Source organism: Canis aureus, chromosome 1 (genome assembly GCF_053574225.1).
Source record: "Canis aureus isolate CA01 chromosome 1, VMU_Caureus_v.1.0, whole genome shotgun sequence".
Lineage (NCBI taxonomy): Eukaryota > Metazoa > Chordata > Mammalia > Carnivora > Canidae > Canis > Canis aureus.
The window spans coordinates 116,962,866-117,165,000 of NC_135611.1; the positions used below are offsets into that span (position 1 = coordinate 116,962,866).

The 202,135-nt window shown below is 38.1% G+C and overlaps 6 protein-coding genes and 1 long non-coding RNA gene across 56 annotated transcripts in view; 2 read left to right on the forward strand and 5 right to left on the reverse strand.

Annotated features, from left to right (window-relative positions):
- Positions 1-1,656: 1,656 nt before the first annotated feature.
- On the reverse strand, positions 1,657-53,827 carry ZNF461 (zinc finger protein 461). Of its 19 annotated transcripts, XM_077904976.1 has the most exons (8): positions 53,634-53,826; positions 50,982-51,073; positions 47,100-47,153; positions 39,501-39,593; positions 36,277-36,793; positions 19,861-19,987; positions 18,575-18,670; positions 1,657-3,681 (listed from the first exon to the last, which is right to left on the reverse strand). In XM_077904976.1, the coding sequence occupies exons 5-8, from the start codon at positions 36,319-36,321 to the stop codon at positions 2,291-2,293; spliced, it is 1,659 nt and encodes a 552-aa protein (XP_077761102.1). In that variant the 5' UTR covers positions 36,322-36,793; positions 39,501-39,593; positions 47,100-47,153; positions 50,982-51,073; positions 53,634-53,826; the 3' UTR covers positions 1,657-2,290. The 19 variants fall into 19 exon arrangements, with proteins under 19 accessions (XP_077761102.1, XP_077761571.1, XP_077761029.1 ...); XM_077905445.1 differs by lacking the exons at positions 39,501-39,593; positions 50,982-51,073 and adding an exon at positions 33,280-33,372 and having other exon boundaries at positions 19,861-20,008; XM_077904903.1 differs by lacking the exon at positions 50,982-51,073.
- On the forward strand, positions 53,775-81,693 carry ZNF567 (zinc finger protein 567). 18 transcript variants are annotated; one of them, XM_077899035.1, is made up of 7 exons: positions 53,775-53,904; positions 54,453-54,544; positions 55,280-55,620; positions 57,162-57,235; positions 74,884-75,010; positions 75,269-75,355; positions 79,344-81,693. In XM_077899035.1, exons 4-7 carry the CDS (start codon positions 57,227-57,229, stop codon positions 81,062-81,064), a joined length of 1,944 nt encoding a protein of 647 aa, XP_077755161.1. In that variant the 5' UTR covers positions 53,775-53,904; positions 54,453-54,544; positions 55,280-55,620; positions 57,162-57,226; the 3' UTR covers positions 81,065-81,693. The 18 variants fall into 18 exon arrangements, with proteins under 18 accessions (XP_077755161.1, XP_077755530.1, XP_077754928.1 ...); XM_077899404.1 differs by having other exon boundaries at positions 55,280-55,377; XM_077898802.1 differs by having other exon boundaries at positions 54,453-54,514.
- A 3,662-nt stretch (positions 81,694-85,355) lies between these two features.
- LOC144321923 (zinc finger protein 525-like) lies at positions 85,356-140,728 on the reverse strand. 2 transcript variants are annotated; one of them, XR_013387516.1, is made up of 6 exons: positions 140,252-140,728; positions 122,390-122,464; positions 121,891-122,013; positions 121,546-121,593; positions 99,665-99,891; positions 85,356-85,463 (listed from the first exon to the last, which is right to left on the reverse strand). XR_013387516.1 is itself a non-coding variant. In XM_077911298.1 (5 exons), exons 2-5 carry the CDS (start codon positions 122,393-122,395, stop codon positions 99,832-99,834), a joined length of 237 nt encoding a protein of 78 aa, XP_077767424.1. In that variant the 5' UTR covers positions 122,396-122,464; positions 140,252-140,728; the 3' UTR covers positions 99,277-99,831. The 2 variants fall into 2 exon arrangements, 1 of the variants encoding a protein (XP_077767424.1); XM_077911298.1 differs by lacking the exon at positions 85,356-85,463 and having other exon boundaries at positions 99,277-99,891.
- A 16,724-nt stretch (positions 140,729-157,452) lies between these two features.
- ZNF146 (zinc finger protein 146) lies at positions 157,453-159,998 on the reverse strand. Its single transcript, XM_077910266.1, has one exon. The coding sequence runs from the start codon at positions 159,737-159,739 to the stop codon at positions 158,861-158,863; it is 879 nt and encodes a 292-aa protein (XP_077766392.1). The 5' UTR covers positions 159,740-159,998; the 3' UTR covers positions 157,453-158,860.
- Positions 159,999-160,456: 458 nt separating this feature from the next.
- On the reverse strand, positions 160,457-199,057 carry LOC144312235 (uncharacterized). The gene is made up of 4 exons (XM_077894684.1): positions 198,951-199,057; positions 181,690-181,808; positions 170,720-170,811; positions 160,457-160,572 (listed from the first exon to the last, which is right to left on the reverse strand). Exons 1-4 carry the CDS (start codon positions 199,055-199,057, stop codon positions 160,543-160,545), a joined length of 348 nt encoding a protein of 115 aa, XP_077750810.1. The 3' UTR covers positions 160,457-160,542.
- ZNF565 (zinc finger protein 565) overlaps positions 181,755-202,135 on the forward strand; it is a 33,755-nt gene continuing 13,374 nt past the window's right edge. The window contains exons 1-7 of one of the 13 annotated variants that reach the window (XM_077907822.1): positions 181,755-182,210; positions 189,163-189,286; positions 194,068-194,260; positions 194,620-194,750; positions 196,637-196,723; positions 198,925-198,974; positions 199,393-199,466. In XM_077907822.1, the coding sequence (XP_077763948.1) occupies positions 199,458-199,466 (9 nt within the window). In that variant the 5' untranslated portion in view covers positions 181,755-182,210; positions 189,163-189,286; positions 194,068-194,260; ... (2 more) ...; positions 198,925-198,974; positions 199,393-199,457. Of the gene's footprint in view, positions 182,211-189,162; positions 189,287-194,067; positions 194,261-194,613; positions 194,751-196,636; positions 196,724-198,924; positions 198,975-199,392; positions 199,467-202,135 lie in introns of all 13 variants that reach the window. The other 12 variants (XM_077907505.1, XM_077907597.1, XM_077907747.1 and 9 more) reach the window with 12 other exon arrangements.
- LOC144321517 (uncharacterized) overlaps positions 188,124-202,135 on the reverse strand; it is a 59,327-nt gene continuing 45,315 nt past the window's right edge. The window contains exon 8 of one of the 2 annotated variants that reach the window (XR_013387159.1): positions 188,124-188,809. This is a non-coding gene — a long non-coding RNA (uncharacterized LOC144321517). Of the gene's footprint in view, positions 188,810-197,175; positions 197,803-202,135 lie in introns of those variants that run through there. The other variant, XR_013387266.1, reaches the window with a different exon arrangement.

The window sequence follows — 202,135 nt, forward strand, 5'->3', positions numbered from 1 at the left end:
AATCTGTCACAAGGGTCACATTAAGTGGTCAATTCATAAAAAGAATATAACAATTATAGATATATGTGCATCCAACATCAGAGCATTTAAACATATAAAGCAAAACTGACAGATATGAAGGGAGAAGTAGACAGCATTACAAAGATAGTAGAGAAGTTTAATACCCCACTTTCAACAATAAGCTCTTTCAGACAGAAAATCAATAAGGAAAAAGTGAATAACACTTGAATAACACTTTAGACCAAATGGAACTAATGGACATACACAGAACATTCCATTCAACAGCAGCAGAATACACATTCTTCTTAAGAACACACACAACATTCTCCAGGATACAACCATTAAGACAAGTTTTACCACATTTAAGACTGAAATCATATCAAGTAACTTTTTTGACTACAATGGTTTGAAACTACTAACAGAGGCACCTGGGTGGCTCAGTGGTTGAGCATCTGCCTTTGGCTCAGGTCATGATCACAGGGTCCTGGGATCGAGTCCTGCATCAGGCTCCTCACAAGGAGCCTGCTTCTCCCTCTACATAGGTCTCTGCTGATCTCTCTGTGCCTCTCATGAATAAACAAAATCTAAAAAAAAAAAAAAAAAACACCTGAAACTACTAACAGGAGGAAAACTGGAAAATTCACAAATATGTGAAAATCACATATTTTCAAGAGTATACACTCCTGAAAAAACAATGATCAAAACAGAAATCAAAAAGTATCTTAAGAAAAATGAAAATGGAAACAAATGTATGGGATAAAACAAATACAATTCTAAGAGGGGAGCTTACAGGGTTAAAAGCCTACATTAAGAAAAAAAAAAACTTAAGTATGTAATTTCATACCTCAAGGAACTAGAAAAAAATAACTAAGTTGTAAGTTTGCATAAAGAAGGAAATGATAAACACTTATGATCAGATATAACTGAAAGAGACTTTTTAATTTTATTTTAAAATTTTATTTATTCATGAGAGACAGAGAGAGAGAGAAGCAGAGACACAGGCAGAAGGAGAAGCAGGCTCTTCGCAGGAGCCCAATGCGGGACTCCATCCCGGATCCCGGGATCACGACCTGAGCTGAAGGCTGCCGCCCAACCGCTGAGCCACCCAGGCGTCCCAAAAGAGACTTTTAAAAAGATAGTAGAAAAGATCAATAAAACTAAGACTTGGTGTTTTTGAAAAGACCAAGTTGAAAAAAATAGAGAGAGGGTTCAAACAATATTATACACAAAAGAAGAGTGTTCCAATATTGCAGAGCAGGCAATGAAAAGAGTTGGAACAGAAAGAAAATAAAATGATGGCACAATGTCTGTAAATCCCTGGGAAATACAGAAAATAAATTAAAGAGGGCTAAATTTTGAATAACGAGAATTTCATGAGTAAAAGATCATGAAACTATGATTACTCCACTTTTAACCAAATAATTTAAAAAAATTAATCCCTGGAAGAATACAAAAGAATTGACAGCTATTGTTGACCTCATGTAGGTAAAGCAGGTAGCTATAGAACCAGATATTAAGGAAGCTTTACTTTTTACTGTTTGATAACTTTTGAACTTTGTAGCATGTACTTTTATTACCTAAAACATTTTTTTTTAATTAAAAAGTCAACGTAACATTAAAACATGGCTGGTAATCTAATCAATGGAAATAAAAGAATGACAAGGTAGAATGTTTATTATATGATCATTTGTGATGAAAAATAGAAATGACTGAATATCTACAGTAGGGAATGGCTTAAAATACAGACATATATCCCATATTAGAAAATCCTAAAGCTTTAAAAACAATGAGCTAGAAATATTCTGAAGCTTTAAAAATAATGAATTAAATCCATATGTAGTCACCTGGGAAAATGTCCACAATTATTCAAATGCAAAAAAAAAATTGCTATGCCACTACAGGTGGTATGACCTTCCACACATATACAATAAACACTTCATATTTGCAGGTATGTTTGAACAGGAAGGAGCAACACACACATATTGGCGATCTCAAGGATTTGTGTGAGGGGAAGAAATTGTTTTCATTTTATTTCTGCCATGTTTTACTGGTTTCATTAAAAACACTTTCATAAAATTTATTTTCAATACTGGTTATTATAACTCAGAAACTGCACTGAAACCAGAGCAATTTCAGTTTTTTACCTGTTAATTACTTTTCCATTTTCCTGCTTGAAGGTTTTTTTTTTTCAAGAATTACTGAAATAAATCAATACTAATGAAATTCAGTATTTTACCAACTTTTACCTTGAAGAAAAAAAAAAAGAAAACCTATATTTCTAAAAATAATATCATGATGTTAGACTTGGGTGAGCAGAGAGGAAAGGAAGCCTTACTGGCACCTTAATGGTATGAAGTGCCTTATGTAGATTAAACTGCAAGCCATGATTAAAGGCCTTTCCACACTCATAAGGTTTCTTCCCAGAATGAATTCTCTGATGGTGTGAGAAGCTTGAATGATAGCTAAAGGCCTTCCCACATTCTTTACATTCATAGGGCTTCTCACCAGTATGTATTCTCTGATGTTGAATAAGGTGTGAATGAAGTCTAAAGGCCTTACCACATATCAGACATTCATGAGGTTTCTCACCAGTATGAATTCTCTGATGTCTTTTGAGGTGTGAGCACTGTCTAAAAGTCTTCCCACATTCCTTGCACTCATAGGGTTTCTCACCAGTATGAATCCTCTGATGTAGAGTAAGTTGTAAGCCATCACAAAAGGCCTTTCCACATTCACTACATTCATAAGGTTTTTTGCCAGAATGAATTTTCTGATGGTGAGAGAAGCTTGAGTGATAGCTAAAAGTCTTTCCACATTCTCTACATTCATAGGGTTTCTCACCAGTATGAATTCTCTGATGTATAGTAAGGTGTGAGCGATGCCTGAAAGTCTTTCCACATTCTTTACATTCATAGGGTTTCTCACCTGTATGAAGTCGTTGATGTTCAGTAAGCTGAAAGCCACGAATAAAAGCCTTCCCACACTGCTTACATTCATAAGGTTTTTCACCAGTATGAAGTCTCTGATGTTGAGTAAGCTGTGATCGCTGCCTAAAGGCCTTCCCACATTCCTTACATTCATAGGGTTTTTCACCAGTGTGAATTCTCTGATGCAGAATAAGTTCTGAGCCGTAATTAAAGGCCTTTCCACATTCTTTACATTCATAGCGTTTTTCACCATTGTGGATTCTCAGGTGTTGTTTAAGTTGTGAACAATGAATAAAAGCCCTCCAACATTCCTTATATTCACTGCACTTGCTACTATCTTGAATTCTCTGTTTAGTAAGATACGATGTATTAACAGTTTCTGCACATTCCTTACATTCAGAACGTTTTTCTTTAGAATGAGTTCTTTTGTGATGACTAAAAAATAAATGGTAACTGAAGTTTTTCCTACATTCTTTACATTCAAATATTTTTTCTCTATTATAAAATTCCTGAGTGAGTAAAGTATGTTGGTTAAATATAGGCAAGTGTTTGTGGTTGATAACAAATTGCCTGAAATAGTCTTCCTGTTCCTGTTGTGTCTCAAACTGACTACTGCATTCCCAGATATCTCTGAAAATGGACTTCTCAGGATTATGACTTTTAAATTGTTCCATGATAGTCCATCGGGATGGCTCTGTCTCATAAATGTCTCTTTTTGGAGATAACTTCTTGGCCTCATACCTGGACACCAAGTCTGAAAGATAAGAAACACATTTAAATTGCTAGCTTTGTGTTACAAAAGAAATAAAATATCTATGGTAGAAAAGAGAGGTAACTGAAAAATAATTCACATAAGAAATGAAAAGCTTGGAGAGCTCTTAAATACCATCATGCAACTAAATGAAAAAAAAAAAGGGTATGAACACAGATAAATGAGAGTTCATAGGACAAAGTGAAGGAGTTAACAAGTCAGTAGTTCTGAAACTTTTAAAAAAATATTTTTTAAGCGATCTCTACACCCAACATGGGACTCAAACCCACAACCCCAAGACCAAGAGTCACACACACCACTGACTGAGCCAGCCAGGTGCACCAATGGTTCTGACATTTTGATCTATCTCAGAGTTTGTTGCAATTATGAGTGTTTAGGAAACATTCTAGATAAAATGAAACAGTATCTACCAGAGTCAGTTTTAAAATGAGATCAACTGGGCAGCCCCAGTGGCGCAGCGGTTTAGCGCCACCTGCAGCCTGGGGTGTGATCCTGGAGACCCAGGATTGAGTCGCACGTTGGGCTTCCTGTATGGAGCCTATTTCTCCCTCTGCCTGTGTCTCTGCCTCTCTCTCTCTCTCTGTGTTTCTATGAATAAACAAAATCTTTAAAAAAAAAAATGAGATCAACTGAATCAGAATGTACAAGAGTATATGTTTAACACTTTACACCAAGCCAAAAGATTTTGATATGGAGACTGCTAATTGCTCCCAAATGTATATCGTATATTGATTGAACCTATGGTTTTTAATTGAGAAAAAGGCTACCCAATATAAACACTGCATTTCTTTTGCAGAAGAATATGCAATATAACTGGATTCTGCCTAAAAATATGTGTATTATATAGTAGTTTCTGAAATGTTAAAAGCCAGGTGATCCATGCCCTATATCCTTTATTCTTCCATTTCCTCAGACTGCAATGTGGATGTGGTATCGTGTCACATTATGGTTTTGCAGAGAAGAGCTTCCAAACCAGCTTGGACTTTATTTTTTTTTTAATTTTTATTTATTTATGATAGTCATCATAGAGAGAGAGAGAGGCAAAGACATAGGCAGAGGGAGAACCAGACTCCATGCAGGGAGCCTGACGTGGGATTCGATCCTGGGTCTCCAGGATCACGCCCTGGGCCAAAGGCAGGTGCTAAACCTCTGCGCCACCCAGGGATCCCCAGCTTGGACTTTAATACAAGAGAAAATTAATCTGCTATATCATTTAAGTCATTATTGAGTCTCTGTCACATGCAACCAAACCTATAACCAAACTAAAGTAGCTTCCATTGAACTGAAATGTAAAAATCCAATTCTTTATCATGAGAACACATGGCCCTCTTTTTACTTATATGACCTCATTTTGAGTCCATTCCATTTTATTCATGTGCTACAACAACACTAACCTCCTTTCAACAATTAGGATATCCCAAAGTCTTTCTTGGAGCTTTTCAGAGGCTGTTTCAGAAGAAAAAGCTTAAGACTGATAGCTGTATAAAGCATTCTACTCTAACATATTTTCCCCCCATTTTCCTAATGATCAGCCTTTGGGTTGTTTTCAATTGTTGGCTATTATGATTAGTACTGCTATGATTTCTTTAGGTGGAAATAGGACTTTCTGCTAAATATATACATTTAGGAATGAAACTGTTGTATTATGGGATATACATTTGTTCAGAGTTGACAGTATCCAATAGTTTCATTTTCTTATCACACTGTAAAAGAGTTCCATTTCCTCACATCCTTACCAACACTTAATGTCTATCTTTTTTTTTTAATTATTTATTTATGATAGTCACAGACAGAGAGAGAGAGAGGGAGAGAGAGAGAGAGGCAGAGACACAGGCAGAGGGAGAAGCAGGCTCCATGCACCGGGAGCCTGACGTGGGATTCGTTCCCGGGTCTCCAGGATCATGCCCTGGGCCAAAGGCAGGCGCCAAACCACTGCGCCACCCAGGGATCCCCTGTTAATGTCTATTTTACATTCAGGCAAACTGGCAGATATGTTATTATATTCTACTGTGGTTTAATTTGCAATTTCCCTGATGACAAGTGAGGCTGATCATTTTTCATATGTTTATTGGCCAACTGGGTATCTTCTTTAATAAACTGCCAACTCAGATATTTTGTCCAATTTAACTAATTTTGTGTGTGGATAAATTCATATAAAATCTGCCAGTTTAACCATTTTGAAGTGTATAATTCAGTAACTTTGAATACATCCTCAATGTTGTGCTACCATCAGATCACTAATTCCAGAACATTCTCATCATGCCAAAAAGAAACCCCACATCCAGTCATTTCCTATTCCCTTCTTACTCCCAGCCCCTTGGCAACCACTAGTCTGCTTTGTGTCTCTATGAATTTGTTTTTTCTGGAAATTTCATACAAATGGAATCATACAATATGTAACCTTTTGTGTCTTTTTTCATTCACTATAATGTTTTCAAGGATCAACCATGTTGTAAAATGTATTAGTACTTCATTCCTTTTTCAATGGCTGAGTAATATTCAATTGTACAGATGTAACATTTATTGTTTATCCATTTCATCAAGTGATGAATTCATTTCATTCAAGTGTCATTTGGATAGTTTCTGGGCTATATTGTTCTTTGTAGGAATTCTTAATATATATTCCGAATATAACCAACATATTGCAAATATCTTCTCACACTCCTGGGCTGGCGCTTTTACCCTCTCACAATACTATGTTTTGATGAATAGAAGTTTTTAATTTTAAGGCAGTCTAATCCCAAGGTCATGAGAATATACTCATATTGTTTTCTTGAAGCTTTTACTATTTTGCTTTTCATATTTAGACCTATAATCTACCCAGATTAGATTTTATGATGTGAGATAGGACTCAAGATATCTAGCTTCTGATGTAGTTATGTACCACTATTGATTGAAAAGACCATCCTCTGCCTTTCTCTGTAATTCATTCCAAAAATATTTCAACTCCCATACCTGTTAAAACATTTCTAGCTAAAGTCAATAACAAAATCACTTTGCCAGAATCAGTGCTCTAGTGCTCATCATCACTCTACTTGACTCATTAGCAGCATTTGACATAAATGACCAGTCCCTTTGCTTCCTATATACCATATTCTCCTGATTATCCTACCTTTCTACTTTTTTCTTTCTTTTTATTTATTTTTTAAATGTTTTATTTATTTATTCATGAGAAACACAGAGAGAAAGAGAGGCAAAGACACAGGCAAAGAGAGAAGCAAGCTCCATGCAGGGAGCCCGACGTGGGATTCAATCCCGGGTCTCCAGGATCACGCCCTGGGCTGAAGGCAGCGCTAAACCGCTGAGCCACCGGGACTGCCCTACTTTTTTCTTTTTAAATATTTTATTCATTCACTCATGAGAGACAGAGAGAGAGATGCAGAGACATAGTCAGAGGGGGAAGCAGACTCCCCACAGGAAGCCCAATGAGCACCTCGATCCTGGGACTCCAGGATCATGCCCTGAGCTGAAGGCAGATGCTCAACCACTGAGCCACCCACGCGTCCCCCTACCTTTTTACTTGTACTCAGTTCCCCTTAATGTATCCTCTTCTACTACCTGACCTCTATATATTGGAATGTTGTGGAACCCAGGCTCTGGGTAGCCGTCAATATCTACTCTTTCCTATAACAGGTCTGACTTAAATTCCAGTCATAAACTCCTAAGTCCTAAATTGATAACTCTGACTTTATTTTAAATTGTGGCAAAATATACGTAACATAAAATTTACCATTTTAACTATTTTAAGTGTATAATTCAGTAGTGTTAGGAATGTTCACATTGTTGCACAATCTGCATAACTTTTTCAACTGAAATTCTGCACTCATTAATAACTGACCCCCATTTCTTCCTCCCCTAGTTCCTGACATCCACCATTCTACTTCTATTTGACACACGCCACATTTTCCTTATCCACTCACCTGATGATGGGAGACCTAGGATGCTTCCAAACTTTGGCTCTTGTGCATGATGCTGCTAAGAACATGGGGTGCAAATATCTTTTGAAGTTGCTGTTTTCAATTCTTTTGGGTATATATCCAGAAGTAGAATTGCTAAATCATATGATAATTCTCTTTTTAACTTTTTGAGGAATCATTATATTGTTTCCCACAATGGTGGCATTTAAACGCCTACCAACACAAAGGTTCCAATTTCTCCACATCTTCACCAATATTTGTCATTAAAAAAAAATTTATTTATTTATTTATTTATGTTTGTTTGAGAGAGACAGAGCATGCACACATAAGGGGAGCAGCAGAGGGAGGGGGAGCAACAGAGTGAGAGGGAGAAGCAGGCTTCCCGCTGAGCCCAGTGTGGGGCTCAATCCCAGGACCCTGGGATCATGACCTGAGATGAAGGCAGATGCCTAACTGACTGAGTCACCCAGGCGCTCCTTGGTTTTCTATAGTAACCATCCTAATGGATGTGAAGTGATATTTCATTGTGGTTTTGATTTGCATTTTCCTAATGGCTAGTAATGTTAAGCATCTTCTTATGTGCTTACTGGACACTTGTATATCTTCTTTGGAGAAACGTCTATTAAAATCCTTTTCCCTTTTTAAATTGAGTTGCTTGGTTTCTTTGATGTTGAGTTTTAAGATTTCTTTCTTTCTTTCTTTTTAAAAATTCCATTTATTTATTCATGAGAGACACAGAGAGAGAGGTAGAGGGAGAAGCAGGCTCCATGCAGGGACCCCTATGTGGGACTCGATCCCAGGACCCCAGGGCCATGCCCACAGCTGAAGGCAGACGCTCAACCACTAAGCCACCCAGGTGTCCCCTGTAAGATTTCTTTATATGTCCTGGATATTAACCCCTTGTCAGATATGATTTATAAATGTTTTCTCCATTCAAGAGGTTGCCTTTTTACTTTATTGATTGTATTCTTTTATGTATATACTTTTAGCTTTTATCTTGTATTCAATACAAATCTAATAAAAATCTCTACAGTATTGCTTAAGGAACTTAAAAAATATATTCAAAAATATATTTGGAAGAACAAACATTTAAGAACAGCCAAAATACTACTGAAGATCAAAGTCAGATAATTCATCCTGCCTATGATAAAGACATCATAAAGACTTAAAAATTAAGAAAATGTGGTATTCAGACAGGCACTGAGCCAAGGAAAGACAAGAAGCAGACCCACATAGGAAGCATTAGAGATCAGTGATGAAAGACTAATTTAATAAATGATATTAGAACTAGCTACAGCTATAAAAAAAAATCACTCAGGTTCTCTACCATATATTATAAATACATAAACTCTAGGTGGATTAAAGACCTACAAGTTAAAGGAAAAGTTGTAAAGCTTATGGGAAAAAATGTGCATATATATTAAGAGCATACCTAAAGGTAGAATGGATTTCTCAAACAAGACACAAACTGGCTAACTAGAAAAAAGATAACCTAAAAGAAAAATTGGCAAAATATATGTTTAGGCATTTCACAGAAGAGGAAACACTAACAATCATGCAAAGATGCTCAAACTCATTAGGAATTAAGGACATTCAAATTAAAATATAATGAGGTATCATTTTATACTCATTAGATTGGTAAAACTTAAGATATCTAAGAATTTTACTCATTGTTAAGATGTTGAACCAAAATTATTAAACATTGCAGTGGTAATGTAAATTAGTACCAACACGCAGGAAAACAATTTGGTATAACATAAAGTGGAAGATGAACATGTTCTATGATCCAGCAATTCCAATAGTAAATATAGCCTGGAGAGAATCTTGTATTATTTGATTCAGGAGACATGTAAGAATGTTCATTGCAAAAAAAAAAAAAAAGAATGTTCATTGCACCATTGGGCATACTAGCAAAAACTTATGAGCCCAAATTGTAACAGCCAGAAATTTATAAAATGAAACATTATACAGCTGTGAAAATGAACTCAGGCATAAAACAATACGGGGAAATTATTATAAACCATGTGGTATGAAATAACTAAATCACAAAAAACACATCTCAGTATCATCTTTGTAAAACTTAAAAATAAGCAAAACAGAACAAATAGTATTTAAGGGCATATGCAAATGTCATGAGCTATTTTTAAAAACAGAATAATCATAATAAAATTCAAGATAATAGTTACCTTTAGAGACGTAGCAGGGAAGGGACCAGGGAAAAGCATTGCATTGCATTGGTAACATACCAATTCCTAAATAATTCACCAGATAGACTCCTCAGATTAAATAAAACATCCCATTCTCTTTGGAATACATTGTGTCAGGATCCAGCAAGATCAGTGGTACTAGTTAGTTGGCTACAAGTATCCAAGATGATCCCAATGGTCAAGTTGTATGCCTGCCAGAAATCAGCTGTGTTTGTTCCCCTCCCTATATATACCAAGAGATGAAATGAATATGAAACCTGGTTGTTTCACTAAACTGTTTTGGAAAGATCACATAATGGCAATCATTTAAGAAAAGGGAAAAAAATGCTACAAGAAAAAGACTGGTGGTGGTGACATAAAAATGAAGTACTCCACACACAGTCTTTATGATCTTCCCCTTCTTTAAAAAAATCAAAGCAAATATCACACAAAATGAACATTCCAAAGTTCATTTTATTTTTATTTAAAAAATATTTATTTTAGAAAGAGTGTGCGAGTGCACAAGTGGAGGGAGGAGCAGAAGGAGATGGAGAGGAAGAGAATCTCAAGCAGACTCTGTGCTGAACACAGAGCCTGATGAGCGGCCTGACCTCACAACCCGGAGATGATGACCTGAGCCAAAACCAAGAGTCGACACTTAACCAACTGAGCCACCCAAGGACCCCTAAAGTTCATTTTTAAAGGAAAATTTAAAATCTCAATAACAAAGATTGTGTAGAATCCCTCTTCCCTGCTTCTATCCTAGATAAAACCAAAAACCCTCAAAATTACCTTTCATACAACAGTAACTTTGAAAGCTGGAAGAAGGTTAATTGATTTGGACTCCGTGGACTTGAGGAACTACCACATGGTGAGTTCCCTGGGTTTTCTTTTCTTGCCTGTTTTTTTATTGTTTAAATCCACTATAATTAATATAGAATGTTAAATTAATTTTGCATATACAATATAGTGATTCAACAATTCTATACGTTATTCAGTGCTCATCACATTTAAGGGTACTCTTAATCTCCTTCACCTATTTCACCCGTTGCCCCAGCCACCTCTGGTAACCATCAGTTTGTTCTCTATATTTAAGAGTGTTTTTTGTTTTTTTGTTTCATTCTTTACACAAGTAAAATCATATATTTGTTTTTCTCTGACTACTTTCACTTAGCATTATACCTTCTAGATTCATCCATGTTGTTACAAATGGCGAGATTTCATTTTTTTATGGCTGAATAATATTCCATTATATATATTAATATATGTATACATATATATTACATCTTCATCCATTCATCTATTGATGGGCACTTGCATGCTTCCATATCCATGCTATTGTAAATAATGCTGCTATAAAAATGCTGCATATATCTATCCAAATTAGTACTTCCACATTCTTTCTGTAATTACCCAGTAGTGGAATTACTGGATTACATGGTAATTCTATTTCTAGCTTTCTGAGGAAACTTCATACTGTTTTCCACAGTGGCTGCACCAGTGTGCTTTCTAACCAAACATGCATGAGAGTTCCTTTGTCTCCACATCCTTGCTCACACTTTTATTGTTTTTGTGCCTTTGATTTAGCCATTCTGACAGGAAAGATGTAATAGATACCTCATTGTGGTTTTAATTTGCATTTCCCTGATGATCTGTGACTCTGTGACGCTGCACATCTTTTCATGTGTCTGTTGGCATCTATATGTCTTCTTTGGAGAAATGTCTGTTCATGTCTTCTGTCCAATTTTTAATTGGATTATTTGTATTTTGGGTGTTGAACTGTATCAGTTCTTTATATATTTTGGATACTAGCCTTTATCAGGAATGTCATTTGCAAATGTATTCTCCCATTTGGTAGATTTTCTTTTAGTTTTGTTGATTATTTCCTTTGCTGTGTAGAAGTGTTTTACTTTAATGTACTTCCAATAGTTTATTTTTACTTTTGTTTCCCTTTTCTCAGGAGACATATCTAGAAAAATATTGGTACAGCCAATGTCAAGGAAATTATTACCTATGCTCTCTTTTAGGATTTTCATGGTTTCAGGTCTCACTTTGTAGGCTTTAATCCATTTTGAGTTTATTTTTGTGTATGGGGTAAGAAAGTGGTCCAGTTTCATTCTTTTGCATATGGCTGTGCAGTTTCCCCAACATTAGTTGTTGAAGAGACTATCTTTTTCCCATTGGATATTCTTCCCTCCTTTGTCTGAGATTAATTGACCATTATAAATCATGGGTTTATTTCTGAGTTTTCTATTCTTCTCCATTGAACTATGTGTCTAATTTTATGCCAGTACCTACTGTTTTAATTACTACAGCTTTGTAGTATATCTTGAAATCAGCTATTGTTTCTTCAGATAAATTTTCTGCCCTTCTCTCTCTCTCTTCTCTTTCTGGGATCCCTATAATGTGAATATTTTTGTGCTTGATGGTGTTGCTGTGTTCCTTTAAACTATTTTCATTTATTATTTTTTTCTCCTGTTCAGCTTAATTGGTTTCCATTATTCTGTCCTCCATGTCACTGATCCATTCTTCTACTTCCTCTAGTCCTCTACTTATTCCATGTAATGTTTCTTAAATTTCAGTTGAGTTCTTCATCTCAGATTCGTTCATTTTTATACCTCTTTGTTGAGGGTTTCACTGAGGTCCTCCACTCTTTTCACAATTTTAGTTAGTATTTTTACGACCATTACTTTAAATTCTCTATCAGTTGTATTACTTATCTCTGTTTCACTTAGGTCTGTCATTGTCATTCTGTCCTACTCTTTCATCTGGGACATATTCCTGTCTCCTCCTTTTATCTAACTCTCTGTGTCTATTTCTATGTGTTAGGAAAGTCAGCCATGCCTCTTGCTCATGAAAGTGGTGGCCACGTGAAAAAGAGGTCCTCTAGTACCCTGCAGTGAAGTGTCCTCCATTCACCAGAACTTGGCACTTCAGGGGTGTCTCCTATGTATGTTGCATGTGCCCTACTGTTGTGGTTGAGCTGCATTTGCCTTCACTCTAGTCATCTGAAAAAGTTCTCTTTGTCTGTTGTGAGCTGAGTTTAGTCCTTGTGTTGTTACTGAGCCAGTAAGAGGATGCTTTGGGCTTAAATTGGCCCAGAGCAAGTGCTTGCCAGAGATACAGTAGCACTGAACTTCAGGGTGCTCTCCTTGTGTTTTTTCTGAGAAGCTGTCATTGATGAACAGGGCCTGCAGTCAGAGCAGATGTCTGCCCCCAGCCCACTGCTAAAGCCTCAAACTGATGTGGTTATTTTCCTCTGTCCACATGGCAGGATACTTTGGAGTGGTGCTGGCCCCTGTTGGAAGTGTCTGCACACAGTCATACTTGTGGTACTACTTTGGAGAACTCCTGCCAGGCCAAGTTGGAGAAGTGAGGTCCACAGGAGAACAAAGGGGAAGGCGTGTGGTGTTAGCAAGGTTTGCACTGGTCTGCAATGGGAGAGAACCTGTAGCCACTCTGAAGAACTGCTGAAGGAGGGTCCATAGGAGAGCATGGGGACAGGGTATGCTGTTAGCAAGCTAGACTGTTTTGGCAGTCTTCGAGTCATTTTCTGAGTTATTCACATTGATGTGTTATCTAGGTGTATCTAAGGGATGAGATAAGCTTAGGATACTCTTACTCCACCATCTTTCCAGAAAGTTTTCCCCTGGGTTTTCTTTTTATTTCTTATATACCCTCATAATGGGCACTGGACAGCAGCCCTACAACCTGGAACCATTTAGAGGTGCACACACACAAGCCAAGAGAAATCTACTTTCTCCAGCCAAAAGACCAGGATCAGGGAAGCCCAACAGACTCAGTGGGATCCCCAGCACCTGCTGCACAACCTAGACCATAGTAACAGTTTCATCAGCCAGCTGCAGTTGGAGCAAGAATTCTGTAACTGATGTATCAGTAGCTGCAGCAAGAGGAAGTCTTTTGATGTTCAAGCCCCCAGTTCACAACCAGAGCACTGGCTGACAGATCAATTCACCCAGAAAGGAACCATTATAGAGTCTTGCATCTCCCTGACCTCTGCCCAGTGGCATAAGGAAATCCATGACCAGTGCCTTCTGATCTCAGTGAAGCTAAATGTATCTCAATGACTTCTGCCTCCCTCATCCCACAGAAGATAGCATAGCTACACTGGGGATCCACAGAAGCTTTCTGTCCTTGCAGAAAACACTATCAGAGATTGAGCAGGACTTCCAGCAGTACTAGAGATTTAAAGCATATCAGAAGAGCATTGAAAGGGCTCTGAAAACTAAGCTTCCATTAGAACCAAGACTTATTAAAGTACACCAGATCTATACGCTAAAACAAACAGCATGACTCCCTACTAAAATCGATTTAAATAGAATCAAAACTCACTTCACATAAAAATGAAAATGTTGAGGATACAACAAATCACTTGTCATACCAAGAGTAAGGGAAACCAATATCTAAAGGAGAAAAGACAATCAACTAAGACCAATACCAAGGTCTAGCTGACAAGGCTTTTAAAGTAGTCTTCATAAAAAATGACAATTACAAACTCTTTAAACAAATAAAAAACCAGAATATTTCTTTAAAAAAAAAAAAAAGACTTTATTTATTCATGAGAGACAAAGAAAGGGGCAGAGACACAGGCAGATGGAGAAGCAGGCTCCATGTAGGGGAGTCCTGGGACTCTAGGATCACACCCTGGGCCAAAGGGAGGCGCTCAACCACTGAGCCACCCAGGCGTCCACAAAAACAGAATATTTCGTAAAAAAATAGTACTTATCAAAAAGAAGGAAATGAATTGAAAAAATATAATGGCTGTGATAAAAGACACGCTAAATGGTAGCCAGAGTAGACATAACAGAAGCTGGAAATCAGTGAACTTAAAGACAATTTATATAATCTGAAAAACAAAGATAAGAAGGCTTAAAGAAAAAATAGTCTCATTCCTTGTGGGATAATAACAAAAGATCCAACATTCATATTATCCGATTCCCAGAAGGACAGGAAAAAGACTGTGGGGCTGAAAAAAGTATTCAAAGAGGTAACAGTTGAACTTCCAAAATTGCATACAAATCTATAAATTCAAGAAACTTAGCAAATAGCTATTAAGAAAAATCCAAAAACAAACAAACAAAACAAAGACACCCATTTCTAAAAACTAGACAAAGAAAAACATTTTTAAATAGAAACATACATCATATATTGATGATAAACACCAATTCAAAAGACTGGATTTCTCATTTGAAACTATGGAGACCAAAATGAAACAGCACAACAGTCTTCAAGTTCTAAAAGAAAAGAACTAAAAAAAAAAATAAATAAAAAATAAATAAAAGAACTGTGAACCTCAAATTCTATACCCATTGAAACTATTCTGATTTTTAAAAGATTTACTTACTTATTTTAGAGAAGGAGAGAGTGCGTGGGGTGGGGGAGAGGCAGAGGGAGAGGGAGAGAAAAACTCAAGCAGACTCTGAGCTGAGCTTGGAGCTTGATGTGGGGCTCAATCTCACAACCCCAAGATCAATCTGAGCTGAAACCAAGAGTCAAACACTCAACTGACTGCACCACCCAGCCACTCCTCCATTGAAACTGTTCTTAAGGAATGAAGCAGAAATAAAGGACAAAGGAAAACTAAGAGAATTTATTGTTGCACTCATGCCCTTAAAGCATGGGTAAAGGAAGCTCGCCCCACATAAAGAAAATAACATTAGAAGGCTTAGACCTTCAGATAGGAAAGAATAATAGAATGAACAAAATAGAAGAAAACATATGATGCTATCTTTTACACCATGAGTTTCTTTAGTCCTATTTAATGGTAAAGCAAAAATTTTAACACTATCTCTTGTAGTGATCTTCAATGTATGTAGAAGAAATACTTGAAACAAATATACCAAAAAAGTGGGGAGAGTAAAGCGATCTAAATGGATGTAAAGTTTCTACATTTTACTTGAAGTGGTAAAAAATAAAAACCAACAGGCTGTGATAAGTATGTAGATATATGCTAATACTTAGAGCAAACAATAAATATAAAAATACAAAAGCAACGTATTAAAAAACATAAATCAAAATGGCACTCTAATAATGTTTAGGTAACCCACAGGTAGGCAAGAAAAAACAAACAGAAGAACAAGAAACAGAAGAAAATAACAAAATGGCACATTGAAGCCTTAACATATCACTAATTTTTTTCAATAATTATTTTAGAGGTAAATGGTATAAATCACAATTAAAAGACATACATTGGCACAATGGACAAATAACATGGTCCAACATGGTGACTATAAAAATCTCATTTCAAACACGACATAGAGGGTTTAAAGCAGGAGTGGAAAAATACATAGCATGTACACGTTAATCAAAAGAGCAGAAATTGGGCAGCCCTGGTGGCGCAGCGGTTTAGCACCGCCTGCAGCCCAGGGCATGATCCTGGAGACCCTGGATTGAGTCCTACATCAGGCTGTCTGTATGATGCCTGCTTCTCCCTCTGCCTGTGTCTCTGCCTCTCTCTCTCTCTCTCTGTCTCTATGAATAAATAAATAAAAATCTTTAAAAAAAAAAGCAGAAATTTAAAAAAGAAAGTAGAAATAGCTATATTAATATTAGATAAAATAAACTTCAGAATAAAGAAAACTAATAACCACCATTGACAGAACTTCAAAATACATAAGCAAACACTGGGATAGCTACAAGGAGAAAGAAACAAAGCACTTTTATACCTGGGGATTCAAATACCTTACCTTCAGCAACTGATAGAACTACCACACAGAAAATCAGCAAGGACATAGAAGAACTGAACAAGACTATCAATAATAGGATGTAATCAACATTTATGGAACATGTCACCCAACGACAGCAGAATACACAATGTTTTCAAGCATACAATGAACATTCCCCAAGACAGACCACATTCTAAGTCATGAAGCAAATCTTAAATATAGAAGAATCAAAATTTAAAAAATGAAAAAGAAATAAAAGAATCAAAATTACAGTGTATGATGTGTAGTAAAGAATTTAAGCTTGCCCAAAGAGAGATCTGGCTTTGTCTTCATCTCCAGGGAGAAAATCTCCACAAATAATGTCTTTGTTTAGGACCACAACTAACAATGGGATTTATGATATAGACTTTGAGCCACATGGTACCAATTCTCCTCCAGAAAGACAGGAATCCAAAGGTGTCAGCTTCACCTCCTGAGAAGCTGGAAACTAAAGGCCAACCACATGGGCAAGCCAACCCAGAGCCCAACTTTTGTTCTGGACACCAAGATTCAGATTAGTTTTCTTATTTGGCAATACTACATGCATATAGTTACACACAGTTGATAGGAAAAATTAGCACTGTCCATGACTCCACTGGGTGAGTCCAACTGGAAGCTCCATGTCTGGAAACCTTCTGGGGTCTGCCCATGTGTTTCTTCTCTTGGCTGATTTTAATCTGTATCCTTTTGCTGTAATAAACTATAACCGTAAGGATGACAGCTTTCACAGTAAGCTCTATGAGTCCTTTAGTGAATTATCTAAGGATGTTCTTGGGAATCTCTGAAACTGTTATTGGGTAAAAAATAAGAGAAGACTGTGGACTGTTCCCTCTTTTACATGGGCCATAATGGAATCAAATTATAAATCAATAAAAGAAAGGCAATAGGAAAATCCCTAGACATCTCCAAATAACACACTTCTAAATAATTCATGGGTGAAAGAGAAAGTCTCAATAACAAGAAAAAATTTGTAAGGATTATGAGGACATGTATATATCCTTTATATATATGGATATATATATAATGAATTATAAGGATAAGAAACCGCATATAACTTTACGTTCATAACCCTGAAAACTTAGAAGAAATGGACCCAACTCCTTGAAAATCTGAAACTACCAAAACTCAGCCAATATGAAATAGGTCATCTGAGTAGTCTGGCAACTATTATACTACACCATTAGAACATATGTTCTTGATCTACTACTATAACACTTAGAAAAAGGTATTCCTGTCAGCTAGTAAAGAACCTTGTGGGAATTTTTTTAAAGATTAATAAACACTCTTTTGATTGTGTCCTTTGATGAATTGAAGATTTTAAGTTTAGTGTACTCCCATTTGTCTATTTTTGCTTTGGTTACCTGTACCTTGCTTGGTGTCATATCTGAGAAATCACTGCCAAATCTAATGTCCTGATACTTTTTCCCTGTTTTCTTCTAGTTTTAGGTTTTAAATTTAGTTCTTTAATCTGTTTTGAGTTAATTTTTGTATATGGTGTAAGTAAGGATCCAACTTTATTCTTTTATATATGGATATCCAGTTTTCCCTACACCATTTGTTAAGGATACAGTACTTTGCCCCACTGAATGGTCTTGGAACCCTTATCTAAAATCATTTGGTCATATATCTGAGGGTTTATTTCCAGACTTTCTATTCTATTCCACTTTTTTTCTTAAGATTTTATTTATTTATTTAGAGAGAGAAAGAGTATGCAAGTGAGGGGAAGGGCAGAGGGAGAGAAAGAGAGAAAGAATCTCAATCACATGTCATGCTGAGCATGGAGCTCCATATGGGGCTTGATCTCACAACCCTGAGATCATGACCTGAGCTGAAATCAAGAGTCAGACATTTAACTGATTGAGTCATTTAGGCGCCTTTATTCTATTCCTCTAATCTATATGTCTGTCTTTATGTTTGATTGTATAGGTAATTAGTTTTGAAATTAGGTTTTCCCTCATTTGTCTAAAATAGCCTTACTGCTCAACATTCTGGCCAATTGGCCTACTCCTTGAAATAGCTTCCTGCTTCCTGATCATTACTCACTCACCTGTGCACCATCCTCCTGTCACTTCCCTCTCAACCATCCAGGGCTCCTTCCCTTGCTCTAATGAAGAGATCACAGCCGGCTTAGATATAGAAAGTCCTGGTTGTAGGAAAAGAAATGGAGACAAGTGGAAATCAAAGTACCCAAATGCTGTGATTCAGAATTGATAAAATAATAAACTACAGCACAAAATGGTATTTGATAAAATCTAAAGAAGAAAAAAAAATTAAACACTCATATTTAGGTAAATTCATGATAAAAAACAAAGCAAATAAATAGGTTATAAAATACTATTTAAATTAGATAAGTTTTCTGTCCCTACTTTGCTATAAGGAAAAAACAACTTCCTGAGTATACTTATTTCAGATATTTTTTTCTTTTTTTAACTTTTATTTATTTATGATAGTCACAGAGAGAGAGAGAGAGAGGCAGAGACACAGGCAGAGGGAGAAGTAGGCTCCATGCACCGGGAGCCCGAAGTGGGATTCGATCCTGGGTCTCCAGGATCGCGCCCTGGGCCAAAGTCAGGCGCCAAACCGCTGCGCCACCCAGGGATCCCTATTTCAGAAATTTTTCAATGTTAAATGAAAAGTTCTTAGAATGTAACTCTCAAATTGTTTAAAAGAGCACATTTGTTATAGGAAATAGAATAGTGTTCATTTGAGCACTAAATAGTGATATTTCTTGATCCAGGCCATCATTACATTGGGAAAGCTAAAAAGTTTCACACCCAGGATCCACGTGTTTAGTTTGAACCTACACTAGTGCACCTGCAGGTTTAGCAGAGCACAAATGAAACAAAAGATAAAGTGGTTTCTTTCATCATTAACTAACTGATAACTTAAAAATTAACATTAGTATTAAATAATTAAGTTATTAAGCATAAGCTTTCATGGCAGGGAATTCCAGTTCTGTTCTTTAATCTTCAAGAAAGAACATCAATGATAAGGACCAGAGGTGGGCAGCCCTGGTGGCTCAGTGTTAGTGCTGCCTTCAGCCCAGGGCGTGATCCTGGAGACCCGGGGTCAAGTCCCACGTCAGGCTCCCTGTATGGAGCCTGCTTCTCCCTCTGCCTGTGTCTCTGCCTCTCTCTCTCTGTCTCTCATGAATAAATAAATAAAATCTTAAAAAAAATAGGGAAAATGAAAATGCACCCCCATCTAGGTGTGCTCATTTCTACACAAAGAAAAACTCATCTAGTTATTTGAAAGGCAGTCCTAAAATTCATGGTAAAGAAAGCAGAAATTCAAAGAAACAGATTCCAAACTATACGAGGCAGATAACTTTACCCAGTGAAACCAAGTTGCTATAGTTCTCCAGCATCACATCTTTGTACAAATTCCTCTGCGTAGGGTTCAAGCATTCCCATTCTTCCTGAGAGACATCTATAGCCACATCTTTGAACATCACCAACCCCTAAAATGATAAATCACAGTACTATTTTTGAAATTATAAGAATATTTTTCAAAAGGAAGAAGAGGTGCTAAAAGAAAGCATCCAGGAAAAGGATAGTATATATAGTATATAGTGAGTATACAGGCAAAGGTTGGAAGCTTGTGACTAAAAGCAATTTAGCGGAAATGAAGCAGAGTGCCTACATGCTCTCAAAAATTCAATTTTTGGGATCCCTGGGTGGCGCAGCGGTTTGGCGCCTGCCTTTGGCCCAGGGCGCGATCCTGGAGACCCGGGATCGAATCCCACGTCGGGCTCCCGGTGCATGGAGCCTGCTTCTCCCTCTGCCTGTGTCTCTGCCTCTCTCTCTCTCTCTCTCTCTCTCTCTCTCTGTGACTATCATAAATAAATAAAAATTAAAAAAAAAAAATTCAATTTTTGGGGCAGCCCGGGTGGCTCAGAGTTTAGCGCTGCCTTCGGCCGAGGGCGTGATCCTGGAGACCCGGATTGAGTCCCACATCGGGCTCCCTGCATGGAGCCTGCTTCTCCCTCTGCCTGTCTCTGCCTCTTTCTCTCTCTCCTCTCTGTGTTTCTCATGAATAAATAAATAAAATCTTTTTAAAAAATTCAATTTTTGCAGACACATCCTCTGGCATAGGATGGAAAACTGTTAATCAGTCATCTAGAAATTTAAAAAATTAAGTAGAGGCTCCCAATTAACTAGTTGGAAATTTTTTTAATGTTTCCAGAATGTCTTATGAAAACCTCCGTCTTGAGAAAAAGGACTCAAAGATTTTTCTTCATCATATGCATTTTTACTTCTCATGCAAATTATTTAGTCAATATCCAGTGCAGATTGTATTTTCCAAGGATAGATAGAACAACTCCCATCCCATATTTTCTTCTTCAGTGTAACCTTGACATGCTCTCATACCATTGTTGTAAGGTCTATGTCCTCTGCCCTTGAACCTGATCTTGGGAAAACAGTTGTGACTTACCCAACTTATAAAGTATAGCAGAAATGACTATGTGACTTCTGAAGCGATTATAAAAATGCCTCTCCACCCAGTGAGAACACCCTACATCAATTCCCAAAACGTCTATTTAGAAAGATTAAAATTGTGGAAAAGTTCAAAGATTTCCCGTGTATGATTCAATTACCCATTTTTCCCTAACAACACCATTTCCTGTGAGGACATCTCAACTGGATGGCTGGTTTTTCTCCTATAACCTTACTCTGTCCGCAATCTCATTGTGTCCTCTCTTCTCATTGCAGGTGCCAACAACTGTCCCTTCTTATCTAAAATCTAATGTCATCATTTCATCAGACTATACGTGATTATCTTTACCTACTGCAGTGATGTAGTAACATCCAGATTTTTCCCCCTCAGGAATTTTAGCTCCTGGCTCAGTGCCACTATCTCCAATATGACTTCTATCTTAATTGTCAGTGATGATATGTCTTCCACTCCAGTTCACTCTTTATATCACTACCCTACACCTTGTCATCAATAGTAACTTCAACATCTCCAAAATATCCTTCTCTGGTCACTTTTACATTGTCACTTACCACATTCATACCTCTTCTCCCAATTTAAACTCTGTATCAACTAATCATCCAACTTCATAATGGCTCCTAATGTGAACTTCCTTTTCACACTTGCTTAGGAAAGCTTGAATCTTAGATAAATCTCTCTTCCTCCTCTATTACAGTATCTATGTAGCCAAATAGGACTAGAGAAAATCACTAACCTTAATGACAATTTTTTATTTTTATATTTTATTTTCCTTTCTTAAATGGCTCAGAACAAAAAAGAGAAACATTCAGATGTCTTACTGCTACCTTTGTCCTTTCCATTTTGTCTCCCACCTCCTCACCTGTTTTAGATAAGCAATTTTATAAGTTCCTTTGTATGGCTTTGCAATGTTTTTAAGCAAATACAAATACACATACGTATTATTTTTTAAAACCTTTATACAAGGGATCCCTGGGTGGTTCAGTGGTTTAGCGCCTGCCTTTGGCCCAGGGCGCGATCCTGGAGACCCGGGATCAAGTCCCATGTCGGGCTCCCGGTGCATGGAGCCTGCTTCTCCCTCTGCCTGTGTCTCTGCCTCTCTCTCCCTCTCTCTCTCTCTCTGTGTGACTATCATAAATAAATAAAAATTAAAAAAAAAACCTTTATACAAAAGATAACATACTATAATATATACACTGTTCTGTATTTGATTTTTAAATTCTAAGATTAATGGTTTCCTTATTTTTCTATAGGTACATATTATTTTTTAAAAATAATTTTAAAAAATTTTTAAAAATTTATCATAGCTTATTTAACTAGATGTCTATACACAGACACTTGGTTGTTTACAATCTTCTGCTCTAACAAACAATGGTGCAATGAATACTCTTGTAAATACGTTATTTTGTATACATAAAGGCATATCTGTAACAGAAAGTCTCAGAAATCAGATTGTTAGGTCAGAATGGAAAATGCATTGGTCATTTTAGTAGATGGTGTCAAGCTGCCCTCTACAGCAACTGGACCATTTTGTCAGGTGCAGCAATATATGAGAGTATCCATTTCCTCACAGCCAAGGCAGCAAAGCATTTTTTTAAAAGATTTTACTTATTTATTTATGTATGTATGTATGTATGTATTTATTTATTTGAGAGAGAGAGAGAGAGAGAGGCAGAGACACAGGCAGAGGGAGAAGCAGGCTCCACGCAGGGAGCTCGATGTGGGACTCGATCCCAGGACTCCAGGATCGCGCCCTGGGCTGAAGGCAGGCGCTAAACCACTGGGCCACCCAGGGATCCCCTAAGGCATTTTGTTAAAACATTTTGTTTCTATCAATTTAATATGATAAAGAAATCATATGTCAGAATTTTAATTGGTATTTCCTGAATTATGAGTTGAGTATTATTCTTTTTTAGGGTCTTTTATATTTATTTTTCTTAGAAATTTCTGTTCAGGTACCTTGACTCTTTTCCTACTGGGCCATCAGTCTCCTTCTTAAATTTCTTAGTCTTTATAAATCTGATAAGTTCAGTGCCTCTATATGAATTGAAATACTTTCTACATTTCGACATTTCTCTTCTGACTTTGCTTACTAGTTTCTTGTCATGCAGAAGCTTTTTATTTTTATATAATCAAATCATTAAATACTTTCTCTTTTAGTTCCTACAATTTTGAGTCCTAGTTAGAAAGTCCTTCCTCACATCAAAGTTATGAAGAAGTACTCCCATGTTTTAGTCCAGTAATGTTATGATTGCATTTTTAAAACTTAAATCATTCAATTTAATTGGGGTTTACCCTATATGGTAGATGAGATATAGATTGGGCTTTATCTTTTCCAAAATGGCTACCTAGCTATCCAACACTATTTATCAATAGTCTATCTTTAACCAAGGAGAGAAAAGAATTGTATACGAAAATTGTAATATGCTGATGAAAGAAACTTAAGACACAAAAAATGAAAAGATATTCCATGCTTAAGGAATGGAAGAATTAACATTGGTAAAATGTCCATACTACTCAAAGCAATCAACAGATTCAATGTAATCCTTTGAATCCCAATGGAATTTTTCAGAGAATTATAACAAATAATCCTAAAATTTGTAATGAAACCATCAAAAAGACCTCAAATAGCTAGAGCAATTTTGAGAAAAAGAAACAAAGCTGGTGGGCAGGCCCGGCTGTCTCAGCGGTTTAGCACTGCGTTCAGCCCAGGGCATGATCCTGGAGACCTGGGATGGAGTCCCACATAGGACTCCATCTTCTGCCTCTGCCTGTGTTCCTGCCTCTCTCTGTGTGTGTCTCTCGTGAATAAATAAATAAAAATCTTAAAAAAAAAAAAAAAAAGAAACAAAGCTGGACACATTACATGTCCTCATTCCAAACCACATTACAAAGCTATAGTAATCAAAACAGTAGGATATTGCCATAAAAATGGCACATAGATCAGAAAAACAGAATAGGGGCCCACACATACATGGTCAATTAACTTATGACAAAAGAGCCAAAAATATACTATAAAGGAGAGTCTCTTCAATAAATGATGTTGGGAACACTGAACAGCCACATGGAAAAGAATCAAATTGTACCACTATCTTATATCATACATAAAAATAAACTCAAAATGGATTAAAGACGAATATAAATTCTGAAATTACAAAACTTCTAGAGGAAATCATAAGTGCTAAAGATACTTGGCAATAACTTTTTGGATTTGATACCAAAAGAGCAAAGGCGGGATCCCTGGGTGGCGCAGCGGTTTGGTGCCTGCCTTTGGCCCAGGGCGCGATCCTGGAGACCCGGGATCGAATCCCACATCGGGCTCCCGGTGCATGGAGCCTGCTTCTCCCTCTGCCTCTCTCTCTTTCTCTCTCTGTGACTATCATAAATAAATAAAAATTAAAAAAAAAAAAAAAAGAGCAAAGGCAAGAAAAGCAAAAATAAACATATGGGACTACATCAAATTAAAAATCTGCACAGCAAAGGAAACCATCAACAAAAATAAAAGGGAACCTACATGGAGGAAATTTTTGTAAATCATGTATCTGATAAGGGTTTAATAACCAAAATATAAAGAACTTCTACAACTCAATAGCAAAAAACCCCCAAATAATCTGAATTAAAAATAAGTAAAGGATCTGAGAGTAGACATTTCTCCAAAAAAGACATAAAAATGGAAAACAGGTACATGAAAACATGTTCAAAATCACTGATCATCAGGGAAATGCAAATTAAAACCTAATGAGATATTGCCTCACATCTGTCAGAATGGCTATTATCAAAAACACAAAACATAACAAGTGTTAGCAACAATGTGGTGAAAAGGGAACTCTTGTCCACTGTTAGTGAGAAATACAAATTGGTGAACTTACTACAGAAAATAGTATGAAACTTCCTCAAAAAAAACAAAACAAAACAAAACAAAACAAAACAAAACAAAAACAGAACTACCATGTGATCCAGCTATTCCACTTCTGGGCATTTAATCAAAAGAAATTAAAATATCTATTTGGAAATATATTGGGACCTCCATGTTCACTGAGGCATCATTTACAATAGGCAACACATAGACACAAATTAAGTATCCTCCAATGGATGAACAGATACAGAAAATGTGATACACACACACATATACAGGAATACTATTCAGCCATTAATAAAAAAAAATAAAGGAGGGGCACATGGATGGCTAAGTCAGCTAAGTGTCTGACTCTTGATCCCAGCTTAGGTGTTGATCTCAGGGGCCTGAATTCAAACCCTGCATTGGGCTCCACACTGGATGTAAAGCCTACTTAAAAGGTGGGGGGGGGGGTACCTGGGTGACTCAGTCAGTTAAGAATCTGCCTTTGGCTCATGTCATGATCTCAGGATCCTGGGATCAAGCCCTGCATTGGTCTCCTCACTCAGTGGGGAATCCGCTTGTCTTTCTCCCTTTCCTTGTGCCCCTCCCCCTGCTCATGCTCTGTCTCTTAAATAAATAAAAATAAATAAAACCTTTTAAAAAAAGGAAATCCTACCATTTCCAACAATTTGGATGGACTCTGATGGCATTATAATAAGTGAAATAAGTCAGACTGAGAAAGACAAATACCATATGATCTCACTTATATGTGATATCTAAAAACAGAAAATAAAAATCAAACTCATAGATACAGAGAACATATTGTTGGTTGTCAGAGGCAGGGGAGGTGGTGGTGAAATGGATGAAGCTGGTCAAAAGGTATAATCCTCCAGTTATAAAATTAATAAGCCCTGGGGATACACAACATACAATGTGGTGACTATAGCTATTAATACTGTATTGTATATTCAAAAATTGCTAAAAGACTAGATCTGGAAAGTTTTCATCACAAGAAAGAAACCTTGTAACTATATGTGATAATGGATATTAACTAGACTTAATGTGGTGATCATTTTGTAACATATACTAAACCACTATTTTGTGCACCCAAAACTAACAATGTTACATGCCAATTATCTCAATAAAAAAAGTCTATCTTTAGCCTGCTCTTTTAAGATACCACTTTTATCAATGTTAAATTATCATATGAAGGTATATTTCTAAATTTTTCAATTCTGTTCCCTTGATCTATTTATATACCAGTACCATGATGTTTTAAGTGCCATACTTTATATTATGTATAATTATATGAATTATCGAGTAGAGCTAACTTCTTCTCTAAGAAGAGATTAACAAGATCCAGAGTCATAGTTAACAAAATATAATATATAATGTTGAGTATACAATTAAAATTATTAGAAATAATTACTAGTAAAAGATTATTAGAAATGCAAAAAAAAAAAAAAAAAAAAAAGATGAGAGAAACTCACTTACTAGAAACACCAACAAATGATTCAGGTGTTGAAATTAGCAGGCAAAGATTTGAGAAATTTAGGTACTTTAAAAAATAATCAAAGGCAAATCATGAAATCAAGAAATAAAAAATTCACTAGAAGGATCTACAGCAGATTAACACAATAGAAGAAAAGATCAGTACAGGACAAGTCAACAGGAATCACCCACTGAGGGTCCAGAGAGAAAAAAGACTGGAGAAAAAAAAAGGTAAACAGAGCCATAATGATCTATGAGACATTATCAGTCCAACATACATGTAATTGGAGAGTCAGAAGAGAAAAACAAGGCAAAAAAATTACTTAGAGGGCAGCCCTGGTGGCGCAGCAGTTTAGCGCCACCTGCAGCCTGGGGTGTGATCCTGGAGACCCAGGATCAAGTCCCATGTCGGGCTCCCTGCATGGAGTCCGCTTCTCCCTCTGTCTGTGTCTCTGCCTCTCTCTCTGTGTGTGTCTCAATGAATAAATAAATAAAATCTTTTAAAAAAAAATTCTTAGAGTCATTGAGCAAAATATTTTCCAAATTTCATTAAAAAAAAAAAAAACAAACAAACCCACAGATTCAAGAAGTTCAATGAACTATGTTACCCAAGTAACATAAAAACAGAAGGCTAGGGGCACCTGGCTGGCTCACTTGGAAAAACGTGGGACTCTTAATCTCAAGAGTTATGAGTTCAAACCCCACACTGTGTATAGAGATTACTTACATAAATAAAACTTTAAAAACAAAGAATACTATACTTATAATCATTATAACCAACCTGCTGAAGACCAACTATAAGGAAAAAAAAATCTTAAAAGCAACCAGATTCTCTTCCCCACAAAAGGCACATTATACAGAGGGAAACAACAATGAGAATCAGAGATTACTTCCCATTAATAACAATGGAGGCAGGACAACAAAACAGTTTCTTTAAAATCTGAAAGAAAGCTGTCAGTCTATAACTCTATACCCAACTAAAATCTTTCAGAATTATGGGGAAATAAAGCTTTGGGTCTGTTTTTTGTTTTGTTTTGTCTTTCAAGAGAAACAAAAGCTGTGAGGATTCTTCACCAAAAGACTTGGGCTACAAAAAAAGGTTAAAGCAAAAAAAAAGTTAAAGCAAGTTCTTTAGGGGGACAAAAAATTGATACTAGGCAAAAACTTCTAACCACAGAGGAATGAAGAGTACTATAAATAAATAAATTTGGAGGTAAATAAAGATATTTTCATTTAATAATTTCTTTAAAAGATAACTAATCATTTAAAGAAGAAAAAGCTTTGTGGTTTTAATGCATGTAGAAATAAAATATATGACAACAATAGAAAAAAGATGTAAAGGGAAAATGGAAGTATCTAGCTGTAAGATTTTAGCATTATTTGTGAAATTGCATAATTACTGGAAGACTGTAATAAACTCTTTTAAAAGCATATTGGAAATCTTAGAACAACCCCAAAAACAATAAAACAGTAAAAATAGTATAGCTAATAATCCTATAATGGAGATAAATGGAATTCTAAAAAGCAGTGGAGATACATGGAATACTAAAAAAATATAAAACTTGTCCAAGAGAAGGCAGGAAAATAGGGGGGAAAAGGAAGAATAGATGACAAGGTAATAGATTAAAATCTAATAATTACATTCAATATAAACAGTCCATGGAGAAGTCAGCAAACTTTCTGAAAAGATTCAGACAGTAAACATTTTAGGCTCTATGAATCATATACAGTCCCTATCACATATTATTCTTTATTTATTTGTAACATTTCAGCAATGCAAAATCATTCTTAGCTTGAGGCTGTGGGCTGGATTTGGCCAGCATGCCACAGATTGCTAATTCCTGATTTAGATACTCAAAGGCAGAGATTATCAGATTAGATAAAAAAATAGAACTGAGGGCAGCCGGTGGCTCAGAGGTCGAGCTTCTGCCTTTGGCCCAGGGCATGATCCTGGGGACTCGGAATCGAGTCCCACATTGGGCTCCCTGCATGGAGCCTGCTTCTCCTTCTGCCTGTGTCTCTGCCTCTCTCTCTGTGTCTCTCATGAATAAATAAAATCTTAAAAAAAAAGAAAATAGGACTGAACTATATGCTGTTATATGAGATACACTTAAAATAAGTTAAAATAAAAGATGGAAAAAGATATGCCACAAAGTAACAATAAAAGAAAGCTGAAGCAGTTATATTAATAAATAGAATGCAAAGAAAAAAAAAAGAATATTACCAAAAGGAACATTTCATAATAAAGGAGTGTCAATTCAGCAAGAAGATATAGGAATCTTGGAGTACCTGGCTGGCTCAGTTGGAAAACCATTCAACTTTTTTTTTTTTTTTTTTTAGCATGCAATTCTTGATTTCAGGTTGTGAGTTCAAGCCTCACACAGGGTGTAGAGATCATTAAAAATAAATAAATAACCAAACAAACTTAAGGAAAACAAGGACATAGTAATCCTAAATATACATGCATCTACTAACAGGATTTCAAGACACATAAAGCAAAACTGACAGAATTGTGTGGCGAACGTGATAACTGCTACACTATGGAAACAGCTATCAAAACTGACAGAACTGTAACAAATCGACAGCTGTATCTATAATCTTCAACAGTCCTCTCTCAGTAATTGATAGACTAAGTGACCAAAAAAAAAAAAGATACAGAAGAGTTGAGCACTCTTACGAAACACTTAACCTAACTGATAATCACTCTATCCAACAATAGTGTAACACCCTTTTTCTTTCAACTTTTTTTTTTTAATTTTTATTTATTTATGATAGTCACAGAGAGAGAGAGAGAGAGAGGCAGAGACACAGGCAGAGGGAGAAGCAGGCTCCATGCACCGGGAGCCCGACATGGGATTCGATCCGGGTCTCCAGGATCACGCCCTGGGCCAAAGGCAGGCGCCAAAGCGCTGCGCCACCCAGGGATCCCCACCCTTTTTCTTTCAAATGCACATTGAGCAGTCACCAAGATAGTGCACATTTCAGGTCATAAGTTTCAATAAATTTAAAAGGACTGATATCACAGAGTATGTTCTCTGACCACAACAGAATTAAATTATGAATTAAGTTAAAAATGAATTCTCAAAAAAAAAAAAAAAAAAAAAAAAAAGACTTCTCAGAAGGATCTGAAAAAGTCCCCCTAAATTTTTAAGTTAAAGAACACTCTTCAAAATAGCGCACGGGTAAAAGAAAAAAGGGAATTTGAACTCAAAAAAGAAGAGAAAATTAAACCCAAAATACACATTAAAAAGGAAAGAATCAGATCAGTAATTAATGAAATAACAATCAAGGCAAAGGCAAACTGTAGAGAAAAATTAATAAAACTAAAAGCTAGTCTTTGAAAACACCAATAAAATACTGATGTATTTTAGAATACATATACAATCAAGAAAAAAGACATAAATTATTGACATCAGGAATTAAGAAGAGGGCATTACTATAGATCTGACAGGCATTAAAAGGATAATAAGGGAATATTATAAACAACTTTATGCTAATAAATTTGACATCTAAATGGAAATAAATGAATTTCTTGAAAGACACAAATTACTAAACTGATTCAAAAAGAAATGAAACCCCCAAAAGCCCTAGATCAATTAAAGAAATTAAAGCCTCCCCATGAAGAAAACTCCAAATTCAGATGGTGCATTTACTTACTACTGCTGCTGTAACAAATATAGTAACTTAAAACAACAAATTTATTATCTGACAGATATATATGTTAGAAGTCCAACAAGGGTTTCACTAGACTAAATCAAGATGTCAGCAGGGCTGTGTACCTTTCTGGTGGCTTTAGGAAAGAGTCTATTTTCTTGCATTTTCTAGCTTCTAGAGGCCTCTTACATGGTTCATGGCCCCCTTCCTCCATTTTCCTTTTTTTTTTTTTTTTTTTTTTAAGATTTTATTTATTTATTCATGACAGAGAGAGAGAGAGAGAAAGGGCAGAGGGAGAAGCAAGCTCCATGCAGGGAGCCCAACGTGGGACTCGATTCTGGGTCTCCAGGATCATGCCCTAGGCTGAAGGCCGCGCTAAACTGCTGGGCCACCGGGGCTGCCCCCTTCCTCCATTTTCAAAGCCAGTAACATTTCATTTCACTAACAGGAGTATGCACATTCCATTCTCACATCTCCCTCTGATCCTGATTCTTCAGATAATCAAAAATAATCTCCCTACCTCAAAATCATTAACTTAATAACATCTGCAAATTCCCTTTTGCCACATAAGGCACCATATTCACAGGTTCCAGGATTAGCATGTAGACATCTCTGGGGGGTCATTATTCTGCTTACTACAGATGCCTTTGTTGTTGAATTCTATCAGACAATAGAGGAAGAAATAATACAATTCAGTAAATTCTTCCAGAAAAGAGAAGAGGATGCATTTCCTGACTTATTTTATAAATTAAGGTGGAATAAAGACATTTTCAAATAAAGAAAGCTGAGTATTTATCATGAGAAGACGCAAACTGTAGATGCAGAAGGAAGATCTTCAAGTTAAAAAGAAATGACACCAAATAGAAATTCAGATCTCAAGAAGCAAGAGCAATTAAAAATGGTATATATGTGGATAAATAAAATGTATTTGCAAATAATCCAATAATGTACTTTTTCCAGATTCTTTTTAATTCCTTTGTTTCTGTGGATTTTCTGCTTTTTAAATTTTTATATTATGCTTTCTCTTTCTTTCCTAATTTAAGATTTGTATTATTATCTCATTGATTGTAAGTTTTTCCTGTTTTCTAACACATAAAATTTTTATCTTTATAAATTCCTTCCATAATTCCTTCTACTTCTTTTCAATTTATATATTTTCATTATTTTATTAGAAGCATTAAAACTGTAACTTTGCCCTTAAAGTCTTACTTTAACTAAATCCCATGGGTTCCAAAATGTAGTGTTATCACAGAGTACCAGAAATTCTTTACTTTTATTTTTTTATTTTTATTTTTTTAAAGATTTTATTTATTTATTCATGAGAGACACAGAGAAAGAGAGAAAGGCAGAGACACAAGCAGAGGCAGAAGCAGGCTCCATGCAGGGAGCTCGATATGGAACTCAATCCTGGGACCCCAGGATCATGCCCTGGGCCAAAGGCAGGCGCTAAACCCCTAAGCCACCCAGGAATCCCAAAATTCTTTACTTTTTTTTTTTTTTTTAAGATTTATTTATTTATTCAGAGAGAGAGAGGCAGAAACACAGGCAGAGGGAGAAGCAGGCTCCACGCAGGAAGCCTGATGTGGGACTTGATCCCGGGTCTCCAAGATCACACCCTGGGCTGCAGGCGGCACTAAACCGCTGCGCCACCAGGGCTGCCCCCAAATTCTTTACTTTTGGATTGTATTTCATCTTTGATCCAGGAATTGAGACAGATTTTATAAATTGTTGGTAAGAGTAACTTTATTTTTCTGATTTTTTTTAAATATTTTATTTATTTATTCATGAGAGACAGAGAGAGAGAGAGAGAGAGAGAGAGAGGCAAAGACACAGGCAGAGGGCTCCATGGAGGGAGCCCGATGTGGGACTTGATCCTGGGACTTCAGGATCACGCTCTGGGCCAAAGGCAGGCGCTAAACCGCTGAGCCACCCAGGGATCCTGATTTTGTTATTAAATCCTAGCTATATTTCATTGTGTTCAGAGAATGTGGTATATCATTTCTTGTTACTTGGACCTTATTATAGCCTAATATTATGTCATTTTTCCTGATTGGTCTATGGACACTTGAAAAGTACATATATTTGTTATTACTAGGATACAGAATTGAATATATATCAATTAGGTAGATTTGATGGAGTGTTTCATCCTTACTAAATTTGTCTACTTGGCTTGACTTTGACTGAAAGGGTTAATTAGTGTCCTCTACTACTTCCTTCTTCTATCTGCTTTCCTATTTGCTCAAGGAAATTTGATGCTATAATATTTGATATATGTGTATTTACAACTATGTTATCTTCATTTTGAAATGTATGCCTTAGAATTACATACTACCCTTTGCCATGTTTAATGGTGTTATGTGGCCTGAATTTTTGTCTGTTTTTAGTTTCCATTTGTCTGGCATAATTTATCCATCCTTTCATTAAACTTTCTGAGTCACTTAAGTATCTCAGAGTCTCTGAGTGCAAAGAGTTGAGTTTTCCTTTGAGACTCAACCTAAAAGCCTTTTTCTTTTGTGAGTTAAAATTCATATACATTTATTGATAGGACATAGATTTGTTTTTTGGTCTTAGCTTTATCTTGTAATTGTTTTGTTCATTTGTTCATATATGTGTGTGTGTATGTATCTGTGTCTTAAATCTTAAGTCTTGGGGTGCCACGGTGGCTCACTCAGTTAAAGCGTCTGTCTTCAGCTCATGATCTCAGGGTCCTGAGGATAGAGCCCATGTCAGGCTCCCTTCTAGACAGGGAATCTGCTTCTTCCTCCCCCTCTCTCCCTCTAACCCCCACTTGTGTTCCCTCACTCTCTCAAATAAATAAATAGAATCTTTTAAAAAATTCTTAAGTCTGGTAGTACTTAAGTTATTTTTGTCTCTCTCACTACAAGTTAAGTTCTAAAAGGGATGATTTGTATGTGTCTGATTTTTTTCCCCCACCAATTTATTCATAGTTACCTAGAAGTATGCTTGTCACATAGTAGGTACTCAAAAATATTTGTTAAATCACCTCATCAAACCAAAGTTCTGACAAGAGAATCATCAATATTTCCCTCAAAAGAATACTATTTCTGTTCTCTTCCCCTGGCAAAAGTCTGAGCATATGGGAAATGAAAAATGATGTATTGAATGAGCATAAGAACACTGGTTAGAAAGGAGAGGAGCAAAAAAGGAAGACCTTGAAGTTTTGAAACCAACACTTACTCACTTGTAACTTATTGTAGGGTATTCACTTAGGCAACAATATCAGGATAAAGAATGCAAATATTCATATGACTATGGAAAAAAAGGACATCAATTAGGAACCAAAAAAATCAACTTACACTGGCCATGGCTTTTTAAGAATTCAATGTATTAGTCCTCTTCTTAGTTTCACTTTAGAAGAAATTCACAGTCCAAGTCCAAAGAAAATGTTGCTGGATGAGAGGGGTTTAAAAAAAAAGACATGAGATGATCTTGCTTCTTAGATCCTGAAGTGCTAATATAGAATGACATTTTTCTTCCCTCTTCATATCTCCTATGCCCAGTCCCCATACACATAAAAAGTAAGAGGGATATTGGACAAATCCCAATCTTACTCAAAACAGGAAGGAAGCCAGGGATAATGGGATGGATTCAAGAAAGACTGGGTCCAGGCTTTTCAGCAGGACAGATTTAGAGAGGCAGACCAGTGTCCCTATAACAAAAAGGTCCCAACCAACCTATTCAGACGTCTACTGACAAGATCCTCAATGAGTTTAAGAGGAAAAGGAAATGGTCATTACAAAAAGATTAAGGAAATAGAAAACGATCTAAAAGACCTACTGAATAACTCATAGGAATTTCAAAAATAGAGACTGATGGAACACAGACAAAAAAGAAGAAATAAATAGAACAAAAATTTCCTGACCAGGGCGCCTGAGTGGCACAGTCAATTAAGCGATAGAGTCTTGATTTTGGCTGAGGTCACAAGCATCAGCCTACAGGGCAGCCTGAGTGGCTCAGCAGTTTAGCGCCGCCTGCAGCCCAGGTTGTGATCCTGGAGACCCGGAAACTAGTCCCACATCGGGCTCCCTGCATGGGGCCTGCTTCTCCCTCTGTCTGTGTCTCTGCCTCTCTCTCATATTCTGTGTCTCTCATGAATAAATAAATAAAATCTTAAAAAAAAAAAAAAAAAAGAATCAGCCTACATTGGGCTCTGGGCTGAGCCTAGAGCCTGCTTAAGATTCTCTCTCTCGGGCAGCCCCCGTGGCGCAGCGGTTTAGAGCCGCCTGCAGCCTGGGGTGTGATCCTGGGGACCCGGGATCGAGTCCCACGTCGGGCTCCCTGCATGGAGCCTGCTTCTCCCTCTGCTTGTGTCTCTGCCTCTCTCTCTCTCTCTCTCTCTCTCCATCTGTGTCTCTATGAATAAATAAAAAATCTTAAAAAAAAAAAAAGATTCTCCCTCTCACCTCCCTCCCCACTCAGCTCCCCCACACATGTGCACATGTGATCTCTCTCTCTATATATATAAATATATATATAAAATTCCAGACCAAATGAATACTTGAGACTTTAGTTTGGAGTACTGGTGAGAATTTTAAAAAGTACACCTGGAAGCATCCTGGAAAATCTTCTGAAATTTATTCCTGAATACAGACAAAAGACCTAAAAATCCTGTAATAAAGAATTACAAAACCAATGTGTCTAATCTTTTTTTTTTTTAAGATTTACTTATTTATTTATGATAGACAGAGAGAGAGAGAGAGAGAGAGGCAGAGACACAGGAGGAGGGAGAAGCAGGCTCCATGCCAGGAGCCTGACGTGGGACTCGATCCCGGGACTCCGGGATCGCGCCCTGGGCCAAAGGCAGGCGCCAAACCGCTGAGCCACCCAGGGATCCCCGAATGTGTCTAATCTTTTAGGGAAAAATACATACATATGTAGGCATATATGTATGCACATAAAGAAGGTGAAAGTATTTGTAATAAGATATTCAAAGTGAGGGTGCCTGGGTGGCTCAGGTGGTTGTACGTCTCACTCTTGGTTTTAGCTCCGGCATGATCTCTGTGGGATCAAACCCCATGTGGGATGGCTTGGCCCTCTCCCTCTGCTCCTCCCCCTGCTCACTGTTCCCTTTTTCTCTCTCTCTGTCAAATAAATAATTAATTAATTAATTAATTAATTAATTTTTAAAAATGCTTTGAGTGGCTGAAGAATCATAGACAACTTTTACTTTAAATAAAGTAATATAACAAGGAATTATAAAAGTTTTTATGAACGTTTCAGGTAAGAAGCAGCTCCTAATCATTAGACTGATTTTGGATGAGCAAGAGTACCATTCTTTCCTCCTACTCTAAGGTGTTTCTAAGGAGAATGGCAGAAGTAGTGAGGTATAGAAGTATGAAGGACATCTGAGTGGCTCAGTGGTTGAGCATCTGCCTTCGGCTCAGGGCATGATCCCGGAGTCCTGGCATCAAGTCCCACATCGGGCTCCCCATAGGGAGCCTGATTCTCCCTCTGCCTGTCTCTGCCTCTCTCTGTGTCTCTCATGAATAAATAAATAAAATCTTAAAAAAAAAAAAAAAAAAAGAACTACGAGACACGAGGCCTTTCCTAAGTAATCTCCAAACCCAAAGTGGAGCTGAAGTCACCCCAAGATCAAGAATCCCAAGCTCTTAACTAAGTCGGCCAGGTGCCCCTAACCAAGACTTTCTTGAAGCTCAACATTGTGTGACCTTGTGGGTGATGTGGAGTGCGACAGTGTCTGTGACCATGGTAATTATGACTCTTTAACATTTGGTGATATGCTTGAGTTCTTCAGATAAGTGTTGGGGATGAGGGCTAAGTGGGCATAAAGTCAGTTTGTGGTTGGGGAGTGACTGTTCGGTTTGTTTTACTATATAATATATATGTGGCTGTGTCTGAGGTTGTGTGATGATGATTAACGTGTGTTGGATTGTCTTTTTGTCTTTGGTTGTGTGAATCTACAGGTGAATATTGGAAAGTCTCCCTTATTGCCTGACTCCGTGAGCCTGAGTGTAACGGCTTGTGTAATTGTGCTTTTTTCCTTTTATGCAAGTATATGAAGCTTACACAAATAGCCACCCGCAGTCATGGTCACCATCACATACAAACTCCATTCACACAAATGGTCACGCAGACAAACTGCCACAAAAGCACGATCCCGAACCCAGTCGCTATCACCAGAACCAAATACACTCAGTCCAGAGACAAACTCATAGTTTCCTTCACGCACTCAAAACAACCCAACCTATCCTCCCTAAGCAGCTCCCGCACTTTGGAGGCCTAACACTCCAGATACTCCTCTTACCCAGGCCTGGAGCTCCAGGATTCCTTACCTTAGCATCCTCAGGAAGGGCGCTGGTCCAAACTCGGATTCGCATTCCAGGCGAGGCCGCGCGCCTAGCCTTGCACGCTCTGCTGGTCGGGTAAAGTCCTCACCTGCCTCAGCCGCCGACCATTCCACAGACGTTCCTACCGGAAGTAGCTTTGCACCGCTGTGTCCTCTGGGAAACGTAGTCCGAAAGGAAAGAGCCCAGGCGCTGAAAGAGGTAAACCTTCCGCCAGGTTTCGGGATGCACCTGCTCAGTTTCACGCAGTCCTGGAGTGACGCTACAACCTCTTCGTTTCCAAGGCTCAGTGCCGAATTTTGGGTCTGAATTTGGGACCTTGGATTCCTCTGATGGAGGATTTCGAGCCTGGCACTGTGGCTGTCCCTACCCCCTTCAAGGTGGACGCGCACGTGCTGTAGTTTGAGAGAATTGTTGTCTGATGCGGAGGGATCCGGCCTTCGTCTGTAAGGTGGCGGTGCGAGATTTGTTTTGAGTCCGAAGAGGGTGAGGAGTCTCAGGGTGCCTGAGTGAGGATATTGGTTCGTGAAACGTTCTTGAGGCCGTTGGAAATAGTGGAGTGGTTGTGCTGTTTACCCGTGTGGGTTCACGCGGTGAACTCGGCCACGTGCAGGGATTGTGTAGTGCTGTGATCTAACGTGGTTTAGGAGTGAGGGGACTGTGTGATTGATTACACGTGCCTATGGGCGGCGCGACTCTGCGGGCAGTGAGCTTGTAACGTTCTGTGGGAGGCTGTGTTGGGTCCACCTATGACTAGGAGCGGTTGGCTGCGGTGGGTGTCTGTCGCGAGAAGGGAGGAGGTTGGTCTCCCTGAGACCGGGATGTGTGTGTGTTTGTCTGTGTGAACCCTGATGGATGAAACCGATCCCTGGGCCAGGCAGAGCTGACCCTGATCCTTACACTTATGCGTGGGAGAGGCATGAAGCGACACTGTGAGCTCTGTGTGTGTGTGAGAAACCAGAGTTGACTGAGAGGGTGGAAGCCAGTACAGATTATCTGCTAGAAGGGGCAAATCTAAAGATTTTTTTTAACCTTAAGTCCAGAAACCCTATCTCAAAGTGCCATGTGAAGAAATGTATCGGTGAGAACAAGTGGTTGTGTTCCTGGGTCTGATCCTTGGTCACATGTATGCGTTGGTTGCACTTGGTATTGTCAAAGGTGTTGAGTGAAATGTACAAGTATGGGAAAGTGGTTTGTGATTGTACTCATCTCTAAATGAATTGTATGATAGTGCAAGGGTAGGTGATTAAACATTGTGACTCTAAGGTTGATAACGTGTCGGTTTTAAGTGAGTACGATTGGGAGATCACGTGAGATCTGGTAAATTTGTTTTTGTGTGTTTGAATGCAACTGAAAATCTGGATTTTGGAAGATAATGTATTTGGTTGAGATCTGAATATAGTAACTATATAAGAGACTGAAATATTATGTGTGAGATTGAGTATGAGGTGATACCTACTCTAACCTTCTTTACCTACCTCAAAAAGATGATCGTTAAGCTTCCTGAAGCATAGATTTTACTTGAAAATTAAGTTTCCAATAGAAATTTTTAACAATCTAAGTAACTTGAAACATGGATTTTAAAAATATGAAATTATTATGAATGCAAAATGATCATGAAAGAATTTTTTAAATCTCTGTTATAGGGTAATTGGGAATATGGTTATTCTTTGGTGGAAGTGAAATAGATGGGAAGTCTTTTTTTTTTTTTTTTTTTTATGATAGGCACGCAGTGAGAGAGAGAGAGAGGCAGAGACACAGGCAGAGGGAGAAGCAGGCTCCATGCACCAGGAGCCCGACGTGTGATTTGATCCCGGGTCTCCAGGATCGCGCCCTGGGCCAAAGGAAGGCACCAAACCGCTGCGCCACCCAGGGATCCCTAGATGGGAAGTCTTAATTCTTACTCTGTATAAGTGAAAGAGTTCCAGTCAAGTGAACAAAAGCCTAACTTGAATAATAAAAGGTCATGGACTGTCAATCAATTCTCAGACATGACCCAGTATGCAGACCCAGAACCTCTTGAGTGAAAAGGTTACACTGCCAAAAATTTATGCTGATAGTTTTCCCACATGCTTTCCCCAAAAACCCACAGCTTTTACCAGGGTGACCATACATTGAGGAAAAGGAAATAATTAGACCTTAGACACTGGCTTTGAGCTGACACTAATTCCAGGAGACCCAGAACCTTACTGGTCTACCAGTCAGGGTAGGGACTTAAGGAGGTCCGGTGATCAGTGTTGTTTTAGCTAAGGTCCATCTCACAGCAGATCCAATAGGTGCCTGAACCCATCCTGTGGTTTCTCCTCCAGTTCTAGAATGGATAATTGCAACAGACATACTCAGCAACTGTCTCTCTGGCCTGTTGAGTGAGGAAAGGACAACTGCAAACTACTAAAACTGCCTCTATCTAAAAAAAATAAAATAATAGACCAGAAGAATACTGCATTCCTGGAGGGACTACAGAGATTAGTGCCACTATTAAGAATTTTGAAGAGGGGCTCTTAGGTGGCTCAGTGATTGAGCGTCTGCCTTTGGCTCAGGTTGTGATCCTGGGGTCCTGGGATCGAGTCCCACATCAGGCTTCCTGCAGGAAGTCTGCATCTCCCTCCGCCTCTGTCTCTGCCTCTTTCTGTGTCTCTCATGAATGAATAAATAAAATCTTTTAAAAAATTTAAAAGAACTTTAAAGATGCAGGGGTGGTGACTCCCACCATATCCCCATTCAACTTGCCTATTTGGCCTCTGCAGATAGAGAAATCTTGGTGAATGACAATGGGTTATCATAAGCTGGTTGTTGACTCCAACTGCAGCTGTTTTACCAGATGTGATTTCATCAGTTAAGCAAATTAACACATTCCCTGTTACCTCCTATATGATTACTGATCTGGCAATTTTCCCCCTCCATCCCTGTTAATAAAGACAACCAGAAACAACTGTTTTCACTTGGCAAGAACAATATACCTTCTGTGTTCTATCTCAGGGGTACATCAGCTCTTCAGCCCTATAATTTAGTTTGCAGTGATAATAATTTAGTTCACAGGGATCTTAATTGTCTCTCCCTTCCACAAGATGTCACATTGGTCAGATACATTGATGACACTATGCCATTGGGCCTAGTGAGCAAGAAATGGCAACCACTCTAGATTTGCTGATAAGACCTCTGTGTGTCAGGTTTGGAAAATAAATCCAACAAAAAGTTAGAGGCCTACCTACCTCAGTGAAATTTCTAGGAGTCCAGTGGTGTGTGGCATGTCATGATATCCCTTCTAAGGATGAAGGATAAGTCATTGCATCTGGCTCCCACAACTAAAAAAGAGGCACAAAGCCTAATGAACCTCTGGATTTTGGAGGCAATCTATTCTTCATTTGGGTGTGTTACTTCAGCCCATTTACCAAGTGATGTGAAAAGCTGCTAGTTTTGAGTAGGGCCCAGAACAAGAGAAGGCTCTGACTCTGCCGCAGATCCAAAAAATACAAGCACTTTGCCTCTTGGGCCATAAAGCCCTGTATCCAAGGTTGTTTGAAATATCAGAGGCAGGGGCACCTGGGTGGCTCAGTTGGTTAAACATCTGCCTTGGACTCAGGTCATGATGTGAGGGTCCTGGATTGAGCCCCTGCATTGGCATCCCTGCTCAGTAGGGAGCCTGCTTCTCCCTCTCTTCCCTGTGTGCTCTCTCTCCCTATCTCTTTCTCTCTTCCAAATCTTAAAAATATCAGAGGCAGATAGTGATGCTGCCTGGAGCCTTTGACAGGACCCTATACATGGGTCACAGTTCAGGCCCTTAGGCTTTTGAAGCAGTCTTGCCATTCTCTGTAGTTCTCACTTTTTGAGAAACAGTTTTGGCCTGCTACTGGGTCTTAGAGACTAAACACTAAACCATGGGCCACCAAGTTACCATCATAAACTGGGTGTAATCTGACCCAACAAACCATTAATAGGGCCCAGAACAAGAGAAGGCTTTGGTGTGTGTAGGGTGTATAGAGCAGCACTCATAAAATCGAAGTGGTATATAAGTGATTGAGCCAAGTACGCCCTGAAGGCACAAGTAATCCTACTGGTCAGAGCTTTGAGCAGTGCACCTGGTTGTTGTTGTTGCTTAGAAGAAAAAATGATCAGATGTGCAATTACATACTGATCCACAGGCTGTGGCCAATGGCTTGGCTGGGTGGTCAGGAACTTGAACGTGATTGGCAAATTCATGTGAAGGAAATCTAGAAAAGAGGTACAGAGCTCTCTTAATGTGTAAAAGTGAAGCTATTTGTGTCCCATGTTAAATGCTCAGCAGAGGAGGATTTTAAGAAGGTGTATAGAATGATCCCGTCTGTGACACTACATGATTTCTTTCCTTAGCCACCTTTGTCATAACCCAATGGGTTCTTGAACAAAGTGGCCGTGGTGGCAGGGATAGCAGTTATCCATGGGTTCTGCAACATGAGTGTCCACTCATTAAGGCCAACCTAGTTACAGTCACTGCTGAATCCCCAATCTGTCAGCAGTAGAAACCAACACTGAGTCTCCGATATAGCACCATTCTTTGGTGGCAGGTTGATTACATTGGACTGCTTCCATTACGGAAGGAGCAATATTTTCTTTTCCTTATCAGAACAGACACTCTGGATACAGATTTGACTATACTGTACATAATGCATCTGCCAAAATTACCATCAGTGGATTTACAGAATGCCTTATCCACTATCATGGTATTCTAAACAGCATTACTTCTGATCAAGGAACTCCTATCACAGTAATTGAAGCACAGCGGTGGTTCAATCCTCATGGAATTCACTGGTCTTAACAAGTTCCCCACCATTTTGAAGCAGCAGGCTTGGCAGAATGGAATGATGTTTTGAAGACTCAGTCTCAATGCCATGTAGGTAGCAGTATCTTGCCGGGCTAGGGCATGGTTCTACAGAAGGCTGTGTATGCTCTGGTATCAGCATCCACTTTCTGGTGCTGTTTCTCCCAGTCAGGATTCATAAGGCTAGGAATCAAGAGGTAGAAATGGGAGTGACACCGCTCACTACTACCCCTGGTGACCTAATAGCAAAATACTTGCTTCCCCTCCCCACAGCCTGTGCTCTGCTGCACAGAGGTCTTAGTTCCAAAGGGAGGAATGCTTCCACCAAGAGATACAATGATTCCATTTAACCATAAATTAAGCCTGCTACCCAATTGCTTTGGGTTTCTCATCTCTCTGAATCAAAACACAAAGAAGGGAGTAAGTATGCTGGCTGGGTTTATTGATTTTGACTATCAAGGAGAAGTTGGACTGCTACCCCAAAACAGAGATAAGGAAGAGTATATAGAGAGTATAGGAGATCCTTTAAAATGTCTCTTAATATTACCATACCCTATGATTAAAGAGAATGGCAAACTACAAACTATAAAAGTGGGATTATTCATGGGCCAGACACCCAAGAATGAATGTTTGGGTGACCCCACCAAATAACCATGACCAGTTAGGAGCTTGCCGAGGGCAAAGGAAATATGGAATGGGTGGTAGAAGAAGGTAGTTATAAATGCCCACAACAACCATGTGATCAGGTTCAGAAATTAGGACTATAATTGTCATGAATGTTTCTTTATTTTGTTGTGTTTGTTTTGCTTGTGTTTGTATGTATATAAATATCTTTGCTCCTTTTTTATACTGTTATGTAATATGATGTATTGAATTTACAGTATGTACTATTAACTTTACATCATAATATTTAATTTGTGGGATATAAGGGAGAAAAGTAAACATGCAAGACTTTGCATCCTCCTCTGGGGAAAGGATTCATGTATTTTTTTGTTTTATGCAGGATAGTTGTGTCATGTTAAGTGGAAATATGACCTTGTTATTGTTTTTATTCAGATATTAAGTATGGTTTAGGGAGATGAATATAGGTGCCAAGGAGACAAGGGATGGACTTATAATGCCTAATTTTATGTAACTTGGCTGGGCCACTATGGTCAAATATTTAGCCAAATATCGTTCTGAATGTTTCTGTGAAGGTTTTTTTTTTTTTTTTTTTAAGATTTTATTTATTTATTCATGAGAGACAGAGAGAGAGGCAAAGACACAGGCAGAGAGAGAAGCAGGCTCCCTGTGGCGAGCCTGATGTGGGACTCGATCCCTGGTTCCAGGATCATGCCCTGAGCTGAAGGCAGGCGCTCAACCCCTGAGCAACCCAGGTTTCCCCTGTGAAGGTGTTTATTAAATGAGATTAACATTTAATTTAAATTAGAGCAGATTACCCTCCAGAATGTGGGTAAACCTCATCCAGTCAGTTGAAGGCCTTGATAGACTAAAGGCCGCCTTCTCCTTCTCTTCAACTGAAATATCAGTTGAAGGCCTTGATAGACTAAAGGCCGCCTTCTCCTTCTTCTCCTAGGATAGAAAGGAACTCTGGCAGCAGAGCTTTTGGCTCAAACTGCAACTGTTCCCAGGGTGACATACTGACCTGACCTACAGATTTTAGATTTAACAGACTTGCACAATCTCACGAGCCAATTCCTTAAAATCTCTTTCTTAACCTCTCTTCTCTCTCTCTCTCTCTCTCTCAATACACACACACACACACACACACACACACACATCCTGTTGTTTTTGTTGCTCTGGAGAACTCTAATACAATGTATGTACTAATTTAATCCTCAGGAGAACTGTGAGGAAGGTATTACCATTCCCAGTAAACTATGTAGGCAAGCGAGGTATCAAGGGCTGAAATAAGTTGTGAAATGTCACAGATTTCCTGAGAGATGGAACTAGAACTTGAATTCCAAAGCCCTTAATCTTTAACTAACTACCAGATTCTACTATTTTCTAACTCTATATCTTCTGGTGTATTTTACTAAGCCATTCCAGATGAGTATCTCTCTTTGACAATTAAATTGAGGCCCAAATCATAACGATAATAGTGTGGTCTGTCATATCTTATTTAACACATTGTCTATTCCAAAACATTTTTTTTACCCATTATTATCAGGAATTCTTTTTTTTAATTACTTATCTGACAGAGAGAGAGTATGTGAGCGCACACAGGAGCAGGGGGAGAGAGAGAGAAGCAGACTCCCTCCCTGCTGAGCAGGGAGTCAAATGCAGGGCTTAATCCCAGGACCCTGAGTTCATGACCTGAACTGCAGGCAGATGCTTAACCAACTGAAGCCACCCAGGCGCCGTTATTATCAGGAACTGTTCAGTGAACATCCTTGTTTCCTAAGACAAAGTATCCTAGAAATGGGATTTCTGTATAAGACATTGCACATGCCTACAGTATGTAAGAAACTGTGCCTATGTACTTGGAAGAAACACAGATGAATTAAGATATAACTGCTACCTTTATGATGTTCATAATCCAACCGGGGAAATAAAAGTAGGTCAATGGCAGAGCATGACAAAAACCTCTGGAGAAGTACAGATGATAAACCATGGGAGTTGACAAGAAAGAATTCTAACTCTAGCAATATGTCCAACTTTTATGAATTCACGGGAACTCTTTGAGTGTGAATTTTCCTTAGTCAAGTTTATGCCCTATAGTTTTGATTCTCTTGATGTTGGATCTAAAGGGAAACTATGAGCACAGTAATTCTCTCACTGATTACCACAGGGCATTATTGCTAAAGTTTCAGAAGTAAAATAAATTCTTCCAAACAAAGGGTTGCAGAAGGGGAGGTGAATGGGGGAATAGGGTAACTGGGTGACAGGACATTAAGGAGGGCACATGATGAGATGAGCACTGGGTGTTATACTATATGCTGGCAAATTGAATTAAAAAAACAGTCTTCCATCAAAAGACATAAAAACAACTAGAACAGTGTTGGAGACTCTTAGCTCTTTTCTAGGCAGAACACCCATAGGTATGCTTGGAAACAAGTAGTTTGTTAGAAGGGAACATAAGAGAAATCATTCAAAGTCCACTATATTTAGAATATGCTGAACTATAAATCTAACATAAAGACCCACAACAGAGGGTTTTTTCAGCTATTTTTTTGAAGAACTTCCCTTTAATAAAATTTCTTAAAACATAATCTAAACTCAAGACATTCTTGGTTCTTATAAAGAATGGGAAGTGTAATTATTAAAATAAATTTATATAAATTATGGAAGTATACATAGGACAAAAAATCAGTATAACAGACTAGAATTCAACAATGTTAACATTTAGAGGTATAAACCCATATATTTTTCTTTCTATTGCTGATGTTTGGCATTTTATCCATAATGATATATATGTACCTTTCAGTAAATGGAATGGTTGTACATGTTGTATAGTAACCTGCTTTAGCTACTGTCAGTGTATTATGAATTTTTCTATATTTTTTGATTAGTCTACAATTTAATTTTTAGTGACCACTTAATACCTTATTGTGAGGGAGTTCTGATATCTATTGAATTTGTATATTCTTGCTGGACTCAGCAAGCTGATCCGTGCCAGAGAAATTCTTCTATGTTCTGCCTTGCTCCCACATCTGGCCCACCTTCCCCTTTCTTCCAGGGTCATATGGGGCTAGGGTTTGTGGAGTTGGAATGTTTTGTCATTTGCAGGACTGTCACTTCCAAAGATGTCCATCAGGTTCTCCCAGGTGAAGAGCGAGTGCCTGAACCCTCTTCAGAAGGATGTAACTACAAGGGTGAGATGTTGGAGCCTGGTTTTGCCCATTAAGAATATTTTCCTCATTATTTATAGTCTGCCTATTGGAAGTATCTTCCTTCAGTAGGAATCTCAGGAGAGCCTCTGAAGAACTGATTTGGCATTTGTATAATTGGAAACAAACAACTGCATTTTGTTGTTACTGGGGCTTCATTTACTTGAAACGTAAGGTGACTTGATCTTCCCATAACCCTTCTATTCTTCCCTGATTGGCAGCACCTCAGCAGACCCAAGTTTCATTTCATTTCCTATATATAGGATTGTATATGTCTAAGCCAGATGTGATTTCCTTATTAGAAGAAAGGAGACAGCCCTGAATGGTGGAAAAACCAGTGAGTAAATAGGCTCCAGAAAGAGGAAAGGCATTGCCTGTAAAAAGCCCAGCTGGTATGAAGAGCTAGAACTTAAGAGGTGTGAGAAGCTTTCTTTAACCTGAATTCCCAAAGACACATCACCATCATCCCCATTCTGTCACTGTGTTTGTAGCTACTTCTATAAATCCCTGAGAGAAATTAGCTTTATAGATTTTGTTAATATAAAAGAAATATATACAAAGCATTAAAATTCAGAAAACAAGGAATCCTAAAATAACAATAGCCCACTAAGAACATTTATTGTAAATTCCCTCCTTGTATACATAGACTTTCCTTTCAAAAATAAAATTGGCTACATGAAGCTATTCTGAAAGCTACTTTTCTTACCTAACAGTAGTGAATGTTTTTCTGTGTCAACAAGTAAAGGTCTAGAACATCCATTGTAATGTAAAAAACTTCGATTTTTTTAAAAGATGGAAGTGTATCTTCAGAGTAAATTCCTAATATTGGATGTCAGGTAAATATATACTTGAACAGCAGTTTGAACTGTGCAGGTCCAATTAAAGGCAGTAACTTTTATTATTGGTAAGGATTCTGGCCAACAGGCTATTAATTAGTATTAAGTTTTGGGGGGAGTCAAAAGTTATACATGATTTTCAACTGCACAGAAGATAAGTGTCCATAACCTCTGTGTTGTTCAGGGTTGAATATAGATAGTTGTTTTTTTTTTTAATGTAGTTTTTAAATATATTGTCATATGCCCCAATGTAAGGCTTGTCCTAGCAATATATGATACTGCCTAACCCCCTATGTATTAATTTTCTGCGGCTGCTGTAAAAAATCACCACAAACTAATTATTTTCTCTCATTGTTCTGGGGCCAGAAGTCCAAAATCAAAAAGTCATCAGGGCCAGATTCCCTCTAAAGACTCTAGGGAAGAATCTGGTTTTTTGCTCCCACGTTCTGGTGGCTGTAGGTATCGCTTGACCTGTTTGGACCCATCACTCCAATTTCTGCATCCATGGTCACATTGCCTCCTCTTCCACTGTCAAATCTTTCTCTGCCTCACCCCTACAAAGATACTTGTCATTGGATTTGGGGTCCACCCAGACAATCCAACATAAACTCTTCATCTCAAGGTCCTTAATTATATCTAATTTAACTAATTATTAATTTCCAAGTTAGCATTCATAAATTCCAGAGATTAGGACCTAGACATATCTTTTTTGGAAGTCACCATGCAGCCCATTATGCCCTGTCTTACTTAACAGAATATTGTTAAAATTTAAAATTTTTCCATTCTGATAGGTGAAAAATGGGCTTATCATTTTAATTTCCATTTCTCTTTTCATATATTTAAGTGTTACTTTTACTTATTTTTTTGTGAATTGTTTGTTCCTTTTAGCCATTTTTTCTGTCAAATTTTTTGGTATTTCAATTTTAAGAGTTCTTTTTAAATTGAGGTGTATAATTGACATTTAACGTAAGTTTCAGATGTACAACATAATGATTCAATATTTGTATATACTGTGAAATGAAGAGGTTTTTTTAATATTAGGAATTCTTATGGACTGAATTTTGTCCCCACCCGAATTCATAACGTTGAGGCCCTAATCCCTTGCACCATACTTTAGAATGTGACTTTATTTGGAGATAGGACCTTTAAAAAGTTAAAATGAGGCTGTTAGGGTAGATCCTAATTCAATCCAACTAGTGTCCATATACGAAGAGGAGATTAGGGTATGCAGAGAGACATACCAGGGATGCATACATACAGAGAAAAGACCACATGAGGACACAGTGAGAAGACAGCCATCTTCAGGCCAAGCAGAAGAGACCTCAGGAGAAAGTAATTTGCCAATACCTTCATTTTGGACTTCAGCTTCCACACAATTGGTGGTATTTTGTTATGAAAGCCCTAGAAAACAAATACAGGAATATCAGCCCTTTATTTGTGATGAATCTTGTGAATATTTGTTTCCTAATTTGTAAGTTGTCTTTTGATTTTCTGTTTTTTTTCTAATGTAGTCAAATCTTTGAACATTTTCTTTTATTGTATGTTTTCTGAATTAGAAAGTTCTTTCTTACATCCAGGTTAAAGAGGGATTCACTGATGCTTTCTTCTAGGATCCATATGGTTTCATTTCTTATATTTACACTCCTAACCTTTTGGAGTTTATTCTTGTAGTATGATAATGTAAGGTATGGGAAGTTTTTATTTAATTTTTGCAAATGGCAAAGCAGGAAACTTGTTCCAATTATGTGCTTATATTTTTAATTTTTTATTTTGAGATCATTGTAGATTTACATGCAGTTGTAAGAAATAATACAGAGATCTCACATAACCTTCCCAGCTTCCCTCAATGACCATTTCTTGTAAAATTACAGTACAATATCATGACCAAGGTAATGATATTGATATAATCTACAGAACTTATTCATATATTTTGCCAGTTTTACATGCACCCATTTGTGTATCTATGTGTATATTTAGTTCTATGCATTTTTATCATGTTTAGAGTCATGTCACAACCACTACCATCATGATTAAGAACAGTTTTAACCCAATGATCCCTTGTGCTACCCTTTTATATTCACAGCCATCTCTCCACCCAATCCCTGGTATCCTCTAACCTGTTCTCCTTCTCTATAGTTTTGTATTTTAAGAATGTTATATAATGTATTCATACACATTATGACTTTTATGAAATTGGTTCTTTTTCAGTTAGCATAATTCTTTTGAGACCCACCCAAATTGTGTATTTCAATGGTCCATTCCTTTTTATTGCCAGTGTTTTTCCATGGTAGAGATACACCCTAGTTTGTTTAACCATTTACCTGTTAAAAGACATTTGGTTTATTTCCAGGTTTTGGTTATTACAAATAAAGCTGCTATGAGCATTCATGTACAGGTGTTTTTGTAAACCCATGTTTTCATTTCTCTGAGATAAATGGCCAAGATCACATTTGGCTGGGTTGTATGGTAAGCTATGCAATTTTTTTATCGTGAAACTTCATTTCAATTTTTGTTCACTCCCTGTTCTGTGGATCAGGGAATTATTATCCATAGGAATTTATGTTTGCAGCATCATTGGTCATAAGGGGAATGCAAATTAAACCACTACACACTCATGAGAATGTCTAAAAGTCAAAAGACTGACAATAATATTGATCAGGTGAGGCAATGAATTCTCATACACTGCACATGGGGGCATAAAATGGAACATTCACTTTCAAACACTATTGCAATATTTATTAAACCTAAATGTGTATTTTCTAACCAAGCAATTCTATTTTTGGGTACATACCCCAAACAGTTGATTTCATATGCATGCCAAAGACTGAGACAAGAATGTTCATAGTAGCTTTACTCATAATAGCCCCAAATTGGAAACTCAAATACTCCAGCAACAAGAGAATGGATAAATAAGTTATGGTACATTCAGACAATATAATACTGTACAGTACTATGTTAAGTTACAAACTACTGCTGTGTACAGCATGGATGACTGTTATGGATACAATGTTGGATAAAAGAGGCCAGACACAAAAGTACATACTGTATGATTCCAGTTCTATAAAGTTCAATGTGATGGAGGTCAAAATAATGGTTAACTTTGAGGTATACTGATTAGGAAGAGACATGAGCCTTCTGTGCTAAGGAGCCTTCTGAGATTTGACCTTTATCAAATGGTGATTGTATGGGTTTATAAAACAAATCATTAAGCTATGATTTTAGACCTGTGTCCTACATTGTACTAAAGTCTTTTTTAAAATGGAGGAGAGGGGCAGCCCCAGTGGCTCAGTGGTTTAGCGCCACCTTTAGCCCAGAGCCTGATCCTGGAAGCATGGAGCCTGCTTCTCCCTCTGCCTGTGTCTCTGCCTCTCTCTCTCTGTCTCTGTGTCTCTCATGAATAAATAAATAAAATCTTAAAAAAACTAAAATGGAGGAGAAATCATACATATTCAGCAAAAGGCTGAAGATTTTATTTATAAAATCTTAAAAAAAATAAAATGGAGGCGAAATCGTACATATTCAGCAAAAGGCTGAGATTTTTATTTTATTCATGAGAGACAGAGAGAGACAGGCAGAGACACAGGCAGAGGGAGAAGCAGGTTCCATGCTGGGAGCCCAACGTGGGACTCGATCCCGGGTTTCCAGGATCAGGCTCTGGCCTAAAGGTGGCGCTAAACCACTGAGCCACCCAAGGATTCCCAAGCGAGTCTATGTTTTGAATCCATATTTCTCTAACTACAAAACCAGTTCTTTCAATTCTGTTTTTTGTCCCAGAAGCCCAGATTTTATTACATTAAATGAAACCTCAGCATAGGTAATTCATTTAAACAAACACAACTTCCACTAAATTGGTAGATTTCAAGAACTGTTGATATTAGAATAGACACTCTTTTTTTTTTTTTTTTTTAAATGAATAGACACTCTTTATGGTACATTGGTGAAACTTTAAGCAGGGCAATTGATGAAGGTATATAAGTCAGTTTTAACTTTGAAAGTCTTATTCTCAACAATGTTTAAGACTTTAAGATATAATTACACATGTTCACAAAAAGGAGCGTGCAATGAAATGCTTGCTATACAATAATGGGGAAAAGCTAGAAAGAAGTTAAACATCCTTCAATAGAGAAATGTCTGGATAGTATATCCAGACAATGTAGTCAAAACATTATGACAGTTTATAATTTGATGACATGAAAAGCTGTTCATTATATTTTGTTAGATGAAGGTAGATTACAAAATAGTATTGTATTGTAGTATGACTGTTTTGAATGAAAAAATGCTATATGCCTATATCCATGTGTTAATTTACAGAGAAACAGATGAAATGATTTGGAATAAAATGTTCAAAGAAGCTTTTTTAAGATTTTATTTGAGAAAGAGCACATTTGCGTGCACTCACGTGTGCATAAGCAGGGGGAGGGGCTGAAGGTGAGGGAAAAGTAGACTCTCCACTCAGCAGGGCCTGAGCAGAAGGCACTTAACCAGCTGAGCCACCCAGGGGCCCCAAAGAAGCTGTTTCTAAATGAACTTTATGGGCAGCCGGGTGGCTCAGCGGTTTAGCACTGCCTTTAGCCCAGGGTGTGGTCCTAGAGACCCAGGATCCGTTCCCACGTCAGGCTCCTTCCTTGGAGCCTGCTTCTCCCTCTGCCTGTGTCTCTGCCTCTCTCTCTCTCTGTGTGTCTCTCATGAGTAAATAAATAAATAAATCTTTAAAAAATAAAAAAGGGATCCCTGGGTGGCACAGCGGTTTCGCGCCTGCCTTTGGCCCAGAGCGCGATCCTGGAGACCTGGGATCGAATCCCACATCGGGCTGCCAGTGCATGGAGCCTGCTTCTCCCTCTGCCTATGTCTCTGCCTCTCTCTCTCTCTCTGTGTGACTATCATAAATAAATAAAAATTTAAATAAAATAAAATAAAATAAAATAAAATAGCTCTTACTAAATGAACTTTAAGCTTTTCTGTATTTTCTGAATTTCTGAATTAAGAATTTTACAGTAATTTTACAGTAAGAAAAATAATAGAACTAATCCCTCCCTCTTTGAAAGCAGAAGAAATAATAGAAGGAGATTGAAACATAGAGTATAGTGCTGTAGTGTTTGAATTCTAGCTTTAAGTGGCCCGAAGTTTCTTCATAGATATAAACCTTTCAGATTCTACTACTTTAACAATCTTAAATCTTGAAACCTAAGATTTTGGTACACAAGATTCCTCTTGCTGGTTGCCCCTCACCTCGGCTAAGATCTCTTAGTGCCAGTCTCTCCACCAGTCGTTTCTCCAACAAGGAAATCACATCTGCCTTGGAAATTAATTAATACTAAACCCTGCAAGTAGGAGAAGAAATGGGTTTTAGGCCTGATGTGGCTATGCAGAAATTCAGACCATTCCTTTGATGATGAGGCAGAAAAGGAAGTTGAGAAAGTAATCTGAAGGATCAGGATGATGACAGTTTAGAAAACACAGCAGAGATGCCCATTTCTACCTCCAGGAAAATTAGTATCAGTCCTTCAGAAAATTAGCTAAGTACCCTAAAGAGTCACAGTGAAGAAAGTAAGATGGCTTCAGAATGCAGATTTTGAATTGGAAAATGGAAAAGAGTTTTGTAATCACGGAGTCCCAGTTGATTAGTTTAATAAATGTATATAGATCCTATATCACACCCTTGAACAAATTTCTCTGAGTGGGGTGAGTCATCTGTACTCCACTCAGCAGAAGTCATTACCACATTCCCAAGTCTACATATCCCTGAAATGACAGGAACCCATGTCCTGATAAGTTTCTGGAAGGAAATGTAAAGTTGGTGAAGACATAGGAATCTGAACAGTAAGAAGGAATTGCACAGCAAAGTTAATATAATTTATATTATAATATAATATAATAATATATATTATAATAATTTAATATAATACATTAATATAATAAATTATAAAATATCCATGTAAAGGAATACCAAGATAAACAAATGCAAAGCTGTAGAAAATAAGAAAATAGAAAAGAATATAGAAAAAATTCAAGATACAATACCAGTAGAGAAATCACTTTACAAAACAGGTTGATCAATACCATTATATCAATACGGAGTGATAGATTAAAAGTCTAGAAAGTGAAAAAATGTGTTTCAGTTATCTACCACTATGTAATCACCCCAAAAGTTTGTGGCTTAACGCAAAAAAAACATTCATTAGCTCATTATTCTGGGGTTGGCAATTTGGGCTTGGCTTGGCTGAGAGGTTCTAATGATGCCACTCATCTGACAGCAGCCAGTGGCTTGGTAGGGGGTGGATGGTCTAAGAAGAAATATCTAGCAGCTGTTGCTGAAAGTCAGCGGGGCTTCTGGCTCCAAATGATCTTTTGTCTTCAGGCAAGCTAGTCATAACCTTCAGCTTGATGCTCTCAGGGCAGGAAGAGGAAAAGAGCAAAAGCTGCAAGTCCTCCTAAGGCTTTGTTTGGAAAGTCTCACTAGGTCACATCCACAACATGCTATTAGTCAAAGTACATCACAAGGCCCTGACTAATTGTAACCTAACTATTTCAGGAAAAGAATAATTACTCCCGGGATCCCTGGGTGGCGCAGCGGTTTGGCGCCTGCCTTTGGCCCGGGGCGCGATCCTGGAGACCCGGGATCGAATCCCACATCGGGCTCCCGGTGCATGGAGCCTGCTTCTCCCTCTGCCTGTGTCTCTGCCTCTCTCTCTCTCTCTCTCTCTGTGACTATCATAAATAAATAAATATTAAAAAAAAAGAATAATTACTCCCTTTTCTGAAAAACAAAAAGAGAACACCAACAAAACCTCTGACCTTGAGCTTGGTTTCAGATATGCCCTGTAATGTCCTTTATTCAGGGCCCTTCTCTCAGGGAAGAGCACTACAAGGGGAGGGGGAGGGAATCATCAGACACCAGACCTTCTTAGAGCACAGACTACTAAAATTGGAAGAAATTCTTCAGCACCACACGGCCTCTTGCTATATACCACACACATACTCAGAAGTGAAAGGGAGATGAGAAGTACTGCTACTTCTTTTTAGTGTCAAAGGGAATACCAGGGTCACTGACCTCCAGGGCTGAAACTTTCTCTAAGTTCACAGCAAGTTTCCTGGGAAGACAGCTTTGGGGTTGATGTGGTTCTGAAATGTGGAACTTGACCCCAGCTCCCAAGGGAGATACTCTGAGGAAGGAATCCTACTCCTAATGTATCTCCAAAGGTCTTCCCAGGACTCTGCCAAAGCGATTCTTCCAATTCTAAAATTCATTCCAAATGAATGAATTTGTGCTTTTTTGCTTGTATGTAACTCAAATATCTGACTTCCTATTGGTGACCATTTCTCTGCAGCTGGGGTGGGTAGGATAGAACCTAAAATTGGTCCCTAGGTAGGCAACACCATCTTCACTGATACCCCCACTGTATTAAGCACGAAACTAGGCGCTGGCGTGGGAGGGGGGGGGGGGGCTGTGCACTGACAAGGCAGCTCAGGCCATGCTTCAGTGCAGGGGAACTCTGGTTAACACAGGCATTGCAGTCTTCACAAGCACGGATATACTCTCCGAGATCTTCAACAGACCCCCTCAGTCTCGACGTTAAGCCCAGAACTGAAGAAATGAAGCTCTGTCTCAATACACAACCAAACACGTACCGGTCAGAGAATTAAAAGCCTCTTCGATCACAATAGGTAACAACTAGGTTCTACCCCACAGTGTCACGTGCCTCGCATCGCAGCCAACTGGTCACTCACAATATCTACTGCATCCGATCAGGGTCACACAGGCACACGACACACCTGTCAAGGGTACGTCACCGCACATTTGGCCACAAACGCGCATACACAGGCTTGAGCCCCGGGCTCCACACGCCCTGTCTGCACCGTGGGGGCGACGGGCTTCCTCACCGTGCGCGACGGTTGCCACCTGGAGCGCGACGACTTTCAGCGTTTCGGGCGATAACCAGAGACGACCCGGGATGGAAGTTCTTTTCGAAAGCTGCACAGGGGCTGTGGGAAATGTAGTTCAAGGCCGGAAAAGCCCGTATGACGAAAAGGCGCGCGAGCGGGCGCGCACCCGCACGGAGGCTGCGGCCTCAAAGACCGAGCCGCGGAGACCCTTGGGAGGTACGGGCCGCGCGGGAGTACGCAGGCGCAGACGGCCGGCCAGTGGTCGAAGGTGAGGCTGGTGGGTCCTACGGAGGCAGAGGAGGCGGGTGATGGCGGGACCCGGGGGGAATGCCGAGGAGGGAGGCGGCAACCTGGGCCGGGAAAAGCAAGGAAGGAAGAGGGAGCCTGGGCCAAGAAGGCCAGGGAGGAAGGCGAGAGTCTGGGCCCTACAGAGAGCGAGGAGGGAAGCGAGAACCTAAGCAGAAGAAGGAACCAGGAGCCGGGGCCGGGAAATGCCGAGGAAGAAATAGGGAGCCCGGCCCGGGGAGCGCCCTAGAGGCAACCGGTAGTCCAAGCTGGACAGCGCCGAAGAGAGAACTGGAAGCCTGTGGCGGGTGTGAGGTTGGGGAGGGCAGGAATTTTGTCTGTTTTGTTTTGTTTTGTTACCCCCATGAGGAAACCCCAACTCTGGGAGTGCGGCCTGGCGCACTCGGGCGTTCAGTTCGTGGAGCTTTTTGTGGCTGTCCTTGCGTAGTTCGGGCATGTGTTACTTCGTGTGACGTTGTGGAGCCGGCTGTTTGTGAAAGTGATAAGGTCTGTGTCTAATTTTTCAAATAGGTTGCGAGTCGATTTATGTTTGAGACTGCATGCGACTTTGGAGAGACGACAGTAAGGGGTTTGTGAGTAAAATTTTGCTACTTTGTGTAGAGGTATGTTATGGGCTCTGTGAGATTATACATGACGTGTGCCTATGGGATTGGGATTGTGTCTTGGGTGATATAACTGTGTCTTTGTCTAATTTTTAGTGTTTTGTGTGCACAATATGTGGTAATTCATGAATGTTTATTGTGACTGAGAGCGCTTGAGAAATTGGTTGCATGACCAGTTAAATATGTATTGTTTAGATTATCTGAATATTGGCCTTTTTATACGCTTGTAGAATTTGACTCTGTGGCAGTTAGACAAGTGAAATTGATTTTTTTTTAATGGAGAGAAAGTAAAATAAAAATAATTTTCAGATGCTAGAATTATGTATTGGGAAACCCCACACTGTCTAATAACTGGTATGGTTAAAATGAGTAGAACAGCATTTGGGAGGACACATACAAAAATTTTCTCCCATAATTACCACTCAAATTTTCTGTTCGGGTGAATCTCTTCTTTTCCCTGCTGCTGGATGCATTCCTAGACAGATTTAGTAATTTCTTTAGTCATTCTGAAGATTGAATCTGTTGAACATTCAAATACAAGATCAGTCTCATTTTATAATAGCTATTTAGATAAATAAGATATTCACTATAGAAATCAATACTTCAAATTTGTTTTAAACGTAGAAACTCTCCCTCCTGCTGGAAGCCTGTGGGGATGCGGGTCAAGGGGAGTACATGATCAGTTTCTTTTCTAATTCTTCAACTTCAATTTTGTCTCCTCTTTAACCCCTCTAGGTGGGTAGTCTCTAGCTGGAATGGATTGGGAGCTGGAAAACAGGAGACAAGTCAGGGACAAGAAGAGGCTAACATGATTGGTACCATTATAATTTAGTGTAAGTCATGTCTTAACGTTCTGAGAGAACCCACTGCTGGGAACTTCCAGACACACTTCCCTTCTCATGGGTACAGCCACTTCTCCAGCTGTCTCCTCAGTGTTTCCTCTGGGCATGCAGTAGTCCACCTGCTCTGGTCCACCTGCTCTGGTGGGTCTTGTCTCTCCAGTGAGTCCTCTTGGACAAGAGGATCCAAGCCAACCCAGGCAGGCTCCATCCATGGGTTGCCCATCTAGAGCTCAGGTGAGAATTAACCCCCTCAGTCACTTTGCCCTCTTACATACTGGAAATATGTACATTTCCCCAAAATTCTCATACCACTTTGGTTCCCAGTGACATCAGCATCTCAGAGGCCCTTTGTTTATTATAAGAAAACACCCACTTTTCTCCCCCCAGAAAACTATACCCTATAAATAATTTTTACTCTCTTAGACATTTCCTTCTCTCAGCCTAAGTAGGGGTTAAATTAATAGTAGCAAAACCTAAAAAAAAACTTCCTTTTTTTTTTTTTTAAGACTTTATTTTAGAATGACAGACGCTTAGAAGCTTGTTTTGCTCACCATCTTTGGGACATCTGCTGAGACTGAGAGAAAAATTTTAAGTTACCATGCTATTAAAAGCAATACAACAATTAGAAAACTCAGAAGTTTGTTGGGAAAAAACATTGACAAATCAATAGGCTTCATATGTGTGCTTGTGTGTATATATATGTATCATAAAACTATGGAAAATGGCTAGGGGCCATCGAAAATATGAGATACAAAGGATTTTGTAGCCTGTGAAAAAAGAATTAATGTTTCTAAGGGACTCAAAAAGTAAGACTTGAATAAAAGAACAGGAAGAATTGTGATAAAGTGTCAACTCCCTAACATTTCATGCAGTCCCATTAAAATTCAGTAAAATTTTTGAACTTAGGAGAAAATGAACAAGCCAAAAATTCTAAAAGAAATAAACAGGGAAGTAGCCCTAACCTGATACTAAAATGTGTTTTAAAACTGTAATGACTGCAGAGTCATCGAGACAATCAAATGAACAGATCATTAAACCTAAATAAAAAATCCAGATCTACTCAAATATATAAAGGAAATAAAGATGGCAGTTTTGATGAAGAGAGGAAGTAATAGGTTATTGAACACCTGACAGTACTAAACCAAATGGTAAATAATATAAGTTGTTTTGCATAGGAAAAACACATCAATTGAGAAACCATAAAAAATTAAGTGAATATAATATTTCCTTCCTTTAAAAAAGATCTAATAACCAATCTAGAAAATAAAAATATGATAGAGAAGTGAAAGAATTATAAGAGGTCATTTACAGATAAACTAAGGATATTTTTTTAAACTTCTGAAAAGAATCTTATTTTCTGTCATAATAAGAAAAATAAAACCTAGAACCACAATTTTCTACCTATTGGATACGCCGGCATCAAGGAGATTATATTAGTAGCATTTGTCAGGGCATGAGGTGATAAGTATTCACATACACTTCTGGTGATAGTATAAAAGAACATTATGGTGAGCAGCTTGGAGGTAAGCTGCTAAGAGAGAAAGGAGGGGAACTTCCCCAAAATCTAACCTGTTGCCCAAGAGCTTATTTCTCTGGATTTGGGGATAAGGATGTCTAGGTCATTCTCTCCCCAAGATTATGTGGAATATGCGGAGTGGTCAAGGGCCAAAGCAAGGGAAATGGAAGCAATTTCAATTGAGTCTTAAGTTGTAAGAGAGCTGTAAGGCATATATAGTGTCATGTGGCTTCTTTTCATCTTGGCTTTGCCTTCATAGGAACTGCCTCTTTTCCAAAGAGGAACCCAAAGGAAGACTGGTCACCTCTTGCATATCTCAAAACCATGGCACAGGTGAGGTAATGGTTTCTCTCTCCAAAATTGTGTTGTTTTTATTTTGTTGTTTTTTTTTTTTTTAAAGGATATTTGAGCATTTGCCTTTCTTGTACTAAATCCTCCTGCCTATCTTCCCCTTCAGGGAAGTGGTACTCATTTCTTCCCTTATTGGCCAGATAAGCCTTTTCCTTCCACAGACTGCTCCTTCTAATTTTAGCTAGTGTTCACATGTTAAATTGGTATATCATTGAACATCTTTCTCAGTCTTCTCCTAGGAGCAGAGCTGGGACAAAAAAATGCATTTCCTCGAATGAGAGGATATTACTGCATGAACTTGTCTTGTTTAGATAAAAACAGTCAAGATGGAGATGGAACTAATAGATTGCTTTTAGTAAGTGGCAAAGAATCTTGTCTTGAGGCTTTGAGAATAGAGCTATGCTGGGCAAATTGTACAAAGAACTGAGAATCTTGCTTTTCTCCGGTCTGATTCTTCAGTTTTGCTCATAGCTGCTAACAGTTCCTGAAAATCTGTGGCCTGCCAGTAACATTCCTCTGTTATGCTAATGGTGTTCCTATGTTTAAATTTCTTATAATTTTATATTTGGGTGCAGGGGAAGTAAATGAATATGCTTAGATGACCATATTGAATTACAAGTGTAACTCTTGAAATATTCTGCCCTTGGTTTCAAAGATGTTACTCTCTTGGTTTTCAGAAAATTCATCTTTAGCAGCATCTGGATGTCTCAGTTGGTTAAGTGTCTGACTCTTGGTGTCAGCTCAGGTCATGATCTCAGGGTTATGGGATTGAGCCCCTCCTCTGAGTCAGCTATTCTCCCTCTCCCTCTATGCCTTCCCTCCACTCGTGCGCACATGCTCTCTCACTCTCTCTCTCTAAATAAAATATTTTTTAAAAAAGAAAGAAAATTCATCTTTATATCTGGACCTCTTAAATGCTAGTATCCTCCAGATTCTTTATTCGTTCTCTTCTCTTTACAGTCTCCTATTCCTATTCACAATCTACCACTATTCTAATGATGCTCACATAATTTTTAACCTAAACCTCTGTCAAAACCATATTCAGTCTCCAACTATGTATCACCACCTGCATGTTCCACAGATACTTCATCCCCAAGATTTATCTCATTATCTCCTGCCCATCCTATTCTTCCTGGTTTTGTTTTCAATCTGCTTTGACCCTTGTCCCATACCCACCTGCTAATACAGCTGTCTTCAGTTAAATAAATGTTTCTCTTCCACTGCACAATTTAGTGGTTAATCTTATTCCTTATAAAACAGTTCCTTCATCCCCACTGATATCTTTGAGTACCTCTTTCATATCATGGTCACTTGTCCCATTTAACACCTTTGCTCCTTTTCCAGTCCTCCAAGTGCTCACCCCAATTCTCACGGAGGGATCTTTGTGTTCTGTGTTTTTCTGTCTAACCCTGTGCATGTGTGTGTGTGTGTGTGTGTGTGTTAAAATATACATAATATAAAATTTCACCATTTTAGCCATTGTTAAATTTATAGTTTAGTCCCATTAAGTACGTTCACGATGTTGTGTAACCAGTACCACTATGTATTTCTATAATTTTTTTATCATCCCAGACAGAAACTCTGTACTTACATTAACCAATGAACTGTTATCTTCTACTTTTTACAGCATCAGACCTAAAGCACATTAGAAGAATGTGTAAAGACAGCCCATTAGGGGAGCAGAAAATGTCAAAATGCTTATTAACAGTTTAAAATCAAGACTGTCATCATTAAAAATAATATGATTTTCTAATTCATGAATATGATGTATATCTTTATTTAGAATTTTAAATTCAGTAATGTTTTATTGTTTTCAGTGTATAGTCTTGCACATTTTGATATATTAATCCCTAGGTATTTATTTTTGTATGTTATTGTAAATGCTATTCATTTTTATTTCAAATTCTGTTTATTGCTGATACATGAAAATGCAGTTGATTTTTTTATATTGACTAACAGTCTTTCTAAAGTCACTTTCTAAGTTTTTTTTTGTATATTATGTAGGATTTTCTACATAAATAGTCATGTTATATGTGAATAATGACTGTTTTCCTTCTTTTCAATGTTATTTATTTACTACATTATCTAGAACCTTTAGTACAATATTGAATAAGATGTACTTTTTTAACCTTTTGATGTTTGTACAATCTGTAGCAATGCCCCTCTTTCATTTCTGTTATTGGTAATTTGTGTCTTATTCTTTTCCTTGGTCAGTTGGCCAGTTTATCAATTACATTGATCATTTCAAAGTACCAGCTTTTGGTTTTATTGGTTTATTCCATTGTTTTTTTCCCCCTCTAATACTTTGGGTTTAATTAAATCATATTCTAGTTTTGCAGATGGAAATTTCTATTACTAACATGAGACCTTTTTTCTGATAGAAGCATTTAATGCTATAAATTTCCCTCTAAGTACTGTTTAAGTAGTCTTCAAGAAATTTGAACATGTTGTATTTTCATTTTGATTCAGTTGAAAATATTTTCTAATTTCTCTTGTGATTTCTTTTTTGACCTATTGGTTGTTTAGAAGAAATGTATTTAATTTCCAAATATTGGAGATTTTCCAGATAGCTTTCTGTTGTTGATTTCTAGTTTAATTCTTTTGCAGTCAGGGAACATACTGTATATAATTTCAGTCTTCTTAAGTTTATGGAGCTTTTTTTAAAAAAAATATTTTATTTATTCATGAGAGACACAGTGAGAGAGAGGCAGAGACATAGGCAGAGAGAGAAGCAGGTTCCATGCAGGGAGCCCGATGTGGGATTCAGTCCTGGGACTCCAGGATCATGCCCTGGGCCGAAGGCAGGCGCCCAACTGCTGAGCCACCCCGGCGTCCCAATGGAGCCGTTTTTTGTGGCAGGATTATAGTTTAAGTTGATGACTGTTCTATGTCCATGTGTAAAGAATATTTATTCTGGGAAAAAAAAAAAAGAATATTTATTCTGGTGTTACTAGTTAAAGTATTCTCTAAATAATCAGGTCAGATTGCTTGATTATGATGATAAAAATTTCGGTTTCCTTACTGATTTCCAGTCTTGACTGAGAGGAAAGTTGAAATCTTCAATTATGATTTTGGTTTTGTCTATTTTTCCTTTTCTGTTCTATCAGTTTTTGCTTAATGTATTTTGAAGTTCTGTTTTTAAGTACATTCACTTTTATTTTTATTTTTTTAATATACTTTTAAAGATTTTATTTATTTATTCATGATAGACACGGGGGGGGAGGGCAGAAACACAGGCAGAGGGAGAAGCAGGCCCCATGCAGGGAGCCCGATGTGGGATTCGGTCCCGGGACTCCAGGTTAACACCCTGGGCCAAAGGTAGGCGCTAAACCGCTGAGCCACCCAGGAATCCCCTGCATTCACTTTTAGAATTGTTACATTCTCTCATGAATTGACACACTCTTTCTTTTTTTTTTTTTAAGATTTATTTATTTATCCATAAGACACACAGAGAGAGAGAGGCAGAGACACAGGCAAAGGGAGAAGCAGGCTCCATGCAGGGAGCCTGACATGGGACTCGATCCCAGGTCTCTGGGATCACGCCCGGGACTGAAGGCAGCGCTAAGCCATGGAGCCACCTGGGCTGCCCGACCCACTCTTTTATTATGAAATGCCTCATTTAATCCCTAATAATATTTTTTGTTCTGAAACCTATATTGTTTGATATTATAGCCATTTTGGCTTTCTTATGAGTAGTAGTTATACAGTGTACATATTTTCCCTCCTTTTAAAAAAGATTTATTTATTTTAGAGAATGTGAGCAGGGGGAAGGGCAGATGGAGAGAGAATCTTCAAGCAAACTCCCCACTGAGTGCAGAGCCTGATGCAGGGTTCAATTCTAGAACCCTTAGATCATAACCTACGCCAAAACCAAGAGTTGGATGCTGAACCTACTGAGCTGCCCAGGCACCCCTCCATGCTCTTTACTTTAACTTTCCTGTGTTTTCACATTTTTAGTGAGCTCCTTTTTCAAAGATTTGATTGATTGATTGATTGATTTGAGAGAGAGAGAGTACGAGCAGGGGGAGGAGCAGAGGGAGAGGGACAAACAGACTCAATGCTGAGACCAGAGCCTGATGTCAGCCTCAGTCTCATGACCCTGGGACCATGAACTGAGCTGAAACCAAGAGTTGAATGCTTAACTAAGCCACCCAGGTGCCCCTATAATGAGTTTCTTACAGATAGTATATAATTTGTTCTGACTTTTTTCTCTAGTCTGATCCTACTTTTTAATTGGAGTTTTTAGTCCATTTTCATTTAATGTGATTATTGGTAACTTAAGTTTAAATATACCATATTGTCATTTTTTCCATTTCTCCCTATTGTTATTTTACTGTTATTGTTCCTTTTTCTATTCTTATTTTCTTTTGGATTGAGAAATTTTTTTAAGATTCAATTTTTTCCTCTAATAGTCACATATTACAAGTACTTTTTTGTTTTTTGGATTTTTTGGTGGTTATTCTAGGCCAAGGATTAGCAAACTATTGCCTGAGGACTAAATCAGGCAGACCACCTGGTTTTGTAAATAAAGTTTGGAAAGCTTATGTTGCTTTCTCTTCAATTTTACTCCTCTTTCCTTCTTCGGTGTCTAATCTGTTGTACTCCCATCCATTGTTTTTTTCATGTTATATATTTTTCTTGTCCAGAAGTTCTTTTTGATCCTTTTTTATATCTCCGTTTTCTCTCATATTCATCTTCTACATTCTTGAGCTTATGGAGCATGTTTAAAATATCTGCTTTAACATCCTTATTTATAAAATCTATCATCTGTTTCTGGTTTTTGTTTTATTTTCCTTCTGAATATAGGTCCTATTTTCCTGCTTCTTTACATGCCTGGAATTTTTTAAAAATTATTTATTTATTCATGAGAGACACACAGAGAGAGGCAGAGATATGGGCAGAGGGAGAAGCAGGCTCCTCTCAGGGAACCCGATGTGGGACTTGATCCCCAACCCAGGATCACGACCTGAGCCAATGGCAGATGCTCAACTGCTGAGCCACCCAGGTGTCCTATACCTGGAATTTTTATATTTGAATTTTCAAATTGCTGAATGCTGTATTTTGTTACATTCCTTTAAAGAGTTAAGTTACTTCAGATCGTGACCCTTTTGAGGGTTAATCTTTTGTCACTGTAGAGCAGCATTTAGTCTAGGGCCAGTTTAGTCCCTAATTACTAAGGTTAACAACTGATAGTTTACAGCGAAATCTAGCCTACTGCCTGTTTTTGTGAATAAAATCGTATTGGAACACAGCTATACTAATTTTTTTTTTCATATTGTCTATGATTACTTTTGCACTACAACCATAGAGTAGTGTAACAGAGACCATATGGCCCACAGGTCTGGCCCTTACACAGAAACCTTGCCAACTCCTGCTCTGCCCAAAGTCTGTGTATTATCAGCTCCCTCTGTTCTGGCTAGTGAGAATACAGACTGTTCTCATACCTATTTGAGCTCTGGGAATTGTTCACCATATTACTTTCTTTTTCTTTACCCAACTCCACAGAGTTTTACTCCCATGGATTTTGCAGACTAGTATTCAGTCATAGATTCAAGGGAATCATTCTACAGATGTCTGGAGTGGTCTTGGTATATGCGTATGTCTGTGTGTCTGTCTCTGTCTCTGCTGTTCTCTACTCTTAATTATTTTGCCTGGTAGTTCTAGCCATCTTAGACCCTCCGAACTCTGATCTGTTTCTACAACTCAGGGATACTGTTGGGCTCTGTGTATTCTCTCCAAGTTCCTGACCTAGAAACTGTTTTTAGGTGGTAGGCTGGGGCAGTTATAGAGCTTACTTTGCTTCCCTTTTTGCAGGATTACTGTTTTGTCCTGTCAGTTGTGCAGTACTTGAAAACAGATGTTTAATATATTTTTATAATCTTTTAGTTGTTTATGGTAGAGGAGAATTTCTTATAGCAGTTAATTCCCATGGGAATGATAGTGTGAAGTACTGATTTGTTTTATTGGACAGTTAATTTAGCTCAACTCAAACCTCAGACTTCTGACTCTCTAATTGATTGGTGGCAGCTTGAATCCCTGCTTTATTTATTTTATGTTTAACCAGAGTGCTTAGATTCTGGCCCACTCATGCCTAATTCAGTTATTAGCCAAGGATGTGAACAAAGTTTTTTTCAAGCTCCTTGGGGCTCCCTTCTGTCTTTCCTTTCTGTGGGATTTCCCTACTTCCTTTCTAGATGCCGCTGTTGCCCTAAACTCTGTCTTTTGGTTCTTCAAGCCAGTAAGACCATGGGTTTCCACCTCAATTTTATTTGCCACTCACAATCTCTTCTTGGGACTTGCCCTCAGGCTACAAGTTGTATAAATTGGCAGTTCCCCCTTTGCTCTTCTGTCCTTCCAAATGTAAACCCTCCTCTCCAGTTTCTGTCTGTTTGGGTCACTTTGCAGTGCAAAGTGTATACACTATATATATGTGTATGTAAATGTATGCACTGTATATATACGTATGTAAGTGTATACGCTATATAACTATGTATGTATATATATATTTATATAAGATTTTATTTATTTATTTGAGAGAGAGTGTGTGTACAAGTGGGGGAGAGGGAGAACCAGACTCCCCCCGAGCAGGGAGCCTGATGCAGGGTTCTATCCCAGAACTCTGGGATAATGACCTAAGCCGCAGCTGCTTAACCAACTGAGCCACCCAGGAGCCCCTATGTATTTTTTTAATCTGGAGTTTATAGTTGTTATCTACAGTAACAGTCAAATAAGACATATTCTGCCATTCTTGAAGCAGAACCCCAAACCCACTATCACTTTTTAATTAATTTTATTGCAGTGTAGTTTATATACAATAAAAGCACACATTTAAGTATAGAGTACATGAGCTTTGGAACTTAACTTGTAGTGAGAGAGTCAAAAAAGAAAACTAATCCAGGGGCACTTGAGTGGCTCAGGGGTTGAGTGTCTGTCTGCCTTTGGCTCAGGTCATGATCCTGGGGTCCTGGGATCGAGTCCCGCATCAGGCTCCCCGCAGGGAGCCTGCTCTCTCCCTCTGCCTATGTCTCTGCTTCTTTCTGTATCTCTCATGAATAAATAAATAAAATCTTAAAAATAAATAATTTATATAATATCAGACTTAAGATTTTTTTTAAGATTTTATTTATTTGAAAGAGAGCACACACAAGCGGGGGTGGGAGAGACCAAGGGAGAGGGAGAAGCAGGCTTCTTTTCAGCAGGGAGACTGACAGGGGGCTGGATCACAGGACCCCGAGATCATGACCTGAGCCGAAAGCTGATGCTTAACCAGCTGAGTCACCTAAGCACCCCATGGTTTTTTCCCTCCTACATTTTGATGGCTACATTTGTAGCCATGCTATTTGTCCTCAATGTTCCTATGAACATTTGCCTAGAAGTCTGTTGGACTATATTTTCATTTCTTTGGGATAAATACCTAGATGTGGAATCAGTGGGTTATATGAAAAACATACGTTTAATTATTATAAGAAACTGCCAGATTTATGGAGAGTGGTTGTGCCATTCTACAATCCCACCAACAATGTATAAGACTTAGAGTAGTTCCATATCCTCACCAACACTTGGTATGGTCACTTTTTATTTTTAGTTATCCATGAGAGTGTGCAATGGTATTTCATTATTTTAATTTTCATTTTCCTAGTCTAAGTAAAAATAGCATTTTTAATTTTGCTTAGTTGATGTTTATGTAGTCTTCTGAACTTGTTAAGAACTTTTGCCAATTTTTAATACGTTGATTTCTTATTTTTATGCTGTGAGAGTTCTTTATATATTCTAGACAGAAATCTTTTGTCAGATAAAGGTACTGTGAATAATCTTTTACCAGTCTGTGTTTCAATTTTTTATTTTCTTAAAGGTCTCTTTCAGAGCTGGTTTTTTTTTTTTTTAATTTTTTTTTCTAAGATTTTATTTCTTTATTCATGAGAGACACAGAGAGAGAGGCAGAGACATAGGTAGAGGGAGAAGCAGGCTCCATGCAGAGAGCCCGATGCAGACCTCAATCCCGGGACTGCAGGATCACGCCCTGAGCCGAAAGCAGATGCTTAACCATTGAGCCACCCAGGTGTCTCAGAACTGAAGTTTTTTTTTAAATTTTGACAAAATCCAGTCCATCGGGGTTTTTAATTTTATGATGTGTGCTTTCTGTGTCTTAAGAGTCTTTGCACACTCCACGGTTGTGCATATTTAATTTTTTTTGTTTACTATATGAGTATTATGGTTTTATTTTTATTTTTTTTAAGATTTTACTTGTTTATTCATGAGAAACACACAGAAAGAGGCGGAGACACGGGCAGAGAGAGAAGCAGGGAGCCCAAGTGGGACTCGATCCCAGGACTCCAGGATCACACCCTTAGCTGAAGGCAGACACTTAACCACTGAGCCACCCAGGCGTCCCAAGTATTTTGGTTTTATATTTTCTCTCTCTTTTTTTTTTTAAGTGAATGATCTATTTCAATATAATTCTTTCGTATGCTATAAGAGTTGAGGTTCCTTTTTAAAATTTTTTAAATGAATATTCAGTTTTTCCAGAGTAGTGAAAAGATATCCCTTCTCTACTGAATTATCATGGAACCTCTGTTAACAGTTAACCATACATGTATGTGTAGGAGTCTTTCCATAGTCTGTTTTATTGATCTGTATTTTTACCCCTTCACCAACATACACGGTCTTGATTATTCTGTTAGGTCACAAAATCAGGTACTATGAATCTTCCAACACTGACTTTTTAAAACTTGTTTAGATGCTAGGTATTTTACATTTCCAGGTAAATTTTAAAATCAACTTATCAATCTCTAAATCAGTCTACTAAGAGGTACCTGGGTGACTCCGTCAGTTAATCATTCAACTCTTGGTTTTGGCTCAGGTCTTGATCTCACGGGTGATGAGATCAAGCCCTGCATCGGGCTCGCATTTAGCAGGGATTATCTCTGACTCTTCCCCCATTTGCATGCTCATACAATTGCATGACCTCTCTCTCTCTCAAATAAATAAATAAATAAACAAACAAATAAATAAATAAAATCTTTAAAAAAATCAAACCATGTGTTATGAGATTATTATTAAAGTGGTACTGTAAGTGGCACCTGGCTGGCTTAGTTAATGGAACATGTGACTCTTGACCTCAGGGTTGTGAGTTTGAGGTGCACATTGGATAGCCATACTTAAAATCTTTAAGGGGCACCTTGGTGGCTCAGTTGGTTAAAGCATCTGCCTTCAGCTCAGGTCATGATCTCAGGGTCCTGGGATCAAGCCCCACATTAGGCTCCCTGCTTAGCAGAGTCTGCTCCTCACTCTTCCTCCGCCCCTCCCCTCCTCACTCATGCTCTCTCTCTCTCTCTCTCCTCTCTAATAAATAAATTCTTTAAAAACAATAAAATCTTTTTTTAAAAAAATGGTGCTCCGCTAATATGGAATGAGTTAGATTGTTGTCAGTATTCTTTAGAGATTCTAAATCTGTCCATATTTTCACCCCTTTTGATCTAGTTCTTTCATTTACTGACAGATATTATCATCAACAATGTTTTGGACTCGTTTAAGTCTCATGTTACTTTTGTCAATTTTTGCCTAATGTATTTTGAAACTTTTTTTTAATTTAAGTACATATACATTTGTAATTGTTTCATTTTTCTGGTGTATTTACTTTTGTATCATAAAATGCCCCTCTGTAATCCTCAACTTTCTAGTGTTTGTGTGTAATTTTCCATCCATAACTTTCAGCCTATTTTGTCTACAATATTTAAAATATCTCTCTTATAGACAGTTATATTTGAGTCTTGCTTTTTCGTGCATTCTAATAATCCTGGCCATTTTATTGGAGTATTTAGCCCTTTTATATTTAATAAAATTAGAGGTATATGGATATAGGGCTACCATTTTGCTGTTTGTTTTCCAAATGCCTAACCTGTTTTAAGTTTTTATTTAAATTCTTACTAGTTAACATATAATGAAATATTGGTTTCAGGAGTAGAATTTAGTGACTTATCACTTAAATATAACCAATGCTTATCACAACATGTGCCCTCCTTAATACCCATCACCCATTTAGCCCATCCCCCACTGACTTCCCCTCCAGCAACCCTGTTTGTTCTCTATAACTAAGACTCTATGATTTACCCTCCACTCCTTTTCTTTTTTTCCTTTCTCCTATGTTCATCTGTTTTGTTTCTTAAATTCCACATGAGTGAAATCATATGGTATTTGTTTTTCTCTGACTTATTTAGCTTAGTATAATACTCTCTGTGTCATTGTGAATGACAAGAAATATTCCATTATATACACACACACACCACATGTGTGTTATATATAAACACACCACATCTTTGTCCATGCATCAGTTGATGGATGTCTGGACTCTTTCCATAATTTGGCTATTGTTGAAAATACTGCTATAAACATCAGAGTGCATGTACCCCTTTGAATCTGTATTTTCATTAGTGCATTAGCCTTAGTAGTGTATTTGCTGGGTCTTAGAGTAGTTCTATTTTTAGTTTTTTGAGAAACTTCCATACTCTTTTCCATAGTGGCTCCACCAGTTTGCATTCCTACCAACAGTGTAAGAGAGTTCCCCTTTCTCTGCATCCTCACCAACATCATTGTTTAATGTGTTGTTAATTTTAGCCATTTTGACAGGCATGAGGCAGTATCATGGTTTTGATTTGTATTTCCCTCATGAGTGATGTTGAGCATCTTTTCATGTGTCTGTTAGCCATCTGGACATCTTCTTTGGAAAAATGTCTCTTCATGTCTTCTACCCATTTCTTAACTGGATTATTTTTTTTGGGGGGGGGTTGAGTTTGATAAATTCTTTACAGTTTTTGTAAACTAACCCTATATCAGGTATGCCATTTGCAAATATTTTCTCCTATGCTGTCCATTTCCTTTTAGTTTTGTTAATTGTTTCTTTCACTGTGCAGAAGCTTTTTATCTTGATGAAGTCTCAATAGTTCATTTTTGCTTTTGTTTCCCTTTCCTTTGGAGACTTGTCAAGTAAGGTTGCTATGGCTGATGTCAAAGAGGTTTCTGCCTGTGTTTTCCTCTAGGATTTTGATGGTTTCCTTCTCACCACAAAATGGTCTTTAATCAATTTTGAATTTACTTTTGTGTATGGTGTAAGAAAGTGGTCCAGTTTCATTCTTTTGCATGTTGCTATCCAGTTTTCCTGACACAATTTGTTGAAGATACTGTCTTTTTCCCATCGGACATTCTTTCCTGCTTTGTTGAAGATTCGTTGGCCATAGAGTTGAAGGTCTACTTCTGGGTTCTTTATTCTGTTCCATTGATATTGTGACAGTACCATACTATCTTGATGACTACAGCTTTGCCATATAACTTGAAATCTGGAATTGTGATGCCTCCAGCTTTGTTTTGCTTTTTCAAGATTGCTTTGGCTATCTGGGGTCTTTTGTGGTTCCCTACAAATTTTAGGATTGTTTATTCTAGCTCTGTGAAAAATGCTGGTGGTATTTTGATAGGGATCACATTAAATGTGTAGTTTTGGATAATAAAGGCATTTTAACAGTATTCTTCCATTTCTCTATGTCATCCTCAATTTCTTTCATAAGTGTTCTATAGTTTTCAGAGTACAGATCTTTTACTCTGGTTAGGTTTATTCTTAGGTATCTTTTGGTTGTTGGTGCAACTGTAAATAGGATTTGATTCCCTGATTTTTCTTTCTGCTGCTTCATTATTGGTACAACAATTTCTTCATGATGATTTTGTATCCTACGACTTTGCTGAATTCATATATGAGTCTTTTAGGTTTTCTACCTAGAGTATCATGTTATCTGTAAATAGTGAAAGTTTGGCTTCTTCCTTGCTAATTTAGTTGCCTTTTATTTCTTTTTGTTGTCTGATTGCTGAGGCTAGGACTTCCAGTACTATGTTAAATAACAATGGTGAGAGTAGACATCCCTGTCTTGTTGCTGACCTTAGAGGAAAAACTCTCAGTTTTTTCCCCATTGTGGATGATACTAGCTGTGGGTCTTTTGTATTTGGTCTTTTTTGATGTTCCATCTATCCCTCTTTTGTTGAGGGTGTTTTTTTGTTGTTGTTGTTTTTTTGTTTTTTTGTTTTTTTGGTTCTTATCCTTTCTTTTATTAACATAGTGTGTCACATAGATCGATTTGCAATACCGAACCACTCTTGCAGCCCAGGAATAAATCCCACTTGATCGTGGTGAATAATCCTTTTAACGTACTGTTGGATTTGGTTTGCTAGTATCTTGTTGAGAATTTTTGTGTCCATATTCATCAAGGATCATAGGGGACACCTGGGTGGCTGACTGGTTGAGCATCTGCCTTTGGCTCAGGTCATGATCCTATGATCCTGAGATCAAGTCTCACATCGGGATCTCCTCGGAGAGCCTGCTTCTCCCTCTGCCCATGTCTCTGTGTCTCTGCCTCTCTCTGTGTCTTTCATGAATAAATAAATGAAATCTTAAAAAAAAAAAAAAAGGATATTGGCCTATATTTCTCCTTTTTAGTGGGGTGTTTGTCTGGTTTTGGAATAAAGGTAATGCTGGCCTTGTAGAGTGAGTTTGGAAGTTTTCATTCCAGTACTATTTTTTGGAACAGTTTGAGAAAAATAGGTATTAACTCTTCTTTAAATGTTTGGTAGAACTCCCCTAGGAAGCCATCTGGCCCTGGACTTTTGTTTTTTGGAAGATTTTTGATTCCTGATTCAATTTCTTTACTGGTTATGGGTCTGTTCAAAATTTCTATTCTTATTTCAGTTTTGGTAGTTTATATGTTTATAGGAATTTACCCATTTCTTCCAGATTGCCTAGTTTTTTTGGCATGTAATTTTTAATAATGTTCTCTTTTAATTGTTTGTATTTCTTTGGTGTTGGTTGTGATCTCTCTTATTTGTAATTTTATTGATGAGTCTTCTCTTTTCTTTTTGATAAGTCTGGCTAGGTGTTTATCAGTTTTATTAATTCTTTCAAAGAACCAGCTCCTAGTTTCATTGATCTGGTCTGAGGTTTTTTTGTCTATCATTTATTTCTGCTCTAATCTTTATTATTTCCTTTCTTCTGCTGGCTTTAGGCTTTATTTCCTGTTCTTTTCTAGCTCCTTTAGGTGTAAGATTAGGTTGTGTATTTGAGAGTTTTGCTTCTTGAGATAGGCCTGTACTGCTATGCACTTCCCACTTAAAACCACTTTTGCTGTGCACTTCCCACCTAAGACCACTTTTGCTACATCCCAAAGGTTTCACTTTCATTTGTTTCCATGTGTCTGTTTTTTTTTTTTTTTAATTTCTTTAATTTCCTTGTTAACCCATTCATTCTTTAATAGGATGTTCTTTAACCTCCATGTATTTATGTTCTTCCCAAATTTTTTCTTGTGGTTGACTTCAAGTTTCATAGTGTTGTAGTCAGAAAATATGCACGGTATGTTCTCAGTTATTTTGTTCTTGTTGAAGCTGGATATGTGACTCAGTATGTATGTGATCTATTCTGGAGAATGTTCCATGTGCACTGGGAAAAATGTATTTTGCTTTAGGATGAAATGTTCTGAATATATCTGTTAAGTCCATCTGGTTTAGTGTGTCATTCAAAGCCATTGTTTCCTTGTTGATCCTCTGCCTAGATGATCTCTCTATTGCTGTAAGTCATGTTAGAAATCTCCTACTATTATTGTATTTTTATCAGTGAATTTCTTTATGTTTGTTATTAATTGATTTATATATTTGGGTGGTCCCAAATTGGGAACATAAATATTTACACTTGCTAGATCTTGTTGGATAGGCCTCTTTATTATGAAATAATGCCTTCTTCATCTCCTATTACAATCTTTGGTTTAAAATCTAGTTTACCTGAGGGGCATCTGGGTGGCTCAGTGGTTGAGCATCTGCCTTTGGCCCAGGTTGTGATCCTGGGGTCCTGGGATCGAGTGCCGCCATCAGGCTCCTGTGAGGAGCCTGATTTCCCTCTGCCTGTGTCTCTGCCTCTCTCTCTCTCTCATGAATAAATAAATTAAATATTTTTTAAAAAGATCGAGTTTACCTGAAAATTGGCTACTCTAGCTTTCTTTTGATGTCCGTTAGCATGATAAATGGTTCTACATTCCCTCACTTTCAATCTGTGTGTATCTTTAACTAACCTGTTTTTTAATCATTTTAAATATATTTTAAGACAGTTTTAGGTTCATGGCAAAATTGTATAGAAAGTACAGAGTTTTAGAGTACATGGCTGGCTCAGTCCTTGGAGCATGTGACTCTTTTTTTTTTTTTTTTTTTTTTTTTAATTTTTATTTATTTATGATAGTCACAGAGAGAGAGAGAGAGAGGCAGAGACATAGTCAGAGGGAGAAGCAGGCTCCATGCACCGGGAGCCCGACGTGGGACTCGATCCCGGGTCTACCAGGATCGCGCCCTGGGCCAAAGGCAGGCGCCAAACCGCTGCGCCACCCAGGGATCCCGAGCATGTGACTCTTAATCCAAGATTGGGGTCAAGCCCCACATTAGGGATAGACTACTTAAAAGTAAAATCTTAAAAAAAAAAAAAAGACGCCTGGGTGGCTCAGCGGTTGAGCGTCTGCCTTTGGCCCAGGGCATGATCCTGGGGTCCTGGGATCGAGTCCTGCATCAGGCTTCCTGCAGGGAGCCTGCTTCTCCCTCTGCCTATGTCTCTGTCTCTCAAAAAAAAAAAAAAAAAAAAAGGTAGAGTTTCCATTTACTCGTCGTCCCCACACATGAGTAGCCTCCCCATTATCAACATCCTGCAACAAAGTGGTACATTCGTTAGTGAACCTACATTATTAATGTATCATTACCTCCTAAAGTCTGTAGTTTACATTAAGGTTCACTCTCGGTCTTATATATTCAGCGGATTTTGACAAATATATAGTGATATGTCCGCCATTATACTATTAGAATAGTTTCATTGCTCTAAAAAATCCTCTGCGCTATACCTATTTATCCTTTTTTTTTTTAACTGTCTCCATAGTTTTGCCTTTCCAGAATGTCACATAGTTGGAATTAACAGCCTTTTGTAATTGACTTCTTATGTGCATTTCAAGTTCCTCCTAACCTGCTTTAAAAAAAAAAAATCTTTTTTTTTTTTTTTTTTTTTTTAGTTTTAGGGAAGGCAAGGGTGGTAGAGAGGGAGAGAATCTCAAATGGACTCCCCACTTGATCCCACAACCCTGAGATCATGACCTAAGCTGAAATCAAGAGTCAGGTGCTTAACTGAGACAGTCAGGCACCCCAAGCTGTTTTTATATTCATTGTATTTTGTGTCAATCAAATACATTTTAATAGTTAATTTTCATTCATGTATTGACTTTTTAGGTATATCTTTTTCCATGCCCAGGTTTTTCATTACTTCTTTGAACACATTAAGAATAACTGCTTTGAAGCCGTTTTTGGTGGGTTGTTTTTTTTTTTTTTTTTTTTTTTTTTGGCACAACAACATTGGGGCCCATTAGGGATTACTTTCTATACCTGGCCTTTTCTTAATATAGGCCATATTCCCCTTCCTCTTCTTTTGTTTTGCTTGTATGTTTAGTAATTTTTGTTAGAAACCTGGATATCATGAATAATATAGTAATCTGATTCTGTTATGTCTTTTTTTCTGAGGATTATTGGGTTTTTGTTCTATCAGACAACTAACATGCTTGACATCGAACTTTAATTCTGCCCTCACCTCCAAGTGTAAAGCAGCTAATATATCAGCTCAGTTCTTTAAGCTTCCCCCTGCTGCTTTTGACCTTAGCCTCCTTGGGGAAAGGATGTAGGTTTTCCTTGTGTTCATGTAGTTTAGCTCTTTATTAAGGAATTAGTAAGTGTTTACACTTATATTTTAGGGCGTACTTTCTGTAGGTCTCTTTCTTCCAGTGTTTCACCACTTATATTTCTTTTTTTTTTTTTTTAAAGATTTTATTTATTTATTCATTGACACAGAGAGAAAGAGGCAGAGACACAGGCAGAGGGAGAAGCAGGCTCCATGCAGGGAGCCTGATGTGGGACTCGATCCTGGGACCCCAGGATCACACCCCAGGCGGTGCCAAACCGTTGCGCCACCGGGGCTGCCCACCACTTATATTTCTTGCTGCAACTTCTGACACCTCCATCCAGTAAGATTTCAGTTTTCTTCTGCTTGAGCTATGAGCAGGTTATGTAATACTATTTATCAAAAATGCAGAAATCTCAGAATCTCACTAAGTGTAGTGAAATTTTTCAAAACTCCTTTTTGTCTGCTTTTTCCCAAGTCCTCTGTGATTTCTCCAACAATTGCTTAGTTTAACTCTCACCCAGGAGTTTTTGAAGCATTTATACTCAGGTTCTCATCCTTTCTGTAGTTCTCTCACTTCAAGAATTTATTTCCAGGAGTGCCTTGGTAGCTCAGTCAGCCAGGCATTCCTTGATCTCAGTTCAAGTGTTGATTTCAGGTTGTTTTGTTTTTAAGATTTTATTTATTCATGAGAGACACACACAGAGAGAGAGGCAGAGACACAGGCAGAGGGAGAAGCAGGCTCGATCTCGGGTCTCCAGGATCAGGCCCTGGACTGAAGGCGGCGCTAAACCACTGAGCCACCCGGGCTGCCCTGATTTCAGGGTTTTAAATTCAAGCTCTGTGTTGGGCTCCACACACTGTGCATGGAGCTTACTTTAGAAATAAATTTTTTTTTTTTAAAGAATTTATTTCTAAATCTTTAGCTCATCTGCCAGCTCTCAATTCTGCCTCAAGAGCTGTGGGATTTCTGGTACCTTTATGCAAAAAAAGTCATGAATTGAACAGTTCTTACTCATTGTGGTTGCTGTCCATTAAAAATAAATTCTCGGGGATCCCGGGGTGGCGCAGCGATTTAGCACCTGCCTTTGGCCCAGGGCGCGATCCTGGAGACCCAGGATCGAATCCCACATTGGGCTCCCAGTGCATGGAGCCTGCTTCTCCCTCTGCCTATGTCTCTGCCTCTCTCTCTCTCTCTCTCTCTCTCTCTCTCTGTGACTATCATACATAAATAAATAAAATTTTAATAAATAAATAAATAAAAATAAAAAATAAAAATTTCTTCAATTTTTGCGTGCTTTGATTGTTTTCCAGTACCATCTGTCATTATTGTGTTCAGATGTATGTATTGTGTTAATTATAAATAATTATTATCTGAGGGATCATTTTCTTGACCAATTCACTATATTCTTTTTGGATGCCAGAAGTTGTTCCCATGCATTTTAAAACCATATTCTCCCTGCATAACACATTAATCTTGACAGGGAAGAATTTTACTTCCTTAATTGTGCTGGCCTTGTAATATACTTCGTCTTGTATATTCTTCTGTTGTAGTACCTGTAACACCTTCTAGCAGGTTTATGTTTATACATACTTTCTTGAAGGTATGTGTTCCTTGCTTTGAGGCTATGCAGGAATAGTGTTTTGTATATCTTGGAACTCCAGTAAACTAATGCAGTTTTGGGGTACACAGTGGCTTTATGTAAATATTTTTAGAATTAATTATTAAATAAATTAAGTGATAGGTACTTCTACTTTCACTTTTGTTTCCCTTATATGTAAATCACAAAACAAAAATGATTGGCTTTCTTTATATTCATATGAATGCCCCAGAGGAACAGCATCAAAAGTAGTCTATAATATCTAGTCAGTTTATTCTGATCATAGTTCCAATCCATTGCAGGCATCAGTGTCATTCAAAGATGTAACTGTGGACTTCACTCAGGAGGAGTGGCAACACCTGGATCCTGCTCAGAAGACTCTCTACATGGATGTGATGTTGGAAAACTATTGCCATCTCATCTCTGTGGGTAAGAAAAACTCCCTTCAAAACTTTCAGTAGTATACATTTCTTTTCAGAGTGCCTGAATTATGCCTTGAAGTTAAGGCTTAGGAGGTGATGAATTGTTTGTTAACAGAAAGGATAGTTGTGTACTTTACCTAGAGCAGAGTGTTAAGTTTACTCTTACATGAAGAAATATCTTAATTTGTGGTATTGAAAATATAGTTTACTAATTTTTCAAAAATATCAAAGCCTAAGCAACTTAATTCACATTTTTCTTGATCAGGGTGTCACATGACCAAACCTGATGTGATCCTCAAGTTAGAACGAGGAGAAGAGCCATGGACATCATTTACAGGTCATACCTGCCTAGGTGAGTTTCTGACTCTTTAGGTGGATGAAATCTAGTGGAGAATAAATTTTAAAATGGTCACATGATGAGTGGCACCTTTGAAATATTTTGTCTTTTTAAAGGCTTCTAACCTTTGAAATGGTCATCATGCCTACAAAAACTTAAACTTTTAAATATCACTCTCCTGATATATTCTTTTCTAGTTTGCTTGGTGTTATCAAAGATAGTTGCCACTCTTAATCAGAATTTACTATAAGCCTTTCTTCTTTCAGATCTTTTTTCTTGATTTGTGTCTTTTTCTAGCCTTCTCAGTCTCTTGTCTTCTTGCCATTTTATATATTTCTTTTAGGGATTCTTAAATCTATTTTTAAAGAAGAGAATATTCTTGGTTAATATTTTTCTTCTCGGTTACTTTCCATTTTTTTTATTTTTCTTTCTTTCTATTACCTCAGATTTTTTTTCTGTGCTAAGTCTAATAAGCTCCCCTTCTCACCACAAATCTAACCGCTAATTTTAAAACTCACTGGTCTTGGTCCAGATTGATATTTCCACAGTTATCATTTTCTTCCAGCAAACTTTTTGTGGTTCATTTTATATGACTGATCATCGTTCCTGAAATCAACCCTTGGTGTGGGTTAAAACATTAACTTATTCTTATCCTGATTCCTTTAGTGATTATTTCCAACTTAGTCTGTTTTCTTCATTACTGGCCATATTGTCTGGAACAATACCTGGCATGTAATAGTTACTAATACATATATTTTTTTAATGTATATTGTTTCCCTAAACTCTCAGTCTTATTTCTCTGATTTGACCTTAAGGGATCTACCTTTAAATTACAGTAGTCTCATCTATTCTGCGGACTGAAACTCTTTATGTAGATGTCTCTAACACAACATACTCAGCATATTTCTCCCACCTTCACTATAGTACTTCAGGAGTTCTGCACACTAACATTTCACCTATTTTGTGATAATATATTAGAAATGAAAGTCAAGGGATGCCTGCATGGCTCAGTGGTTGAGCATCTGCTTTTGGCTCAGTTTGTAATCCCAGGGTCCTGGGATTGAGTCCTGCAACAGGCTCCCTGTGAGGAGCCTGCTTCTCCCTCTGCCTATGTCTCTCCATGTCTCTATGTGTCTCTCATGAATAAATAAATAAAATCTTAAAAATAAAAAAAATAAAAATAAAATAAAATAAAATAAAAAAAAGAAATGAAAGTCATGAACTTCCCTAGCTTTTAAATTCTTCCCCATTGTTGATTTTCAAATTATATTATTTCTACCATATGGTAGCAGCTTTTTCTATCTCTGTCATCTCTTGTGAATCTCTTCACAATTTGTATTATGTTTATCAGCCTGTGAGATAAATTTATGCCTTCCCATATTTTCGTTTTTCACTGATGTCATTCAAAATGATGTTACCTTATTTCATGTCTTGACTACAATAACATTTGGCTTTGATGTAATTTTGTCCTCTTTCAATTTATTGTTCCCTATTATTTTTTTTTTAAATTTTTATTTATTTATGATAGTCACAGAGAGAGAAAGAGAGAGAGGCAGAGACATAGGCAGAGGGAGAAGCAGGCTCCATGCACCAGAAGCCCGATGTGGGATTCGATCCCGGGTCTCCAGGATCACGCCCTGGGCCGAAGGCAGGCGCCAAACCGCTGCGCCACCCAGGGATCCCTTCCCTATTATTTATTATATGAAATTGAAGTTCTTCATTCAAGGACTACTAAAATAAGCCTTCATCCTGTCTTTTCAACTTTATTTCTCTCCCTTGTGGAAAACTTGGTAATTACCATTTGTTCCAGTCTCCGTGTTCTCCACACATCTGTGATTTGTCATAATGTCTGTACTTTTCATTGTATTGTGTTCTCCTTTTCATATACTATATATCTTTTAAGTTAAGTCTTGAGATTTCTTTTCCATAAATTATTCCTTAACTACTCCATATCCTTTTTCTGAATTCCCATGCTACCTACTAACTAAAACACAACTTTTATTTTTTTTATTTATTTATTTTTTTTTAAACACAACTTTTATATATGGTTATGTAATTTGATACCCGATTATATGTGGTTTATGCTTAGGGATTCTCTCCCTCAAAGGTAAGATCCTCTGCTCAAGTCTTCTTTGTTATAGTTGCTTCATTAACTGTGGAGCTATACAGGGGAAATAGGTTTTTCCTCCATTCAGAAAGGTTATACTGGTAAGTTCCTTTCAGATGTATCTGCTCAGGCCAGGGCCGTATAGATTCTGATTGAAATGGTTGAATTCTACCAAACAGTACCTATCTAGGTTGAACACACATTGTTTATATACACTTAGAGGAATTCAAAGGAGATAGCCAATAAAGTATTACTTTCTATGAAAAAGGATTACTATCAAAAGCTACATTTTTCATTAAATATTTATAACTTGATTAGGCTTGTAAAAAGATTTGTTATAAAATGACTTTCTTAGACCATAATCACTTTCAAGTTATAAAGAAATAGTGCTTAAAGTGGTGGGAAATAAGTGAAGGGTTTTTGATATCATGGAATGGTAGTATTTTCTTGAAGATTCTCTAAGACTGGAAAGCAAGCCAAGTGATTAAAAAAACATAAAGCGTGTGATTAGGAGTAAGTGAGATATTTATAAGGCAATAAATATGAGGCTTTACTGTTATTATCTGTGAGATTTGTCAGATATGAGAACAACTCTGAAAATTTGAATATAAAAAGTGAATCTAGGTGATTTAAAGTCTTGCTTACAGGGGAAGTTCCTTATATGTTGGTATTGAGTTTAATGGACTGAAGGAAGAAACCTGGATTTTTGAATCTAGATTTAACATTGTTCTACTGAAAGTGGATGATTGCAAAGTAACAAATTAAATACAGCTATAAAATTATAAGGAGAAATGAAGGTTAAAGTTAATGATTTAGAGTGAGAATGAGCAATCTAATCTTGTTCACCATATTGGAATACTAGAGTTTAAAAAGGTTACTATATTTGGGAAAGACTTGCAGCAGTCTTTCTTTAAACCTGAAAAAAATAAGTCTGCAAAGAAGAATAGTTATAATTGATGGTCATGAGATTTTTGTTAATGAACAGTCCTAAAAGGATTAAAATAGCAATATGAATATGCCAGCAAATATATCTCTAGTCAGTTTTAAAGTTCTTGTTGGAAGTGTTTTCTTAGCTCTTTTCTCACAACAGAAAATGATTCCCAGTATAGGGAGGATTAGAACCTGGACTCTAGATTCTCTTTCTAAGGGTGCCTGGCTGGCTCAGTCAGTTGAATGTCCAACTCTTGATTTTGGCCCAGGTCATGATTTCAGGGTCCTTTGATCAAGCCCTGCATCAGGCTCTGCAATCAATGGGGAGTCTCCTTGAGGATTCTTTCCCTCTCCCCCAACTCATGTGTGTGCCCTCTTTCTCTCTAAAATAAATATTTTTTTTAAAAAGGTGTCTCTGAACACTAGGAAATTGGTACTTTGAAAGGTTAATTAGTCACTGATAGCTACATGGAAGAGGGTAGTGGAACAATTATTTATTGTTTTGCCTCACAGTCTAGAGATGAATGTGTTAAAATATATGCCCTGATCTGTGTTCTCCGAAACTAATCCTTCCTCTAATTTTTTTCTTGAACAAGTTTTCTACTAATTTTTCCTGTCCATTCTACTTAAAGTTTACTATTCTTGATAGGTTCACTTCATTACTTCTGAATCCACCTATCCAAATATCAGTCTCTCACTGTTCTTCGTCTTCTCACTGCTTGGTGTAATTGTTTCACTTTCCATATGAAGTCCTAGTACAAAGTGCAGAAATTACTAGTGCTCATTGCTTAATTTTCTTATCCTTTGCCACACTGAGGCAGTTTTTAGGTTTTGTATTTTTTCCCAGCCAGGGAGTAATTTGTTCTGGGTCTTTTTTTGATCTCATGTGGTAGACACTAGTACAACTTCTTTCCATAGCAAATATGTGAAGATTCACAAATTGTTATTAATTATATTCTTTTGTAGAAGAAAATTGGAAAGATGAAGACTTTTTAGTGAAATTCAAGGAACACCAAGATAAGTTTTCTAGATCAGTTGTATTCATCAACCACAAAAAACTGATTAAGGAGAACAGTAATGCATATGAAAAGACATTTACTTTAAGCAAAAATCTTATTCATTCAAAAAATCTACCTCCTGAATATGACACCCATGGAAAGATTTTTAAAAATGTTTCAGAATTAATCATCAGTAATCTAAGTCCTGCAAGAAAACGACTTGGTGAGTATAATGGATATGGGAAATCACTTCTCAATACTAAAGCAGAGACAGCTCAATCTGGAGTCAAATCCCATAATCACCATGGCAGGGCTGTCGGTCATAATGAAGTACTTATGCAATATCATAAAGTGGAAACTCCAGCACAGTCATTTGTATATAATGACTGTGAGAAAGCCTTCCTTAAAAAGGGAGGCTTAATGACACATAGTAGAGTTTACAGAAGGGAAAACCCATCTGAATATAATAAAAGGAGAAGAGCGACCAATATTGAAAAGAAACATACATGCACTGAATGTGGGAAGTCCTTCTGTAGGAAGTCAGTACTGATTCTTCATCAGGGAATTCACACAGAGGAAAAGCCCTATCAGTGTCATCAATGCGGAAATTCATTTAGAAGGAAGTCCTATCTCATTGACCATCAGAGAACTCACACAGGAGAGAAACCCTTTGTTTGTAATGAATGTGGTAAGTCCTTCCGCCTAAAGACCGCCCTCACTGATCATCAGAGAACACATACAGGGGAGAAATCATATGAATGTCCACAGTGTAGGAATGCCTTCAGACTGAAATCACATCTCATTCGGCATCAGAGAACTCATACAGGAGAGAAACCATACGAGTGTAATGACTGTGGGAAGTCCTTCCGCCAGAAAACCACACTCTCTCTACATCAGAGAATTCATACAGGAGAAAAACCCTATATTTGTAAAGAATGTGGGAAGTCCTTTCACCAGAAGGCAAACCTTACTGTACACCAAAGGACTCATACAGGGGAAAAACCCTATATTTGTAATGAATGTGGAAAATCTTTCTCTCAAAAGACAACCCTTGCTCTTCATGAGAAAACTCATAATGAGGAGAAACCCTACATTTGTAATGAATGTGGGAAGTCCTTCCGCCAGAAGACAACCCTTGTGGCACATCAGAGAACACATACAGGGGAAAAATCCTATGAATGTCCTCATTGTGGGAAGGCCTTTAGAATGAAGTCATACCTCATTGATCATCACAGAACTCACACAGGAGAGAAACCATATGAATGTAATGAATGTGGGAAATCCTTCAGTCAGAAGACAAATCTGAATCTACACCAGAGAATTCACACAGGGGAAAAACCCTATATTTGTAATGAATGTGGGAAGTCCTTTCGCCAGAAAGCAACTCTCACTGTACATCAGAAAATACATACAGGACAGAAATCCTATGAATGCCCTCAGTGTGGGAAAGCTTTTAGCAGGAAGTCGTATCTCATTCATCATCAAAGAACTCATACAGGAGAGAAACCATATAAATGTAATGAATGTGGGAAGTGCTTCCGCCAGAAGACAAATCTCATTGTACATCAAAGAACTCACACAGGGGAGAAACCCTATATTTGTAATGAGTGCGGTAAATCCTTCAGTTATAAGAGAAACCTCATTGTCCATCAGAGAACTCACAAGGGAGAAAACATAGAAATGCAATAAATGATGTGACTTCTTTGTAAAGCCTTTCCAAGTTATTGTAAAACTTTAGTTTAAAAAAAAAGCATGCTAAAACATTTTAATAAGTAATTTTAATCACAAATGTAATAGTTAACTTAAAGTACCAATTACATAACTACTGTTTACTAGCATATATAGAAGATATGATCATTGTTATTGAACTCTATCAGAAATGAAGCTAATTTTTAAGTTTTCAAGTTCTGCTGATTCCATTTATTTTTTTAAAAAGTACTTAACATAATACATGCAGACACAAGATACAAAATGGTATAACATCAGTCTCTGTAAAAGAAAATATGAAATATATTTCTTCTTATGCTTTGGAATAAAGAATAGTTGTTACTTCCCCAAATTCACCATGTACCTGACTTGTAATGTCTTTGCATGTCTTTAAACTTTATGTATGTTTTATCATGTATCATGAATTCTTTTGTGTCTTGTTTCACTCAACATTTTTAAGATTCATACATTATTGCATATGGCAGTAATGTGTTCATTTTCATTGTTTACTCTTCCATTTTAAAAATATACCACTATTTATCCTCTGGATGGATTTTTATATTTTTTATAATTTTGTGCTATAATAAAAATACTGCTGTAAATGCTATAAATATTCTTGTATGTATGTGTGTATTTCTGTTAATCTTACATTAAGATGAACTACTCAGTCCAAGGTGTATGTAAGTTTTTTCAGCTATGGTAGGTAACTGCCAAACATCCCAGACCTTTCTTACTATGAGATGATTCATTTTGGAGATAACAGCTCTGATTATAAGTAGTTTGGAGAAAGGTCTTTAGCAGTCATACAACTAGAGAATTCTACTAAAATATCCATATAATAAAATTGGAAGAAGACTGTTAGCCATGAATTATGAATGTAATACATTTTAAAAGACTCTTTATCTGTGCCTTATATCTTACACAAAACCAGAGAAATCATATGGGAAGGAATCCTACATGAAAATAGTTCAGCAGAACTTTGAACAGTGTTACTGAAGGCCCTTAATTATTTATAACATATATTTACTACATACGTTGTTACTATTTATAATAAAATGCAGTGGAAATTTGAATAAGCTTACACACACACACACGCACACACACACACACAATTTAGGTCCTCTGTCTTACAGAAGGGGATAGCAATTGCCAGTGGATAATAAATGGAAACATGCTTGTCCAGGGCTTGCAGATAATTTGGAAGGAAAAAAAAATGTGAGGGATAAGGAAAAATCAGACATGATAAAAATTCAGACTTGAGAGGGTCATAGAAAATATGCCTTGTCTGACCAGAATATTATGAAATTTAGCCTTTAGTAATAATTATCTATGCTTAGAGGGATTTGAGGGTTTTCTAGGTGTTGGGTTGTGTTTGTTTGTTTGTTTGTGTTTTTGCATGTCGGCAGTTTGAACATACTAGAATAAAATAAATAGGTAAGATTACAGAGTCTATATTCATAACTATGAGAATCTAGTAAGTTTCATTTGAATAAACCTATATCTATATAAGTAAATAGTATATGCTAACAATGGCAACTGACAATTATATTCACAATTGAGGGTGCAAGCCTGTGTATGTAGTGAGTGGGGAGGTGTGTTATAACAATCTGTTCTAACCTCAACCAACCAAAGATGTTGGGAATGTGTAGGTCACTTTTTCTTGGATAGTCTACTCTCCTATGTTTCTTCTCCTATACATTTCAAAAAAATAGAAATTATCTGGCATCCCTCCGTGTGCTATCCTGCCTCCTGATTTACTGATTATATCATGAAATAGTCTTGTTTTGTTTGCAATAGAGCATTGTGTGTAAGTAAGCATACTTACTGTTACACATATACATAGTATTTATGTTTTATACATCTTGTGTATAAGGTACTAGAAAATCTGGACTAATGGACAGTGTTTTAAACAGCTAAACTTAAAAGTAGAGTTATAAACTCACAGATGACTAGGTTGTTTTTTCACCTAAGAACTTCCAATATAGGAGGTTATATAAACAAATCAAAAGTATTTTTATAAGTAAGATCTTAAAAAAAAAAGTGGGGGGGGATCCCTGGGTGGCTCAGCAGTTTTAGCCCCTGCCTTCGGCCCAGGGCATGATCCTGGAGTCCTGGGATCGAGTCCCACATTGGGCTCCTTGAATGAAGCCTGCTTCTCCCTCTGCCTGTATCTCTGCCTGCCTCTCTCTTTCTCTGTGTCTTTCATGAATAAATAAGTAAAATCTTTTTTTTAAGTATAAAAAAGTATTTTTATAGTAATCATTGAGAATCTCTACATATTTATGCTCTTAGCTATTTCCCAAGATCTCCCCAATTTCTATTCTCCTATCATAATTAATTCATACGCCCACCAAACTATATATCACTTATAGGAGGGGATGGAATGGGATGTTATTAGAAGAGACACATTGCAACAGTATTCATTGTAATGAAAACTTTAAAAACAGGTAGGCCAGTCCCAGACTCCTTTGGTATCCTAGGACAAACCAAATATCCTAAACCTATATTTCACATTATTTCCTTGATTGCCAATCCTATAGTAAGCCCTCCTCATTCAAGTCTCAGCAATGTAATGTATCTCAGTTGGCTGAAGAGGGAAGGGGCAAAAAAAGATATTATGCAAATGTTTGGTCATAAAAACTTACCCTACTTGAAGTGTCCCTGCCAAAATTCAAAGAAATGGCTGATGGGAAGTTTTCTATATGATTTTTCTCTTTAAATTTATAATATTTAACTTTTCCATTTAAAATCAAGTCCACTCAATTTAATTTTATAAATACACTACAGTTTTCTTGTTTTAACCACCAAATTTGTGGTGATTTTTATGGCAGCTCCAGGACATTAATACAGATTTTGGTACCAGGAAATGGGGCTTTACTAAAACACCTAAAAATAAGGAAGTGGGTTTGGGTAGTGAATAGAGGCTGGAAGAATTTTAAGCCACATGATAGAAAACCCTAGATTGCTTTAAAGATTTTATTTATTCATGAGACACACACACACACAGAGGCAGAGACACAGGAAGAGGGAGAAGCAGGCTCCATTCAGGGAGCCCGACATGGGACTCAATCCCAGGTCTCCAGGATCAGGCCCTGCGCTGAAGGTGGCGCTAAACCCCTGAGCCACCCAGGCTGCCCTCTAGATTGCTTTCAATAGACTGTAAGGCTGAAGGATGTAAGGTGTAGGCTCAGGAAGAAAAAAGTAAGGTTAAGAAAGCTATTTTCTTATAGGATACGTACATCCTCATGAACAGAATGTTATTACAAATATTAACATTTAATAGTACTTCTGGTGAGAGCTCAAAAGGAAATGAGAAAACTAGTACTGGAAACTAGTGGAAAGATGGTTTGTATTACGTAGTGGCAGAAAACTTGGCTGAATTGTGTTTTTTAGCTGTGTGAAAAGCAAACTTATAAGTGATAAATTTGAATACTTGGCTAAAGAAATTTCCAAGGTAATTGTTGAAGGCAGAAACTGGTGTATTCTTACCGCTTATAGTAAAATATGAAAGAAAAGAAAAATTGAAGAAGGAAGTACTATGCAAAAAGGAACCAAGGTCTGATTATTTGGGGAAAATTCTCATCCTAGCCAAACTGCAAAGGATGTTGAAATTAGGATATTTGCTGGAGAAAGCTTGCTCTAGAGAGAAGATGTACCTGGATAACCTTAGCTGAAGAGATTAGGTATGTGACGCATGGATCCAATCAACCATCTCAATAGAAATGAATAGAGATGGTTGCCCAAGAGTGATGTCTTCTTTCTTTCTTTCTTTCTTTCTTTCTTTCTTTCTTTCTTTCTTTCTTTCTTTCTTTCTTTCTTTCTTTTTCTTTCTTTCTTTCTTTTTTCTTTCTTTCTCTTTTTTTCTCTTCTTTTTTTCTTTCTTTCTTTCTTTCTTTCTCTTTCTGCTTTTTCTTTCTTTCTTCTTTCTTTCTTTCTTTCTTAATCTTTATTTTTTTTTTAATTTTTATTTATTTATGATAGTCACAGAGAGAGAGAGAGGCAGAGACACAGTCAGAGGGAGAAGCAGGCTCCATGCACCGGGAGCCCGATGTGGGATTCGATCCCGGGTCTCCAGGATCGCGCCCTGGGCCAAAGGCAGGCGCCAAACCGCTGCGCCACCCAGGGATCCCTTTCTTTCTTTCTTTCTTTCTTTCTTTCTTTCTTTCTTTCTTTCTTTCTTTCTTTCTTTCTTTCTTTCTTTCTTTCTTTCTTCTTTCCTTCTTTCTTTCTTTCTTCCTTTCTTTCCTTTCTTTCTTTCTTTCTTTCTTTCTTTTCTTTCTTTCTTTCTTTCACATTCTTTCTTCCTTTCTTTCCTATCTTTCCTTTCTTTTCTTTCCAGTGTGGGCAGTTTGTCCTCCCTCTTGTCTGATTGTGTGGATTCCTGTGACAAACAGAGGAGGCCCACACCCCACAGTGTCTTTGCCAATTTCTTATCAGCAGAAACACTGCTAGCTTGGACTGACACAAACAGAAACAGGATGAAATAACAGAAGGCTATCAGATTTCCAAAATTCTACAGGCAGGAAATAGGCTGATACTCAACATAAACATGTGTTACCCTTCAAGAAAAGAGGAAGAAAGACCGTAGAGCCATGGACCTTAAAGGCAGAGAGATCCAACCTGGAGGGTAGAGTCTCAGGACATAGTGGAGGGGATTTCTATCAGGCCTTGAAAACTAATGGAATTTGGTCCACTGGATTTTGAACTTTGTTGGGACCAGGACTTTTTGTGTGTTTATTCACCATCCATATAGTTACTTTGGTGGAATGTCTGTTTATTTTGTCTGTTTTCTAATTGAGTTATGTGGGAATCTTTACTGTTGAGTTTTGAGAGTTCCTTATATATATGAGATATTATTACTTCATGAAATATATGATTTACAAAGATTTTCCTTTAGAGGGTAGGTTGTCTTCTCGTCCTCTTAGCAAAGTCTTTCACATAGCAAAAGATTTTAATTTTGATGAGACTAATTTATCAAATTTCTCTTATGAATTATGCTTTTGGTATCAACTCTAACATCTCCTTGCCTAGCTCTGAATTCCCCCAGTTTTTTCTTTGTTTTTTCTTGCAAGTTTTATAGTTTTATATGTTTAAGTCTGCAATTCATTTTGAGTCAATCTGTGTTATGTGATTGTGATCATATATGATATTATTGAGTTATAATGTGTAAGACTTAGAGGATTTTTTTTTATATAAAGTTTGGAATAATCTGATTTTTTTTTAAGATTTTATTTATTCGTAAGAGACACAGAGAGAGAGGCAGAGACACAGGCAGAGGGAGAAGCAGGCTCCATGCAGGGAGCCTGATGTGGGACTCAATCCTGGGACTCCAGGATCACTCCCTGGGCTGAAGGCAGGCACTAAACCACTGAACCACCCAGGGATCCCCCAGAATAATCTGATCTTAAAAGAAAGAATAACCTGGTTTATATTTACTATGATAGACAAAGATATGACCTCACAAATATATCCACATGTTAATCCCTGGAACTTGTGAATTTCCAGGTCACATAGCAAGGAGATTTAAGATTGCAGATGAAATCAAGGTTGCTAACCAACGATTTAAATACATCATTCTGGATTATTCACATGGGTATGATGTAATCACAGAGATCTTTTTAAAGATGGAAAAGAGAGACTGAAGAGGAAGTCAGAATGATGCATTTTGAGGACTCTACTTCTTGTTGCCTGCTTGGAAGATGAAGACCAAGATGGCTATGAGCCATCTAGAAGCTGGAAAGAAGAAAGAAGAAGAAGAAAAGAAAAGGAGAAGAAGAAAGAAGGAGAGGAGGAGGAGGAGGAGGAGGAGGAGGAGGAATAATTATAAAGAGGAGGAAGATGGAGGAAAAGCTAGAAGTTTCCACCTGAGCCTCCAAAAGGTCATAAAGGAGTGCAAACTACCCTCAGTTTGCTTTTAGCCCATTGAGACTCATGTTGGACTTCTAATATATAAAACTATAAAATAATAAATTTGGGTTTTAAGTCATTTGTTACAGCAGCAATAACACATTTACAAAAATTCTTCTGGGATTTGGATAGGAATTGCATTTAAACCTGTATATCAATTTGGAGTAAACTGACATCTTTACTGTGCTTGTCCTTCCTATCCATGAACACACTGGTGTTTATATATATTTTGGTCTTTTATTTCTTTCATAAGTATGCATAATTTTCAGCATAAAAGTCCTATATGTGCTTTGTTTTACACCATGTATTTTTGAGTGATTATAAATAGTATATATTTTTTAATTTCGTGTCCGTGTGTCCCTTGATAATATATAGAAATGCAACTGATTATTGTATGTTTGTATTATGCTTTGTGACTTTTCTGAACTCAGTCATTGGTTCTAGAAATTTAATGACTCGTTGAGTTTTTCTACATAGATAATAAGAACACTTTTACTTACTATCTATAAGCCTTTTTTTTTTTAAATTTTTATTTATTTATTTATGATAGTCACACAGAGAGAGAGAGAGAGGCAGAGACATAGGCAGAGGGAGAAGCAGGCTCCATGCACCGGGAGCCCGATGTGGGATTCGATCCCGGGTCTCCAGGATCGCGCCCTGGACCAAAGGCAGGCGCCAAACCGCTGCGCCACCCAGGGATCCCTCTATAAGCCTTTTTAAAAAAAATTTTTTTAAATTTATTTATGATAGGCACACACAGTGAGAGAGAGAGGCAGAGACACAGGCAGAGGGAGAAGCAGGCTCCATGCACCGAGAGCCCGACGTGGGATTCGATCCCGGATCTCCAGGATCGCGCCCTGGGCCAAGGACAGGCGCTAAACCGCTGTGCCACCCAGGGATCCCTCTATAAGCCTTTTATTGCATTTTTTCCCCTCTTGCATCTGCAAAAACTTAGATTACGTCAAGAATAGTTAGAACAGAAATTCTTGCTTCTTGATCTTCAAGAAAAACGATTTAGTATTACAGCATTAAGTATAATATTAGCTGTAAGTTTTTTTGTAGATACTTTTTTATCAGTTTGAAGAATTTTCCCTCTATTCCTGTTACTCTGAGGTTTTATCATGAATCAAAGTTGAAGTTGTTCAAATGTTTGTTCTGTATCAGTTGATTTCATTGTGTTGACATTTTTCCTTCTTTAGTTAGTTGAAATGGTAGATTACTTTGATTGATTTCCAAATATTGAGCTAGCATTGAATCCCTGGAATAAACCCCACTTGGCCATGTAAAATTCTTTTTACATATTATTGAATTATCTTTGTTAATGTTTTTTTTTTAAGGATTTTTTTGTGTCTGTATTCATAACGTATGGTGGATTGTGTATTACTTCTTTTATATTGTCTTCGGTGTCAAGGTAATACTAGTATTTTATTTTCTGAAAGAGATTGTGTTCTTTAAAAATTTGGTAAAATTCTCAAATGAAATTAACTGACCCTAGAGGTTTCTTTTTGGAAAATACATTATATAGATTAAATTTCCTTAATAGTATTTTGGCTATTCACATTATTTCATACTGAGTGTGTTGCGGTAGTTGTGATTCAAGTACGTTTTCATTTCATCTAAGTTGTCAAATTTATATGTGTAGAATTGTTCGTAATATTCCCTTATTATCCTTTTCATGTCTGCAAAGTAGTGATATCCCCTATTTCATATGGGTATCAGTAATCTGTGTCTTGTGGGGTTTTTGTTGGTGGTGGTGGTCTTTCCAGAGGTTTGTGAATTTTATTGATTTTCCCAAAGAACCAGCTCTTTATTATCTTGATGATTTTTCCTATTGTTTTGTGTTTTCAATTTTATTGATTTCTGTTCTTACCTTGATTTGTTCTTTTTTCTGTTTGTTTTCCATTATTTTGGTTTTCTTTGCTAGGGCCTGTTTTGGGAAGCTAGATTAATAATTTGAGAATTTTCCTCTTTTTTAATATATGCACTTTAATTTGAAGACTTTTAAATTGAGCACTTTAAAATTATATAATCTCCCTGTCCCTAGTAATTTTCCTTGGTCTGAAGACCACTTTATATTAATATAGCTATTCCTGGTTTTCTTTGATTAATGTTTGCATGATATATCCTTTCTATTACTTCCAACTTGCCTGTATCTTTGTATCTGAAGTGCATTTCTTGGAGATAGCATATTTCTAAATGTTTTAATTGTGGCAAAATATACTTAATGTAAAATTTACCACTTAATTTTTAAGAGTATATAATTCAGTGGCATTAAGTACATTCACACTATTTTGCAACCATCACCACTATCCATCCCCAATATTTATCATTCCTAACTGAAACTTGGTACCCATCAAACTTTAACTCCCTATTACCACTTCCTCCAAGTCAGTGGTAACTACTAGTCTACTTTCTGTCTCTATGAACTTAACTATTCCAGGTACCTCATATTATAGAATTATATATTTGTCCCTTTGTGTCTGCCTTCTTTCACCTAGCATATCTTCAAGCTTCATCCATGTTGTTGCATGTGTCAGAAATTAATTCCTACTAAAGGCCAAATAACACATTTCTATTTCATGTTCATACTACATTTTATTTTTCCATTCATCCAATAATGGACATTTGGGTTACTTCTACTTTTTATTTTTTTAAAGATTTTATTTATTTGTTCATGAAAGACAGAGAGAGAGAGAGATGCAGAGACACAGGCAGAGGGAGAAGCAGGCTCCATGCAGGGAGCCCGACGTGGGACTTGATCCTCCATCTCCAGGATCACACCCTGAGCTGAAGGCGGCGCTAAACCACTGAGCCACCCAGGCTGCTCCAACTTCTACTTTTTAGTTATTGTAAATAATGCTGCTGTGAACACTGGTATACAAATATCTGGTCCAGTTCCCTACTTTCAATTCATTTGGAATTGGTGTGTGATAATTATATATTTAATTTTTTTGAGGAACTGCCATAATGGGTTTTTTTTTATAGCATTCTTTTTTTTTTTTTAAGATTTTATTTATTTATTCATGAGAGACACAGAGAGGCAGAGACATAGGCAGAGAGAGAAGCAGGCTCCCCACCTGATGTGGGACTGGATCCCAGGACCCAGGGATGACAACCTGAGCCAAAGGCAGACAGACACTCAACCACTGAGCCACCCAGGCATCCCTGCCATAATGTTTTCTATAGCAGCTTCACCACAAGGGTTTTTCCACATCCTTGCCATCACTTATTATTTTCCTTTTTTTTTTTTTTAAGTATAGCCATCTCAGTAATTGTAAAGTGGTATCTCGTGGGTTTGATTTGTATTTTATTAATGACTGATAATATTGGTTCCCTTTATTCTTGAATGAGATGCATGTATATATGTATATATATGTTTTTGGTTTTGGCTGAATGTAAGATTTGGAATTCTTTCAGTGCTTTAAAATGTACTTCTGGCCTCTATGGTTTCTCATGAGAAATCTGCTTTTGTTTGAATTTCCTCCTCTAAATGTAAAGCGGTGTTTTTCTTGCTTTCAATAATTATTTTAAAGATCTTATTTAGGGATCCCTGGGTGGTGCAGTGGTTTGGCGCCTGCCTTTGGCCCTGGGCGTGATCCTGGAGACCCGGGATCGAATCCCACGTCGGGCTCCCGGTGCATGGAGCCTGCTTCTCCCTCTGCCTGTGTCTCTGCCTCTCTCTCTCTCTCTGTGTGACTATCATAAATAAAAAAAAATTTTTAAAGAAATAAAGATCTTATTTATTCATGAGAGACATAGAAAGAGGTAGAGAATAGGCAGAGGGAGAAGCAGGCTTCCTGCAGGGAGCCTAATACAGGACTCCATCCCAAGACCCCAGGATCATGATCCAAGCCCAAGACAGATGCTCAACCACTAAGCCACCCAGGCTCCCCCTTGCTTTCAAGATTTTTATTTTGTCCTTAGTTTTTAGAAGTTTGACCATGAGAGGCACCTGGGTAGCTCAGTGGTTGAGCGTCTGCCTTTGGCTCAGGGTGTGATCCTGGGGTCCTGAGATCGAGTTCTGCGTCAGGCTCCCTGTATGGAGCCTGCTTCTCCCTCTGCCTCTGTCTCTCCCTTTGTGTGTCTCATGAATAGATAGATAAAATCTTTAAAAAAGAAAAAAAAAGGTTTGCCCATGATGTGACATGATGTTGATGTTGTGGGGAAGGGGTGGCTTGTCACTCAGCATCTTGAATTTATGACTTTTTTTTTTTTTTGGCAAATTGGGGACATTTTCAGTCATTTATTTGAATACTCTTCAGTCCTCTTATTTTTTTCCTTCTGAGACTTCAGTGTTAGGAATGTTAGATCTTGTGTCTAGTCTCAGAGGTTCCTGAGTTGTTTTTCACTTTTTTCAGTCTATTTCCTGTTGTTTAGATTGGATAATTTCTATTGTTCTGATTCCTTCCTGTGTCTCCTCCATTTATGTTGTTAGCATATCTATTGGGTTTATTTCCATTATCACACTTTTCAGTTAATTTTCCTTCATTTCTTTTTTATAAATCTTTTTTCTTCTCTGGACTTCATGTTTCTTTGCTGAGGCTTTTTCTTGTTTCAAGCATATTTGTCTCAGGCATTTTTATGAAGTTTTATGTGTTTATGAGATAATTCTAACATCTTTGTCATTTCCGTAATCTCTTTTTTCATTCAGTTTAGATTTTCCTGGTTCTTGTTATGTTGATGGATTGTCCTTTGAAATGTGAGCATTTTGTGTATTATGCTGAGATTCTAGATCTCATTTAAACCTTAAGCTGGCATTCTCTGACTCCACTTACATGGGAAGGGGATATGCCATCTTGTTATAGCAGATGGAAGATAGAAATACAGGTTTCTCAGCCTCCATTGACAGGGTGAAGGAGTCCTCATATTATGTGCATGTGGGAGTTCTGGCACCTTTCCACCCTCCTTTTTATACCTCTCTGGCTGAGAGAGGTAGAAAAGCCTCTTTAGTGCCTTCATTTGCCTTTCATATTTACCATAGAAAAGAACGACCTAGTTAGCCTGGGTGATGGTGAAGATCTTGACTTTATATTACACTTACTCTGATACCAACCCATTTGGTTGCTAAAAATTTCCCTCTTGCTACTGCTGTGGCTATCTCTTGTAAATTAATATACAGTATTTCCACTTTTGTTCAGTTGAAAATATTCTCTAATTTCATTTGAGACTTGTTTGGCTCATGGATTGATTATATGTCAGTTTTCAATTTCCAAGTATTTGTGGACTTGCCAAATATCTTTTTTTTTTTTTTTTTTTTTTTTTGCCAAATATCTTTGTTATTTTTTTTCTAATTCCATTTTGGTAAAGAAAATGCTTGACATGATTTCAGTTCTTTTACATTTATGTAGTCATTTGTGACTCAGAATATAATTTATCTTGGTGAATATTCCACATGCAACTGAAAAGAATACATACTCTGCTGTCAATCTATAGATGTTGTTTAGGGGGCATAGAATTCTTCTGTACCTTGATTTCTTGTCTGCTGATCTATCCAATAGGTAAGAGATAAATGTTGAAGTCTCCTACATTAAGTGTGGATTTATCTACTTCTTTCAGTTTATCAGGTTTTGCTTTGTGCATTTATTTTATATATACACATATATATCCTCTACCTTTACCAAGGTATAACTGACATATAACATTGTGTGAGTTAAGGTGCACAATGTAATTATTTGATACATGTATATATTGTGAATGATTACCACAAAGGGTTAGATAACACCTCCATCATTCCATATAATTAATTATCTTTTTGTGGTGAAAACAGTTACTTTCTTAGCAACTATCAATTACATAATTCAATATTAACTATAGTCATCATGCTGTACATTAGATACCCAGAACTTATAACTAGAAGTTTGTATCCTTTGACCAGTATCTTCCCACTTTTCCCATCCCTAGGATTCTGGCAACAACCATTTTTACTATTTCTGAGTTTGACTTTTTTAGCTTCTACATATAAGTGCAATCGTACAGTATTCATCTTTCTTATTTTACTTGCATAATGCACTTAAGGACCATCCATGTCACAAATAGTAGGATTTCTTTCTTTCTCATGGCTAAATACTACTCCATTATACTTATGATTATATACATACACCACATCATCTTGATCCATTCATCTATTGATGGATACTTCGATTGTTACCGTATCTTGGCTATTGTGACTAATGCTGCAATGAACATTGCAGTGCAGATATCTCTTTGAGATCCTGATTCTATTTTCTTTGGATATATAACCTGAAATGAAACTGCTGGATCATATAATACTATTCTTTACTTTTTTAATGAATTTCCCTACTGTTTTCCATAGTGGCTGTACTAATTTACATTCCCACCAATGGTGTACAAGGAATCTCTTTCTCCATATCCTCACCAACACTTGTTAAGTCTTGCCTTTTTGATAATACTATTCTAACCGTTATGTGGCGATATCTAATAGTGATTTTGATTTGCATTTTCCTGATGATTAGTAATGTTGAGTACCTTTTCATGTACATGTTGGCTATCTGTATGTCTTCTTCGGAAAGGTGTTTATTCAGGTCCTTTGCCCATTTTTTACTATTGAGTTTTCTACTTTGATCTTTGTTATTGTCTTCCTTTGCTAACTTTGGACTTATTCTTCTTTTGCTTCATGTATTTTAAAGCATATTGTTAAGTATATACACATGTATTATGATTAGATCTTCTGGGTGAGTTTTCTCTGTTTATTATTATAGAATATCCCTTTATCTTGGCATTTTCATTCTTTTTGAAGTATATTTTATCTGTACTTTATAGCCGCTCAATCTTTTTTTTTTTTTTTTAAGATCTTATTTATTCATGAGAGACAGAGAGAGGGAGGCCGAGACACAGGCAGAGGGAGAGGCAAGCTCCCTAAGGGGAGCCTGAGGGCACAATCTGAGCCAAAGGCAGCCACTCAACCAGTGAGCCACCCAGGTGCCCCTAGTCACTCAATCTTTGGTTAATATTTGTATGCCTATCATTTTCCATCCTTTTACTTTTCATCTACCTATATCATTATATTAAAACCAGTTTATTATACACAGCATATAGTTGGAGTTTTAAAAAATCCGATCTGATGATCTTTTAATGATTGATTTTAAACTATTTACATTTAGTTTATATATTATAAATTTGGTTTTAGCTCTTTTGTTTCTCCCCCCCTTCGCCATTTCTTTGAAGCTTTTTTATTTATTTAAATAATAAATAATAATTTATTTATTTGCTCTCTCTCTGAGAGATCAAGCAACAGAGAACACGAGGGGGAGGGGTGAAGAAAGGGCAGAGAGAGAGAGGGATGAGCATAGAGCCCAATGCAGATTTGACCTCAGGACCCTGGTATTAGGACCTGAGCCAAAGGCACACTTAACCGTCTAAACTACCCAAGAGCACTTCTTCCCCCTATTTTTAATTCCTCTCTCCCTTTCTTGCCTTCTTTAGTTTCATTTGATTATATTTTATTATTGTTTTAATTTATCTGTTTTGTTTTTTTACTATTTCTCTGATTATAATCCTTAGTAATTTTTCAGGGAATTATAATATATATAATAAATGATCCATAGTATACCTGAATTACTATTTTACACTTCATGTTGAATGTAGAAGTCTTTTCTTCTTATTATCCTTTTAGCCTCTTTCTTTTTTGTAAATAGAGTGCAATCATATAAATTATATAAATTTTTAAATGGTGACTGATAGGCAAACAAAATTCTGGCTCTCAAATCATGATTTCCTCAATACTTCATTTCATTGCTAATGTCTTCCTTAGAGTATTTTTATTCATATTCATAAATTAATCTAGATTTTTTTTTGGAAACAATCCTCATCCAGTATTATTTCAGACTGGTAGCCTTCTAGAATTAGCTTATAAAATTCTTTTACAGATTTTCTCTGTAATTTTATCTGGTGACTCATTTAAATATTTTTTAAAATATTTAAAGAGATTTTGAACCAAATTTTCATTTTCCCACCACATTTATTAGACCAGGGCAATTTCTACTTTGAGTCAATTTGAAAAAAAACTATATATTATATACAATTTATTCAAATATACTACCATATTATTTATATAATTATATAATTTTTCAAATATATTTTTTATATAAATATATATACATACACATATATAAAAACACGTTAAAAAGTCTCCATAGGGATGCCTGGGTGGCTCAGTGGTTGAGCATATATGCCTTTGGCTCAGCTCATGATCCTGGAGTCCCGGTTTCGAGTCCCACCTTGGGCTCCCTGCATGGAGCCTGCTTCTCTCTCTGCCTGTGTCTCTGCCTCTCTCTCTGTGTGTCTCTCATGAATAAATAAGTAAAATATTTAAAAAGAAAAATAATAAATAGATTTTTAAAAATTTTAAAGTCTCCATAAATATATGTATGCCACCTTATTAATGCCATTGTAGTTCTCATCTTTACATTGATCAAATTTATAAGTAGTTTAGTTTGGTGTTTTTTCCCCCAAAGAAAATAAATGAAATGTGTTTTATTCTTCTTCATTAAATTCTAACTGTATAAATGGTTTCCTTCTGCTGGATTTAGGTTAATCTATTCTTTTCATAGTTTCTTAAGTTTGGATTGCTTTGACAGCTTATCAACTCTCCACTATGTGACAGACACTGTATTAGAACTAGGATTATAAGTGTAATTATGTGGAGCAGTAATCAATTGTTAGATGGTGACTGTTAAGCAAACCAAAATTATGGCCCTAGATCTTCATTCTCTGCATTTATTAAAGAGTACTAATTTCCCACAAGATGACTTTCCAAAAATGAATGATCACCTATAGGTTTTGATTTATAGCAACTCATTATCACTCTTATCTGAATGGTATCCTATTCCAACTCTGGTCTTCCCTTTGAATCAAACAAAATATATATCTCCAAGAAGAGGTTAGAATCACTTCACAGATTACTTTCTAATTGTAAGGATATAAAAGGACCTTGAAAATGAGAAATTTTGGGGAACCTGAGTGGCTCAGTTGGTTAAGCGTCTGCCTTTGGCTCAGGTCATGATCCACGGCTCTGAGAGCGAGCCCCATGTTGGGCTCCCTGCTCATGAGGAGCCTGATTCTCCCTCTCCTCCCCACTCATGCTCTCTCTTTTCTCTCTCTCAAATAAATAAAATATATTTTTTAAGAAATAAAATGAGAAATTTGACAGTCATCACTTTAACCATATGATCAAATTTAGCCTCATGGTATCAATATGTGCCTCTTGATATATGACAATATAAAATATTTAATATCATTTATGAAATATTTTTGCAAAATTATTTAACCCAAACCCAATCTTCTCTCTACTTAATTTCCAATGCAGATGGCAGAATAAGTTAAAGGATAATATTAGGAAACAAGCACAACAATCCAAAATATGAAACACCCCACAAGACAACTGCATGGCCTCTAAGAAGAAAAAGCCTTCCATAAATAAAGGTAGAGAACTAAACTAGACCAAAAGAGACATTATCGGGATCCCTGGGTGGCGCAGCGGTTTGGCGCCTGCCTTTGGCCCGGGGCGCGATCCGGGAGACCCTGGTCGAATCCCACGTTGGGCTCCCGGTGCATGGAGCCTGCTTCTCCCTCTGCCTGTGTCTCTGCCTCTCTCTCTGTGTGACTATCATAAATAAATTAAAAAAAAAAATTAAAAAAAGAAACCCGAATATGTTTCTCTATATTAAAAAAAAAAAAAAGAGAGAGACATTATCAACTAAATGTAATTTATGAACCTAGAGTTGATTCTAGATAAAAAGAAAAATAGCTATTAAAGTCAATCTTGAGACAACTGGAAAAATTCGAACATGCATCACATGACATATTTTAGAAGGTGTGATTATATTATGTTTATTTATAGGAAGATAAAGCAAATATGAAAAACTGTTAGCTTTTAAACTGGGTGAGAGTTGGTAAATGCATGTTCATTCTCCTTTTCAATTTTCTTGAATGTTTAGAAGTTTTCATAATGACAGGATGGAGAAGTTTAGTGGGAAGGTTTTCTCTCTCTTACCCTTTTGATAATTTTTTTTAAAAGATTTTATTTATTTATTCATGAGAGACACAGACTGAGAGAAAGGCAGAGACACAGGCAGAGGGAGAAGCAGGCTCCATGCAGGAAGCACGATGCAGAACTCGATCCCGGGACTCCAGGATCGCGCCCCGGGCTGAAGGCAGGCACTAAACCGCTGAGCCACCCAGGGATCTCCTTTGATAATTTCTAGGAAATGTTGAATTCTAAGAATATAGGGTATATTACAGAATACCTGATATTTGGATGTAACTGCAAACTGCATCATACCCTTTTCTACTTCTTCAGCAACTAGCTATATTCTCAATATATATTTACACTAATTCCAGAATATTCCAGCACTAATTTCCTGATGCAACTTAGTAATGAAGTTGTCTCACATGTTCTTTATTTTTTTGGTTTATTTGGTAATCTCTACACCCAATGTGGGGCTTGAATTCACGACCCCAAGATCAAGAGCTGTGTTCTCTCCTGACTGAGCCAGCCAGGCACCCCCATATTCCTTATATTCTATGATAATTTATTCAGAATCAGCTATGTGAAGTTCAATAGTAGATGGGTGGTGATTGGATGCTAAGTTGACTACCAATATAGATTCTTTCATAAGAATTCACTAACAGTTATACTATTATCACTAGAAGAACAGTAGCTAATCTTTAGTTGCCAAATAATCTTGCAAAGGTTTACAGGTAGGGGCACCTGGGTAACTCAGTGGTTGGGCATCTGCCTTTGGCTCAGGTCGTGATCCTGTGGTCCTGGATTCAAGTCCTGAATCGGGCTCCTCACAGGGAACCTGCCTCTCCCTATGTCTCTGCCTCTTTCTTTGTGTTGAATAAATAAATAAAATCTTAAAAAAAAAAAACCCAAGGGTTTACAAGTATTAATCCTTACAAAAACACTGTTAGATAGGTATTAACTTCACCATTTTACAACTGAGGCACAAAGCTAATAAGTATATTGTTGAATATCTTGAAGATGATGATAGGCTAAGTATGTGCTGTGACTAAAGGCTTTCCTTCAGTTGTACAACCAATAGAGTAAGAAATTCTGTGTGAATCTGCTAACATTCAACAGGAACTGAGTGATTTTAGAAGTCTTATATATTCAATAGATTAAGACACCTGGTATGAAATCTTTTATGCCAAATAAGTTGTAAGAATGACCCCCCCAGAAAAGGGTTTCCTAAACATTTTCCCCTAGTATTGATATTCTATGAAGAGTGGAGTAAAAGAAAAAGTACTGTTTTTTTAAAACACTTTTAGGGATCCCTGGGTGGCGCAGCGGTTTGGCGCCTGCCTTTGGCCCAGGGCGCGATCCTGGAGACCTGGGATCGAATCCCACGTCGGGCTCCCGGTGCATGGAGCCTGCTTCTCCCTCTGCCTGTGCCTGTGCCTGTGCCTCTCTCTCTCTCTCTCTCTCTCTCTGTGACTATCACAAATAAATAAAAATTAAAAAAAAAACACTTTTATAATAACTCCGTAAGGCTATGAGTTCTCAGATTTGATAGTGGCAGAATATTGGGCTTCATACATTTCTTACCTTTTGAGAGTTTTTCACCATTATAAATTCTCTGATGCTCAATAAGGAATAAACAAAATCTAAAGGCATGCCCACATTCTTTACATTCAGAGTTTCTCCTTATATTCACTGATGTTCATTTTATCTAAAGGCCTTCTCACATCACTCCTCACTTCATAGGACTGGTTTCTTAGCATTGTGAAATATCTGATGCTCTGTAAGAATTTGATGAAGTTGAAAGGCCTTTCCATATACTTTCAATTCAGAATTTCTCCTTAGTATGCATTTTTGATGTTGATTAAATGTTGAACTCCATCTACAGGCATTCTCACATTCCTTACATTTATTTGTAGGGTTTCTCTTTAGTGTGTATGCTCTGATGTTGGTTAAGTTGAATTCTGTCTAAAGGCCTGCCACATTTCTTACATTCCTAGGGCTTCTTACCAGTATGAATACTGTGATGACTTTTAAGGTGTGAATGCAATCTAAAGGCTTTTCTACATTCCTTACATTCATAAGATTTCTCATCTTTATGAATTTTTTATGTCAACTAAGCTGTTCATGCAATATAAATGATTTTTCACATTCCTTACATTCATAGGGCTTTTCATAAATATGAATTTTCTGGTATACTCTAAAGTATCTCAAAGAACTGAAGGTCTTCCCACAGTCCTGACATTTATAGGGTTTCCCACCAAAATGAGTATTCTGGTATATTTTAAGGTCTTTGACAAAACTAAAAGCTTTCCTACATTCTTTACTTTTATAGGGTTTCACAGTTCTATGAGTTTTTGATGTTGAGTAAGATGCTAATGTATTCTAAAGGCCTTCCAACATTCCTTACACTCATAGGGTTTTTTGCCAGTATTTTTTTGGTGGACTCTTACATACCTGCCCAAACTAAAAGTCTTTCATTCATAGGATTTCTCACCAGTATTCTAAGATCTCTGCCAAAACTGAAAGCCTTCCCACATTCTAGATATTTATAAATTTTCAGATGTTGAGTTGTCCCTGAAGCCTAAAGGCCTTCCCACATTCCTTAGATGTATAAGTCTTCTCACCAGTGTGAATTCTCTAATGTTTGATTAGGTCTGAGCCCTAATTAAAGATATTTCTACATTCCTTACATTCATAATATTTCTGTGAGTAGATATATATTCATGGATGATTTTCAATTGGCTGAAATCTTCTTGAGGCTCTTGTTTCTCAATCTTGATTTTGTTCTTCTGCTACTTTAGATAATGGAACCTTCAATATCAGGCATTTTACTTCTTTATCTTCTGTTTGTATAAGTTTATTTCAAAAATGTTCTCTTCTGGAGATAATGTCTTTGTATCACACCTGGCCTCCAAACCTGAAAAGAAAAAGAACGAGAAAACAAACAAATGTTGTTCTCCCATTCCAGTGAGGAGATAAGTGATATAAACTGTAAAAAAGTAAAACTGTAGGGGTGCCAGGGTGCCTCAGTCAGTTAAACATCTGACTCTTGATTTTGGCTCAGGTCATGATCTCAGAGTTGTGAAATCGATCCCTACATCAAGTTCTGCACTCAGCACTGAGCTTATCTCAAGCCAGTATCCTTTTAACCTTACAAATCCCTTTAAGGCTCTAAATCATGATACATCATTTCCTACTTCTTGGAATTTCCCATAAGGTGTTTCATCTCTGTGACCCTCTGATACAGCTCTTTGTAGGACTGGGCTCCCTCTCATTCTCCAGGATTCAAGATTAAAAGTCATTTCTTCAGAAAAGCTGTATGATCAGAACCTACCTAATTCCAAGTCCATTATTCTCTATTCTAGTATCTTTTGCTTTAATCTTATTTCACTTTGAACTTATTTGCTTTGATCTTATATGTATTTCCATTACATATTCATTACTTTCCTAATTTGTTAATCCATTTATTTTGTTTTTCTTTCTTTCTTATTTATTTATTTTTTCATTTAGGCTCCAGGCCCAGAGTGGAGCCCAATGAGAGGCCCCAAACTCAGGACCTTGAGATCAAGACCTGAGCCAAAATCAAGAGTTGATGCTTAAATGACTGAGCCTGTTAGGTGCCCCTCCACTTATTTTCGTTGATTTCTGTAACCTCAAACTTACTATGATTAAATCTAATTCCACTTTATTCACAACTAAGAAACAAGGGGTGGGGTGGCTAGCTGGCTCAGTTAGTGGAACATGCAGTTCTTGATCTCCAGGTTGTGAGTTCGAGCCCCACATTGAGTTTAGAGATTACTTAAAAATAAAATCTTTAAAAAAATAAATAAATAAATAAAATAAAATCTTTAAAAAAGAAAGAAAAAGAAGAAAGAAAGAAAGAAAGAAAGAAAGAAAGAGAAAGAAAGAAAGAAAGAAAAGAAAGAGAGAGAGAGAGAAAGAAAGAAAGAAAGAAAGAAAGAAAGAAAGAAAGAAAGAAAGAAAGAAAGAAAGAGAAAGAAAGAAAGAAAGAAAGAAAGAAAGAAAGCTAGCTAGCTGGCTGAGGGTACATAATTGTTTAACTATAGAATAACTTAACCACTAGATTTAAGAAAGAAAAATAAGGATAAAGGTAGATAATACAAAGATTACATTGAGGAAGTTATTTTGATGCTTATTAAAATACTCTTTAAAGTAATCATGCAGTAGTTACTATGTGCGGCTCATTGCCTATAATCTCTCACATCTTCCATTATAACTGGCTCATCTTTTTCCTGCAGTGATTAAATACATGTTTTCTGGCATCACTTTCCTTTCAGATGGAAATGAGGTTGATCCAAACAAACACAGTTAAATGTACAAATAGAAAAGGTGACTGTGGTCTTCTATTGTATTTACCCTTAAGTATAAAGGTACCTCTACCACTGTTGACCATTCCCTCCTATGGCTGCTCCTCTTTGTCCCCTATTTCAATAAGGCAATAGGATGTTTACCTTCATATTCACTTTTAGTATTACACATCTACCCAAAGATGACCAGTCTTTTTTGTTCAGTGGAACTTTTGGTCAGGTGCTTTCATCTATTTCTTCATAGTCAAAGCTAACCAGTACTGTATTTCCCAGCAAAGTATCTTAATGATTATTCACGTACTGTAATAGGTAATATAGTAGGTATATCCAAAGTAGGTCTTGCCATGCTAAAATCAAAGGCTATGTTCTTTCTGAAAGTAGTAGGGAACAATCTATTTCCTTCTCTTTTCTAGGTTTTTATGGTTGCCTTCATTCTCTGGCTCATGACCCTTCCTCCTTCTTCAATGCCAGCAGCATAGCATCTTGAAATCTCTCTACCATGCTTCCATTATCACATCTCCTCTGACTCTCTTGCCTTCCTCTTTCTAAGAATCCTTTGGGCCTACCTGGATAACCTAGGATAATTTCCCCACATTAAAATCCTTAACTTTTTTTTTTTTTAAGATTTTATTTATTTATTCATGAGAGACACAGAAAGAGAGAGAGAGAGGCAGAGACACAGGCAGAGAGAGAAGCAGGCTCCATGCAGGGAGCCCAACATGGGACTCGATCCTGGGTCTCCAGGATCACACCCTGGGCTGAAGGCAGCGCTAAACTGCTGAGCCACCGGGAGATTACCCCAAAATCCTTAACTTAATCACATCTACAGAGTCTCTTTGCCTGTGAGGTTCTGGGGATTAGGACGTGAACGTTTTGGGCCATTACTCTATGGTGTGTCCCAGTTGGATTTTTTTGAAATAAAAGGATGGTTTATATGATTAACTGAAGAATCACAATTCTTTGCTAAATGTTCAAAAAGCATGTAAGAAATTCAAAACCTAGGGATCCCTGGGTGGCGCAGCGGTTCGGCGCCTGCCTTTGGCCCTGGGCGCGATCCTGGAGACCCGGGATCGAATCCCACGTCGGGCTCCCGGTGCATGGAGCCTGCTTCTCCCTCTGCCTATGTCTCTGCCTCTCTCTCTCTCTCTGTGTGACTATCATAAATAAATAAAAATTAAAAAAAAAAAGAAAAGAAATTCAAAACCTAATATATATTTTTTAAATTCCATAAAGTAGGAATTGTTATATAGATATATTGTAGTCTAAAAATCAGGAACCGGGATCCCTGGGTGGCGCAGCGGTTTGGCGCCTGCCTTTGGCCCAGGGCGCGATCCTGGAGACCCGGGATCGAGTCCCACGTCGGGCTCCCGGTGCATGGAGCCTGCTTCTCCCTCTGCCTGTGTCTCTGCCTCTCTCTCTCTCTCTCTCTCTGTGACTATCATGAATAAATAAATAAAATCTTTAAAAAAAAATAAATAAATAAAAAAATAAAAATCAGGAACCTTTTGAACAGTATCATTTACAATAGCCAATATATGGGAGCAGCCCAAGTGTTCACTGATTGATGAACAGATAAAGATGTGATATATATGTACAATGGAATATTATTCAGCAATAAAAAGAATGAAATCTTGCCATTTACAACGACATAGATGGATCTAAAGAGTATAATGCTAAGTGAAGTAAACCAGAGAAAGGCAAGTACAATAATTTCACTCATTTTTTTATTGTTTTTTCTTTTTCTTTTTTTTTAAGATTTTATTTATTTATTCACGAGAGACACTGGGGCGGGGGGGGGCAAAGACACAGGCAGAGGGAGAAGCAGGCTCTATGCAGGAAGCCCAAGCCCAATGGGACTTGATCCAGGGACTCCAGGATCACGCCCTGGGCTGAAGGCACGCACTTAACCACTGAGCTACCCAAGCGTCCCTGCAGATATTGTTTTACAGAAGTCTAATATATATTAACATGTCACATCAGTTCATTAGGACAAAGATTTTTAAATATGTGGTATTTAAAACAAACACACAGGGTACCTGGCTAGCTCAGTCAGAAGAGTGTGTGACTCTTGATCTCAGGGCTGTAAGTTTGAGCCCCATGTTGGGTGTAGAGATTACTTAAAGAAATAAACTTAAAAAAATAAAACACAAACACAAGAACAGAAAACTAAGAAAACTACAAGCCAAAACATGAAAGAGTGCTACAGCAAAAGGGGACTCACCCCTGGTGTTCCAAGCTCAAAGTTTGTCAGAATAAGTAATAGAGGGACTCCTGGGTGGCTCAGTGGTTGAGCATCTGCCTTTGGCTCAGGGCATGATTCTGGGATCTGGGATCAAGTCCCACATCCAGGTCCTTGCATGGAACCTGCTTCTCCCTCGGCCTATGTCTCTGCCTCTCTCCCTCTTTCTGTGTCTCTCATGAATAAATAAATAAAATCTTTTTTTTTTTTTAAAGAATAAGAAATAGTAAAGAAGGCATAATAAACAACTGGTGTTTATTTGGGTGGGGAAAGGGTATAAAGCCAAAAGCAGCATATGGACTGAATGTATACATCATGTCCTAGAGACTAGAGTGTTTATGTTCAGGGGAAAGCAAGTGGTGTGGGAACTTAGATGTGATTCACAGGTCAGTTGCTGGGAATGACCTAGAAAGAAAGGGGAACACCCACATCCACAACCATACTTCTCCCCTGTATCTCACAAAAACAGGTCAGCTTCAAGTTCATTTTTCCAATCAGACTACAAAGAAATCAAACTGATTTCTAAAAAATTGTTACAGGATTAAGACCAGAATTTTAGAATATGCTTAAATAGTACCCTCAGTAGATATAAGGAATTAACAAATCTAGAAAATGGAATCACTTAGATATATAAATTTTAATTTATATCACTGAAACAGGGATCCCTGGGTGGCGCAGCGGTTTGGCGCCTGCCTTTGGCCCAGGGCGCGATCCTGGAGACCCGGGATCGAATCCCACGTCGGGCTCCCGGTGCATGGAGCCTGCTTCTCCCTCTGCCTGTGTCTCTGCGCCTCTCTCTCTCTCTCTATCATAAATAAATAAAAAAAAAAAAAATAAAAAAAAAACATTTATATCACTGAAACAAAAGTTCAGTAGCTGGCCTGAATTGCAAGAAGAAGTACACAGCAGAAAAGGCAAGTCAAGCCACAATAAAATAGAGAAACAGCACCAGAATGCAGCAGAAAGTACAGACACCAAACAATGTAGAATAAAATCTGACATTCAGCAGTTTTTAATTTTTTGGAGGTCATATATCTATTTAAGACCATATTCACTATAACCCCTTACTCAGAAAAATGTACACACTTAGACACATATGTGTGGTTATGGGCACTGAAGTCCCAAAGTTTGTCAAAGGATCACATCTCCAGGATAACAATATACATTTAATAGATTTTAATGTTAATAGAAAAAATAGGGAGAAGACTATGTTCTCCCCCTCATAAAAAAGGAAGTTTCTAAAATTAATGAAGGACCAAAATGCTCAGATTAAATTAGACCCATCATATGGTCAGAAGGAAAATACCGTATCTCTAATTTTGAGTTGCACATTTGTTTGAATTTTAACATCTCTGAAATTGAGTTTCACAAATAATGACATAGCCCAGTTTAATTAGTGATTTAGTTATTTTTTTAAGAGTTTACTTATTTATTAGAGAGCGATAGAGTGACAGAGATAGCGAGAAAGAGCATGACCCAGGAGGAGAGGTAGAAGTAGGCTCCCTGCTAAGCAGGGAAGCTGATGCAGGAGCTCAATCCCAGGACCCTGGGATTATGACACGAACTAAAGGCAGACACTTAACCAACCCCCTCTGGGACCGATTGATTGATTTTTATTTTAATTAAATAAATTAATTAATGGTATTAATTATTAATTAATAATAAATATAAATTAATAATAAATTAATTAATGGTAGAATTACAATCAATGGTGTATTAAATTCAATCACATGTATTTTTTCATAAGTTTACTAAGCCTTTTCTTCTTTCATTTTATAAAATATTTATTTATTTATTTATTTATTTTAAAGATTTATTTATTTATTTATGATAGACAGAGAGAGAGAGAGAGAAAGAGGCAGAGACACAGGAGGAGGGAGAAACAGGCTCCATGCCGGGAGCCCGACGCGGGACTCGATCCTGGGACTCCAGGATCGCGCCTTGGGCCAAAGGCAGGCACTAAACCGCTGAGCCACCCAGGGATCCCCTAAAATATTTATTTATTTGAAAAAGAGAGAGCATGGCTGGGGGAGGAGCAGACTCCCTGCTGAGCACGGAGCCCAAAGCGAGGGTTGATCCTAGGACCAGGAGATCACAACCTGAGCCCAAGTCAGATGCTCAACCAACTGAGCCACCCAGGCACCCCAATTCAATCACATATATTAGATTAAAAAAATAAATAAACAAGAAAATTCTTAGAATTCAGAACCTGAAAGATGAACATTAAAGTTGTGAATGTTTCAAAAAGAAAAGCAGTATGCTTACAGGAGAATAAGAATCAGATTAATCAGACTTTCATCAGTGGCAAGTACATGAGGAAAACTGTCTAAATCTTTAAATTAGAGGAAAATAATTTTGTATTTAGAACCCCATACTTTGAAAAACAGAAGGAGAGTCCAAGCAGAATAAAGAAATCTCTGAATGCTGACAGAAAATGGATATCCAACTTTTAACCAAAAATTAAACATCTGGGGATACCTAGGTGACTCAGTGGTTGAGCATCTGCCTTCAGCTCAGGTTGTGATCTTGGGGTCCTGGGATCAAGTCCTGCATCAGGCTCCCTGCAGTGAGCCTGCTTCTCCCTCTACCTATGTCTCTGCCTCTGTGTGCCTCTCATGAATAAATAAATACTTTAAAAAATTAGATATCTGAAGCAGAAAAACATGAGCCATAAACCAGAAAAATATCAGTTCATAGAAACAGATGCAAGAGGCAGAAACAGAGTATAGAAACAGCAAAGATGTCAAAAATAGTTACTATAAATAATAATTAAGTCAGAAATCTGTAATAAAAACATTTGAAAAATCTCCAAAATGACTGATATACAAATAGTATATTTCTGAAGAATCCATAGGTTAAAGAAGAAATCATGAGTTAAAATTAAAACTTTTGACCCATTAAAGAAAGTATGGCCTACTAAAATTTATGAGAGGCAACTGAATAAAATTATAAATAGAAATAGAGATTTCTAGCTTCAAATTCCTGTTATAAAATTTTAAAAGTTGCCAAAATCAATGATCTAAGAAAGAAACCGTTTAAAAAGTGCATATTAAACCCAAAGCAGATAAAATAATAAAGAGTGGAAATTAAGAGAAAAGTAGAGGTATAGAGAAAATCAATTTAAAAACTAAGTGGTTCTATAGGAAGAAACCAAAAATTTGAACAGGCCCATAACCAGCAAAGAACTGAATCAGTAATCAAAAAATCTCCCAACAAACAAAAGTTCAGGGCCCAATGGCTTCCCAGGGGAGTTCTACCAAACATTTAAAGAAGAATTAATAGCTGTTCTTCTCAAACTGTTCCAGAAAATAGAAATGGAAGGAAAACTTCCAAACTTATTCTACTAAGCCAGCATTACCTTGATTGCAAAACCAAAGTCCCCACTAAAAAGGAGAATTACAAGCCAATATCCCTGATAAGCATGGATGGAAAAATTCTCAATAAAACAAAATGGAAAGACAGTGGGAATAATTACTTTTTCTCTTAATAGATCTTGTACAATGGATCTCAATCCATAAAGGCCCCATTTCAATTTATATTGGGCTATATCAGTCATTTTAATGGCTTGAGGCAGATTCACAAGATCCCATTTGGGAAGGCGAACACTAAGGCAAAAGTTTTAGTTTTTTTTAAAGATTTATTTATTCCTGATAGACACACAGAGAGAGGCAGAGACATAGAGGGAGAAACAGGCTTGCAGGGAGCCCGATGCGGGACTAGATCCCCAGACATGCCCTGCGGGACTAGATCCCCAGGATCCCGATGCGGGACTAGATCCCCAGGATCATGCCCTGATCTGAAGGCAGATACCCAACTACTGAGCCACCCAGGTGTCCCTAAAAGTTTTAGTTTTATTCTAATGGCCCACAAGACTGGTTAGAGCATATATCCCAATAATGGAAAATCCAAAGGAGGTGTGAAATATGACCACTGGAAAATTAGCCAAAGTTATGGTGCCAATAAGGTAAGGTGGACTTCTTTGCCTTTTTTTTTTTTAAGATTTTATTTATTTATTCATGAAAGAGAACAGAGAGAGAGAGAGAGAGAGAGAGAGGCAGAGACACAGGCAGAGGGAGAAGCAGGCTCCCTGCAGGGAGCCCGATGTGGGACTCGATCCCAGGTCTCCAGAATCATGCCCTGGGCGGAAGGCAGGTGCTAAACCGCTGAGCCACCCGGGCTGCCCAACTTCTTTGCCTTTAATCTTATGTCTAGTAATGCCTCAAAGAACACAGCGTGTTCCTCCATGAAACTTGAAGTTTCTGGGGATCCCTATGATTTGGAAACATCCAAAAAAAGGCTATAAATGAAAAAAAAGCTAACAATGGTAACACACTATGTGATGACCAATGGACCACCATGGTTGTACAGGGTCGATTGTCAGTGGGTGATGACTGAGGTCCCAGAGGCATGCTATATCCCTATAAGGTTAGGGTGGTTGCCTTAGGGTTAGGTCAATGGGGTTAGGGAATGGGGCAGAGGGTCCTACACCTGAGGAAACTGAGTTGGGGCAAAGAGATTGGATGCTCCGTAAGTTTGTTACAGAAGAATCTGGAACTCCTTGGGGGTCTTACTGAGGTGAGATAATTGGAAAAGACCAGATTACAGTGTTACCAATACTAGGCCTTTTGGTGAGGGTTCTGCAGTTGTAGAGGACAGTCCTGGAAACTCCTGAAATGGGGACTTACTTCAATAGTAGGATCCGTTAATAAGTGTCTGTGCCAAGAGGACACCATAGGTGTTTTCCCATATAATCCTGAGGATCAGGATCTTTGTTGTGATAGAGGCATGGGCAGCAGCAGAGGAAATATTTAAAAAGTCTTGGTCAGCCATCTGCTCTTAAGAGTACCGACTTCAGCAAACCACAGGACTGCTTTTTCACTAATGACTGCTCTTTCACAAGCAACCAGCTGATGGATGCATATATTGAAGAGGTTATCAGTTTTTTCTTTGAGCTTTTCTATAAAACTGGGGCCAACGCCTGGCTGAGACACACAACCTGCAGTCACAGGCTGAGTCATTCCTCTGACCTACAGTTTATGATGGAACTAAGACACACAATTCTAATATACAAACAGATTTTCCAGGCCAAGACAACAACCCAGAACTACTTTAAGGAGGGCCCCAATGCTGTAAGCCCAACCCTAAACACCAATTATCAAAACTTCTGACTTGGGTTGATTAAATCTATATAATAGAAGCTCTGGAGGACTGAGTTAATGCAGCAGAGCAGCACAGCTCAAAGCACAACCTTGCCAGCAAGCAGCAGAGTCCTCTCCCACACCATTTAGTGTGTACTATTTAGTCAGCTAAGAGTAAGAGAAGAAAGAACTCAAAGGAGTAGTAGTTATAGCCTAGGGATTGTCCTGCCAGCTGCACAAATTAATTCATGGTCACTGTATACACGAAGAGATTTTGAGAGTTTGTTACTCACAAGAGACTCCTGGGCAGAGCAGGGCCTGCACAAGCAGGTCTGCAGTAGCTTGAGCAAAGCAGAAAGAATAGGGTGGCTTTTATAATAAATGAGGTGGAACTGGATGTAAGCTGGAATTTGCAAAATTTAAACTTCCTTCCCACTGGCTCAAAAGAAGAGGTGCATACAGGCTTTCTTATCAGCCTTCCAGATATGGGGCCAAAGTAGGTAGGGAAGATGAAGCTTAAAAGAAGTCAGTGGTCGGGACCCCTGGGTGGCTCAGCAGTTGAGTGTCTGCCTCCAGCTCAGGGCGTGATCCTGGAGTAGGGATCAGGGATTGAGTCCCACATCAGGCTCCCTGCAGGGAGCCTGCTTCTCCCTCTGCCTATGTTTCTGCCTCTGTGTGTGTGTCTCTCTTATAAATAAATAAATAAATAAAATCTTTAAAACAAAAAAAGAAGAAGTCCATGGTCAAACATCAAAACTCTCTATTACAAATATATCATCAGTACCAACAGTTTACCAATTAGTAAATTTAAGCACAGAGAAGTTAAATAATTTGCCCAGTGTCACATGAATAATACATGAAAAGCAAAGAGTGCCTTTCTCATTCACCACATTCTCTAGTATGAATCTGTATAATTTCAATAAGGTTTGAGTCATGATAGAAAACCCTTTTACATTCATTATTTTTTCAGTATTAAATTCTGATGCTGAATAAACTGAGTATCAGGTAAAAGGAATCACCACATCCACTGTATTTTACTATAGAATTAAATGTAATGATCTATGGCAAATAAATGATAAGTAAAGGGCTTCTACATTAATTATGTCAGATTATGAATTCTCTGATGTTGAGTAAGGTGTGCAGACTGTCTAAAGGCCTTCCCACATTCCTTGCATTTATAAGGTTTTTTTCACAGTATGAATTTGCTGATGCTAAGTTGTAAGGCACAAATAAAGGCGTTCCACAGTGTGCACGTCATTGGATTTCTCACCAGTATGAATCTGGTGATGTTGAAAAGGTTGGGAACCACAAATAAAGGCCTTCCCACATTTCTTTACATTCACAGTGTTTCATACCATGATAAATTCTATAGTGTTCAGTAAGTTGTCAGCCACGAAGAAAGGCCTTCCCACACTCCCTACATTGATAAGGTTTTCTCACCAGTATGAAGTCACTGATGTTGACCAAGTTGTGAATGTACTCTAAAGGCCTTCCTGCATTCCTTACAACCATAGGATTTCTCATCTGAATGAATTCTCTGATGTTGAATAAGATGTTAGCCACGAATAAAAGCTTGTCCACATTCCTTACATTCATAGTGTTTCTCACCAGTAAGAGTAGCACTCTTGATGTTCAGTAAGGAAAAATTACTAAAGACCTTCCCATATCCCCTACATTTATAGGGTTTCTCACCAATAATTCCTTGCTGTAGCATAAGTCCTGAGCCATAAATAAAGGCCTTCACACATTCTGTGAATTTAGAGTTTATTTCCAGGATAAATTCTCTGATGTAGAGTAAGAGATGTCTGCAAGCTGAAAGTTGGTGTTTTTTCATAAGTCATTAATGCTTGCTCCAAATATCCCTCCTGACTTATTTCTTCCTTCTCAAACTGGCCTTTGCATTCCCAGTCATCTCTGATACTGGAGCCCACAAGGCTATGACTTTTTTCCATTATCATCCATTGGGATGATGTTACTCCATAGATTTCTCTTTGCAGAAACAATGTTTTGGTCTTACATCTGAATTCCAGGTGTTAAAGATAACCAGAAAGTAAATATATGGTGTTTCCTCATTGGGGAGAAATTAAACTTCTATGGTAAAAGAGGGGGGGGGACTGAAAATAAAATCCATAAGAAGTGAAGATGGTATACATGGCTTTCGATTTTTTTAAAAGATTTTATTCATTCATTCATGAGAGACAGAGAGAGAGAGAGAGGCAGAGACACACGCAGAGCGAGAAGCAGGCTCCACGCAGGGAGCCCGACGTGGGACTCGATCCCGGGTCTCCAGAATCACACCCTGGGCTGCAGGCAGCGTTAAACTGCTGGGCCACCAGGGCTGCCCTGGCTTTCAATTTTTAAAAAATATTTTATTTACTTATTCATGAGAGACATAGAGAGAGAGGCAGAGAAATAGGGGGAGAAGCAGGCTCCCTGTGGCGAGCCTGATGTGGGACTCAATCCCAGGACCCTGGACCACCACCTGAGCCAAAGGCAGACGCTGAACCACTGAGCCACCCAGATGCCCCACATGGCTTTCAATTTTAAAAAGAAGTCAAGAGCATAAAGATTTAAGAAAGATGAGGGTGGTTATTAGGTAAACAGGTTAAGTCAGTAGTATCTAAATTTAGATATAGAGCAGAATCACCTGAATAGTCAGTCTATTTAAAAATTAAATGTCGGGATCCCTGGGTGGCGCAGTGGTTTGGCGCCTGCCTTTGGCCCAGGGCGCGATCCTGGAGACCCGGGATCGAGTCCCACATCAGGCTCCCGGTATATGGAGCCTGCTTCTCCCTCTGCCTGTGTCTCTGCCTCTCTCTCTCTCTGTGACTATCATACATAAATAAAAAAAATAATAAAATAAAATAAAAAAAAAATTAAATGTCAATGTATTGACTCATATCAAGTAAATAAGAATTTACAGCAATAAGTCTTGGGTTTCCTATTTTTAATACACTCAACCAGCCAATTTTGATATTGTAAAAATTTAAGAATCCTACCTAGAATATTTCAATGGTTTCCAACTGCATTTAGAATAAAATCCAAACTCTTCACCACAGCTTATGTGATTTTCCATAATCTTTTCTTTGACATATCCCAAAGTCCTATCCAACATCTTCTTGACCCACTTTCCCCACTTTTCATTATGTGCCAAGTATTCATCACTGCTAAGCATCTGAAATAAGCCAAACCCTTTACCTTTCCAAAGTTTTCCAGACTGTTCAATCTGTTAGAAACTCTGGCTCTTTGCATGGCTGGCTTCATATCATACTACAAAGTTCCAACTGAAAAGTCACCTCCTTAGGAAGGTTGAGCTACACAACCTTAAATTCACTTCTTCCTTTTCTAGCCTATCATAGTATTTTCTCTCTCATTGCATTTTTCTGTATTTTAGAATTATACAATCATTAATTTATTCATATGTAATATTTTCTTACTGTTAAAGCTCTTAAGGGGCAAAAACAATCAATGGCCACTTCACTCAACACAGAATAGCCAACATCTTACTCATAAAAAGTGTTCCAGAGATAAGTGGAATAGGATTATTATACGGTTAAAAGGAAATATACAGATTAGGAACTAAGTGAAATATTTAAGAATTATAATAATCATTTGTGCTTCTAGTGATAGATTCTAAACATCTGTCTCTGATTTTATTTATTTAGTCTCTGATTTTAATCTCTACCATACCACTTAAATGATAATATGTCTTTACTTCATCACTTCCCTCAGAGACTAAAAGGAATTATAACCAAAGTTAGATTATTAACTGATGTAAATGGAAAAATATAATATATATACTTAACCACACATTTTTCCTGTACACATTTATCTCTGCCAATGCTCATTGCCATTTATGTATAGACATGACTATCTTTTCTGTTTCCCTATTTCAACCACCATACTGAGGTGCCTTGTCTTTTAACCTTCACTTGAAATTGTAATATTATTCAACCTTCTTTCCATCAAATAACCTATTTTGTTCCTCCAGGCCCTTTCTCAGGACCTCCTTTCCACTCTTTTCTGTCCAAGACTACTATATTTGTACTTTCCAGAAAATGTTACATAATGTTAAGCAAAAGGACTTGAGAATATTGGGAGGTTAGGATTGAAGGAGTCTGGGAAGACTGGAGCATTAGGAACTCTACAACAAAAGGTATATTGAATATAAGCTGGAGGAGATAATGGAGGATGGCAATCTAGATAATGGAAAAGATTGAGAATATTCTACTATGCTGAGTAAGTACAATTATTACAAACAAATTCTCCTGTGACTACAGTATGGCATGATTTGTGGATCCAACAAAACTAAAACTATCTTTTGGTGAAGATGCTATGAAGGTTGTCCTTGAAACAATACAGAAGAGAACTCAGGCAAAGTCTCTAGCAATGAATGATTTGACAGCAAAAGCTGAGAAACTGTTGCAAAACAAAGAAGGAGTAGTAATGAAATTAGTAAAAACACAGAATTCAGACACAGCAGCATTTTAAACCCCATCTCTGTTGCTGGTTATCTTTCTGTGCAAATGAATTACTTTTACCTATTTGAATCACCATTTCTTCATATAAAAATAGAAGCAGAAATATCTATTCCATTGGCTTGTGAAGACTGGGAGTAATATATGCAAAAGGACTGGCATAAAGAAGTGGTTGTTCCTAACATTCTTATAACTATGGGAGAAGATTCAGGGACAAAGGGGGGAGGGAACTTAGCAAGGAAAATTATATTAAGTTGTCCTACACCTGAACTAAGTGCTTTTTATAAAACAATCTACCAGGAAGGAGATAAATGTGAAAGGAGTGAGGCATAAAGACAAAACTAAATTAAACAAAACTAAACAAGAGACTTCCAAAATTCAAGCAGAGAAGTGGCAATTATTCTAGAATCACCCTCTTGTTCATGTCCCCAGTCATTTTTTTTTAAAGATTTTATTTATTTATTCATGAGAGACAGAGAGAGAATGAGAGAGAGAGAGAGAGAGGCAGAGAGAGAAGCAGGCTTCATGCAGGGAGCCCGACGTGGGACTCCATCCCGGATCTCCAAGATCAGGCTCTGGGCTGAAGGCGGCGCTAAACCACTGAGCCCCTCCCCAGTCATTTGTAATGTTAATTTTCACTGTCTACTATATCCCTGATGGCCTTACCTAGCTTAAATTCCAATCCATCATTATAACTGTTGTTTTGCATTGCCTCTCTCTCATAATTGGAGAAACCGGTAAGTGGTTTTTAAAATGTAACAATGTTTCCAATACTATATTATGAAATATGACTGTAATAATACATGCCAGAATGTAATGCTTCATTCAGTAGAGTATAGGCTAGGTTACTGTGATGGAATCACATCAATTACACTAGGCTACCATAAAGCAATCATATTGCTGCTTGTTATTAATGCATGAATCGTTAAACTTGTAAATAAATATTAATTTCTTTTTCAGATTACCTTTTCATTTTTGATGTTCAGTGTTAGTAAAATATATAATATCTATAGTGTTTTGGATCATATAAGACAATATTGATGTAGGTACTTACAGACAATTCATCTTATAAACAATGTAAACTTGGAATATCAATAAATACAGTACAGTAGTATAAATTCATTTTATCTTCCTTAGGATTTTCTTAATAACATATTCCTTTCTCTAGCTTACTTCATTGAGAGACTATGGTATATAATACATACAACATAAAAATATATATTTTTTTTTTAATTTTTTTTTTTTTTTTATTTTACTTATTAATGATAGGCACACAGTGAGAGAGAGAGAGAGAGGCAGAGACACAGGCAGAGGGATGAAGCAGGCTCCATGCACCGGGAGCCCGATGTGGGATTCGATCCCGGGTCTCCAGGATCGCACCCTGGGCCAAAGGCAGGCGCTAAACTGCTGCGCCACCCAGGGATCCCCAACATAAAAATATATTAATTGACTATTTACATTATTAGTAAGCCTTCTGGTCAACAGTAGGCTACCAGTAGGTAAGTTCTGAGGGAAGTAAAAAGTCAAAAAAGATTTTAAACTGTGAGGGGTAGAGGATTGGCACCCCTCACCGCTCATGTTGTTCGAGGCTCAACTATATACTATGAGCCTAGAGCAAAGAAGCTATTAAAGACTCCCAGTCATGTCAAAAAAGACACAGAAAACAATCTGAAGAGGCTCCCACTGGTAAAACATGGGGCAATTTCAACATAAATTTAAGAATAGTAACTGTAATGATAATTAATGTACTGATGAAAAAATTTTTAAGACCTATGAGTTCATAATAATTTTTATTAATTTACTATTTTTTAAGGTAGGTTCCATGCCCACTGTGGAGCCCAATGCAGGGTTTGAACTCATGACCCTGAGCTCAAGACCTGAGCTGAGATCAAGAGTTGAACACTTAGAGATCCCTGGGTGGCTCAGCGGTTTAGCGCCTGCCTTTGGCCCAGGGTGTGATCCTGGAGTCCCAGGATGGAGTCCCACGTCAGGCTTCCGGCATGGAGCCTGCTTCTCCCTCTACCTGTGTCTCTGCCTCTCTCTCTCTATGTCTATCATGAATAAATAAATAAAATCTTAAAAAAAAAAAAGAGTTGAACACTTAACGAACTAGCCACCAAAGTGCCCCCATAATGATAATTTTTAAATTCTTTAGTGATTTTTAAAGGATGTAATCAAGAATGGCTGATGACATAACAGTAAGAGAACCAAATAGACATTATATGCTTCCTAATGAAACATACAATACTAATTTAGCTTACTTATGGGAAATAAGGCAATAAACAAATAAAAGGAGGTTTACGTTAAATAATAGAAGAGATAATCCAGTTTAACATATAAATTACAAGGAGAAAAAGAGAGGGAAAGGAGTCAATAACAAAACCATACTGGAGGGACACCTGGGTGGCTCAGCGGTTTAGTGCCTGCCTTTAGCCCAGGGCATGATCCTGGAGACCAGGGATCGAGTCCCAGGTCGGGCTCCCTGCATGAAGCCTGCTTCTCCCTCTGCCTGTCTCTGCCTCTCTCTCCCTGTGTCTCTCATGAATAAATAAATAAAATCTTAAAAAAAAAATACTGGAACAGTTAAATAGCAAATCAGGTAGAACTCATGAGAGAATCAGCGACCATATGACTGCTCTGAAGAAATTGTATAGCATGCAATATATAGAGAAAATGAGAGTGGAAATATGAAAGCAAGGATAAGAGTCAAGAAGAAAAGACAAAGATCTTACTGGTCTTCCAGAAAAGAAGAAGATGAAACTATATTCAAAAATGTAAGAGCTAAAATTTATTCAGAACTGATCGATTTTTTGTGTACTTAATTTTTCATTTTTTTCCAAAGTACATCCTTAGAAGATTCTGTTCATTTGAAAACATCTTTTTTTTTTTACCTTTGATCTGAAAAATATCTTTATTTAATCTTTGATCACTTTCAGCCACTATAGAATATGGAGATTCCTAAAAAAAATAAAAGTATAACTACCATATGATTCACAATTCTACTCTGGGTATTTAGCTGAAGAAAATGAAAACACTAACTCAAAAAAACATATCTGTACCCACATATTCACTGTAGCATTATTTGCAAAAGCCAAGATATAGAAACAACCTAAGTGTCCATAGATGGATGAATGGACAAAGAAAATGTGACACACAAACACAGAGAGGAATATTATTCAGCCATTAAAAATACATGTGGCCATTTGCATCAATATGTGTGGACTTTGAGAGCATTATGCTAAGTGAAAGAAGTCAGATATGCTAAGTGAAATAAGTCATAGAAAGACATATAGGGATCCCTGGGTGGCGCAGCAGTTTGGCGCCTGCCTTTGGCCCAGGGCACGATCCTGGAGACCCGGGATCGAATCCCACATCGGGCTCCCGGTGCATGGAGCCTGCTTCTCCCTCTGCCTGTGTCTCTGCCTCTCTCTCTCTCTCTGTGACTATCATGAATAAATAAATAAAATCTTTAAAAAAAAAAAAAAAAAGAAAGACATATAAATGATCTCATTTATATGTAGAATCTTAAAACACACACAAAACAAACTGCCAAGATCATGAATATAGAGAAAATAGACTGATGTTGCCAGAAGCAGAGGATGAAGTGGTAGATGAAATGGGTGAAGGGGGTCAAAAAGTACAAATTTTCAGTTATAAAGTAAGTCATAAGGTTGTAATGTACAGCATGGCAACTATATTCAAATAATATTTGAAAATTGCTAAGAGAATAAATCTTAAAGGTTCTCAAAAAAAACCCATAACTATGTAAAGTGACCTATGTTAACTAGACTTGTTGTGGTGATTATTTTGTAATATATACAAATACTGAATCAAATTATATACCTGAAACTAATATAATTTTGCATATATCAATTCTACTTCAATAAAAATAGATATATTTATATGCATTGTCCTAGAAAGGATCCAAAATATATTGCTAATTTAAAAAAAAAAAAAGGGACGCCTGGGTGGCTCAGCGGTTGAGCATCTGCCTTTGGCTCAGGGCATGATCCCGGAGTTCTGGGATTGAGTCCCACATCGGACTCCCTGTAGGGAGCCTGCTTCTCCCTCTGCCTCTGTCTCTGCCTCTCTCTGTGTGTCTCTCATGAAGAAATAAATAAAATCTTTTAAAAAAAAATGTCATTAAGAAAAAAAAAAAAAATCCAGGCAGAGCCAGGATTTGAATCCAGACAGTCTGGCTCCAGAGTTGGTGCTTTCAACTTCCAAACCAGCAAAGTAAAAATAAACACTGGAATAAATTGTATTTTTTATTTTAGAGATAGAGAACACAAGCAGGGGCAGGGGCAGAGGAAGAGGAAGAGGGAGAGAATCCTCAAGCAGACTCCCCACTGAGCATGGAGCCTGATGAAGGACTCAATTCCAGGACCATGAGATCATAACCTGAGCTGAAATCAAGAGTCAGATGCTCAATCCACTGAGTCATCCAGGTGCCCCTAAATTTTATTTTTTATTTTTTTATTTTTTTAAAGATTGTATTTATTCATTCATGAGAGACAGAGAGAGAGAGAGAGGCAGAGACACAGGCAGAGAGAGAAGCAGGCTCCCTGTAAGGAGCCTCATGTGGGACTTGATCCTGGATCCCAGGATCACGCCCTGAGCCAAAGGCAGACACTCAACCACTGAGCCACCCAGGCATCCCAAAATTTTATTTTTTTAATTTCAAATATAAATCAATCCAAGACAATGCAAAATAAAACAAAACAAAAATTAAAACAGCAAAAGTAAGACAAAGAGCACAGAATAAGATGGCTCAACTTTGTGTCTTCATGTATTTAGTTGATTTCTCTTAACAGGGTTGAAGTTTTTCTTTTCTTTAGCCATTTCATTTATTATAATTATTCACGTATTTGAACTTTTAGCCACAAAACAAGTGTGGATAGATTTGAACCACTGAAATTATAGTGTCATTTCCAATCACAATGAAATGAAACTACAAATCAATAAATCAAGAAATTATGAGCTACAACTAAAAAGTTCTGGAGGAAAAAAAAAATTAAAACAATAAATAAATAAATAAATAAATAAATAAATAAATAAAAAAAAAAAAAAAAAGTTCTGGAGGGGGTCCTGGCTGGCTCAGTTCGGAGAGAATGCCATGCTTGATCTCTGGGTTGTAAATTCGAGCCCTATGTTGGGCGTATTTTTTTGTTGTTGTTGTTGGGCGTATTTTTTTAAGTAAATCAAAGAAAGTATAGAAAAATAGAACCCAGGCATCTTGAGGATCTTCAGTCACCCTGGATTGCAAGAATCTATATGTTGTTCTTTCATGTAAATAACTAAAACCTGGGGCCCCTGGTTGGCTCAGCTGGTTAAGCATCAACCCTTGATCTCAGCTCAGGTCTTGACCTCAGAGTCATGAGTTCAAGCCTTGGGCTGGGCTCCATGCTAGGCATGGAGCCTACTTTAATTAATTAATTAATTAATTAAAACATTTTTAAAAATCTGAAAGCTTAAATTACAATTCATACCCTATAGGTTTAGTATGTATGAAAAATAAGGCAGAACTAAAAATAGGGAACCTGTATTCAAAGAAAACATCTGGCCCTGACATCAGAAAATGGGTAAAAAAACAAACAAACAAACAAACAAACTATAAATGTTTTCAACTAAAATAAAATGGTTGTGGCTTAGCATACTTTTTAACTTTAACTTTTTAAATTATTTAACCAACTACTAGTACTCGTGTGAAGTGGATTAACACAGCTTCACTGTATCATGCATTTCTATGTTAGAATATCAGGAGCGTCAAAAATTTAAGCTTTTTGACCCAGGAATTTCTCATCTGAGAATAAAATGTGAAAATACCCACATAAATAAAGTTGCGTCATAGTAGTAATCTTAAATAGGAGAAATTGTGAAAAGGAACCTATGTTTAATAGTTTTTAAACATATGATACCTAGAACTTGCTCTAAAATATTTCAGGGGCCACCTGAAACTGATATTACACTCTATGTTAACTGGAATTTACATAAAAACTTGGAAGAAAAAGTAAAATGAAATACTTCAGGGGAAGGGGGTGCAGAGATCAGTAGAGACAGATGAAATAAAATTGGAAACATACTGATAATTACTAAAGTTAGGAAATGGATCCATGGGATGGATGTACATTACACTATCTTTGTGTAGATCTGAAAATTTCATAATAAAACTTTTTAAAAAGACATTTATAAATTTCCACTTACTCTGTGAAAAGACCTAAATGAAATCTATATCCTGTTTTAAAAAAATCTATATCCAGGGCACCTGGCTGGCTCAGTCAGTGGAGCATGAGACTCTTACCTCAAGGTTGTGAGTTCAAATGTCACATCGGCGTGTAGAGATTACTTTAAAAATTTTTTTAAATCTTTCAAAAAAATCTATATCCTATCATTAAAATACTTTTAGAAACAGATAGTGTTTCCACTACTTAACAGCACGTTAAAAAAATAAAAAGCCTTATCTTTTCTATTTTAAAAGAAAAATCCCTCAGTCTATGCTACTTACAGCTTAATTTTTGTCCACATTAAGAACCTCAGCAACTTACTTGAAAATGGATCTCTCACTTTTCCTTGACATCTAATTCTTCTACAATTTACTTATTATTCTCTTTTATCCACAACCATTTCCTCCTAAAAGCAGGCATATCTTTTTCTCCCAGCATTCTCCCCATAATTTTATCTTCAGATTTTTCTTCTAAGCACCATATTAAAAGTCTTACGGTTTCTACTTTACGGACATGTAGTAGACCCTTTGTTAGACTGGATCTTTTTGTTGTTGTTGTTTTGTTAGACTGGATCTTAACAGCTTATATGCTTCTTAAACTTCCACGCACAAGAAAAGAAGGATGAATAAATCTTTTTAAGTCAATAAATGCTGACAAGTGAATAAGGAGCACCTGGCTGATTTAGTCAGTGGCACATGTGCCTCTTGATCTTGGATTATGAGTTCTAGCCCCATGTTAGGTGTAGAGATTGCTTTAAAAAATTTTTTTTGGGATCCCTGGGTGGCGAAGCGATTTGGTGCCTGCCTTTGGCCCAGAGCGCGATCCTGGAGACCCGGGATCGAATCCCACGTCGGGCTCCCGGTGCATGGAGCCTGCTTCTCCCTCTGCCTGTGTCTCTGCCTCTCTCTCTCTCTCTCTCTCTGTGTGACTATCATAAATAATAAATAAAAAATTAAAAAAAATTTTTTTTTTTTTAGGGACTCCTGGTGGCTCAGTCGTTGAGCGTCTGCTTTCAGCTTAAGGCATGATCCCAAGTCAGGAGACCGAGTCCCACATCGGGCTCCCCGCAGGGGACCTGCTTCTCCCTCGCCTATGTCTACCTCTCTCTCTGTGTCTCTCATAAATAAATACAATCTTTTTAAAATAATTTTTAAATCTTTTTTTAAAGTGAATGAATATTCATTAATACATGGAATTGCTGCATCAAAGCAAAACTAGTTAGAAAAAAAGAAGTCAAAGATCGGCAGGAAAAATGAACAGAAGCACTTAAAATGTATTTTAGGAAGCTTTTGAGGGACACCTAGCTGGCTCAGCAGTTGAGCATCTGCTTTCTGCTTAGGGTGTGATCCCAGGTCTGGAGAACAAGTACCACATTGGGCTCCCCAGAGGGAGCCTGCCTATGTCTTTGCCTCTCTGTGTGTCTCTCATGAATAAATAAATAAAATCTTTTTTTTTTAAAGAAGCTTTTGAAAAACACACAAGTTTAGACTTAAAAGGTAAAGAAGTGGGGCAGCCCGGGTGGCTCAGCGGTTTAGCACCACCTTCGGCCAAGGGCATGATCCTGGAGACCCGGGATCGAGTCCCTCGCTGGGCTCCCTGCATGGAGCCTGCTTCTCCCTCTGCCTGTGTCTCTGCCTCTCTCTCTCTCATTCTCTCATAAATAAATAAAATCTTTAAGAAAAAAAAAAAAGGGAAAGTAGATTCAAGTTACGTGAAATAGATGGCTCGCGAAGAAAAAGCACTTTAAAATGGGAGGACTTGGGCAGCCCAGGTGGCTCAGTGGTTTAGCGCTGCCTTCAGTCTGGGGTGTGATCTGGGATCGAGTCCTGCATTGGGCTCCCTGCATGGAGCCTGCTTCTCCCTCTGCCTGTGTCTCTGCCTCCCCCCCGCCCCCCAACGTGTGTGTCTCTATGAATAAATAAAATCTTTTAAAAATAATAAAAAATAAAATAAAATAGGAGGACTTATGACAAAAGAGTAACACAAAGAGTATAGGTGCAAATAAAAAGACTTAATTTTCTTCATGTGTCTTAGGCCTTTTCTCCATAACACTTGGATGGGCCTTCAAAGGAGAGTTTCCTCAATCAATCACTTTAAGGAACTGCCTCCCACAACAGCTGAGTTAACTGCAGTGCCTTTTCCCATCTCTTCAATCCTTACTCACCTGGACACCATCCTCCCATGTTCCTCGAAACCATCCAGGGCTCCTAACCTTGTTCCAATAAGAAAATTGCATCAGGCTTAGGAATAGAGTTCTGTTTATATGAAAAAATAGTAAGATATACTCATGCTATTCCTCAATTCAAACCTAGTCCTCAAGTAAACAAGCAACTACATGATGGACCAGAGAATGTGTAAAGATCTAAAGCATAGAGAAGATAGAGATACCCACAGAGCTACCCGTCTTTTAATCCACAAAACATAAAATAATTACCTAAGAAATAAATAGAAATCTACACAGTAAAGTACACACAAAATTCACAAATTATTTGGGGACAAACATCCTCACCAGTAAGATTAAGTTGCTATAGTTCTCCATCACATCTTTGTGTAAATCCCTCTGAGCAGGGTCCAGGCATTCCCACTTCTCCTGAGAGAAGTCTACAGCCACATCCCTGAACATCACCAATCCCTGAAATGACAATACCATATAATACTGTTGAAACTAAAGGAAATGTTTTTAAGATGAAAGAAGAAATGGAAGAGGACACAGGGATAGTGAAAATACTTTGAGCATGGGTGCCTAGGTCACTCAGTTGGTTAGGCATCTGTCTTTGGCTCAGGTCATAATCCCAGGGTCCTGAGATCGAGCCCTGCGTTGGGCTCCCTGCTCAGTAGGGAGTCTACTTCTCTCTCTTCTCCTCCCTCTCTCCTCCCTGCTTGTGCTCTCTTGCTATCTCTGTTTCTCTCAAATAAAGTCTTTTTTTAAAAAAAGAAAATACGTAGAGCAAATGGGCTAGGCAAAGCAGGGAGCAGAGTAAAAAATTAGCATAATTAAAACAAAGTACCTTCATCTTGAATATTCCTGTTGCTGCAAACAAACCTTCATTCAGTGAGACCGTCCCATTATCCCACGGCTAGGGCTAGGAATGAATAAAATGCATATTTATTTGTAGTTTCCAAAATAAATGAATAGAAGTAGAAAAACACACAACAACCTGTAGACCTGGCAAATTACTATTTACTTCAATGACCATCCACAACTTACCAGTATTTCTATTGTGGAAATTTTCAAACATACACCAAAGTTGAATTTTATAGTGAACATCTGGTATGCTAATTACTACCTACAATAAACTCAGAAAAGAGTCCCTCCCTTCCCTTTCTTTTCTTATTTCTTAAAGAATAATCTTTCTAAAATATTTACTGAATAAAAAAACCTCTATTACACATAATAGAACTTTCATATGATGAAAATGTACACTAAATACTAAGGATCTCCACTGTTAGACAAAATCACAAGCACTTTTCCTTATAATACAAGTTATTTAGGGATGCCTGGGTGGCTCAGTTGGTTAAACACCTGACTCTTGATTTTGGCTCAGATCATGATCTCAGGGTCCTGGGATTGGCTTGTCTGGCTCCACACAAAGCAGGGAGTCAGCTTGCAAATTCTCTCTCTCTCTCCCTTTGTGCCTTTCCCTGCTCATGTGTTCTCTCTCTCTAAAATAAAATAAATAAATCTTTTTTGAAAATACAAGTTAGGGACACCTGGGTGGCTCAGTGGTTGAGCATCTGCTTTTGGCTCAGGTCATGATCCCAGGGTCCTGGGATTGAGTCCCACATCGGGCTCCCCACGAGGAGCTTGCTTCTCCCTCTCCCTAATGTCTCTGCCTCTCTCTCTGTCTCTCATGAATAAATAAAATCTTTTATAAATAAACAAACAAGTTATTTATTTTTTTAAGTTTTATTTAAGCAATCTCTATACCCAACATGGTGCTCAAACTAACAACGCCACATGGTCTTCTGACTGAGCCAGCTAGGGACCCCAAAATGCAAGTTATTTAATAAACTTTTCTGTTTATTAAACTTTAACTGTTGTATCTTTCATCTTAGGAACAAGAACATAACCATTCCATTACTTTGGATATTTAGATTGAACAATATCTTTCCTTTACAGCTTTGAAAGTCTAAAATTTTTGAAATCTTGACATTTGCCATTTCAGAAGGATGGAGCTAGAGAATAGTATGCTAAGTGAAATAAATCAGTCACAAAAAGAAATACCATATGATTTCACTCATGTGTAATTTAAAAAACAAATGAGCAAAGGTAAACAAAAGAGAGAGGCAAACCTAGAAGCTGACTATCAACTATAAAGAACTATAAATAAAGTTACCAGACAGGAAGTGAGGGGGGGAAGCATGGGTTAAATAGGGGATGGTATTAAAGAGGACATTTGTGGGATCCCTGGGTGGCGCAGCGGTTTGGCGCCTGCCTTTGGCCCAGGGCGCGATCCTGGAGACCCGGGATCGAATCCCACGTCGGGCTCCCAGTGCATGGAGCCTGCTTCTCCCTCTGCCTATGTCTCTGCCTCTCTCTCTCTCTGTGAGACTATCATAAATAAATAAAAATTAAAAAATAAAGAGGACATTTGTGATAAGCACAAGGTGTTGTAGTGAAGTGTTGAATCATATTATATGCCTAAAACTAGTACTACACTGTATGCTAACTAGAATTTAAATAAAAATGCACAGGGCAGCCCAGGTGGCCCAGCGGTTTAGTGCCATTTTCAGCCCAGGGCATTATCCTGGAGACCTGGGATCGAGTTCTGAGTCGGGCTCCCTGCATGGAGCCTGCTTCTCCCTCTACCTATGTCTCTGCCTCTCTCTCTCTCTCTATGTGGGTCTCTCATGAATAAATAAATAAACCTTTAAAAATAAATAAATAAAAATGCACAAAAAAGAAAAACTCTATAATTCTCAAAAACACATCTACTAATCTCATTTAAAAATTCAAAACTATAGAAAATTTAATAATATATTGTTTAGGGAATATACAGTAAAATAATTATGAAAAGCAAGAGGGGGTGCCTGGAAGGATCAGCTGGTTAAGGATTTGATTCTTGATTTTGGCTCAGATCATGATCTCAGGGTCATGAGACTGAGCCCATATCAGCTCAGCACTCAGTGCAGAGTCAGCTTGAGATTCTCTCTATCCCTCTCTCTCTGCCCCTCCCCCTATTTGTACTTCATAAATAAATAAAGTAATTAATTCTTTTTTAAAAAGACAAGAAAATGATGACTACAAGTTTTCTTTACAGGTTACCCTTTAAAAGGGAGGGCAGGGTACAAAAGGGTCTTCAATAGTCTTTCCTATTCTGACTCTTGTTAGGTACATGAGTGTTCTTTTATAGTTTGAAATACTTTATAACATTTTTAAAGGGGGAACTCAAAAATTAAGGATATATAGGCTTGGGCAGATCAGTTTTCCCATTCAACAATCATTTACACTTCATTAAACTATAATTCTGATAAGGAAGTTTCTAATACTTCCCTCAATGAAATGTATTTAGGCTTTATCATAGACCCTAAATGTAAACAATATTAAAGAAGAATGGGACATTAAGAGACAAGACTACAAAAAAAATAAAAAATAAAAAAATAAAAAATTAAAAAAAAATTAAAAAAAGAGACAAGACTACGCTGCTGGGCACCATTACTCACTCTCTGACAGAATGGGAGGATCTGGGATAGGTTCATGGAAGGAACGTAGCTGAGCAAGGAAGTTTCTAAATAACAAAAATAAATGTTCATACAAATGAAAAAAATCCAACACACCACATTTCAGTAAAATAAATAAGTTATAGGAATGTAATATACAGCATGTTAATAATACTGTATTGCATATTTGAAAGTTGCTAAGAGAGTACATCCTAAAAGTTCTCATCACCAGAAAAAAAATTGTAACTGTGTGGTAATGGATGTTAACCAGTCTTATTGTGGTGATCATTTAACAATATATACAAATACCAAATCATTATGTTCCTGAAACTATATGTCAATTATACCTCAGTTTAAAAAAACAGTTTTAAAAAAGTTTAAAATACAGACACTGTATTTAAAGAAAAAAGAAATAACTGATCTGGAGCATGGCTTTTAAGATTGTAAACCTCAGTTGTATTTCTCTGGATCCCTCTCTTGAAAAAGTACAGCATCTCAAAAAAACAGCTGTGGAGGGCAGCCCCAGTGGCGCAGCGGTTTAGCGCCGCCTGCAGCCCAGGGTGTGATCCTGGAGACCCCGGGATCGAGTCCCACATCGGGCTCCCTGCATGGAGCCTGCTTCTCCCTCTGCCTGTGTCTCTGTCTCTCTCTCTAGCTGTGTCTCTATGAATAAATAAATAAAATCTTTAAAAAAAAAAAAAAACAGCTGTGGAGAAGGAATAAATAATTCCCAGGTATGCCCCAGGTAACGCCACATTCCCCTTTCAATCTCCTTCTACGCTCCCTACCCCCACTTTCAGCCATCCCAGTTCGTTCTCTCTCTCCGCCCCTCTCTTTCTCTTTTTCTTTCTCTTTCTCTGATGGGAACTAAAAGGAGCGTATACACATTCCAACCCTTCCCTAAACTTATGGAAGCCCAGAACAGCAGGATGATTCAGGCCAGATATGCTCCAACTCTGAGAGGTCCATGCAGGAAGGATTCAGGCGTATCATTACCCTAATCAAGATGCTGATATGGACTTAGATGAATACAATACCATGGCCCTATACAGATCCCCCTCTGCAGGTGCAGACAAGAGTTTCCTCAAGCAGAATTACCCAAGTTATAGCCTAAATCAAGGATGGAAGAAGCCCTTGAGCCAGAAACCTGGTATGCTTGCACATGTTCAACACCTAGACAAAGACTTCCAGAAGCTTTTAGTACAAACCAGGATCAAGATATAAGATTTCTTAGCTTCCCCAGCTATATGTATTGAGCCACCAAATCTAAGAAGGGGCTGCCCAACCCATGCCAGAGACCACAAAGCTTTGAGTATCTGGCCACACAAACTAGATAAGAAGCAAAACAAGAATATAGACACATATCATGGTAAATATACAGTTTGAATGACAAATAAACCCGTCATGTTAAAACACTGATATTTGGGTATTAATGCAGGATGGTCCAGACTAGTCTACCACTGCTGCAGTAATACACAATACTAAATTCCCTATCCACGCCCTCACAGTGCTTGGAACAGCACGGAGATATACTTTAGATTTTATTGTAGATGGAGGTGACAAATATATAAAATGGTATGCAAATTAAAATCACAATGAGATATTACCTCACACCAATTAGAATGGCTACTAATAATAAGACAAAAAAATAACAAATATTGGCAAGGAGTGGAAAAATCTAAACCCTCTGCAGTGCTAGTGGGAATGTAAATTGGTGCAGCCACTATGGAAAACAGTATGGAGGTTCCTCAAAGTTAAAAACAACCACCATATAATCCAGCAGTTCTATTTTGGGGTATTTATCCAAAGAAAATGAGAACAATAAATCAAAAAAATATCTGTACCTCCACGTTTGTGGAAGTATTATTTACAATACCCAAGACATGGAAGCAACCTAAATGTCCACTGGCGGATAAACAGATAAAGAAACTGTGAGACAGACAGATAAATGCAAATAATTGAATGCTATTCAGTTATGAAAAGGAAGGAAATCCAACTTCTGGAGAAGATGGTGGAGGAGTATCCTAGGCTCATCTTGTCCAACAGATAGAGCTGAATAACACACATCAGTGTAAATAATCCAGAAAATGACCCCAAAACGAGCCAAACAGATTCTCCACAGTTAAATGTAGAAAAGGGGCCACTTTAAAGAGGGTAGAAAGGGTAGAAACATGGTGGGAAGCCAAGGAGACTCACAGGGCTGTCCTTGGGAGGGAGAGAGGGTGCAGAAGTAGAAGGGAGAGGAGTGGACCCAGCACCAGATACCCCATACACAGGGAATCTGCACAGGGAAGTCCAATCTCCATAACAGGCTTTGAAAACGAGAGGAGCCCAACTTCACAAGTTCTTACAACCAGCGGGGCTTAACACCCAAAACTTTTTTTCAAAAGATTTTATTTATGTATTCATGAGAGACACAGAGAGAGAAGAGGCAGAGACACAGGCAGAGGGAGAAGGAGGCTCCATGCAGGGGGCCCGATGTGGGACTCCATCCTGAGACTCCAGGATCATGCCCTGACCCAAAGGCAGATGCTTAACCACTGAACTACCCAGGCGTCCCAACACCCAGAACTTTTAAAAAAAATTAGCATGCTTAGCTCTGAGAAACCTGGAGGGTGATAGGAAATTGAGTCCCCACCCCCGCTTAAAGAGCTAGCACAACAGCCCCAATGAGATATACCACAGAAGCAGCAGTTTTAAAACACACATAAAGACACTCCTGAACTGCCAGGATCTGGTAAACAAGTACACTATACTTCAGGGCACTACAATACCTCATCTTCATAAGGCCACTACACTGAGTAATATACAGAATAACTGATGCACTATATTGTACACCTGAAACTAATTTAACACTATATGTTAACCATATTGGAATAAAAATAAAATAAGGTCACTACATTCAAGAGCAGGAAATGTAGCTGATTTTCCTAACACATAGAAATGAACACAGAAAGTTAGACAAAATGAGAGGAATAGGTCCCAAAAGAAAGAACAGGACAAAGTCACAGCAAGAAACCTAAGCAAAACAGAGGTAATATGCCTGATAGAGAATTTTAAGTAATGGTCATAGAGATAATCACTGGACTTGAGAAGAGTGGAACACCTCAATGAGACCCTTATAAAGACATAGAAAACATAAAAGCAATTAAGCTGAACAGAGAAAGAAAGAAGAATAATAAAAAGTGAAAATAGAAGAACTCAGCAACACCTTCAAGCATAGTAACATTCACATTATAGGAATCCCAGAAGGAGAATAGAGAGAAAAGGGGGTTGATAATTTATCTGAAGAAATAATTGCTCTAAACTTCCTGAATCTAGGGGATCCCTGGGTGGCTCAGCAGTTTGGTGCCTGTCTTTGGCTCAGGCCGTGATCCTGGAGACCGGGGATCGAGTCCCACATTAGGCTCCTTGCATGGAGCCTGCTCCTCCCTCTGCCTCTCTCTCTCTCTCTCTCTCTCTCTCTCTGTCTTTCATGAATAAATAAATAAAATCTTTTTTTAAAAAATAAAGTAAAATAAAAACTTCCTGAATCTAGGGAAGGAAACAGAAATCCAGATCCAGGAGGCACAGAGAGCCCCTAACAAAAAACCCAAGGGGGTCCACACCAAGATACGTAGTAATTAAAATGGCAAAAGGTAGTGGCAAAGAAAGAATTTTAAAAGAAGCTAGAGAAAAGAATAGAGTTACATACAAGGGAAGCCCCATAAGTCTTTCTGCTGATTTTCAGCAAAAACTTTGCAGACCAGAAAGGAGTGTCATAATATTCACAGTGCTGAAAGAAAAAATATCTGCAACCACGGATACTCTATCCAGCAAGGCTATCACTCAGAAAAGAGAGGTAAAAGTTCCCCAAAGAAACAAAAGTTAAAGGAATTCATCACCACTAAACTAGCCCCTACATGTTTAAAGGGATTCCTTGAGTGGAAAGGGAATATCATAAGCAGGAATAAGAAAAGTAGAAGGCAGAGGTTTAGCGCCTGCCTTTGGCCCAGGGTGTGATCCTGGAGTCCCGGGATCGAGTCCCGCGTCGGGCTCCTGGCATGGAGCCTGCTTCTCCCTCTGCCTGTGTCTCTGCCTCTCTCTCCCTCTATGTCTATCATGAATAAATAAATAAAAGCTTAAAAAAAAAAAAGAAAAGTAGAAAGCACAGAAACAGTAAAATTAAGTATATCTATAAAAATCATCAAGGAATTCACAAAATAAAAGGATGTAAAGTATGACACCATATATTTAAAATGTGAAGGGAGGTGGGACACCTGGGTGGCTCAGTCAGTTAAGTGTCTCCTTTTGGCTTAGGTCATGATCTCAGGGCTCTGAAATTGAGCCCCATTTTGGGCTCCCTGCTCAGCAAGGAGCCTGTCTCTCCCTCTCCCTCTGCACCCCCACTTGTGCTCTCTCTCTCAAATAAATAAATGAAATCTCTTTTAAAGTTAAAAAATAAAATAAAACGAGAAGAAAGGAGTAAAAACTTAGTTTTTTAGAATGGATTCAAACTTAAGTGATCAACTCAATACAGACTGCTATATGCATAAGATGCTACATATAAACCCAATGGCAATCACAAATTAAAAACTGGTAATAGATATGCAAAATATACAAAGAAACAGAAATCCAAGCATGTCACTAAAGAAAGACAACAAACCATGAGAGTAGAGGGCAATAAAAGAAAGGGACAGAGAAGAACTATAAAAAAGTGATAAAATAAGTAACAAAATGGCAATAAATACATATCTGTTAAGACGCCTGGGTGGCTCAGCAGTTGAGCATTTGCCTTTGGCTCAGGGCATGATCTGGGGTCCTGGGATCAAATCTCACATCAGGCTCCCTGTGTAGAGCCTGCTTCTCTCTCTCTCTCTCTCTCAAATAAATAAATCTAAGAAGAAAGAAAGAAAAGAAAAGAAAAGAAAGAAAAAAGAAAGAAAGAAAAAGAAAGAAAGAGAAAGAAGAAAGAAAGAAAGAAAGAAAGAAAGAAAGAAAGAAAGAAAGAAAGAAAAAGAAAGAGAAAGAAAAAGAAAGAAAGAGAGATAAAGGGGATACAAAAGCATCTATCATGCAAATGCAAGTGGAAAAAAAAGCTGGAGTAACAATACTTATACTAGACAGAACAGACTTAAAGACTGAAAAAAAAAAAAAAAAAAAAAAAAAAAACACCAAAGACTGTAACAAGAGACAAAGTAGGATATTATATAATCTTAAAGGGAAATCCAACAAGAAGATACAGCAATTGTAAATATTCATGCACCCAACATGGGAGCACCCAAATATATAAAGCAGCTAATAACAAACATAAAGTAGGTTAGTGATAGTGATACATTAATAGTATGGAATTTTAACACCCCACTTACATCAATGGCAGATAATCTAAACAGAAAATCAACAAGGAAGTAGGTTTTCAATGACACATTGGACCAAATGGATCTAACAGATATATATTCAGAACATTTCACCTAAAACAGCAGAATATACATTCTTTTCAAGTGCATGTGGAACATTCTCCACAATAGATCACATATTAGGCCACAAAACAAGTCTTAACAAATTCAAAAAGATCAAAGTCATACCATACATCTTTTCTGACTACAATGTTATGAAACTAGAAATCAACCAACTGGGTGGCTCAGCTGGTTGAGCATTCAACTCTTGATCTCAGCTCAGGTCTTGATCTCAGGATCAAGAGTTGAAGCCCCATACTGAGCATGGAGCCTACTTAAATTTAAAAAAAAAAAAAAAAAGGAAATCAACCACAAGAAAAAACCTGGAAAGAACACAAATACACTGAGGTTAAAAAATTTTTTAAAATAAAAATAATAAAAATAAAAATAAAAACATGCTACTGGGGGCACCCGGATGGCTCAGTTGGTTGAACTGACTCTTGATTTCGGCTCAGCTCATGATTTCGGCTCAGCTCATGATTTCAGGGCTATGAGATCCAGCCCTGCATGGGGCTCTGCACTCAGTAGGGAGTCTGCTTCCCTTTCTCTCTCCCTCTCCCACAGTCTTTTCACCAGTGCTTGTGCTCACTCTCTCTCTCTAAAGTAAATACATAATAAATTTTTTTTGTAAATGCTCTAAACAATGAATGGGTCAACCAAGAAATCAAATAGGAAATTTAAAAAATATATAGACAAAAATGAAAATGAAAACACAATGGTTTAAAAATCTTTGGGGTGCAGCAAAAGCTGTTCTAAGAGGGAGGTTTAGTGTCATCCAGGTGGCTCAGTCAGTTAATGGTCCAACTCTTGATGTCAGCTCAGGTCTTGATCTCAGAGTCTTGAGTTCAAGCCCCACATTGGGCTCCATGATTGTTGTGGAGCCTACTTTTAAAAAATTTTTTTAATTAAAAAAAAAGAGGGGTACCTGGGTAGCTCGGCAGTTGAGCATCTGCCTTCAGCACAGGGCATGTCTGGGGATTGAGTCTCATGTTTGACTCCTCACAGGGAGCCTGCTTCTCCCTCTGCCTATGTCTCCCACCCCTCTGTGTCTCTCATGAATAAATAAATAAATAAAATCTTAAAAAAAAAAAAGAGTGGCACCTAGGTGGCTCAGGCAGTTAAGTGTCTGCCTTTGGCTCAGGTCATGATCCCAGGTTCCTGGGATTGAGCCCCACACCTGGCTCCCTGCTCAGTGGGGAACCTGCTTCTCCTCCTGCTCCCCCTACTTATGCTCTCTGTCAAATAAATAAAGTCTTTTAAAAAATAAAAATAAATTTTAAAATAAGATGGAAGTTTACAGCAATAGAAGCCTCTCAAGAAACAAAAAATAAACAATGACACCATACACCTTTGGGAGCTGGAAAAAGAATATATTTTTTTTAATTTTTATTTATTTATGACAGTCACACAGAGAGAGAGAGAGAGAGAGAGAGAGGCAGAGACACAGGCAGAGGGAGAAGCAGGCTCCATGCACCGGGAGCCCGACGTGGGATTCGATCCCCGGTCTCCAGGATCGCGCCCTGGGCCAGACAGGCGCCAAACCGCTGCGCCACCCAGGGATCCCCCGGAAAAAGAATAAACAAAACCCAAAGCCAGTAGAAGGAAAGAAATATAATGAAGATTAGATCAGAAATAAAATAAAAACTAAAAGAAACAATAGAACAGATCTTTGAAACCAGGAGCTGGTTCACTGAAAATATTATCAAAATTGATAAGCCTTTAGCCAGACTCATGAATTTTTTTAAAAAAGATAGAGGATTCAGGGATCCCTGGGTGGCGCAGCGGTTTGGCGCCTGCCTTTGGCCCAGGGCGCGATCCTGGAGACCCGGGATCGAATCCCACGTCGGGCTCCCAGTGCATGAAGCCTGCTTCTCCCTCTGCCTATGTCTCTGCCTTTCTCTCTCTCTCTCTCTCTCTCTCTCTCTCTGTGTGACTATCATAAATAAATAAAAATTTTAAAAAAAGATAGAGGATTCAAATAAAATTAGAAATGAAAGAGGAGAAGTAACAATGATACCACAAAAATAACAAAAGATTGTAAGAAGAAAAAAAAAAGATTGTAAGAAAATATTGTGAAAAATTATATGCCAACAAATTGGAAAACCTAAAAGAAATGGATAAATTCCTAGAAACATAATCTCCCAAAACTGAATCAGGAAGAAACAGAAAATTTGAATCAACTAATTATTAGCAATGAAATTGAATCAGTAATCAAAAAACTCCCAACAAAGTCCAGGACCAGAGAGTTTCACTGGTAAATTCTACCAAACATTTAAAGAAGAATTAATATCTATTCTTCTCAAACTATTCCAAGAAATTGAACAGGAAGGAAAGCTTCCAAATTCATTCTATGAAGCCAGCATTATCTTGATACCAAAACCAGATAAAGACACTACAAAAAAAGAGAACTACAGGCCAATATTTCTGATGCAAAAATGCTTAATAAAATATTAGCAAACAATCCAACAATACATTAAAAAAATCATATACCACTATCAAGTGAGATCTAATCCTGGGATGCAAGTATTTAATATTTGTAAATCAATCAACATGATAAATCACATCAGCAAGAGAAAGGATAAAAACTCTATGATCATTTCAATAGATACAGAAAAAGCATTTGACAAAGTACAACATCCATTCATGATAAAAACCCTCAAAAAAAGTAGGTTTAGAGAGAAAATACTTCAACATAATAAGGGTCATATATGAGAAACCCACAGCTAACATCATCCTCAATGGGGGAAAAACTTGAGTTTTTCATCTAAGATCAGGAACAAGACAAGGATGTCCACTCTCAACATTTTTATTCAACTTAGTACTGGAAGTCCTAGCCACAGCAATCAGACAACAACAAAAAATAATAATAAAAGGCATCCAAGTCAGTAAGTAAGAAGTAAATTTTTCACTATTTCTATATAGAAAACCTGAAAGACGGCACCAAAAAACTATTAGAACTAAATGAATTCAGTAAGGTGACAGGATACAAAATCAATACATAAAAATCTGTATTTCCATACACTAATAATGAAACAGCAGAAAGAGAAATTTTTTAAATGGTCCCATTTATAATTACACCAAAAATAATAAAATACCTAGGAATAAACTTAACCAAGGAGGTAAAAGATGTATACTCCGAAAACTTTAAAACACTGATGAAAGAAACTGAAGATGACACAAACAAATGGAAAGATATTCCATGCTCGTGAATTGAAAGAACAAATACTATTAAAATGTCTACGCTACCCAAAGCAATCTACAAATTTAATGCAATCGTGATCAAAATACCAAGAGCATTCTTCATAGAACTAGAACAAATAATCCTAAAATACATACGGAACCACAAAAGAACCCAAATAGCGAAACCAATCTTGAAAAAGGACAAAGCTGCAAGAATCACAATCTCAGATTTGAGGATATACTACAACATTGTGGTAATCCAAACGGTATGGTACTGGCACAAAAACAGAAACACAGATAGATCAATAGAACAGAATAGCAAACCCAGAAATAAAACCATCATTATATGGTCAGTTAATATTCAACAAATGAGGCAAGAATATACAATGGGAAAAAGGGTCTCTTCAACAAATGGTATTGGGAAAACTGCACAGCTACATGCAACAAAATGAAGCTGACCCACTTTCTTACACCATATACAAAAATAAATTCAAAATGGATGAAAGACCTAAATATGACACCTGAAACCACAAAACTCCTAAAAGAGAAGAACAGTAATTTCTCTGACATTGGCCATAGCAACATTTTCCTAGATAAGGCTCCTGAGGCAAATGAAACAGAAACAAGAATAATGTATTGTGACTGGGGTGGCTGGCTGTCTCAGTCAATGGACCATGTGACTCTTGATCTCAGGGTTGTGAATTTGAGCTCCACATTGGGTATGGAGATCGATTAAAAATAAAATCTTTAAAAAATATAACAATTTATTGTGACTATACCAAAGTAAAAACTTATACACAGCACAGGAAACAAAATTAAAACACAATACATGTTATATTTGCAATGACATATCCGATAAAGGGTTAGTATCCAAAATATATAAAGAACTGATATAACTAATACCCCAAAAACAAATAATCCAATTTTAAAAAGGGCAGAAGACATGAAGAGACATTTCTCCAAAGACATACAGATGGCCAACAAATACATGAAAAGATGCTCAACATCACTGATCATCAGAGAAATGCAAACCAAAAAGACAATGAGATATCACCTCACACCTGTCAGAATGGCTAAAATGAAAAACACAAGAAACAAGTGTTGATGAGGATGTGGAGACCAAGGAACTCTTGTGGAGTGTTGGCTAGAATGTATGTTGGTGCAGCCACTGTGGTTAACAGCATGAAGTTTCTTCAAAAAATTAGAAAGAGGGGCACCTGGGTGGCTCAGTTAAGCATCTGCCTTTGGCTTGGGTCATGATCCTAGAGTGCTGGTATCAAGCCCTGCATTGGGCTCCCTGCTTCTCCCTCTCCCTTTCCCACTGCCTGCTGCTCCCCTTGCTTGTGCTTTCTCTGTCAAATAAACAAATAAAATCTTAAATTGAAAAAAATTTGAAATAGAGAGGCACCTGGGTTCAGTTGGGTGGGAATCTGACTCTTGATTTTGGTCTGGGTCATGACCTCAGGGTCGGAAGGTTGACCCCTGCATTGGACTCCACCCTCAGCAGGGAGTCTGCTGGGGATTCTCTCCCTCTGCTCTTCCCCCTGCTTGTGTGCTCATTCTCTCTCATAAATAAATAAGTCCTTTTTTAAAAATTAGAAATAGGGATGCCTGGGTGGCTCAGAGGTTGAGCATCTGCCTTCGGCTCAGTGCATGATCCTGGAGACCCGGGATCGAGTCCCACATCAGGCTCCCTGCATGGAGCATGCTTCTCCCTCTACCTGTGTCTGTGCCTCTCTCTCTCTCTCTCTCTCTCTCTCTTTTTCTCATGAATAAATAAATGAAATCTTTAAAAAAAAATCCTTTAAAAAAAATAAATAAAAATAAAAATTAGAAATAGGGGATGCCAGGTGAGCTCAGTAGGTTAAGTTTCTGCCTTCAGCTCAGGTATGATCCCAGAGTCCTGGGATGGAAACCCGTGTCAGGCTTCCTGCTAAGCAGAGAGTCTGCTTCTCCCTCTCCCTCCACCCCTCCCCTGCTCCTTCTCTTGGTCACTCTCTCTCATATAAATAAATAAATTTTTTTTAAAAATTAGATTTACCATATGATTCCATAATTCTACTGTGGGTATTTACCCAAAGAATACAAAAACACTAATTTAAAAACATATATGCACCCCCATGTTTACTGCAGCACTATTTACAATGGCCAAATTATGGAAGTGTCCATTGATAAAGAAAATATGATACATGTATACACACACACACACACACACAATGGCATATTACTCAGCCATAAAAAGAATGAAATCTTTCCATTTGCAACAATATGGACAGATCTAGAGGGTATAAAGTTAAGTGAAATAAGTCAGTCAGAGAAAGACAAATACTCTAGGATTTCACTTATTTGTGAAATTTAAGAAACAAAACAAATGAGCAAAGGAAAACAGAAACAAACCAAAAAACAGATTCTTAACTACAAGAACAAACAGATAGTTACCAGACAGGAGGTGGATGAAGGGTTGGGTGAAATAGTTGAAAGGATTAAGAGCACTTATTTTGATGAGCACCAAATAATGTAAAGAATTGATGAATCACTATATTGTATACCTGAAAGTAGTTAACATTAAATGTTAATTATACTGGAATCTGTTTTCCTTTGTCATATACATCTTGTATTTTTTTATTTAAATTCAATTAATTACTATATAACGTGTTACTGCTTTTAAAGGTAGAGGTCAGTGATTCATCAGTCTTATATGATACCTAGTGCTCATGACATCACATGCCCTCCTTAATGTCCATCACCCAGTTACCCATCCCCCCACACTTCTCTCCTCCAAAGGCCCTGTTTGCTTCCTGTAATTAAGAGCTTCTTGGACAGCCCCTGTGGCGCAGCGGTTTAGCGCCGCCTGCAGCCCGGGGTGTGATCCTGGTAGATCCAGGATCGAGTCCTACCTCAGGCTTCCTGCATGGAGCCTGCTTCTCCCTCTGCCTGTGTCTCTGCCTCTCTCTCACTCTCTCTGAATAAACAAATAAATAAATCTTAAAAAAAAAAAAAGTTTCTTATAATTTGTCTCCCTCTCTGATTTTGTCTTGTTTTATTTTTTTCCTTTCTTCCTTTATGATCTTCTGGTTTTGTTTCTTAAATTACACATATAAGTGAGATCATATGATAATTGTCTTTCTGATTGACTTATTTTGCTGAATATCCTCTAGTTCCATCCACATCATTGCAAATGGCAAGATGGATTAAAAAAAAAAAGAAGGAAATACTGCCATTTGAAACAGAATGGATGAACATTGAGGGTATTAGGCTAAATGGAATAAGTCAGAGAAAGAGACTGTATAGTCTCACTATATGAGGAAATCTTAAAAAAATAAAAAAACTGAACTCGAGATACAGAGAATAGACTGGTGTTTCCAGAAGTGGGAAGCTGGGAAGGCAAAATAGGTGAGAGTGGCCAAAAGGTACAAACTTCCAATTATAAAATGAGTAATTCCTATGGATGAATGTACAGCATATTGACTATAGTTAATAAAGTCTTATTGTACACAGTATTTGAAAGTTGCTAAGAGAATAGATCTTAAAAGTGCTCATCACAAGAAAAAAATTGTAATTGTGTATGATGATGGATGTTAACTAGACTTTTGAGATCATTTCACAAAAAAATATATATTGAATCATATTACACACCTGAAATTAATGTTATATGTCAATTATGTCTCAATAAAAAGAAAAAGAGCTACAGGGAAAAATTATATAGGACAAGGTGATAGGAAGTGCATTGGTTGATACAGGGTGGTCAAGGATGATTTTTCCAATTTGGTGACATGTGAGTTAAATCTTGAAGAAAATGAAGGAGTGATTGCCAATATCAGGAGTAAGAAAATTCCAGGCAGGGGAATCAGCAAACATATGCAGAGGGGGAAGAATTAAGTTACAAAAAAAATTACAGAGTTAAAATCAGGAACAGAGAGCCAGGTCACATAGGGCTACATAAACAACTGTAGAGACTTTGGTTTTAATTTTTTTAAGATTTTATGTATTTGAGAGAGAGCATGAGAGAGAACATGAGCAGGTGGAGGGGCAGAGGGAGAAGCAGACTCCCCGCTGAGCAGGGAGCCTGAAACAGGACTCGATTCCAAGACCCCGGATCATGACCTGAGCTGAGGGCAGCCACTTAACCAACTGAGCCACCCAGCCGCCCCCAGAGACTTTGGTTTTTATTCTGAGATAGGAAATCAACAGAAAGCTTTAAGTCAAGAAGTGAAGTAATCTGACCTACATTTCAGAAGAATCACCCTGGCTATTGTGTTAAGAAGTAATTTAAGGCAGGCAATGGAGGAAGTAGAGACCAGTTAATAGGCTATTCCACAGATCAAATGAGTGAACACTGTGGCCTAGATGTGGATCAGCTGAACTTTAACTGCAAACTCTTCCAACTTCTGAATTCCCCTCTCACCTGGGCATTGGTGTTAGTCATAATGTTGAAAATGCATATGCTCTATTTCAAACACAGTTTTAATTAACTTCATAAAATGACACCTTAGAGCAGAAATCACTTAAAATTTCCTTATTTATGAAACTCATTTTGGCTATTATTATCTCAAATGTTGTCTCAAGGTGTTGTTTGTAGATCTATCCATCTTTTTTGTAATCCTTAGTAAGTATCATTATGGATTCCAGGTTGAGTACTCCAATGGGGACCATTTGAGCATTTAAGTCAAAACAGATTTGGAAACTGGTCCAAGTGTTTACTCACAGATTACCTGTTAAATCCTGGCCCTATTGGTATAGAATTCTTTGATCAAGCCCCCAATCTCATTTCTACTCCAAATATATTGCCAAAGTGAAAGATCTTGTCACTTACTTGGAATGAGACTAACCAACACCATCCCATAAATTCCATGGCTTTCAATACCAGGACTGTAGTGTGCGATGTTACATACATGCTGCTAATCTTATTTCCAACAATTCACTTATGATAAAGGCTCTTGTATTTGCCTCTCTAGACCAGAAGAGATCTTAGCAAAGGTTGGACACAGAGAAGAAACTGCCATATTAATACTAAGAGGGAAGGGGATCCCTAGGTGGCGCAGCAGTTTGGCGCCTGCCTTTGGCTTAGGGCGTGATCCTGGAGACCCAGGATCGAATCCCACATCGGGCTCCCGGTGCATGGAGCCTGCTTCTCCCTCTGCCTGTGTCTCTGCCTCTCTCTCTCTCTCTCTCTCTGTATCTGTCATAAATAAATAAAAATATTAAAAAAATAAATAAAAATAAAAAAAATACTAAGAGGGAGGGGAAAGATGAAAAAACTCAGTTTTGGATCTAACTCCAAGACCCCATATCCAAATGGGAAATACTATGGACAAGGTTTGTTGAATGGGCTTTTGGTAATCAGAAACTGTCAGAAGAGGTGAAAAAATTAGGCTCTGAAAAACAAGGCCCTGTTAATAGTAAAAACTATTTAAGGGGAGAAAGAAAAAAATGCCAAAGTATTTTGATCTTGGCCTCCAGATACTCAATAATCATTCTTTACTCTTTCTCTTAGCAATAGTAACTGTAGAAAGAAGAAATTGATGAGACACCAGCTTTTCCTGGAATTCCAATTGACCAGGTTAAAACACAAACTTTCTCCAGTCCCTCACTGTCCTCACACACGTAAAAGGAAAATCAGGAAAGACTATTATCTATATATCTATACTTATATCTATATCTAGAGAGAGAGAGGGAGAGGGAGAGAATGAGAGGGAGAGAGAGTCCAGCCTAATGCAGTTACAGGGAAAGGCTGGAATCTGTCCTGAGCTCACAGATGTCTCCTGGATAGAGTCACACCTGCACAATTACAAAACCCTCCACTCCTTGTGCAAACATGGTGCTGTACCAGGTCATTCACATATAATCCCACATACACACCGAGGGGACAAAGACCCAATCACACAGCCTCCCCACACCCACGTACCTACAGCCCCACAGCCAGGCAATCACAATCTCACACACGGGATCCCTGGGTGGCACAGCGGTTTGGCGCCTGCCTTTGGCCCAGGGCGCGATTCTGGAGACCCGGGATCGAATCCCACGTCGGGCTCCCGGTGCATGGAGCCTGCTTCTCCCTCTGCCTGTGTCTCTGCCTCTGTGTGTGTGTGTGTGTGTGTGTGTGTGTGTGACTATCATAAATAAATAAACAATCTCACACAAACACCCCAAGGGGGTTACACTAGTCACACCTGCACAGCCACAGGCACCTAACACCACACAGTCACAGACGAACTCACACACACACACACAGCAGTGCTGCACACGTTTCCCAAAATCACACAGCCCCCTCACGGCGGGACAGTCCCAACTGCACAATCACGTGGGCCCTCTACATCCCTGTGCACAATGGCGCAGTCATGCAGTCACAGTCACATACTCCATCCTGGGAACTGGCACCGTCCCAAGCACCCTACTCCATCACCCAGAGTTATCACCACGTTATCACCACATAAAGTCACAATCACACACCACACACGGTTAATATCACAATCTCTCTCCCTCCCTCCCATTCCTCCTCCCTCTCTTTCTCATCTCTCTCTCTCTCTCTCTCTCTCACACACACACACACACACACACACACACACACACGCTCCGGACACGAAATGCTCCTACCTGAACCCCTCACCCCAGTCCTTCCCAGGTTCCGGTCTGGTCCAAACGGGCCAAGTTGCACCAGACTCCAAAGGCCCCGCAGCAGCTAAGGTGCCGCCTTCCCGCAAAGCGGCCGAACCCGAGGAGCGCAGCGTCCGCCCGCACAGCCCTCCGGGAAATGCGGCCCGGGAGCGGACCGCGGGCCTCCCGCGTCCCCTCAGCGCGGAAGCCGAGCTCGTGCTGCTCTACCGCTTCCCGGCGCCAAACAGAACCGCGAGGCCCGACGCCGAGCGGCTGGTACGCGGAGCCGCGGGCGGGAGGCAACCGCCAGGCCTCCAGCTGCCTCAGCCCGGGCAGCTCGAGGGTCGCCACAGCCCGCGCACCAGACGCCCGCTCGGCGGCGAACGCGGCCTCGAGCCGCGGCGTCTGTGAGAAACGTAGCCCCAGCCAGAAAAGCCGCCAGTCAGGCGGAATGCGAGCGTCGGGGTCCGCCCGGCGGCGCCAGAGACACTTCTGGAGGTTCTAGTTCGCCCTCTGCGGGCAAGCGGATGACACTTCATGTCTGCCGGTCGGCTCAGCGCTGAGGGTGAGGGTGAAGGGGGCACCTGGTCGTCTCTTTCGGGACCGAGTGGCGGCGGCGACAGGGAAAGAATCACGGTCCTGGAGGGGAGAGGGGGACGCGCCCGAGGGATGCCCTCAGGTGAAGACCTGCGCGGAGACGCCGCGTTGCGGTGGCAGGTGTGGCTGGATGTTGTGTATATGTGATTACGGGTCACCTGTTCCGGAGGCCAGGCTTGTACCTGTGTATCTCCAGTTAACCTCTAAGCCTTACGTCAGGCATCCGTAAAACGGTGAGAGAGCTTTAGGGAGCATTGGTTTTTGTTTTTCTTAAGACTTTATTTATTCATGAGAGACACAGAGAAAGAGAGAGAGGCAGAGACACAGGCAGAGGGAGAAGCAGGCTCCATGCAGGGAGCCCGATGTGGGACTCGATCAACGTTGGACTCGATCCCAAGACTCAGGACTCCAGGAGCAGACCCTGGGCTGCAGGCGGCGCTAAGCCACTGCGCCACCAGGGCCACCCGGAAGTTCCAAGATTCTAATCATGGTTTGATCGTCCTGGTAACCAGCCCCTATTCCGAAGCTATCTAGAAGCCCACCAAGAGTCACCTCATCAGGAGAAAATATGCTTCTAGCACCCCGGTCACTCAAGAAATTACAGGGGTTTTAGGAGCTCACTGTTAGGAACTAGAGACAGAGACCAAATAGATATTTCTTACTATCTCACAATTCACATAATCCAAAGAAAACAGGATAGAAGGAATAGAAAAACCACAGAGGGGCCAACATAAAACAAAATGATAGACCTAGGGGTGCCTGGGAGGCTCAGCGGTTGAGCATCTACCTTTGGCTCAGGTCCCCAGGGTCCTGGGATCGAGCCCCACATTGGGCTCTCCACAGGAAGTCTGCTTCTCTCTCTGCCTCTCTCTGTGTGTCTCTCATGAATAAATAAATTAAATCTTAAAAAAAAGACCTAAATCTAACCTTATCAATAATTACATTGAATGGGATACCTGGGTGGCTCAGTGGTTGAGCGTCTGCCTTTGGCTCAGGTCGTGATCCTGGGGTCCTGGGATCAAGTCCCACATCAGGCAAGGAGCCTGCTTCTCCCTCTCCCTCTTTCTGTGTGTGTCTCTCATGAATGAATGAATAAAATCTTAAAAAAAATAATTACATTGAATGTAAAGGGTCCTAACACACCAAATAAAAGACAGATTATTTCTCTAATTATATTGGAAAAAAAATTGCCCAACTATTTAGTGTCTAAATAAACCCATCAGAAATACAATGAAATAGCTAGGTTAAGGGTAAAGGGATGGGAAAAGATATGCTGTATCAACACTACTAAAATTTAACCTGTAATAGGCACATTAATATCAGGCTTCATTGATTTCAGAACAAGGAAAATTACTGGGTATATGTAATAGTGAAAATTTTTGAAAATAATTTGTAGATACCTCAAGGACTTATGGGATATCAAAAAGTCCAATATTCATGTCACTGGGGTTCCGGAAGGAAAGGAGCAGAATACGTGTACCGAAAAAAATTTTTTGAAGAAATAATAGCCTAAATATTTCCCAAATTTGGTGAAAGACATAAATTACATGATCAATTTTCTTGACAAACGACTAAACTAAAAGAAAATTATACCCAGCCACATCATAATCAGACTGCTAAAAAAAATAAAGGTTTTGAAAAAACTGAAAGCAGTCGGACAAAAATAGCACAATACATGTAGGGGAGCAATGAATCAAATGGTTGTGGCCTTCTCATAAGAAAATAAAATAGAGCCCTGAAGGCAAAGAAACAATATTCTGAAAGAATATTAAAAAAGAACCACCACGGGGTGCCTGGATGGTTCAGTTAGTTAAAAGTCTGCCTTCAGCTCAGGTAATGATCTCCAGGTCCCAGGACAAGCCTCGCCTTTGGGCTTCCCCCTCAGCAGAGTGTCTGCTTCTCTCTCTCTCCCTCTGCCCCTCCCAACTGCTGGTTTTCTCTCTCGAATAAACAAAAACTTAAAAAAAAAAAGTGTGTGGGGGGGGTGTGCTTGGAAGGCTCAATCAGTCAAGAATCTGCCTTCGGCTCAGGTCAGGATCTCAGGGTCCCAGGATCAAGCCCTGGGTCAGGCTCCTTGAGCCACAGAGAATCTACTACTAATTGGGGCACCTTGGTGGCTCAGTCACTTAAATAACCAACTGGTGATTTCAGCTCAGGTCATGATCTCATGGGTCATGACCTCATGGGTCCTGGGATCAAGCCCTGCTTCAAGCTCTGCACTCAGCAGGGAATCTACTTGAGATTCTCTCTCTCCCACTCCCTTTGCCACTCCCTACCCGCTCTCTCTCACTTTTTCTCTAAAATAAATAAATCTTTAAAAAAAACAAAAAACCTGCCAATCAACAATTCTCAATAATTGAGAATATCCTTTAGAAATTAAGGTGAAATAAAGGTGTTCTTGGAGAATACCTTTGGTGAATACCTTGATGAATTTTCTTCTTGGAAGGAAAAGGGAGAGAATTCATTGTCAATATTCCTACTTTGAAGGAAGAAAGTAGGGTGAAGAAAAATAAATGGGAAACTTGGGACTTAAGAAATAAAGGATGACCAACAAGAGTGGCACATATCTGGATAAATATAAAAACGTTATTCATCCCTTGAAGGGTTGTCAGTGTATATAGATATAACAATAAACATAGAGAAGATTTAAAAAGGACTTTATGGTTTTGAGGCTTACATTTTGCTTAAAGTATAAAATATCAACTCTATATGGACTAGGAGAACTTAGATTATGTATATAGATCTTCCTTGTGATGGGTTTACATCCAGATAGTCTCATCATAAATTGAAAACATCAGAAGGCAAAAATGCTTTTAATACACTTAAACTATTAAACATCATAGCTTTGACTAGCCTACCTTAAAGATGTTCAGAACACTTACAGTTGGGTAAAATCAACGAACACAAGCCTATTTTATAACAAAGCATTGAATATCTCATAATTTATTGAATACTGTAGTGAGAGTGAAAAACAATGTTTGCATAGAAATAGAATGGTTCTAAGTGAAAATGGTTCTTTACCCTCATGATTGTGTGGCCACCTGGGATCTGTGGCTCGTTGCTGCTGCTAAAATCTAACATACACAGTCCAAGAAACTCTGAGTTGAACAGTTTTTTCAAATGATGAATTTGAAAAATGTGCCACTTTCTCCAGGATTTCTGGTAAGATATCTGCTGTTATTCAAATTGTTTTCCTTCTGTAAGTAAGGTATCATTTCCCTCACTGCTCTTAAGACTTTTTCCTTTATATTTAGTTTCCAGAAATTTGATTATAATGTATCTTGACTTGGATTTCTTTGGGTTTTTTTTTTTTCCCCATTTGGGCTTTGCTCAGCTTCTTGAATCTGTAGGCTATAGATGTATATTTTTTGCCATATTTGGGACATTTTTCAATCATTATTTCTTCAACTATTTATTTAGCCCTGCCCTCCTTTTCTCTTCCTCTGGGGGCTCCTGTGACAGGAATATTATATTTTTCTTATACTCTCACAGCCCTCTAAGGCTCTATTTCATTTACTTCTTTGTTTTATCTGAGTCTCTGTTTTGGGGTTTTTTTTTTTTAATTTTTATTTATTCATGATAGGCACACAGTGAGAGAGAGAGGCAGAGACACAGGCAGAGGGAGAAGCAGGCTCCATGCACCGGGAGCCTGACGTGGGATTCGATCCCGGATCTCCAGGATCGCGCCCTGGGCCAAAGGCAGGCGCCAAACCGCTGCGCCACCCAGGGATCCCTTTTTTTCTGTTTTTGTTTTCTTTGTGTGTGTGTGTGTGTGTGTTTGTTTTCAATCTAGTTTCTCTCTGCTGTCAGACTGAATAATCTCTATTGTCTCTCTTCAAGTTTAATGAATCTTTTTTTTTAAAGGTTTTATTTATTTATTCATGAGAGACACAGAGAGAGAGAGAGGCAGAGACACAGGCACAGGGAGAAGCAGGCTCCATGCAGGGAGCCCGGTGCGGGACTCAACCCTGGGGACCCCAGGATCATGCCCCCGACCAAAGGCAGGCGCTAAACCACTGAGCCACTCAGGGATCTCCGAGTTTAATGAATCTTAAAGAAAATTTAATGAATCTTTCCTCTGTACCTTCCATTCTGCTGTTGAGCCCATCCATTAAGTTTTCTTTTTTTTTTTTAAGATTTTATTTATTTATTCATGAGAATACACAGAGAGGAGAGAGAGAGAGAGAGAGAGGCAGAGACACAGGCAGAGGGAGAAGCAGGCTCCATGCAGGGAGCCTGATGTGGGACTTGATCCCAGGACTCCAGGATCACGCCCTGAGCTGTAGGCGGCGCTAAACCGCTGAGCCACCGGGGCTGCCCAAGTTTTCCCTTTTTTAAATACCAGTTATTGTATACTTCAATTCTAAAATTTCCATTTGGTTCTCTTTGTCTTCTATTTCTTGCTGAAATTTACTTTCTATTTTTCATTTGTTTCAAGTGTTTTTTTTCAATTGCTAATCAATGCATGTTAATGTCTGTTTTTTTTTTTTAATATTTTATTGATTTATTTGAGAGAGAGAAAGAGAGAGCACATGAATGGGGAGAGGGGCAGAGGGAGAGGAAGAAGCAGACGCCCTGCTGAGGGAGTCTGACTCAGGGCTCAATCACAGGACTTCAGGATCATGACCTGAGCCAAAGTCAGCTGCTTAACCAACTGAGCCACTCAAGTGCCCCAGTAATGGCTGCTTTAAAAGCTTTGTCAGATCTTTGTAAGACCACTGTCATTTGTGTTGACACACATTAATATTTTTTTGTTAAATTTTTAAGGTTTATTTTTAGAGAGCAAGCAAGTGTGTAGTGGTGGAGGGGCAGTGAGAGAGGGAGAGAGAGAATCTTAAGCAGGCTGTAAGACCATCTTGGAGCCTGGAGGGGGCTCAATCTCACAATCCCTGAGATCATGATCTGAGCTGAAATCAAGAGTCAGAGGCCCAACCAACTGAGCTACCCAGGTGCTCCTCTGTTAGTAGACTATTTTTTAGAGGAGTTTTAGACTTATGACAGAACTATCTATTTTTTTTTTAATTCAAGTTGAGATTCTCCTGGTTTGGGTATGATTTTTTTACTGAAACGTAGGCATTTGGGGCATTATGTTATGAAACTATATCTTATCTAAACCTTCAGTTTTAGCTGGCTTCTTCTGACATTATGGCTGAGAGAGCAGAGATACCACCTTGTCTCTTCCAAATGTGGGTAGAAGTCTAAGTAAGATTGAATTTTTTTTAAAGATTTTATTTATTTATTTATTCATGAAAGACACACAGAGAGAGAGAGGCAGAGACACAGGCAGAGGGAGAAACAGGCTCCATGCAGGGAGCCCGATGTGGGACTTGATCCCAGGACTCCAGGATCACGCCCTGGGCCAAAGGCAGGTGCTAAACCACTGAGCCACCCAGGGATTCCCGTAAGATTGATTTGAAAAAAAAAATATTGATTTGGTTTTCTACTCAGCTTCTTTGACACCTGAGATGGGGAAGGCCTCCTAGTTATTGCTGGACAGGGTTAAAAGTTACAGCTCTCCATTAGGCCTCCACTGTAACCTCCCTGGCTGGGATGAATTGGGCTGTATTATTATTAGTTCCCAGGTGGTCTCTACTGACACTGTAGGGGTGTGTGTGGCCTCACTAACACTGGGCAACGGTGAAACTCTGACTTCCCTGTAGGTCTCTCTGACACGACCCAGTAGGGAGGCTGATTTTGGGTACCTCACTACTGCTGAGTAGAAGGTAGAAGTCTCACCTCTCCAAATGATTTACACCAATACCACAGAAGGGAGGGATACTGTCTCACACCCAGTGTGGGTGGTTGTCCTTTACTGACACCACCTCTGTGAAGGGAAAATAGGTTTGGAGCACCTTTTTTTATAGCCTGGCAAGTGTGTATCTACACTCCCCATGAAGTCCTTGCTGGCATGGACAGAGCCCATCTTTTTCTATGGTGTTTTCTTGGACTAGAGCAATTACTGGGTAAAAGTTTCCTTTCTTACTAAGCTGCCCCTTTGCTCGCTCTTCTGTTAGAGAGCAGGCTTTTGTTGGTGCTTTTCTCCTCCTGTCTTACACCAACAAGCATTTCAGGGTTGCCAGCTTCTTCGCTCCAAGTGTGAGACGTATGAGGCAAAGAATTCCCAAGGATCTTACCACCATGTTATTCCTTAGGTGCCATGTTCCCAGTGCTATCTGTCTTCTTCTTTCCACTTTCAAAATCTTATGTTTCTTTTCTATAATCACCCAGGGTTTTTATTTGTACCTAGAAAAAATAGGGAAAAGTACCTCTACCCAATCCTCCCTGAGGCAGGGAATCTTCCATTTTTGCTTAAATTATTCCTTCCATCTTGTACATCTGTCCTTTTCTTGCCCCCTTTTTTCAAAGATTTATTTATTCATGAGAATAATGAATATTCATCTCTCAGAGAGAGAGAGAGAGAGGCAGAGACATAGGCAGAGGGAAAAGCAGACTCTATTCAGGGAGTCTGATGTGGGACTTGATCCTAGGACCCCAGGATCATGACCTGAGCTGAAGGCAGACACTCAACTGCTGAGCCACCCAGGCATCCCTTTTCTTGTCCTTTTAAATGTCTATTGTACATTTAGAGGATATTCTAGATCTATCTTTATATTTTTCACTTTCATAATTTCAATCTGTCACTTTTCTTGGTCTTGTGATAACTTATCAAGCTGTTAAGATTGATTTGGTACTCTGCCTATAAATTATGCTAATTACAGCTCTTCAGTCAAATTGCTTAATTTTATTGGTCTCTGTTCACTGTAAAATAAAGGGGTTGGAAAAAATAAAATAAAGGGGTTGGAATAGTCTTGAGCTTCTCTTTCATCTCTAAAGATGCTCTATTGCATAATGGCTTAAAAACTAATGGTTAATTACTAGCTATGTAAATTTCTATTTCCTCATTTGTAAAATGGAAATGAGTGACCACACTTCATAGACTTGATACATTATAAGTTTTTAGAGCAATGTTTGACAAATATTGAAGACTCAGTTAGGGATGCCTTGGGCTCAGTGGTCGAGCGACTGCCTTTGGCTCAGGGCGTGATCTTGGAGTCTTGGGATCAACTCCATGCCAGGCTCCCAATAGGGAGTCTGCTTCTCCCTCTGCCTGTGTCTCTGCCTCTCTCTCTCTCTCCTCCCTGTGTATTATCATGAATAAATAAATAAAATCTTTAAAAAATATATTATAACATGTTCAAAACTCATTCTAGGGGATCCCTGGGTGGCTCAGTGGTTTAGCGCCTGCCTTTGGCCCAGGGCGCCATCCTGGAGTCCGGGGATCAAGTCCTGTGTCGGGTTCCCAGCATGGAGCCTTCTTCTCCCTCTGCCTGTGTCTCTGCCTCTCTCTCTCTCTCTCTCTCTCTCTCTATCATGAATAAATAAATAAAATATTTTTTAAAAAAACCTCATTCTGGGAATTTAGATTTGAGAAAAACTCATAGATCTAAATATTTTTTTAGAAAAGAAACTGATGCATTCCAGCTAGATTTGCTCACTCATGCTGGCAATTTTAAGGACTTATGTACCTAAGCTTATTTTCACAGAAACTGCTCTTTCACTCAGGTTTACTGATTTCCAGGTTACAGTTGGATTATGTCTCCAAAAAGATATGTTTAAGTCCTAACCCTAACATCCATGAATGTGACTTTGTTTGAAAACAGGGTTTTTACAGATATAATAAAGTCGAGATCATACTGTATCAGGGTAAGCCCTAAAACCAATAATTCATGCTCTCATAAAAAGAGAGGTTTGTGGGACCCCTGGGTGGCTCAGTGGTTGAGTGTCTGCCTTCAGCTCAGGTTGTGATCACGGGGTCCTTGGAATCGAGTTCCACATCGGTCTCGCTGCAGGGAGCCTGCTTCTCCCTCTGCCTATGTCTCTGCCTCTCTCTGTGTCCCTCATGAATAAATTAAATCTTTAAAAAAGACAGAGAGAAAAAGGTTTGCAGACAGACACAAAGGAGACAAGGGGAAGGGGACCATGCAGCTACGAAACCAGGAATGCCTGGGACAAGAAGCAAGGAAGCATCTTCCCCACAGCCTCTAGAGGGAGCATGGCCCAAATCATATCTACTGGTTTTGGACTTCTAGCCTCCAGAATGGAGAGAGAATAGCAAAGTACCACAAACTTGGTGGCTTATTTTATAATACTTATATTATACTTGATGGCTTATTTTAAGTTTTGTGGTAATTTGCGATAGCAGCTCTAGAATACAAACACTCTTCATTCACCAAAAAACTTTACATTCATTTTTAAATTTTCTCTATCTTTAGATCATCATCATCTGCATGGAAAACTTACTCGACTGGCCAGTCTTCTTCTCACATATATTTTCATAGCAGTAAAGAACAGTGATGAATGAGAACATATCAAGTGGATTACAAACTTAAGTTATAAAGGGAAATTATATAATCAGTTTCAATTATGCAATCAGATTTGAAAGCTTAAAAACTATCAAATTTATTCTAGTAGGACTCCAAGTTGGCCAAGCAGGAATTCTTGAAGGAACTCAAGAAATGGATTTTGGTGGTTTGCTTTTATTACACAATACATGTACATTTTTAAAAAATTTTTATTTATTTATGATAGTCACGCACACAGAGAGAGAGAGAGAGAGAGAGAGAGGCAGAGACATAGGCAGAGGGAGAAGCAGGCTCCATGCACCGGGAGCCCACGTGGGATTCGATCCTCGGTCTCCAGGATCGCGCCCTGGGCCAAAGGCAGGCGCTAAACCACTGCGCCACCCAGGGATCCCTACATGTACATTTTTAAAAAGATAAGGCGGGAAAAGTTTTTAAAAACCCAAACTCATCTATAATCCCAGCTACTCAGGATTATCACTCTTTTAAAAAAAAAAAAAAAAAGATTTTTTTTTAAAGGTTTTATCTACTCATGAGAGGCACAGAGAGAGAGAGGCAGAGACACAGGCAGAGGAAGAAGCAGGCTCCCCTCAGGGAGCCCAACGTGGGACTCGATCCCAGGACTCCACGATCAGGCCCTGGGCTGCAGGTAGGCGCTAAACCACTGAGCCACCAGGGCTGCCCTTTTTTAAAAGATTTTATTTATTTATTTGAGAGAGTGACAGAGCAAGCATGAACAAGGTGGGGGGGGGGTGGGCAGAGGGAGAGGGAGAAGCAGACTCCCCTCTGAGCAGGGAGCTGATGCGGGGCTTGATCCCAGGATCCTGGGATCATGACCTGAGCCAAAGGCAGATGCTTAACCACCTGAGCCACCCAGGCGCCCCAGGATTATCACTCTTAACATTTGCTAACCATCCTTCCTTATTTTATTCTGAATATGCTCAGAAAGTGTACCTTGAATAGAAATCGTTATTTTACATATTGTGTTATTGGCTTCCCTACCATACCCTAGGAAATTGCCCATTTTTATTGTACTGTAAAAACATTGTAAGAGCAGTGCAATAAGTGACCTGAGGGTAATAAAAAATATGTGCAAGTGGTTTTCCCACCCCACTCTATTCATGCGTCTTGGCACTCCCCAGAGTTAAGAGAAAGAAACAGAGATATTCCTGCTTGAAGGTACATTAGGTGAAAGGGTTCTCAAACAGAGTGAATCTTTCAACTTACAAATAACCCAATTCTAAGGCCAGGCCTGAATGGTTATACATAATTGATGAAGAAATACAGTAGAAAAAAAAAAAGAAAGAAATACAGTAGAAAAAGCTGGGTCAGTCAACGATTTCTTCCAAAGAGCTCCATCTCCTCTCTTTTTAGACACTCAAGAACGAATAATTTTATTATTTTTTAAAGATATTTTATTTATTTATTCATGAGAGACACAAAGAGAGAGAGAGAGAGAGAGAGTCAGAGACACAGGCAGAGGGAGAAGCAGGCTCCATGCAGGAAGCCTGACGTGGGACTCCACCCTGGGACTCCAGGATCACGCCCTGGGCCAAAGGCAGGCGCCTAACCACTGAGCCACCCAGGGATCCCCAAGAACGAAGAATTTTAAAATGATAAAAGCAATCATGAGTTTACCCTGAATTGGCTTTGCTCCAGAGTTTTAAAATTATCTGGTGAAAAAAAAATTTTTTTAATTAAAAAAAATTTAAATCTGGTGAATTTATCAGTTTCTTTGTCTGGTTCCTTTTACTTGAAGAACATATAATGTTAGGAGCACCTGGATGGCTCAATCAGTTAAAGGACTGATTCTTGATTTCAGCTCAGGTCATAATCACACGGTCTTGAGATCAACCCCCATATCGGACTCTGCACTGGACATGCAGCCTGTTTGGGATTCTCCTTCTGCCTCTCCTCCCTGCCACTCCACACCACCAGCTTGCACTCTATCCATCTCTAAAAAGAAAAAAAAAAAAAACATACGAAATTAGAGCCATTTTACCTTCCTGAATCCAAATTTTCAACATTCTCTAGTGACTTTATATCTAACGATGTGTTTGCCTTAAAGATTATTCTGTTCTTGTATGCTATGTGCCTAGTGTATCTTTCTCTGTATTTTTCACCTTTGTGTCCTTATATTTTTATTTTTAAAAGATTTTATTTACTTATTCATGAGAGACACAGAGAGAGAGGCAGAGACAGGAGAAGCAGTCTCCATGCAAGGAACCCGATGTGGGACGCAATCCTAGGACTCCAGGATCACGCCCTGAGCCAAAGGCAGATGCTGGACCACTGAGCCACCCAGGTGTCCCTGTGTCCTTATCTTTTTAGATGTGACCCTGGTAAATAGCCTATAGCTGCTTTATTGTATTTTTATTTTTTAAAAAGATTTTTTTATTCAGAGAGAGCAAGAGAGAGGCAGAGACACAGGCAGAGGGAGAAGCAGGCTCCATGCAGGAAGCCCAAAGTGGGACTCGATCCCAGGTCTCCAGGATCACACCCCGGGCTGCAGGCGGCGCTAAACCGCTGCGCCACTGGGGCTGCCCAGCCTATAGCTGCTTTAAAACAAAAAAGCAAAAAACCCAATACCCATCATTTCACAATCTTTGATCCTAATTGAAAAGTTAAGCCCATTTACACTTACTGAGATTAATGATGCATTTAGATTTGTTTCAAGTATTTGTTGTGGTTTCTACGTATCTTTTTGTTCAGATTTCCTTTTCAGTTTCCTGCCTTTGATTCTTTTCTCCATTTTCTTCTAGTTTTGTGGTCTTTCCCTGATGCCTTTGTCTCTCTGTGGTTACCCCAGTTGTTTATTTTAAAGATCTTATTCATTTATTTTGAGAGAAAGAGAATGAGCAGGGAGGAAAGGCAGAGGGAGAGGGAGAAGCAAGCTCCTGCTGAGCAGAGAAGCTGACACTGGGCTCAATCCCAGAACCCTAGGGATCATACCTGAGCTGAAGGCAGAGGCTTAACCAACTGAGTCACCCAGGCATCCCAACCCTGGCTATTTTAACATGAACACTTAAGAGACAACATGCATGCCATCCTCTTGAAATGAAAGGACCTTAGAATGATTTAACCTAATAACTTGCTCACAGAAGTTTGCTTCTCAAAACTTTATTATTTTTAAATTAAAAAAAAAATTAAGTAGACACCACACGCAGCATGGAGCCCAACACAGGGCTTGAACTTGCAACTCTGAAATTAAGATGCGAGCCGAAATCAAGAGTTGGATGCTTAAACAACTGAGACATCCTGGTGCCCTTTTAATTTTATTTTTAAGATTGTGTTTCTTTTAGAGAGCATGAGGGGCAGGAGGAGAGACAGAGAGAATCTCAAGCAGGCTCCACACTGAGCAGAGCCTGATACAGGGCTCAATTTCACAACTGAAGATCATGACCTGAGGCAAAATGAAAAGCCATTTAAACTGTCTAGCCCCCAGGTGCCCCCTTTTAATCTTTTTTAAAAAAGATTTATTTATTTATTTATTTATTTATTTATTTATGATAGACAGAGAGAGAGAGAGGCAGAGACACAGGAGGAGTGAGAAGCAGGCTCCATGCTGGGAGCCTGATGTGGGACTCGATTCCAGGACTCCAGGATCGCCTCCTGGGCCAAAGGCAGGCGCTAAACCGCTGAGCCACCCAGGGATCCCCTTAATTTTTTAAAATATTTATTTGAGAGGTTGGAAAGGCAGGAGGCAGCAGGCAGAGGGAGACGGAGAAGCAGACTCCCTACTGAGCAGGGAGCCCAACTCTGAGCTTGTCTGGTCTCCACTATTTTCTTGTTTTCACATAACAACCTATTTTCTACAAGATTCCTGATGTAACCTTGCCAGAAACTCCCTGGCTCCATGTTAATTCTAACCAACTAATGCAGGTTTGCCCTAAAGTTCACTCCTCCAACCATCTGCATTTTTTTTTAGTTCTGTAGGAGGATAATCTCACTATATAGAACTTTAACTCAATAACTCTAATTCCTTTTCATTTAGCAGGATATCAGAATTTCTCAAATGTGATAACATCTGTAACTACAGAGAAAAGTCACCAGTAGGATGTTCTTGGTCAACTCCATAAACCACTAGGGCAATGCAGCTCAAACTGGACACATCTTAGGGATGTCTGAAACGAGGACTGCCTCATAAGGAAAAGGGGATTTTTTTTTTTGAAAGGGGATTTTTAATGAAAAATTTAAGAGCCTTCATTTTATTGGGGACCTATGAGCATGCTTCAACTTTTTAAGTATAATATACCTCCTTTTATCTCCTCGAATTGTACACATTCTAGCATTCTTAACCAAACTTTATCTGGTATTTCATTGAATATATATATATAATTAATCAGAGAAGAACTCCTTTTATTCTCTCCACATTTTCAGATGTGCTTGCACACATGCTTATGTTCTCTCTTCCTTCCTGTTCAGATAAAATAAGCCACATTCCTATCAACCATTAACTGAGTCTTCTATATAACAGCTCATCTTCTCTTAGCCTCTCAAATATTTTGTCCTCAAGTTGCCTTACTGGGTCATTGCCATTAGTTTACAAATATACTCTATATATTCTATCTTTAATAACCAAAAATAAAGAACCAAAATCCCTTCCTTAATCTATCTACCTCAAGCTCATTCTGGACTTCCAGCAAGACATTTCGAATAGCCTATACTTGCTGTCACCTCTTCCTATCTTTGTTCACCATGTAACTCAGTCTAATAGTGATAAACAGTGGCAGCCTGGGTGGCTCAGCAGTTTAGCACCGCCTTTGGCCCAGGGTGTGATCCTGGAGACCCAGGAGTGAGTCCCATATCGGGCTCCCTGCATGGAGCCTGCTTCTCCCTCTGTGTCTGCCTCTCTCTCTCTTTCTCATGAATAAATAAATGAACTCTTTAAAAAATATAGTGATAAAGATTTATTGAGCATTTATTATGTATGGAGTACTGAGATTTCCTTTAATGTGAATTATTACTTAATCACAACTGAATGAGATGATGATGCACTAGAGGGTAAGGCAACTGAGGCAAAAATGTTACAAAACTTGCAGAAAGCCTCAAAAACAGTGGCAGGACCAGATTTCAAAACCAGGCAGGCTGATAGCGGAGCCATACTCTTACCATTTCATCCTATACTGCTCTAATCTGGTGTAGGATCCCAGCAGCCCACCAAACAAGCTTTTCAAAAGGTCTACAATGGCCTACATATTGCCAAACATAAAGGATTTTGTGCTCATCTTACTCAATTTTGTAGAAGCAATCAACAGAATGATTATCTTCCCATACATAGATCTCTTGGCTTCTGAGACTCCACATCTAAATATCCTCCTTTTTCCTTGCATAGAAGACTGGCCACTTTTTCTTCTTCTATGTGGCTCCTAAACATCAGAGTGCCAAGGTTCCAAACTAAGCTTTGTTTACTCAAACACACTGAGTGATCTTACCCTATCATCTAACACTATCTAAAAGCTTATGATTTGGGGCACCTGGGGTGGCTCAGCGGTTGAACATCTGCCTTTGGCTCAGGTCGTGATCCCAGGGTCCTGGGATCCAGTCCCATATCAAGTTCCTCAGAGGCATGCATGCTTCTCTTTCTGCCAACCTCTGCCTGTCTCCCCCATGAGTAAATAAAATCTTTAAAAAAAATTTTTTTAAATAAATGAATAAAGCTTGATCCCAAAGTGAGTAGTCTCCTTTTAAAAAGCTGGTGTTGTACTTAAGGTCTTCCTGTTATCATGCACCTCATTGTCCTGTCAGCTCACCTCCCAAAAAACATTCCCAGAATTATCCCTTTCTACCCATCTCCACTGCAGCATCTGTCCTAACTTCTATCACCTCGTGTCAGTGATTATTCAACTCCAAAGTGGTCACCCGGGCTCTACTCGTTCCCATTTCAATCCAGTCTTCAAAAACATCAAGTGTCAAAATGTTAATCATAATACTTTGATTCTCATTGCATTTAATAAAACCCAAGCCTTCACACAATGTCCTTTGATACATCTTCAACCACATCCCACACTTTCCCCTTTCCTACTAGTGCATTATCACAAAATTGAAAATGTAACCCCCTCAACCCCAACTCTTTAACCATCAGAGTACTAGTAAAATCTCAAAAGGGCAGCAGCAGGTTGTCTTGATACTGTGTATCTGTCTAGCATGTAATAATAGGTGGTAGGCAAGTACTTGTCAAGAGTTTGCAACATACACCTTAACTTGCTAATTTATAGTCTTAGTAGATGTAAACACTAAGCTTGTCATTTACTTTTTTTTAATATATGGAGAAATATGCATACTATTCAATGATCATGAGTTCTCAAAGTGTAGTCCCTGGCACAGCAGTATTGTCATTACCTGGAAGTTGTTAGAAATACAAATTCTCAGCTCCCACTCCAGATTTACTGAATCAGCAGCTCTGGAGGTAAATCAGAAGCAACAAGCCCTTTAGGAGACTCTAATGTATAATGAAGTTTAAGAATCACTGATTCTGGGGCACCTGGGTGGCTCGTGGTTGAGTGTCTGCCTTTGGCTTGGGGTGTGATCCCGGGGTCCTGGGATTGAGACCCATATCCGGCTCCCCATGGGGAGCCTGCCTCTCTGCCTCTCTCTCTCTCATGAATAAAAAACTCTTAAAAAAAAAAAATCACTGATTTTGATAAAAACACTGGGGGAAAAAAGGTAAGGCTAAATTAATTCCAGCTTATGTGATCATTACTTTGTATGACAAGGTCACATTTAACTTTGTTATTCATTGGTGGTAAATAGTAACCTTACAAAGTCTGATTTTTTCACAATACTATAAACCAATCACAAGCTGGTGTTGGTTTATACAAACACCTTAAATTTGAAATACACATGCAATCAAGAAAAGCAAAAAAAGTGTTTTGTACATAACAGACACAACTAAGGAATACCTGAAAATGTAGATGCAAGGTTGCCTGAAAATTAGGACATATTAGAAATTTTGTTGTGCTTGGGGCAAATAAAGGAGACTGTTTTGTGGCCCTTACATGGTTTGGGTGTTATATAAAGTAGCAGTATGTATCCAGGCAATGTGGGATTAACAAAGATTTATAAATCTTAACTCATGATTCAAGTGTGGGACAGTCAAGTCACTTAGATCTATATTTTATCAATTAGAATGAAGTACTTAGGAGGTTCAGATCACCCACCTCGTGACATGCTAAGTAATATGACAATTCTCAACTTCATTCAATTCTCTTCTATGAGCCAGTACAACCAGTCTTGCTCTGTTGCAAGTCTTGCTTTGTGGGGAGAAGGAATCTTAGGCCATGGCCAGTTGGGCACATAGGCATTCCCCTGGTTTTGTCTTAGGGTCAGGATTGAATTATTCTGTTTAACTCCAAAGCTGCACAAACACAGGGGCAGTTAAGAGCTAAGTGAAGCACAACAGATTAAGGATAAAAAAAATACTTTAGGAAAATATTTTAGAACTAATCTTTATATAGAATATTTTTCTTAACTGCAGGTGATAAATGGAGGCCATTTTTTAATGGCATACAAACATGTGGTGCAGGGACGCCTGGGTGGCTCATCGGCTGAGCCTCTACCTTTGGCTCAGAGCATGATCCTGGTCCAGGGATTGAGTCCCACATTGGGCTCCCTGTGAGGAACCTGCTTCTCTTTGTGTCTCCCAGGAATAAATAAAATCTTAAAAACAAAAACAAAAAACCAGGTGGTGCAATTCCTGAATAGATTTAGTATATAACATCCTTTTTTAAAAAGGATGGGGGACTTCATATTAGAAAGGTCTAAGATTTGGGGTGCTTGGGTGGCTTAGCCAGTTAAGTGTCTGGCTCCTAATTTCAGCTCAGGTTATGATCTCAGGGCCCTGGGGTTGAGCCCTGCATTAGGCTCTACTCTACACTCAACGCGCAATCTGCTTGAAGATTCACTCCCTCTTACTCTGCCCTTCCCCCTGCAAAAATAAATAAATTTTTTAGGGAGTGGGAGAGACATAAACTGAGAGCATTGTTGGAAGCTTAACAAACTGAGCCATCCAGGTGCCCCCAAAACTTAAGCTGTTCTCATGAAAATGCATAGGACAAGAAAACTGATACTCCAAAATCAGTTTATCTGAAAAAGAAAAGTTATATGAAGTGTATGTACCTTTATTTAACTAAAAGTTCTTAAAAATTTCTAAGCTAAAACGATATGTTGCAAAATAATATTAGAAATGTAAAGAAAAACCATATACAGTGCACACTCATAACATGTAAAAATAAGAGATTTGGATTATGCTGTCATTTTTAATTTTAATAAAATAGATAATTTCATATTACATAGAGAGCAAGTCCATCCACTCATCATTGATAAAATTTTAGAAATATTTTCTATAAAAAGTTTAGTACTTGATTGGGAATGAATCCATTAGAACATGATTTCTATAGGTACAGTGTTCCCATCCTCACCCCCATTCTTATTAATTTTGAGAAAATTTAAAAATACAGAAAAGTACAAAAAATAAGACAAGATATCCATATACCACAATCCAGAATTATCCAGTATTTTGATATATTTACTTGCAGTCTTTTTAGTTTTTAAGAGAAATGGATGTTTATATATAAAATTGAAGTCCCCTTTAAACAGAAACCATCCCGTCCCTCCCACACTCATCCCCTTCCCTTCTCCACTCTTCACAAGCAACCACTATCAAGAGTTTGGTCTGTATCCTTCCAATCCATTTCAAAAACATTTTAAAAACATACATACATATATGTATCCATTACCAATACATAGTACTGAATTTTGTGAGAAAAGTTTTAATTAAAATTTACAAAAGTGTCATTTTAATATATGTGTTATTCTGCATTTCATTTTTCCTTCAACATGATTTTTGAGATCATTCTCTGTAATACATGTAGATATCATTTGTTAAATTTTACAGATATACAGTATTTCATCCTAAGTATTCTCCATTTTGTTCCCAATGGGCATTTAAGTTGTTTCCAACTTATGGCTACTACAAATCATGCCACAGTAAATAGACTGGTATATATTTCCTAAGCATACAAACTCAGAATTGCTAGGTATTCTTGAACTTGTTATCAGGAATGTTTCCCTACTTCCAACGTCATAACCATTTCAGTATATAGCTTTTTCATAATTCCTATTTTTATTCTCCTGGATCTTCCCTCGGTGTATATAGTTCATGGTCTGTTTTTTCCTTGGAGAACAAATTACCTCCAAATCATTGTTTACACAGTCCCATTATCTTCTCACTTCCTATTGCCATTTCTATCATATTCTAAATTCTAATAAATGCATAGGTGTTTCCAGAATCTCTTGTTCTGCTAAATCAATGTAAGTCTCTTCCTTTCCAATACTTACAACTTATTACATTGGTGAAAATCTCCAGGTCTATGCAGACAGCAACAAGAAACATGTTTCACATTCCCAGTTTTAGTGGAAATGCATCTAAAGTTTCAGCATTACCTGCACCATCAGCTTTTTTGTTAGGTGTAGGATTATTATCATACAAATGTCTTTTCTCTTCAGTATAAATTCCCTGGTGTCCAGTTAAGTTTTTTGCTTTTGTTTTCCTCATTTGTGATATTTTCCTTCAGTATGATTATTTCTGATGCACTATGAGGCTTAAATTCCTGATGAACGCTTTCCAATTTTTAAGATATTTACAGGGTTTTTAATGAGTATGAATTTTCTGATGTCTAATGTGGTGTGACTTCTGGCTAAAAGCTTTCCCACATTCACTACATTGATAAGGCTTCTTACCTGTATGTATTCTCAAATGCAGAGCAAGGGTTGAGAATTGAGAGAAAGCTTTCCCACATTCATTACAACCATAGGGTTTCTCACCTGTATGGCTTCTCACGTGTACAGTAAGAGATGAACTTTGAGAGAAGGCTTTTCCACATACATTGCATTCATAGGGTTTATCACCTGAATGAATTCTCACATGTACAATAAGTGATGTTCGTTGAGAGAAGGCTTTTCCACATTCATTACATTCATAGGGTTTCTCTCCAGTGTGAATGTTTTGATGTTTTATGAGGTACTTCTTCTGGCCAAAAGCTGTTCCACATTCATTACATTTAAAGGGTTTCTCTCCAATATGAATTTTCTCATGCTCAGTAAGGTTAGATTTGCCACTGAAGGTTTTTCCACACTCCTTACACACAAAAGGCTTCTCTCCCGTGTGAGTTCTCTGGTGTCTGATGAGATTTGACTTCTGAATGAAAGCTTTCCCACAATCCTTACACTCAAAAGGTTTCTCTCCAGTGTGAATTTTCTGATGGGTAAGGAGGTTTTCCTTCTGACTGAAGGATTTTCCACATTCATTACATTCAAAAAGCTTCTCTCCAGTATGGGTGTTCTGATGTTTAATGACATACTGCTTTTGACTGAAGGCTTTTCCACATTCATTACATTCGAAAGGTTTCTCTCTATTATGGAAATGCTCATGCTCGGTGAGATTTGATTTGTGGCTGAAGACTTTCCCACATACCTTACAAGCAAAGGGGTTTTCCCCACTACAAATTCTCTGCTGACTGAGGTGTGACATCTGAATGGAAGCTTTCCCACATTCACAAGGTTTCTCTCCACTATGAATTTTTTGATGAATGAGAATTTACTTTTGGCTGAAAGTATTTCCACATTTCTTACATTTGAAGGGCTCTCTGTGTATGACCTTCCAGGTGTAAAATAAGGGATAAAATTCAAGAGGAAACTTTTATCATATGCAGTACATTACAAGCTTTCTCCTCAAGTATAAATTTTCTAATGCTCAATGAGGTTTTGTTATATTCACTGGTTTCTCTCCAGTAAAATTTTTTTTTTTTTTTTTTTTTTTTTTAGTTAAAAATTTTCTTCTGCTTAATGAGATTTGTCATCTAGCTAAAGGCTCCTCAGTATTCCTCAGAAGAACAGGGTTTCTCTCCAGCTTGACTTCTACATTTAATGAGGTATGTGACATATGAGTGAAAAATTTCCCACATTCAGTAAATTCATAGGGTTTCTCTCCAGTATGAATGCTCTGTTTTCAGATGGGGTTCAAACTGTTTTAACTGAAGGCATTTCCACGCTAATTTACAATTAAAGGGGTTATTACCATAAAGAATAAGCTGTGGCAGGGTTTCTGAACCAAATTAAATTGATGATTCTTTCCTACACGACTTCCTTCATGGCTATAAGCTAAATTGTGTTTCAAACTCTAGGTAAGCTGAAAGAGGTGTTCCCCTTAAATATATAATGTCTGAGATCAGAGGAAGTGTTTTTCCAATTTTCTTATATTCACTGTTTGTTTTTTTCTCAGTCTGTTCTTTACTGGAGATGGATGCAACTTGATTCCCAAGTCTTGTTGCCTCTCTATCTGCTCATCATCTTCTCAGGCTTCTTCTAAAATGGGAGTACAAAGAATCATCATTTAAAGGAGTTAATATATAAAGTGTTTAGTACTGTGGCTGACAAATGGTAAGCACTCAATAATGTTAGCTTTATGTTATCATTATTTATTAATTTTCCTATAAAATTTTGGATTGTGCTTTTGGGATGTACTTTGGAAGCCAGTCTCACAGTATGAAAAAATCCTCATCAGCAATGTCACCAAACAACTTTTGAAAAGGAAACTCTTGTGGGGGATACATGCACAGAAAAGTAAAGTTTATGGGCACACAAACTTAAGGATTACTCTTGAAAAATAACCTTTCCCATTTCTTAGTTCAGGAAATTGAATGTAACAATGAGGAATTAACAAGTAGGATAAAAAGACATAAAATTGTTAAAGTCTCCCTGGATGCCTAAGAAAAGGAAAGGAATTAACGACTGCTTCCTCCCAAAATCCCATTAAAAAGACAAACAAAAGGAAAATGGTACAAGCTCACAAGAAAACAGGACATGACTAGAGACATGAATACACACAAACATTAAAAATTTTTCAATAACATGAGCACACAAAAGATTTTCAACACAGCAGAGCTGATAAAGTTTAAGTATGTAAAGATACTACAGAAGATGCCAATGTCAAATAAGCCAATTTATGCCACAAAATATCAGAAAGACTAAGGAAATGGAGGAATCAGGTACCTCTCGAAAAGGAATAAAGGATGGTAGCTGAAAAAAAAATTATATAAAATGCAGTTGGAGCACTATCTCTCCCAGTAAGACCACCCCTTTGTACGAAATGGAAATTATTCTTTGCAGAAATTTAATCAGAGAAGCACTGGGCTCAGATGACAAGGTGCTACACTGAAACCAATGGAATTAAATCTATACATACTATGCTGAAACCTCCAAGATATTCTGTAGCTCATACCAAAAACTGTTGGCAATTAGGTATATATACCTGTGAGCAGGATATGAATGGCTCCTTCTCTGGAGAACCTGAAAGGCCCATGAAAACCCTCAGTAGGATACTCCTCCAAGATGGTATCTGTCACCTGTAGTCTTTTTTTTTTTTTTTTTTTTTTTGGCCAAAACAAGGACCTGGCCACACCAGAGTTTGTGAGTAAAGCAGTGTAATCATTCTGCAGGGAGACTCTGGGTCCGTAAGGCATTTTTTCTTTTTTTCCCTAAGATTTTATTTTTAAATAATCTCTACACCCAACGTGGGGCTGGAACTCATATTCCCAAGGTCAAAAGTCCACTGCCTGAGCCAGTCAGGCATCTCATGGCATTTTTTAAAAAAATATTTGAGAGAGAATGAGTGGGAGGGGCCAACGGAGATGGGACAGGGAATCTCAAGCAGACTCTGCTGAGCACGCTGCCTGACATGGGGCTCGATCTAACTACTCTAAAATTATGACCTAGCCAAAACCAAGAGTCACACACTTAACCAATGGCACCACCCAGGTGCCCTACCCCATGGCATTTTACTTTTGGGTCACTGAAATCTACCAGAGGACTAAAAGCATCCAAGGCATGAAAGAGCTTATGATCACCTTTTAGTGGATCAGTTTTAAGTATGACTGCAGCCAATATTTCACACACATTTGAGGGACTTCTAATAAGACATCAAAAGGAGATCAACATCAAAAGGAGAAAAAAAAAAAGTCTGAGGAATAAAGGTAAGGAACAGTACACAGCAACAAAACCTAAAACCAAAGAGAAGATATTTTATCAGTGCAACAGTAGCAGGGTTCTCTATAAGCAAGAAACAAAAAGTCCCCTTGAAATTATTAAGATGGGGACTGGGAAGGTAGACTGTATTGTCATTCAATAGTAACAGAATCATCTTACTGCAGAAGGATTATAGTACTTGGTCCAAGCAAACTCAGGGATGACCAGCTACCCTGTTTGGCCAGTGAAATATTAGCACAAATGACAAGTATTTCCTGAAAGAAGCTTTAAGAAAACATATTCAAAGGTACTTAGCTGGCTAAGTAGACTTTTAATCTTGAGGTTGTGAGTTCAAGCCCCATGCTGGGTGTAGACATTACTTAAAAATAAAGTCTTAGAAATGCCAATGTGGCTCAGTCCATTAAGCATTCACCTTTGGTTCAGGTCAGGATCCTATGAGCCCTGCATTAAGCTCCCTGCTCAGCCAAGGAGTCTGCTTCTCCCTTTCCCTCTCCCTCTGCCCCTGCTCTCTTGCTTGTTCTCTCTCAAACAAATCCAATCTTAAGAAATAAAATGACAAATTCAAGGCCAGTTACTCAAAAAATTAAAAATAGAACCACATGATACATCAATTTCACTTCTGGGTATATATCCAAAGAAAATGAAAATACTAAGTCAAAAAGATCTATGTGCCAACATGTTCACTGCAGGATTATTTACAACAGCTAAGATATGTAAACACTCTAAATATCCATCACTGGATGAATGAGTAGATATGGTACATACATACAATGGGATTATTATTCACCCATAAAAAAAAGAATGAAATCTTATCATTTGTGACAACATGGATGGAATCTGAGGGCATTACAGTTAAGTGAAAGGTCAGAGAAAGACAAATAATGTATGCTCTCACTTATATGTGGAATCTTAAACAACAAACCAAGCTCATAGCGAACAAACTGATGAGCTGCCGTAAGTGGCAGGGAGGTGTGGGCAAAATGGGTTAAAGGGGTCAAAGGTACAATTTCCAGTTAATAATACTGTATTGTGTATTCAAAAGTTGCTAAGAAAGTAGTTCTTAAATGTTCTCATCCTAAGGAAAAAAAAGTTCTGGAACTATGTGTCTTGACAGATGCTAACTAGAGTTACTGCGATCATTTCATAATATATACAAACTTCAATTATGTTGTAGTTGGTGGAGGGATGGGGTAATTTAGGTGATGGGCATTAAGGAGGGCATTTGATGTAATCAGCACTGGGTGTTATTTGCAACTGATGAATCACTAAATTCTATCCCTGAAACTGATAATATACTATATGTTAACTAACTTAAACTTAAATTTAAAAAAAGGAAAAAAATATACATTTAAAACTAATATAATGTTGTAGGTCAATTATACCTCAATACATTTTTTTAAAGAACAAATTCAGAGCATAAACCAAGATAACTGTATTAGCTGAGTGAAGTAAGTTCCAGAAAAACAAAACGAGAAAACTGATTAGAGGAATAATTCAAAGAAAAACAAAAAAAGGCTTCTTCTCTTATAAGCCATGCATCTCTAGACTTAAAGGGCACATTCAGTGCTTTGCACAATGAATAAAAGATGCATCCTTAGACATATCACCATAACATTTCAAAAGAAAAAATAGGCCATAAAATACCCTGATATATATATGTACACATATAAAGATTTTATTTATTTACTCATTCATGGGAGACACAGAGAGAGGCAGAGACATGGGCAGAGGAGAAACAGGCTCCCTGTGGGGAGCCTAATGCAGGACTCGATCCCAGGACCCCAGGATCACAACCTGAGCCAAAGGCAGGCACTCAACCACTAACCCACCCAAGCATCCCAAGAAATATAATTCAGATTTACAAATAATGAGATTATAAAAAAAATGAGATTATTATTTTTTAAATAAATACACTTAAAAAAGCTTCTCAATTTTACTTCTAAATATCACTAAAGTCCACATAAACCAAAAGGTCCTCAAGTTTGTTTATACATACTATTGTGGTAAAGAAGGCCCACATAACAAATTTTTTTTGTGTTTAAAAAAATTAACTATTTTTTTAAAGATTTTATTTATATATTTAAGGGAGAGTGAATGAGAGAACACATGAGCAGGGACAGACTCCCCTGCTGAACTCAAACCTAGGACCCTGGGACCATGACCTGAGCCAAAGGCAGATGCTCAACCAACAGCCATCCAGGCACCGTGACCATTAGCTAATTTTTTTAAACTTGTTTTTTTTCTTTTAAAGATTTTATTTATTTATTCATGAGAGACAGAGAGAGAGAGGCAGAGACACAGGCAGAGACAGAAGCAGGCTCCACACAGGGAGCCTGATGCGGGACTTGATTCCAGGACTCCAGGATCACACCCTAGGCTGTAGGCAGGTGCTCAACCGCTGAGCCACCTGGGCATCCCTTTTTAAACTTTTAAAATTGAAGTATAATTGACATAACGTTATACAGTATATTAAGTTCAGATATACAACATAATGATTCGATATTTGTACATACTGCAAAATGATTACAGTAAGTCTAGTTAACATTCGTCACCACATGCAGATCTTTTTCTTGTTATGAGAACTTTTAAAATCCAGATGGTCCTCAACTTTTAAGAATGTAAAGGTGAGGGATCCCTGGGTGGCGCAGAGGTTTAGTGCCTGCCTTTGGCCCAGGGCGCAATCCTGGAGACCCGGGATCGAATCCCACGTCGGGCTCCCAGTGCATGGAGCCTGCTTCTCCCTCTGCCTATGTCTCTGCCTCTCTCTCTCTCTCTGTGTGACTATCATAAATAAATAAAAATTAAAAAAATAAATAAATAAATAGTTTAAAAAAAAAAAAAGAATGTAAAGGTGACTGCTAATGGGTACCAGGTTTCCTTTTATGGGGATGAAAGTGTTCTGGAGTTAGTGGTAATAGTCGTGCAACTTGTGAATATACTAAAAACCGCTGAATTGTACACTCTATCTCAATAAAGCTGTCATCAAAAAAAAGAAAAAAGCAAAAGTGTAAGTTTGAGAACTGCTACTCAAAACATTTCTCATTACTTACTTAACAAATATCTTTTTCTTTCCTTACTATGTATCTGGCACACTTCTAAGCTCTAGGGATTAACAGTATTGACCAAAACTGATAAAATTCACTGTCCTCCCTCATCAAGATTCTAGTGGACAGATAAAGAGATGGTTTGTTAAAAAGCTGAAACTGCTACAGAAAAGAAAAAAAAAAATCAAAGAAGGGGAGAGCTTTAATTTTAGATAGAGTGGCCTCTGAGCAAGATTCAAGATATTAAAGAAAGTGATCCTTACAGATATCTGGAGGAAGAGCCTGCCAAGCATATTAATTATGCAATCAATGAATAACAATCATGCATATTATGTTCCTCATGCTCTTCTTTGGCTTAGCTTGATCCCTCCTATTTTGTAACCATCTTAAAATCTACAGAAACTCCTGAGAGCAGGTCCAAAAACATGCTCCTAAAAAGATTTTTCCAGTCTTATCTCTTACTTATGAACATCTTTCACTGAACTTCTAATTACAATTAGATTCACTTTTCCTAAAGTAAGTGATTCATACTAAGTATCTTTTAAACCAAATTTGTATATAGCTAAGTCTTAACATCCTAAGTATAACCTGAGATGCTAGATTCCATTAATTGCTCTATTCTTTGAGGGGCTGACAGTAGAAAATTTTTAAATGCTAGGGGCAATATCATCGGAGGAAAAAAAGAATGAGATTTTAAAGATGAAGCTATACTCCACATTAGGTATGGAGCCTATTTAAAAAAGAAAAGAAAAAGGGAAAAAACTTTTTTAATATAAAAAGTATTTTGGAGATAGAGGAAATTAAATATGGACTAATTATTACATATTAGAATATTATGGCTAATCCATCTAAGAGTAATGATACTGTGATTATGTAGAGTCATGCCATTATTTTCAGAAAATGCATACTTAATTTTTTAGAGGTTAAGTGTCATGATGTTTTAGCAACATACACAGGGACAGAGGCACATACATATAAAACAGACATGGCAAAATAATTACTGAATTTATACAGTGGATGGGACACTTGGGGTGGCTCAGCAGTTGAGTATCTACCTTTGGCTTAGGGTGTGATCCCGGAGTTCTGGGATCAAGTCCCACACATCAGGCTCCCTGTAGCAAGCCTGCTTCTCCCTCTGCCTCTCTGTGTCTCTCTCACAAATAAATAAATAAAATCTTAAAAAAAAAAATCTATACAGTGGGTATATGGGAGAATACTGTATTCGTCTCTCAGTTTTTAATATTTGAAAATGTTCATGGATAAAAAACTGAAGAACTGATCAGTAAGAATCCTCCGACAGTAATTCATAGATTATTTAACAAGTATCTCAAAACTAGAGACAGAAAGAACATGGGCCTTCCTTTCAACAGATTGTAATATAGACTCCAGATACCAAAATGTAAATACGTATAAGACAGGATTTACGCAGGACTTTTGAATATCCATGAAAATATAAAATAGGATGGTCAAAGGGGAGATCAATAAAAGAACATATTTAAATGATAAATAAGACCTGAATAGATAGAACATTTCATAATCAAAAGCCAAGATTCAAAGAATTTTACAGAGAGAAGAAAGTATGTTCATATTTACATTAATGGTTAATTAATATGTCTTATCTTGATAAGATTAAAGTATATCGGGGTAGTTTAGCTCCACCTTCAGCCCAGGGCATGATCCTGGAGACCAGGGATCAAGTCCCACTTCGGGCTTCCTGCACGGAGCCTGCTTCTCTCTCTGCCTGTGTTTCTGCCTCTCTCTCTCTCTCTGTCTCTCATGAATAAATAAATATAATTTTTGAAAAAAAAAAAAAAGATTAAAAGTATATCTTTTTAAAGGCTTGGCTACCATATCTCAAGGATCATGAGAAATGGTCTAGACATAGTATGAAATTGATTTTAGGTAATCTCTCTAGACCTAAAAATAATGATCTGAAATCCCCAATTTGGGTATTATAGTATTAACTTAACTATCTGACAAAAGAAGATGAAACAAGTCTAACAGTTATATCCTGTAAATAGGTAAAATTATGGTGGGCAAGATAGAAAGGCTGGAAAAATAAGAATTGATACTACAGAGTTACTTCTAACTTCAGAATAATTAAGTGTTGGGATGCCTGGGTGGGTCAGTTAAGCATCTGGCTCTGGGTTTCAGTTCCAGTTGTGATCTCATGGGTTGTAGGATTGAGCGAGCCCCAGCTGTGGCACTGAGCGTGGAGTCTGCTTCAGATTCTTTTTTGCTCTCCCTCTCCCTCTGCTCCTCCCCATTAGCACACAGGTGGGCACTTTCTCTCTCAAATAAATAAATATAAATACAATCTTCAAAAAGAAAAAGTCTTCTCTGGGATTTAATTTATAAAGAAAAGGAGGAAAGGTGGAATGCAGCATTCTAGGAGCCACCTCCATCCAGTAAGAGGAAAAAATGAAAGCAAAAGATAAGAAAACACTTAGAAAGATAAAGCAATGCCTCAGGTCAAGGCACCAACCAAGCAGAAATGGAAGAGAATTCCTACCGGATGACTCACATAACATAAATAGATCCTTTCTGCTAAAATAGTAAAATAAGAACATCTCTGCCCGCTTTTCACATCTGTGAAGGATAAAACGGGAAAAAAAGGGAAAACTGCATTGTTGAGAAGAGTAAGAAGTAGCTGTAATTCTAATGTTTCAGGAGAAAAGGATGTTAGCAGGCAGTTGCCACTGCTGTTTTAGGAAGAGTTCTCAGGCACAATGCTCTCTGAAAACATAAGGCACTGCCCTCAGGCGTCAAATCATTACCTCCTAGTTTTTAACAACAGAATCCAGGAATGTAGGATGGATAAAGAAGACTTGGTGGACACACCAGCATCCCTAAATGGTAGGAAAAGTGGGACCGAGCAAGGAAATACAGAGATCCCATCAGTGAATAAAGCAGCTTATTAGTAGTACAGAACAGAAGGTCACAACTTTCTAACTCCCTAAATTCCTTACTGGTATACCTAATTGCCTATATGAATATGCACTTAGATGATCAACAGACATGTCACAATCAACAAGTCCAAAACAAAATAAACCTCTTGGATCTATCTCCCAAAATTCCTGAAGTCTTCCTATCTCAGGAAATGTTAACTCATTCTCTTCTAGTTAAAACTTTGGAGTTATTGGTGTTATTCCTCTTCCTCTTAAAAAACAACACAACCTAAAATAAACAAAATTAATAAAAATAAACAACACAATCTATCAGCTAATCCTGTCAGCTATTTCTTTAAAATATCTTGAAGAATCTGACTTGTCACTAGCTCAACTACTATCATTTTCTTACCTAGATTACTGCAATTGCCTCTGATTAATCTCCTGGCCTTACCTCCCCTATACCTTATATTCTATACAGCAGCCAAAATCTAATTCTGATCTTATCACTCCTCTCTCTGCTCAAAACCCTTAATGGTCTCCCAAATCACTCAGAATAAAGGCCAAAGTCTATGATTTGGCCTGTTAACTAACCAAACCTATTCTTTTTTTTTTTTTTTTTTAAAGATTTTATTTATTTATTCATGATAGTCACAGAGAGAGAGAGAGAGGCAGAGACACAGGCAGAGGGAGAAGCAGGCTCCATGCAGGGAGCCCGACGTGGGATTCGATCCCGAGTCTCCAGGATCGCGCCCTGGGCCAAAGGCAGGCGCCAAACCGCTGCGCCACCCAGGGATCCCACCAAACCTATTCTTAACTCCGTTTTGCTCATTCTGAGCCAGCCTACTCTGCCCTGATCAATATTTCTAAAACAGCAAGCTCCAGCTTCAGGGCTTTTAACACTTTTTGTTCCTTCTGGCTAAACGCTCTTCCATCAAATACTACATGCTTCACTTGCATTCTTCAGATCTTTTTTTCAAAAGTCATCCTCTTAGTGAGACCTTTCCCTGACCAACTGATTTAAAATTGTAACTGCCAACTGGCCTTCTCTATGCTGGTTTTCCTTACTTTAATTTTTCTCCAGAGAACTACCACAGTGTGTCTTAACTCAGGAGGGAGGAATTTTTGAAAGGTCTGATTACTGACATTTCCTTAGTAACTGAAATGGTGCCTAATAATATCATTCAACAGTATGGTATATGAATATACCATATTGATAGAAATGTAAATTGGTTTACTACTTTTGAGAACAGGCTTATTTCTGTCAAGTCTATAAATAAATGTAACTTTGAGTTAGCATTTCCGTTTGGAATAAATCATTAGTTATATCTACATGACTCTGCGAACAACATAAGTATATATACACTTGTAAACACTTGTGTGTTTAAAAGTATGTCTAGGGATCCCTGGGTGGCTCAGCAGTTTGGCGCCTGCCTTTGGCCCAGGGCGCGATCCTGGAGTCCCAGGATCAAGTCCCACTCCCGGCATGGAGCCTGCTTCTCACTCTGCCTGTGACTGAATCCCACATATAAATAAAATAAAAGTGTATGTCTAGAAACAACCTAAATGTTCATAAATAGGAGACAGACTAAATAAATTATGTGTTGATAGTCTCTCCTAGAAAAGGAAACAAAAACAACTAATAGACACAGAATACATATAGCCCTTTATATGAAAACTGAAGGCTTACATACATATTCATATTTATAGCACAGATATATAATATATGCTAGTTTATTCAAAGATTACCTCAAGAAGGATACATGTGAAACTCAAAAGTGACTGCATCTTTGAAAAAAATCTATAGGACGTAAAGTCAGAGGTAATACTTTTTCACTATACACCTTCAAGTTAAAAAATTTTACGTTATTTTTAAAAATTTTACATGTTATTACGTAAAAACCAAATACAGACTCATAACATTTATATGCACACACACACATATACAGCAGAAAGGGAAAGAACTGATTTCTGAGGCGACAAATTCTGAAAGAGGTATATGGGGATAGAAGAAAGGGAGGCAGGATTTTGCTGATGTGTAATGGGGGTGAAGGTGGATAAGAAGGCAACAGGAAGCATGATTACAGACATAAAACCTAACTCAGAGGCATTAACCACTGAAAGACTGAAAGAAGGTGGCAAGTAATAAAAAGCAACCTAAACATGAGACAATATATAAAGATTTATATACCTATAAAAGAAAATGCATAAGGGAAGAAGTCTATACACACTGGGAGGTATAAGATTGAGGGTATCAATGAAAGAGAAAATAATCACACAGAGGCAGTATAAATAAAGTGTGATGTGACATACACTGATCTGGATGACATCCAGAACAGAGGTAAGAGGGGCATCTGGCCCTCTAGAATTTGATTAAATAATAGAGTAATGAAGCAGAAAAGAAGTAACTGTCAATATAACTTTGGTATCTAAAGAATTCATACCAAGTAACTCAGACCAGATCCTCATCTTTGAGTATTTCATAGGTGTCAGTGCTGTTTGAACAACTGTTAACCTGGCTTGGCATTCACTTACCTGAACAAATTTCCTTTCCACTTTGTTCTCTACCATCCAGAGTGTCTTCTTATTCCAACAGAGGATCAGATAGAGTTTGGTCAGTTTACAACCTGTTTTAGGGGAAATGACACAGCACTAGAATATTAATGCTGGAGGCCAAAGTACCATCCTAGACCTCAGGCTGAGCCCTGGGGCCTCCAGGCCTTCTGAATGATGAGGAAGGTGCAGTTTCCAGAGATGCGCAAGGAAGTGGCCCTGTGAAAAAGAACGAAGTAATGACCTTTTGCCTTAGAGATTAAAGCACACACAATTATAATAAGCAAAAGGACTAAGACTATCTGAATCCTGAATTTCAAAGCCATACTCATCAAACCATTTAAATTTCCACACATTCAGAAATGGGGTAAAAAAAAATGTTTCTCAGAATTTTACTTACATAGGAAAGCTGTTCATACTTTACAGAACTAGATGCCTCTGTTCTGCACCACACATTCCTATATAGGTTCCTAAGTGGATTTAACCATGGCCCTTATTCCTAGATGAATTTAATTCAACTATGACAACAGCAGTAGATGCCAATCAGAACTAGGTTGCCAGGATACAATGTGTAGGAAATTGTTCTTACAGTATTCAGGAATTAAGCTACAAAAGCTTTTCCTGGAATCCTAGTATTTACTTTGTATTATAATCTGATTAAAACTGTATTAAATGTCCCATATATGTTTATTCATTTATTGAAAAACATTTGCAAGGACATTATTGGGACAACTGACAAAACTTGAATATGGACTTTTAAGATTTTATTTATTTATTGGTAAAAGACACAGAGAGGCAGAGACAGAGGCAGAGGGAGGAGCAGGCTTTTGTGAGGAGCCTGACGCAGGACTCAGTCCCAGGACTCTAAGCACAACCTGAGCCACCTGGGTACCCCTGAATATGGGCTTTGTATTATATAATAGCAATGTGTTGATGTTAAAAACTTTCTAATTTTGGTTACTGTACTATGGTTATGAAAAAAAAGTCCTTGTTCTTAGAAAATTCACGCTGAAATACTTATAAAGGAAGCATGCATGCAACTTAGTCTCAAATGGTTCAAAAAAATTATATACACCAATATTTGGACAGAGAAGGAAAAATAAAGCAAAAAGACAAAATGTAAATGGTAAATTTGGGTAAAAGACATATAGGACTTTCTGAACTAATCCAACTTTTTTATAAAGTTGAAATCCTATTAAAAAAAAGTAAAATACTAAAAACTTGAGTTACTACTTATACACATATACACTATCTACAATGCATGTTTAAAAAGCTTGGTCACCAATTTTTGCACTGGGGTGTGGCAGAAATGGAAGGCTTAGAACATAATTTAGACAGTAATGTACACAGAGAAGAAATAGGAGAGGGTGAGTTGGCTGAAGAAAATCTGCAGGGAAAAGGATATCAAGTTTGATATTCTGGAGTATCAGGTTTCGAAATGATTTTTTAAAAAAGATTTTATTAATTTGAGAAAGAGAGGGACGCCTGCCTGGGTGGCTCAGTAGTTGGGCGCCTGCCTTCGGCTCAGGTCATCATCCCGGGATCCGGGATTGAGTCTTGTGTTGGGCTCCCCGAGAGAAGCCTGCTTCTCCCTCTGCCTGTTTCTCTGCGCTGTCTCTCAGTCTGTGTCTCTCATGAAAAAAGAAATTTAAAAATTTTAAAAAAAAGAAAGAGAAAGAAAGCACAAGCAGGGGTAGAGGCAGAGGGAGAAGCAGACTCCCCACTGAGCAGGCAGCCCAATGCAGGACTCAATCCCAGGACCCCAATCATGACCTGAGCGGAAGGCAGATGCTTAATAGACTGAGCCACCCAGGCGCCCCAGAGTGTCAGGTTTGCAAGCAACATGCAGACAAGTATACCCATTAGGCAACTGCACATACATATAAGGAGCTCAGAATAGGCCAAGGAAGGAAATGGGAATTTATCAGCTGTGAGAATATCAGTGCTGCTGAAGACATAGGTGGAATGTGGCTATGACTGCTTAGAGAATATACACAGGTCATGAAAAAGAGGGTCAAGGGCAGAATTCTAGGAACACCCAACAGTCAAAGAGGCAAGGAAAGGTTTCAAAGAAGCATGGTGGCTGCTTAGTTTTGAATCTTTCAAGTACTTATGCAAACTACAGAAAATATCAAGAAAAATGGGGGTGGTGGGCAGCCAATCCACATTCTGTTATCTTTTGCAAAACCAGTAGAGAATATGTTCAATCTAAATTATATTAAGTGTAGCCCCAAATACCCAAAATAGCAGATATAGTACAGGAACCAAAACAGTATGGTAGGTACAGCAAGGAAGACTACAAAATGCTAAGGAATCTTTGAAATAACAGATCTCAGAAATTATTGGCAAATGTTTATTCTCAGAATGACAGTAAGAACTTGAGTTACAAGTTCAAGTAAGAACTTCTTCAAGGAAGAACTTGAGAACTGTTGCAACTGAGTCTAATAATGAACAACAAAACTAGGAACCAAAAAACTCCTCCAGGGATGCCTGGGTGGCTCAGTGGCTGAGTGGCTCAGGGCGTGATCCTGGGGCCCTGGGATTGAATCCCACAAAAAAACAGAAAAACTCTCCCCCACCCCACCCCAAAAAACTCCTCCCAAATTCCATGTACCAAAAGCAGACCCAAAGAAGAAGCCTAAACAGTGAGTTGTAAAAAGCCTAGGAAAAACTGGGAATGCTTTGAGGGATTCCAAGAACTTAAAAAGCTCAGAAATCTGCAGCTAATATTTCTTTACTAAATGAGCAAGCCTCACCCTGAGGGAACTAATAAAAGCAAGACCTAGATTAAACAGAAAAGGACTGCAGGGAAAGCAGGAGTAGGCTTTAAAAGTACTTAGGGGGAATCCCTGGGTGGCTCAGCGGTTTAGCGCCTGCCTTTGGCCCAGGGCGCGATCCTGGAGTCGGGGGATCGAGTCCCGCATCGGGCTCCCAGCGTGGAGCCTGCTTCTCCCTCCTCCTGTGTCTCTGCCTCTCTCTCTCTCTCTATCATAAATAAATAAATCTTAAAAAAAAAAATTAAAAAAAAAAGTACTTAGGAATAGGGGGTCCCCAGATTTAGCAACTTCTGAAAGTAAATGTATCATCCTGGAAGGCAAGTACTATGAAGAATTATGGGAAACAGGGAGATAGAGATAGAAGTTGGCTTCAAACAGGCTAGGGTCAGTAAGCCAGAGGAGGTGAGGAACTCCATTGCTTTAAACGCTAGAAGAGGCACATGAGCTCTGAAGCACAGGATACTATGATGCTTCCTTTTTCCTGGTAATGGTCTCAGAAAATCTCTCATACAAACATGAATAAACAAAATAATTTGTCTGTGTCCATACAAAAATACTAAAAAAAAACCAAAAACAACAACAACAACAACAAAAAAAAACAGTAGGGCAGCCCCGGTGGCTTAGAGGTTTAGTGCCGCCTTCAGCCCAGGGTGTGATCATGGAGACCCAGGTTCGAGTCCCGCGACGGGCTCCCTACATGGAGCCTGCTTCTCCCCTGCCTGTGTCTCTGCCTCTCTCTGTCTCTAATAAATAAATAAAATCTTAAAAAAAAAAAAAAAGTGAAAGTGAACAGCATGATTTTTCAACAGCTGAGTAAACGCATATGAAAAATACTGCCACAAAGCAATTAAACAAAAACAAAATGAATTTTTATAATTTTTACAACTTTAAGAAGCAAGCAAAGCCATAAAAGAACACAAGGATCAAAAACAGACTCAACTACAGAGAACAAACTGAGGGTTGCTGGAGGGAAGCCAGGTGGGGGGGATGGGTTAAATGACTGATGGGTATTAAGGAAGGCATGCATTGTAATGAGCATGGAGTGCTATATATATAAGCGATGAATCACTAAATTCTACTTCTGAAATTAGTATTCCACTATATAGTAACTGGAATTTAAGTAAAAATTTGAAATTACAAAAAAAAATATTTTTTTAAGAAAAAAAAAAGAATGGACATCTTACTGGACATCTTATTTTGTGCTGAAAAAAAATTTTTTTTTAAGACTGCATTATTATGCGGCACCTGGGTGGCTCAGCGGTTGAGCTTTGGCCCAGAGCATGATTCCGGAGTCCCGGGATCGAGTCCCACATTGGGCTCCCTGTATGGAGCCTGCTTCTCCCTCTGCCTGTGTCTCTGTCTCTCCCTCTCTGTGTCTCTCATGAATAAATAAAATCTTAAAAAAAAAAAAAAAAGACTCCAGAGTACTCAAAAGGAAACTGGAACATATAAAATACTTATGTACATGGATTATTTAACATCATAAAAATCTAACGTCCCTTTCTCCTAAGTTATTTTATAAATTTAATGCAATACCAATAAAAATAAGCTATTCTTCCCTAGAACTAGACAAGTTAATTCTAAAGTTTACAAAGAAAATTAAATAAGCAAGGGGGGGTCTGGGTGGCTCAGTCATTTGAGCGTCTGATTCATTTTGGCTCAGCAGGGAGTCTGCTTGAGATCCCCTCTCCCCCAGGAGCACACATAAGCACACTCTTTCTCAAATAAATAAAATCTTAAAAGGGAAAAAAGAGAAAAAAAAGAATAGCTAGGAAACTCTGAAAAGAATAAGCAATAAGAAGAGACTAGCTACATCAAAATTATAGAGCTTCAATAATAAAAAGATAAATACTGGTACATAAATACAGACTAGAAGATGAATGAGACTATAAACTCCAGAAACAGACCAAATACATGCAAGAATTTATTATATGATCAAAATGGAATTTCAGGGCAGCCTGGGGGCTCAGTGGTTTAGCGCCGCCTTCTGCCCAGGGCGTGATCCTGGAGACCCCAATCGGGTCCCAGGACAGGCTCCCTGCATGGAGCCTGCTTCTCCTTTTGCCTGTGTCTCTGCCTCTCTCTCCGTCTGTGTGTCTCTCATGAATAAATAAATAAAATCTTTAAAAAATAAATAAATACATAAATAAATAAATTTGAAAAAAATTGCAACTCATTTCACACAGGACTAACTTTTCTAATGTACAGGTCCTAGAAGAAAATGGGGCCCCAAAGAAAAACGAGGAAAAGGATATGGATAGTTCCTTAATAAATACATGAAGACTTTAAACATATGGAAGGTAATTAACTTCCCTCAGAAGAAATGTAAATAAGGCCTACACTGAGATACCAATTTTCATTTATGCCTTTGGCAAAATATAATTAACACTACACTCTAATGGTAAGGTTCTAGCAGAAAAGGTGCTTTTGTACATTGCTAGTAGAGTTTAAGTACCTAGCTATATGGGCAATTCCACTTATAGCAATCTACTTTAGAGATAGTCCTACAGGAGTACAAAATGACACAGGTAAGAAATTACTCATTATTGCTGTTAGTAATAGCAAAAGACTGAAAACAATTCAAATGTCCAACTGAATCAACTATGGTAAACATACACAATGTTTTATTTATACAGCAGTTAAAAAGAAAAAAAAAACAACAAGGAGACCTCCAAGATATATGGTTAAGTGAAGAAATTGAGGAGTTAGATGAATATAGTAGACTACTTTTTATGAAAAAAGGATTTGGGTAGAAGGGAACTAGTGGCTCAACAAACAAAAAATCCACTTAAAGGATAAACAAGAAACAAGCAAGAAACAAGAAACTATATTTCACTGGGATAAAGATGAATGTGATGGGGAGGGAAGCAGAATGAGAGGAGTTATCTCTGTGAGATGTTAATTTTTAATTTATAGCTTTGTGGGGTTTTTTTAAGATTTTTAATTTTTTTTAAGCAATCTCTACACTCAATGAGGGGCCTGAACTCAACCCTGAGATCAAGACCAACATGCTCTACCAACTAAGCCAGCCAGGTGCCCCCATTAGTTAACTTTTTAAATAATCAAATTCACTTTTTAAAAAGCAGTCCTGAACTTGAAAAAAACGAAACAAATGAACCCAACTATACATTAACTTGAATTAACAAAGTTCCTCAAAGAATGGATTTATTGGGATCCCTGGGTGGCTCAGCGGTTTAGCACCTGCCTTTGGCCCAGGGTGCAATCCTGGAGTCCTGATATTGAGTCCTGCGTCGGGCTCCCGGCATGGAGCCTGCTTCTCCCTCTGCCTGTGTCTCTGCCTCTCTCTCTCTCATAAATAAATAAATAAATAAATAAATCTTAAAAAAAAAAAAAAGAAGAATGGATTTATTTCAAAAGAGTCTGACAAAGACAGTGAATTGACTATACATCTTTAGTGGGATGCATCCTAGGGACAAAATAGCTACAAAGAAATTTTTCATGTGACAAAGTATGTACATGGTTACTACTAATACCAGTAATGTTATTTTGAAACCATCTTCCTTATATTGAAAGATAAAACAAAGAAAATAAGCACATGTTAATATGTTTCAAAAATTTTACTATAAGATATAATTAGGAGCTAATTATTAGGTAAAAATATCATAAAATTTGGATTTAAAAATACATGAACTAAAATTAAATAAATAAATAAAAATACATGAACTAGTGATTTTTAAAAATAATTTTCTTGCTCTATCACTAAGATGCCATGAAACAATATTACCCGTGCAGCAATGAGAACATCAGCACCCAGATCTTGGGCTCTATTACCATTCTCCAATAAAAGGAATGAGAGCTCCTTGGGAGAAATGGCCAATTCCAAGAGGGAAGGTACAAGGTGGGCCTGGAGTGCAAGAAAGTTTTCAAACTAAATGGCAGCAAGTCAAAATGAACCAGGAGTCAGTTTGGAGGAATGTCCACAGCTAAAATTGTGGTAATAGAGTATCAGAAAGGAAACTAGTTATAGTTGCTAGAACTCAACTTTATAATGATGCTTACAAGTCAGAAAAATATGAAACAGAACAACCGCGGGGGGAGGGAGGGGGGCTCAGCAATTTAGCACCGCCTTCAGCCCAGGGCCTGATCCTGGAGACCGGGGATGGAGTCCCCATCAGGCTCCCTGCATGGAGCCTGCTTCTCCCTCTGCCTGTGTCTCTGCCCCTCTCTCTCTCTCTCTCTCTCATGAATAAATAAAATCTTAAAAAAAAAAAATCCATCCATTAAATCAATGGGGAGTGAATATTCATTCATATGATACAAAGTAAATCCATACAGATTACATTTTGGTCAAAAAGGGAAAAATATAATCACTAATGATGGATCAGTCATATCATATACCTCTTCTGATGTTACACATTTGAAGATCATCTCTGCTTTACTCTGGCCAAAAGTAAGTCACAATTGGGATTCTTAAAAATCATCAGAGGTTCTAGGAATTAGAACCATGAGAAAGTAACCACCACAGAAATCAAAGAACATTCTCATGAAAAAGATAATAATGGGTTTCCAGGGACTCCAGGGTGGCTCAGTGGTTGAAGGTCTGCCTTTGGCTCAGGTTGTGATCCTGGGGTCCTGGGACAGTCCTGCATCGGGCTCTCCACAGGGGGCCTGCTTCTCCCTCAGTCTCTGTGCCTCTCATGAATAAATAAATAAATAAAATCAAAAAAAAAAAAAAAAAGGGGGTGGCTCAGCGGTTTAGTGCCTGCCTTTGGCCCAGGGCATGATACTGGAGTCCCGGGATCAAGTCCTGCGCCAGGCTCCCAGCATGGAACCTGCTTCTCCATCTGCCTATGTCTCTGCCTGTGTGTCTCTCATGAATAAATTTTGAACATCTTTAAATCTTTTTTTAAGATTTTTATTTATTTATTCATAGAGACACAGAGAGAGAGAGAGAGAGAGAGGCAGAGACACAGGCAGAGGGAAGAAGCAGGCTCCATGCAGGGAGCCTAAGCTGGGACTCGATTCCAGGCCTCCCAAGATCACACTCCAGGCTGCAGGCGGCGCTAAACCGCTGCACCACAGGGGCAGCCCAATTTTGAAAATCTTTAAAAAAAAAAAGATAATGATGGTTTCTAAAGATGAATGTAACTTGAACACAGAAATCGAACTTCCTCATTCCAGTTATAAAAGGAAACAAAAAAAAGTTTAAATATGGTAAAAAAAAAAAAAAAAAAAAAAAGAACATCTATATATATCTGAATCTTTCGAAATTTCTACCAGATGGGACGCCTGGGTGGCTCAGCAGTTGAGCGTTCGTTCGCCTTTGGCTCAGGGCGTGATCTCGGATCGGGGATCAAATCCCCCATTGGGCTCCTTGTGGGGAGCCTGCTTCTCCCTCTGCGCCTCTCTCTCTCATGAATAAATAAATCTAGAAAGAAAGAAAGAAAGAAAGAAAGAAAGAAAGAAAGAAAGAAAGAAAGAAAGAAAGAAAGAAAGAAAGAAAGAAAGAAAGAAAGAAAGAAAGAAAGAAAGAAAGAAACAGTACAAATGGCTGTACTGTTTCTAAGGAACTATTATTTTGCAGATAGTAATAATACTGCTATTCAAAACATATCAAGTTCTTATTACATAGCAGGCACTATCCTTTAGTACTCAGAACTCCATCTGCACAACCCAACCACCTCATGAATCAGATACTATTATTTTCTGTAGATGAGAAAAAAACCTTAACTTTGAAATACTAAATTCATATACTTAGAAAAACAATATAAAAAGTATTTGCCAGGGCACCTGGGTGGCTCAGGCCATTAAGCGTCTGCCTGCCTCTGGCTCAGGTCCTGATCCCAGGGTCCTGGGATCAAGCCCCATGTGCACACTGTGCTTAGTTGGTAGTCTGCTTCTCCCTGAACCCCCCCCCTCGAACCCACCCCTCTCAAATTATAAAAATCTTTACCAAAAAAAAGGGAAAAAAATGTATTTGCCTTTGCTCTACCTATACAGTACCATTACACCAAAAGAGATAGCCACTTTTAATAGTTTCTTGACTATCTTTTGAGTTTTCTAAGCAAAACAAATACAAACATACATTTTTATTTCTGCCTCTTCTTACTTCAAATGAAGCATAACATATATTTCTGGCATCTTGCTTTTTTCATAGAACAATACATTCTAGAGTTATTTCAGTGTCAGTATACAAAAAGCTTCCTCCTCATTCTTTTGTACACCTCCTTATTCTGTTGTATAGATGGACCTAATTTTATCAAACCAATCTCCTAGTGATGGCTAATCTTTTCCTATGCCAAACACTGATGCAATGAGCAACCTCTTATCTGTATCATTTCATGCAAATGCAGGTACATTTGTAGGATTAATTTCCAGATGGGAAACAGCCATGCCAAACAGAAAATAGATTTGTAATTATAGATGTTGCCAAATTTCCTTCCACCAGCCTGCTTGGTGCTAACATCAATATGATTTCAATTTCTGAGGATTTATATTTTAAAATACATTACCAGTAGATGGATGGAGAGAGAGAGTATAATGCTAAGCGAAATAAGTCAGTCAGAGAAAGACAAATACCATATGATTTCACGCGTGTGGAATTTAGGAAAAAATAACAAACGAACAAAGGAAAAAGAGACAAATCAAAAAACAGATGCTTAACTATAGCGAATAAACAGATGGTTACCAGAGGGGAGGTGGGTGGGTGGGGGGATGGGTGAAACAACTGAAAGGGATTAAGAGCACTTATCTTGATGAGCACTGAATAATATATAAACTGCTAAATCACTATATGGTACACCTGAAACATGTAACATTGTATGTTAACTACGCTGGAATTGAAATTAAAAAAAAATATATATATATATATATTAGCGCTGAGCTCCCACCTCTCCACACCCCAACTGCTTTTTTTCTTCTTCAGAGTTTTACTGGCTATTCTAGTTTATTTTTCCATATGAATTGCAGAATCAGCTTATCTAGTTCCCCCGCTCCCCAAAAAAACTGTAGATCCTTTTATTAGTATCATATTGAATTAATAACTTTACTTAAATCAGCACATGCTTCTTTATGCCGTCTTCCTATTGAAAAACGTAGTGTATCTATTTGAATAATATCTTGTTATGCCTCTCAGCACTTTTTAAAGTTCTTTTCTAATAGTTTTGCATATTATTTCTCAATTTTTTATTGCTATTGTAAATAGTTTTCTTCTATTAGGTTTTCCAACTGGCTATTTGAAGACTGTTGATTTGTAGATATTAAATTAGTACCCAGTTACTTTAACTCTTATTATTTAAAGCTCTGTTAAGGATAACTGTTAAGGATTTCTTAGAAAAAGCATCTTTGCAGACAGCAGTTAATGCTCTTTATTACTTCACAAAATCCCTTCGTCTGGGAACACCTCAATTCATTTAGGCGTCTGGACACCTAGAATCTAGGTCAGACTAATAGATAAACATTGCAACAACTAAATTTTTCTTCAAAGAATGAGGAAAACCGTGCCTAACCTAGAACTTCAAACCCTTGACTAATCCTGGACTTTCTGTGCTATATGACGCTGTTACTCGAAGTACAACGTCGATATTTAATCTAGGACTTAACAGCAGCCCTATTAAAATACCCTGAAGAGCAGGAGATTTGAGATCGTGTGAAGCTTCCCCGCCAACAAAAAGTGCCTTTGAAATATTCTTTGCTTGCTTAAAAAAAGAAGAAACCACGGTAATCTGCATTCTACTCCAATTAAAAGTAAACGCGTTTTTATATAAAAATTCACTTTTAAATTATTTCTTAGCCTTTCCCCCCCTCCTCCGAGTATTCAAATAAAAAACACTCCACGAAGATGGCACCGTTATTATCAGCACTTTCGACAAGGGAAGTGCGGCACAGACATTACCGCCTCAATGCTGGTCTCCTACATCTCCCTCTCAGATGCAGCCATTTACAATCCTGCACCCACAGTTTCTCACTCAATAATCCCAACATCCAGTCAAACTTACGGACAAACTCAGGGTCACACACGCTCGAACCCGCCTCAGAAACCCCCACCCCCACCCCACATGTAGGCCAGAAGCTCTTAAACCCACTCCTCATCCCCCGCGCCGCGCCCCAACAAATCCAGATTCCTCCCCTTCAACCTCCCCGACCCGAACGGCCCAAGACGCCCACATCCCACCTCCTACTTTCGCGCCACGTGGACCCAGGGGCCGGACTGACCCGCGGACAAAGACCAAAATGTCCACTCGGCGCGCTGCGCCTGCGCACTCCGAGGGCGAGTAAGCACTCCCAGAAGTCTCCGCGACGCGGCCCGCACGGTCACCGTGGCCAGGCCCAGGCTAGTATTTGATTACCTTCTGTCACAGCTACGCCGTTTTTCCGGCCTTGAACTACATTTCCCTTAAGGCTTTGCTGGTCAGCACTCTGTCCCACACGAATTTGGCTGCCTCCTCCTGTGATTATGGGGCTCTCAGGGTGAGTTGTTCTGCTCTAGAAGAAAATCAGCTCAAGCCTGGTGGGAGGTTTGGAGCAGGGACTCCGTCTTTGAAGCTCCCCCAGGCGCAGTGTCAAACGGCCAAACTCAGGCTTTCAGGTACGAGGACGCCATCTTATCTATGTCTGCTCTGGCTCTGGACTACGTTTCCCAGAGTCCACAGTGGCCCGACGTTACGTCTTTCTTGACGTCGTGGCGAGATCGTTAGCTCCACAGGGACCCGGACGCGACCAAGGGGAGGCAGAAGGTGAGGGGTCTGGGAGTCCGGGGCGGGGACGGGGCGTGTCCAGAGCCTCTGGTCTGTGAGCGCTGGCGGGAGCGGGCTGAGGATTCCGGACTGTGAATGAGTCTTTGTGGTTGCATGACTAGGTGTGGGTGACTGTGAGTGTACGGTTGTGGCCGCCGGTCTCCAGGGTGCAAGTCTGGTTGTTTGTGTAACCATGTGTGATACTGTGTGTTGGGATGTGGGGTCCGTACTATTGTGGGGTGGTAACGCTTTGTGTCCCTGTTCTGTATGGGTGACTGTACGCCTTGTTCTTGAGAGTATGAGTGTGGTTGTGACTGTGAGACGGGTGTGGGAGTCTGTGCGGTTATGATTACACGTCTCCAAGGTGAGCGTATGGTTTTGGTTGCACGATGTTGTAGCGTGGGTGGTATTGTGTGTCTGTGACTGTGTAGTGACAGTGGGTGTGTATCCCTCTTGTGTCCCTTGGAGTGTGTCTGTGAAACGGTTGATGTGGGTGGTGCTGTGTGTTTAACGTGTCTTTCTTTCCCTGTGTGAGTGTGACTGTGTCTCTAGAGTGAATGTTCAGTTATGACTGGTTGATATTGGGTGGGCCAGAGTGCCAGTGATTGTGTGTGTCCCCCAAGTGGGTATGTGATTGTGATTGTGTGAGACATTTGTGGGTATTGGTTTGGAAAGGCTATGACTATATGAAAGTGACTTCGTGTGTCATGATGGTGAGTAGTGTGACTGTATGTCTTTTAATGGTTATGAGATTGTGACTATATAAGGACCTGGAGGTGTCTGTGATTGTCTGATTGTGTCCTTGTGCGTATCAAGAGTGGATGTGTGGTTGTGTTTGTGTGACAGACCCTTGTGTGCTGGTGTGAGGTACCTGTGACTCCAGTATACTGACCCTTGCAGAACCTGTGAAGTTAGAATAGATTGGGGCCCTGGACAGTGATAGCCTCAACCTTTACCAGTGACACCGGCATTGGACTTGATGTCCAGTCTTCACTGACTTCTGTCTCCTGTGTCGAAGTCAAAATGTTCCTTTTTAAAAAAGTCTTCTCCAAGAGAAATGTTGAAGAGGAAAGAATCGTTATTGAACATCTAGAAGCTAAGTTCAGGATGCCTTAGTTTTTCTTCTTTCCTTGAGACCATTCTTGTTTTTCACGATGTGCTTTTCTTTTCCTGAAACTTCTTGCCTAACTTCTCCTCACCCAAAGTGACCTGGTCTCCAGTATTTGCCATTGGAGTAAATTATTGAGAGCCCTGGAGGTAAACTAAAAGTCCATATGCCCCAGCTTCCTGCACACCTAGTGTTCATCAAAAAATTTTTGGGGAGGATCTCTGAGTGGCTCAATGGTTTAGCGCCTGCCTTCGGCCCAGGGCATGATCCTGGAGTTCCGGATCGAGTCCCACAACAGGCTCCCTGCATGGAGCCTGCTTCTTCCTCTGTCTGTGTCTCTGCCCCTCTCTCTATGTCTCTCACAAATAAATAAATAAAACCTTTTAAAACATTTTTTTAACTTTTCATTTTGAATTACTTTTAGACTTAAAATTCTTGCAAAAACAGAATTCTCATATACTTTTTTTTAAGATTTTATTTTTAAGTAATCTCCACACCCAGCAAAACCACAAACCTAGAATCAAGAGTTGTACACTCCACCAACTGAGCCAGCCAGATGCCCCAGAATTCCCATATACTCAACCTGCCTCCCCATATGTTACCATTTCACATAATCACAGTACATGATCAAAACCAGGAGATTAATATTGATACACTACTACTAACAGTCTCACACTTTATTCAAATTTCATCAATGTCCCTTAGTGTCCTTTTTCTGCACAAGGATCCAATCCAGGATCATGTGTTATGGTTAGTTAGTAGGTCTTCTTAGTCTTCTTTGATCTGGCACAGTTCCTGGGTCTTTGTCTTACTTGACCTTCACACTTTTAAAGGGTACTGGCCATTTGTTTTGTAAATTGTGCAGTGTAGAATGTTCCCCAATTTGAAGTTGTCTGATGCTTCCTTGTGACTAAATTAAGAGTATGCTTTTGGGACAAGAATACCCCAATAGTAATGTGTTCTTAGTGCATCATATCAGGAGATCCAAGAGGTCAATTTGCCTCATTATTAGCAGTCTCTGTCCCATTTCTCCACTGCAAAGTCACCATTTTTCCCATTGTCATTAATATGTGTCTTGTGGAGAAATAACTGTAAGCCTCTCATGTTAACTTCCACCTGCAAATCTGGTATCAAATTCATTGATAATTTTTGCCTGAAAATGTTATTACCAGCTATTTGCCAAATGGTCATTTTGAAATTTCCATCCTTCTATGTTTATTAAATAGGATCTACTGTTAGAAGATTTTCCTTCTCCCCCACTCATTTATTTACTAAGTTACTTATGTATGTATAAATTGGATTTTCTTTTTAGTTTTGTAGGTTACAATTCATTACTGTCACTATTTTATTGCTCAGATTACCCCGGATTTGGCCATTGGGAGCTCCTTTAAGTCGACTCCTGTATGCTTTCAGTGTGTCCCCTTTATTATTATTTTTTCTAGTACTGCCATATTTTCTGGCACAAGGAGATGTTCCAAGCTGATATTATACTTTTACTACCCAGAACTGAATTTACCACTTGGTGTTGAGGCAAAAGACAAAACCAGCCAAAGAATAGAAAAAGGAAGAATGTTTCTTGTACTAAATAAAGGAGAGCACCAGGGATCTTCCCTAAAACAGTGTCTCCCTGAACAACAGAATTGGGGAAGTTTTAGGCACAGGGTGCATATATATAAACAAAGGGGCTTGTACAATGGGGAATACAGCATGGAACTGGGGCAGAAGTCATCTTAAAATGACTGAGTCCGGGTCAAAGTCATGAGGGCTGGCAAAGGACAGCATCATCAGTTGTCTGGCTCCAACTGGTCTAGTATCTGAGTGCTCAAAGGGGTTTAGAGCCTGCAAATATAATTCAAGAATGTACATCAGAAAAAAAAAAAAAAAGAATGTACATCAGTCTTCACTTTTGAATCAGCACTGTGGGTTTTACTGCTGATTTGTCGTCCATAGTATGTTAGGTTCTCTCCTGGCGTGATAGCGGCCGTTTGTTCTTACATTCTTTCATAAGATGGCCAGAGGCCTAAAATGACTTTTCTTATATCAAGAAAGCTATGTCTGTCTGTTTTGTTTTGTTTTGTTTTGTTTTCCCCAAAGACCCCTAACTCTTTCTACTTACACTTTCCCAGCCCCAGTTCTGGAACATGTACATTTCCCAGGGAACACTGGCTCCTTTTAGTAGAAAATGGTATTTTGGGGCACCTGGGTGGCTCAGTTGGTTAAATGTATGCCTTCAACTCTGGTCAGATCCCAGGGTCCTGGGATGGAATCCCACGTCAGGCTCCCTGCTTGGGAGGGAGTCTGCTTCTCCCTCTCCCTTTCCCTCTTCCTCTGCCTCTCCCTTTGCTTGTGCTTGTGCTCTCTCTCTGTCAAATAAATAAATAAAATCTTAAAAAAACAAAAGAAAATTATATTTAGAAACCATAATTAGATATACTGAATTGCTTCTAGGTACTCTCAGCTATGAAATATATATGTATCTATACATACATACACCGTTTCATAAGATATCTCTAATTACAATTTAACACTAGGGGGTTTATTCCAGCCTTTTCTGCTTCCTTTTTTCGTAACTCTTTTTTCTGAAAATGAAAAAGTTGACTCTTGGGGTACATGTGTGGCTAAGCGTCTGCCTTGGCTTGGGTCATGGTCCCAGTGTCCTGGGATCTGGCTGCAATGGGCTCCCTGCTCAGTGGAGAGCCTGCTTCTCCCTCTCCATCTGCCCTTCCCTGCTCCTCATGCTCTCCCTCAAATAAATAAATAAAATCCTTAAAAATTTTTTTTGACTTTTATTAACCACAATGTATTTATTTATCTATTTGTTCAGTCTTAAGTAGAAAGTAGTTTAAGAATTGCTAACCTAGGGAACTTGGGTGGCTCAGTGGTTGAGTGTTTGCCTTTGGCTCAGGTCATGATCCCAGGGTCCCAAGATGGAGTCCCACATTGGGCTCCCCTCTGGGTGGAGAATGAGGTAACTGGGTGATAGGCATTAAGGGGGGCACTTGATGTAATGAGCACTGGGTGTTAAATGCAACTGCTGAATCACTAAACTCTACCTCTGAAACTAATAATAGACTATTTAATTGATTGATTTTAAATTTTAAAAAATTAAAAAATAATAAATTTTTAACAATTGCCAACCTATACTTCCATACCTTATACAGTTATTTTTATTTTTTGTCCTACTGCATATAGTGAAAATTTTCCCTATATCCTCCTATATGATAATGTTACTCATTTGTAATGTAGGTAGGTTCATTTGTGTCTGTTTGTATTTTATTTTGGATTTACACACACAAATATATCCTGTTTGATTTTAATTATTTTCGAATACAGGAAACGTTACCATTGTTCTAAAAGCCTTATTTTTTTTTTTTAAGATTTATTTATTTATTTGAGAAAGAGAGAGCGCACACAGGCAGTGGGGTGGGAGGGGCAGAAGGAGAGGGAGAAAGAAAACCAAGCCGGCTCCATGCTGAGCCAGAACCCTACTCAGGACAGGGCTTGATATCATGACCCTGAGATTATCAGCTGAGCCAAAACCAAGAGTCAGATGCTTAACTGACCATCACCACCATCCATCTCCAAAACTTTTTTCATCTTCCAAAACTAAAACTCTGCTTCCATTAAACAATAACTCCCCATTCCCTGTCCCTCTAGCCCCTGGAAACCATTCTGCTTTCTGTCTCTATGAATTAGAGTATTCTAAATACCTCATATAAGTGGAATCATACAGTATTTGTCCTTTTGTGACTGGCTTATTTCCCTTAGCATAATGTGTTCATGATTCATCCATGTTGCAGCACGTGTCAGAATTTCCTTTTCCTTTTTAAGACTGAATAACAAATATTCCATTGTACATATATACCACATTTTATTTATCATTAGTCAGTCTATCACTGGATGTCTGGGTTGCTTCCACCTTTTGGCTATTGTGAATAATAGTGGTAGGAACATTATTTAACAAATAACTGTTCAAGTTCTGCTTTCTCTTCTTGGGGGTATATACCCAGAAGTGGAATTGCTGGGTCACATAGTAATTCTGTGTTTAATTTTTTGAGGAATCACTATACCATTTTCCACAGATGCTAAACCATTTTACATTCCCAACAGCAAAGCACGAAGTTTCCAATTTCTCTACATCCTTGCCTATACATGTTATACATATATATGCATGCATATATATTTATATTTTTAAGATGTTTATTATAGCTATCCTAATGAGTGTAAAGTGGTATCTCATTGTGAATTTTTTTAAGTTTATTTTTTTAGTAATCTCTGCACCCCACATGGGGCTCTCAAACTCACAACCCTAAGATCAAGAGTTACATGCTCTGCCAACTGAGCCAGCTAGGCGCCCCTCATTGTGGTTTTGATGTGTATTTCCCTAATGATTAGTGATGTTGGGGATCTTTTTAGGTACTTGTTGGCCATCTGAATATCTTTGGAGAAATGTCCTTTGCCCATTTTTTAATTGGGTTGTTTTTTTGTTGCTGAGTTGTAAAAGTTTTCTATATATTGTATCAATCTCTTATTTAGATACATGATTTACAAATATTTGTTCCTGGTCCATGGATTGTCTCTTTACTCTGTTGGTAGTGATGCACAAGTTTTTTAATTTTGATAAAGTCCACAACATATCTATTTTTTTTGTTGCCTTTCTCTTTTTGTCATATTCAAGAAATTATTAGATCAATTAATTAAATCTAATATTGTGAAAAATTTCCCCTATGGTTTCTTCTAAGAGGTTTTTTTTTTTTTTTTTTTTTTGATTTTATTTATTTATTGACACACAGAGCGAGGAGGCGGAGACACAGGCAGAGGGAGAAGCAGGCTCCATACAGGGAACCCGATGTGGGACTCGATCCCGGGTCTCCAGGATCCACCCCAGGCTGCAGGCAGCACCAAACCACTGCGCCACCAGGGCTGCCCTCTTCTAAGAGTTTTATACTTTTAGTTTTTATATTTGGATTTGTGATATGTTTTGAGTTAATTTTTGTATATGGTATTAGGTAGAGGTTCATCTTCATTCTTTTGCATATGGATATCCAGTTTTCCCAGTGTTATTTGTTAAAAAGAGTGCCCTTTTCCTCTTTGAGTGGTCTTTTCTATTCCTGTTGAAAATTATTTGACCACATATGTGAGGGTTTCCATCCTATATTATCTAGACCAATAGGTCTAGATATCTGACTTCATGGCAGTACCACAAAATTTTGATTACTGTAGCTTTATAATAAGTTTTGAAATCAGTCTTCTTTGTTCTAATAGTGTTCAATGTTCCAGCTCTGTTCTTTTCCAAGATTGTTCCTTCTATTCTGTGTGTATTTTAGGATGAATATTTCTGTTTCTACAAAAACATTGGGTTTCGATAAGGATTGCATTCAGTCTGTATATCATTTATGCAGACTGGAAGTCTGAGATCAGGGTGTCAGCACGATCAGTTTCTAATTAGATCTCTCTTCCTGGCTTGCAGATGCCTGCATTCTTACTGTATCTTCACAGGAAAAGAGAGAGAGAGAGAGAAGGCAAACATCAGTCTCATTTTTTGGGGATACTAATAGTACTGTTATTAGGGCCCCACCCTTACAACCGCATTTAACCGTAATTACTCATACAATGGTCCTGTCTTCAATACAGTGACATTAGATATTAGGCCTTCAATACAGGAATTTGTCTTCTAATCCTTGGGTTGGGCACAAGATATCATATTATTTATTTAGGTCTTTTGTTTCAGCACTGTTTTGTAGCTTACATTGTGTAAGTCTTTTGCTTTCCTGGCTTAGTCCTAGTATTTTGTTCTTTTTGATACTACCATAAATGGAATTGTTTTCTTAATTTCCATTTCAGAATGTTCATTATTACTGTGTGGAAATGCAACTGATTTTTGTGAGTTGATTTTGTAACCTGCAACTTTGCTGAATTTGTTTACTCGGATTTGTGTGGGGGAGGAGATCTCCAGGATTTTCTACAAGTAAGATCATGTCAGTTGTCTTTTGACTTTATTTATGGTGGGTTTTTCTTTCCCGTCCAGTTCTTTTTAATGTTATGTAGTCAAATTTACCAATATTTTCTTTTATTAGTTCTGGACTTTGAAAGACTTTCTCAACCCTAGGATTAAAGAGGAATTTACCTATGTTGTTTTCTAATACCTGTATGGTCTCATCTTTTCCATTAAGATTTCTGATACATTTAGAATTTAATTTTGTATGTGGTATGAGGTATGGATTTAATTTAATTTTATTTATTTTTTTAAATCTCTTTTTGTTTGTTTTTTTTTAATTTTTTATTTATTTATGATAGTCACAGAGAGAGAGAGAGAGAGAGAGGCAGAGACATAGGCAGAGGGAGAAGCAGGCTCCTTGCACCGGGAGCCTGATGTGGGATTCGATCCCGGGTCTCCAGGATCGCGCCCTGGGCCAAAGGCAGGTGCCAAACCGCTGCGCCACCCAGGGATCCCTGGATTTAATTTTATATTTTGCAAGTGGTACCCAGTTTTCCCGACACCATTTATTTAAAAACACTTGTAAAAAATAAAAATAAATAAAAAATAAAAAAAATAAAAATAAAAACACTTGTGATGCCATCCATCTCCATCATATACTAAACTTCCAAATATATTTGATGCTATTTTAAGGCCTTCTCTTCTGCTTCACTGGTCTGTTCATCTATTTATGCACCACTACCACACTGTTTCAAATATAGAGACTTTGTATTATATTTTAATATCTGGTACAGCCACCTCACAGAAGTCTGAATTTACAAGTCTAGGATGGAAGTTTGCTGCAGTGGAAGTGCCTAAGTGGCTCAGTCAGTTAAGCATCAGGGTTGTGAGATCAAGCTCAACATTAGGCTCTGTGCTGGACATGCAGCCTGTTTAAGATTCTCTCTCTCCCTCTCCCTCTGCCCCACCCCTACGTTTGTGCTCCCTCCCTCTCTCTCTCTCTCTTAAAAAAATAGAAGTTTGTTGCAGTGACCAGATCTAATTTGATTTTGGGACATTTTGGGTTTTGGGTAGTCTTAAATTTGCTTCAAGCCGAATCCTTATTGTGCTTTTGATAAATTATGAGAAATTTAAAAATACCGTCAGTAGTACTTGATGTTTGTGAGTAAGTCATTATAGCAGGATTTTAAATACGGTCTTGGTCCCCACCCTTAGACATCAGGACTCTGCGGATTCCATGGAATTTTATGCACAATTTTTACAGATATTTATTCATTTGATTTTTTTCTAGGAAGAAGGTTTAAGATAACATAAGATTTTCAAAGAGATTCATGACTTCTGAAAATTTAGAACCACAGGTCTAAAATCTAAGACAGTGATACCTGGTAATAGCCCTTTGAGATGTCCAAAATTTGCATCTACCAGTAAGGAAACAGAAGAGGAATGTTCCATCACCTATTACATTCATATGATGAAATGTTATCCAACTAATAAAAAATATGCTTACAAAGTATCAATCAGAACAATGAAAAGAATGTCATAAACAAAATGATAAAAAGTGCTCAAATTTGCAAAGACCCCACCCAAAAATCTTCTGTTTAGTGATTGTACAGAGAAGAAATTCACTGTGTATATGACACCATGCTTTCAGCTTTGCATATGTTGTCTTAGTAATTTGAATTCTCTTGAAAATTGGTCATTCACAGAATGTTTTTGATAATGAGGCCATATCAATGCACCAGGGAATATGAGTCAACATTTTAAAGGGCTGTTAAAGAACTTTTAGTATTACTGGTTTCAGTCACACTCATTTCCTTTTTTGCCCCCATTCGTGTCATAGACATTGTCTCAATTGCTTATAATTTTCCTACTGTCAGGAAAATAAAATACCAACTACAACTATGATTATAATTCTTTTTTTTTTTCTTTTTTTTTTTTATTTTTATTTATTTATGATAGTCACACAGAGAGAGGGAGAGAGAGGCAGAGACACAGGCAGAGGGAGAAGCAGGCTCCATGCACCGGGAGCCCGACGTGGGATTCGATCCTGGGTCTCCAGGATTGTGCCCTGGGCCAAAGGCAGGCGCCAAACCGCTGCGCCACCCAGGGATCCCTTTTTTTTTTTTTTTTCTTAAAGATTTTATTTATTTATTCATGAGAAACACAGAGAGACAGAGACACAGGCAGAGGGAGAAGCAGGCTTCATGCAGGGAGCCCGACCGGGTCTCCAGGATCACACCCTGGGCTGCAGGCGGCGCTAAACCACTGTGCCACCGGGGCTGCCCTACGATTATTATTCTTAAATGGAAACAATATTTTATTATTTTTATTATGAAGAATATAAACTGAATGAAAAAATAGAAACTTGCTAAAAGTTCCTTCATCCAGAGATAGTCTTAGTATCTTGATGGATATATTCAAATATTTTTTTCCTTTGGGGTTTTATACAGGGGTATCACTTATATATAAATTCTGTAACCTGCCTGCCTCATTTAATAATGCATTGACAATAGTACTGTTGTATTTTATTTAAGATTTTATTTATTCATTTGAGAGAGAGAGAGAGAGACCAGGAGAGAGCACAGGTAGTGGGGAGGGCCAAAGGGAGTGGGAAGATGCAAGCAGACTTCCTGCTGAGTGCAGAGCCAGTCACGGGGCTAGATCCTAGGACACTGAGATCATGACCTGAGCCAAAGTCAGACACTTAATCAACTGAGCCACCCAGGCACCCTGGTACTACTATATTTTAAAGTAACCATATAGTATCTTATTAAGATGTAATTTTAATTTATTCATCTTATTGTCTACTAAAGAATATTTATGGGATGCCTGAGTGGCTCAGCGGTTGAGCGCCTGCCTTTGGTTCAGGGCGTGATCCTGGGTTCCCGGGTTTGAGTCCCACATTGGGCTCCTTGCATGGAGCCTGCTTCTCCCTCTGCCTGTGTTTCTGCTTCTGTCTCTCTCTCTGTCTCTCATGAATAAGTAAATAACATCTTAAAAAAAAAGAATATTTATATTTCTATAATTTATTTATGAGGTATTCCCAAAAGTATTTTTGTGCATACCACTTCATATATTTTTATAATGAATTCCATTGGCACATTAGACATTTATTAAGAATTTGCAAAGATGCAAAATCCTAATTTAGAGCTCAGGGAAACAAAATGCTTTTTAAAAGTTACAGTCCCACATCGGGCTCCCTGCGTGGAGCCTGCTTCTCCCTCTGTCTGTGTCTCTGCCCCTCTCTCTGTGTCTATGAATAAAAAAATAAAATCTTTAAAATAAAATAAAAGTTACAGTCTTTAAAAAAAAAAAGATTTTATTTATTTATTCATGAGAGACACCGAGAGAGAGAGGCAGAGGGAGAAGCAGGCTCCATGCAGGAGCCTAATGTGGGACTTGATCCTGGAACTCCAGGATCACACCCTGGGCTGAAGGCAGACGTTTAACCGCTGAGCCACTCAGGCATCCCTAAAAGTTACAGTCTTGAGGGGTGCCTGAGTGGCTCAGTCAGTTAAGCATCTAACTTCAGCTCAGGTCATGATCTCAGGGTCCTGGGATCGAGCCCCGCATTGGGCTCAGAGCTCAGCTGAGAGTCCACTTATCCCTTTCCCTCCTTCTGCTCCTCCCCCACTCATGCTCTCTGTCTGTCTCTCTCAAATGAATAAATAAAATCCTTTTTAAAAAATAAAAATAAGGGGATCCCTGTGTGGCTCAGCGGTTTAGCACCTGCCTTTGGCCCAGGGCGCTGTCCTGGAGTCCCGGGATCGAGTCCTACGTCGGGCTCCCGGCATGGAGTCTGCTTCTCCCTCCTCCTGTGTCTCTGCCTCTCTCTCTATGTCTATCATAAATAAATAAACAAATCTTTAAAAAAAAATTAAAATTAAAATTAAAATTAAGTAAATAAAATTTATAGTCTCAGGGCACTTGGCTGGCCCAGTCAGTGAAGCATATGATTCTTGACCTCAGGATTGTGAATTCGAGCCCCATGTTGGGGGTGGAGATTACATATGGGAGAAAAAAAATTTAATAAAAATTGTAGTCTCTATTTCCCTTTTTTTAGATTTTATTTATTTTTATTATTTTATTTATTAATTTATTTATTAATGAGAGACACACACACAGAGAGAGAGAGAGAGAGGCGCAGAGACACAGGCAGAGGGAGAAGCAGGCTCCATGCAGGGAGCCTGATGCAGGACACTATCTCGGGTCTCCAGGATCATGCCCTGTGAAGGCAGCGCTAAATCACTGAGCCCCCCCGGGCCGCCCAACCTTTTTTTTTGAGAGACAGAGAGAGAAAGAGAAAGAGAGACTTAAGCAGGGTCACAACTCTGCCATCATGACCTGAGCTGAAATCAAGAGTCAGACACTTAACCGATTGAGCCAGCCAGGTGCCCCCCTATTTACTTTTAAAGTGTAAATAATGTAATAGGTGAAACAAAACCAGTATACAAATGTTCAAAGTAAAAGATGATAAAGAGCACTATTTACCCTGATAGTATACTGTGAAGATTCATAAGGAGGAGATAACTTGTATGACCAGTGCAGTCATTGTCATGTCATGTCATATCTTTTTTTTTTTTTTTGTCATGTCATATCTAAGTGAAACTGATCTCATAAGAGCTCTGTGGAGGTAAATTAGCTTTCATTCTAATCATCAGAAATCCAGAATATGATCAACAGGGCAAAATGAGCTTGTAGCTATTTGGAGAACAGCGCAGAAACATAATAGACCGTCTAACAAGAATAGCTGAAAGGAAGCACCACTTATACATAGAACATGGCCCTAATGATTTTTCATTCTTTTTCAGGCAGGACTACAGCACACATGAATATAGTTACCAAATCAAGAAGTCTGCAACTATTGGAAGCTGACAAAGCAAAACCAAAAGCCATTCTGTGAAAATACAACTATTTTTAGAGTATCATAAGCTATTATTTCATGTTCGGGGGAAGATTGTGTTTTTATATTTTTAATTTTTTTAAGATATTTTTTTAAAGTAAGTATTTTATTTTTCATCTACTATTTGAGAATAGCTAACATTTAACAGAACCTAAAAATAATTTAAAAATTGAGGTGCCTGGGGACGCCTGGGTGGCTCAGCGGTTGAGCATCTGGCTTTGGCTCAGGGCGTGATCCCGGGTCCAGGGATTGAGTCCTGCATCAGGCTCCTTGCAGGGAGCCTGCTTCTTCCTCTGTCTATGTCTCTGCCTCTTTCTGTGTCTCTTATGAATTAAAAAAAAAAATCTTAAAACAAAAAATTGGGGGTGCCTGGCTGGCTCAGTTTGGAGAATATATGACTCTTGATTTCAGGTTTTTTTTTTTTTAAAGATTTATTTATTTATTCATGATAGAGATAGAGAGAGAGAGAGAGAGAGGCAGGCTCCATGCTGGGAGCCCGACGTGGGACTCGATCCCAGGACTCCAGGATCGCGCCCTGGGCCAAAGGCAGGCGCTAAACCACTGAGCCACCCAGGGATCCCCTGATTTCAGGTTTGTAAGTTCAAACCTCATTTTGGGCATAGAGATCACTTAAACAAAATTTAAATAATAATAATTTAAAAATTAATACACAGTTATTGAAAAAAACATGCACTTAAGTAAAACTAAGAACATCGAAGATCACAACCCAGAGATAACCAAAGTAATCTTTAAGGATAAAACTTGCGAAACACTTTTCATCTAGTTTGTCTATAATGTCTATATTAATATAACTATGTTTTACAAATAGTACCACATGATGCCCAACTGTTTTGTAACCTGCTTTTTTAAGTTTAATCATATCTTAAACATTTTTGTGTTATTAACTATTACTACTAAATTTGTGAGTAATTAGAATTACTGTTTTATAGAAATTTTTCTTTTATTTAACCTTATCTGCTCTTGTCTTACTTAGAATACTAAATATCGCTTAAGAATGTATATCTCTCTCATTGTAATGATTTTTGGTTAATGTTTATACTGGAAAAATGTATGTTTATATCCATAAAATTCAACACAACATTTAAAATATAACATATAGGATAAGTTTCAAGTTACATCAGAAATACAATTAATAGGGCAGCCCCAGTGGTTTAGCGCCGTCTTCAGCCCAGGGGGTGACCCTGGAGACCTGGGATCAAGTTCCAGGTCGGGCTCCCTGCATGGAGCCTGCTCCTCCCTCTGCCTGTGTCCCTGCCTCTCTCTATGTCTCTCGTGAATAAATAAATAAAATCTTAAAAAAAAAAGAAATACAATTAATAAAACATCAATCATGTAAATATTTTGACAGGTACATAGATTGGTGTGTTAACAAAAGGGATACGCAGGTGTTCACGGTACTCAAGACAAGTAGTTGTTAATAACTGGTGATAAAATGATGTTTTAAGAAATTTTCAACCTAATACAATAGTTTATTATATGTAGGTATTTTGTTGTATTTAATTATGTTTTAGGAAATTATTTGTGGGCTTTGTATTAAAATGTGATGCGTTATATTTTTCACATTTTAAATAATGGGGAAAAAGGCTCTGGCTAGAGTTTTTACACAGAATGATGGCTTTTTTTGGGAATAGATTACTAATATTAAGGTGGAAGTATCTGTGTATGTCTAGTTCTCATGACCTGGCAACTTCTCCCAGTCCCTGTGTGATGTGGGACCCCTGGCCTCTACCTCCCTACATGGAGCCTGCTTCTCCCTCTGCCTGTGTCTCTGCCTCTCTCTCTGTATCTCTCATGAATAAATAAGTAAATAATTTAAAAAAATAAAATAGGAACTGTACAAAGATTTGATGTTAGAAATCTAGAGAAGCGTGATTTTGCTAGGTCAAGATCAACATGTCCCATAATTTATAATCTGCGTTTTGGGGGGCCTTTTGTTTCACATCACGTGTTTGTGAAAAATCCTTTTTAGGTCTATAGAGTTGGAATTGAACCAGTTCTGACTCTGTTATTTCTGAAGCTTCCTCTGACTTTTTAAAAACTTGTTCTTGGGCAGCCCCGGTGGCACAGCGGTTTAGCGCTGCCTGCAGCCGGGGGTGGGATCCTGGAGACCCGGGATCGAGTCCCACGTCGCCTCCCTGCATGGAGCCTGCTTCTGTCTCTGCCTGTGTCTCTGCCTCTCTCTCTCTCTCTCTCTGAATAAATAAATAAATCTTTTAAAAAATAAAAAAAATAAAAACTTGTTCTTTCTGGGCAGTCCGAGTGGCTCAGCAGTTTAGCGCTGCCTTCAGCCCAGGGCGTGATCCTGGAGTCCTGAGATAGAGTCCCACATTAAATCTTTGTACAGTTCCTTTATCTTATTTTTTTATTATCCAGGAAAACTGGATAATGGTGAAACAGTAGTAATTCAATGAATGTCTACCATATTGGCTAAGACCCATTTCTTTTTCTATGTTTAGGAAGTTGTATCTGTAAATTAAGTGTGATTTCATTTTGGAGCAAGGAGGATATCCTGGATTGAGGGTTGACAAGAGGTCTGTGCACAGGTGAGTGAGGAAACCAAGGAAAATGGAACATTTTCATGAGAAAGCTCACTTTTTTTCTGTGGGAAGTCAGGAGCTTTAAGTTATTGTTTGAGAACAAGCCTCTCAAAGGCTCTAGAACTAATGGAGGAAATCAAACTCCTTCAGTGTATAAGTTCCCAAAAGGAACTCACTATCACTCATGAATCACTCCATTCATATTTCCTTTTATAATTCACCCCCTAATGAAGAAGATATAAATTCTATTATTTATGATTATAAACCATATGCTTAGGGGGAAACTTGAAAATAGAGAAAAAACAAAGATTCTTTCCATAGATATACACCTAGAGACAAATGTTGAAAATGTAATTGAAAATCCTTTCGGTTTGTCTTATGTGCATACACACACTATATGTATAGAACATATGTATGTTTTTCGTATAAAAATAGGATTGCACTATACATACAGTTTCATCAGCTATCTTATTTAATATTTTAGCATCAACAAATATGTGCGTTGTTCATTTTGTGGCAACAGTATTTCCATTGTGTGCATATACTGTAATTTATTTAACCAAACCTGCATTTATTTATTTATTTATTTGTTTGTTTGTTTGAGCTCCAGTTGAGGTAGGAGCTCAATAAATCTCAAAGAATTTTTGACTCCTTTCTCTTTCTTTGCTTCCATATCTAATCAGATGCCACAGCCTATTAATTGTACTTCTCTACCTCTTGAAATTATACCCTTCCTCTTTATTTCCACTCTCATTATCCTGGGTCAGGTTCTTTGCTTACAGAAGTATAAGTACCTGTCAATTGATCTCTCTGACTCCAGTTTTACTCCTCTCCAATAAAAGAATCTGGCCATATTGTCCCTATTACTTCCCTCTGTAAATTCTTCAGTGGCTTTGCATTCATTACTGGGTGAAAAACAAACGTTTATACATGAAGTTAGTATTCATTGGACCCTTCTCATCCAGATGGCAAGTGCCAGTCACAGCAATGACGAGACCTGGTCTTTGTCCTCATTGTTATTTTCATTCATTCACCTTCATTTTCCAATCCTTAATGTCATCTCCAGCATTATCTTCCTCTAGATTCTAGAACCAATTAAATTTAATTTAATTAAAATTTCAGGAAAAAAATTCAGTCCCTCAGTCATATTAGGCACTTTTTAAATGCTTAGTGCATGTGGCTGATAGCTACATTATTGACAGTATGGATACAAAGATTTCCATTGTTGCAGAAATATTTATTGGACAGCATTGGTCTAAACCCTTCCACAAACTATTCAAGTCATTGCAATTTACTCTCTGCTCCACAAATACACCAAATACTTTTGGTCTACTGTTTTTTATCACTGTTCTTCACAGATCAGAATCCTTCCCTGTAGTTTCCCTGCCTAATAAAATTCTCTGATTTTTAAGTCCCAATTCATATTTTATAACTTAAAGGACATTTTCCTTGACACCACTGCCATTGAGTAAGTTAGTCTTCCTTCTGACCCACCCACCCACAAACCATAGGAAGCTTCTTGCATCTCTGATTAAAACCAGCCTTGCTACCCTCCTTAAAACTCCTGAGTTCTCATTACTTTGAGGTATAGGCCCTTTTCCACAGAACTCTAGCCTTAACAAACACCAGCCAGTAAGGAAGTGATGTTCTGCAGGAAAACAGGAGGGAAGGCTTAGATGGAAAATAAGGAGTGCTGGCCCAAGAAACTTCTAGAAATTGAGCTCCCATTCAGTTCAATACTCTGGATATGCAAGTATGCTTATAAGATACCTATTTACTATGATTTTCTTGCTCCTGTCTGGTGAGTTCAGGCAGGGTTTGAGTCTTTGATGAAGCCTCTGGTGTAGGTGATGCTCCTTTCTGGACTTAGAAGGAGGAAGTAGTACCTGGGTGGCTTAGTTGGTTAAGCATCTACCTTCAGCTCAGGTCATAATTCCAGGGTCCTGGGATCGAACCTCATATCAGACTTCCTGCTCAGCGGGGATTCTACTTCTCCCTCTCCCTCTGCTGCTCCCCCTGCTTGTGCTCTCTTTCTCTGTTTCTCTCTCTGTCAAATAAATAAGTAAAATCTTTAAAAAAAAAAAAAAAAAAAAAGGAAGGAGGAAGTAGATTCAAAGAAGTACCCAGGAGGTTTTTGCCTGTTGAGCCCAGAGAAACTGGAAGACTTTGTTTAGGGATATCTTTTTCTCAAGGTTTGTCCTCCACAGGTATACTGTGCTGCAATGCTCCTAACCTGTGGATACTGTCCTCATCCTCTGTGAGTAAAGTGAGCAAGTCTGAGTTTTGATCCTCCTTGTAGCAGCTGTAGAGGAAGATCAGCTTGGAATAGGTGGGAGCCATCTAGGCCCCATATAAAATATAGATTAGCATCAGCAAGATAGGGAACTGTTCAGGCCAGGATCCCTCCTGCTGAGGTGGTTGGATTCTTTGTGAATGCTGGAGCATATCTTTGTTGACTCCATCTTTTAGTTTCCCTAGAGTTTCGGGAGAGGTTGGGTTTTGTTGCCTCTATAGTTCTTGATATTAGTGTTGGGTGGTGGAACAAGGAGGAGGGCAAGGGAAACAGAGCAGAGACATTGAAAGTACAGTTGTTTTAAGGTCCTCTACTTAGGAGTGCTTAGGCAAGCTCAGTTTATGAGAGATTTTCCCTTTTTCCCCCTACTCTGCTTTTTCAGGACTCTGCACTTGTCTAAGAGAAGAATCTAAAGAAATCAGAGCAGCTCAGGTAGTTCTAAAGGCCATGGCACAGGTAAGTTGAAATTCCCTCTGCTTGAAATAATCTCTCTTCCTTTCAAATCATACAAACATTTGGGTTCTTTATCCTGAAACTTCCCTGTCTCACTGAGCCCCATTCTTGCTCCTAGTTCCTCCATTCCAGAGATGAGTGATGGGTGCTCCACTTTCCTTAGTGGCTCACTCTTCTCCAACAGTGTAGACAGAGGGACACAGTGCTTTTACCAAGGGAGCAGAAATATATTCTCTTAAGAGAAATATGAGAGCCCCCCTCTATCAAAACCATAGTTAAATAGGGCTAGAGATGAGATAACTTTGTTTGATCTTTTCCATTAATCTAGGTGGTTTCCTTCTATTTTTAAATGTTACCCCCTCTTTAAAAATCATAAAACATTTCATACTACCAAAGAATATATACAAAAACATATCCATAACAGGTATGTGCTGTAAAAAATGAGTAATGTGTTCTCATTACCCAGATTAATATACCATCTAAGCAACCTGCATTCACTTCCCAATCATATCACTTCCCACATTGCATTACTGTTCCTACCAATGGTAATGGCTGCTTTCAATTTTGTGTCAATCAGTCCTTTGATTTTTATAATACTTTTACCATATACGAATGCATACTAAGCATTATACTGTTGAGTTTTCTGTTTTAAAATTTTTGTACAGTTATCATACTCTATGTTTTTTACTATATTTTTTCATTCAACACAGTGTGTTTTCAAATCATTCATGTTAAATTGTGTAGCACTAGATTAGCAATTCTCAAAGCATGTGACATCCTTTCAGGAGATAATAGTAACATGTTATTTGCCTTTTTCAATCACATTCTCCAATGAGTGTATAGTGGAGTTTCCTAGAAGCTATATGATATGTGTTATCCTGACAGATTGAATGCAGAAGTAGATGTAAAAACCTTTTATTCAGCCAGTCATTAAAGAGATTGCAAAAATATTAAAACAAAGCTATTAAATTTTTTGACAATATTTTTAAGATGTATATTATTTATGTTAATATATAACAGGTTTATTATTGATTATTTAAGTAAATTAATATTTTTATATTTCTCTCGTAATTTCTAATGTGGTAACTATTAATAAACATACCCAGCATTAACAGAAGTTCTTTGAGGTCCTCAATAAAATTTTTTAACAACTTTATTTATTGTATATATAATTTACATATGATACAATTCACACATGTAAGTATAAAGTTCAGTGTTTTTTAGTATATTTATAGAGTTATACAACCATCAGCACAATCTATTTTGGAACATTTTCATTACCCCCAAAAGAAGTGCCATTTGCATTAGCAGTCTCTCAGTCTCTTCCCCTCATCCACTGGCAACCACTAATTTACTTTCTGTCTCACAGATTTGCCTATTCTGGACGTGTCATATGAATAGAATCTTAGCATACTTGATTTTTTGTGTCTGGCTTTTTTCATATAGTATGTTTTCAAGCTTAATCCATGTTGGAGCATTTATCAGTAGTTCATTCATTTTTATATCAAATGATATTCCATAGATATGTATATTCTACATTTTATTATTTAATTAATCAACTTGTAGACATTTGGGTTATTTTTGCTTTTAGGATATCACAAATAACACTACTGTGAACATTAGTGTATGCCAAGGTTCATAAGTTTCCAGTTCTCTGTACCTACATAATTATTTTTTTTTAATTTATTTATTCATGAGAGACACAGAGAGAGAGGCAGAGACACAGGCAGAGGGAGAAGCAGGCTCCATGCAGGGAGCCTGATGTGGGACTTGATCCTGGGTCTCCAGGATCAGGCCCTGGGCCAAAGGCGGCGCTAAACTGCCGAGCCACCCAGGCTTCCCCTATTTTTAACATTTTGAGAAACTGTCAATACTGTTTTCCAACATGGCTGCCCCATTTTATATTCCTGGAGCATTGTAAGAGGGTTCTGATTTCTCTACATCCTCATAAACATGTGTTATTTTGTTTTTCTGGTAATAGTCATCCTAAAGGATGTGAAGTGGCCTCTTATTATGGGTTTGATTTGCATTTCCCTATTAGTGGTATTGAGCATCTTTTCATATGTTTGTTGTACATTTGTAGATCTTTAGAGAAATCACTACTCAAAATCTTTGCTTAGTTTTTAATTGTTTTGTCTTTTTTATTATTGAATTGTAAGAGTTCTTTATGTATTCTGGACACAAGTTCCTTGTCAAATATAAAATTTGCAAATATTTTCTCCCAGTTTTGTGATTTGATTCTTTTTTCTTTCTTTTTAATTAAGGGAGAGGGGTGGGGGAGGACAGAAGGAGAGGGAAAAAATCTTAAGCAAACCACCCAGCACAAAGCCCAAAATGGAGCTTGATCTCACAACCCTGAGATCATGACCTGAGCTAAAATCAAGAGGCAGATGCTTAACCAATTGAGCCACTCAAGCACCCAGCATTTTTACTTTCTTAATGGAATTATTTGTAGCACAAACATTTTTAGTTTTGATTAAGTTTATTTTAGCTTTTTGTCCTATATAATGCCATATATAAGAAACCACTGCCTGACCAAGGTCATAAAGTTATACTACTATATTTTCTTCTAAGAGTTGTAGTTTTAGCTCTATAACTTTACATGTAGTTCTACCACCTATTTTGAATTAATTTTTATATATGTATGAGGTGGAGTCCAACTTCATTCTTTG

Excerpts from the sequence above, each read along its gene's own strand:
- ZNF461 (XM_077905091.1), bottom strand. The coding sequence starts at position 36,321 with ATGCGAATCCGAGTTTGGACCAGCGCCCTTCCTGAGGATGCTAAG. Across the intron at positions 19,988-36,276 it reads CCCTTCCTGAGGATGCTAAG|GGGTTGGTGATGTTCAAAGA; the intron begins GTAAGGAATCCT and ends TTATCATTTTAG. Across the intron at positions 3,682-18,574 it reads GACAGGAGGATGGTGCACAG|ACTTGGTGTCCAGGTATGAG; the intron begins GTGAGTGAGTAA and ends CTTATCTTTCAG.
- ZNF567 (XM_077899035.1), top strand. Across the intron at positions 75,011-75,268 it reads TTGCCATCTCATCTCTGTGG|GGTGTCACATGACCAAACCT; the intron begins GTAAGAAAAACT and ends TTTCTTGATCAG. Across the intron at positions 75,356-79,343 it reads TACAGGTCATACCTGCCTAG|AAGAAAATTGGAAAGATGAA; the intron begins GTGAGTTTCTGA and ends ATTCTTTTGTAG.
- LOC144321923 (XM_077911298.1), bottom strand. Across the intron at positions 121,594-121,890 it reads ATAGCAACTTAATCTTACTG|GTTAGGAGCCCTGGATGGTT; the intron begins GTGAGGATGTTT and ends TATTGGAACAAG. Across the intron at positions 99,892-121,545 it reads CATGGGAGGATGGTGTCCAG|GTTTGGAGGCCAGGTGTGAT; the intron begins GTGAGTAAGGAT and ends TTTTCTTTTCAG.
- ZNF146 (XM_077910266.1), bottom strand. The coding sequence starts at position 159,739 with ATGTCACACCTCAGTCAGCAGAGAATTTGTAGTGGGGAAAACCCCTTT.
- LOC144312235 (XM_077894684.1), bottom strand. The coding sequence starts at position 199,057 with ATGGCTCCCACCTATTCCAAGCTGATCTTCCTCTACAGCTGCTACAAG. Across the intron at positions 181,809-198,950 it reads GATGAGGACAGTATCCACAG|CCTGGGCCTGGCCACGGTGA; the intron begins GTTAGGAGCATT and ends ATCAAATACTAG. Across the intron at positions 170,812-181,689 it reads ATTTTGGTCTTTGTCCGCGG|GTTGTAAACTGACCAAACTC; the intron begins GTCAGTCCGGCC and ends CCCCTAAAACAG.